The sequence below is a fragment of the Pseudophryne corroboree genome (assembly GCF_028390025.1).
Source record: "Pseudophryne corroboree isolate aPseCor3 chromosome 7 unlocalized genomic scaffold, aPseCor3.hap2 SUPER_7_unloc_6, whole genome shotgun sequence".
Classification (NCBI taxonomy): Eukaryota; Metazoa; Chordata; class Amphibia; order Anura; family Myobatrachidae; genus Pseudophryne; species Pseudophryne corroboree.
Genome location: NW_026967615.1, coordinates 206477 through 490131, shown reverse-complemented (window position 1 = coordinate 490131; position 283655 = coordinate 206477). Strand labels below are relative to the sequence as shown.

Genomic DNA, 283655 nt, shown 5'->3' with positions numbered 1-283655 from the left:
TTCACGGCTGTGGCTACCTCTGTGTCGGCACTCGGCAGGCAGTCCGTCCAACCATAATTGTATTATAATATATACCACCTAACCGTGGTTTTTTTTTCATTCTTTATACCGTCGTCATACTAGTTGTTACGAGTATACTACTATCTCTTTATCAACCAGTGTACAGTGCGGTAGTTCACGGCTGTGGCTACCTCTGTGTCGGCACTCGGCAGGCAGTCCGTCCAACCATAATTGTATTATAATATATACCACCTAACCGTGGTTTTTTTTTCATTCTTTATACCGTCGTCATACTAGTTGTTACGAGTATACTACTATCTCTTTATCAACCAGTGTACAGTGCGGTAGTTCACGGCTGTGGCTACCTCTGTGTCGGCACTCGGCAGGCAGTCCGTCCAACCATAATTGTATTATAATATATACCACCTAACCGTGGTTTTTTTTTCATTCTTTATACCGTCGTCATACTAGTTGTTACGAGTATACTACTATCTCTTTATCAACCAGTGTACAGTGCGGTAGTTCACGGCTGTGGCTACCTCTGTGTCGGCACTCGGCAGGCAGTCCGTCCATCCATAATTGTATTATATACCACCTAACCGTGGTTTTTTTATACCACCTAACCGTGGCAGTCCGTCCATAATTGTATACTAGTATCCAATCCATCCATCTCCATTGTTTACCTGAGGTGCCTTTTAGTTCTGCCTATAAAATATGGAGAACAAAAAAGTTGAGGTTCCAAAATTAGGGAAAGATCAAGATCCACTTCCACCTCGTGCTGAAGCTGCTGCCACTAGTCATGGCCGAGACGATGAAATGCCAGCAACGTCGTCTGCCAAGGCCGATGCCCAATGTCATAGTACAGAGCATGTCAAATCCAAAACACCAAATATCAGAAAAAAAAGGACTCCAAAACCTAAAATAAAATTGTCGGAGGAGAAGCGTAAACTTGCCAATATGCCATTTACCACACGGAGTGGCAAGGAACGGCTGAGGCCCTGGCCTATGTTCATGGCTAGTGGTTCAGCTTCACATGAGGATGGAAGCACTCAGCCTCTCGCTAGAAAACTGAAAAGACTCAAGCTGGCAAAAGCACCGCAAAGAACTGTGCGTTCTTTGAAATCCCAAATCCACAAGGAGAGTCCAATTGTGTCGGTTGCGATGCCTGACCTTCCCAACACTGGACGTGAAGAGCATGCGCCTTCCACCATTTGCACGCCCCCTGCAAGTGCTGGAAGGAGCACCCGCAGTCCAGTTCCTGATAGTCAGATTGAAGATGTCAGTGTTGAAGTACACCAGGATGAGGAGGATATGGGTGTTGCTGGCGCTGGGGAGGAAATTGACCAGGAGGATTCTGATGGTGAGGTGGTTTGTTTAAGTCAGGCACCCGGGGAGACACCTGTTGTCCGTGGGAGGAATATGGCCGTTGACATGCCAGGTGAAAATACCAAAAAAATCAGCTCTTCGGTGTGGAGGTATTTCACCAGAAATGCGGACAACAGGTGTCAAGCCGTGTGTTCCCTTTGTCAAGCTGTAATAAGTAGGGGTAAGGACGTTAACCACCTCAGAACATCCTCCCTTATACGTCACCTGCAGCGCATTCATAATAAGTCAGTGACAAGTTCAAAAACTTTGGGTGACAGCGGAAGCAGTCCACTGACCAGTAAATCCCTTCCTCTTGTAACCAAGCTCACGCAAACCACCCCACCAACTCCCTCAGTGTCAATTTCCTCCTTCCCCAGGAATGCCAATAGTCCTGCAGGCCATGTCACTGGCAAGTCTGACGAGTCCTCTCCTGCCTGGGATTCCTCCGATGCATCCTTGAGTGTAACGCCTACTGCTTCTGGCGCTGCTGTTGTTGCCGCTGGGAGTCGATGGTCATCCCAGAGGGGAAGTCGTAAGCCCACTTGTACTACTTCCAGTAAGCAATTGACTGTTCAACAGTCCTTTGCGAGGAAGATGAAATATCACAGCAGTCATCCTACTGCAAAGCGGATAACTGAGGCCTTGGCATCCTGGGTGGTGAGAAACGTGGTTCCGGTATCCATCATTACTGCAGAGCCAACTAGAGACTTGTTGGAGGTACTGTGTCCCCGGTACCAAATACCATCTAGGTTCCATTTCTCTAGGCAGGCGATACCGAAAATGTACACAGACCTCAGAAAAAGAGTCACCGGTGTCCTAAAAAATGCAGCTGTACCCAATGTCCACTTAACACGGACATGTGGACAAGTGGAGCAGGGCAGACTCAGGACTATATGACTGTGACAGCCCACTGGGTAGATGTATGGACTCCCGCCGCAAGAACAGCAGCGGCGGCACCAGTAGCAGCATCTCGCAAACGCCAACTCTTTCCTAGGCAGGCTACGCTTTGTATCACCGCTTTCCAGAATACGCACACAGCTGAAAACCTCTTACGGCAACTGAGGAAGATCATCGCGGAATGGCTTACCCCAATTGGACTCTCCTGTGGATTTGTGGCATCGGACAACGCCAGCAATATTGTGTGTGCATTAAATCTGGGCCAATTCCAGCACGTCCCATGTTTTGCACATACCTTGAATTTGGTGGTGCAGAATTTTTTAAAAAACGACAGGGGCGTGCAAGAGATGCTGTTGGTGGCCAGAAGAATTGCGGGACACTTTCGGCGTACAGGCACCACGTACAGAAAACTGGAGCACCACCAAAAACTACTGAACCTGCCCTGCCATCATCTGAAGCAAGAGGTGGTAACGAGGTGGAATTCAACCCTCTATATGCTTCAGAGGTTGGAGGAGCAGCAAAAGGCCATTCAAGCCTATACAATTGAGCACGATATAGTAGGTGGAATGCACCTGTCTCAAGTGCAGTGGAGAATGATTTCAACGTTGTGCAAGGTTCTGATGCCCTTTGAACTTGCCACACGTGAAGTCAGTTCAGACACTGCCAGCCTGAGTCAGGTCATTCCCCTCATCAGGCTTTTGCAGAAGAAGCTGGAGGCATTGAAGGAGGAGCTAACACGGAGCGATTCCGCTAGGCATGTGGGACTTGTGGATGCAGCCCTTAATTCGCTTAACAAGGATTCACGGGTGGTCAATCTGTTGAAATCAGAGCACTACATTTTGGCCACCGTGCTCGATCCTAGATTTAAAGCCTACCTTGGATCTCTCTTTCCGGCAGACACAGGTCTGCTGGGGTTGAAAGACCTGCTGGTGACAAAATTGTCAAGTCAAGCGGAACGCGACCTGTCAACATCTCCTCCTTCACATTCTCCCGCAACTGGGGGTGCGAGGAAAAGGCTCAGAATTCCGAGCCCACCCGCTGGCGGTGATGCAGGGCAGTCTGGAGCGACTGCTGATGCTGACATCTGGTCCGGACTGAAGGACCTGACAACGATTACGGACATGTCGTCTACTGTCACTGCATATGATTCTCTCAACATTGATAGAATGGTGGAGGATTATATGAGTGACCGCATCCAAGTAGGCACGTCACACAGTCCGTACTTATACTGGCAGGAAAAAGAGGCAATTTGGAGGCCCTTGCACAAACTGGCTTTATTCTACCTAAGTTGCCCTCCCACAAGTGTGTACTCCGAAAGAGTGTTTAGTGCCGCCGCTCACCTTGTCAGCAATCGGCGTACGAGGTTACATCCAGAAAATGTGGAGAAGATGATGTTCATTAAAATGAATTATAATCAATTCCTCCGCGGAGACATTGACCAGCAGCAATTGCCTCCACAAAGTACACAGGGAGCTGAGATGGTGGATTCCAGTGGGGACGAATTGATAATCTGTGAGGAGGGGGATGTACACGGTGATATATCGGAGGGTGAAGATGAGGTGGACATCTTGCCTCTGTAGAGCCAGTTTGTGCAAGGAGAGATTAATTGCTTCTTTTTTGGGGGGGGTCCAAACCAACCCGTCATATCAGTCACAGTCGTGTGGCAGACCCTGTCACTGAAATGATGGGTTGGTTAAAGTGTGCATGTCCTGTTTTGTTTATACAACATAAGGGTGGGTGGGAGGGCCCAAGGATAATTCCATCTTGCACCTCTTTTTTCTTTTCTTTTTCTTTGCATCATGTGCTGATTGGGGAGGGTTTTTTGGAAGGGACATCCTGCGTGACACTGCAGTGCCACTCCTAGATGGGCCCGGTGTTTGTGTCGGCCACTAGGGTCGCTAATCTTACTCACACAGCTACCTCATTGCGCCTCTTTTTTTCTTTGCGTCATGTGCTGTTTGGGGAGGGTTTTTTGGAAGGGACATCCTGCGTGACACTGCAGTGCCACTCCTAGATGTGCCCGGTGTTTGTGTCGGCCACTAGGGTCGCTAATCTTACTCACACAGCTACCTCATTGCGCCTCTTTTTTTCTTTGCGTCATGTGCTGTTTGGGGAGGGTTTTTTGGAAGGGACATCCTGCGTGACACTGCAGTGCCACTCCTAGATGTGCCCGGTGTTTGTGTCGGCCACTAGGGTCGCCAATCTTACTCACACAGTCAGCTACCTCATTGCGCCTCTTTTTTTCTTTGCGTCATGTGCTGTTTGGGGAGGGTTTTTTGGAAGGGCCATCCTGCGTGACACTGCAGTGCCACTCCTAGATGGGCCCGGTGTTTGTGTCGGCCACTAGGGTCGCTAATCTTACTCACACAGCTACCTCATTGCGCCTCTTTTTTTCTTTGCGTCATGTGCTGTTTGGGGAGGGTTTTTTGGAAGGGACATCCTGCGTGACACTGCAGTGCCACTCCTAGATGGGCCCGGTGTTTGTGTCGGCCACTAGGGTCGCTTATCTTACTCACACAGCGACCTCGGTGCAAATTTTAGGACTAAAAATAATATTGTGAGGTGTGAGGTATTCAGAATAGACTGAAAATGAGTGTAAATTATGGTTTTTGAGGTTAATAATACTTTGGGATCAAAATGACCCCCAAATTCTATGATTTAAGCTGTTTTTTAGTGTTTTTGGAAAAAAACACCCGAATCCAAAACACACCCGAATCCGACAAAAATAATTCGGTGAGGTTTTGCCAAAACGCGTTCGAACCCAAAACACGGCCGCGGAACCGAACCCAAAACCAAAACACAAAACCCGAAAAATTTCAGGCGCTCATCTCTAGTATGTATGTATAAAGAAAGAAAAAAAAACCACGGTTAGGTCACTGGTATATACAATTATGGACGGGCTGCCGAGTGCCGACACAGAGGTAGCCACAGCCGTGAACTACCGCACTGTACTGTGTCTGCTGCTAATATATAGACTGGTTGATAAAGAGATAGTATACTCGTAACTAGTATGTATGTATAAAGAAAGAAAAAAAAACCACGGTTAGGTCACTGGTATATACAATTATGGACGGGCTGCCGAGTGCCGACACAGAGGTAGCCACAGCCGTGAACTACCGCACTGTACTGTGTCTGCTGCTAATATAGACTGGTTGATAAAGAGATAGTATACTACTAATATTATATACTGGTGGTCAGGTCACTGGTCACTAGTCACACTGGCAGTGGCACTCCTGCAGCAAAAGTGTGCACTGTTTAATTTTAATATAATATTATGTACTCCTGGCTCCTGCTATAACCTATAACTGGCACTGCAGTAGTGCTCCCCAGTCTCCCCCACAATTATAAGCTGTGTGAGCTGAGCAGTCAGACAGATATATAATATATATATAGATGATGCAGCACACTGGCCTGAGCCTGAGCAGTGCACACAGATATGGTATGTATGTGACTGAGTCACTGTGTGCTGTGTATCGCTTTTTTCAGGCAGAGAACGGATTATAAATAAAAGTGGTGGTCACTGGTCACTATCAGCAAAACTCTGCACTGTACACTACTGAGTACTCCTAATGCTCCCCAAAATTAGTAAATCAAGTGTCTAAACGGAGAGGACGCCAGCCACGTCCTCTCCCTATCAATCTCAATGCACGTGTGAAAATGGCGGCGACGCGCGGCTCCTTATATAGAATCCGAGTCTCGCGATAGAGTCCGAGCCTCGCGAGAATCCGACAGCGTCATGATGACGTTCGGGCGCGCTCGGGTTAACCGAGCAAGGCGGGAAGATCCGAGTCGCTCGGACTCGTGAAAAAAAACATGAAGTTCTGGCGGGTTCGGATTCAGAGAAACCGAACCCGCTCATCTCTAGTATTAACAAAGTCCAATACTGCTTTGCTTCAAAAATCAAATGAGATTGGGCATATCCAGTGTGGTGTGGCTTTAGATAAGCTTTGTGGTTTCTGTTAGAGCTCTTCTACTTCTAACTACTGGTACATTAATGAATATGTATAAGGTTGTAGTTTATCCAATATGCCTTTACTACCTTACCTTTCAACCCCCCCCTCCCTCCCCTCTTCTCCTTATAGCTTCCTTAGTTCTCTCCTCCTCATGTGTGCGTTATTTGTTTTCTCATACGTCCTAGATGATGCTGAGGTCACATTAAGAACCATGGGGTATAGACGGGATCCGCAGGAGACATGGGCACTTTAAGACTTTCAAAGGGTGTGAACTGTCTCCTCCCTCTATGCCCCTCCTCCAGACTCCAGTTTTAGTATTGTGCGCAGTGATACTGGATGCACTACAGGGGAGCTCTACTGAGTTTCTCTGAAAAGACTTGTTAGTTTTTTTTATTTTCAGGGAGGCTGCTGGCAACAGTCTCCCTGCTTCGTGGGACTTAGGGGAGAGAAGTATGACCAACTTCTAGTGAGTTCAATGGCTCTGCTTCAGGCTGACAGGACACCATTAGCTCCTGAGGGTGCTGATTGCTGGGTACGCCTAGATGCACACTCCCGCAGCCTGCCGTCACCCCCTTACAGAGCCAGAAGACAGGTGAGTAGCAGAAGAACAGAAGACTTCTTCTCCAGTGATGGCATTCTGAGGTACCGAGCAGCGAGCGGAACGCTGCGCGCCATGCTCCCACACAAACACAGGCACTGCAGGGTGCAGGGCACGGGGGGGGGGGGGCACCCTGGGCAGCATAAATTCCTCACAAAAGGCTGGAAAAAGTGGACATTAGTGCCTGGGCACTGTCCTTACCCCGCTAGCGTAATTAATTATTTCTGAGCGGGACAGATACGCGCCATTACAGTAGCGGGGCTTCTTCCTCACCTCACCAGAACATCTTTAGAGCATTACAAGTCTATCACTATAGAGTTTATTATTTCCCAGACTGTGTACTTTTGGCGCTGGATTGTGAGCTGAAAAATCCTCTGTGTCCCTCTGACAGATTTACTGACGGTCTGTCCCCCATAAGCCGATGTGTCTGTGGGTACTTGGTACATGTGTGTCAACATGTCGGTGGCTGAATGTTTTTCCCAAGAGGAAACTATATTAGGAATGCAGACATATGATGGTGGCCCTGTTGGCACCACCAATAACTGACTGGGTAAAAGTTTCAGTAATATCAGAGTAAGGTTGGATAAATCTGTGTCCCAGACACAGACGTAGAGAATAGATGTGATGTTCATGGCTATGTTTCTTTTCCCTCAGGCCCGCGGGGTCGCAAAAATGTTATTTTGCCCAGTTACTACACACTGATACTGACACGGATACTGATTCCTATGTCGACCATAATGTTTCCTGATTAGATCCAATATTGGCAAGGAGCATTCAGTACATGATTGTGGATATTAAGGACATATTAAAATCACTGAAGACCCTGCTGTTCCTGACAAAGGGGTCTATATGTATGTATATATAGATATATAATGAAAGCTGATGTAACGTTCCTCCATCTCTGTTTGAGAAAGTCTGGGCCAGCTCGACAAGATGGTTTCAAATCCCCAAAAGGATTCTGGTTGTTTATTCATTTCCCGCCGCGGACAGAATAAAGTGGGAGTCACCCCCTATTCTGCACGGGGCCCTGTCACAAATCCAGCGGATCGTATGCAGGAAGCTACATTATTTCTAGTTATGTAACCACGGGTACATTACTTAGACCTGCCATTACATGTGCATGGGTGAGTAGTAGTATTCAAGAATTGGTCGAATACCTTGTCATCCGATATAGATACCTTGGAGAGATGGGATACTCCTTACGTTGTATCATATCAAGGACACTGCAGCATACTTACGTGAGACTGCAAGGGATATAGGACTCTTGAGTTCACGGGCCAATTTCATGGCAGTCTCGGATAGGAGGGCATTGTGGATTCACCAAGGGAATGCTGATGCTGACTCCAAGAAGAAAGGGAGTCTCTTCCCTATGAAGGTGAAGCGTTGTTTGGTGACTGCCTAGTTAATTTGATCTCGGCAGCTCCCGCGGGTAAGTCAACCTTCTTGCCCTATGTTCCCTCCCAACGGATGAAGACGCATCATTATCTGATGCAGTCATTTCGGCCCAATAGATATGCAAGAAGTTAAGATTCCCCTTTCTTTGCAGGTAGAGGAAGGAGAAGAGGGAAGAGGTCTGCATCCTCTTCAAGATCGCAGGAGCAGAGATCATCCTCTGCTTCTGCCAAATCCACCGCATGACGCTGGGGCTCTCTTGCAGGAGCCCGCACCAGTGCGGGCACGTCTAAAACTCTTCAGTCAGTTCTGGATTCATTCGAACATGGACTCGTGTGTTTTACAAATAGTGTCCCAAGGGTACAAACTGGGGTTTCAAGACGTTCCCCCTCACCGATTGTTCAAATCGGCTTTAGTCAGCAGGGAGAAGGTTTTTATTCAAGCCTCTTCGTGGTCCCTAAGCCGGACAGCTCAGTCAGACCAATCTGAAATCTGAAATCCCTCAATTTCTACCTAAGGAAATTAAATTTCAAGATGGAATCTCTCAGTGCAGTGATCTCCAGTCCGGAGGAAGGAGATTTCATGGTTTTGGTAGACATAAAGGATGCCTACTTACATGTTCCCATTTAGCCTCTGCATCAAGCTACCTGAGGTTTGCAATTCAGTATTGTCATTACCAATTTCAGACATTGCCGTTTGGTCTGTCCACGGCTCTGAGGATTTTCACCAGGGTGATCGCAAGCAAGGAGTAACAATTATCCCGTACTTGGATGATCTTTTGATAAAGGCGAAATCCAGGGACCAGTTAGTGCAAAACATTGCACTCTCCCTGACAGTTCTTCAACAACATAGTTGGCTCCTAAACTTGCCAAAATCGCAGTTGGTCCCAATGACACGGTTGTTGTTTTTGGGAGTGATACTGGACACAGAAGAGGTTTTCTTTCAGTGGAAAGGCTCTGGAGATCCAGAGTCTGGTCAAACAAATTCTGAAACCAGCAAGAGTGTTAATCCATCAATGCATTTGGTTGCTGGGTAAGATGGTTGCGGCCTACGAGCCCATTCAGTTTGGCTGGTTCCATGCCAGAGTGTTCCAGTGGGACCTGTTGGACAAGTGGTCCGGATCCCACCTACACACGCACCGGAGGATAATCCTGTCTTCCAAGACCAGAATCTCACTCCATTGGTGGCTGCACAGTTCTCACCTCCTAGAGGGGCGAAGGTTCGGGATCCAGGACTGGATCCTAGGGACCATGGATGCAACCCTCCGAGGCTGGGGAGCAGTCACACAGGGGAAAAACGTCCAAGGAAGATGGTCAAGTCGGGAAAGTTGTCTCCACATAAATGTTCTGGAGTTAAGGGCCATTTAATAACTGCAGACACAGTACGCACTGGGACGGGTGCCCAGCATCCTCTACGGACTAAGAGAAAAGGATTTACCGGTAGGTATTAAAATCCTATTTTCTCTAACGTCCTAGAGGATGCTGGGGACTCCGTAAGGACCATGGGGATAGACGGCTCCGCAGGAGACATGGGCACTTTAAGAAAGACTTTAGTTCTGGGTGTGCACTGGCTCCTCCCTCTATGCCCCTCCTCCATACCTCAGTTTGATACTGTGCCCAGTGGAGACTGGGTGCTTTTCAGGAGCTCTCCTGAGCTTTCTGACAGAAAGTATTTTGTTAGGTTTTTAATTTTCAGGGAGCACTGCTGGCAACAGACTCCCTGCATCGAGGGACTGAGGGGAGAGAAGCAGCCCTACTCTCCGAGTTGCAAGGTCCTGCTTCTTAAGCTACTGGACACCATTAGCTCCAAAGGGATTAGCTCCAAAGGGATTGGTACGCAGGATCTCACCCTCGCCGTCCGTCCCAGAGCCGCGCCGCCGTCCCCCTCGCAGAGCCGGAAGATAGAAGCCGGGTGAGTATGAGAAGAAAAGAAGACTTCAGAGGCGGCAGAGGACTTCATGATCTTCATTGAGGTAACGCACAGCACTGCAGCTGTGCGCCATTGCTCCCATACACCTCACATACTCCGGTCACTGTAAGGGTGCAGGGCGCAGGGGGGGCGCCCTGGGCTGCAATATAAACCTCTTTTTGGCAGAAATATAACATATATACAGCTGGGCACTGTATATATGTATGAGCCCCCGCCAATTGTACAGTTTAAGCGGGACAGAAGCCCGCCGCCGAGGGGGCGGGGCTTCTCCCTCAGCACTCACCTGCACCATTTTTTCTCCACAGCACCGCTGAGAGGAAGCTCCCCAGACTCTCCCCTGCTTATACCACGGTAGACAAGAGGGTTGAAAAGAGAAGGGGGGGGGCACATAATTTGGCGCAAATTACATACAGCAGCGCTACTGTGCAAACATTAAGTTACTGTGCTATTCCTGGGTTATATAGCGCTGGGGTATGTGCTGGCATACTCTCTCTCTGTCTCTCCAAAGGGCAGAGCCGGTCATATGCATAGGCAAACTAGGCAATTGCCTAGGGCATTTGATATGCCTAGGGGCATCAGCAACTTCTGCTGATTAAAATGATATGCGGCATGCCTATATTCTGTGTGTAGCATTTCATATGCAGATACAGCCACAGTCTCACACAGTATATAGTTGTGCTGCATATCATTTTAATCAGCAGAAGCTGCGTGTGCATCCTAACAACATAGCAATGCAAATAAGATGCATTTTAATAAAAAAAAGGTGCCCCAACGTTAGCATTGAGGCAAGATTTATGAGGACACATCTGTACCCAAGCAGAGGCAGAGGTCACAGTGTTAGTGGCAGTGTGAGTGCTGTGTGCATGTGAGTGGGTTGATTGTGCAGTAGTGTTCGGAATATGAGTAAGGAGCATTATGTGTGTCATGTAAAAATGCATTAATAATGTGCAACATATGTGTAAGGGGCACTATGTGTGTCATTATGTGTATAAGGGCATTAATAATGTGCGGCATATGTGTAAGGGACATTGGTGGTCATTCCGAGTTGTTCGCTCGGTAATTTTCTTCGCATCGCAGCGATTTTCCGCTAATTGCGCATGCGCAAGGGTGGTCATTCCGAGTTGTTCGCTCTGTAATTTTCTTCGCATCGCAGCGATTTTCCGCTAATTGCGCATGCGCAATGTTCGCTCTGCGACTGCGCAAAGTAAATTTGCTATGCAGTTAGGTATTTTACTCACGGCATTACGAGGTTTTTTCTTTGTTCTGCTGATCGTAGTGTGATTGACAGGAAGTGGGTGTTTCTGGGCGGAAACTGGCCGTTTTATGGGTGTGTGTGAAAAAACGCTGCCGTTTCTGGGTAAAACGCGGGAGTGTCTGAAGAAACGGGGGAGTGTCTGGGCGAACGCTGGGTGTGTTTGTGACGTCAAACCAGGAACGAAACTGACTGAACTGATCGCAGTTGTCGAGTAAGTCTGGAGCTACTCAGAAACTGCTAAGAAGTGTCTATTCGCAATTCTGCTAATCTTTCGTTCGCAATTTTGATAAGCTAAGATTCACTCCCAGTAGGCGGCGGCTTAGCGTGTGCAATGCTGCTAAAAGCAGCTTGCGAGCTAACAACTCGGAATGAGGGCCATTATGTGTAAAAGGGCATTAATAAAGGTTGTCATAATGTGTAAGACGCATTATGTTTATAAGGACATTAATGATGTGTCTCATATGTGTAAGGGGCATTACTGTGTGGAATTATGTGTATAAATGCATTACTAATGTGTGGCATTATGTGTATAAGGTGCTCTAATATGTAGCGTTGCGTATAGAAAGGGCATTTACTGTGTCGTCTAATGTGAATAAAGAGCAATAGGGTGTGGTGTAATGTAAATAAGGAGCAATTCAGTGTGATGTAATGTGAATAAGGAGCACTACTGTGAGAAGTAACGTTTATACGGTAAAGTGATACTACTGTGGGATGTAATGTGAATTATGGACACTATCGCGTGATCAAATGTGAATAAAATTGCAGTACTGTGTGGCGGAATTTTAATTGGGGGTACTATTGTGTGGACATGCCCATTGCCAGCAAAAACACACCCCTTTTTGGACTGTGCGCCAAATGTGCGAACTGTTCCTGTTTAAAATATAGGGGGTACAAACACCAAAATAAGTACTGTTATGGGTGAGGGTTGATGGTGCTGGGAAAGAGGTGCAAGGTCAGAGGCGGAACCAGCGGTGGTGCTAGGGGGCACCAGGCAAAATCTTGCCTAGGGCATCATATTGGTTAGGGCCAGCTCTGCCAAAGGGCCTTGTGGGGGAAATGTCTTCAGTAAAAGCATTCCCTGTGTGTGTGGTGTGTCGGTACGCGTGTGTCGACATGTCTGAGGAAGAAGGCTATATTAGAGAGGAGCGGGAGCAAATGAATGTGGTGTCTCCGCCTACACCTGATTGGATGGATATGTGGAATGTTTTAAATGCTAGTGTAAACTCATTGCACAAAAGATTAGACAAGGCTGAAGCTTTGGGACAGTCAGGGTCTCAACCCATGCCTGATCCTATGTCGCAGGGACTGTCAGGGTCTCATAAGTGCCCACTATCCAGATTGTTGACACAGATACCGACACGGATTCTGACCCAGTGTCGATTACGATGATGCAAAGTTACAGCCAAAATTGGCAAAATACATTTGATATATGATTATGGCAATAAAAGATGTTTTGCACATCACAGAGGAGCCCCCTATCCCTGACAAGAGGGTACATATGTACAAGGGAAAGAAGCCTGAGGTAACCTTTTCCCCTCACACGAGCTGAACGAGTTATGTGAAAAAGCTTGGGAATCTCCTGCAGATTTCCAAAAGGATTCTTATGGCGTATCCTTTCCCATCAACGGATAGGTTACGATGGGAATCCTCCCCTTGGGTGGACAAAGCATTAACACGCTTATCCAAGAAGTTAGCCCTCCCGTCCCAGGATACGGCTACCCTCAAAGAGTCTGCTGACCGCAAACAGGAGATTACCCTGAAGTCCATTTATACACATTCAGGTACCTTACTCAGACCGGCAATTGCGTCGGCCTGGGTGTGTATGTGTAGTGCTGTAGCGGCATGGACGGATACCCTAGATAAGGATACTATTTTATTGGCCCTGGGGCATATAAGAGATGCTGTCCTATATATGTGTGTATGCAAACTACAGGTGGTGCTGCATAGCTCACACCCTTTTACTTGTCTTGTAGAGCAACTCTGGAGCTGTTACTGGGTCCAGCTGCTGCAAGAAATCAGCTTGAATGCTTCAGGGGCTGGGGCATGGCCAACATGAGTCCCACACTGATGGGGGTGTATAAAGCGATCTAGGGGTCATCCAAGCGCAACCCCACAAAGGTCGCCATGCCCTGCGTGACCATTTTCTCTTTTCATATGCAGACGAGGGTTGCAGCCAACTATACCCATTGCTTGGATGACATCACCATATGCGAATCCATCTGCTGCAGGCCTTCCCCCAGGAATGCTTGCACTAGTTGTTGCATTTGGTTTGTTGTTTGGGGGGTGCTTCAGTATTAGGCAGCCTTCTGCCCTCACACATTCGTCTGAAAATGTGTTCTCCCTGCAGTTGTTGTCCCCAGATGAGAGTTCCCTTGTGCTGCCTCAGTTGAATCTCCTTTACTTGACGGAGGTGTGCCTGAGCAGCGGCCCTCCCCAGCCCTATCTCAAATCATACTTATTTTGCTTAGGTGATACCATGGTCATGAAGATTGTTTTCCCAGGGTGAGGTTCATTCATTGCATTCTGGGTATGCTGACCTCTGTGATTTCCCCAAATGTGGGAATCTCGACTGCATAATTTGTGGTAGGAGGAGGGACTGCATTTGTGCTTTCCCCTGGTTGGCTCTGGTATAATTTAGATCTCATTGTTTCAGGTCTCTCTCCAGCCTAGTTTGCTGTCTGTTTCCACTTCTCTTTTCTTGAGCCCCTCCCTTCTATGCCCTTGCGCACTATCCTGACTTCTCCCGTCTGCTTACTTTGTGCCTTCCAACGCACAATGCGAACTACAGGTGGTGTTGCAGGGCCCACACCCTTTTATTTGCCTTACAGAGCAGCTCTGGAGCTGTTACAGTGCCCAGCTGCTGCAAGAAATCAGCTTGAATGCTTCAGGGGCTGGGGCATGGCCAACATGAGCCCCACACCAAAGGAGGGTGGGGGGTGTTCAATGCGAACTAGGGGTCATCCAAGCGCCCCTTTTCTCTTTTCATATGCAGATGAGGGTTCCAGCCAACTTTGGCCCACTGCTTGGATGACATCACCGTATGCAAATCCGTCTGCTGCAGACCTTTCCCCAGGAATGCTTGTACTAGTTGTTGCATATGGTTTGATGTTTGAGGGTGCTTCAGTATTAGGCAGCCTTCCGCCCTCTCATTTTCATCTGAAAAGATGTGGTCTCCCTGCAGTTGTTGTCCCCAGACAAGAGTTCCCTTGTGCTTCCTCAGTTGAATCTCCTTAACTTGACGGGGGTGTGCTCGAGCAGCCGCCCTCCACAGCCCTATCCCAACACATGCTTTTCTTGCGTATGAGATCTCTTGATCATGAAGATAGTTCTCACAGGGTGAGGGTCATCCATTACATTTTAAAGTAGGAAGGTACAAATTACATATTCAAATTACATATATGTGCTGGATTCAAATGTTTTCCCCCCTTCCTTTCTCAATTGTGCCCATCAGCAGCTATTCTAATGTTGCTGCCAATTGGTGTGACACATTCATTTCTTCTGTGGGGTACACTGGACTCCACAAGGATTCACATTGGGGTGTAGAGTAGGATCTTGATCTGAGGCACCAACAGGCTCAAAGCTTTTGACTGTTCCCAAGATGCTCAGCGCCCCCTGCTCTATAACCTCGCTTCCATGAACAGGGAGCTCAGTTTGTAGTTGGTGCCTTCAGTAGCAGGCCACTTAACAGGGGGCTGCCTCAGGCAGCCTATTCTTAGCTATTAATTTTGACAAGAAAAGAAGAACTTTTTTTTATAAGAATCTACAAGGGCTGCAGCAGGTTAGGTCTAATAGACATCTTTACTGCAGCTCCATCACTCCCAGCGGCGCAGTATACTCCCGTGCCCTGGTTGCTGGGTCACTGCAGCGGAGGCTCCGGTTTCTTCCTAAGGTCAGTCACACACACACCGCCCTCCGGGATCACGAGGCCGCTGATGAAAGGGAGGTAAGGGACTTCTGTGCCCACACTATACCGTGATCCAGCGTGGCTGTAGGGGGTGGGCCATGTGCGCACTGGCGTGGACACTGATTACTGGGCAGCCGCTCCACTAGCCACCAGGGACAGTTAAGGAGCACAGCTCTGGGGGGGTTTTCTCTTATATTAACCCCATTTTGTACTACCCGCAGTGCATTGTGATAGGTAATAGAGCCTGATTCAGGTTGGATTGCAATCGCAATAAGCAATCCAACTGCAAAAATTGCTAAGAGCATACGCATGCGCCTGCATTTTCTGCGGCACCCCGCAGATAATGCGATCGCTTCTGACTGTCAATTGGTGCTGGGGGGGGTGGGTCAGCAACAATCCATTTCCAAGTCGGAGATGGAGCGGTGCATGGGCAGGGCTACAAAATGGGGTCGGCAACGGAGAAACAGGAGGCGTGGTCAGAGCTGCTGCATGACTTCACATGCAGCAGCTGCGATCACAAAAATGGTGGCGGCTTCCTGCGCACACATACAGTCTGCACCAACAGGAGGCTAACCCATTTTTTATGAACACGCTGAACTGCACTGAGACTGCAATTTCAGCGTGGTCAAGAAGGGGGGCGGCATGCTGGGTGGCCCCAGCATGCGAACCAAAGGATTGCAAATTCTGTTACTTAGCAGAATTTGCAATCCTTACTGAATTAGGCCCATTGATTACAAAATGTATTTGTAAATATTTGAAGTTTTTCTTCAGGGACTAACACAAAAGATGCTTGGGGCTACTAACACATGGGTAAGCCACGTAAAGCTTCCCATGGGTCAGTGGCATCACAACGGGGTTGCGGCCCACACCCGAGTGTCACCCGCCAAGGGGGGTGACACCAAAGTGCCGGCTCCTCTTCAGTGACAGAATATGGGTGTTTCACTGTAACATTACGTGCAACACCCAGTTTCTGTCACTGTGCAGGAGCCAGCACCACTCACACACTAGTCCCCGGGTGCAGCACTCAACCCCCGGGATACCCGGAGCAACAAAATGGAGATTCAGGAAAACAGGCCACTACCTATGAGACCATGCCTCCTTTTTACCATTGCGCTGCTTATCTGCGCGCACTGCATTACAATCTCCCTCGCTGCCTCTCTGGGTGTCACCAATGATAGTGACACCTTTGCCATGCTTGTAGCAGCTGGTCCTAAGATCTACGCCTCCAGCCCTGAGTGTTTGCCCTTGTGACTTGTTGATCATCATAGCGAAGCAGATTCTTACAGAAAACTGCAGGGGCTTAGATTGAAAAGAAAAACATTGACGAACCCATCATTTCAGCAACAGGGTCTGCCACACGGCTGACTGAAATGACTGGTTGGTTTGGGCCCCCACCAAAAAAGAAGCAATCAATCTCTCCTTGCACAAACTGGCTCTACAGAGGCAAGATGTCCACCTCATCATCCTCCGATTCCTCACCCCTTTCACTGTGTACATCGCCCCCCTCACATATTATTCATTCGTCCCCACTGGAATCCACCAACTCAGATCCCTGTGTACTTTCTGGAGGCAATTGCTGGTAAATGTCTCCACGGAGGAATTGATTATAATTCATTTTGATGATCATCATCTTCTCCACATTTTCTGGAAGTAACCTCGTACGCCGATTGCTGACAAGGTGAGCGGCTGCACTAAACACTCTTTTGGAGTACACACTGGAGGGAGGGCAACTTAGGTAGAATAAAGCCAGTTTGTGCAAGGGCCTCCAAATTGCCTCTTTTTCCTGCCAGTATACATACGGACTGTCTGACGTGCCTACCTGGATGCGGTCACTCATATAATCCTCCACCATTCTTTCAAAGGTGACAGAATCATATGTAGTGACAGTAGACGACATGTCAGTAATCGTTGCCAGGTCCTTCAGTCCGGACCAGATGTCAGCACTCACTCCAAACTGCCCTGCATCACCGCCAGCGGGTGGGCTCGGAATTCTTAGCCTTTTCCTTGCACCCCCAGTTGCGGGAGAATGTGAAGGAGGAGCTGTTGACGGGTCACGTTCCGCTTGACTTGACAATTTTCTCACCAGCAGGTCTTTGAACCTCTGCAGACTTGTGTCTGCCGGAAAGAGAGATACAATGTAGGTTTTAAATCTAGGATCGAGCACGGTGGCCAAAATGTATTGCTCTGATTTCTACAGATTGAATCCTTGTTAAGCGAATTAAGGGCTCCATCCACAAGTCCCACATGCCTAGCGGAATCGCTCTGTTTTAGCTCCTCCTTCAATGTCTCCAGCTTCTTCTGCAAAAGCCTGATGAGGGGAATGACCTGACTCAGGCTGGCAGTGTCTGAACTGACTTCACGTGTGGCAAGTTCAAAGGGTTGCAGAACCTTACACAACGTTGAAATCATTCTCCACTGCGCTTGAGTCAGGTGCATTCCCCCTCCTTTGTCTATATCGTGGGTAGATGTACATGCTTGAATGGCCTTTTGCTGCTCCTCCATCCTCTGAAGCATATAGAGGGTTGAATTCCACCTCGTTACCACCTCTTGCTTCAGAGGATGGCAGGGCAGGTTCAGGAATGTTTGGTGGTGCTCCAGTCTTCGGCACGCGGTGGCTGAAGGCAGAAAGTGTCCCGCAATTCTTCGGGCCACCGACAGCATCTCTTGCACGCCCCTGTCGTTTTTTTAAATAATTCTGCACCACCAAATTCAATGTATGTGCAAAACATGGGACGTGCTGGAATTTGCCCAGATGTAATGCACGCACAATATTGGTGGCATTGTCCGATGTCACAAATCCCAAGGAGAGTCCAATTGGGGTAAGCCATTCTGCGATGATGTTCCTCAGTTTCCGTAAGAGGTTGTCAGCTGTATGCCTCTTATGGAAAGCGGTGATACAAAGCGTAGTCTGCCTAGGAACGAGTTGGTATTTGCGAGATGCTGCTACTGGTGCCGCCGCTGCTGTTCTTGCTGCGGGAGGCAATACATCTACCCAGTGGGCTGTCACAGTCATATAGTCCTGAGTCTGCCCTGCTCCACTTAACCACGGACATGTGGACTAGTGGACCTTGGGTACAACAGCATTTTTTAGATCACTGGTGACTCTTTTTCTGAGGTCTGTGTACATTTTCGGTATCGCCTGCCTAGAGAAATGGAACCTAGATGGCATTTGGTACCGGGGACACAGTACCTCAATCAAGTCTCTAGTTGCCTCTGAATTAACGATGGATACAGGAACCACGTTTCTCACCACCAAGGCTGACAAGACCTGAGTTATCCGCTTTGCAGCAGGATGACTGCTGTGATATTTCATCTTCCTCGCAAAGGACTGTTGGACAGTCAATTGCCTACTGGAAGTAGTACAAGTGGTCTTCCGACTTCCCCTCTGGGATGACGATCGACTCCCAGCAGCAACAACAGCAGCGCCAGCAGCAGTAGGCGTTACACTCAAGGATGCATCGGAGGAATCCCAGGAAGGAGAGGACTCGTCAGACTTGCCAGTGACATGGCCTGCAGGACTATTGGCTTTCCTGTCTAAGGAGGAAATTGACACTGAGGGAGTTGGTGGTGTGGTTTGCAGGAGCTTGGTTACAAGAGGAAGGGATTTAGTGGTCAGTGGACTGCTTCCGCTGTCATCCAAAGTTTTTGAACTTGTCACTGACTTATGATTAATGCGCTGCAGGTGACGTATAAGGGAGGATGTTCTGAGGTGGTTAACGTCCTTACCCCTACTTATTACAGCTTGACAAAGGCAACACACGGCTTGACACCTGTTGTCCGCATTTGTGTACAGGATGCATACCTTCATGTCCCCATTTATCCATCTCATCAGGCGTACCTCAGATTTGCGGTACAGGACTGTCATTGCCAATTTCAGACGTTGCTGTTTGGTCTCTCCACGGCCCAGAGAATTTTCACCAAGGTAATGGCGGAAATGATGGTTCTCCTGCGTAAGCAAGGTGTCACAATTATCCCGTACTTGAGCGATCTCATAAAAGCGAGATCAAGAGAGCAGTTGCTGAACAGCGTATCACTTTCACTGAAAGTTTTACAGCAACACGGCTGGATTTTCAATATCCCAAAGTCGCAGTTGGTTTCTACGACTCGTCTGTCTTTCTTGGGCATGATTCTGGACACAGACCAGAAGAGAGTTTATCTCCCGATAGGAAAGGCCCAGGAACTCATGACTCTTGTCAGGAACCTATTGAAACCAAAACTTGTGTCAGTGCATCACTGCACTCGAGTCCTGGGAAAGATGGTGGCATCATACGAAGCCATTCCATTCGGCAGGTTCCATGCGAGGACTTTCCAATGGGACCTACTGGACAAGTGGTCTGGGTCACATTTGCAGATGCATTGGTTGATCACCCTGTCCCCCAGGGTCAGGGTATCACTCCTGTGGTGGCTGCAGAGTGCTCACCTTCTCGAGTGACGCAGATTCGGCATTCAGGACTGGATCCTGGTGACCACAGAGGCAAGCCTCCAAGGTTGGGGAGCAGTCACACAGGGAAGAAATATCCAAGGTCTTTGGTCAAGTCAAGAGACTTGTCTTCACATCAGCATCCTGAAACTAGGGGCCATATACAATGCCCTACGTCAAGCGGAGACCTTACTTCGCGACCAACCGGTTCTGATCCAGTCAGACAACGTCACCGCAGTGGCTCATGTAAACCGCCAAGGCGGCACAAGGAGCAGAGTGGCGATGGCACAAGCCACCAGAATTCTTCGCTGGGTGGAGAATCACGCAAGCGCACTGTCAGCAGTGTTCATTCTGGGAGTGGACAACTGGGAAGCAGACTTCCTCAGCAGACACGACCTACATCCGGGAGAGTGGGGACTTCATCAGGAAGTCTTTGCACAGATTACAAGTCGGTGGGAACTGCCACAGATAGACATGATGGCGTCCCGGCTCAACAAAAAGCTACAGAGGTATTGCGCAAGGTCAAGAGACCCTCAGGCAGTAGCTGTAGACACCCTAGTGACACCGTGGGTGTTCCGGCCGGTCTATGTATTTCCTCCTCTTCCTCTCATACCCAAGGTGTTAAGGATAATAAGACAAAGAGGAGTGAGAACAATCCTCATTGTTCCAGATTGGCCACGGAGGACCTGGTATCCGGATCTGCAGGAAATGCTCACAGAAGATCCGTGGCCTCTTCCTCTAAGACAGGACCTGTTGCATCAGGGGCCCTGTCTGTTCCAAGACTTACCGCGGCTGTGTTTGATGGCATGGCAGTTGAATGCCGGATCCTAGCAGTGAAAGGCATTCCGGTTGAGGTCATCCCTACGCTGATAAAGGCTAGGAAGGATGTAACGTCAAAACATTACACCGTATATGGCGAAATTATGTTTCTTGGTGTGAGGCCAGGAATGCTCCTACGGAAGAATTCCATCTGGGCCGTTTCCTTCACTTCCTACAAACTGGAGTGAATTTGGGCCTAAAATTAGGCTCTATTAAGGTCCGGATTTCGGCCTTATCCATTTTCTTTCAAAAAGAATTGGTTTCTCTTCCAGAAGTTCAGACTTTAGACTTTTGTAAAAGGAGTGCTGCATATTCAGCCTCCTTTTGTGCCTCCGGTGGCACCTTGGGACCTTAACGGGGTGTTAAGTTTTCTAAAATCACACTGGTTTGAACCACTTAAAACGGTGGAGTTAAAATATCTCACATGGAAGGTGGTCATGTTATTAGCCTTGGCTTCGGCTAGGCGAGTGTCGGAATTAGCGGCTTTGTCACATAAAAGCCAATATTTGGTGTACCATGTGGATAGAGCGGAATTGCGGACCCGTCCTCAATTCCTACCAAAAGTGGTCTCATCTTTTCATATGAACCAACCTATTGTGGTGCCTTTGGCTACGCGTGACTTGGAGGATTCCAAGTTACTTGATGTGGTCAGGGCTTTGAAAATTTACGTGGCCAGGACGGCTAGAGTCAGGAAAACTGAAGCGCTGTTTGTCCTGTATGCAACCAACAAGATTGGTGCCCCTGCTTCAAAGCAGGCTATTGCTCGCTGGATTTGTAACACGATTCAGCAAGCGCATTCTATGGCTGGATTGCAGTTACCGAAATCGGTCTAGGCCCATTCCACGAGGAAAGTGGGCTCTTCTTGGGCGGCTGCCCGAGGGGTCTCGGCACTACAGCTGTGTCGAGCTGCTACTTGGTCAGGTTCAAACACCTTTTCAAAATACTATAAGTTTGATACCCTGGCTGAGGAGGAACTCATGTTTGCTCAATCGGTGCTGCAGAGTCATCCGCACTCTCCCGCCCGTTTTGGAGCTTTGGTATAATCCCCATGGTCCTTACGGAGTCCCCAGCATCCTCTAGGACGTTAGAGAAAATAAGATTTTAAACCTACCGGTAAATCTTTTTCTCGTAGTCCGTAGAGGATGCTGGGCGACCGTCCCAAGTGCGGACTACTTCTGCAATACTTGTATATAGTAATTGCTTCAATAAGGGTTATGTTAGAGTTGCATCGGTCCTGCACTGATGCTACAGTATGTTGTTTTTTCGTACTCATAACTGGGTAGTTTATCACAAGTTATACGGTGTGATTGGTGTGGCTGGTATGAATCTTGCCCTGGATTAACAAAATCCTTTCCTCATACTGTCAGTCTCCTCTGGGCACAGTTTCTCTAACTGTGGCATAGAGGGGCATAGAGGGAGGAGCCAGTGCACACCCAGAACTAAAGTCTTTCTTAAAGTGCCCATATCTCCTGCGGAGCCCGTCTATCCCCATGGTCCTTACGGAGTCCCCAGCATCCTCTACGGACTACGAGAAAAAGATTTACCGGTAGGTTTAAAATCTTATTTTCTACTTTATTCTTTTCTATCCTAGTTTATTACGACCAACTTTCATCCAAGGAGTTTGATATTCTACTACCTGCATGCAATTTAAATTGCTTAAATTGTTTATATGGTTGATTTGTCCTTCACAATCCATAATCTGCAACTTGGATGTACTTGTGTCATTGAAAATCTTATAATAAAAATGTTTATATATTGAAAAAAAAAGTTATAAGACATATGCCTACCTACTAAATGGGGTAAAATTAGGGGATTCTGTACTGGAAAAGGACTTAGGTGTCCTCATAGATAGCAAGCTAAGCAGTAGTACCCAAAGTAGGACTGCAGCAAAGAAGGCTAATAAGATATTAGCATGCATAAAACGGGGTATTGATGCTAGGGACGAGAGTATTATACTCCCGTTATATAAATCACTAGTGAGGCCACACCTTGAATACTGTGTACAGTTCTGGGCACCGTACTACAAAAAGGATATCCTGGAGCTTGAAAAGGTACAGAGGAGGGCGACAAAACTAATTAAGGGCATGGAGATGATGGAATACAAGGAAAGGCTTGAAAGACTAGGCATGTTTACATTGGAAAAGCGGAGACTAAGAGGGGATATGATCAACATCTACAATTATATAAGGGGACAATACACAGAGCTTGCGCGGGACCTGTTTCTGGTTAGATCAACACAGAGGACTCGTGGACACTCGCTCAGGTTAGAGGAGAGGAGATTCCGCACAATACAGCGTAAAGGCTTTTTCACGGTAAGGACAATACGTGTTTGGAATTCCCTGCCCGAGGGAGTTGTAATGGCGGAATCTGTCAACACCTTTAAGAATGGGTTAGATAAATTCCTATTGGATAAGGATATCCAGGGGTATGGTGCATAGTCATGCATTATAGTTACTATAAATAGGGATAAAATGCAATGGCTGACAGCAGCATCAGTCAGAATTTTAGTAAAATCATCATGCATAGGACACCACAAATAGGTTGAACTCGATGGACAATTGTCTTTTTTCAACCTCAGATACTATGTTACTATGTTACTATGTAATATTTGAAGAAACAAAATAAAATAAAGCTATGTATTGGGTTTCACTAACAAGCACATTGGAAGACTTGACTACTGTTAAAAGACATGCATTACATGGTATAGAGCCACAAACCACAATGTAGTAAAATAAAAACAAACTTACATGTGTATCAAACCTATGTGAGGCTTACATTGATAGTGCAAGATCAACACTCTATCAACTGTGCAAACTAGACTGCACATAAATGCCATAAAATTTATCTGAGATTTTAGTAAATAAGGCCCGTTGCTGTCCGGGTCACACAGCCGTCACGGCCCCGCCCCCATACGGTCCGGTCATGTCTGCGTTGTCCTGACTGTGCCCCCAAAATGGCGGCACAACGCCGCTGGCCCGACTCCTCCTGCCCAGTGACCGCCTCTACCTGTCAATCAGGCAGAGGCGCTCACTGGGCAGAGATGCTGATCGCATCTCTGGCATGTGCCGGTGCACTGTGGCACCAGCACACACGCACTTCAGACCTGATCTCCTGTTGTGTGAATATGCACAGCAGGGATCAGGTCTTAATTAGGCCCTATATACAGCTGTCAGTAAAGCAGGGATGTGCTGCTGCCAGTGAGGCAGGGATGTTCTGCTGTCAGTGAAGCAGTGATGTGCTGCTGTCAGTGAAGCAGTGATGTGCTGCTGTCAGCGAGGCAGTGATGTGCTGCTGTCAGCGAGGCAGGGATGTGCTGCTATAAGTGAGGCAGGGATGTGCTGCCGTCAATGAGGCAGGGATGTGCTGCCGTCAATGTTGCAGGGATGTGTTGCTGTCAACGTTGCAGGGATGTGCTGCTGTCAGTGAAGCAGGAATGTGCTGCTGCAGTGAGGCAGAGATATGCTGCCCACTATCTCACTATCACCCCTGCCTGAGTCACACACTTTCCCTGTCACCCCTGCCTCAGTTACCCACTATCTCCCAGTCACCGCTGCCTCAGTCAACCACTATACCTGCGACCCCTGCCTCAGTCACCCACTATCCCTGTCACCCCTGCCTCAGTCACCCACTGTCACTCTATCACCCCTGCTTCAGTCACCCACTATCCCTGTCAACCCTGCCTCAGTCTCTTACTGTCCCTGTCACCCCTGCCACAGTCATCCACTATCTCCCTATCATCCCTGCCTTATTCATTTATTATCCCTGTCACCCACTTTCTTCCCATACTTACCCAACCCCTTCCTATCACCCCTCCCTCAGTAACCCACTATCTCCCTGTCACCCCTGCCTAAGTCACCCACTATCACTGTCACCCCTGCATCAGTCACCCACTATCTCCCAGTCATCCCGGCTTCAGTCACCCACTATATCCCACTCATACATGCTTCAGTCACCCACTATCTCCCAGTCATCCCTGCCTCAGTCACCTACTGACACCAGTGCAGATATTTCTGCTGCAGCCTCTCCACTCTCCAGCGTGAACGTCCTGACGACTGAGGAAATCCGCTTCCCAGTTGAGGACTCCGGGAATGAACATTGCCGATATTGCTGGCAGATGACGTTCTACCCAACTGATGATTTTTTTATACTTCCAGCTTTGCCAAGCAGTTTCGAGTGCCGACTTGATGATTTGTGTACACTACCGTGGTGGCGTTGTCCGATTGTACTTGAACAGGCCTGTTCTGTACTAGAGGCAGGGCCAGTATCAATGAATTGAACACTGCCCGCAATTCCAGAATGTTTATCGGGAGGAGAGATTCCTCCCTGGTCCACTGATGGTGAAGGGTCGTCATCACGGCCATGACCTTGGTGAATTTCCGAGGTGCCGTGGCCAAACCAGAAGGCAGGACCTGAAATCCAAAAACTAACCAGGCACAACACTGCTTAGCTTCCAACATCAGATGAGATTGGACATATCCAGTGTGATGCGGCTGTAGATGATTTTTGCTGTTTTTAACTTCTACATCAATGAATAAGTTTCAAAATAGAATGCATCAAGAGAACGGTGTTGGTAGTATAAAACTACCTACAGCACCTGGTATTCCCAGGTGGTCTCACATCCAAGAACAAACCAGGCCTAAGATCAGGTGATATTGGGCATATACAGTGTGGTGTGGCTGTAGATGAGCTTAGTGGTTTCTGTTAGAGTTCTTCTACTTCTAACTACTAGTACATAAATGAATAAGCGGCCGATTTATTAAACCTGGTGGAATGATAATTTGCATGGTGATAAAGTACCAGCCAATCAGCTCCTAATTGCCATGTCACAGGCTGGGTTTGAAAAATGACAGTTAGGAGCTGACTGGCTGGTACTTTATCACCTTGCACTTTATCAGTTCACCAGGCTTAATAGATCTGCCCCAATGTTTCAAAATGGAATGCATCAAGACAACGGTGTTGGTATTGTAAAAATACACACAGCTCCTGGTATTTCCTGGTGGTCTCCCATCCAAGTACTAAAACCAGGACCAACACTGCTCAGCTTCCATGATCAGGAGAGATTGGGCAAATCCAGTGTGCTGTGGCTGTAGATGAGCTGGTGGTTTCTGTTAGAGCTTTTCTACTTCTAACTTCTGGTACATAAAAGAATAGGTGTAAAAATTAAATGTACCAAGAAAAGGGTGTTGGTAGTTTAAAAACACCTAAAGAATCTGATAATACATGGATGGGAGACTGCTTGGTAGTAACAAAGTCCAATACTGCTTTGCTTCAAAGATCAAATGAGATTGGGCATATCCAGTGTGGTGTGGCTTTAGATAAGCTTTGTGGTTTCTGTTAGAGCTCTTCTACTTCTAACTACTGGTACATTAATGAATATGTATAAGGTTGTAGTTTATCCAATATGCCTTTACTACCTTACCTTCCCCCCCCCCTCCCCTCCCCTCCTTATAGCTTCCTTTGTTCTCTCCTCGTGTGTGCGTTATTTGTTTTCTCATACGTCCTAGAGGATGCTGGGATCACATTAAGAACCATGGGGTATAGACGGGATCCGCAGGAGACATGGGCACTTTAAGACTTTCAAAGGGTGTGAACTGTCTCCTCCCTCTATGCCCCTCCTCCAGACTCCAGTTTTAGAATTGTGCCCAGTGAGACTGGATGCACTACAGGGGAGCTCTACTGAGTTTCTCTGAAAAGACTTATGTTAGTTTTTCTTATTTTCAGGGAGGCTGCTGGCAACAGTCTCCCTGCTTCGTGGGACTTAGGGGAGAGAAGTATGACCAACTTCTAGTGAGTTCAATGGCTCTACTTCTGGCTGACAGGACACCATTAGCTCCTGAGGGTGCTGATCGCTGGGTACGCCTAGATGCCCACTCCCGTAGCCTGCCGTCACCCCCTTACAGAGCCAGAAGTCAGAAGACAGGCGAGTAGCAGAAGAACAGATGGCATTCTGAGGTACTACGCAGCGAGCGGAATGCTGTGCGCCATGCTCCCACACAAACACAGGCACTGCAGGGTGCAGGGCGTTGGGGGGGGGGGGCACCCTGGGCAGCATAAATTCCTCACAAAAGGCTGGCAAAAGTGGACATTAGTGCCTGGGCACTGTCCTTACCCCACCAGCGTAATTAATTATTTGTTTCTGAGCGGGACAGAAGCGTGCCATTACAGCGGCGGGGCTTCTTCCTCACCTCACCAGCACATCTATAGAGCGTTACAAGTCTATCACTATAGAGTTTATTATTTCCCAGACTGTGTACTTTTGACGCTGGGTTGTGAGATGAAAAATCCCATCTGTCCCTCTGACAGATTTACTGTAGGTCTATCCCCCATAAGCCGATGTGTCTGTGGGTACTTGGTACATGTGTGTCAACATGTCGGTGGCTGAATGTTTTTCCCAAGAGGAAACTATATTAGGAATGCAGACATATGATGGTGGCCCTGTTGGCACCACCAATAACTGACTGGTTGAAAGTTTCAGTAATATCAGAGTGAGGTTGGATAAATCTGTGTCCCAGACACAGACGTAGAGAAAAGATGTGATGTTCATGGCTATGCTTCTTTTCCCTCAGGCCCCGCAAAAATGTTATTTTGCCCAGTTACTACACACTGATACTGACTCGGATACTGATTCCTATGTCGACCATAATATTTCCTGATTAGATCCAATATTGGCAAGGAGCATTCAGTACATGATTGTGGATATTAAGGACATATTAACATCACTGAGGACCCTGCTGTTCCTGACAAAGGGGTCTATATGTATGTATATATAGATATATAATGAAAGCTGATGTAACGTTCCTCCATCTCTGTTTGAGAAAGTCTGGGCCAGCTCGACAAGATGGTTTCAAATCCCCAAAAGGTTTCCGGTTGTTTATTCATTTCCTGCCGCGGACAGAATAAAGTGGGAATCACCCCCTGTTCTGCACGGGGCCCTGTCACAAATCCAGCGGATCGTATGCAGGAAGCTACATTATTTCTAGTTATGTAACCACGGGTACATTACTTAGACCCGCCATTACATGCGCATGGGTGAGTAGTAGTATTCAAGAATTGGTCGAATACCTTGTCATCCGATATAGATATCCTGGAGACATGGGATGCTCCTTACGTTGGATCATATCAAGGACACTGCAGCATACTTACGACTGCAAGGGATATAGGACTCTTGAGTTCACGGGCCAATTTCATGGCAGTCTCGGATAGGAGGGCATTGTGGATTCACCAAGGGAATGCTGATGCTGACTCCAAGAAGAAAGGGAGTCTCTTCCCTATGAAGGTGAAGCCTTGTTTGGCGACGGCCTAGTTAATTTGATCTCGGCAGCTCCCGCAGGTAAGTCAACCTTCTTGCCCTATGTTCCCTCTCAACGGATGAAGACGCATCATTATCTAACGCTGTCATTTTGGCCCAATAGATATGCAAGAAGTTAAGATTCCCCTTTCTTTGCAGGTAGAGGAAGGAGAAGAGGGAAGAGGTCTGTAGCCTCTTCAAGATCGCAGGAGCAGAGATCGTCCTCTGCTTCTGCCAAATCCACTGCATGACGCTGGGGCTCTCTTGCAGGAGCCCACACCAGTGGGGGCACGTCTAAAACACTTCAGTCAGTTCTGGATTAATTTGGACCTGGACTCGTGGGTTTTACAAATAGTGTCCCAAGGGTACAAACTGGGGTTTCAAGATGTTCCCCCTCACCGATTGTTCAAATCGGCCTTAGTCAGCAGGGAGAAGGCTTTTATTCAAGCCTCTTCGTGGTCCCGAAGCCGGAAGGCTCAGTCAGACCAATCTGAAATCTGAAATCCCTCAATTTCTACCTAAAGAAATTCAATTTCAAGATGGAATCTCTCAGGGTAGGGATCTCCAGTCCGGAGGAAGGAGATTTCATGGTTTTGGTAGACATAAGGATGCCTACTTACATGTTCCGTTTAGCCACTGCATCAAGCTACCTGAGGTTTGCAATTCAGGATTGTCATTACCAATTTCAGACGTTGCCGTTTGGTCTGTCCACGGCTCCGAGGATTTTCACCAGGGTGATGGCGGAAATGATGGTTCTCCTTCGCAAGCAAGGAGTCACAATTATCCCGTACTTGGATGATCTCTTGATAAAGGCGAGATCCAGGGACCAGTTGTTGCAAAACATTGCACTCTCCCTGACAGTTCTTCAACAACATGGTTGGCACCTAAACTTGCCAAAATCGCAGTTGGTCCCAATGACGCGGTTGTTGTTTTTGGGAGTGATACTGGACACAGAAGAGGTTTTCTTCCAGTGGAAAGGCTATGGAGATCCAGAGTCTGGTCAAACAAATTCTGAAACCAGAAGGAGTATTAATCCATCAATGCATTCGGTTGCTGGGGAAGATGGTTGCGGCCTACGAGGCCATTCAGTTTGGCAGGTTCCATGCTAGAGTGTTCCAGTGGGACCTGTTGGACAAGTGGTCCGGATCCCACCTACACATGCACCGGAGGATTATCCTGTCTTCCAAGACCAGAATATCACTCCATTGGCGGCTGCACAGTTCTCACCTCCTAGAGGGGCGATGGTTCGGGATCCAAGACTGGATCCTAGGGACCACGGATGCAACCCTCCGAGGCTGGGGAGCAGTCACACAGGGGGAAAACATCCAAGGAAGATGGTCAAGTCGGGAAAGTTGTCTCCACATAAATGTTCTGGAGTTAAGGGCCATTTAATAACTGCAGACACAGTACGCACTGGGACGGGTGCCCAGCATCCTCTACGGACTAAGAGAAAAGGATTTACCGGTAGGTATTAAAATCCTATTTTCTCTAACGTCCTAGAGGATGCTGGGGACTCCGTAAGGACCATGGGGATAGACGGGCTCCGCAGGAGACATGGGCACTTTAAGAAAGACTTTAGTTCTGGGTGTGCAGTGGCTCCTCCCTCTATGCCCCTCCTCCATACCTCAGTTTGATACTGTGCCCAGTGGAAACTGTGTGCTTTTCAGGAGCTCTCCTGAGCTTTCTGACAGAAAGTATTTTGTTAGGTTTTTAATTTTCAGGGAGCACTGCTGGCAACAGACTCCCTGCATCGAGGGACTGAGGGGAGAGAAGCAGCCCTACTCTCTGAGTTGCAAGGTCCTGCTTCTTAGGCTACTGGACACCATTAGCTCCAGCGGGATTGGTACGCAGGATATCACCCACGCCGTCCGTCCCAGAGCCGCGCCGCCGTCCCCCTCGCAGAGCCGGAAGATAGAAGCCGGGTGAGTATGAGAAGAAAAGAGACTTCAGCGGTGGCAGAAGACTTCATGATCTTCACTGAAGTAACGCACAGCACTGCAGTGGTGCGCCATTGCTCCCATACACCTCACATACTCTGGTTACTGTAAGGGTGCAGGGCGCCTTGGGCAGCAATATAAAGTTATAAACCTCTTTTTGCCAAAAATATAACACATATACAGCTGAGCACTGTATATATGTATGAGCCCCCGCCAATTTTACAGTTTAAGCGGGACAGAAGCCCGCCGCCGAGGGGGCGGGGCTTCTCCCTCAGCACTCACCAGCGCCATTTTTTCTCCACAGCTCCGCTGAGGCAGCTCCCCAGACTCTCCCCTGCTGAAACCACGGTAGACAAGAGGGTTGAAAAGAGGGGGGGGGGGCACATAATTCGGCGCAAATTACATACAGCAGCACTACTGGGCAAACATTAAGTTACTGTGTTATTCCTGGGTTATATAGCGCTGGGGTGTGTGCTGGCATACTCTCTCTCTCTCTGTCTCTCCAAAGGGCCTTGTGGGGAAACTGTTTTCAGAAAAAGCATTCCCTGTGTGTGTGGTGTGTCGGTACACGTGTGTCGACATGTCTGAGGAAGAAGGCTATATTAGAGAGGAGCGGGAGCAAATTAATGTGGTGTCTCTGCGACAGCTGATTGGATGGATATGTGGAATGTTTTAAATGCTAGTGTAAATTCAGTGCACAAAAGATTAGACAAGGCTGAAGCTTCGGGACAGTCAGGGTCTCAACCCATGCCTGATCCTATGTCGCAGGGACTGTCAGGGTCTCATAAGCGCCCATTATCCCAGATTGTTGACACAGATACTGACACGGATTCTGACTCCAGTGTCGATTACGATGATGCAAAGTTACAGCCAAAATTGGCAAAATCCATTCGATATAGGATTATGGCAATAAAAGATGTTTTGCACATCACAGAGGAACCCCCTGTCCCTGACAAGAGGGTACATAAGTACAAGGGAAAGAAGCCTGAGGTAACCTTTCCCCCCTCACACGAGCTGAACGAGTTATGTGAAAAAGCCTGGGAATCTCCAGATAAAAGACTGCAGATTTCCAAAAGGATTCTTATGGCGTATCCTTTCCCATCAATGGATAGGTTAAGATGGGAATCCTCCCCTAGGGTGGACAAAGCATTAACACGCTTATCCAAGAAGGTAGCCCTCCCGTCCCAGGATACGGCTACCCTCAAAGAGTCTGCTGACCGCAAACAGGAGATAACCCTGAAGTCCATTTATACACATTCGGGTACCTTACTCAGACCGGCAATTGCGTCGGCCTGGGTGTGTAGTGCTGTAGCAGCATGGACGGATACCTTATCTGAGGGGATGGATACCCTAGATAAGGATACTATTTTATTGACCCTGGGGCATATAAGAGATGCTGTCCTATATGTGTGTATGCAAAGTACAGGTGGTGCTGCAGGGCTCACACCCTTTTACTTGTCTTGTAGAGCAACTCTGGAGCTGTTATTGGATCCATCTGCTGCAGGCCTTCCCCCAGGAATGCTTGCACTAGTTGTTGCATTTGGTTTGTTGTTTGGGGGTGCTTCAGTATTAGGCAGCCTTTTGCCCTCCCACATTCATCTGAAAATGTGTTCTCCCTGCAGTTGTTGTCCCCAGATGAGAGTTCCCTTGTGCTTCCTCAGTTGAATCTCCTTAACTTGACGGGGGTGTGCCCGAGCAGCCGCCCTCCACAGCCCTATCCCAACACATACTTATCTTGCATATGAGATTATGAGATCTCTTGATCATGAAGATAGTTCTCACAGGGTGAGGTTCATCCATTACATTTTAAAGTAGGAAGGTACAAATTACATATTCGAATTACATATATGTGCTGGATTCAAATGTTTTTCCCCCTTCCTTTCTCAATTGTGCCCATCAGCAGCTATTCTTATGTTGCTGCCAATGGTTGTGACACATTTTTTTCTTCTGTGGGGTACACTGGACTCCACAAGGATTCACATTGGGGTGTAGAGTAGGATCTTGATCTGAGGCACCAACAAGCTCAAAGCTTTTGACTATTCCCAAGATACTCAGCGCCCCCTCCTCTATAACCTCGCTTCCATGAACAGGGAGCTCAGTTTGTAGTTGGTGCCTTCAGTAGCAGGCCACTTAACAGGGGGCTGCCTCAGGCATCCTATTCTTAGCTATTAATTTTGACAAGAAAAGAAGAACTTTTTTAATAAGAATCTACAAGGGCTGCAGCAGGCTAGGTCTAATAGACATATTTACTGCAGCTCCATCACTCCCAGCGGCACAGTATACTCCAGTGCCCCGGTTGCTGGGTCACTGCAGCGGAGGCTCCGGTTTCTTCCTAAGGTCAGTCACACACACACCGCCCTCCGGGATCACGAGGCCGCTGATGAAAGGATGGTAAGGGGCTTCTGTGCCCACTTTATACCGTGATCCAGCGTGGCTGTAGGGGGCGGGCCGTGTGCGCACTGGCGTGGACACTGATTACTGGGCAGCTGCTCCACTAGCCACCAGGGACAGTTAAGGAGCACAGCTCTTGGGGGTTTTCTCCTATATTAACCCCATTTTGTACTACCCGCAGTGCATTGTGATAGGTAATAGGACCTGATTCAGGTTGGATTGCAATCGCAATAAGCAATCCAACTGCAAAAATTGCTAAGAGCATACGCATCCGCCTGCAGATAATGCGATCGCCTCTGCCTGTCAATCGGTGCAGGGGGGGGGGAGGGGGGTCAACAACACTCCATTTCCAAGTCGGAGATGGAGCGGTGCGGGGGCAGGGTTTCAATATTGGGTCGGCAACGGAGAAACAGGAGGCGTGGTCAGAGCGGCTGCATGACATCACATGTGCCGGACTCCGCCAGTGGAGCCCCAGCGTCATGCAGTAGATTTTGTAGAGGCCGGGGAGGACTTCTGTTCCTGGGAGCTAGCTGTGTTGTGCATCTTTTTTCCTCTGCCCCTACCTCTGGCAAGAAAGGACGCACCTCGCACTTTCTTGTTTCTTTGTGACCGAAAGGACTGCATTTGATAATGCAGAGCTTTCTTATGCTGTGAGGGAACATAAGGTAAAAAATTTGATTTTCCAGCTGTAGCTGTGCGTGTTAATGCTTTGTCCATCCTAGGGGAGGATTCCCATCGTAACCTATCCGTTAATGGGAAAGGATACGCCATAAGAATCCTTTTGGAAATCTGCAGTCTTTTATCTGGAGATTCCCAAGCTTTTTCACATAACTCGTTCAGCTCGTGTGAGGGGGGAAAGGTTACCTCAGGCTTCTTTCCCTTGTACATATGTACCCTCTTGTCAGGGACAGGGGGTTCCTCTGTGATGTGCAAAACATCTTTTATTGCCATAATCCTATATCGAATGGATTTTGCCAATTTTGGCTGTAACTTTGCATCAACGTAATCGACACTGGAGTCAGAATCCGTGTCGGTATCTGTGTCAACAATCTGGGATAGTGGGCACTTATGAGACCCTGACAGTCCCTGCGACATAGGATCAGGCATGGGTTGAGACCCTGACTGTCCCAAAGCTTCAGCCTTGTCTAATCTTTTGTGCAATGAGTTTACACTAGCATTTAAAACATTCCACATATCCATCCAATCAGGTGTCGGCGGAGACACCACATTCATTTGCTCCCGCTCCTCTCTAATATAGCCTTCTCCCTCAGACATGTCAACACACGTGTACCGACACACCACACACACAGGGAATGCTTTTTCTGAAGACAGTTTCCCCACAAGGCCCATTGGAGAGACAGAGAAAGAGAGTATGCCAGCACACACCCCAGCGCTATATAACCCAGGAATAACACAGTAACTTAATGTTTGTCCAGTAGCGCTGCTGTATGTCATTTGCGCCGAATTATGTGCCCCCCCTCTCTTTTCAACCCTCTTGTCTACCATAGTATAAGCAGGGGAGAGTCCGGGCAGCTTCCTCTCAGCGGTGCTGTGGAGAAAAAATGGCGCTGGTGAGTGCTGAGGGAGAAGCCCCGCCCCCTCGGCGGCGGGCTTCTGTCCCGCTTAAACTGTAAAATTGGCAGGGGCTCATACATATACAGTGCCCAGCTGTATATATGTTATATTTTTGCCAAAAAGAGGTTTATATTGCTGCCCAGGGCGCCCCCCCCTGCGCCCTGCACCCTTACAGTGCCCGGAGTATGTGAGGTGTATGGGAGCAATGGTGCACAGCTGCAGTGCTGTGCGTTACCTCAGTGAAGATCATGAACTCTTCTGCCGCCTCTGAAGTCTTCTTTTCTTCTCATACTCACCCGGCTTCTATCTTCTGAATCTGCGAGGGGGACGGCGGCGCGGCTCTGGGACGGACGGCGAGGGTGAGATCCTGCATACCAATCCCTCTGGAGCTAATGGTGTCCAGTAGCCTAAGAAGCAGGACCTTGCAACTCAGAGAGTAGGGCTGCTTCTCTCCCCTCAGTCCCTCGATGCAGGGAGTCTGTTGCCAGCAGTGCTCCCTGAAAATTAAAAACCTAACAAAATACTTTCTGTCAGAAAGCTCAGGAGAGCTCCTGAAAAGCACCCAGTCTCAACTGGGCACAGTATCAAACTGAGGTATGGAGGAGGGGCATAGAGGGAGGAGCCAGTGCACACCCAGAACTAAAGTCTTTCTTAAAGTGCCCATGTCTCCTGCGGAGCCCGTCAATCCCCATGGTCCTTACGGAGTCCCCAGCATACTCTAGGACATTAGAGAAACTAGAATTTTAATACCTACCGGTAAATCCTTTTCTCTTAGTCCGTAGAGGATGCTAGGCACCCGTCCCAGTGTGTACTGTGTCTGCTGTTATTAAATGGCCCTTAACTCCAGAACATTTATGTGGAGACAACTTTCCTGACTTGACCATCTTCCTTGGACGTTTTCCCCCTGTGTGACTGCTCCCCACCTCGAAAGGGTTGCATCCGTGGTCCCTAGGATCCAGTCCTGGATCCCGAACCATCGCCCCTCTAGGAGGTGAGAACTGTGCAGCCACCAATGGAGTGAGATTCTGGTCTTGGAAGACAGGATTATCCTCCGGTGCATGTGTAAGTGGGATCCGGACCACTTGTCCAACAGGTCCCACTGGAACTCTCTGGCATGTAACCTGCCAAACTGAATGGCCTCGTAGGCCAAAACCATTTTCCCCAGCAACCGAATGCATTGATGGATTAACACTCTTGCTGGTTTCAGAATTTGTTTGACCAGACTCTGGATCTCCATAGCCTTTCCACTGGAGGAAAACCTCTTCTGTGTCCAGTATCACTCCCAAAAACAACAACCGCGTCATTGGGACCAACTGCGATTTTGGCAAGTTTAGGAGCCAACCATGTTGTTGAAGAACTGTCAGGGAGAGTGCAATGTTTTGCACCAACTGGTCCCTGGATCTCGCCTTTATCAGGAGAACATCCAAGTACGGGATAATTGTGACTCCTTGCTTGCGAAGGAGAACCATCATTTCCGCCATCACCCTGGTGAAAATCCTCGGAGCCGTGGACAGACCAAATGGCAACGTCTGAAATTAGTAATGACAATCCTGAATTGCAAACCTCAGGTAGCTTGATGCAGTGGCTAAATGGGAACATGTAAGTAGGCATCCTTTAAGTTTACCAAAACCATGAAATCTCCTTCCTCCGGACTGGAGATCACTACCGTGAGAGATTCCATCTTGAAATTGAATTTCTTTAGGTAGAAATTGAGGGATTTCAGATTGGTCTGACTGAGCCGTCCGGCTTCGGGACCACGAAGCGGCTTGAATAAAAACCTTCTCCCTGCTGACTAAGGCTGATTTGAACAATCGGTGAGGGGGAACGTCTTGAAACCCCAGTTTGTACCCTTGGGACACTATTTATAAAACCCACGAGTCCAGGTCCGAATGAATCCAGAACTGACTGAAGAGTTTTAGACGTGCCCCCACTGGTGCGGGCTCCTGCAAGAAAGCCCTAGCGTCATGCAGTGGATTTGGCAGAAGCAGAGGACAATCTCTGCTCCTGCAATCTTGAAGAGGCTACAGACCTCTTCCCTCTTCTCCTTCCTCTACCTGCAAAGAAAGGGGAATCTTAACTTCTTGCATAAATGACTGCATCAGATAATGATGCGTCTTTATCCGTTGAGAGGGAACATAGTGCAAGAAGGTTGACTTACCTGCGGGAGCTGCCGAGATCAAATTAACTAGGCCGTCGCCAAACAAGGCGTCACCTTCATAGGGAAGAGGCTCCCTTTCTTCTTGGAGTCAGTATCAGCATTTCCTTGGTGAATCCAGATATACAGGGAATGGGGGGAAGGGGATGTGTTCTGCACCAGCTATTAAATTCTAAATATTTGTATGAAGAGGCCCCAATAAATGTCCATCAGTTATATTAAATATTAATTGTAGGACGTTCGGGGGTGCTACCAGAGACAAGTAATGTTATGCAGGAAAGGAGAAGAGAAAAGAATGTCTCTTTTGCTGGCGCACAAATGATGATTTAAAAATTAACTTTTAATAAATTCGTTAAAATTGTTTAAACACGAAATAAAGTACAATAAGTTTGTATTAGAGATGAGCGCCTGAAATTTTTCGGGTTTTGTGTTTTGGTTTTGGGTTCGGTTCCGCGGCCGTGTTTTGGGTTCGACCGCGTTTTGGCAAAACCTCACCGAATTTTTTTTGTCGGATTCGGGTGTGTTTTGGATTCGGGTGTTTTTTTCAAAAAACCCTAAAAAACAGCTTAAATCATAGAATTTGGGGGTAATTTTGATCCCAAAGTATTATTAACCTCAAAAAACATAATTTACACTCATTTTCAGCCTATTCTGAACACATCACACCTCACAATATTATTTTTAGTCCTAAAATTTGCACCGAGGTCGCTGTGTGAGTAAGATAAGCGACCCTAGTGGCCGACACAAACACCGGGCCCATCTAGGAGTGGCACTGCAGTGTCACGCAGGATGTCCCTTCCAAAAAACCCTCCCCAAACAGCACATGACGCAAAGAAAAAAAGAGGCGCAATGAGGTAGCTGACTGTGTGAGAAAGATAAGCGACCCTAGTGGCCGACACAAACACCGGGCCCATCTAGGAGTGGCACTGCAGTGTCACGCAGGATGTCCCTTCCAAAAAACCCTCCCCAATCAGCACATGATGCAAAGAAAAAGAAAAGAAAAAAGAGGTGCAAGATGGAATTATCCTTGGGCCCTCCCACCCACCCTTATGTTGTATAAACAAAACAGGACATGCACACTTTAACCAACCCATCATTTCAGTGACAGGGTCTGCCACACGACTGTGACTGATATGACGGGTTGGTTTGGACCCCCCCCAAAAAAGAAGCAATTAATCTCTCCTTGCACAAACTGGCTCTACAGAGGCAAGATGTCCACCTCATCTTCACCCTCCGATATATCACCGTGTACATCCCCCTCCTCACAGATTATCAATTCGTCCCCACTGGAATCCACCATCTCAGCTCCCTGTGTACTTTGTGGAGGCAATTGCTGCTGGTCAATGTCTCCGCGGAGGAATTGATTATAATTCATTTTAATGAACATCATCTTCTCCACATTTTCTGGATGTAACCTCGTACGCCGATTGCTGACAAGGTGAGCGGCGGCACTAAACACTCTTTCGGAGTACACACTTGTGGGAGGGCAACTTAGGTAGAATAAAGCCAGTTTGTGCAAGGGCCTCCAAATTGCCTCTTTTTCCTGCCAGTATAAGTACGGACTGTGTGACGTGCCTACTTGGATGCGGTCACTCATATAATCCTCCACCATTCTATCAATGTTGAGAGAATCATATGCAGTGACAGTAGACGACATGTCCGTAATCGTTGTCAGGTCCTTCAGTCCGGACCAGATGTCAGCATCAGCAGTCGCTCCAGACTGCCCTGCATCACCGCCAGCGGGTGGGCTCGGAATTCTGAGCCTTTTCCTCGCACCCCCAGTTGCGGGAGAATGTGAAGGAGGAGATGTTGACAGGTCGCGTTCCGCTTGACTTGACAATTTTGTCACCAGCAGGTCTTTCAACCCCAGCAGACCTGTGTCTGCCGGAAAGAGAGATCCAAGGTAGGCTTTAAATCTAGGATCGAGCACGGTGGCCAAAATGTAGTGCTCTGATTTCAACAGATTGACCACCCGTGAATCCTTGTTAAGCGAATTAAGGGCTGCATCCACAAGTCCCACATGCCTAGCGGAATCGCTCCGTGTTAGCTCCTTCTTCAATGCCTCCAGCTTCTTCTGCAAAAGCCTGATGAGGGGAATGACCTGACTCAGGCTGGCAGTGTCTGAACTGACTTCACGTGTGGCAAGTTCAAAGGGCATCAGAACCTTGCACAACGTTGAAATCATTCTCCACTGCACTTGAGACAGGTGCATTCCATCTCCTATATCGTGCTCAATTGTATAGGCTTGAATGGCCTTTTGCTGCTCCTCCAACCTCTGAAGCATATAGAGGGTTGAATTCCACCTCGTTACCACTTCTTGCTTCAGATGATGGCAGGGCAGGTTCAGTAGTTTTTGGTGGTGCTCCAGTCTTCTGTACGTGGTGCCTGTACGCCGAAAGTGTCCCGCAATTTTTCTGGCCACCGACAGCATCTCTTGCACGCCCCTGTCGTTTTTTAAAAAATTCTGCACCACCAAATTCAAGGTATGTGCAAAACATGGGACGTGCTGGAATTTGCCCATATTTAATGCACACACAATATTGCTGGCGTTGTCCGATGCCACAAATCCACAGGAGAGTCCAATTGGGGTAAGCCATTCCGCGATGATCTTCCTCAGTTGCCGTAAGAGGTTTTCAGCTGTGTGCGTATTCTGGAAACCGGTGATACAAAGCGTAGCCTGCCTAGGAAAGAGTTGGCGTTTGCGAGATGCTGCTACTGGTGCCGCCGCTGCTGTTCTTGCGGCGGGAGTCCATACATCTACCCAGTGGGCTGTCACAGTCATATAGTCCTGACCCTGCCCTGCTCCACTTGTCCACATGTCCGTGGTTAAGTGGACATTGGGTACAACTGCATTTTTTAGGACACTGGTGAGTCTTTTTCTGACGTCCGTGTACATTCTCGGTATCGCCTGCCTAGAGAAGTGGAACCTAGATGGTATTTGGTAACGGGGGCACACTGCCTCAATAAATTGTCTAGTTCCCTGTGAACTAACGGCGGATACCGGACGCACGTCTAACACCAACATAGTTGTCAAGGACTCAGTTATCCGCTTTGCAGAAGGATGACTGCTGTGATATTTCATCTTCCTCGCAAAGGACTGTTGAACAGTCAATTGCTTACTGGAAGTAGTACAAGTGGGCTTACGACTTCCCCTCTGGGATGACCATCGACTCCCAGCGGCAACAACAGCAGCGCCAGCAGCAGTAGGCGTTACACGCAAGGATGCATCGGAGGAATCACAGGCAGGAGAGGACTCGTCAGACTTGCCAGTGACATGGCCTGCAGGACTATTGGCATTCCTGGGGAAGGAGGAAATTGACACTGAGGGAGTTGGTGGGGTGGTTTGCGTGAGCTTGGTTACAAGAGGAAGGGATTTACTGGTCAGTGGACTGCTTCCGCTGTCACCCAAAGTTTTTGAACTTGTCACTGACTTATTATGAATGCGCTGCAGGTGACGTATAAGGGAGGATGTTCCGAGGTGGTTAACGTCCTTACCCCTACTTATTACAGCTTGACAAAGGGAACACACGGCTTGACACCTGTTGTCCGCATTTCTGGTGAAATACCTCCACACCGAAGAGCTGATTTTTTTGGTATTTTCACCTGGCATGTCAACGGCCATATTCCTCCCACGGACAACAGGTGTCTCCCCGGGTGCCTGACTTAAACAAACCACCTCACCATCAGAATCCTCCTGGTCAATTTCCTCCCCAGCGCCAGCAACACCCATATCCTCCTCATCCTGGTGTACTTCAACACTGACATCTTCAATCTGACTATCAGGAACTGGACTGCGGGTGCTCCTTCCAGCACTTGCAGGGGGCATGCAAATAGTGGAAGGCGCATGCTCTTCACGTCCAGTGTTGGGAAGGTCAGGCATCGCAAACGACACAATTGGACTCTCCTTGTGGATTTGGGATTTCAAAGAACGCACAGTTCTTTGCGGTGCTTTTGCCAGCTTGAGTCTTTTCAGTTTTCTAGCGAGAGGCTGAGTGCTTCCATCCTCATGTGAAGCTGAACCACTAGCCATGAACATAGGCCAGGGCCTCAGCCGTTCCTTGCCACTCCGTGTGGTAAATGGCATATTGGCAAGTTTACGCTTCTCCTCCGACAATTTTATTTTAGGTTTTGGAGTCCTTTTTTTCTGATATTTGGTGTTTTGGATTTGACATGCTCTGTACTATGACATTGGGCATCGGCCTTGGCAGACGACGTTGCTGGCATTTCATCGTCTCGGCCATGACTAGTGGCAGCAGCTTCAGCACGAGGTGGAAGTGGATCTTGATCTTTCCCTAATTTTGGAACCTCAACTTTTTTGTTCTCCATATTTTATAGGCAGAACTAAAAGGCACCTCAGGTAAACAATGGAGATGGATGGATTGGATACTAGTATACAATTATGGACGGACTGCCACGGTTAGGTGGTATAAAAAAACCACGGTTAGGTGGTATATATTATAATAATAATACAATTATGGATGGACGGACTGCCTGCCGACTGCCGACACAGAGGTAGCCACAGCCGTGAACTACCGCACTGTACACTGGTTGATAAAGAGATAGTAGTATACTCGTAACAACTAGTATGACACTATGACGACGGTATAAAGAATGAAAAAAAAACCACGGTTAGGTGGTATATATTATAATAATAATACAATTATGGATGGACGGACTGCCTGCCGAGTGCCGACACAGAGGTAGCCACAGCCGTGAACTACCGCACTGTACACTGGTTGATAAAGAGATAGTAGTATACTCGTAACAACTAGTATGACACTATGACGGTATAAAGAATGAAAAAAAAACCACGGTTAGGTGGTATATATTATAATAATAATACAATTATGGATGGACGGACTGCCTGCCGACTGCCGACACAGAGGTAGCCACAGCCGTGAACTACCGCACTGTACACTGGTTGATAAAGAGATAGTAGTATACTCGTAACAACTAGTATGACACTATGACGACGGTATAAAGAAAGAAAAAAAAATACCACAGTTAGGTGGTATATATTATAATAATAATACAATTATGGATGGACAGACTGCCTGCCGACTGCCGACACAGAGGTAGCCACAGCCGTGAACTACCGCACTGTACACTGGTTGATAAAGAGATAGTAGTATACTCGTAACAACTAGTATGACACTATGACGGTATATAGAATGAAAAAAAAACCACGGTTAGGTGGTATATATTATAATAATAATACAATTATGGATGGACGGACTGCCTGCCGACTGCCGACACAGAGGTAGCCACAGCCGTGAACTACCGCACTGTACACTGGTTGATAAAGAGATAGTAGTATACTCGTAACAACTAGTATGACACTATGACGACGGTATAAAGAAAGAAAAAAAAATACCACAGTTAGGTGGTATATATTATAATAATAATACAATTATGGATGGACGGACTGCCTGCCGACTGCCGACACAGAGGTAGCCACAGCCGTGAACTACCGCACTGTACACTGGTTGATAAAGAGATAGTAGTATACTCGTAACAACTAGTATGACACTATGACGACGGTATAAAGAATGAAAAAAAAACCACGGTTAGGTGGTATATATTATAATAATAATACAATTATGGATGGACGGACTGCCTGCCGACTGCCGACACAGAGGTAGCCACAGCCGTGAACTACCGCACTGTACACTGGTTGATAAAGAGATAGTAGTATACTCGTAACAACTAGTATGACACTATGACGACGGTATAAAGAAAGAAAAAAAAATACCACAGTTAGGTGGTATATATTATAATAATAATACAATTATGGATGGACGGACTGCCTGCCGACTGCCGACACAGAGGTAGCCACAGCCGTGAACTACCGCACTGTACACTGGTTGATAAAGAGATAGTAGTATACTCGTAACAACTAGTATGACACTATGACGACGGTATAAAGAATGAAAAAAAAACCACGGTTAGGTGGTATATATTATAATAATAATACAATTATGGATGGACGGACTGCCTGCCGACTGCCGACACAGAGGTAGCCACAGCCGTGAACTACCGCACTGTACACTGGTTGATAAAGAGATAGTAGTATACTCGTAACAACTAGTATGACACTATGACGACGGTATAAAGAAAGAAAAAAAAATACCACAGTTAGGTGGTATATATTATAATAATAATACAATTATGGATGGACGGACTGCCTGCCGACTGCCGACACAGAGGTAGCCACAGCCGTGAACTACCGCACTGTACACTGGTTGATAAAGAGATAGTAGTATACTCGTAACAACTAGTATGACACTATGACGACGGTATAAAGAAAGAAAAAAAAATACCACAGTTAGGTGGTATATATTATAATAATAATACAATTATGGATGGACGGACTGCCTGCCGACTGCCGACACAGAGGTAGCCACAGCCGTGAACTACCGCACTGTACACTGGTTGATAAAGAGATAGTAGTATACTCGTAACAACTAGTATGACACTATGACGACGGTATAAAGAATGAAAAAAAAACCACGGTTAGGTGGTATATATTATAATAATAATAATACAATTATGGATGGACGGACTGCCTGCCGACTGCCGACACAGAGGTAGCCACAGCCGTGAACTACCGCACTGTACACTGGTTGATAAAGAGATAGTAGTATACTCGTAACAACTAGTATGACACTATGACGACGGTATAAAGAAAGAAAAAAAAATACCACGGTTAGGTGGTATATATTGTAATACAATTATGGATGGACGGACTGCCTGCCGAGTTCCGACTGCCGACACAGAGGTAGCCACAGCCGTGAACTACCGCACTGTACTGTGTCTGCTGCTAATATAGACTGGTTGATAAAGAGATAGTATACAATACATACAACAATATACTACTATACTGGTGGTCAGGCACTGGTCACCACTAGTCACACTGGCAGTGGCACTCCTGCAGCAAAAGTGTGCACTGTTTAATTTTAAATTAATATAATATTATGTACTCCTGGGGGCTCCTGCTATAACAACCTGCAGTGCTCCCCAGTCTCCCCCACAATTATTATAAGCTTTGCCTTTTATACATTGATGTGCAGCACACTGGGCTGAGCTGAGTGCACACAGACTGAGTCACACTGTGTGACTGGCTGCTGCTGTGTATCGTTTTTTTTCAGGCAGAGAACGGATATAGCAGAGAACGGATATATTATATTAAAATAAATAAAAGTTAACTAACAACAACTGCACTGGTCACTGTGGTAAACTCTGTCTGACTCTGCACAATCTCTCTCTCTCTTCTAATCTAATTTCTAATGGAGAGGACGCCAGCCACGTCCTCTCCCTATCAATCTCAATGCACGTGTGAAAATGGCGGCGACGCGCGGCTCCTTATATAGAATCCGAGTCTCGCGAGACTCCGACAGCGTCATGATGACGTTCGGGCGCGCTCGGGTTAACCGAGCAAGGCGGGAGGATCCGAGTCTGCTCGGACCCGTAAAAAAAACATGAAGTTCGTGCGGGTTCGGTTTCAGAGAAACCGAACCCGCTCATCTCTAGTTTGTATAATGTAATTACCATATATAATAAATGGAAATACATTTATTAATATCAAGGTTCGCTACCTGTGTTGTGTCTTTATTATTGATCCAAATTGACTATATCAATTAGTCTGATACTGAATTACTGGACACTATGTAATATTAGTTGAATGTATATTTGTAATTCACTTGACAAATGTCAGAACCTGGCAATAGTTCTACATATCATACACTTACAGCACTCTTTCCACAATATTTTCCCTTTATTCCAGATCAAATGGTATAATCCCCCACAGTAATTATTCCTGTTGTAGTATAGTACAGTATGGTTGCTGGGGACGTCTTTAATGAAAAGAGAGGGAACATCTAATGTGTCTCCTTATGGGTAAAATACTTGCAAGCTAAGTGCTATGAATAGCATCAGCATGTAGATAAATGCTGAGTGTTAGGTGAGTAATGCAGATAAATAGGGATATCTAATAATTCTATAGAATAGTGGGTGAATTATTAGATATCCCTATTTATCTGCACCTCTAAGCACACTATTTGACTGTCCACACCCTGCTGTGCCTATTACCCATCTCCTCCACCACCCTCAACACTGACCCACACATCATTCACCCACAAAGATACAATAAAGGTAGTTTGGATAAATTAGCTAAATGAAATGGATTTAACCAATTTATCTAAATGACCATTTTTGGATGTTTTCCAGTGTTTGGGAGCAAATGGTCAATTGTCATTTGCTGCCACATATTAGCATAATTTTGTTTCAACTAGAAAAAAAAATTGGACAGATAATCTAAGTGTGGATCCAGTTTAATGCTGATTTCAGAGCCAACTATAGACTTGATTGAGGTACTGTGTCCCCGGTACCAAATACCAATTAAAATAATATTGTGAGGTGTGAGGTGTTCAAAAAAGACTGAAAATGAGTGGAAATTATGGTTATTGAGGTTAATAATACTATGGGATCAAAATGACCCCCAAATTCTATGATTTAAGCTGTTTTTTAGGGTTTTTTGAAAAAAACACCCGAATCCAAAACACACCCGAATCCGACAAAAAAATTTCGGTGAGGTTTTGCCAAAACGCGTCCGAACCCAAAACACGGCCGCGGAACCGAACCCAAAACCAAAACCCAAAAAATTTCCGGTGCACATCACTACTTAATTAGAACTTCGGTCAATGTGAATTAACCATTGGACTCAACCATGGTTATCCTTAAAACCCAGGGGTCTATTTAAGATAGACATCTTAATCGATGTTGGGCTTCCAGGTTGAAAAAACACACATTTACTAACATTTTAAAATTTATATAAAAAATCATCTGTTCGTAAATGCAGTGCACATGGTTTTGCCCAACTGCTAACAAAATTCCTGCTGCGATCAACTTGGAATTACCCCCATCGATTGATGTTTTCACACTGCTCGTTCCAACCCCAAAAACTATGAAGAGGATGGGGGCATATACGCAGGGTCCATCCTGTGCATGTGCCTACATTTTCTCCGGGTGCCCCGCAGAAAATGCGAATGCCTCTGCCTGTCAATCAGTAGAGGGCGTACCTTCGCAGGTATATCACGATCATGAGCCATGTCTCCCATTTTTGTCATTATAGGTGCTCTGTGAGCTGCTGACCATGCCCCAGCCCCTCTGTCTCCCGTGAATAGACATTGGGGCTTATTCAGACCAGATCGCTTCAATTTATTTTCACCAAGCGGGCAATCAGGTCTGCACTGCACATGCGTATGCGCCACAATGCGTAGGTGCGACGGTCCGGAGATCACAAGAAGATTGACAAGAAGAGGGTGTTTGTGTGGGTGGCAACTGAATGTTTCTAGGGAGTGTCCGGAAAAACACTGGAGGGACCCGGCGTTTTGTGGGAGGATTTGTGACGTCACCTCAATGGCTGAGTAAGTGCTGAGCTGTGCAGCTCTTGTGCACATGTGATCACACACCTGCACAGCAAATTTTCCCTTCCGCTGTAGGCGGCAACCACCTGATCACAGGGATGCAAAAAACACACCCTAGCGATCAGGTCTGAATTACCCACAATGTGCATATTTGCAGAGCAACAAGCTACAGGGAGCCTTCCACCCCCCCCCCTTCCCCATGACTATGGGACACTGGGGGGGGGGGGGGGGGTTGTTTGGGTTAGCTGGACATTCCCAAAAAAAGTGACTGTCCTGCAAAAATTGGGTTAGTTGGGAGGTATGTGCAAATACATTTATTGTTTTGCATGCAGGGTAAATACTGGCTTCTTTGACATTTAGCCACAAATGCTGCACAGTTGAATTACAGTATTACACTGCAATTAACAGTTATGCTAGGACATTCCTTCTCCCAAAATCTACCTCTCTCTGCATGTTACATCTGTCCCACAGTGGCGTGCGGTGAGGTCAGTGGCTAGTGAGGCACTACATCCATAATGTCCGCCGATGACCCTTAGCCAATGCCCGCTACTGCCTCTGAGCCGATACCCACTGCCACCGCCAATGGCTTACAAACTCTCCCACAATCAACTGACCCAGCCCTCCACCACTAATTTCTATCTCAGTCCGATGCTGCCAATGCCCGCTGCCTGCCTGCTCATTGTTCTTGTGATATATTATACATTTTTAAAGAAAAAAATGAGTGTTTGGGACTGGGAAGGGTGAGGGAGGAGGACATGAATGCAATTTTGTTGTCCAGGGCTTCCATTAACTTAAAGGAGAAGGGTCTGAATGGGTTAAAAAAAATGTGTGAGGTCCCCCCTCCTTAGTATAACCAGCCTCTTTGAGCCGGTCCTGGTTATTTAAATACTGGGGGAAAAATTGGACAGAGGTTCCCCGTATTTAGACAACCAGCACCAGGCTCTTAGACGGGTCCTGGTTCCAAAAATACGTGGGACAAAAGATGTAGGGGTCCCCCATATTTTTAAAACCAGCACCGGGCTCCACTAGCCAGAGAGATAATGCCACAGCCAGGGGACACTTTTATGTAGGTCCCTGCGGCCCTGGCATTACCCCTCCAACTAGTCACCCCTGGCCGGGGTTCCCTGGAGGAGTGGGGACCCCTTAAATCAAGAGGTTCCTCCCCTCGAGGCACCCAAGGGCCAGGGGTGAAGCCCGAGGCTGTCCCCAGCACCCCTGGGTGGTGGGTGCCGGGCTGATAGCCATATGTGTAAAAAAAGAATATTGTTTTTTTGTTGTGGAACTACAAGGCCGAGCAAGCCTCCCCCACTTGCTGGTACTTGGAGAACCTCAAGTACCAGCAGGCGGGGAAATAACGGGCTCGCTGGTACCTGTAGTTCTACAACAACAAAAAATACCCAAATAAAAACACAAACACACACACCATGACAGTAAAATTATTGAGACAGGCTGTAGCATGTGGATGCATGTAACCCTATAAAAGTGATGGATTGGGTGACTATTACAATACCCACTGTTGCTGTCTGAAAAATGATGGATTTATAGATTGCTCTGCCGAGATATGTTTTTTTTTCTAAAATGCACCACAGGTATGGATGGATAGTATACTTGACGACACAGAGGTAGGTAGAGCAGTGGCCTACTGTACCGTACTGCTATATATTATATTATTTATTATTATTATCCTTTATTTATATGGCGCCACAAGGGTTCCGCAGCACCAAATTACAGAGTACATAAACAAATAATCAAACAGGAAAACAGCAACTTACAGTTGATGACAATATAGGACAAGTACAGGGTAAATAAACATAGCTACATCAGCAGATGACACTGGAATAAGTATCAGGTGGCAGAAGACTGCTGGATTTGGTGCAGCTGAAGATTATTAAAGTAAGAAAAGAGTAAGCACATGAGGGAAGAGGGCCCTGCTCATGAGAGCTTACATTCTAAAGGGGAGGAGTAGACAGAGAGGGGTGAGACAGATGGGGTACATAGAGAGCGTGGAACAGAGGTTTAGGATGAGATTTAGCTGGGTTTGGTGAAGAAGTGGGTCTTGAGAGCCCATTTGAAGTTTTGTAGAGAGGTGGAGAGTCTGAGGGGGAGAGGTAGGGAATTCCAGAGATGTGGTGCAGCACGTGAAAAATCTTGGAGGTAGGAGTGGGAGGAAGTAATCCGTAGGCAGGAGAGTCGGTGTGCATTAGCAGAGCGAAGAGGACGGGTGGGAGTGTAAAGCGAGATAAGATCAGAGATGTAGATGGGAGAGGAGTGGGTGAGGGTTTTGTAAGCAAGTGTGAGAAGCTTGAAATGGATTCTGAAAGGGAAGGGGAGCCAGTGAAGGACTAGTAAGAGAGGAGAGATGGACATAGTGCATTTGGTGAGGAAAATGAGCCGGGCAGCAGCATTGAGGATAGATTGGAGTGGAGAGAGGTATTTGTCAGGAATGCCAGTCAGGAGAAGATTACAGTAGTCCAGTCTGGAGATGACCAGTGAGTGGATAAGAGTCTTAGTAGCATCCTGGGTCAGAAAGGGTCTGATCCTGGAAATATTTTTTAGATGAAAACGGCAGGTTTGTGAGAGGTGCTGAATGTGTGGTTTGAAGGAGATGGAGGAGTCAAGGATTACTCCAAGACAGCGCACTTGGGGGGTAGAGGAGATAGTAGTGCCATCAATAGATAATGAGATTGTAGGAGGTGAGGTTATGCGGGAGGGAGGGAAGATGATCAGCTCGGTCTTAGACATGTTAAGTTTAAGAAAGCGCTGGGACATCCAGGAAGAGATAGCAGAGAGACAGTTGGAGATACGAGTGAGGAGAGTAGGGGAGAGGTCTGGAGAGGAAAGATAGATTTGAGTGTCATCAGCATAGAGATGATATTGGAAACCAAAAGAACTAATGAGCTTACCTAGTGAGGACGTATAGAGAGAGAAGAGGACCAAGGACAGAACCTTGGGGTACCCCTACAGTTAGTGGAAGTGAGGGGGAGGTGGAGTCATGAGAGGAGACAGAGAATGAACGGTCAGAAAGGTAGGACGACAACCAAGAGAGGGCAGTGTTACGCAGACCAATGGAGTGAAGGATTTGCAGTAGTAGAGGATGGTCCACAGTGTCAAAAGCAGCAGAGAGATCAAGTAGAATAAGTAGAGAGTAGTGTCCCTTAGATTTAGCAGCATGGAGGTCATTGCATACTTTTGTAAGGGCAGTTTCAGTGGAGTGGAGAGGACGGAAGCCAGACTGGAATGGGTCAAGCAGTGAGTGTGAGGAAAGAAAGGAAGTAAGGCGGTTGTAGACAATACGCTCAAGGAGTTTGGAGGCAAAAGGGAGAAGAGAGATGGGTCGGTAGTTGGAGAGAGTGTTTGGATCAAGGGTAGGTTTTTTAAGAATAGGAGAGATGAGAGCGTGCTTGAAGGCAGAGGGGACAGTGCCTGATGAGAGGGAGAGATTGAGAAGGTGGGAAAGATGGGAACAAGCAGAAGAAGAGATGTGGCAGAGGAGGCGGGAGGGGATAGGGTCAAGTGGGGAGGTGGTGAGGGGACAGGAACGAATGAGGGCCATGACTTCCTCTCCAGATGCATGGGAGAAAGATGACAGAGTTGGTGCGAGGGATGGGGAGGGTTGGTAAGGGATGGGAGAAGGCTGGTTACTGATAGTCTGGTGTGATGTGATGTCCTGACGTATGGAGTCAATTTTGGATGTGAAGTAAGTGGCAAAGTCAAGAGCAGAGAGTGAGGAAGGGAGACGAGGTGGAGGTGGGCAGAGGAGTGAGTTGAGAGTGGCAAAGAGGCGCCGGGGGTTGGAAGACTGGGAGGAGATGAGGTTCTTGAAGTATGACTGTTTAGCAAGAGAAAGGGCAGCACTGAAGGATGAGAGCATAAGTTTGAAATGGAGGAAGTCTGCCTTAGAGCGTGATTTCTTCCAGTGTCGCTCAGCAGTACGTGAGCATTTTTGCAGATATCTGGTGCATTTGGTGTGCCAGGGTTGAGGTGTTAATTTGCGAGGGTGAACAGTGGTTGGTGGAGCAACAGAGTCAAGAGCAGAAGTAAGGGAAGCATTGTATGTGGAAGTGGCTTGTTCAGGGCATGAGAGAGAGAGAGAATAGGAGAGAGAAGTGAGTCAAACAGGGAGGAAAGGAATGTGGTGTCAATAGCTTCAATGTTACGCTTAGTGATGGTAGCCTTAGGAGGTTGAGATGGGGAAGTCGAGAGAGATAGGTTGAAGGAGAGCAGGTGGTGGTCAGAGAGGGGAAATGGGGAGTTGGAAAAATCAGAAATATCACAGCGGTGAGTGAAGACCAGATCCAGTGAGCTCCCATTCACATGGGAGGGTGAGGAGGTCCACTTGGAGAGACCAAGTGAAGAGGTGAGGTTAAGGAGTTTAGAGGCAGGGGATTGTGTGGGGATGTCAATAGGGATGTTGAAATCGCCTAGGATAATGGTGGGAATGTCAGAAGAGAGGAAGTGAGGAAGCCAGGAAGCAAAGTTGTCGATGAATTTGGAAGCAGTGCCAGGGGGGCGGTAAATGACAGCTACTCTAAGATGGACTGGTTGGAAGAGACATATGGAGTGGACCTCAAATGTAGATAATATAAGGGATGGTTCTGGTGGTATGAGTTGGTAGGAGTAACTAGAAGGTAAAAGGACCCCAACACCACCCCCATGGCGACCCCCAGGTCGGGGGGTGTGTGTGAATGTAAGGCCCCCAGCAGAGAGAGCAGCAGCAGAAGTAGTGTCAGAGGGCGTAATCCAAGTTTCAGTAATGGCTAGTAGGTGTTGGGAGTTGGAAATGAAAAGGTCATGAGTGGGGACCAGTTTGTTACAAACGGATCTGGCATTCCAGAGGGCACAGGATAGGGGGTATGAGTTTGTGGGAGAGATGTGAATTAGATTTTCAGGGTTGCTGTAGCGATGAGGTGGGATTAACTTTGAGGGCAGGGATGAGAGAGTAGTGATGGTACGGGTGCTGAGATAGGAGGGGAAACTGCAGGAGGTGGGCAGGGAGGGAGGTCAGTGTGATGTGGATGGGGGTGTGGGGAGGTGACAGGGAAGGGAGAGAGGGAGCAGGGCTGAGTTGTGGGGTAGCAGGACCATGGGGCAGAGGTGACTGAAAGTGGGGTAACAGGAAAGGTGGGGGAAGGAAACAGAGGGATGGAGGTGAGACAGAGGAGGAGGTGGAGGAGACTAGGGGGGAAGGATAAAGATACATTATTAGGTAGACACTGAGTGATGTGGGGAGTATAAGAAAGCATTGACATAGTGTTAAGTAGGTAAATAGGTTGAGGGAAAGTGGAAGTAGGAGAGGAGACTGTAAGGGAATCCGAGCAGAAGAATTGTAGAAATGCAGGTGAGAAAAGCAGTGTAGGCTCAAGGGGTGTAGATTTAGTATGAAATGAGTCAAAAGCGTAGATAAAGTGGGTGCAGAAATGTATTTGGAGTGTAAGAAATGAAAGGATTGTGAGAGGTTTAAGAAGCAATGGTAATTATGTTAGATGTTTTAAGTGTTTGCAGGTAAAATTGCATTGGTGCAGCTGTGCTTAAAAAACAAAATTACAATAATACAGATACAGGCATTTGTAGGTGAAATGGATGGTTTATGAAATGTCCAAGTAAGGTAGTTCTGTGCTATGTAATCAGATGCAACAATCAGGAGGTGAGTGATCTGAGGAGTAAGTGACTCACATTTGTTATTAGTTCTTCAGTTTTCTTTGTTTTGTTAGATTGGTGTGCTTCTGTTTTCCTTCTTTTTCACTTCAATTGAACGCTAATTGAACACTGCTGTTATGTGTCAATTTTATCACGCTTTTATAAAAATGCACGCTTAGATCAATAAATGCACAGCCAAATGGCTTTGCACAGCCTACACCATTGGACTTTAGTAGAAGACTATTACAAGTGAAACCAATAATTGAAATCTGTAACCACACCCCATCCCCTCAAATGCCAGGCAATAAATTACCTTAAAAACAGCAACCAGGCATTCCACAAAGATTAAACTGGGTCTATATCATTCAAAACTTTAAAAAAGTACTTCAAAATCACATACTATGCAATAATGTTTCAATTTGCATTACCCAGCAGAATTAGCTTTGCATATATAGATATCATATATAGATATAGTGCAGCAGAATAGATTGGTGGTTGTAGTCAATTGTAATTACCCAGCAGAATTAGCTTTGCATATATAGATATAGTGCAGCAGAATAGATTGGTGGTTGTAGTCAATTGTAATTACCTGTAGGTGACAAGAAGAGAAGAAACGTCAATTCACAATCGATATCAGCTGAAGATAAATTAACGCTGATTGAACGCTGCGTTATGTGTCAATTTTATCACGCTTTGATAAAAATGCATGCTTAGATCAATAAATGCACAGCCAAACAGCTTTGCATATCCTACACCATTGGACTTAAGTAGAAGTCTGGTGGTCAGCAAAATTTTGCACTGTCCTCCTACTATATATAGTGCGCACAACTACTAAAATACACCACAGGTATGGATGGATAGTATACTTGACGACACAGAGGTAGGTAGAGCAGTGGCCTACTGTACCGTATTGCTATATATTATATACTGGTGGTCAGCAAAATTCTGCCCTGTCCTCCTACTATATATACTGCGCACAACTACTAAAATACACCACAGGTATGCATACCTCCCAACATGACCCTCTCCAGGAGGGACACAATGCTCTGCTTCTGGACTTTTCTCTTAATTTATGATTGCCTGTAACTGTGTTGAACAGGCTAATGGATAAGAAAGGTGTTACACCACAGGTGAGGGCAATCATACATAAGAGAAAAGTCCAGAAGCAGAGCATTGTGTCCCTCCTGGAGAGGGTCATGTTGGGAGGTATGGGTATGGATGGATAGTATACTTGACGACACAGAGGTAGGTAGAGCAGTGGCCTACTGTACCGTACTGCTATATATTATATACTGGTGGTCAGCAAAATTCTACCCTGTCCTCATACTATATAATACAATGCAGCACAGATATGGAGCATTTTTCAGGCAGAGAACGTAGATATTTTCAGCACACTGAGCACAGATATTTGCAAGAACACTGAGCACAGATATTTGCAGCACACTGAACACAGAAACTGAGAAAACGCTGCACGTCCTCTCCCTATCATCTCCAATGCACAAGGGAAAATGGCGGCGACGCGTGGCTCCTTATATAGAATAGAATAGCTGCTGACGGGCACGATTGAGGGAGGAAAGGGACATTTGAATCCAGCCCATAGATGCAATGTGAATATGTAATTTGTACCTTCCTATCTTAAAATGTATATACAGTGTATATGTCACAACTGAGGGCCTGAGCTGACTGGAGGCAGCCTCAGTTGTAGGGGCTGAGGTGTAGTGGAACCTGGGAGGTTGTATCAGACCCCTGGACATGTAAGTTAAATGTAGAAGAATTGCCCGAAGGCGTGCCCACGACAACCAGGATAAAAGTCAATGATGTTTATTTTGACAAACTCCATGCATCACAGCAGTAATAAAAGAGAAACATAAAATCAGCAGAGAAATAATACAGTTCCTGGGTACTACAGGAGGGCAAGGACCACAGGGCTCTGGCAGTATGAGACAGTTCTTATTATCTTCTAGTTGGAAAGTCCTTACCAGGCCCGACTGTAGCAATGGAGATAGCCCAGGATCATACTAGCTGGTGTTCCAGGAAAAGCTGGGCTGCTGTGGATAAAATGGCTGCTGTGGGTACTGGCTGAAACCAGACTGATGTAAGCACGGAGTGGATTGCTGGATGGAACCAGCCAAATAATAAATGAAGCTTGAGAGCGATGAAATATGATTGATATATGGAGTTTGAGAGCGGTGAAATAATAGTGCCGGTGGTGAGTGGTAATCTGCGGAAATGATACCGGCACTTTAAGAAGAGCTGATCTCTGCTGGAAGCTAGGCTGGAAGCAGGTAAATCTGTAACTGGAAACAGATGAGTCCCAGAGGACTGGAGAGTCAGGCTGCACCGCAGGTGGTAGACTAGAGCGGGTCTCTTTAGTGGAGGTTTGGAGATGGTAACTGGAACCTGGAAAACAACCACGGGAGAGAGACAAACTGGAACTAGGTTTGACAACAAAATCACTGACGCCTTCCTTGCTCAGGCACAGAATACTTATACCTGCAGCAAGGAAGGGATTGGCTAGGCAATTATGCAGATTACAATGGAAACAGCGGATTGGTGGAAATGAACAGGTGACAGAATCCAACATGGCTGCGCCCATGCAGACACTTGGAGGGAAGATTGGTTTGATAATCCATGTGGGAACTTTAACAGCAATGGCGGCGCCGGCCACAGTAAACAGGAGACGCCAGACTGATGAGTGCACATTTGAACCACGCGGGCAACAGCGGAGGCCGCGGCTGACATAAGCGCCACTCTGACATCCTGCATGCAGAAACTCAGGGACGGCGGCGGAGGCCGCGGGAGATGCCATTCAAGATGTAACATGGCGCCGCTGTGACAGCGTCTCAGAGTGACAGGAGAGGAGGCAGGAATGGGGACATCAGAATAACAGATGGGATCCGGTCCTGGAGCGCTGAGCCAGCCTTAGGAGGCATCTGAAAGGTAAGTTATGGCGTCCAGATACCCGGATCGTGACAGTATACACTAGAGGTCTTTCCGAACCCCCTAATCCTAACATTGTAATTTGCTTTAGGGCGCACCTCCAATTAGTCTAGTGTTTCTTGCTGCCTTTCCAATGAAGCAAGTTTAATTTAGTAATAGGTGAAAAACCATCCCTACAAAGGTGTTAATCAGAGACTTGGCTTTGTGGACACTTTTCAGAGAACAACTTTGTTAGCATAAAAGTAAAGCCAGAAAATGAAGAGCTGTTTAATCACTCAATTGGATTTTTTTGCCAGCATATTTCTTTTTCTCTGCAACCCACTGCCTAATTGTGCTTCCTAGCTGTTTTTATAAAATCACTGAATCAAATCTAACTCTGATTACATCAGAGAAGGCCAGGTACCCTACACCATAACAGGGGGTTTGAAATTTTGACTTGTCTACTTAAAGATCACCAAAATCTGATCACAAGATCAATTACGTCCCTGGGTGGGATTGAACCACCAACCTTTTGGTTAATAGCCGAACACACTAACCGATTGCGCCACAGAGACACTTTGCAAAAAGTACATACTGACAAAGGCTAATAAGCATTTATCTAGAACGTTTCCTAGAAAAACTTTAAAAAGTCAATAATCTGGAGAGTTTTTGTAAGATGTTTCTTCCATCAACCAACGAAGAAACACATTGGTACTTTTCCATGATGAGTGAGTGCTTCAGGTTCTCTTGCACTTACATGTGCAGCAGAGTACTGCAATGGAAGCATGCTGGGCCCATAACCCAGAGGTAGGCAGATTGAAACTATCCTCTGCTATATGCATTTTTTTTTTTTGTTAATTAAAGTAATCCAAAACTGGGATTGATATTTTGGTTCTTTTATTTTTACTTAAAGTACAATAACTTTTACCATTTTAATTTGTTTTAATAGTATATTGACAGTATTGTTTTCTTTCAAAAATCCACTTAATTTTCTTTACCCTATTATTAAAATGGTAATTGACAAAAACAAACTACATTGTCACCAGAAGAGCAGTACAAAATGTACAAGTGATATATTAAAATCATCTTTCCAGCTTGAATTTCAATGATGCATTGGGGCAACGATTTTGTTAGCAACATCTTCACCCTTAAATAAAGATTTTCTTAATTCCTTACCTGTGTGCTAATTAGATATCACCTTGTTTTCACATTAAACAGACTTCCACATGAGAAAGCAGCAAGGATGCAGTGGCGTTAATGTTTCCTGGTGTCAACCCGTATTATTTCAGTAGACATTGAAATGAGGATGCATCTTGCTGCCTTTCCAATGAAGCAAATTTAATTTAGTAATAGGTGAAAAACCATCCCTACAAAGGTGTTTATCAGAGACTTGGCTTTGTGTACACTTTTCAGAGAACAAATTTGTTAGCATAAAAATAAAGCCAGAAAATTAAGAGCTGTTTAATCACTCAATTGGATTTTTTTGCCAGCATATTTCTTTTTCTCTGCAACCCACTGCTAAATTGTGCTTCCTAGCTGTTTTTATAAAATCACTGAATCAAACCTAACTCTGATTACATCAGAGAAGGCCAGGTACCCTACACCATAAGAGGGGGTTTGACATTTTGACTTGTCTACTAAAGATCACCAAAATCTGATAACAAAGTCAATTACGTCTCTGGGTGGGATTGAACCACCAACCTTTTGGTTTATAGCCGTACACACTAACTGATTGCACCACAGAGACACTTTGCGAAAGTACATACTGACAAAGGCTAATAAACATTCATCTAAAACGTTTCCTAGAAAAACTTTAAAAAGTCAATAATCTGGAGAGTTTTTGTAAGATGTTTCTTCCATCAACCAACAAAGAAACACATTGGTACTTTCCCATGATGAGTGAGTGCTTCAGGATCTCTTGCACTTTCATGTGCAGCAGAGTACTGCAATGGAAGCATGCTGGGCCCATAACCAAGAGGTAGGCAGATTGAAACTATCCTTTGCTATATGCATTTTTTTTTTGTTAATTTAAGTAATCAAAACTGGGATTGATATTTTTGCTCTTTTATTGTTACTTGAAGTACAATAACTTTTACCATTTTAATTTGTTTGAATAGTATATTGACAGTATAGTTTTCTTTAAAAAATCCACTTAATTTTCTTTACCCTATTATTAAAAGGGTAATTGACAAAAACAAACTACATTGTCACCAGAAGAGCAATACAAAATGTACAAGTGATATATTAAAATCATCTTTCCAGCTTGAATTTCAATGATGCATTGGGGCAACGATTTTGTGAGAAACATCTTCACCCTTAAATAAAGATTTTCTTAATTCCTTACCTGTGTGCTAATTAGATATCACCTTGTTTTCACATTAAACAGACTTCTACATGAGAAAGCAGCAAGGATGCAGTGGCGTTAATGTTTCCTGGTGTCAACCTGTATTATTTCAGTAGACATTGAAATGAGGATGCATCTTGCTGCCTTTCCAATGAAGCAATTTAAATTTAGTAATAGGTGAAAAACCGTCCCTACAAAGGTGTTAATCAGAGACTTGGCTTTGTGGACACTTTTCAGAGAACAAATTTGTTAGCATAAAAATAAAGCAAGAAAATGAAGAGCTGTTTAATCACTCAATTGGATTTTTTTTGCCAGCATATTTTTTTTTCTCTGCAACCCACTGCTAAATTGTGCTTCCTATCTGTTTTTATAAAATCACTGAATCAAATCTAACTCTGATTACATCAGAGAAGGCCGGGTACCCTACACCATAACAGGGGATTTGAAATTTTGACTTGTCTACTTAAAGATCACCAAAATCTGATAAAAAGGTCAATTACGTCCCTGGGTGGGATTGAACCACCAACCTTTTGGTTAGTAGCCAGACACACTAACCGATTGCGCCACAGAGACACTTTGTAAAAAGTGCATACTGACAAAGGCTAATAAGCATACATCTAGAACGTTTCCTAGAAAAACTTTAAAAAGTCAATAATCTGGAGAGTTTTTGTAAGATGTTTCTTCCATCAACCAACGAAGAAACACATTGGTACTTTCCCATGATGAGTGAGTGCTTCAGGATCTCTTGCACTTACATGTGCAGCAGAGTACTGCAATGGAAGCATGCTGGGCCCATAACCCAGAGGTAGGCAGATTGAAACTATCCTTTGCTATATGCATTTTTTTTTGTTAATTTAAGTAATCAAAACTGGGATTGATATTTTTGCTCTTTTATTTTTACTTAAAGTACAATAACTTTTACCATTTTAATTTGTTTTAATAGTATATTGACAGTATAGTTTTCTTTAAAAAATCCACTTAATTTTCTTTACCCTATTATTAAAAGGGTAATTGACAAAAACAAACTACATTGTCACCAGAAGAGCAATACAAAATGTACAAGTGATATATTAAAATCATCTTTCCAGCTTGAATTTCAATGATGCATTGGGGCAACGATTTTGTGAGAAACATCTTCACCCTTAAATAAAGATTTTCTTAATTCCTTACCTGTGTGCTAATTAGGTATCACCTTGTTTTCACATTATACAGACTTCTACATGAGAAAGCAGCAAGGATGCAGTGGCGTTAATGTTTCCTGGTGTCAACCCGTATTATTTCAGTAGACATTGAAATGAGGATGCATCTTGCGGCCTTTCCAATGAAGCAAGTTTAATTTAGTTATAGGTGAAAAACCATCCCTACAAAGGTGTTAATCAGAGACTTGGCTTTGTGGACACTTTTTAGAGAACAAATTTGTTAGCATAAAAATAAAGGCAGAAAATGAAGAGCTGTTTAATCACTCAATTGGATTTTTCTGCCAGCATATTTTTTTTTCTCTGCAACCCATTGCTAAATTGTGCTTCCTAGCTGTTTTTTATAAAATCACTGAATCAAATCTAACTCTGATTACATCAGAGAAGGCCAGGTACCCTACACCATAAGAGGGGGTTTGAAATTTTGACTTGTCTACTTAAATATCACCAAAATCTGATCACAAGGTCAATTATGTCCCTGGGTGGGATTGAACCACCAACCTCTTGGTTAGTAGCCAGACACACTAACCAATTGCGCCACAGAGACATTTTGCAAAAAGTCCATACTGACAAAGGCTAATAAGCATTCATCTAGAACGTTTCCTAGAAAAACTTTAAAAAGTCAATAATCTGGAGAGTTTTTGTAAGAATTTTCTTAAATCAACCAACGAAGAAACACATTGGTACTTTCCCATGATGAGTGAGTGCTTCAGGATCTCTTGCACTTACATGTGCAGCAGAGTACTGCAATGGAAGCATGCTGGGCACATAACCCAGAGGTAGGCAGATTGAAACTATCCTTTGCTATATGCATTTTTTTTTGTTAATTTAAGTAATCAAAACTGGGATTGATATTTTTGCTCTTTTATTGTTACTTGAAGTACAATAACTTTTACCATTTTAATTTGTTTGAATAGTATATTGACAGTATAGTTTTCTTTAAAAAATCCACTTAATTTTCTTTACCCTATTATTAAAAGGGTAATTGACAAAAACAAACTACATTGTCACCAGAAGAGCAATACAAAATGTACAAGTGATATATTAAAATCATCTTTCCAGCTTGAATTTCAATGATGCATTGGGGCAACGATTTTGTGAGAAACATCTTCACCCTTAAATAAAGATTTTCTTAATTCCTTACCTGTGTGCTAATTAGATATCACCTTGTTTTCACATTAAACAGACTTCTACATGAGAAAGCAGCAAGGATGCAGTGGCGTTAATGTTTCCTGGTGTCAACCTGTATTATTTCAGTAGACATTGAAATGAGGATGCATCTTGCTGCCTTTCCAATGAAGCAATTTAAATTTAGTAATAGGTGAAAAACCGTCCCTACAAAGGTGTTAATCAGAGACTTGGCTTTGTGGACACTTTTCAGAGAACAAATTTGTTAGCATAAAAATAAAGCAAGAAAATGAAGAGCTGTTTAATCACTCAATTGGATTTTTTTTGCCAGCATATTTTTTTTTCTCTGCAACCCACTGCTAAATTGTGCTTCCTATCTGTTTTTATAAAATCACTGAATCAAATCTAACTCTGATTACATCAGAGAAGGCCGGGTACCCTACACCATAACAGGGGATTTGAAATTTTGACTTGTCTACTTAAAGATCACCAAAATCTGATAAAAAGGTCAATTACGTCCCTGGGTGGGATTGAACCACCAACCTTTTGGTTAGTAGCCAGACACACTAACCGATTGCGCCACAGAGACACTTTGTAAAAAGTGCATACTGACAAAGGCTAATAAGCATACATCTAGAACGTTTCCTAGAAAAACTTTAAAAAGTCAATAATCTGGAGAGTTTTTGTAAGATGTTTCTTCCATCAACCAACGAAGAAACACATTGGTACTTTCCCATGATGAGTGAGTGCTTCAGGATCTCTTGCACTTACATGTGCAGCAGAGTACTGCAATGGAAGCATGCTGGGCCCATAACCCAGAGGTAGGCAGATTGAAACTATCCTTTGCTATATGCATTTTTTTTTGTTAATTTAAGTAATCAAAACTGGGATTGATATTTTTGCTCTTTTATTTTTACTTAAAGTACAATAACTTTTACCATTTTAATTTGTTTTAATAGTATATTGACAGTATAGTTTTCTTTAAAAAATCCACTTAATTTTCTTTACCCTATTATTAAAAGGGTAATTGACAAAAACAAACTACATTGTCACCAGAAGAGCAATACAAAATGTACAAGTGATATATTAAAATCATCTTTCCAGCTTGAATTTCAATGATGCATTGGGGCAACGATTTTGTGAGAAACATCTTCACCCTTAAATAAAGATTTTCTTAATTCCTTACCTGTGTGCTAATTAGGTATCACCTTGTTTTCACATTATACAGACTTCTACATGAGAAAGCAGCAAGGATGCAGTGGCGTTAATGTTTCCTGGTGTCAACCCGTATTATTTCAGTAGACATTGAAATGAGGATGCATCTTGCGGCCTTTCCAATGAAGCAAGTTTAATTTAGTTATAGGTGAAAAACCATCCCTACAAAGGTGTTAATCAGAGACTTGGCTTTGTGGACACTTTTTAGAGAACAAATTTGTTAGCATAAAAATAAAGGCAGAAAATGAAGAGCTGTTTAATCACTCAATTGGATTTTTCTGCCAGCATATTTTTTTTTCTCTGCAACCCATTGCTAAATTGTGCTTCCTAGCTGTTTTTTATAAAATCACTGAATCAAATCTAACTCTGATTACATCAGAGAAGGCCAGGTACCCTACACCATAAGAGGGGGTTTGAAATTTTGACTTGTCTACTTAAATATCACCAAAATCTGATCACAAGGTCAATTATGTCCCTGGGTGGGATTGAACCACCAACCTCTTGGTTAGTAGCCAGACACACTAACCAATTGCGCCACAGAGACATTTTGCAAAAAGGCCATACTGACAAAGGCTAATAAGCATTCATCTAGAACGTTTCCTAGAAAAACTTTAAAAAGTCAATAATCTGGAGAGTTTTTGTAAGAATTTTCTTAAATCAACCAACGAAGAAACACATTGGTACTTTCCCATGATGAGTGAGTGCTTCAGGATCTCTTGCACTTACATGTGCAGCAGAGTACTGCAATGGAAGCATGCTGGGCACATAACCCAGAGGTAGGCAGATTGAAACTATCCTTTGCTATATGCATTTTTTTTTGTTAATTTAAGTAATCAAAACTGGGATTGATATTTTTGCTCTTTTATTGTTACTTGAAGTACAATAACTTTTACCATTTTAATTTGTTTGAATAGTATATTGACAGTATAGTTTTCTTTAAAAAATCCACTTAATTTTCTTTACCCTATTATTAAAAGGGTAATTGACAAAAACAAACTACATTGTCACCAGAAGAGCAATACAAAATGTACAAGTGATATATTAAAATCATCTTTCCAGCTTGAATTTCAATGATGCATTGGGGCAACGATTTTGTGAGAAACATCTTCACCCTTAAATAAAGATTTTCTTAATTCCTTACCTGTGTGCTAATTAGATATCACCTTGTTTTCACATTAAACAGACTTCTACATGAGAAAGCAGCAAGGATGCAGTGGCGTTAATGTTTCCTGGTGTCAACCTGTATTATTTCAGTAGACATTGAAATGAGGATGCATCTTGCTGCCTTTCCAATGAAGCAATTTAAATTTAGTAATAGGTGAAAAACCGTCCCTACAAAGGTGTTAATCAGAGACTTGGCTTTGTGGACACTTTTCAGAGAACAAATTTGTTAGCATAAAAATAAAGCAAGAAAATGAAGAGCTGTTTAATCACTCAATTGGATTTTTTTTGCCAGCATATTTTTTTTTCTCTGCAACCCACTGCTAAATTGTGCTTCCTATCTGTTTTTATAAAATCACTGAATCAAATCTAACTCTGATTACATCAGAGAAGGCCGGGTACCCTACACCATAACAGGGGATTTGAAATTTTGACTTGTCTACTTAAAGATCACCAAAATCTGATAAAAAGGTCAATTACGTCCCTGGGTGGGATTGAACCACCAACCTTTTGGTTAGTAGCCAGACACACTAACCGATTGCGCCACAGAGACACTTTGTAAAAAGTGCATACTGACAAAGGCTAATAAGCATACATCTAGAACGTTTCCTAGAAAAACTTTAAAAAGTCAATAATCTGGAGAGTTTTTGTAAGATGTTTCTTCCATCAACCAACGAAGAAACACATTGGTACTTTCCCATGATGAGTGAGTGCTTCAGGATCTCTTGCACTTACATGTGCAGCAGAGTACTGCAATGGAAGCATGCTGGGCCCATAACCCAGAGGTAGGCAGATTGAAACTATCCTTTGCTATATGCATTTTTTTTTGTTAATTTAAGTAATCAAAACTGGGATTGATATTTTTGCTCTTTTATTTTTACTTAAAGTACAATAACTTTTACCATTTTAATTTGTTTTAATAGTATATTGACAGTATAGTTTTCTTTAAAAAATCCACTTAATTTTCTTTACCCTATTATTAAAAGGGTAATTGACAAAAACAAACTACATTGTCACCAGAAGAGCAATACAAAATGTACAAGTGATATATTAAAATCATCTTTCCAGCTTGAATTTCAATGATGCATTGGGGCAACGATTTTGTGAGAAACATCTTCACCCTTAAATAAAGATTTTCTTAATTCCTTACCTGTGTGCTAATTAGGTATCACCTTGTTTTCACATTATACAGACTTCTACATGAGAAAGCAGCAAGGATGCAGTGGCGTTAATGTTTCCTGGTGTCAACCCGTATTATTTCAGTAGACATTGAAATGAGGATGCATCTTGCGGCCTTTCCAATGAAGCAAGTTTAATTTAGTTATAGGTGAAAAACCATCCCTACAAAGGTGTTAATCAGAGACTTGGCTTTGTGGACACTTTTTAGAGAACAAATTTGTTAGCATAAAAATAAAGGCAGAAAATGAAGAGCTGTTTAATCACTCAATTGGATTTTTCTGCCAGCATATTTTTTTTTCTCTGCAACCCATTGCTAAATTGTGCTTCCTAGCTGTTTTTTATAAAATCACTGAATCAAATCTAACTCTGATTACATCAGAGAAGGCCAGGTACCCTACACCATAAGAGGGGGTTTGAAATTTTGACTTGTCTACTTAAATATCACCAAAATCTGATCACAAGGTCAATTATGTCCCTGGGTGGGATTGAACCACCAACCTCTTGGTTAGTAGCCAGACACACTAACCAATTGCGCCACAGAGACATTTTGCAAAAAGTACATACTGACAAAGGCTAATAAGCATTCATCTAGAACGTTTCCTAGAAAAACTTTAAAAAGTCAATAATCTGGAGAGTTTTTGTAAGAATTTTCTTAAATCAACCAACGAAGAAACACATTGGTACTTTCCCATGATGAGTGAGTGCTTCAGGATCTCTTGCACTTACATGTGCAGCAGAGTACTGCAATGGAAGCATGCTGGGCACATAACCCAGAGGTAGGCAGATTGAAACTATCCTTTGCTATATGCATTTTTTTTTGTTAATTTAAGTAATCAAAACTGGGATTGATATTTTTGCTCTTTTATTGTTACTTGAAGTACAATAACTTTTACCATTTTAATTTGTTTGAATAGTATATTGACAGTATAGTTTTCTTTAAAAAATCCACTTAATTTTCTTTACCCTATTATTAAAAGGGTAATTGACAAAAACAAACTACATTGTCACCAGAAGAGCAATACAAAATGTACAAGTGATATATTAAAATCATCTTTCCAGCTTGAATTTCAATGATGCATTGGGGCAACGATTTTGTGAGAAACATCTTCACCCTTAAATAAAGATTTTCTTAATTCCTTACCTGTGTGCTAATTAGATATCACCTTGTTTTCACATTAAACAGACTTCTACATGAGAAAGCAGCAAGGATGCAGTGGCGTTAATGTTTCCTGGTGTCAACCTGTATTATTTCAGTAGACATTGAAATGAGGATGCATCTTGCTGCCTTTCCAATGAAGCAATTTAAATTTAGTAATAGGTGAAAAACCGTCCCTACAAAGGTGTTAATCAGAGACTTGGCTTTGTGGACACTTTTCAGAGAACAAATTTGTTAGCATAAAAATAAAGCAAGAAAATGAAGAGCTGTTTAATCACTCAATTGGATTTTTTTTGCCAGCATATTTTTTTTTCTCTGCAACCCACTGCTAAATTGTGCTTCCTATCTGTTTTTATAAAATCACTGAATCAAATCTAACTCTGATTACATCAGAGAAGGCCGGGTACCCTACACCATAACAGGGGATTTGAAATTTTGACTTGTCTACTTAAAGATCACCAAAATCTGATAAAAAGGTCAATTACGTCCCTGGGTGGGATTGAACCACCAACCTTTTGGTTAGTAGCCAGACACACTAACCGATTGCGCCACAGAGACACTTTGTAAAAAGTGCATACTGACAAAGGCTAATAAGCATACATCTAGAACGTTTCCTAGAAAAACTTTAAAAAGTCAATAATCTGGAGAGTTTTTGTAAGATGTTTCTTCCATCAACCAACGAAGAAACACATTGGTACTTTCCCATGATGAGTGAGTGCTTCAGGATCTCTTGCACTTACATGTGCAGCAGAGTACTGCAATGGAAGCATGCTGGGCCCATAACCCAGAGGTAGGCAGATTGAAACTATCCTTTGCTATATGCATTTTTTTTTGTTAATTTAAGTAATCAAAACTGGGATTGATATTTTTGCTCTTTTATTTTTACTTAAAGTACAATAACTTTTACCATTTTAATTTGTTTTAATAGTATATTGACAGTATAGTTTTCTTTAAAAAATCCACTTAATTTTCTTTACCCTATTATTAAAAGGGTAATTGACAAAAACAAACTACATTGTCACCAGAAGAGCAATACAAAATGTACAAGTGATATATTAAAATCATCTTTCCAGCTTGAATTTCAATGATGCATTGGGGCAACGATTTTGTGAGAAACATCTTCACCCTTAAATAAAGATTTTCTTAATTCCTTACCTGTGTGCTAATTAGGTATCACCTTGTTTTCACATTATACAGACTTCTACATGAGAAAGCAGCAAGGATGCAGTGGCGTTAATGTTTCCTGGTGTCAACCCGTATTATTTCAGTAGACATTGAAATGAGGATGCATCTTGCGGCCTTTCCAATGAAGCAAGTTTAATTTAGTTATAGGTGAAAAACCATCCCTACAAAGGTGTTAATCAGAGACTTGGCTTTGTGGACACTTTTTAGAGAACAAATTTGTTAGCATAAAAATAAAGGCAGAAAATGAAGAGCTGTTTAATCACTCAATTGGATTTTTCTGCCAGCATATTTTTTTTTCTCTGCAACCCATTGCTAAATTGTGCTTCCTAGCTGTTTTTTATAAAATCACTGAATCAAATCTAACTCTGATTACATCAGAGAAGGCCAGGTACCCTACACCATAAGAGGGGGTTTGAAATTTTGACTTGTCTACTTAAATATCACCAAAATCTGATCACAAGGTCAATTATGTCCCTGGGTGGGATTGAACCACCAACCTCTTGGTTAGTAGCCAGACACACTAACCAATTGCGCCACAGAGACATTTTGCAAAAAGTACATACTGACAAAGGCTAATAAGCATTCATCTAGAACGTTTCCTAGAAAAACTTTAAAAAGTCAATAATCTGGAGAGTTTTTGTAAGAATTTTCTTAAATCAACCAACGAAGAAACACATTGGTACTTTCCCATGATGAGTGAGTGCTTCAGGATCTCTTGCACTTACATGTGCAGCAGAGTACTGCAATGGAAGCATGCTGGGCACATAACCCAGAGGTAGGCAGATTGAAACTATCCTTTGCTATATGCATTTTTTTTTGTTAATTTAAGTAATCAAAACTGGGATTGATATTTTTGCTCTTTTATTTTTACTTAAAGTACAATAACTTTTACCATTTTAATTTGTTTTAATAGTATATTGACAGTATAGTTTTCTTTAAAAAATCCACTTAATTTTCTTTACCCTATTATTAAAAGGGTAATTGACAAAAACAAACTACATTGTCACCAGAAGAGCAATACAAAATGTACAAGTGATATATTAAAATCATCTTTCCAGCTTGAATTTCAATGATGCATTGGGGCAACGATTTTGTGAGAAACATCTTCACCCTTAAATAAAGATTTTCTTAATTCCTTACCTGTGTGCTAATTAGGTATCACCTTGTTTTCACATTATACAGACTTCTACATGAGAAAGCAGCAAGGATGCAGTGGCGTTAATGTTTCCTGGTGTCAACCCGTATTATTTCAGTAGACATTGAAATGAGGATGCATCTTGCGGCCTTTCCAATGAAGCAAGTTTAATTTAGTTATAGGTGAAAAACCATCCCTACAAAGGTGTTAATCAGAGACTTGGCTTTGTGGACACTTTTTAGAGAACAAATTTGTTAGCATAAAAATAAAGGCAGAAAATGAAGAGCTGTTTAATCACTCAATTGGATTTTTCTGCCAGCATATTTTTTTTTCTCTGCAACCCATTGCTAAATTGTGCTTCCTAGCTGTTTTTTATAAAATCACTGAATCAAATCTAACTCTGATTACATCAGAGAAGGCCAGGTACCCTACACCATAAGAGGGGGTTTGAAATTTTGACTTGTCTACTTAAATATCACCAAAATCTGATCACAAAGTCAATTATGTCCCTGGGTGGGATTGAACCACCAACCTCTTGGTTAGTAGCCAGACACACTAACCAATTGCGCCACAGAGACATTTTGCAAAAAGTACATACTGACAAAGGCTAATAAGCATTCATCTAGAACGTTTCCTAGAAAAACTTTAAAAAGTCAATAATCTGGAGAGTTTTTGTAAGAATTTTCTTAAATCAACCAACGAAGAAACACATTGGTACTTTCCCATGATGAGTGAGTGCTTCAGGATCTCTTGCACTTACATGTGCAGCAGAGTACTGCAATGGAAGCATGCTGGGCCCATTACCCAGAGGTAGGCAGATTGAAACTATCCTCTGCTATATGCATTTTTTTTGTTAAAGTAATCCAAAACTGGGATTGATATGTTAGCTATTTTATGTTTACTTAAAGTACAATAACTTTTACCATTTTAATTTGTTTTAATAGTATATTGACAGTATTGTTTTCTTTCAAAAATCCACTTAATTTTCTTTACCCTATTATTAAAATGGTAATTGACAAAAACAAACTAAGTTGTCACCAGAAGAGCAATACAAAATGTACAAGTGATATATTAAAATCATCTTTCCAGCTTGAATTTCAATGATGCATTGGGGCAACGATTTTGTGAGAAACATCTTCACCCTTAAATAAAGATTTTCTTAATTCCTTACCTGTGTGCTAATTAGATATCACCTTGTTTTCACATTAAACAGACTTCCACATGAGAAAGCAGCAAGGATGCAGTGGCGTTAATGTTTCCTGGTGTCAACCCGTATTATTTCAGTAGACATTGAAATGAGGATGCATCTTGCGGCCTTTCCAATGAAGCAAGTTTAATTTAGTTATAGGTGAAAAACCATCCCTACAAAGGTGTTAATCAGAGACTTGGCTTTGTGGACACTTTTTAGAGAACAAATTTGTTAGCATAAAAATAAAGGCAGAAAATGAAGAGCTGTTTAATCACTCAATTGGATTTTTCTGCCAGCATATTTTTTTTTCTCTGCAACCCATTGCTAAATTGTGCTTCCTAGCTGTTTTTTATAAAATCACTGAATCAAATCTAACTCTGATTACATCAGAGAAGGCCAGGTACCCTACACCATAAGAGGGGGTTTGAAATTTTGACTTGTCTACTTAAATATCACCAAAATCTGATCACAAGGTCAATTATGTCCCTGGGTGGGATTGAACCACCAACCTCTTGGTTAGTAGCCAGACACACTAACCAATTGCGCCACAGAGACATTTTGCAAAAAGTACATACTGACAAAGGCTAATAAGCATTCATCTAGAACGTTTCCTAGAAAAACTTTAAAAAGTCAATAATCTGGAGAGTTTTTGTAAGAATTTTCTTAAATCAACCAACGAAGAAACACATTGGTACTTTCCCATGATGAGTGAGTGCTTCAGGATCTCTTGCACTTACATGTGCAGCAGAGTACTGCAATGGAAGCATGCTGGGCCCATAACCCAGAGGTAGGCAGATTGAAACTATCCTTTGCTATATGCATTTTTTTTTGTTAATTTAAGTAATCAAAACTGGGATTGATATTTTTGCTCTTTTATTTTTACTTAAAGTACAATAACTTTTACCATTTTAATTTGTTTTAATAGTATATTGACAGTATAGTTTTCTTTAAAAAATCCACTTAATTTTCTTTACCCTATTATTAAAAGGGTAATTGACAAAAACAAACTACATTGTCACCAGAAGAGCAATACAAAATGTACAAGTGATATATTAAAATCATCTTTCCAGCTTGAATTTCAATGATGCATTGGGGCAACGATTTTGTGAGAAACATCTTCACCCTTAAATAAAGATTTTCTTAATTCCTTACCTGTGTGCTAATTAGGTATCACCTTGTTTTCACATTATACAGACTTCTACATGAGAAAGCAGCAAGGATGCAGTGGCGTTAATGTTTCCTGGTGTCAACCCGTATTATTTCAGTAGACATTGAAATGAGGATGCATCTTGCGGCCTTTCCAATGAAGCAAGTTTAATTTAGTTATAGGTGAAAAACCATCCCTACAAAGGTGTTAATCAGAGACTTGGCTTTGTGGACACTTTTTAGAGAACAAATTTGTTAGCATAAAAATAAAGGCAGAAAATGAAGAGCTGTTTAATCACTCAATTGGATTTTTCTGCCAGCATATTTTTTTTTCTCTGCAACCCATTGCTAAATTGTGCTTCCTAGCTGTTTTTTATAAAATCACTGAATCAAATCTAACTCTGATTACATCAGAGAAGGCCAGGTACCCTACACCATAAGAGGGGGTTTGAAATTTTGACTTGTCTACTTAAATATCACCAAAATCTGATCACAAGGTCAATTATGTCCCTGGGTGGGATTGAACCACCAACCTCTTGGTTAGTAGCCAGACACACTAACCAATTGCGCCACAGAGACATTTTGCAAAAAGTACATACTGACAAAGGCTAATAAGCATTCATCTAGAACGTTTCCTAGAAAAACTTTAAAAAGTCAATAATCTGGAGAGTTTTTGTAAGAATTTTCTTAAATCAACCAACGAAGAAACACATTGGTACTTTCCCATGATGAGTGAGTGCTTCAGGATCTCTTGCACTTACATGTGCAGCAGAGTACTGCAATGGAAGCATGCTGGGCCCATTACCCAGAGGTAGGCAGATTGAAACTATCCTCTGCTATATGCATTTTTTTTGTTAAAGTAATCCAAAACTGGGATTGATATGTTAGCTATTTTATGTTTACTTAAAGTACAATAACTTTTACCATTTTAATTTGTTTTAATAGTATATTGACAGTATTGTTTTCTTTCAAAAATCCACTAAATTTTCTTTACCCTATTATTAAAATGGTAATTGACAAAAACAAACTAAGTTGTCACCAGAAGAGCAATACAAAATGTACAAGTGATATATTAAAATCATCTTTCCAGCTTGAATTTCAATGATGCATTGGGGCAACGATTTTGTGAGAAACATCTTCACCCTTAAATAAAGATTTTCTTAATTCCTTACCTGTGTGCTAATTAGATATCACCTTGTTTTCACATTAAACAGACTTCCACATGAGAAAGCAGCAAGGATGCATTGGCGGAATGTAAATGCTGTAGCAAACCTACGATCTATAACCATGCAGGGTATCAGTCCAAGAAGCCACGCTAGACGCGTTTCAGACCAAAGTCCTTCCTCAGTAGCGTGGCTTATGCTCTCTTGAATATCCTTATAATTAGATATCACCTTGTTTTCACATTAAACAGACTTCCACATGAGAAAGCAGCAAGGATGCATTGGCGTTAATGTTTCCTGGTTGTCAACCCGTATTATTTCAGTAGACATTGAAATGAGGATGCATCTTGCTGCCTTTCCAATGAAGCAAGTTTAATTTAGTAATAGGTGAAAAACCATCCCGACAAAGGTGTTCATCAGAGACTTGGCTTTGTGGACACTTTTCAGAGAACAAATTTGTTAGCATAAAAATAAAGCCAGAAAATGAAGAGCTGTTTAATTACTCAATTGGATTTTTCTGCCAGCATATTTTTTTTTCTCTGCAACCCACTGCTAAATTGTGCTTCCTAGCTGTTTTTTATAAAATCACTTAATCAAATCTAACTCTGGTTACATCAGAGAAGGCCAGGTAACCTACATCATAAGAGGGGGTTTGAAATTTTGACTTGTCTACTTAAAGATCACCAAAACCTGATCACAAGGTCAATTACATCCCTGGGTGGGATTGAACCATCAACCTTATGGTTAGTAGCCAAACACACTAACTGATTGCGCAACAGAGACACTTTGCAAAAGTGCATACTGACAAAGGCTAATAAGCATTCATCTAGAACGTTTCCTAGAAAAACTTTAGAAAGTCAATAATCTGGAGAGTTTTTTGTAAGATGTTTCTTAGATCAACCAACGAAGAAACACATTGGTACTTTCCCATGATGAGTGAGTGCTTCAGGATCTCTTGCACTTACATGTGCAGCAGAGTACTGCAATGGAAGCATGCTGGGCCCATAACCCAGAGGTAGGCAGATTGAAACTATCCTCTGCTATATGCATTTTTTTTGTTAATTAAAGTAATCCAAAATTGGGATTGATATTTTAGCTCTTTTATTTTTACTTAAAGTACAATAACTTTTACCATTTTAATTTGTTTTAATAGTATATTGACAGTATTGTTTTCTTTCAAAAATCAACTTAATAGTATCTCACCTGGCAGGTAAGTAGGAGTTGGGCTAGAGCTGGGGAGGGTCGCTGCTCGGGCACCCCCCTGTTAAGTGAAGGAGATCCAACTGAGGCAGCACAAGGGAACTCTCAAAAGAAGAACAAGGCTAGAGGAAGATCTGATACAAAGAAATCTGACTTTTACCAGAGCTGACCAGAAGAAAGCACAAACACAGTCCCCCACTACCACAAATAATGCAGTCGAGTTTCCCACATTTGGGGAAATCACAGGGGTCAGCATACCCAGAATGCAATGAATGAACCTCACCCTGGGAGAACAATCTTCATGACCATGGTATCTCCTATGCAAAATAAGTATGATTTGGGATAGGGCTGGGGAGGGCCGCTGCTCAGGCACATTTCTGTCAAGTAAAGGAGATTCAACTGAGGCAGCACAAGGGAACTCTCATCTGGGGACAACAACTGCAGAGAGAACACATATTTTCAGATGAACATGGGAGGGCAGAAGGCTGCCTAATACTGAAGCACCCCCAAACAACAAACCAAATGCAACAACTAGTGCAAGCATTCCTGGGGGAAGGCCTGCAGCAGATGGATTTGCATATGGTGATGTCATCCAAGCAGTGGGTCAAAGTTGGCTTCAACCCTCGTCTGCATATGAAAAGAGAAAAGGGGCGTGCAGGGCATGGCGGCCTTTTGCGGCGCTTGGATGACCCCTAGTTCGCATTAAACACCTCCACCCTCCTTCGGTGTGGGGCTCATGTTGGCTATGCCCCAGCCCCTGAAGCATTCAAGCTGATTTCTTGCAGCAGTTGGGCACTGTAACAGCTCCAGAGCTGGTCTGTAAGGCAAGTAAAATGGTGTGGGCCCTGCAGCACTACCTGTAGTTCGCATTGTGCGTTGGAAGGCACAAAGTAAGCAGACGGGAGAAGTCAGGATAGTGCGCAAGGGCATAGAAGGTAGCGGCTCAAGAAAAGAGAAGTGGAAACAGACAGCAAACTAGGCTGGAGAGAGACCTGAGACAAAGAGATCTGAATTATACGAGAGCCGACCAGGGGAAACACAAATTATACAGTCAAGTTTCCCACATTTGGGGAAATCGCAGGATCAGCACACCCAGAGTGCAATGGGTGAGCCTTGCCCTGGGAGAAGCACCTTCCTGATCATAGTATATCACCTGGCAGGTAAGTAGGAGTTGGGCTAGAGCTGGGGAGGGTCGCTGCTCGGGCACCCCCCTGTCAAGTGAAGGAGATCCAACTGAGGCAGCACAAGGGAACTCTCGAAAGAAGAACAAGGCTAGAGGAAGATCTGAGACAAAGAAATCTGACTTTTACCAGAGCTGACCAGAGGAAAGCACAAACACAGTCCCCCACTACCACAAATAATGCAGTCGAGTTTCCCACATTTGGGGAAATCACCGGGGTCAGCATACCCAGAATGCAATGAATGGACCTCACCCTGGGAGAACAATCTTCATGACCATGGTATCTCCTATGCAAAATAAGTATGATTTGGGATAGGGCTGGGGAGGGCCGCTGCTCAGGCACATCTCTGTCAAGTAAAGGAGATTCAACCGAGGCAGCACAAGGGAACTCTCATCTGGGGACAAAAACTGCAGGGAGAACACATATATTCAGATGAACATGGGAGGGCAGAAGGCTGCCTAATACTGAAGAACCCCCAAACAACAAACCAAATGCAACAACTAGTACAAGCATTCCTGGGGGAAGGTCTGCAGAAGACGGATTTGCATACGGTGATGTCATCCAAGCAGTGGGCCAAAGTTGGCTGGAACCTCGTCTGCATATGAAAAGAGAAAAGGGGTATGCAGGGCATGGCGGCCTTTTGCGGCGCTTGGATGACCCCTAGTTCGCATTAAACACCTCCACCCTACTTCGGTGTGGGGCTCATGTTGGCTATGCCCCAGCCCCTGAAGCATTCAAGCTGATTTCTTGCAGCAGCTGGGCACTGTAACAGCTCCAGAGCTGCTCTGTAAGGCAAATAAAAGGGTGTGGGACCTGCAGCACTACCTGTAGTTCGCATTGTGCGTTGGAAGGCACAAAGTAAGCAGACGGGAGAAGTCAGGATAGTGCGCAAGGGCATAGAAGGGAGCGGCTCAATAAAAGAGAAGTGGAAACAGACAGCAAACTAGGCTGGAGAGAGACCTGAGACAAAGAGATCTGAATTATACGAGAGCCGACCAGAGGAAACACAAATTATGCAGTCAAGTGTCCCACATTTGGGGAAATCAGAGGAGCAGCACACCCAGAGTGCAATGGGTGAGCCTTGCCCTGGGAGAAGCACCTTCCTGATCATAGTATCTCACCTGGCAGGTAAGTAGGAGATGGGCTAGAGCTGGGGAGGGTCGCTGCTCGGGCACCCCCCTGTCAAGTGAAGGAGATCCAACTGAGGCAGCACAAGGGAACTCTCGAAAGAAGAACAAGGCTAGAGGAAGATCTGAGACAAAGAAATCTGACTTTTACCAGAGCTGACCAGAGGAAAGCACAAACACAGTCCCCCACTACCACATAAAATGCAGTCGAGTTTCCCACATTTGGGGAAATCACAGGGGTCAGCATTCCCAGAATGCAATGAATGAACCTCACCCTGGGAGAACAATCTTCATGACCATGGTATCTCCTATACAAAATAAGTATGTTTTGGGATAGGGCTGGGGAGGGCCGCTGCTCAGGCACATCTCTGTCAAGTAAAGAAGATTCAACTGAGGCAGCACAAGGGAACTCTCATCTGGGGACAACAACTGCAGGGAGAACACATATTTTCAGATGAACATGGGAGGGCAGAAGGCTGCCTAATACTGAAGCACCCCCAAACAACAAACCAAATGCAACAACTAGTACAAGCATTCCTGGGGGAAGGTCTGCAGAAGACGGATTTGCATACGGTGATGTCATCCAAGCAGTGGGCCAAAATTGGCTGGAACCCTTATCTGCATATGAAAAGAGAAAAGGGGTATGCAGGGCATGGCGGCCTTTTGCGGCGCTTGGATGACCCCTAGTTCGCATTAAACACCCCCACCCTCCTTCGGTGAAGGGCTCATGTTGGCTATGCCCATGCCCCTGAAGCATTCAAGCTGATTTCTTGCAGCAGCTGGGCACTGTAATAGCTCCAGAGCTGCTCTTTAAGGCAAGTAAAAGGGTGTGGGCCCTGCAGCACTACCTGTAGTTTGCATTGTGCATTGTAAGGCACAAACTAAGCATACTGGAGGAGAAGTCAGGTTAGTGCACAAGGGTATTGAAGGGAGGGGCTCAAGAAAAAAAGAAGTGGAAACAGACAGCAAACTAGGCTGGAGAGAGACCTGAGACAAAGAGATCTGAATTATATGAGAGCCGACCAGGGGAAACACAAATTATGCAGTCAAGTGTCCAACATTTGGGGAAACCGCATGGGCAGCACACCCAGAGTGCAATGGGTGAGCCTTGCCCTGGGAGAAGCAACTTCATGATCATAGTATCTCACCTGGCAGGTAAGTAGGAGTTGGGCTAGAGCTGGGGAGGGTCGCTGCTCGGGCACTCCCCTGTTAAGTGAAGGAGATCCAACTGAGACAGCACAAGGGAACTCTCGAAAGAAGAACAAGGCTAGAGGAAGATCTGAGACAAAGAAATCTGACTTTTACCAGAGCTGACCAGAGGAAAGCACAAACACAGTCCCCCACTACCACAAATAATGCAGTCGAGTTTCCCACATTTGGGGAAATCATAGGGGTCAGCATACCCAGAATGCAATGAATGAACCTCACCCTGGGAGAACAATCTTCATGACCATGGTATCTCCTATGCAAAATAAGTATGATTTGGGACAGGGCTGGGGAGGGCCGCTGCTCAGGCACATCTCTGTCAAGTAAAGGAGATTCAACTGAGGCAGCACAAGGGAACTCTCATCTGGGGACAACAACTGCAGGGAGAACACATATTTTAAGATGAACATGGGAGGGCAGAAGGCCGCCTAATACTGAAGCACCCCCAAACAACAAACCAAATGCAACAACTAGTGCAAGCATTCCTGGGGGAAGGCCTGCAGCAGATGGATTTGCATATGGTGATGTCATCCAAGCAGTGGGTCAAAGTTGGCTTAAACACTCGTCTGCATATGAAAAGAGAAAAGGGGTATGCAGGGCATGGCGGCCTTTTGCGGCGCTTGGATGACCCCTAGTTCGCATTAAACACCTCCACCCTCCTTCGGTGTGGGGCTCATGTTGGCTATGCCCCAGCTCCTGAAGCATTCAAGCTGATTTCTTGCAGCAGCTGGGCACTGTAACAGCTCCAGAGCTGCTCTGTAAGGCAAGTAAAAGGGTGTGGGCTCTGCAGCACTACCTGTAGTTCGCATTGTGTGTTGGAAGGCACAAATTAAGCAGACGGGAGAAGTCAGAATAATGCGCAAGGGCATAGAAGGGAACGGCTCAAGAAAAGAGAAGTGGAAACAGACAGCAAACTAGGCTGGAGAGAGACCTGAGACAAAGAGATCTGAATTATACGAGAGCCGACCAGGGGAAACACAAATTATGCAGTCAAGTTTCCCACATTTGGGGAAATCGCAGGAGCAGCACACCCAGAGTGCAATGGGTGAGCCTTGCCCTGGGAGAAGCACCTTCATGATCATAGTATCTCACCTGGCAGGTAAGTAGGAGTTGGGCTAGAGCTGGGGAGGGTCGCTGCTCGGGCACCCCCCTGTCAAGTGAAGGAGATCCAACTGAGGCAGCACAAGGGAACTCTCGAAAGAAAAACAAGACTAGAGGAAGATCTGAGACAAAGAAATCTGACTTTTACCAGAGCTGACCAGAGGAAAGCACAAACACAGTCCCCCACTACCACAAATAATGCAGTCGAGTTTCCCACATTTGGGGAAATCACAGGGGTCAGCATACCCAGAATGCAATGAATGAACCTCACCCTGGGAGAACAATCTTCATGACCATGGTATCTCCTATGCAAAATAAGTATGATTTGGGATACGGCTGGGGAGGGCCGCTGCTCAGGCACATCTCTGTCAAGTAAAGGAGATTCAACTGAGGCAGCACAAGGGAACTCTCATCTGGGGACAACAACTGCAGGGAGAACACATATTTTAAGATGAACATGGGAGGGCAGAAGGCCGCCTAATACTAAAGCACCCCCAAACAACAAACCAAATGCAACAACTAGTGCAAGCATTCCTGGGGGAAGGCCTGCAGCAGATGGATTTGCATATGGTGATGTCATCCAAGCAGTGGGTCAAAGTTGGCTTAAACACTCGTCTGCATATGAAAAGAGAAAAGGGGTATGCAGGGCATGGCGGCCTTTTGCGGCGCTTGGATGACCCCTAGTTCGCATTAAACACCTCCACCCTCCTTCGGTGTGGGGCTCATGTTGGCTATGCCCCAGCCCCTGAAGCATTCAAGCTGATTTCTTGCAGCAGCTGGGCACTGTAACAGCTCCAGAGCTGCTCTGTAAGGCAAGTAAAAGGGTGTGGGCCCTGCAGCACTACCTGTAGTTCGCATTGTGTGTTGGAAGGCACAAATTAAGCAGACGGGAGAAGTCAGGATAATGCGCAAGGGCATAGAAGGGAACGGCTCAAGAAAAGAGAAGTGGAAACAGACAGCAAACTAGGCTGGAGAGAGACCTGAGACAAAGAGATCTGAATTATACGAGAGCCGACCAGGGGAAACACAAATTATGCAGTCAAGTTTCCCACATTTGGGGAAATCGCAGGAGCAGCACACCCAGAGTGCAATGGGTGAGCCTTGCCCTGGGAGAAGCACCTTCATGATCATAGTATCTCACCTGGCAGGTAAGTAGGAGTTGGGCTAGAGCTGGGGAGGGTCGCTGCTCGGGCACCCCCCTGTCAAGTGAAGGAGATCCAACTGAGGCAGCACAAGGGAACTCTCGAAAGAAAAACAAGACTAGAGGAAGATCTGAGACAAAGAAATCTGACTTTTACCAGAGCTGACCAGAGGAAAGCACAAACACAGTCCCCCACTACCACAAATAATGCAGTCGAGTTTCCCACATTTGGGGAAATCACAGGGGTCAGCATACCCAGAATGCAATGAATGAACCTCACCCTGGGAGAACAATCTTCATGACCATGGTATCTCCTATGCAAAATAAGTATGATTTGGGATACGGCTGGGGAGGGCCGCTGCTCAGGCACATCTCTGTCAAGTAAAGGAGATTCAACTGAGGCAGCACAAGGGAACTCTCATCTGGGGACAACAACTGCAGGGAGAACACATATTTTCAGATGAACATGGGAGGGCAGAAGGCTGCCTAATACTGAAGCACCCCCAAACAACAAACCAAATGCAACAACAAGTGCAAGCATTCCTGGGGGAAAGCCTGCAGCAGATGGGTTTGCATATGGTGATGTCATCCAAGCAGTGGGTCAAAGTTGGCTTCAACCCTCGTCTGCATATGAAAAGAGAAAAGGGGCGTGCAGGGCATGGCGGCCTTTTGCGGCGCTTGACTGACCCCTAGTTTGCATTAAACACCTCCACCGTCCTTCGGTGTGGGGCTCATATTGGCTATGCCCCAGCCCCTGAAGCATTCAAGCTGATTTCTTGCAGTAGCTGGGCACTGTAACAGCTCCAGAGCTGCTCTGTACGGCAAGTAAAAGGGTGTGGGCCCTGCAGCACTACCTGTAGTTTGCATTGTGCATTGGAAGGCACAAAGTAAGCACACGGGAGAAGTCAGGATAGTGCGCAAGGGCATAGAAGGGAACGGCTCAAGAAAAGAGAAGTGGAAACAGACAGCAAACTAGGCTGGAGAGAGACCTGAGACAAAGAGATCTGAATTATACGAGAGCCGACCAGGGGAAACACAAATTATGCAGTCAAGTTTCCCACATTTGGGGAAATCGCAGGAGCAGCACACCCAGAGTGCAATGGGTGAGCCTTGCCCTGGGAGAAGCACCTTCATGATCATAGTATCTCACCTGGCAGGTAAGTAGGAGTTGGGCTAGAGCTGGGGAGGGTCGCTGCTCGGGCACCCCCCTGTCAAGTGAAGGAGATCCAACTGAGGCAGCACAAGGGAACTCTCGAAAGAAAAACAAGACTAGAGGAAGATCTGAGACAAAGAAATCTGACTTTTACCAGAGCTGACCAGAGGAAAGCACAAACACAGTCCCCCACTACCACAAATAATGCAGTCGAGTTTCCCACATTTGGGGAAATCACAGGGGTCAGCATACCCAGAATGCAATGAATGAACCTCACCCTGGGAGAACAATCTTCATGACCATGGTATCTCCTATGCAAAATAAGTATGATTTGGGATACGGCTGGGGAGGGCCGCTGCTCAGGCACATCTCTGTCAAGTAAAGGAGATTCAACTGAGGCAGCACAAGGGAACTCTCATCTGGGGACAACAACTGCAGGGAGAACACATATTTTCAGATGAACATGGGAGGGCAGAAGGCTGCCTAATACTGAAGCACCCCCACACAACAAACCAAATGCAACAACAAGTGCAAGCATTCCTGGGGGAAAGCCTGCAGCAGATGGGTTTGCATATGGTGATGTCATCCAAGCAGTGGGTCAAAGTTGGCTTCAACCCTCGTCTGCATATGAAAAGAGAAAAGGGGCGTGCAGGGCATGGCGGCCTTTTGCGGCGCTTGGCTGACCCCTAGTTTGCATTAAACACCTCCACCGTCCTTCGGTGTGGGGCTCATATTGGCTATGCCCCAGCCCCTGAAGCATTCAAGCTGATTTCTTGCAGTAGCTGGGCACTGTAACAGCTCCAGAGCTGCTCTGTACGGCAAGTAAAAGGGTGTGGGCCCTGCAGCACTACCTGTAGTTTGCATTGTGCATTGGAAGGCACAAAGTAAGCACACGGGAGAAGTCAGGATAGTGCGCAAGGGCATAGAAGGGAACGGCTCAAGAAAAGAGAAGTGGAAACAGACAGCAAACTAGGCTGGAGAGAGACCTGAGACAAAGAGATCTGAATTATACGAGAGCCGACCAGGGGAAACACAAATTATGCAGTCAAGTTTCCCACATTTGGGGAAATCGCAGGAGCAGCACACCCAGAGTGCAATGGGTGAGCCTTGCCCTGGGAGAAGCACCTTCATGATCACAGTATCTCACCTGGCAGGTAAGTAGGAGTTGGGCTAGAGCTGGGGAGGGTCGCTGCTCGGGCACCCCCCTGTCAAGTGAAGGAGATCCAACTGAGGCAGCACAAGGGAACTCTCGAAAGAAAAACAAGGCTAGAGGAAGATCTGAGACAAAGAAATCTGACTTTAACCAGAGCTGACCAGAGGAAAGCACAAACACAGTCCCCCACTACCACAAATAATGCAGTCGAGTTTCCCACATTTGGGGAAATCACAGGAGTCAGCATACCCAGAATGCAATGAATGAACCTCACCCTGGGAGAACAATCTTCATGACCATGGTATCTCCTATGCAAAATAAGTGTGATTTGGGATAGGGCTGGGGAGGGCCGCTGCTCAGGCACATCTCTGTCAAGTAAAGGAGATTCAACTGAGGCAGCACAAGGGAACTCTCATCTGGGGACAACAACTGCAGAGAGAACACATATTTTCAGATGAACATGGGAGGGCAGAAGGCTGCCTAATACTGAAGCACCCCCAAACAACAAACCAAATGCAACAACTAGTACAAGCATTCCTGGGGGAAGGTCTGCAGAAGACGGATTTGCATACGGTGATGTCATCCAAGCAGTGGGCCAAAGTTGGCTGGAACCTCGTCTGCATATGAAAAGAGAAAAGGGGTATGCAGGGCATGGCGGCCTTTTGCGGCGCTTGGATGACCCCTAGTTCGCATTAAACACCTCCACCCTACTTCGGTGTGGGGCTCATGTTGGCTATGCCCCAGCCCCTGAAGCATTCAAGCTGATTTCTTGCAGCAGCTGGGCACTGTAACAGCTCCAGAGCTGCTCTGTAAGGCAAATAAAAGGGTGTGGGACCTGCAGCACTACCTGTAGTTCGCATTGTGCGTTGGAAGGCACAAAGTAAGCAGACGGGAGTAGTCAGGATAGTGCGCAAGGGCATAGAAGGGAGCGGCTCAATAAAAGAGAAGTGGAAACAGACAGCAAACTAGGCTGGAGAGAGACCTGAGACAAAGAGATCTGAATTATACGAGAGCCAACCAGAGGAAACACAAATTATGCAGTCAAGTGTCCCACATTTGGGGAAATCACAGGAGCAGCACACCCAGAGTGCAATGGGTGAGCCTTGCCCTGGGAGAAGCACCTTCCTGATCATAGTATCTCACCTGGCAGGTAAGTAGGAGATGGGCTAGAGCTGGGGAGGGTCGCTGCTCGGGCACCCCCCTGTCAAGTGAAGGAGATCCAACTGAGGCAGCACAAGGGAACTCTCGAAAGAAGAACAAGGCTAGAGGAAGATCTGAGACAAAGAAATCTGACTTTTACCAGAGCTGACCAGAGGAAAGCACAAACACAGTCCCCCACTACCACATAAAATGCAGTCGAGTTTCCCACATTTGGGGAAATCACAGGGGTCAGCATTCCCAGAATGCAATGAATGAACATCACCCTGGGAGAACAATCTTCATGACCATGGTATCTCCTATACAAAATAAGTATGTTTTGGGATAGGGCTGGGGAGGGCCGCTGCTCAGGCACATCTCTGTCAAGTAAAGAAGATTCAACTGAGGCAGCACAAGGGAACTCTCATCTGGGGACAACAACTGCAGGGAGAACACATATTTTCAGATGAACATGGGAGGGCAGAAGGCTGCCTAATACTGAAGCACCCCCAAACAACAAACCAAATGCAACAACTAGTACAAGCATTCCTGGGGGAAGGTCTGCAGAAGATGGATTTGCATACGGTGATGTCATCCAAGCAGTGGGCCAAAATTGGCTGGAACCCTTATCTGCATATGAAAAGAGAAAAGGGGTAAGCAGGGCATGGCGGCCTTTTGCGGCGCTTGGATGACCCCTAGTTCGCATTAAACACCCCCACCCTCCTTCGGTGTAGGGCTCATGTTGGCTATGCCCATGCCCCTGAAGCATTCAAGCTGATTTCTTGCAGCAGCTGGGCACTGTAATAGCTCCAGAGCTGCTCTTTAAGGCAAGTAAAAGGGCGTGGGCCCTGCAGCACTACCTGTAGTTTGCATTGTGCATTGTAAGGCACAAACTAAGCATACTGGAGGAGAAGTCAGGTTAGTGCACAAGGGTATTGAAGGGAGGGGCTCAAGAAAAAAAGAAGTGGAAACAGACAGCAAACTAGGCTGGAGAGAGACCTGAGACAAAGAGATCTGAATTATATGAGAGCCGACCAGGGGAAACACAAATTATGCAGTCAAGTGTCCAACATTTGGGGAAACCGCATGGGCAGCACACCCAGAGTGCAATGGGTGAGCCTTGCCCTGGGAGAAGCAACTTCATGATCATAGTATCTCACCTGGCAGGTAAGTAGGAGTTGGGCTAGAGCTGGGGAGGGTCGCTGCTCGGGCACTCCCCTGTTAAGTGAAGGAGATCCAACTGAGACAGCACAAGGGAACTCTCGAAAGAAGAACAAGGCTAGAGGAAGATCTGAGACAAAGAAATCTGACTTTTACCAGAGCTGACCAGAGGAAAGCACAAACACAGTCCCCCACTACCACAAATAATGCAGTCGAGTTTCCCACATTTGGGGAAATCATAGGGGTCAGCATACCCAGAATGCAATGAATGAACCTCACCCTGGGAGAACAATCTTCATGACCATGGTATCTCCTATGCAAAATAAGTATGATTTGGGACAGGGCTGGGGAGGGCCGCTGCTCAGGCACATCTCTGTCAAGTAAAGGAGATTCAACTGAGGCAGCACAAGGGAACTCTCATCTGGGGACAACAACTGCAGGGAGAACACATATTTTAAGATGAACATGGGAGGGCAGAAGGCCGCCTAATACTGAAGCACCCCCAAACAACAAACCAAATGCAACAACTAGTGCAAGCATTCCTGGGGGAAGGCCTGCAGCAGATGGATTTGCATATGGTGATGTCATCCAAGCAGTGGGTCAAAGTTGGCTTAAACACTCGTCTGCATATGAAAAGAGAAAAGGGGTATACAGGGCATGGCGGCCTTTTGCGGCGCTTGGATGACCCCTAGTTCGCATTAAACACCTCCACCCTCCTTCGGTGTGGGGCTCATGTTGGCTATGCCCATGCCCCAGAAGCATTCAAGCTGATTTCTTGCAGCAGCTGGGCACTGTAACAGCTCCAGAGCTGCTCTGTAAGGCAAGTAAAAGGGTGTGGGCCCTGCAGCACTACCTGTAGTTCGCATTGTGTGTTGGAAGGCACAAATTAAGCAGACGGGAGAAGTCAGGATAATGCGCAAGGGCATAGAAGGGAACGGCTCAAGAAAAGAGAAGTGGAAACAGACAGCAAAATAGGCTGGAGAGAGACCTGAGACAAAGAGATCTGAATTATACGAGAGCCGACCAGAGGAAACACAAATTATGCAGTCAAGTGTCCCACATTTGGGGAAATCACAGGAGCAGCACACCCAGAGTGCAATGGGTGAGCCTTTCCCTGGGAGAAGCACCTTCCTGATCATATTATCTCACCTGGCAGGTAAGTAGGAGTGGGGCTAGAGCTGGGGAGGGTCGCTGCTCGGGCACCCCCCTGTCAAGTGAAGGAGATCCAACTGAGGCAGCACAAGGGAACTCTCGAAAGAAGAACAAGGCTAGAGGAAGATCTGAGACAAAGAAATCTGACTTTTACCAGAGCTGACCAGAGGAAAGCACAAACACAGTCCCCCACTACCACATAAAATGCAGTCGAGTTTCCCACATTTGGGGAAATCACAGGGGTCAGCATTCCCAGAATGCAATGAATGAACCTCACCCTGGGAGAACAATCTTCATGACCATGGTATCTCCTATACAAAATAAGTATGTTTTGGGATAGGGCTGGGGAGGGCCGCTGCTCAGGCACATCTCTGTCAAGTAAAGAAGATTCAACTGAGGCAGCACAAGGGAACTCTCATCTGGGGACAACAACTGCAGGGAGAACACATATTTTCAGATGAACATGGGAGGGCAGAAGGCTGCCTAATACTGAAGCACCCCCAAACAACAAACCAAATGCAACAACTTGTACAAGCATTCCTGGGGGAAGGTCTGCAGAAGACGGATTTGCATACGGTGATGTCATCCAAGCAGTGGGCCAAAATTGGCTGGAACCCTCATCTGCATATGAAAAGAGAAAAGGGGCATGCAGGGCATGGCGGCCTTTTGCGGCGCTTGGATGACCCCTAGTTCACATTAAACACCTCCACCCTCCTTCGGTGTGGGGCTCATGTTGGCTATGCCCCAGCCCCTGAAGCATTCAAGCTGATTTCTTGCAGCAGCTGGGCACTGTAACAGCTCCAGAGCTGCTCTGTAAGGCAAGTAAAAGGGCGTGGGCCCTGCAGCACTACCTATAGTTTGCATTGTGCGTTGGAAGGCACAAAGTAAGCAGACGGGAGAAGTCAGGATAGTGCGCAAGGGCATAGAAGGGAGCGGCTCAAGAAAAGAGAAGTGGAAGCAGACAGCAAACTAGGCTGGAGAGAGACCTGAGACAAAGAGATCTGAATTATACGAGAGCCGACCAGGGGAAACACAAATTATGCAGTCAAGTTTCCCACATTTGGGGAAATCACAGGAGCAGCACACCCAGAGTGCAATGGGTGAGCCTTGCCCTGGGAGAAGCACCTTCATGATCATAGTATCTCACCTGGCAGGTAAGTTGGAGTTGGGCTAGAGCTGGGGAGGGTCGCTGCTCGGGCACCCCCCTGTCAAGTGAAGGAGATCCAACTGAGGCAGCACAAGGGAACTCTCGAAAGAAAAACAAGGCTAGAGGAAGATCTGAGACAAAGAAATCTGACTTTTACCAGAGCTGACCAGAGGAAAGCACAAACACAGTCCCCCACTACCACAAATAATGCAGTCGAGTTTCCCACATTTGGGGAAATCACAGGGGTCAGCATACCCAGAATGCAATGAATGAACCTCACCCTGGGAGAACAATCTTCATGACCATGGTATCTCCTATGCAAAATAAGTATGATTTGGGATACGGCTGGGGAGGGCCGCTGCTCAGGCACATCTCTGTCAAGTAAAGGAGATTCAACTGAGGCAGCACAAGGGAACTCTCATCTGGGGACAACAACTGCAGGGAGAACACATATTTTCAGATGAACATGGGAGGGCAGAAGGCTGCCTAATACTGAAGCACCCCCAAACAACAAACCAAATGCAACAACAAGTGCAAGCATTCCTGGGGGAAGGCCTGCAGCAGATGGGTTTGCATATGGTGATGTCATCCAAGCAGTGGGTCAAAGTTGGCTTCAACCCTCGTCTGCATATGAAAAGAGAAAAGGGGCGTGCAGGGCATGGCGGCCTTTTGCGGCGCTTGGCTGACCCCTAGTTTGCATTAAACACCTCCACCCTCCTTCGGTGTGGGGCTCATATTGGCTATGCCCCAGCCCCTGAAGCATTCAAGCTGATTTCTTGCAGTAGCTGGGCACTGTAACAGCTCCAGAGCTGCTCTGTACGGCAAGTAAAAGGGTGTGGGCCCTGCAGCACTACCTGTAGTTTGCATTGTGCATTGGAAGGCACAAAGTAAGCACACGGGAGAAGTCAGGATAGTGCGCAAGGGCATAGAAGGGAACGGCTCAAGAAAAGAGAAGTGGAAACAGACAGCAAACTAGGCTGGAGAGAGACCTGAGACAAAGAGATCTGAATTATACGAGAGCCGACCAGGGGAAACACAAATTATGCAGTCAAGTTTCCCACATTTGGGGAAATCGCAGGAGCAGCACACCCAGAGTGCAATGGGTGAGCCTTGCCGTGGGAGAAGCACCTTCATGATCACAGTATCTCACCTGGCAGGTAAGTAGGAGTTGGGCTAGAGCTGGGGAGGGTCGCTGCTCGGGCACCCCCCTGTCAAGTGAAGGAGATCCAACTGAGGCAGCACAAGGGAACTCTCGAAAGAAAAACAAGGCTAGAGGAAGATCTGAGACAAAGAAATCTGACTTTTACCAGAGCTGACCAGAGGAAAGCACAAACACAGTCCCCCACTACCACAAATAATGCAGTCGAGTTTCCCACATTTGGGGAAATCACAGGAGTCAGCATACCCAGAATGCAATGAATGAACCTCACCCTGGGAGAACAATCTTCATGACCATGGTATCTCCTATGCAAAATAAGTATGATTTGGGATAGGGCTGGGGAGGGCCGCTGCTCAGGCACATCTCTGTCAAGTAAATGAGATTCAACTGAGGCAGCACAAGGGAACTCTCATCTGGGGACAAAAACTGCAGGGAGAACACATCTTTTCAGATGAACATGGGAGGGCAGAAGGCTGCCAAATACTGAAGCACCCCCAAACTAAAATTCTAGTTTCTCTAATGTCCTAGAGTATGCTGGGGACTCCGTAAGGACCATGGGGATAGACGGGCTCCGCAGGAGACATGGGCACTTTAAGAAAGACTTTAGTTCTGGGTGTGCACTGGCTCCTCCCTCTATGCCCCTCCTCCATACCTCAGTTTGATACTGTGCCCATTTGAAACTGGGTGCTTTTCAGGAGCTCTCCTGAGCTTTCTGACAGAAAGTATTTTGTTAGGTTTTTAATTTTCAGGGAGCACTGCTGGCAACAGACTCCCTGCATCGAGGGACTGAGGGGAGAGAAGCAGCCCTACTCTCTGAGTTGCAAGGTCCTGCTTCTTAGGCTACTGGACACAATTAGCTCCAGAGGGATTGGTACGCAGGATCTCACCCTCGCCGTCCGTCCCAGAGCCGCGCCGCCGTCCCCCTTGCAGATTCAGAAGATAGAAGCCGGGTGAGTATGAGAAGAAAAGAAGACTTCAGAGGCGGCAGAAGAGTTCATGATCTTCACTGAGGTAACGCACAGCACTGCAGCTGTGCACCATTGCTCCCATACACCTCACATACTCCGGTCACTGTAAGGGTGCAGGGCGCAGGGGGGGGCGCCCTGGGCAGCAATATAAACCTCTTTTTGGCAAAAATATAACATATATACAGCTGGGCACTGTATATGTATGAGCCCCTGCCAATTTTACAGTTTAAGCGGGACAGAAGCCCGCCGCCGAGGGGGCGGGGCTTCTCCCTCAGCACTCACCAGCGCCATTTTTTCTCCACGGCACCGCTGAGAGGAAGCTGCCCGGACTCTCCCCTGCTTATACCATGGTAGACAAGAGGGTTGAAAAGAGAGGGGGGGCACATAATTCGGCGCAAATGACATACAGCAGCGCTACTGGACAAACATTAAGTTACTGTGTTATTCCTGGGTTATATAGCGCTGGGGTGTGTGCTGGCATACTCTCTCTCTCTGTCTCTCCAATGGGCCTTGTGGGGAAACTGTCTTCAGAAAAAGCATTCACTGTGTGTGTGTGGTGTGTCGGTACACGTATGTCGACATGTCTGAGGAAGATGGCTATATTAGAGAGGAGCGGGAGCAAATGAATGTGGTGTCTCCGCCGACACCTGATCGGATGGATATGTGGAATGTTTTAAATGCTAGTGTAAACTCATTGCACAAAAGATTAGACAAGGCTGAAGCTTTGGGACAGTCAGGGTCTCAACCCATGCCTGATCCTATGTCGCAGGGACTGTCAGGGTCTCATAAGTGCCCACTATCCCAGATTGTTGACACAGATACCGACACGGATTCTGACTCCAGTGTCGATTACGTTGATGCAAAGTTACAGCCAAAATTGGCAAAATCCATTCGATATAGGATTATGGCAATAAAAGATGTTTTGCACATCACAGAGGAACCCCCTGTCCCTGACAAGAGGGTACATATGTACAAGGGAAAGAAGCCTGAGGTAACCTTTCCCCCCTCACACGAGCTGAACGAGTTATGTGAAAAAGCTTGGGAATCTCCAGATAAAAGACTGCAGATTTCCAAAAGGATTCTTATGGCGTATCCTTTCCCATCAACGGATAGGTTACGATGGGAATCCTCCCCTAGGATGGACAAAGCATTAACACGCACAGCTACAGCTGGAAAATCAAATTTTTTACCTTATGTTCCCTCACAGCATAAGAAAGCTCTGCATTATCAAATGCAGTCCTTTCGGTCACAAAGAAACAAGAAAGTGCGAGGTGCGTCCTTTCTTGCCAGAGGTAGGGGCAGAGGAAAAAAGATGCACAACACAGCTAGCTCCCAGGAACAGAAGTCCTCCCCGGCCTCTACAAAATCTACTGCATGACGCTGGGGCTCCACTGGCGGAGTCCGGCCCATGAGATGTCATGCAGCCGCTCTGACCACGCATCCTGTTTCTCCGTTGCCGACCCAATATTGAAACCCTGCCCCCGCACCGCTCCATCTCTGACTAGGAAATGGAGTGTTGTTGACCCCCCTCCCCCCCCTGCACCGATTGACAGGCAGAGGCGATCGCATTATCTGCAGGCGGATGCGTATGCTCTTAGCAATTTTTGCAGTTGGATTGCTTATTGCGATTGCAATCCAACCCGAATCAGGCCCTATTACCTATCACAATGCACTGCGGGTAGTACAAAATGGGGTTAATATAGGAGAAAAACCCCCAGAGCTGTGCTCCTTAACTGTCCCTGGTGGCTAGTGGAGCAGCTGCCCAGTAATCAGTGTCCACGCCAGTGCGCACACGGCCCGCCCCCTACAGCCACGCTGGATCACAGTATAAAGTGGGCACAGAAGCCCCTTACCACCCTTTCATCAGCGGCCTCGTGATCCCGGAGGGCGGTGTGTGTGTGACTGACCTTAGGAAGAAACCGGAGCCTCCGCTGCAGTGACCCAGCAACCGGGGCACTGGAGTATACTGTGCCGCTGGGAGTGATGGAGCTGCAGTAAATATGTCTATTAGACCTAGCCTGCTGCATCCCTTGTAGATTCTTATTAAAAAAGTTCTTCTTTTCTTGTCAAAATTAATAGCTAAGAATAGGATGCCTGAGGCAGCCCCCTGTTAAGTGGCCTGCTACTGAAGGCACCAACTACAAACTGAGCTCCCTGTTCATGGAAGCGAGGTTATAGAGGAGGGGGCGCTGAGTATCTTGTGAACAGTCAAAAGCTTTGAGCTTGTTGGTGCCTCAGATCAAGATCCTACTCTACACCCCAATATGAATCCTTGTGGAGTCCAGTGTACCCCACAGAAGAAAAAAATGTGTCACAACCATTGGCAGCAACATAAGAATAGCTGCTGATGGGCACAATTGAGAAAGGAAGGGGGGAAAACATTTGAATCCAGCACATATATGTAATTCGAATATGTAATTTGTACCTTCCTACTTTAAAATGTAATGGATGAACCTCACCCTGTGAGAACTATCTTCATGATCAAGAGATCTCATATGCAAGATAAGTATGTGTTGGGATAGGGCTGTGGAGGGCGGCTGCTCGGGCACACCCCCGTCAAGTTAAGGAGATTCAACTGAGGAAGCACAAGGGAACTCTCATCTGGGGACAACAACTGCAGGGAGAACACATTTTCAGATGAATGTGGGAGGGCAGAAGGCTGCCTAATACTGAAGCACCCCCAAACAACAAACCAAATGCAACAACTAGTGCAAGCATTCCAGGGGGATGGCCTGCAGCAGATGGATCCAATAACAGCTCCAGAGTTGCTCTACAAGACAAGTAAAAGGGTGTGAGCCCTGCAGCACCACCTGTACTTTGCATACACACATATAGGACAGCATCTCTTATATGCCCCAAGGTCAATAAAATAGTATCCTTATCTAGGGTATCCATCCCCTCAGATAAGGTATCCGTCCATGCTGCTACAGCACTACACACCCAGGCCGACGCAATTGCCGGTCTGAGTAAGGTACCCGAATGTGTATAAATGGACTTCAGGGTTATCTCCTGTTTGCGGTCAGCAGACTCTTTGAGGGTAGCCGTATCCTGGGATGGGAGGGCTACCTTCTTGGATAAGCGTGTTAATGCTTTGTCCACCCTAGGGGAGGATTCCCATCTTAACCTATCCATTGATGGGAAAGGATACGCCATAAGAATCCTTTTGGAAATCTGCAGTCTTTTATCTGGAGATTCCCAGGCTTTTTCACATAACTCGTTCAGCTCGTGTGAGGGGGGAAAGGTTACCTCAGGCTTCTTTCCCTTGTACTTATGTACCCTCTTGTCAGGGACAGGGGGTTCCTCTGTGATGTGCAAAACATCTTTTATTGCCATAATCCTATATCGAATGGATTTTGCCAATTTTGGCTGTAACTTTGCATCATCGTAATCGACACTGGAGTCAGAATCCGTGTCAGTATCTGTGTCAACAATCTGGGATAGTGGGCGCTTATGAGACCCTGACAGTCCCTGCGACATAGGATCAGGCATGGGTTGAGACCCTGACTGTCCCGAAGCTTCAGCCTTGTCTAATCTTTTGTGCACTGAGTTTACACTAGCATTTAAAACATTCCACATATCCATCCAATCAGCTGTCGCAGAGACACCACATTAATTTGCTCCCGCTCCTCTCTAATATAGCCTTCTTCCTCAGACATGTCGACACACGTGTACCGACACACCACACACACAGGGAATGCTTTTTCTGAAAACAGTTTCCCCACAAGGCCCTTTGGAGAGACAGAGAGAGAGAGTATGCCAGCACACACCCCAGCGCTATATAACCCAGGAATAACACAGTAACTTAATGTTTGCCCAGTAGTGCTGCTGTATGTAATTTGCGCCGAATTATGTGCCCCCCCCCTCTTTTCAACCCTCTTGTCTACCGTGGTTTCAGCAGGCGAGAGTCTGGGGAGCTGCCTCAGCGGTGCTGTGGAGAAAAAATGGCGCTGGTGAGTGCTGAGGGAGAAGCCCCGCCCCCTCGGCGGCGGGCTTCTGTCCCGCTTAAACTGTAAAATTGGCGGGGGCTCATACATATATACAGTGCTCAGCTGTATATATGTTATATTTTTGGCAAAAAGAGGTTTATATTGCTGCCCAGGGCGCCCTGCACCCTTACAGTGTCCAGAGTATGTGAGGTGTATGGGAGCAATGGCGTACAGCTGCAGTGCTGTGCGTTACTTCAGTGAAGATCATGAAGTCTTCTGCCACCGCTGAAGTCTCTTTTCTTCTCATACTCACCCGGCTTCTATCTTCCGGCTCTGCAAGGGGGACGGCGGCGCGGCTCTGGGACGGACGGCGAGGGTGAGATCCTGCGTACCAATCCCGCTGGAGCTAATGGTGTCCAGTAGCCTAAGAAGCAGGACCTTGCAACTCAGAGAGTAGGGCTGCTTCTCTCCCCTCAGTCCCTCGATGCAGGGAGTCTGTTGCCAGCAGTGCTCCCTGAAAATTAAAAACCTAACAAAATACTTTCTGTCAGAAAGCTCAGGAGAGCTCCTGAAAAGCACACAGTTTCCACTGGGCACAGTATCAAACTGAGGTATGGAGTAGGGGCATAGAGGGAGGAGCCACTGCACACCCAGAACTAAAGTCTTTCTTAAAGTGCCCATGTCTCCTGCGGAGCCCGTCTATCCCCATGGTCCTTACAGAGTCCCCAGCATCCTCTAGGACGTTAGAGAAAATAGGATTTTAATACCTACCGGTAAATCCTTTTCTCTTAGTCCGTAGAGGATGCTGGGCACCCGTCCCAGTGCGTACTGTGTCTGCAGTTATTAAATGGCCCTTAACTCCAGAACATTTATGTGGAGACAACTTTCCCGACTTGACCATCTTCCTTGGATGTTTTCCCCCTGTGTGACTGCTCCCCAGCCTCGGAGGGTTGCATCCGTGGTCCCTAGGATCCAGTCCTGGATCCCGAACCATCGCCCCTCTAGGAGGTGAGAACTGTGCAGCCGCCAATGGAGTGAGATTCTGGTCTTGGAAGACAGGATTATCCTCCGGTGCATGTGTAGGTGGGATCCGGACAACTTGTCCAACAGGTCCCACTGGAACACTCTAGCATGGAACCTGCCAAACTGAATGGCCTCGTAGGCCGCAACCATCTTCCCCAGCAACCGAATGCATTGATGGATTAACACTCTTGCTTGTTTCAGAATTTGTTTGACCAGACTCTGGATCTCCATAGCCTTTCCACTGGAAGAAAACCTCTTCTGTGTCCAGTATCACTCCCAAAAACAACAACCGCGTCATTGGGACCAACTGCGATTTTGGCAAGTTTAGGAGCCAACCATGTTGTTGAAGAACTGTCAGGGAGAGTGCAATGTTTTGCAACAACTGGTCCCTGGATCTCGCCTTTATCAAGAGATCATCCAAGTATGGGATAATTGTGACTCCTTGCTTGCGAAGGAGAACCATCATTTCCGCCATCACCCTGGTGAAAATCCTCGGAGCCGTGGACAGACCAAACGGCAACGTCTGAAATTGGTTTTGACAATACTGAATTGCAAACCTCAGGTAGCTTGATGCAGTGGCTAAACGGAACATGTAAGTAGGCATCCTTATGTCTACCAAAACCATGAAATCTCCTTCCTCCGGACTGGAGATCCCTACCCTGAGAGATTCCATCTTGAAATTGAATTTCTTTAGGTAGAAATTGAGGGATTTCAGATTTCAGATTGGTCTGACTGAGCCTTCCGGCTTCGGGACCACGAAGAGGCTTGAATAAAAGCCTTCTCCCTGCTGACTAAGGCCGATTTGAACAATCGGTGAGGGGGAACGTCTTGAAACCCCAGTTTGTACCCTTGGGACACTATTTGTAAAACCCACGAGTCCAGGTCCAAATTAATCCAGAACTGACTGAAGTGTTTTAGACGTGCCCCCACTGGTGTGGGCTCCTGCAAGAGAGCCCCAGCGTCATGCAGTGGATTTGGCAGAAGCAGAGGACGATCTCTGCTCCTGCGATCTTGAAGAGGCTACAGACCTCTTCCCTCTTCTCCTTCCTCTACCTGCAAAGAAAGGGGAATCTTAACTTCTTGCATATCTATTGGGCCAAAATGACTGCGTTAGATAATGATGCGTCTTCATCCGTTGAGAGGGAACATAGGGCAAGAAGGTTGACTTACCTGCGGAGCTGCCGAGATCAAATTAACTAGGCCGTCGCCAAACAAGGCTTCACCTTCATAGGGAAGAGACTCCCTTTCTTCTTGGAGTCAGCATCAGCATTCCCTTGGTGAATCCACAATGCCCTCCTATCCGAGACTGCCATGAAATTGGCCCGTGAACTCAAGAGTCCTATATCCCTTGCAGTCTCACACTGGTTGAGAAATCCCCTGCAGAATCTTGGAGATCCGTCAAATTTTGCTGGCGTTGGAAGATGAAGACGTGGAGCAGAAATGGGTAAGGTGGGTGGGGTTATAGCTGGAGTCACTGTGGTTGACGCACCAGACGCGCCTGATCCACGGAGAGTTGTCTGAATCCCATCCAGCCGAGTAGAGAGATCCTGGAGACAGCGGATGATGTGGCCCTGTGCAGCCTCCTGATGTTCTAGTCGGGCTGCCAGTTCTTGCATCGGCCTGGCAATGGGTGAGCCTTGCCCTGGGAGAAGCAACTTCATGATCATAGTATCTCACCTGGCAGGTGAGATGAACATGGGAGGGTAGAAGGCTGCCTAATACTGAAGCACCCCCAAACAACAAACCAAATGCAACAACTAGTAAAAGCATTCCTGGAGAAGGTCTGCAGAAGACGGATTTGCATACGGTGATGTCATCCAAGCAGTGGGCCAAAGTTGGCTGGAACCCTCATCTGCATATGAAAAGAGAAAAGGGTTATGCAGGGCATGGCGGCCTTTTGCGGCGCTTGGATGACCCCTAGTTCGCATTAAACACCTCCACCCTCCTTCGGTGTGGGGCTCATGTTGGCTATGCCCCAGCCCCTGAAGCATTCAAGCTGATTTCTTGCAGCAGCTGGGCACTGTAACAGCTCCAGAGCTGCTCTGTAAGGCAAGTAAAAAGGTGTGGGCCCTGCAGCACTACCTGTAGTTCGCATTGTGCGTTGGAAGGCACAAAGTAAGCAGACGGGAGAAGTTAGGATAGTGCGCAAGGGCATAGAAGGGAGCGGCTCAAGAAAAGAGAAGTGGAAACAGACAGCAAACTATTATCCAAGTACGGGATAATTGTGACTCCTTGCTTGCGAAGGAGAACCATCTTTTCCGCCATCACCCTGGTGAAAATCCTCGGAGCCGTGGACAGACCAAATGGCAACGTCTGAAATTAGTAATGACAATCCTGAATTGCAAACCTCAGGTAGCTTGATGCAGTGGCTAAACGGAACATGTAAGTAGGCATCCTTTAAGTTTACCAAAACCATGAAATCTCCTTCCTCCGGACTGGAGATCACTACCGTGAGAGATTCCATCTTGAAATTGAATTTCTTTAGGTAGAAATTGAGGGATTTCAGATTTCAGATTGGTCTGACTAAGCCGTACGGCTTCGGGACCACGAAGCGGCTTGAATAAAAACCTTCTCCCTGCTGTCTAAGGCTGATTTGAACAATCGGTGAGGGGGAACGTCTTGAAACCCCAGTTTGTACCCTTGGGACACTATTTATAAAACCCACGAGTCCAGGTCCGAATGAATCCAGAACTGACTGAAGAGTTTTAGACGTGCCCCCACTGGTGCGGGCTCCTGCAAGAAAGCCCTAGCGTCATGCAGTGGATTTGGCAGAAGCAGAGGACAATCTCTGCTCCTGCAATCTTGAAGAGGCTACAGACCTCTTCCCTCTTCTCCTTCCTCTACCTGCAAAGAAAGGGGAATCTTAACTTCTTGCATATCTATTGGGCCGAAATGACTGCATCAGATAATGATGCGTCTTTATCCGTTGAGAGGGAACATAGTGCAAGAAGGTTGACTTACCTGCGGGAGCTGCCGAGATCAAATTAACTAGGCCGTCGCCAAACAAGGCTTCACCTTCATAGGGAAGAGACTCCCTTTCTTCTTGGAGTCAGTATCAGCATTTCCTTGGTGAATCCAGATATACAGGGAATGGGGGGAAGGGGATGTGTTCTGCACCAGCTATTAAATTCTAAATATTTGTATGAAGAGGCCCCAATAAATGTCCATCAGTTATATTAAATATTAATTGTAGGACGTTCGGGGGTGCTACCAGAGACAAGTAATGTTATGCAGGAAAGGAGAAGAGAAAAGAATGTCTCTTTTGCTGGCGCACAAATGATGATTTAAAAATTTACTTTTAATAAATTTGTTAAAATTGTCTAAACACGAAATAAAGTACAATAAGTTTGTGTAATGTAATTACCATATATAATAAATGGAAATACATTTATTAATATCAAGGTTCGCTACCTGTGTTGTGTCTTTATTATTGATCCAAATTGACTATATCAATTAGTCTGATACTGAATTACTGGACACTATGTAATATTAGTTGAATGTATATTAGTAATTCACTTGACAAATGTCAGAACCTGGCAATAGTTCTACATATCATACACTTACAGCACTCTTTCCACAATATTTTCCCTTTATTCCAGATCAAATGGTATAATCCCCCACAGTAATTATTCCTGTTGTAGTATAGTACAGTATGGTTGCTGGGGACGTCTTTAATGAAAAGAGAGGGAACATCTAATGTGTCTTCTTATGGGTAAAATACTTGCAAGCTAAGTGCTATGAATAGCATCAGCATGTAGATAAATGCTGAGTGTTAGGTGAGTAATGCAGATAAATAGGGATATCTAATAATTCTATAGAATAGTGGGTGAATTATTAGATATCCCTATTTATCTGCACCTCTAAGCACACTATTTGACTGTCCACACCCTGCTGTGCCTATTACCCATCTCCTCCACCACCCTCAACACTGACCCACACATCATTCACCCACAAAGATACAATAAAGGTAGTTTGGATAAATTAGCTAAATGAAATGGATTTAACCAATTTATCTAAATGACCATTTTTGGATGTTTTCCAGTGTTTGGGAGCAAATGGTCAATTGTCATTTGCTGCCACATATTAGCATAATTTTGTTTCAACTAGAAAAAAAAATTGGACAGATAATCTAAGTGTGGATCCAGTTTAATGCTGATTTCAGAGCCAACTATAGACTTGATTGAGGTACTGTGTCCCCGGTACCAAATACCAATAAAAATAATATTGTGAGGTGTGAGGTGTTCAAAAAAGACTGAAAATGAGTGGAAATTATGGTTATTGAGGTTAATAATACTATGGGATCAAAATGACCCCCAAATTCTATGATTTAAGCTGTTTTTTAGGGTTTTTTGAAAAAAACACCCGAATCCAAAACACACCCGAATCCGACAAAAAAATTTCGGTGAGGTTTTGCCAAAACGCGTCCGAACCCAAAACACGGCCGCGGAACCGAACCCAAAACCCGAAAAATTTCCGGTGCACATCACTACTTAATTAGAACTTCGGTCAATGTGAATTAATTATTGGACTCAACCATGGTTATCCTTAAAACCCAGGGGTCTATTTAAGATCGATCTTAATCGATGTTGGGCTTCCAGGTTGAAAAAAACACACATTTACTAACATTTTAAAATTTATATAAAAAATCATCTGTTCGTAAATGCAGTGCACATGGTTTTGCCCAACTGCTAACAAAATTCCTGCTGCGATCAACTTGGAATTACCCCCATCGATTGATGTTTTCACACTGCTCGTTCCAACCCCAAAAACTATGAAGAGGATGGGGGCATATACGCAGGGTCCATCCTGTGCATGTGCCTACATTTTCTCCGGGTGCCCCGCAGAAAATGCGAATGCCTCTGCCTGTCAATCAATAGAGGGCGTACCTTCGCAGGTATATCGCGATCATGAGCCATGTCTCCCATTTTTGTCATTATAGGTGCTCTGTGAGCTGCTGACCATACCCCAGCCCCTCTGTCTCCCGTGAATAGACATTGGGGCTTATTCAGACCAGATCGCTTCAATTTATTTTCACCCAGCGGGCAATCAGGTCTGCACTGCACATGCGTATGCGCCACAATGCGTAGGTGCGACGGTCCGGAGATCACAAGAAGATTGACAAGAAGAGGGTGTTTGTGTGGGTGGCAACTGAATGTTTCTAGGGAGTGTCCGGAAAAACACTGGAGGGACCCGGCGTTTTGTGGGAGGATTTGTGACGTCACCTCAATGGCTGAGTAAGTGCTGAGCTGTGCAGCTCTTGTGCACATGTGATCACACACCTGCACAGCAAATTTTCCCTTCCGCTGTAGGCGGCAACCACCTGATCACAGGGATGCAAAAAACACACCCTAGCGATCAGGGACACTGGGGGGGGGGTGTTATTTGGGTTAGCTGGACATTCCCAAAAAAAGTGACTGTCCTGCAAAAATTGGGTTAGTTGGGAGGTATGTGCAAATACATTTATTGTTTTGCATGCAGGGTAAATACTGGCTTCTTTGACATTTAGCCACAAATGCTGCACAGTTGAATTACAGTATTACACTGCAATTAACAGTTATGCTAGGACATTCCTTCTCCCAAAATCTACCTCTCTCTGCATGTTACATCTGTCCCACAGTGGCGTGCGGTGAGGTCAGTGGCTAGTGAGGCACTACAGCCATAATGTCCGCCGAATCCTGCCGATGACCCTTAGCCAATGCCCGCTACTGCCTCTGAGCCGATACCCACTGCCACCGCCAATGGCTTACAAACTCTCCCACAATCAACTGACCCAGCCCTCCACCACTAATTTCTATATCAGTCTGATGCCGCCAATGCCCGCTGCCTGCCTGCTCATTGTTCTTGTGATATATTATAAATTTTTAAAGAAAAAAAATGAGTGTTTGGGACTGGGAAGGGTGAGGGAGGAGGACATGAATGCAATTTTGTTGTCCAGGGCTTCCATTAACTTAAAGGAGAAGGGTCTGAATGGGTTAAAAAAAATGTGTGAGGTCCCCCCTCCTTAGTATAACCAGCCTCTTTGAGCCGGTCCTGGTTATTTAAATACTGGGGGAAAAATTGGACAGAGGTTCCCCGTATTTAGACAACCAGCACCGGGCTCTTAGACGGGTCCTGGTTCCAAAAAATACGTGGGACAAAAGATGTAGGGGTCCCCCATATTTTTAAAACCAGCACCGGGCTCCACTAGCCAGAGAGATAATGCCACAGCCAGGGGACACTTTTATGTAGGTCCCTGCGGCCCTGGCATTACCCATCCAACTAGTCACCCCTGGCCGGGGTTCCCTGGAGGAGTGGGGATCCCTTAAATCAAGAGGTTCCTCCCCTCGAGGCACCCAAGGGCCAGGGGTGAAGCCCGAGGCTGTCCCCAGCACCCCTGTGTGGTGGGTGCCGGGCTGATAGCCATATGTGTAAAAAAAGAATATTGTTTTTTTGTTGTGGAACTACAAGGCCCAGCAAGCCTCCCCCACTTGCTGGTACTTGGAGAACCTCAAGTACCAGCAGGCGGGGAAATAACGGGCTCGCTGGTACCTGTAGTTCTACAACAACAAAAAATACCCAAATAAAAACACAAACACACACACCGTGACAGTAAAATTATTGAGACAGGCTGTAGCATGTGGATGCATGTAACCCTATAAAAGTGATGGATTGGGTGACTATTACAATACCCACTGTTGCTGTCTGAAAAATGATGGATATATAGATTGCTCTGCCGAGATATGTTTTTTTTCTAAAATGCACCACAGGTATGGATGGATAGTATACTTGACGACACAGAGGTAGGTAGAGCAGTGGCCTACTGTACCGTACTGCTATATAATATATTATTTATTATTATTATCCTTTATTTATATGGCGCCACAAGGGTTCCGCAGCACCAAATTACAGAGTACATAAACAAATAATCAAACAGGAAAACAGCAACTTACAGTTGATGACAATATAGGACAAGTACAGGGTAAATAAACATAGCTACATCAGCAGATGACACTGGAATAAGTATCAGGTGGCAGAAGACTGCTGGATTTGGTGCAGCTGAAGATTATTAAAGTAAGAAAAGAGTAAGCACATGAGGGAAGAGGGCCCTGCACATGAGAGCTTACATTCTAAAGGGGAGGGGTAGACAGACAGGGGTGAGACAGATGGGGTACATAGAGAGCGTGGAACAGAGGTTTAGGATGAGATTTGGCTGGGTTTGGTGAAGAAGTGGGTCTTGAGAGCCCATTTGAAGTTTTGTAGAGAGGTGGAGAGTCTGAGGGGGAGAGGTAGGGAATTCCAGAGAAGTGGTGCAGCACGTGAAAAATCTTGGAGGTAGGAGTGGGAGGAAGTAATCCGTAGGCAGGAGAGTCGGCGTGCATTAGCAGAGCGAAGAGGACGGGTGGGAGTGTAAAGCGAGATAAGATCAGAGATGTAGATGGGAGAGGAGTGGGTGAGGGTTTTGTAAGCAAGTGTGAGAAGCTTGAAATGGATTCTGAAAGGGAAGGGGAGCCAGTGAAGGACTAGTAAGAGAGGAGAGGTGGACGTAGTGCATTTGGTGAGGAAAATTAGCCGGGCAGCAGCATTGAGGATAGATTGGAGTGGAGAGAGGTATTTGTCAGGAATGCCAGTCAGGAGGAGATTACAGTAGTCCAGTCTGGAGATGACCAGTGAGTGGATAAGAGTCTTAGTAGCATCCTGGGTCAGAAAGGGTCTGATCCTGGAAATATTTTTTAGATGAAAACGGCAGGTTTGTGAGAGGTGCTGAATGTGTGGTTTGAAGGAGAGGGAGGAGTCAAGGATTACTCCAAGACAGCGCACTTGGGGGGTAGAGGAGATAGTAGTGCCATCAATAGATAATGAGATTGTAGGAGGTGAGGTTATGCGGGAGGGAGGGAAGATGATCAGCTCGGTCTTAGACATGTTAAGTTTAAGAAAGCGCTGGGACATCCAGGAAGAGATAGCAGAGAGACAGTTGGAGATACGAGTGAGGAGAGTAGGGGAGAGGTCTGGAGAGGAAAGATAGATTTGAGTGTCATCAGCATAGAGATGATATTGGAAACCAAAAGAACTAATGAGCTTACCTAGTGAGGACGTATAGAGAGAGAAGAGGACCAAGGACAGAACCTTGGGGTACCCCTACAGTTAGTGGAAGTGAGGGGGAGGTGGAGTCATGAGAGGAGACAGAGAATGAACGGTCAGAAAGGTAGGACGACAACCAAGAGAGGGCAGTGTTACGCAGACCAATGGAGTGAAGGATTTGCAGTAGGAGAGGATGGTCCACAGTGTCAAAAGCAGCAGAGAGATCAAGTAGAATAAGTAGAGAGTAGTGTCCCTTAGATTTAGCAGCATGGAGGTCATTGCATACTTTTGTAAGGGCAGTTTCAGTGGAGTGGAGAGGATGGAAGCCAGACTGGAATGGGTCAAGCAGTGAGTGTGAGGAAAGAAAGGAAGTAAGGCGGTTGTAGACAATACGCTCAAGGAGTTTGGAGGCAAAAGGGAGAAGAGAGATGGGTCGGTAGTTAAAGAGAGAGTTTGGATCAAGGGTAGGTTTTTTTAAGAATAGGAGAGATGAGAGCGTGCTTGAAGGCAGAGGGGACAGTGCCTGATGAGAGGGAGAGATTGAGAAGGTGGGAAAGATGGGAACAAGCAGAAGAAGAGATGTGGCAGAGGAGGCGGGAGGGGATAGGGTCAAGTGGGGAGGTGGTGAGGGGACAGGAACGAATGAGGGCCATGACTTCCTCTCCAGATGCATGGGAGAAAGATGACAGAGTTGGTGCGAGGGATGGGGAGGGTTGGTAAGGGATGGGAGAAGGCTGGTTACTGATAGTCTGGTGTGATGTGATGTCCTGACGTATGGAGTCAATTTTGGATGTGAAGTAAGTGGCAAAGTCAAGAGCAGAGAGTGAGGAAGGGAGATGAGGTGGAGGTGGGCAGAGGAGTGAGTTGAGAGTGGCAAAGAGGCGCCGGGGGTTGGAAGACTGGGAGGAGATGAGGTTCTTGAAGTATGACTGTTTAGCAAGAGAAAGGGCAGCACTGAAGGATGAGAGCATAAGTTTGAAATGGAGGAAGTCTGCCTTAGAGCGTGATTTCCTCCAGTGTCGCTCAGCAGTACGTGAGCATTTTTGCAGATATCTGGTGCATTTGGTGTGCCAGGGTTGAGGTGTTAATTTGCGAGGGTGAACAGTGGTTGGTGGAGCAACAGAGTCAAGAGCAGAAGTAAGGGAAGCATTGTATGTGGAAGTGGCTTGTTCAGGGCATGAGAGAGAGAGAGAGAGAGAATAGGAGAGAGAAGTGAGTCAAACAGGGAGGAAAGGAATGTGGTGTCAATAGCTTCAATGTTACGCTTAGTGATGGTAGCCTTAGGAGGTTGAGATGGGGAAGTCGAAAGAGATAGGTTGAAGGAGAGCAGGTGGTGGTCAGAGAGGGGAAATGGGGAGTTGGAAAAATCAGAAATATCACAGCGGTGAGTGAAGACCAGATCCAGTGAGCTCCCATTCACATGGGAGGGTGAGGAGGTCCACTGGGAGAGACCAAGTGAAGAGGTGAGGTTAAGGAGTTTAGAGGCAGGGGATTGTGTGGGGATGTCAATAGGGATGTTGAAATCGCCTAGGATAATGGTGGGAATGTCAGAAGAGAGGAAGTGAGGAAGCCAGGAAGCAAAGTTGTCGATGAATTTGGAAGCAGTGCCAGGGGGGGGCGGTAAATGACAGCTACTCTAAGATGGACTGGTTGGAAGAGACATATGGAGTGGACCTCAAATGTAGATAATATAAGGGATGGTTCTGGTGGTATGAGTTGGTAGGAGTAACTAGAAGGTAAAAGGACCCCAACACCACCCCCATGGCGACCCCCAGGTCGGGGTGTGTGTGTGAATGTAAGGCCCCCAGCAGAGAGAGCAGCAGCAGAAGTAGTGTCAGAGGGCGTAATCCAAGTTTCAGTAATGGCTAGTAGGTGTAGGGAGTTGGAAATAAAAAAGGTCATGAGTGGGGACCAGTTTGTTACAAACGGATCTGGCATTCCAGAGGGCACAGGATAGGGGGTATGAGTTTGTGGGAGAGATGTGAATTAGATTTTCAGGGTTGCTGTAGCGATGAGGTGGGATTAACTTTGAGGGCAGGGATGAGAGAGTAGTGATGGTACGGGTGCCTGAGATAGGAGGGGAAACTGCAGGAGGTGGGCAGGGAGGGAGGTCAGTGTGATGTGGATGGGGTGTGGGGAGGTGACAGGGAAGGGAGAGAGGGAGCAGGGCTGAGTTGTGGGGTAGCAGGACCATGGGGCAGAGGTGAATGAAAGTGGGGTAACAGGAAAGGTGGGGGAAGGAAACAGAGGGATGGAGGGGAGACAGAGGAGGAGGTGGAGGAGACTAGGGGGGAAGGATAAAGATACATTATTAGGTAGACACTGAGTGATGTGGGGAGTATAAGAAAGCATTCACATAGTGTTAAGTAGGTAAATAGGTTGAGGGAAAGTGGAAGTAGGAGAGGAGACTGTAAGGGAATCCGAGCAGAAGAATTGTAGAAATGCAGGTGAGAAAAGCAGTGTAGGCTCAAGGGGTGTAGATTTAGTATGAAATGAGTCAAAAGCGTAGATAAAGTGGGTGCAGAAATGTATTTGGAGTGTAAGAAATGAAAGGATTGTGAGAGGTTTAAGAAGCAATGGTAATTATGTTAGATGTTTTAAGTGTTTGCAGGTAAAATTGCATTGGTGCAGCTGTGCTTAAAAAACAAAATTACAATAATACAGATACAGGCATTTGTAGGTGAAATGGATGGTTTATGAAATGTCCAAGTAAGGTAGTTCTGTGCTATGTAATCAGATGCAACAATCAGGAGGTGAGTGATCTGAGGAGTAAGTGACTCACATTTGTTATTAGTTCTTCAGTTTTCTTTGTTTTGTTAGATTGGTGTGCTTCTGTTTTCCTTCTTTTTTCACTTCGATTGAACGCTAATTGAACACTGCTGTTATGTGTCAATTTTATCACGCTTTTATAAAAATGCACGCTTAGATCAATAAATGCACAGCCAAATGGCTTTGCACAGCCTACACCATTGGACTTTAGTAGAAGACTATTACAAGTGAAACCAATAATTGAAATCTGTAACCACACCCCACCCCCTCAAATGCCAGGCAATAAATTACCTTAAAAACAACAACCAGGCATTCCACAAAGATTAAACTGGGTCTATATCATTCAAAACTTTAAAAAAGTACTTCAAAATAACATACTATGCAATAATGTTTCAATTTGCATTACCCAGCAGAATTAGCTTTGCATATATAGATATAGTGCAGCAGAATAGATTGGTGGTTGTAGTCAATTGTAATTACCCAGCAGAATTAGCTTTGCATATATAGATATAGTGCAGCAGAATAGATTGGTGGTTGTAGTCAATTGTAATTACCTGTAGGTGACAAGAAGAGAAGAAACGTCAATTCACAATCGATATCAGCTGAAGATAAATTAACGCTGATTGAACGCTGCGTTATGTGTCAATTTTATCACGCTTTGATAAAAATGCATGCTTAGATCAATAAATGCACAGCCAAACAGCTTTGCACATCCTACACCATTGGACTTAAGTAGAAGTCTGGTGGTCAGCAAAATTTTGCACTGTCCTCCTACTATATATAGTGCGCACAACTACTAAAATACACCACAGGTATGGATGGATAGTATACTTGACGACACAGAGGTAGGTAGAGCAGTGGCCTACTGTACCGTATTGCTATATATTATATACTGGTGGTCAGCAAAATTCTGCCCTGTCCTCCTACTATATATACTGCGCACAACTACTAAAATACACCACAGGTATGGATGGATAGTATACTTGACGACACAGAGGTAGGTAGAGCAGTGGCCTACTGTACCGTACTGCTATATATTATATACTGGTGGTCAGCAAAATTCTGCCCTGTCCTCATACTATATAATACAATGCAGCACAGATATGGAGCATTTTTCAGGCAGAGAACGTAGATATTTTCAGCACACTGAGCACAGATATTTGCAAGCACACTGAGCACAGATATTTGCAGCACACTGAACACAGAAACTGAGAAAACGCTGCACGTCCTCTCCCTATCATCTCCAATGCACAAGTGAAAATGGTGGCGACTCGTGGCTCCTTATATAGAATAGAATAGCTGCTGACGGGCACGATTGAGGGAGGAAAGGGACATTTGAATCCAGCCCATAGATGCAATGTGAATATGTAATTTGTACCTTCCTATCTTAAAATGTATATACAGTGTATATGTCACAACTGAGGGCCTGAGCTGACTGGAGGCAGCCTCAGTTGTAGGGGCTGAGGTGTAGTGGAACCTGGGAGGTTGTATCAGACCCCTGGACATGTAAGTTAAATGTAGAAGAATTGCCCGAAGGCGTGCCCACGACAACCAGGATAAAAGTCAATGATGTTTATTTTGACAAACTCCATGCATCACAGCAGTAATAAAAGAGAAACATAAAATCAGCAGAGAAATAATACAGTTCCTGGGTACTACAGGAGGACAAGGACCACAGGGCTCAGGTAGTATGAGACAGTTCTTATTATCTTCTAGTTGGAAAGTCCTTACCAGGCCCGACTGTAGCAATGGAGATAGCCCAGGATCATACTAGCTGGTGTTCCAGGAAAAGCTGGGCTGCTGTGGATAAAATGGCTGCTGTGGGTACTGGCTGAAACCAGACTGATGTAAGCACGGAGTGGATTGCTGGATGGAACCAGCCAAATAATAAATGAAGCTTGAGAGCGATGAAATATGATTGATATATGGAGTTTGAGAGCGGTGAAATAATAGTGCCGGTGGTGAGTGGTAATCTGCGGAAATGATACCGGCACTTTAAGAAGAGCTGATCTCTGCTGGAAGCTAGGCTGGAAGCAGGTAAATCTGTAACTGGAAACAGATGAGTCCCAGAGGACTGGAGAGTCAGGCTGCACCGCAGGTGGTAGACTAGAGCGGGTCTCTTTAGTGGAGGTTTGGAGATGGTAACTGGAACCTGGAAAACAACCACGGGAGAGAGACAAACTGGAACTAGGTTTGACAACCAAATCACTGACGCCTTCCTTGCTCAGGCACAGAATACTTATACCTGCAGCAAGGAAGGGATTGGCTAGGCAATTATGCAGATTACAATGGAAACAGCGGATTGGTGGAAATGAACAGGTGACAGAATCCAACATGGCTGCGCCCATGCAGACACTTGGAGGGAAGATTGGTTTTATAATCCATGTGGGAACTTTAACAGCAATGGCGGCGCCGGCCACAGTAAACAGGAGACGCCAGACTGATGAGTGCACATTTGAACCACGCGGGCAACAGCGGAGGCCGCGGCTGACATAAGCGCCACTCTGACATCCTGCATGCAGAAACTCAGGGACGGCGGCGGAGGCCGCGGGAGATGCCATTCAAGATGTAACATGGCGCCGCTGTGACAGCGTCTCAGAGTGACAGGAGAGGAGGCAGGAATGGGGACATCAGAATAACAGATGGGATCCGGTCCTGGAGCGCTGAGCCAGCCTTAGGAGGCATCTGAAAGGTAAGTTATGGCGTCCAGATACCCGGATCGTGACAGTATACACTAGAGGTCTTTCCGAACCCCCTAATCCTAACATTGTAATTTGCTTTAGGGCGCACCTCCAATTAGTCTAGTGTTTCTTGCTGCCTTTCCAATGAAGCAAGTTTAATTTAGTAATAGGTGAAAAACCATCCCTACAAAGGTGTTAATCAGAGACTTGGCTTTGTGGACACTTTTCAGAGAACAACTTTGTTAGCATAAAAGTAAAGCCAGAAAATGAAGAGCTGTTTAATCACTCAATTGGATTTTTTTGCCAGCATATTTCTTTTTCTCTGCAACCCACTGCTAAATTGTGCTTCCTAGCTGTTTTTATAAAATCACTGAAACAAATCTAACTCTGATTACATCAGAGAAGGCCAGGTACCCTACACCATAACAGGGGGTTTGAAATTTTGACTTGTCTACTTAAAGATCACCAAAATCTGATCACAAGGTCAATTACGTCCCTGGGTGGGATTGAGCCACCAACCTTTTAGTTAATAGCCGAACACACTAACCGATTGCGCCACAGAGACACTTTGCAAAAAGTACATACTGACAAAGGCTAATAAGCATTTATCTAGAACGTTTCCTAGAAAAACTTTAAAAAGTCAATAATCTGGAGAGTTTTTGTAAGATGTTTCTTCCATCAACCAACGAAGAAACACATTGGTACTTTTCCATGATGATTGAGTGCTTCAGGTTCTCTTGCACTTACATGTGCAGCAGAGTACTGCAATGGAAGCATGCTGGGCCCATAACCCAGAGGTAGGCAGATTGAAACTATCCTCTGCTATATGCATTTTTTTTTTGTTAATTAAAGTAATCCAAAACTGGGATTGATATTTTGGTTCTTTTATTTTTACTTAAAGTACAATAACTTTTACCATTTTAATTTGTTTTAATAGTATATTGACAGTATTGTTTTCTTTCAAAAATCCACTTAATTTTCTTTACCCTATTATTAAAATGGTAATTGACAAAAAACAAACTACATTGTCACCAGAAGAGCAATACAAAATGTACAAGTGATATATTAAAATCATCTTTCCAGCTTGAATTTCAATGATGCATTGGGGCAACGATTTTGTTAGCAACATCTTCACCCTTAAATAAAGATTTTCTTAATTCCTTACCTGTGTGCTAATTAGATATCACCTTGTTTTCACATTAAACAGACTTCCACATGAGAAAGCAGTAAGGATGCAGTGGCGTTAATGTTTCCTGGTGTCAACCTGTATTATTTCAGTAGACATTGAAATGAGGATGCATCTTGCTGCCTTTCCAATGAAGCAAGTTTAATTTAGTAATAGGTGAAAAACCATCCTTACAAAGGTGTTAAGCAGAGACTTGGCTTTGTGGACACTTTTCATAGAACAAATTTGTTAGCATAAAAATAAAGCCAGAAAATGAAGAGCTGTTTAATCACTCAATTGGATTTTTTTGCCAGCATATTTCTTTTTCTCTGCAACCCACTGCTAAATTGTGCTTCCTAGCTGTTTTTATAAAATCACTGAATCAAATCTAACTCTGATTACATCAGAGAAGGCCAGGTACCCTACACCATAAGAGGGGGTTTGAAATTTTGACTTGTCTACTTAAAGATCACCAAAATCTGATAACAAGGTCAATTACGTCCCTGGGTGGGATTGAACCACCAACCTTTTGGTTAATAGCCGTACACACTAACTGATTGCGCCACAGAGACACTTTGCAAAAGTACATACTGACAAAGGCTAATAAGCATTCATCTAAAACGTTTCCTAGAAAAACTTTAAAAAGTCAATAATCTGGAGAGTTTTTGTAAGATGTTTCTTCCATCAACCAACGAAGAAACACATTGGTACTTTCCCATAATGAGTGAGTGCTTCAGGATCTATTGCACTTACATGTGCAGCAGAGTACAGCAATGGAAGCATGCTGGGCACATAACCCAGAGGTAGGCAGATTGAAACTATCCTCTGCTATATGCATTTTTTTTTGTTAATTAAAGTAATCCAAAACTGGGATTGATATGTTGGCTCTTTTATTTTTACTTACAGTACAATAACTTTTACCATTTTAATTTGTTTTAATAGTATATTGACAGTATTGTTTTCTTTCAAAAATCCACTTAATTTTCTTTACCCTATTATTAAAATGGTAATTGACAAAAACAAACTACATTGTCACCAGAAGAGCAATACAAAATGTACAAGTGATATATTAAAATCATCTTTCCAGCTTGAATTTCAATGATGCATTGGGGCAACGATTTTGTGAGAAACATCTTCACCCTTAAATAAAGATTTTCTTAATTCCTTACCTGTGTGCTAATTAGATATCACCTTGTTTTCACATTAAACAGACTTCTACATGAGAAAGCAGCAAGGATGCAGTGGCGTTAATGTTTCCTGGTGTCAACCTGTATTATTTCAGTAGACATTGAAATGAGGATGCATCTTGCTGTCTTTCCAATGAAGCAAGTTTAATTTAGTAATAGGTGAAAAACCATCCCTACAAAGGTGTTAATCAGAGACTTGACTTTGTGGACACTTTTCAGAGAACAAATTTGTTAGCATAAAAATAAAGCCAGAAAATGAAGAGCTGTTTAATCACTCAATTGGATTTTTTTGCCAGCATATTTCTTTTTCTCTGCAAACCACTGCTAAATTGTGCTTCCTAGCTGTTTTTATAAAATCAATGAATCAAATCTAACTCTGATTACATCAGAGAAGGCCAGGTACCCTACACCATAACAGGGGGTTTGAAATTTTGACTTGTCTACTTAAAGATCACCAAAATCTGATAACAAGGTCAATTACGTCCCTGGGTGGGATTGAACCACCAACCATTTGGTTAGTAGCCGGACACACTAACCGATTGCGCCACAGAGACACTTTGCAAAAAGCACATACTGACAAAGGCTAATAAGCATACATCTAGAACGTTTCCTAGAAAAACTTTAAAAAGTCAATAATCTGGAGAGTTTTTGTAAGATGTTTCTTCCATCAACCAACGAAGAAACACATTGGTACTTTCCCATGATGACTGAGTGCTTCAGGATCTCTTGCACTTACATGTGCAGCAGAGTACTGCAATGGAAGCATGCTGGGCCCATAACCCAGAGGTAGGCAGATTGAAACTATCCTTTGCTATATGCATTTTTTTTTGTTAATTTAAGTAATCAAAACTGGGATTGATATTTTTGCTCTTTTATTTTTACTTAAAGTACAATAACTTTTACCATTTTAATTTGTTTTAATAGTATATTGACAGTATAGTTTTCTTTAAAAAATCCACTTAATTTTCTTTACCCTATTATTAAAAGGGTAATTGACAAAAACAAACTACATTGTCACCAGAAGAGCAATACAAAATGTACAAGTGATATATTAAAATCATCTTTCCAGCTTGAATTTCAATGATGCATTGGGGCAACGATTTTGTGAGAAACATCTTCACCCTTAAATAAAGATTTTCTTAATTCCTTACCTGTGTGCTAATTAGATATCACCTTGTTTTCACATTAAACAGACTTCCACATGAGAAAGCAGCAAGGATGCAGTGGCGGTAATGTTTCCTGGTGTCAACCCGTATTATTTCAGTAGACATTGAAATGAGGATGCATCTTGCTGCCTTTCCAATGAAGCATATTTAATTTAGTAATAGGTGAAAAACCATCCCTACAAAGGTGGTAATCAGAGACTTGGCTTTGTGGACACTTTTCAGAGAACAAATTTGTTAGCATAAAAATAAAGCCAGAAAATTAAGAGCTGTTTAATCACTCAATTGGATTTTTTTTGCCAGCATATTTCTTTTTCTCTGCAACCCACTGCTAAATTGTGCTTCCTAGCTGTTTTTATAAAATCACTGAATCAAATCTAACTCTGATTACATCAGAGAAGGCCAGGTACCCTACACCAGAACAGGGGGTTTGAAATTTTGACTTGTCTACTTAAAGATCACCAAAATCTGATAACAAGGTCAATTACGTCCCTGGGTGGGATTGAACCACAAACCTTTTGGTTAATAGCCGTGCACACTAACTGATTGCGCCACAGAGACACTTTGCAAAGGTACTTCTCCCAGGGCAAGGCTCACCCATTGCACTCTGGGTATGCTGCTCCTGCGATTTCCCCTAATGTGGGACACTTAACTGCATAATTTGTGTTTCCACTGGTCGGCTTTCATATAATTCAGATCTCTTTGTCTCAGGTCTCTCTCCAGCCTAGTTTGCTGTCTGTTTCCACTTCTTTTTTTTTGAGCCCCGCCCTTCTATACCCTTGTGCACTATCCTGACTTCTACTCCTGTCTGCTTACTTTGTGCCTTCCAACGCACAATGCGAACTACAGGTAGTGCTGCAGGGCCCACACCCTTTTACTTGCCTTACAGAGCAGCTCTGTAGCTGTTACAGTGCCAAGTTGCTGCAAGAAATCAGCTTGAATGCTTCAGGGGCTGGGGCATTGCCAACATGAGCCCCACACCGAAGGAGGGTGGGGGTGTTTAATGCGATCTAAGGGTCATCCAAGCGCCGCAAAAGGCCGCCATGCCCTGCATACCCCTTTTCTCTTTTCATATGCAGATGAGGGTTCCAGCCAACTTTGGCCCACTGCTTGGATGACATCACTGTATGCAAATCCGTCTTCTGCAGACCTTCCCCCAGGAATGCTTGTACTAGTTGTTGCATTTGGTTTGTTGTTTGGGGGTTCTTCAGTATTAGGCAGCCTTCTGCCCTCCCATGTTCATTTGAAAATATGTGTTCTCCCTGCAGTTATTGTCCCCAGATGAGAGTTCCCTTGTGCTGCCTCTGTTGAATCTCCTTTACTTGACAGAAATGTGCCTGAGCAGCGGCCCTCCCCAGCCCTATCCCAATCATACTTATTTTGCATAGAAGATACCATGGTCATGAAGATTGTTCTCCCAGGGTGAGGTTCATTCATTGCATTCTGGGTATGCTGACCCCTGTGATTTCCCCAAATGTGGGAAACTCGACTGCATTATTTGTGGTAGTGGGGGACTGTGTTTGTGTTTTCCTCTGGTCAGCTCTGGTAAAAGTCAGATTTCTTTGTCTCAGATCTTCCTCTAGCCTTGTTCTTCTTTCGAGAGTTCCCTTGTGCTGCCTCAGTTGGATCTCCTTTACTTGACAGGGGGGTGCTTGAGCAGCGACCCTCCCCAGCTCTAGCCCAACTCCTACTTACCTGCCAGGTGAGATACTATGATCATGAAGGTGCTTCTCCCAGGGCAAGGCTCACCCATTGCACTCTGGGTGTGCTGCCCCTGTGATTTCCCCAAATGTGGGAAACTTGACTGCATAATTTGTATTTCCACTGGTCGGCTTTCATATAATTCAGATCTCTTTGTCTCAGGTCTCTCTCCAGCCTAGTTTGCTGTCTGTTTCCACTTCTTCTTTTTTTTGAGCCCCTCCCTTCTATACCCTTGTGCACTATCCTGACTTCTCCTCCTGTCTGCTTACTTTGGGCCTTCCAATGCACAATGCAAATTACAGGCAGTGCTGCAGGGCCCACACCCTTTTACTTGCCTTACAGAGCAGCTCTGGAGCTGTTACAGTGCCAAGCTGCTGCAAGAAATCAGCTTGAATGCTTCAGGGGCTGGGGCATTGCCAATATGAGCCCCACACCGAAGGAGGGTGGGGGTGTTTAATGCGAACTAAGGGTCATCCAAGCGCCGCAAAAGGCCGCCATGCCCTGCATACCCCTATTCTCTTTTCATATGCAGATGAGGGTTCCAGCGAACTTTGGCCCACTGCTTGGATGAGCAGCGGCCCTACCCAGCCCTATCCCAATCATACTTATTTTGCATAGGAGATACCATGGTCATGAAGATTGTTCTCCCAGGGTGAGGTTCATTCATTGCATTCTGGGTATGCTGACCCTGTGATTTCCCCAAATGTGGGAAACTTGACTGCATTATTTGTGGTAATGGGGGACTGTGTTTGTGCTTTCCTCTGGTCAGCTCTGGTAAAAGTCAGATTTCTTTGTCTCAGATCTTCCTCTAGCCTTGTTCTTCTTTCGAGAGTTCCCTTGTGCTGCCTCAGTTGGATCTCCTTCACTTGACAGGGGGGTGCCCGAGCAGTGACCCTCCCCAGCTCTAGCCCAACTCCTACTTACCTGCCAGGTTGTCACAACTGAGGGCCTGAGCTGACGGAAGGCAGCCTCAGTTGTAGGGGCTGAGATGTACCGGAACCTGGGAGGTTGTATCAGACCCCTGGACATGTAAGTAACATGAAGAGAAACCGCCCGAAGGCGTGACCACGACAACTTGAGTAAAAGTCAATGATATTTATTTATGACAAACTCCATGCATCACAGTAGCAGTAAAAAGTAACATAAAAATCAGCAGAGAAATAATAATACAGTTCCTGGGTACTACAGGATGGCAGGGGCCACAGAGCTCTGGTGGTATGAGACAGTTCTTATTATCTGCAAGTTGGAAAGTCCTTACCAGGCTCAACTGTAGCAATGAGGAAAGCCCAGGGTCGTACCAGCTGGTGTTCCAGGGAAAGCTGGACTGCTGTAGATAAAATGCTGCTGTGGGTACTGGTTAGAACCAGACAGGTGTTGGCACGGAGTGGATACTGGCTGGAACCAGTTAAATAATAAATAGAGCTTGAGAGCGATGCAATATAGATGAAATGTAGAATTTGAGAGCGGAGAAATAATAATACCGGTGGAGAGTGGTAAACTGCAGAAAGGACACCGGCCCTTTAAGAGAAGCTGTACACTGCTGGAAGCTGAGCTGGAAGCAGGTGATGTAGTAGCTGGAAACAGGTGAGTCCAGAATGGATCGGAGAGTCAGGCTACACCGCAGATGGAATGCTGGTGCGGGTCTCTATAGCAGAAGTCTGGAGACAGGAGCTGGAACCTGGAAGACATTCACAGAAGAGAGACAAACTGGAACTAGGTTTGACAACCAAAGCACTGACGCCTTCCTTGCTCAGGCACAACCTATTTATACCTGCAGCAAGGAAGGCATTGGCTAGGCAATTATGCAAATTAATAATACTGACAACGGATTGGTAGGAATGATCAGCTGACAGAATCCAAGATGGCTGCGCCCATGCAGACACTTGGAGGGAAGTTTGGATTGTAATCCATGTGGTCTGGAATACAGTAATGGCGGCGCCGGCCACCGGAGACAGGAGACGCCAGGCTGACAGATGCACATCCAACCACGCGGACACAGCGGAGGCCGCGGCTGACGTAATCGCCACTCTGAATGCAGAAGCTCAGGGACGGCGGCGGAGGCCGCGGGAGACGCCATGCCAGATGTATAAGGCGTTACTGTGACTGCGTCCAGAGAGACAGGCGAGGATGCGGGAATGTGCACATCAGGATGACAGATGGGATCCGGTCCTGGAGCGCTGAGCCAGCCTTAGGAGGCATCTGATAGGTAAGAAATGGCGTCCAGATACCCTGATCGTGACAGCACCCCCCCTTTAGGAGTGGCCCCAGGACACTTCTTTGGCTTTTGAGGAAACTTGGAATGGAATCTCCGGACCAAGGCAGGAGCATGGACATCAGAAGCATTGGTCCATGAACGTTCCTCAGGGCCATAATCCTTCCAGTCAATAAGATACTGAAGTTGACCGTAACGGTGACGTGAGTCCAGGATCTTGGCTACTTCATACTCAACGCCTCGTTGAGTTTGGACTTTCGGAGTTGGAGGAAGTGAGGAATGAAACCGATTCAAGATTAGCGGTTTCAACAGGGAAACATGGAATGTCCTGGGTATCTTTAAGAAGGGAGGCAACTGGAGTCTGTAAGCAACAGGATTGATGACTTGATCAATTTTAAAAGGACCGATGTAGCGAGGTGCAAACTTCATACTGGGAACTCTTAACCTCAAATTCTTCGTGGATAACCATACCCGATCACCCACCTTGAGAGCAGGAACTGCTCGACGCTTCTTATCCGCAAACTTCTTGTACCTGAACGATGCCTTGAGCAGAGCTGATCGTACGCTCTTCCAGATATTGGCAAACTGATGCAAGGTGATATCCACTGTGGGAACAGAAGTTGCTGGAAGCGGTTGGAACTCAGGGACTTTAGGGTGGAATCCAAAGTTGGTGAAGAATGGTGTTGAAGTAGATGAAGAATGATACTGGTTGTTATGACAGAACTCGGCCCAGGGAAGTAATTGAACCCAGTCATCTTGAGAGGAGGACACATAGATGCGGAGGAAGGACTCCAAGTCCTGATTCACCCTCTCAGTTTGACCATTGGTCTGAGGATGGTAAGCCGTGGATAACTTTAGCTTGACTTGGAGGGCTTGACATAAACTTCGCCAGAATTTGGCTGTGAATTGAACTCCTCGATCTGAGATAATTTCTTCTGGAAGACCGTGGAGTCGAAAGATCTCTTGTATGAAAAGCTAATCAAACAATAAGACAGCGCTTCTCACTTTGTATAATAATTATTTTTTATTTCATATATATAAAATTAACACAATTAAGCACCGGCCAGTGCTAAAATACTAAAACTCACAAAATAAAATAAGATAAGAATGTGTCTTAACACACAAATATTACAATCCACACACAGACCAAGTATAATAAATACTGTGATTCCCAAGTAACTTTCTTTAGAAAGACCTGTGAGAATATAGGGTGCAAGCAGGTTTTTAACTGTTGGTATATAATGAACTTCAAAATTCAAACAGCTGATCTAAATGGCCTAATGAGCCCAAAAAATGCAGTGCAAAGGGTAAATGCAGTAACCAGCATATAATTAGTAAATCATTCCACATGTAGATGTATCATGATGTTAATCTGGCAGTAGTCTCTAATTACAGTCCATCCATAAGTGCTTATAAGTTGTTAATATAGCTGGTAGATTTGTTAATATAACAGCATAGGAATGTATTAGTCAAGCAGATATCACTGATTAGAATCCATCCATAATCAAGCTTATAACGTTGTTAGTATAGCTGATAGTTTTGCAGATGTAGAAGCATATATAGAAGAAAGGCAATGATTTTAAACACTGCAGTCAAATGTCCACCTAGGGTACATATGCTGTGTACCTTTAGTTGATACCTCTCCTTAATTGCTGTAAGGCATGGCAGCCTGATGAATGGAGACTGGTGGGCAATATATGACCTGCGCAGTGTTCCCTTTTAGGAAAATGCCTCTCTCCAGTGTAGCAGCAGCAGCAAATGGCTGTAGGTAGTAGAATGTATATTCCGACGGCCAATGAGTAAACAAACGCGTTTCTCCGCCTACCCTCCGGTCTCAGCGGCTTCCTCAGTGTGTAAAATGAAACTCCTCCATTGATAGAGCCTTATATACCGGCTTGCCGGTTCGCGCATGCGCAGTGCGCTCGCGTTTCAAGCCTCATTTTCGGGACTTCTTGTTTGAATGACTTTGCTTATTTCTTCAATCAAAAGGCTTTTATATAGAACAGTATATGCACCTTTAGGTTCAAAGTTTCCTAATTAATTTTCAAACAGGAATTTCAGCCTTATATACATTATTTATTTATATATTTATATGTGCAAAATTATATCTTCTTTTCCGGATTAGGCCCTCTTGTGGGCAAAACATATATGGCACAACTGACCCGTTTATCACAAACAGAGATTTCAAGGAATAAATAAATAAATCAGAAAATTGTATCACTCACGGTATGCTGAAAACCAGCCCTACCGTGTAACCATTAATTTTGTTATTATACATATATATATTTTTAATCCATTTAATCCATTTTCTTATTAATCCATTTTCTTAGAGGATCTCTAGAGTAGTTATAATTGCTAGCAAATTTGCATATTTTAAATTTTGTGATCATTACCTGGCAATATTAGTTATATACATGTTACTCATTATATCCCTATATTAGTCAGAACAGACCCCTCAATAAAGAGCTATGCTTTGATTTCTTTATTCATTTTCTTAAACCAAACCTTATTTTCATACTTATATTTATATTTATTTTAAATGCACAAAAGGACTACCTCCCTCCCCCCTTTTTTCATCAACCCATCCCTGGTAACCATCATATTCCGGTTCACACATGTGTATATATAGTAAGTAAGGAGACAAGATATACAGACATATATTTTAAATGACATCATAGAATTGAAACATAACTTCGATACTATGTCGCTAGTGATATTACATTAAATTAAATTGCATTAAGTTCCACAGTGTCATTTAGGCCTATAGGCATAAGTGTATTCATTTTATATATCCAATATGCTTCTCTTTTGCATAGTTTATTAAATCGGTCACCTCCCCTTGTGGTATTTTTAATTTGTTCTATTGCTACCATGATACAATCACTAAAATTAGAATTCTGACAACATATGACATGATTAGCTAGTGGATGTTTCGCTCCTTTTAAGATATTTCTTCTATGTTCCATGTATCTTATATGCATAGTACGTGTAGTTCTCCCTATATATTGGGCCCCACATTTACACGTAATAACATATATGACATATGTTGATGCACAATTAAGAAAATCTTTTATTTGATATGTCTCCCCCGTATTAGTCGACATGTATGTCAAGCTTTTTCTTGGTAAGTATTTGCAAGATAGACAATTTTCTTTCCCACACTTGTGGAATCCTGGTGGTTTTATAGGTATCCATGTATCATTGCTATTTGGTTTCTTTTTTGTTCTTTCAAAATGACTGGGCACCAAAATAGATCGTAAATTCTCGCTCTTTCGAAAGATCATGCCCCCTCTCTGATCTAATTGTGGTTTTAATACCTCATCTAACATTAGTAATGACATGTTTCTTTTAATAGTTTGTTGAATCTTATATGCACAACTGTTATATTGTGTCACAAACATCATATTTCTTTTTTCCTCTTTTCCCCCTAACCCATTTTTTTGTTGTTGTTTTCTTTCTTTGGGTTTTAGGAGGGTGGCCCTATCTATTTGTTCTACTTCCAACAAAGCTCCTTCTAGTAATGTGGGCGGGTAGCCCTGTTCTATAAATGAGGTCTTAAGCTCAGTTGCCTGTGCTTTATATGCTGTTATAGATGAGCAATTTCTACGCATGCGGACAAATTAGCCGCAAGCGATACTTTGCACTGAAAGCGCTTAAGGCACAAAAAAATGAAGACAAACCGATCCTGCTGGATCAGGGTGATGATATAGCTGTTGAGATCCTGGAATCTTTACAAAAAGAAATAGGACAAGATGATCATATTAATTACGAATCAGAGACCCAAATTTATAATGTCAATAACCCCTTCAGAAAAAAATCAGAGTTTTACCCATTAAACTATAAAGGACCCTATGTTGAAAGCTTTTATAAATCCACCCTTGCGAGCTTTAGGAAGATTTGTGAGGAATCTGAGAAGAACATATATGGGGATAAATTGACCCCTGGGGAACGTAAAGCTATGAAAGATCTCTTGGAAAATAAAGAGATCGTAATAAAACCAGCAGATAAAGGCGGTGGGATAGTTGTGCTCAATACGGAAGATTACTCTAATGAATGTCTTAGACAGGTAAATAATGGTATATTTTATACTAGATTGGGAGGCAATCCCACCGCAAAATTCCAGGTTGAATATGTTACACTATTGGATGAAGCCTTGGCTGGTGGAGCTATATCAAGAGAAACGTATAAATTTTTACTTTGTCCTCACCCCATCACTGCCACGTTTTATTGTTTGCCCAAGATACACAAAACACTCACTAATCCACCTGGGCGCCCTATTATTTCGGGAGTGGGTTCTTTAACAAATAATTTATCTTTCTTTGTTGATCACTATTTACAGGGACACGTGGAGGGTTTGAGATCCCATATTAAAGATACACAGCATTTTTTAAATATTATTAACAAAATTACTTGGAAGCAAAATTATTATTTACTGACATGTGATGTTGAATCACTTTATTCTAATATTCCTCACGCCGATGGTATTAAAGCAGTAGAACAGTATTTATCACAGGATGGGATATCGGACTCTCTACGTGTTTTTGTACTTAACTCCATTCACTTTATATTAACACATAACTATTTTTTATTTGACTCACAATACTTTTTACAGACACGGGGTGTGGCCATGGGAGCCAGATTCGCGCCGAGTCTGGCAAACCTATACATGGGGGTCTTTGAGGACCAACATGTTTGGGGTGGCGGACTCGGTGAGAGTCTTGTGTACTATGGCCGTTTTATAGATGACTTATTTATAATTTGGGGGGGCACATTAGAGCACCTTTTAAGTTTTACTGAAAGTTTAAACAATAATAATTATGGATTGAGGTTTACCTATACATATAGTCAAACTGCGCTTAGTTTTCTTGATGTAGCACTAACAGTTGAGGATGATAAACTCACTACAAAAACCTATATAAAACAGGTTGATCATAATAATTATCTTCATTACAACAGCTCTCATAAAAAAGAGTGGAAAGAAAACATCCCCAGGGGCCAATTTGTCCGCATGCGTAGAAATTGCTCATCTATAACAGCATATAAAGCACAGGCAACTGAGCTTAAGACCTCATTTATAGAACAGGGCTACCCGCCCACATTACTAGAAGGAGCTTTGTTGGAAGTAGAACAAATAGATAGGGCCACCCTCCTAAAACCCAAAGAAAGAAAACAACAACAAAAAAATGGGTTAGGGGGAAAAGAGGAAAAAAGAAATATGATGTTTGTGACACAATATACCTGTAACAGTTGTGCATATAAGATTCAACAAACTATTAAAAGAAACATGTCATTACTAATGTTAGATGAGGTATTAAAACCACAATTAGATCAGAGAGGGGGCATGATCTTTCGAAAGAGCGAGAATTTACGATCTATTTTGGTGCCCAGTCATTTTGAAAGAACAAAAAAGAAACCAAATAGCAATGATACATGGATACCTATAAAACCACCAGGATTCCACAAGTGTGGGAAAGAAAATTGTCTATCTTGCAAATACTTACCAAGAAAAAGCTTGACATACATGTCGACTAATACGGGGGAGACATATCAAATAAAAGATTTTCTTAATTGTGCATCAACATATGTCATATATGTTATTACGTGTAAATGTGGGGCCCAATATATAGGGAGAACTACACGTACTATGCATATAAGATACATGGAACATAGAAGAAATATCTTAAAAGGAGCGAAACATCCACTAGCTAATCATGTCATATGTTGTCAGAATTCTAATTTTAGTGATTGTATCATGGTAGCAATAGAACAAATTAAAAATACCACAAGGGGAGGTGACCGATTTAATAAACTATGCAAAAGAGAAGCATATTGGATATATAAAATGAATACACTTATGCCTATAGGCCTAAATGACACTGTGGAACTTAATGCAATTTAATTTAATGTAATATCACTAGCGACATAGTATCGAAGTTATGTTTTAATTCTATGATGTCATTTAAAATATATGTCTGTATATCTTGTCTCCTTACTTACTATATATACACATGTGTGAACCGGAATATGATGGTTACCAGGGATGGGTTGATGAAAAAAGGGGGGAGGGAGGTAGTCCTTTTGTGCATTTAAAATAAATATAAATATAAGTATGAAAATAAGGTTTGGTTTAAGAAAATGAATAAAGAAATCAAAGCATAGCTCTTTATTGAGGGGTCTGTTCTGACTAATATAGGGATATAATGAGTAACATGTATATAACTAATATTGCCAGGTAATGATCACGAAATTTAAAATATGCAAATTTGCTAGCAATTATAACTACTCTAGAGATCCTCTAAGAAAATGGATTAATAAGAAAATGGATTAAATGGATTAAAAATATATATATGTATAATAACAAAATTAATGGTTACACGGTAGGGCTGGTTTTCAGCATACCGTGAGTGATACAATTTTCTGATTTATTTATTTATTCCTTGAAATCTCTGTTTGTGATAAACGGGTCAGTTGTGCCATATATGTTTTGCCCACAAGAGGGCCTAATCCGGAAAAGAAGATATAATTTTGCACATATAAATATATAAATAAATAATGTATATAAGGCTGAAATTCCTGTTTGAAAATTAATTAGGAAACTTTGAACCTAAAGGTGCATATACTGTTCTATATAAAAGCCTTTTGATTGAAGAAATAAGCAAAGTCATTCAAACAAGAAGTCCCGAAAATGAGGCTTGAAACGCGAGCGCACTGCGCATGCGCGAACCGGCAAGCCGGTATATAAGGCTCTATCAATGGAGGAGTTTCATTTTACACACTGAGGAAGCCGCTGAGACCGGAGGGTAGGCGGAGAAACGCGTTTGTTTACTCATTGGCCGTCGGAATATACATTCTACTACCTACAGCCATTTGCTGCTGCTGCTACACTGGAGAGAGGCATTTTCCTAAAAGGGAACACTGCGCAGGTCATATATTGCCCACCAGTCTCCATTCATCAGGCTGCCATGCCTTACAGCAATTAAGGAGAGGTATCAACTAAAGGTACACAGCATATGTACCCTAGGTGGACATTTGACTGCAGTGTTTAAAATCATTGCCTTTCTTCTATATATGCTTCTACATCTGCAAAACTATCAGCTATACTAACAACGTTATAAGCTTGATTATGGATGGATTCTAATCAGTGATATCTGCTTGACTAATACATTCCTATGCTGTTATATTAACAAATCTACCAGCTATATTAACAACTTATAAGCACTTATGGATGGACTGTAATTAGAGACTACTGCCAGATTAACATCATGATACATCTACATGTGGAATGATTTACTAATTATATGCTGGTTACTGCATTTACCCTTTGCACTGCATTTTTTGGGCTCATTAGGCCATTTAGATCAGCTGTTTGAATTTTGAAGTTCATTATATACCAACAGTTAAAAACCTGCTTGCACCCTATATTCTCACAGGTCTTTCTAAAGAAAGTTACTTGGGAATCACAGTATTTATTATACTTGGTCTGTGTGTGGATTGTAATATTTGTGTGTTAAGACACATTCTTATCTTATTTTATTTTGTGAGTTTTAGTATTTTAGCACTGGCCGGTGCTTAATTGTGTTAATTTTATATATATGAAATAAAAAATAATTATTATACAAAGTGAGAAGCGCTGTCTTATTGTTTGATTAGCTTTTCATCTATTTGGGGAAATTAGGGATCAAGTCCCCTAAGACTAGCTGCCCTCACTCTGTAGGCAACAGCACCAGGTGTACACTCTTGCAATATTGGTTTTCTCTTGTATGAATACTTGAGCCAACTTGGAAGCTGACGGAAGACCGGTGAGAGGAATGAAGTGTGCCATCTTGGTGAACCGGTCAACTACCACCCAGATGGTATTAAACTTGTTGCACATGGGCAAATCTGTAATAAAATCCATTGACAAATGGGTCCATGGTCGACGGGGAACAGATAGTGGAACCAGTTGCCCCGCAGGCGACTGGCGGGATACTTTATGTTGAGCACACTTTGGGCAAGATGCAATAAACTCCAAAACGTCCTTTTTCAGAGTTGGCCACCAATAGGACCTAGAGATAAACTCCAGGGTTTTTTGGGTACCTGTATGTCCGGCAAAGCGGGAAGCATGGGCCCAATGCATGAGCTTCTTCCTTAGTGTCGGCTACACAAAACTTTTCCCTGATGGGGGCGTAGAGTCCATCCCTACCGTGGAGAATGCCAACGGATTTATAATAGGATGCTTGTCTGAAGACTCTGACTCATTTTCTTGCTCCAATGAGCGGGAAAGGGCATCGGCCTTGCGATTCTGAGAGCCCGGACAGAACTGGAGTTTAAAGTCGAACCTGGAAAAGAAAAGTGCCCATCTGGCCTGACGAGGGTTGAGACATTGTGCGCCTTTCAGATATAGAAGGTTCTTGTGGTCTGTAAGGATGGTGATTGAATGAGAAGCTCCCTCCAACAGATATCTCCACTCCTCTAGAGCGAGCTTGATGGCTAGCAACTCCTGGTCGCCAATGGCATAGTTGCGCTCCGCTGGGGAGAACTTCCGTGAGAAGAAACTGCAAGGATGTAAATGGCCATCTTTAGCCCTCTGAGATAACACCGCTCCTACTCCAACGGAGGAGGCATCCACCTCTAGGATGAAAGGAGAGTCGATGTCAGGCTGTTTCAGGACAGGCGCAGAGATGAACCTCTGTTTTAAAAGATGAAAAGCTTGCATGGCTTCTTCAGACCACTTGGACGGGTTAGCACCCTTCTTGGTGAAAGCAGTAATAGGCGCCACAATGGTGGAAAAGTCTCGTATAAACTTTCGGTAATAATTGGCGAACCCCAAGAACCTCTGGACCCCTTTGAGGGTTAAGGGTACCGGCCAATTCTGGATTGCTTGTAGTTTCTCAGGATCAATCTCTAGTCCGGAACCGGACACAATGTACCCTAGAAACGGAATGGACTTGACTTCAAAGACGCATTTCTCTAATTTGCAATAGAGATGATTGACACGGAGACGGGACAGAACCTCCTTTACCCAAAAACGATGTTCCTCTAAATTGTTGGCAAAAATGAGGATATCATCTAGATAGACCACGACATGACGGTATAGAATGTCTCTGAAGATCTCATTGACGAAATGCTGGAAGACAGCTGGAGCATTGCTCAATCCGAAGGGCATGACGAGGTACTCATAATGTCCGTCACGGGTGTTAAATGCGGTCTTCCACTCGTCACCCTCACGGATCCGGATGAGATTGTATGCACCTCTCAAGTCCAGCTTTGTAAAGATGGTAGCTCCGCTAACTCTGTCAAAGAGCTCAGTAATCAGGGGTAAAGGATAGCGGTTCTTGATGGTAATGTCGTTCAAACCTCTGTAGTCGATGCACGGCCGCAGACCACCATCTTTCTTTTTTACAAAAAAGAAGCCTGCGCCGGCTGGAGAAGAAGAAGGTCGAATGAACCCCTTTGCTAGGTTCTCTTTAATGTATTCCTCCATAGAATGCGTCTCGGGCAGAGACAACGGATAAGTTCGGCCTCGAGGTGGAACCTTCCCTGGAACGAGATCAATCGGGCAGTCCCATTCTCTATGAGGAGGAAGGATATCAGCAGAAGCTTTACTGAACACATCCGTGAAATCTTGATATGGAGGAGGTGGAACATCAGACGACCTGGGGGAGGAAGAACAGACAGGCAACACTTTAAACAAACATGTCTCAGCACAGGAGGAACCCCATGCCAGGATTTGCGTAGTCGTCCAATCAATTGTAGGATTGTGAAGACGGAGCCATGGAAGGCCCAGGACCACAGGATGTGTGGCTCTTGGAATCACTAAAAGTGAAATAAGTTCGGAATGAAGAACTCCCACTCTCAGACGAACTGGTAGAGTCCTTAGAGCAATAACTGTATCAAAAATTTTACTGCCATCCACGGCAGTTAAGGAAAAGGAGGAAGGAAGTCTCTCGGTGGGTAGGGACCACGGTTTAACATAGGCTTCGGTAATAAAGTTCCCAGCTGCTCCGGAATCCAGGAGGGCAATGACGTTCTGATAACGTTGAGCAACTTGAAGCGAGACTGGGAGATTACAATCTTGAGGAGATGGAGAGGAGATCATTACTCCTAGCCGGCCCTCTCCTTGGCGAGCTAGGATTTGGAGTTTTCCCGGACGTTTGGGACAGGCATTAATAGTGTGAGACGGAGCTGCACAATACAGACAGAGAGACTCAGAGAGACGTCTTCGGCGCTCAGCAGGAGTTAAACGGGAACGGCCAATTTGCATGGGTTCATATTTAGTTGGTGACAGTTGGCGAGGAGGAGGAGCAGAAGATTTTGGAGCAGATGATCTTCCACGCTCAGTTGCTCTCTCTCTGAAACGTAAGTCAACTTTTGTACAAAGTGAGATTAACTCATCTAACTTGGAGGGTAAGTCTCTGGTAGCTAACTCATCTTTAATACGCTCGGATAAACCATGCCAGAATGCAGCATACAGGGCCTCGTCGTTCCATGCCAGTTCAGATGCCAGGATCAGATATTGTCCTACAGTATGTGATCCCTGGCGTAAACGGAGAATCTCAGACGAAGCTGAAGTTACCCGGCCTGGCTCGTCGAAGATGCGCCTGAATGTTGACACGAATGCAGTGTAAGAAGATAGCAGGGTGTCGGACCTCTCCCATAACGGTGATGCCCAGTCAAGGGCTGAGCCACTGAGAAGTGAAATAATGTAGGCAATTTTTGTACGGTCACTGGGAAAATTGCCAGGTTGTAGCTCAAACTGAATCTCACACTGGTTGAGAAATCCCCTGCAGAATCTTGGAGATCCGTCAAATTTTGCTGGCGTTGGAAGATGAAGACGTGGAGCAGAAATGGGTAAGGTGGGTGGGGTTATAGCTGGAGTCACTGTGGTTGACGCACCAGACGCGCCTGATCCACGGAGAGTTGTCTGAATCCCATCCAGCCGAGTAGAGAAATCCTGGAGACAGCAGATGATGTGGCCCTGTGCAGCCTCCTGATGTTCTAGTCGGGCTGCCAGTTCTTGCATCGGCCTGGCCGCTTGATCCTGGTCTCCGGCTGGATTCATTAGGTCAGTGCTTACTGTCACAACTGAGGGCCTGAGCTGACGGAAGGCAGCCTCAGTTGTAGGGGCTGAGATGTACCGGAACCTGGGAGGTTGTATCAGACCCCTGGACATGTAAGTAACATGAAGAGAAACCGCCCGAAGGCGTGACCACGACAACTTGAGTAAAAGTCAATGATATTTATTTATGACAAACTCCATGCATCACAGTAGCAGTAAAAAGTAACATAAAAATCAGCAGAGAAATAATAATACAGTTCCTGGGTACTACAGGATGGCAGGGGCCACAGAGCTCTGGTGGTATGAGACAGTTCTTATTATCTGCAAGTTGGAAAGTCCTTACCAGGCTCAACTGTAGCAATGAGGAAAGCCCAGGGTCGTACCAGCTGGTGTTCCAGGGAAAGCTGGACTGCTGTAGATAAAATGCTGCTGTGGGTACTGGTTAGAACCAGACAGGTGTTGGCACGGAGTGGATACTGGCTGGAACCAGTTAAATAATAAATAGAGCTTGAGAGCGATGCAATATAGATGAAATGTAGAATTTGAGAGCGGAGAAATAATAATACCGGTGGAGAGTGGTAAACTGCAGAAAGGACACCGGCCCTTTAAGAGAAGCTGTACACTGCTGGAAGCTGAGCTGGAAGCAGGTGATGTAGTAGCTGGAAACAGGTGAGTCCAGAATGGATCGGAGAGTCAGGCTACACCGCAGATGGAATGCTGGTGCGGGTCTCTATAGCAGAAGTCTGGAGACAGGAGCTGGAACCTGGAAGACATTCACAGAAGAGAGACAAACTGGAACTAGGTTTGACAACCAAAGCACTGACGCCTTCCTTGCTCAGGCACAACCTATTTATACCTGCAGCAAGGAAGGCATTGGCTAGGCAATTATGCAAATTAATAATACTGACAACGGATTGGTAGGAATGATCAGCTGACAGAATCCAAGATGGCTGCGCCCATGCAGACACTTGGAGGGAAGTTTGGATTGTAATCCATGTGGTCTGGAAAACAGTAATGGCGGCGCCGGCCACCGGAGACAGGAGATGCCAGGCTGACAGATGCACATCCAACCACGCGGACACAGCGGAGGCCGCGGCTGACGTAATCGCCACTCTGAATGCAGAAGCTCAGGGACGGCGGCGGAGGCCGCGGGAGACGCCATGCCAGATGTATAAGGCGTTACTGTGACTGCGTCCAGAGAGACAGGCGAGGATGCGGGAATGTGCACATCAGGATGACAGATGGGATCCGGTCCTGGAGCGCTGAGCCAGCCTTAGGAGGCATCTGATAGGTAAGAAATGGCGTCCAGATACCCGGATCGTGACACAGGTGAGATACTATGATCAGGAAGGTACTTCTCCCAGGGCAAGGCTCACCCATTGCACTCTGGGTATGCTGCTCCTGCGATTTCCCCTAATGTGGGACACTTAACTGCATAATTTGTGTTTCCACTGGTCGGCTTTCATATAATTCAGATCTCTTTGTCTCAGGTCTCTCTCCAGCCTAGTTTGCTGTCTGTTTCCACTTCTTTTTTTTTGAGCCCCGCCCTTCTAAACCATTGTGCACTATCCTGACTTCTCCTCCTGTCTGCTTACTATGTGCCTTCCAACGCACAATGCGAACTACAGGTAGTGCTGCAGGGCCCACACCCTTTTACTTTCCTTACAGAGCAGCTCTGTAGCTGTTACAGTGCCAAGCTGCTGCAAGAAATCAGCTTGGATGCTTCAGGGGCTGGGGCATTGCCAACATGAGCCCCACACCGAAGGAGGGTGGGGGTGTTTAATGCGAACTAAGGGTCATCCAAGCGCCGCAAAAGGCCGCCATGCCCTGCATACCCCTTTTCTCTTTTCATATGCAGATGAGGGTTCCAGCCAACTTTGGCCCACTGCTTGGATGACATCACTGTATGCAAATCCGTCTTCTGCAGACCTTCCCCCAGGAATGCTTGTACTAGTTGTTGCATTTGGTTTGTTGTTTGGGGGTGCTTCAGTATTAGGCAGCCTTCTGCCCTCCCATGTTCATTTGAAAATATGTGTTCTCCCTGCAGTTGTTGTCCCCAGATGAGAGTTCCCTTGTGCTGCCTCTGTTGAATCTCCTTTACTTGACAGAGATGTGCCTGAGCAGCGGCCCTCCCCAGCCCTATCCCAATCATACTTATTTTGCATAGGAGATACCATGGTCATGAAGATTGTTCTCCCAGGGTGAGGTTCATTCATTGCATTCTGGGTATGCTGACCCCTGTGATTTCCCCAAATGTGGGAAACTCGACTGCATTATTTGTGGTAGTGGGGGACTGTGTTTGTGTTTTCCTCTGGTCAGCTCTGGTAAAAGTCAGATTTCTTTGTCTCAGATCTTCCTCTAGCCTTGTTCTTCTTTCGAGAGTTCCCTTGTGCTGCCTCTGTTGGATCTCCTTCACTTGACAGGGGGGTGCTTGAGCAGCGACCCTCCCCAGCTCTAGCCCAACTCCTACTTACCTGCCAGGTGAGATACTATGATCATGAAGGTGCTTCTCCCAGGGCAAGGCTCACCCATTGCACTCTGGGTGTGCTGCCCCTGTGATTTCCCCAAATGTGGGAAACTTGACTGCATAATTTGTATTTCCACTGGTCGGCTTTCACATAATTCAGATCTCTTTGTCTCAGGTCTCTCTCCAGCCTAGTTTGCTGTCTGTTTCCACTTCTTTTTTTTTGAGCCCCTCCCTTCTATACCCTTGTGCACTATCCTGACTTCTCCTCCTGTCTGCTTACTTTGGGCCTTCCAATGCACAATGCAAATTACAGGCAGTGCTGCAGGGCCCACACCCTTTTACTTGCCTTACAGAGCAGCTCTGGAGCTGTTACAGTGCCAAGCTGCTGCAAGAAATCAGCTTGAATGCTTCAGGGGCTGGGGCATTGCCAATATGAGCCCCACACCGAAGGAGGGTGGGGGTGTTTAATGCGAACTAAGGGTCATCCAAGCGCCGCAAAAGGCCGCCATGCCTTGCATACCCCTTTTCTCTTTTCATATGCAGATGAGGGTTCCAGCCAACTTTGGCCCACTGCTTGGATGACATCACTGTATGCAAATCCGTCTTCTGCAGACCTTCCCCCAGGAATGCTTGTACTAGTTGTTGCATTTGGTTTGTTGTTTGGGGGTGCTTCAGTATTAGGCAGCCTTCTGCCCTCCCATGTTCATTTGAAAATAAGTGTTCTCCCTGCAGTTGTTGTCCCCAGATGAGAGTTCCCTTGTGCTGCCTCAGTTGAATCTCCTTTACTTGACAGAGATATGCCTGAGCAGCGGCCCTCCCCAGCCCTATCCCAAATCATACTTATTTTGCATAGGAGATACCATGGTCATGAAGATTGTTCTCCCAGGGTGAGGTTCATTCATTGCATTCTGGGTATGCTGACCCCTGTGATTTCCCCAAATGTGGGAAACTTGACTGCATTATTTGTGGTAGTGGGGGACTGTGTTTGTGCTTTCCTCTGGTCAGCTCTGGTAAAAGTCAGATTTCTTTGTCTCAGATCTTCCTCTAGCCTTGTTCTTCTTTCGAGAGTTCCCTTGTGCTGCCTCAGTTGGATCTCCTTCACTTGACAGGGGGGTGCCCGAGCAGTGACCCTCCCCAGCTCTAGCCCAACTCCTACTTACCTGCCAGGTGAGATACTATGATCAGGAAGGTACTTCTCCCAGGGCAAGGCTCACCCATTGCACTCTGGGTGTGCTGCTCCTGCGATTTCCCCTAATGTGGGACACTTAACTGCATAATTTGTGTTTCCACTGGTCGGCTTTCATATAATTCAGATCTCTTTGTCTCAGGTCTCTCTCCAGCCTAGTTTGCTGTCTGTTTCCACTTCTTTTTTTTTGAGCCTCTCCCTTCTATACCCTTGTGCACTATCCTGACTTCTCCTCCTGTCTGCTTACTTTGTGCCTTCCAACGCACAATGCGAACTACAGGTAGTGCTGCAGGGCCCACACCCTTTTACTTGCCTTACAGAGCAGCTCTGGAGCTGTTACAGTGCCAAGCTGCTGTAAGAAATCAGCTTGAATGCTTCAGGGGCTGGGGCATTGCCAACATGAGCCCCACACCGAAGGAGGGTGGGGGTGTTTAATGCGAACTAAGGGTCATCCAAGCACCGCAAAAGGCCGCCATGCCCTGCATACCCCTTTTCTCTTTTCATATGCAGATGAGGGTTCCAGCCAACTTTGGCCCACTGCTTGGATGACATCACTGTATCAAATCCGTCTTCTGCAGACCTTCCCCCAGGAATGCTTGTACTAGTTGTTGCATTTGGTTTGTTGTTTGGAGGTGCTTCAGTATTAGGCAGCCTTCTGCCCTCCCATGTTCATTTGAAAATATGTGTTCTCCCTGCAGTTGTTGTCCCCAGATGAGAGTTCCCTTGTGCTGCCTCAGTTGAATCTCCTTTACTTGACAGAGATATGCCTGAGCAGCGGCCCTCCCCAGCCCTATCCCAAATCATACTTATTTTGCATAGGAGATACCATGGTCATGAAGATTGTTCTCCCAGGGTGAGGTTCATTCATTGCATTCTGGGTATGCTGACCCCTGTGATTTCCCCAAATGTGGGAAACTCGACTGCATTATTTGTGGTAGTGGGGGACTGTGTTTGTGCTTTCCTCTGGTCAGCTCTGGTAAAAGTCAGATTTCTTTGTCTCATTTCTTCCTCTAGCCTTATTCTTCTTTCGAGAGTTCTCTTGTGCTGCCTCAGTTGGATCTCCTTCACTTGACAGGGGGGTGCTTGAGCAGCGACCCTCCCAAGCTCTAGCCCAACTCCTACTTACCTGCCAGGTGAGATACTATGATCATGAAGGTGCTTCTCCCAGGGCAAGGCTCACCCATTGCACTCTGGGTGTGCTGCTCCTGTGATTTCCCCAAATGTGGGAAACTTGACTGCATAATTTGTATTTCCACTGGTCGGCTTTCATATAATTCAGATCTCTTTGTCTCAGGTCTCTCTCCAGCCTAGTTTGCTGTCTGTTTCCACTTCTTTTTTTTTTTTGAGCCCCTCCCTTCTATACCCTTGTGCACTATCCTGACTTCTTCTCCTGTCTGCTTACTTTGGGCCTTCCAATGCACATTGCAAACTACAGGCAGTGCTGCAGGGCCCACACCCTTTTACTTGCCTTACAGAGCAGCTCTGGAGCTGTTACAGTGCCAAGCTGCTGCAAGAAATCAGCTTGAATGCTTCAGGGGCTGGGGCATTGCCAACATGAGCCCCACACCGAAGGAGGGTGGGGGTGTTTAATGCGAACTAAGGGTCATCCAAGCGCCGCAAAATGCCGCCATGCCCTGCATACTCCTTTTTTCTTTTCATATGCAGATGAGGGTTCCAGCCAACTTTGGCCCACTGCTTGGATGACATCACTGTATGCAAATCCGTCTTCTGCAGACCTTCCCCCAGGAATGCTTGTACTAGTTGTTGCATTTGGTTTGTTGTTTGGGGGTGCTTCAGTATTAGGCAGCCTTCTGCCCTCCCATGTTCATTTGAAAATATGTGTTCTCCCTGCAGTTGTTGTCCCCAGATGAGAGTTCCCTTGTGCTGCCTCAGTTGAATCTCCTTTACTTGACAGAGATATGCCTGAGCAGCGGCCCTCCCCTGCCCTATCCCAAATCATACTTATTTTGCATAGGAGATACCATGATCATGAAGATTTTTCTCCCAGGGTGAGGTTCATTCATTGCATTCTGGGTATGCTGACCCCTGTGATTTCCCCAAATGTGGGAAACTTGACTGTATTATTTGTGGTAGTGGGGGACTGTGTTTGTGCTTTCCTCTGGTCAGCTCTGGTAAAAGTCAAATTTCTTTGTCTCAGATCTTCCTCTAGCCTTGTTCCTCTTTCGAGAGTTCCCTTGTGCTGCTTCAGTTGGATCTCCTTCACTTGACAGGGGGGTGCCCGAGCAGCGACCCTCCCCAGCTCTAGCCCAACTCCTACTTACCTGCCAGGTGAGATACTATGATCATGAAGGTGCTTCTCCCAGGGCAAGGCTCACCCATTGCACTCTGGGTGTGCTGCTCCTGCGATTTCCCCAAATGTGGGACACTTGACTGCATATTTTGTGTTTCCCCTGGTCGGCTCTCATATAATTCAGATCTCTTTGTCTCAGGTCTCTCTCCAGCCTAGTTTGCTGTCTGTTTCCACTGCTCTTTTCTTGAGCCGCTCCCTTCTATACCCTTGCGCACTATCCTGACTTCTCCCGTCTGCTTACTTTGTGCCTTCCAACGCACAATGCGAACTACAGGTAGTGCTGCAGGGCCCACACCCTTTTACTTGCCTTACAGAGCAGCTCTGGAGCTGTTACAGTTTCCAGTTGCTGCAAGAAATCAGCTTGAATGCTTAAGGGGCTGGGGCATAGCCAACATGAGCCCCACACCGAAGGAGGGTGGAGGTGTTTAATGCAAACTAGGGGTCATCCAAGCACCGCAAAAGGTCGCCATGCCCTGCACACCCCTTTTCTCTTTTCATATGCAGACGAGGGTTGAAGCCAACTTTGACCCACTGCTTGGATGACATCACCATGTGCAAATTCATCTGCTGCAGGCCTTCCCCAAGGAATGCTTGCACTAGTTGTTGCATTTGGTTTGTTGTTTGAAGGTGCTTCAGTATTAGGCAGCCTTCTGCCCTCCCATGTTCATCTGAAAATATGTGTTCTCCCTGCAGTTGTTGTCCCCAGATGAGAGTTCCCTTGTGCTGCCTCAGTTGAATCTCCTTTACTTGACAGAGATGTGCCTGAGCAGCGGCCCTCCCCACCCCTATCCCAAATTATACTTATTTTGCATAGGAGATACCATGGTCATAAAGATTGTTCTCCCAGGGTGAGGTTCATTCATTGCATTCTGGGTATGCTGACCCGTATGATTTCCCCAAATGTGGGAAACTCGACTGCATTATTTGTGGTAGTGGGGGACTGTGTTTGTTCTTTCCTCTGGTCAGCTCTGGTAAAAGTCAATAGTACTTCCAATTCAAATTATGCCACACAGTAGTGTCCCTCATTCACATTACACCGCACAGTAGTGTCTCATATTCATGTTACACCATCCCTCCCCTCTAACCCACCTTTCCCACAGCCTGACTTTAACCCACCCCTCCCCCAAAGCCTCTTCAATGGTGCCTAACCCTAACACACCCTTCCTAATCTCCGGAGATCACAAGAAGATTGACAAGAAGAGGGTGTTTGTGTGGGTGGCAACTGAATGTTTCTAGGGAGTGTCCGGAAAAACACTGGAGGGACCCGGCGTTTTGTGGGAGGATTTGTGACGTCACCTCAATGGCTGAGTAAGTGCTGAGCTGTGCAGCTCTTGTGCACATGTGATCACACACCTGCACAGCAAATTTTCCCTTCCGCTGTAGGCGGCAACCACCTGATCACAGGGATGCAAAAAACACTCCCTAGCGATCAGGTCTGAATTACCCACAATGTGCATATTTGCAGAGCAACAAGCTACAGGGAGCCTTCCACCCCCCCCCCCTTCCCCATGACTATGGGACACTTGGGGGGGGGGGGTTATTTGGGTTAGCTGGACATTCCCAAAAAAAGTGACTGTCCTGCAAAAATTGGGTTAGTTGGGAGGTATGTGCAAATACATTTATTGTTTTGCATGCAGGGTAAATACTGGCTTCTTTGACATTTAGCCACAAATGCTGCACAGTTGAATTACAGTATTACACTGCAATTAACAGTTATGCTAGGACATTCCTTCTCCCAAAATCTACCTCTCTCTGCATGTTACATCTGTCCCACAGTGGCGTGCGGTGAGGTCAGTGGCTAGTGAGGCACTACAGCCATAATGTCCGCCGAATCCTGCCGATGACCCTTAGCCAATGCCCGCTACTGCCTCTGAGCCGATACCCACTGCCACCGCCAATGGCTTACAAACTCTCCCACAATCAACTGACCCAGCCCTCCACCACTAATTTCTATATCAGTCCGATGCCGCCAATGCCCGCTGCCTGCCTGCTCATTGTTCTTGTGATATATTATACATTTTTAAAGAAAATAAATGAGTGTTTGGGACTGGGAAGGGTGAGGGAGGAGGACATGAATGCAATTTTGTTGTCCAGGGCTTCCATTAACTTAAAGGAGAAGGGTCTGAATGGGTTAAAAAAAATGTGTGAGGTCCCCCCTCCTTAGTATAACCAGCCTCTTTGAGCCGGTCCTGGTTATTTAAATACTGGGGGAAAAATTGGACAGAGGTTCCCCGTATTTAGACAACCAGCACCGGGCTCTTAGACGGGTCCTGGTTCCAAAAAATACGTGGGACAAAAGATGTAGGGGTCCCCCATATTTTTAAAACCAGCACCGGGCTCCACTAGCCAGAGAGATAATGCCACAGCCAGGGGACACTTTTATGTAGGTCCCTGCGGCCCTGGCATTACCCCTCCAACTAGTCACCCCTGGCCGGGGTTCCCTGGAGGAGTGGGGATCCCTTAAATCAAGAGGTTCCTCCCCTCGAGGCACCCAAGGGCCAGGGGTGAAGCCCGAGGCTGTCCCCAGCACCCCTGTGTGGTGGGTGCCGGGCTGATAGCCATATGTGTAAAAAAAGAATATTGTTTTTTTGTTGTGGAACTACATGGCCCAGCAAGCCTCCCCCACTTGCTGGTACTTGGAGAACCTCAAGTACCAGCAGGCGGGGAAATAACGGGCTCGCTGGTACCTGTAGTTCTACAACAACAAAAAATACCCAAATAAAAACACAAACACACACACCGTGACAGTAAAATTATTGAGACAGGCTGTAGCATGTGGATGCATGTAACCCTATAAAAGTGATGGATTGGGTGACTATTACAATACCCACTGTTGCTGTCTGAAAAATGATGGATATATAGATTGCTCTGCCGAGATATGTTTTTTTTCTAAAATGCACCACAGGTATGGATGGATAGTATACTTGACGACACAGAGGTAGGTAGAGCAGTGGCCTACTGTACCGTACTGCTATATAATATATTATTTATTATTATTATCCTTTATTTATATGGCGCCACAAGGGTTCCGCAGCACCAAATTACAGAGTACATAAACAAATAATCAAACAGGAAAACAGCAACTTACAGTTGATGACAATATAGGACAAGTACAGGGTAAATAAACATAGCTACATCAGCAGATGACACTGGAATAAGTATCAGGTGGCAGAAGACTGCTGGATTTGGTGCAGCTGAAGATTATTAAAGTAAGAAAAGAGTAAGCACATGAGGGAAGAGGGCCCTGCTCATGAGAGCTTACATTCTAAAGGGGAGGGGTAGACAGACAGGGGTGAGACAGATGGGGTACATAGAGAGCGTGGAACAGAGGTTTAGGATGAGATTTGGCTGGGTTTGGTGAAGAAGTGGGTCTTGAGAGCCCATTTGAAGTTTTGTAGAGAGGTGGAGAGTCTGAGGGGGAGAGGTAGGGAATTCCAGAGAAGTGGTGCAGCACGTGAAAAATCTTGGAGGTAGGAGTGGGAGGAAGTAATCCGTAGGCAGGAGAGTCGGCGTGCATTAGCAGAGCGAAGAGGACGGGTGGGAGTGTAAAGCGAGATAAGATCAGAGATGTAGATGGGAGAGGAGTGGGTGAGGGTTTTGTAAGCAAGTGTGATAAGCTTGAAATGGATTCTGAAAGGGAAGGGGAGCCAGTGAAGGACTAGTAAGAGAGGAGAGGTGGACGTAGTGCATTTGGTGAGGAAAATTAGCCGGGCAGCAGCATTGAGGATAGATTGGAGTGGAGAGAGGTATTTGTCAGGAATGCCAGTCAGGAGGAGATTACAGTAGTCCAGTCTGGAGATGACCAGTGAGTGGATAAGAGTCTTAGTAGCATCCTTGGTCAGAAAGGGTCTGATCCTGGAAATATTTTTTAGATGAAAACGGCAGGTTTGTGAGAGGTGCTGAATGTGTGGTTTGAAGGAGAGGGAGGAGTCAAGGATTACTCCAAGACAGCGCACTTGGGGGGTAGAGGAGATAGTAGTGCCATCAATAGATAATGAGATTGTAGGAGGTGAGGTTATGCGGGAGGGAGGGAAGATGATCAGCTCGGTCTTAGACATGTTAAGTTTAAGAAAGCGCTGGGACATCCAGGAAGAGATAGCAGAGAGACAGTTGGAGATACGAGTGAGGAGAGTAGGGGAGAGGTCTGGAGAGGAAAGATAGATTTGAGTGTCATCAGCATAGAGATGATATTGGAAACCAAAAGAACTAATGAGCTTACCTAGTGAGGACGTATAGAGAGAGAAGAGGACCAAGGACAGAACCTTGGGGTACCCCTACAGTTAGTGGAAGTGAGGGGGAGGTGGAGTCATGAGAGGAGACAGAGAATGAACGGTCAGAAAGGTAGGACGACAACCAAGAGAGGGCAGTGTTACGCAGACCAATGGAGTGAAGGATTTGCAGTAGGAGAGGATGGTCCACAGTGTCAAAAGCAGCAGAGAGATCAAGTAGAATAAGTAGAGAGTAGTGTCCCTTAGATTTAGCAGCATGGAGGTCATTGCATACTTTTGTAAGGGCAGTTTCAGTGGAGTGGAGAGGACGGAAGCCAGACTGGAATGGGTCAAGCAGTGAGTGTGAGGAAAGAAAGGAAGTAAGGCGGTTGTAGACAATACGCTCAAGGAGTTTGGAGGCAAAAGGGAGAAGAGAGATGGGTCGGTAGTTAAAGAGAGAGTTTGGATCAAGGGTAGGTTTTTTAAGAATAGGAGAGATGAGAGCGTGCTTGAAGGCAGAGGGGACAGTGCCTGATGAGAGGGAGAGATTGAGAAGGTGGGAAAGATGGGAACAAGCAGAAGAAGAGATGTGGCAGAGGAGGCGGGAGGGGATAGGGTCAAGTGGGGAGGTGGTGAGGGGACAGGAACGAATGAGGGCCATGACTTCCTCTCCAGATGCATGGGAGAAAGATGACAGAGTTGGTGCGAGGGATGGGGAGGGTTGGTAAGGGATGGGAGAAGGCTGGTTACTGATAGTCTGGTGTGATGTGATGTCCTGACGTATGGAGTCAATTTTGGATGTGAAGTAAGTGGCAAAGTCAAGAGCAGAGAGTGAGGAAGGGAGACGAGGTGGAGGTGGGCAGAGGAGTGAGTTGAGAGTGGCAAAGAGGCGCCGGGGGTTGGAAGACTGGGAGGAGATGAGGTTCTTGAAGTATGACTGTTTAGCAAGAGAAAGGGCAGCACTGAAGGATGAGAGCATAAGTTTGAAATGGAGGAAGTCTGCCTTAGAGCGTGATTTCCTCCAGTGTCGCTCAGCAGTACGTGAGCATTTTTGCAGATATCTGGTGCATTTGGTGTGCCAGGGTTGAGGTGTTAATTTGCGAGGGTGAACAGTGGTTGGTGGAGCAACAGAGTCAAGAGCAGAAGTAAGGGAAGCATTGTATGTGGAAGTGGCTTGTTCAGGGCATGAGAGAGAGAGAGAATAGGAGAGAGAAGTGAGTCAAACAGGGAGGAAAGGAATGTGGTGTCAATAGCTTCAATGTTACGCTTAGTGATGGTAGCCTTAGGAGGTTGAGATGGGGAAGTCGAGAGAGATAGGTTGAAGGAGAGCAGGTGGTGGTCAGAGAGGGGAAATGGGGAGTTGGAAAAATCAGAAATATCACAGCGGTGAGTGAAGACCAGATCCAGTGAGCTCCCATTCACATGGGAGGGTGAGGAGGTCCACTGGGAGAGACCAAGTGAAGAGGTGAGGTTAAGGAGTTTAGAGGCAGGGGATTGTGTGGGGATGTCAATAGGGATGTTGAAATCGCCTAGGATAATGGTGGGAATGTCAGAAGAGAGGAAGTGAGGAAGCCAGGAAGCAAAGTTGTCGATGAATTTGGAAGCAGTGCCAGGGGGGCGGTAAATGACAGCTACTCTAAGATGGACTGGTTGGAAGAGACATATGGAGTGGACCTCAAATGTAGATAATATAAGGGATGGTTGTGGTGGTATGAGTTGGTAGGAGTAACTAGAAGGTAAAAGGACCCCAACACCACCCCCATGGCGACCCCCAGGTCGGGGGGTGTGTGTGAATGTAAGGCCCCCAGCAGAGAGAGCAGCAGCAGAAGTAGTGTCAGAGGGCGTAATCCAAGTTTCAGTAATGGCTAGTAGGTGTAGGGAGTTGGAAATAAAAAAGGTCATGAGTGGGGACCAGTTTGTTACAAACGGATCTGGCATTCCAGAGGGCACAGGATAGGGGGTATGAGTTTGTGGGAGAGATGTGAATTAGATTTTCAGGGTTGCTGTAGTGATGAGGTGGGATTAACTTTGAGGGCAGGGATGAGAGAGTAGTGATGGTACGGGTGCCTGAGATAGGAGGGGAAACTGCAGGAGGTGGGCAGGGAGGGAGGTCAGTGTGATGTGGATGGGGTGTGGGGAGGTGACAGGGAAGGGAGAGAGGGAGCAGGGCTGAGTTGTGGGGTAGCAGGACCATGGAGCAGAGGTGAATGAAAGTGGGGTAACAGGAAATGTGGGGGAAGGAAACAGAGGGATGGAGGGGAGACAGAGGAGGAGGTGGAGGAGACTAGGGGGGAAGGATAAAGATACATTATTAGGTAGACACTGAGTGATGTGGGGAGTATAAGAAAGCATTCACATAGTGTTAAGTAGGTAAATAGGTTGAGGGAAAGTGGAAGTAGGAGAGGAGACTGTAAGGGAATCCGAGCAGAAGAATTGTAGAAATGCAGGTGAGAAAAGCAGTGTAGGCTCAAGGGGTGTAGATTTAGTATGAAATGAGTCAAAAGCGTAGATAAAGTGGGTGCAGAAATGTATTTGGAGTGTAAGAAATGAAAGGATTGTGAGAGGTTTAAGAAGCAATGGTAATTATGTTAGATGTTTTAAGTGTTTGCAGGTAAAATTGCATTGGTGCAGCTGTGCTTAAAAAACAAAATTACAATAATACAGATACAGGCATTTGTAGGTGAAATGGATGGTTTATGAAATGTCCAAGTAAGGTAGTTCTGTGCTATGTAATCAGATGCAACAATCAGGAGGTGAGTGATCTGAGGAGTAAGTGACTCACATTTGTTATTAGTTCTTCAGTTTTCTTTGTTTTGTTAGATTGGTGTGCTTCTGTTTTCCTTCTTTTTTCACTTCGATTGAACTCTAATTGAACACTGCTGTTATGTGTCAATTTTATCACGCTTTTATAAAAATGCACGCTTAGATCAATAAATGCACAGCCAAATGGCTTTGCACAGCCTACACCATTGGACTTTAGTAGAAGACTATTACAAGTGAAACCAATAATTGAAATCTGTAACCACACCCCACCCCCTCAAATGCCAGGCAATAAATTACCTTAAAAACAACAACCAGGCATTCCACAAAGATTAAACTGGGTCTATATCATTCAAAACTTTAAAAAAGTACTTCAAAATAACATACTATGCAATAATGTTTCAATTTGCATTACCCAGCAGAATTAGCTTTGCATATATAGATATAGTGCAGCAGAATAGATTGGTGGTTGTAGTCAATTGTAATTACCCAGCAGAATTAGCTTTGCATATATAGATATAGTGCAGCAGAATAGATTGGTGGTTGTAGTCAATTGTAATTACCTGTAGGTGACAAGAAGAGAAGAAACGTCAATTCACAATCGATATCAGCTGAAGATAAATTAACGCTGATTGAACGCTGCGTTATGTGTCAATTTTATCACGCTTTGATAAAAATGCATGCTTAGATCAATAAATGCACAGCCAAACAGCTTTGCACATCCTACACCATTGGACTTAAGTAGAAGTCTGGTGGTCAGCAAAATTTTGCACTGTCCTCCTACTATATATAGTGCGCACAACTACTAAAATACACCACAGGTATGGATGGATAGTATACTTGACGACACAGAGGTAGGTAGAGCAGTGGCCTACTGTACCGTATTGCTATATATTATATACTGGTGGTCAGCAAAATTCTGCCCTGTCCTCCTACTATATATACTGCGCACAACTACTAAAATACACCACAGGTATGGATGGATAGTATACTTGACGACACAGAGGTAGGTAGAGCAGTGGCCTACTGTACCGTACTGCTATATATTATATACTGGTGGTCAGCAAAATTCTGCCCTGTCCTCATACTATATAATACAATGCAGCACAGATATGGAGCATTTTTCAGGCAGAGAACGTAGATATTTTCAGCACACTGAGCACAGATATTTGCAAGCACACTGAGCACAGATATTTGCAGCACACTGAACACAGAAACTGAGAAAACGCTGCACGTCCTCTCCCTATCATCTCCAATGCACAAGTGAAAATGGTGGCGACTCGTGGCTCCTTATATAGAATAGAATAGCTGCTGACGGGCACGATTGAGGGAGGAAAGGGACATTTGAATCCAGCCCATAGATGCAATGTGAATATGTAATTTGTACCTTCCTATCTTAAAATGTATATACAGTGTATATGTCACAACTGAGGGCCTGAGCTGACTGGAGGCAGCCTCAGTTGTAGGGGCTGAGGTGTAGTGGAACCTGGGAGGTTGTATCAGACCCCTGGACATGTAAGTTAAATGTAGATGAATTGCCCGAAGGCGTGCCCACGACAACCAGGATAAAAGTCAATGATGTTTATTTTGACAAACTCCATGCATCACAGCAGTAATAAAAGAGAAACATAAAATCAGCAGAGAAATAATACAGTTCCTGGGTACTACAGGAGGACAAGGACCACAGGGCTCTGGTAGTATGAGACAGTTCTTATTATCTTCTAGTTGGAAAGTCCTTACCAGGCCCGACTGTAGCAATGGAGATAGCCCAGGATCATACTAGCTGGTGTTCCAGGAAAAGCTGGGCTGCTGTGGATAAAATGGCTGCTGTGGGTACTGGCTGAAACCAGACTGATGTAAGCACGGAGTGGATTGCTGGATGGAACCAGCCAAATAATAAATGAAGCTTGAGAGCGATGAAATATGATTGATATATGGAGTTTGAGAGCGGTGAAATAATAGTGCCGGTGGTGAGTGGTAATCTGCGGAAATGATACCGGCACTTTAAGAAGAGCTGATCTCTGCTGGAAGCTAGGCTGGAAGCAGGTAAATCTGTAACTGGAAACAGATGAGTCCCAGAGGACTGGAGAGTCAGGCTGCACCGCAGGTGGTAGACTAGAGCGGGTCTCTTTAGTGGAGGTTTGGAGATGGTAACTGGAACCTGGAAAACAACCACGGGAGAGAGACAAACTGGAACTAGGTTTGACAACCAAATCACTGACGCCTTCCTTGCTCAGGCACAGAATACTTATACCTGCAGCAAGGAAGGGATTGGCTAGGCAATTATGCAGATTACAATGGAAACAGCGGATTGGTGGAAATGAACAGGTGACAGAATCCAACATGGCTGCGCCCATGCAGACACTTGGAGGGAAGATTGGCTTGATAATCCATGTGGGAACTTTAACAGCAATGGCGGCGCCGGCCACAGTAAACAGGAGACGCCAGACTGATGAGTGCACATTTGAACCACGCGGGCAACAGCGGAGGCCGCGGCTGACATAAGCGCCACTCTGACATCCTGCATGCAGAAACTCAGGGACGGCGGCGGAGGCCGCGGGAGATGCCATTCAAGATGTAACATGGCGCCGCTGTGACAGCGTCTCAGAGTGACAGGAGAGGAGGCAGGAATGGGGACATCAGAATAACAGATGGGATCCGGTCCTGGAGCGCTGAGCCAGCCTTAGGAGGCATCTGAAAGGTAAGTTATGGCGTCCAGATACCCGGATCGTGACAGTATACACTAGAGGTCTTTCCGAACCCCCTAATCCTAACATTGTAATTTGCTTTAGGGCGCACCTCCAATTAGTCTAGTGTTTCTTGCTGCCTTTCCAATGAAGCAAGTTTAATTTAGTAATAGGTGAAAAACCATCCCTACAAAGGTGTTAATCAGAAACTTGGCTTTGTGGACACTTTTCAGAGAACAACTTTGTTAGCATAAAAGTAAAGCCAGAAAATGAAGAGCTGTTTAATCACTCAATTGGATTTTTTTGCCAGCATATTTCTTTTTCTCTGCAACCCACTGCTAAATTGTGCTTCCTAGCTGTTTTTATAAAATCACTGAATCAAATCTAACTCTGATTACATCAGAGAAGGCCAGGTACCCTACACCATAACAGGGGGTTTGAAATTTTGACTTGTCTACTTAAAGATCACCAAAATCTGATCACAAGGTCAATTACGTCCCTGGGTGGGATTGAACCACCAACCTTTTGGTTAATAGCCAAACACACTAACCGATTGCGCCACAGAGACACTTTGCAAAAAGTACATACTGACAAAGGCTAATAAGCATTTATCTAGAACGTTTCCTAGAAAAACTTTAAAAAGTCAATAATCTGGAGAGTTTTTGTAAGATGTTTCTTCCATCAACCAACGAAGAAACACATTGGTACTTTTCCATGATGAGTGAGTGCTTCAGGTTCTCTTGCACTTACATGTGCAGCAGAGTACTGCAATGGAAGCATGCTGGGTCCATAACCCAGAGGTAGGCAGATTGAAACTATCCTCTGCTATATGCATTTTTTTTTTGTTAATTAAAGTAATCCAAAACTGGGATTGATATTTTGGTTCTTTTATTTTTACTTAAAGTACAATAACTTTTACCATTTTAATTTGTTTTAATAGTATATTGACAGTATTGTTTTCTTTCAAAAATCCACTTAATTTTCTTTACCCTATTATTAAAATGGTAATTGACAAAAAACAAACTACATTGTCACCAGAAGAGCAATACAAAATGTACAAGTGATATATTAAAATCATCTTTCCAGCTTGAATTTCAATGATGCATTGGGGCAACGATTTTGTTAGCAACATCTTCACCCTTAAATAAAGATTTTCTTAATTCCTTACCTGTGTGCTAATTAGATATCACCTTGTTTTCACATTAAACAGACTTCCACATGAGAAAGCAGCAAGGATGCAGTGGCGTTAATGTTTCCTGGTGTCAACCTGTATTATTTCAGTAGACATTGAAATGAGGATGCATCTTGCTGCCTTTCCAATGAAGCAAGTTTAATTTAGTAATAGGTGAAAAACCATCCTTACAAAGGTGTTAAGCAGAGACTTGGCTTTGTGGACACTTTTCAGAGAACAAATTTGTTAGCATAAAAATAAAGCCAGAAAATGAAGAGCTGTTTAATCACTCAATTGGATTTTTTTGCCAGCATATTTCTTTTTCTCTGCAACCCACTGCTAAATTGTGCTTCCTAGCTGTTTTTATAAAATCACTGAATCAAATCTAACTCTGATTACATCAGAGAAGGCCAGGTACCCTACACCATAAGAGGGGGTTTGAAATTTTGACTTGTCTACTTAAAGATCACCAAAATCTGATAACAAGGTCAATTACGTCCCTGGGTGGGATTGAACCACCAACCTTTTGGTTAATAGCCATACACACTAACTGATTGCGCCACAGAGACACTTTGCAAAAGTACATACTGACAAAGGCTAATAAGCATTCATCTAAAACGTTTCCTAGAAAAACTTTAAAAAGTCAATAATCTGGAGAGTTTTTGTAAGATGTTTCTTCCATCAACCAACGAAGAAACACATTGGTACTTTCCCATGATGAGTGAGTGCTTCAGGATCTATTGCACTTACATGTGCAGCAGAGTACAGCAATGGAAGCATGCTGGGCACATAACCCAGAGGTAGGCAGATTGAAACTATCCTCTGCTATATGCATTTTTTTTTGTTAATTAAAGTAATCCAAAACTGGGATTGATATGTTGGCTCTTTTATTTTTACTTACAGTACAATAACTTTTACCATTTTAATTTGTTTTAATAGTATATTGACAGTATTGTTTTCTTTCAAAAATCCACTTAATTTTCTTTACCCTATTATTAAAATGGTAATTGACAAAAACAAACTACATTGTCACCAGAAGAGCAATACAAAATGTACAAGTGATATATTAAAATCATCTTTCCAGCTTGAATTTCAATGATGCATTGGGGCAACGATTTTGTGAGAAACATCTTCACCCTTAAATAAAGATTTTCTTAATTCCTTACCTGTGTGCTAATTAGATATCACCTTGTTTTCACATTAAACAGACTTCTACATGAGAAAGCAGCAAGGATGCAGTGGCGTTAATGTTTCCTGGTGTCAACCTGTATTATTTCAGTAGACATTGAAATGAGGATGCATCTTGCTGTCTTTCCAATGAAGCAAGTTTAATTTAGTAATAGGTGAAAAACCATCCCTACAAAGGTGTTAATCAGAGACTTGACTTTGTGGACACTTTTCAGAGAACAAATTTGTTAGCATAAAAATAAAGCCAGAAAATTAAGAGCTGTTTAATCACTCAATTGGATTTTTTTTTGCCAGCATATTTCTTTTTCTCTGCAACCCACTGCTAAATTGTGCTTCCTAGCTGTTTTTATAAAATCAATGATTCAAATCTAACTCTGATTACATCAGAGAAGGCCAGGTACCCTACACCATAACAGGGGGTTTGAAATTTTGACTTGTCTACTTAAAGATCACCAAAATCTGATAACAAGGTCAATTACGTCCCTGGGTGGGATTGAACCACCAACCATTTGGTTAGTAGCCGGACACACTAACCGATTGCGCCACAGAGACACTTTGCAAAAAGCACATACTGACAAAGGCTAATAAGCATACATCTAGAACGTTTCCTAGAAAAACTTTAAAAAGTCAATAATCTGGAGAGTTTTTGTAAGATGTTTCTTCCATCAACCAACGAAGAAACACATTGGTACTTTCCCATGATGACTGAGTGCTTCAGGATCTCTTGCACTTACATGTGCAGCAGAGTACTGCAATGGAAGCATGCTGGGCCCATAACCCAGAGGTAGGCAGATTGAAACTATCCTTTGCTATATGCATTTTTTTTTGTTAATTTAAGTAATCAAAACTGGGATTGATATTTTTGCTCTTTTATTTTTACTTAAAGTACAATAACTTTTACCATTTTAATTTGTTTTAATAGTATATTGACAGTATAGTTTTCTTTAAAAAATCCACTTAATTTTCTTTACCCTATTATTAAAAGGGTAATTGACAAAAACAAACTACATTGTCACCAGAAGAGCAATACAAAATGTACAAGTGATATATTAAAATCATCTTTCCAGCTTGAATTTCAATGATGCATTGGGGCAACGATTTTGTGAGAAACATCTTCACCCTTAAATAAAGATTTTCTTAATTCCTTACCTGTGTGCTAATTAGATATCACCTTGTTTTCACATTAAACAGACTTCCACATGAGAAAGCAGCAAGGATGCAGTGGCGTTAATGTTTCCTGGTGTCAACCCGTATTATTTCAGTAGACATTGAAATGAGGATGCATCTTGCTGCCTTTCCAATGAAGCAAATTTAATTTAGTAATAGGTGAAAAACCATCCCTACAAAGGTGGTAATCAGAGACTTGGCTTTGTGGACACTTTTCAGAGAACAAATTTGTTAGCATAAAAATAAAGCAAGAAAATTAAGAGCTGTTTAATCACTCAATTGGATTTTTTTTGCCAGCATATTTCTTTTTCTCTGCAACCCACTGCTAAATTGTGCTTCCTAGCTGTTTTTATAAAATCACTGAATCAAATCTAACTCTGATTACATCAGATAAGGCCAGGTACCCTACACCAGAACAGGGGGTTTGAAATTTTGACTTGTCTACTTAAAGATCACCAAAATCTGATAACAAGGTCAATTACATCCCTGGGTGGGATTGAACCACCAACCTTTTGGTTAATAGCCGTGCACACTAACTGATTGCGCCACAGAGACACTTTGCAAAGGTACTTCTCCCAGGGCAAGGCTCACCCATTGCACTCTGGGTATGCTGCTCCTGCGATTTCCCCTAATGTGGGACACTTAACTGCATAATTTGTGTTTCCACTGGTCGGCTTTCATATAATTCAGATCTCTTTGTCTCAGGTCTCTCTCCAGCCTAGTTTGCTGTCTGTTTCCACTTCTTTTTTTTTGAGCCCCGCCCTTCTATACCCTTGTGCACTATCCTGACTTCTCCTCCTGTCTGCTTACTTTGTGCCTTCCAACGCACAATGCGAACTACAGGTAGTGCTGCAGGGCCCACACCCTTTTACTTGCCTTACAGAGCAGCTCTGTAGCTGTTACAGTGCCAAGCTGCTGCAAGAAATCAGCTTGAATGCTTCAGGGGCTGGGGCATTGCCAACATGAGCCCCACACCGAAGGATGGTGGGGGTGTTTAATGCGAACTAAGGGTCATCCAAGCGCCGCAAAAGGCCGCCATGCCCTGCATACCCCTTTTCTCTTTTCATATGCAGATGAGGGTTCCAGCCAACTTTGGCCCACTGCTTGGATGACATCACTGTATGCAAATCCGTCTTCTGCAGACCTTCCCCCAGGAATGCTTGTACTAGTTGTTGCATTTGGTTTGTTGTTTGGGGGTGCTTCAGTATTAGGCAGCCTTCTGCCCTCCCATGTTCATTTGAAAATATGTGTTCTCCCTGCAGTTGTTGTCCCCAGATGAGAGTTCCCTTGTGCTGCCTCTGTTGAATCTCCTTTACTTGACAGAGATGTGCCTGAGCAGCGGCCCTCCCCAGCCCTATCCCAATCATACTTATTTTGCATAGAAGATACCATGGTCATGAAGATTGTTCTCCCAGGGTGATGTTCATTCATTGCATTCTGGGTATGCTGACCCCTGTGATTTCCCCAAATGTGGGAAACTCGACTGCATTATTTGTGGTAGTGGGGGACTGTGTTTGTGTTTTCCTCTGGTCAGCTCTGGTAAAAGTTAGATTTCTTTGTCTCAGATCTTCCTCTAGCCTTGTTCTTCTTTCGAGAGTTCCCTTGTGCTGCCTCAGTTGGATCTCCTTCACTTGACAGGGGGGTGCTTGAGCAGCGACCCTCCCCAGCTCTAGCCCAACTCCTTCTTACCTGCCAGGTGAGATACTATGATCATGAAGGTGCTTCTCCCAGGGCAAGGCTCACCCATTGCACTCTGGGTGTGCTGCCCCTGTGATTTCCCCAAATGTGGGAAACTTGACTGCATAATTTGTATTTCCACTGGTCGGCTTTCATATAATTCAGATCTCTTTGTCTCAGGTCTCTCTCCAGCCTAGTTTGCTGTCTGTTTCCACTTTTTCTTTTTTTTGAGCCCCTCCCTTCTATACCCTTGTGCACTATCCTGACTTCTCCTCCTGTCTGCTTACTTTGGGCCTTCCAATGCACAATGCAAATTACAGGCAGTGCTGCAGGGCCCACACCCTTTTACTTGCCTTACAGAGCAGCTCTGGAGCTGTTACAGTGCCAAGCTGCTGCAAGAAATCAGCTTGAATGCTTCAGGGGCTGGGGCATTGCCAATATGAGCCCCACACCGAAGGAGGGTGGGGGTGTTTAATGCGAACTAAGGGTCATCCAAGCGCCGCAAAAGGCCGCCATGCCCTGCATACCCCTATTCTCTTTTCATATGCAGATGAGGGTTCCAGCGAACTTTGGCCCACTGCTTGGATGAGCAGCGGCCCTCCCCAGCCCTATCCCAATCATACTTATTTTGCATAGGAGATACCATGGTCATGAAGATTGTTCTCCCAGGGTGAGGTTCATTCATTGCATTCTGGGTATGCTGACCCTGTGATTTCCCCAAATGTGGGAAACTCGACTGCATTATTTGTGGTAGTGGGGGACTGTGTTTGTGCTTTCCTCTGGTCAGCTCTGGTAAAAGTCAGATTTCTTTGTCTCAGATCTTCCTCTAGCCTTGTTCTTCTTTCGAGAGTTCCCTTGTGCTGCCTCAGTTGGATCTCCTTCACTTGACAGGGGGGTGCCCGAGCAGTGACCCTCCCCAGCTCTAGCCCAACTCCTACTTACCTGCCAGGTTGTCACAACTGAGGGCCTGAGCTGACGGAAGGCAGCCTCAGTTGTAGGGGCTGAGATGTACCGGAACCTGGGAGGTTGTATCAGACCCCTGGACATGTAAGTAACATGAAGAGAAACCGCCCGAAGGCGTGACCACGACAACTTGAGTAAAAGTCAATGATATTTATTTATGACAAACTCCATGCATCACAGTAGCAGTAAAAAGTAACATAAAAATCAGCAGAGAAATAATAATACAGTTCCTGGGTACTACAGGATGGCAGGGGCCACAGAGCTCTGGTGGTATGAGACAGTTCTTATTATCTGCAAGTTGGAAAGTCCTTACCAGGCTCAACTGTAGCAATGAGGAAAGCCCAGGGTCGTACCAGCTGGTGTTCCAGGGAAAGCTGGACTGCTGTAGATAAAATGCTGCTGTGGGTACTGGTTAGAACCAGACAGGTGTTGGCACGGAGTGGATACTGGCTGGAACCAGTTAAATAATAAATAGAGCTTGAGAGCGATGCAATATAGATGAAATGTAGAATTTGAGAGCGGAGAAATAATAATACCGGTGGAGAGTGGTAAACTGCAGAAAGGACACCGGCCCTTTAAGAGAAGCTGTACACTGCTGGAAGCTGAGCTGGAAGCAGGTGATGTAGTAGCTGGAAACAGGTGAGTCCAGAATGGATCGGAGAGTCAGGCTACACCGCAGATGGAATGCTGGTGCGGGTCTCTATAGCAGAAGTCTGGAGACAGGAGCTGGAACCTGGAAGACATTCACAGAAGAGAGACAAACTGGAACTAGGTTTGACAACCAAAGCACTGACGCCTTCCTTGCTCAGGCACAACCTATTTATACCTGCAGCAAGGAAGGCATTGGCTAGGCAATTATGCAAATTAATAATACTGACAACGGATTGGTAGGAATGATCAGCTGACAGAATCCAAGATGGCTGCGCCCATGCAGACACTTGGAGGGAAGTTTGGATTGTAATCCATGTGGTCTGGAAAACAGTAATGGCGGCGCCGGCCACCGGAGACAGGAGACGCCAGGCTGACAGATGCACATCCAACCACGCGGACACAGCGGAGGCCGCGGCTGACGTAATCGCCACTCTGAATGCAGAAGCTCAGGGACGGCGGCGGAGGCCGCGGGAGACGCCATGCCAGATGTATAAGGCGTTACTGTGACTGCGTCCAGAGAGACAGGCGAGGATGCGGGAATGTGCACATCAGGATGACAGATGGGATCCGGTCCTGGAGCGCTGAGCCAGCCTTAGGAGGCATCTGATAGGTAAGAAATGGCGTCCAGATACCCGGATCGTGACAGCACCCCCCCTTTAGGAGTGGCCCCAGGACACTTCTTTGGCTTTTGAGGAAACTTGGAATGGAATCTCCGGACCAAGGCAGGAGCATGGACATCAGAAGCATTGGTCCATGAACGTTCCTCAGGGCCATAACCCTTCCAGTCAATAAGATACTGAAGTTGACCGTAACGGTGACGTGAGTCCAGGATCTTGGCTACTTCATACTCAACGCCTCGTTGAGTTTGGACTTTCGGAGTTGGAGGAAGTGAGGAATGAAACCGATTCAAGATTAGCGGTTTCAACAGGGAAACATGGAATGTCCTGGGTATCTTTAAGAAGGGAGGCAACTGGAGTCTGTAAGCAACAGGATTGATGACTTGATCAATTTTAAAAGGACCGATGTAGCGAGGTGCAAACTTCATACTGGGAACTCTTAACCTCAAATTCTTCGTGGATAACCATACCCGATCACCCACCTTGAGAGCAGGAACTGCTCGACGCTTCTTATCCGCAAACTTCTTGTACCTGAACGATGCCTTGAGCAGAGCTGATCGTACGCTCTTCCAGATATTGGCAAACTGATGCAAGGTGATATCCACTGTGGGAACAGAAGTTGCTGGAAGCGGTTGGAACTCAGGGACTTTAGGGTGGAATCCAAAGTTGGTGAAGAATGGTGTTGAAGAAGATGAAGAATGATACTGGTTGTTATGACAGAACTCGGCCCAGGGAAGTAATTGAACCCAGTCATCTTGAGAGGAGGACACATAGATGCGGAGGAAGGACTCCAAGTCCTGATTCACCCTCTCAGTTTGACCATTGGTCTGAGGATGGTAAGCCGTGGAAAACTTTAGCTTGACTTGGAGGGCTTGACATAAACTTCGCCAGAATTTGGCTGTGAATTGAACTCCTCGATCTGAGATAATTTCTTCTGGAAGACCGTGGAGTCGAAAGATCTCTTGTATGAAAAGCTAATCAAACAATAAGACAGCGCTTCTCACTTTGTATAATAATTATTTTTTATTTCATATATATAAAATTAACACAATTAAGCACCGGCCAGTGCTAAAATACTAAAACTCACAAAATAAAATAAGATAAGAATGTGTCTTAACACACAAATATTACAATCCACACACAGACCAAGTATAATAAATACTGTGATTCCCAAGTAACTTTCTTTAGAAAGACCTGTGAGAATATAGGGTGCAAGCAGGTTTTTAACTGTTGGTATATAATGAACTTCAAAATTCAAACAGCTGATCTAAATGGCCTAATGAGCCCAAAAAATGCAGTGCAAAGGGTAAATGCAGTAACCAGCATATAATTAGTAAATCATTCCACATGTAGATGTATCATGATGTTAATCTGGCAGTAGTCTCTAATTACAGTCCATCCATAAGTGCTTATAAGTTGTTAATATAGCTGGTAGATTTGTTAATATAACAGCATAGGAATGTATTAGTCAAGCAGATATCACTGATTAGAATCCATCCATAATCAAGCTTATAACGTTGTTAGTATAGCTGATAGTTTTGCAGATGTAGAAGCATATATAGAAGAAAGGCAATGATTTTAAACACTGCAGTCAAATGTCCACCTAGGGTACATATGCTGTGTACCTTTAGTTGATACCTCTCCTTAATTGCTGTAAGGCATGGCAGCCTGATGAATGGAGACTGGTGGGCAATATATGACCTGCGCAGTGTTCCCTTTTAGGAAAATGTCTCTCTCCAGTGTAGCAGCAGCAGCAAATGGCTGTAGGTAGTAGAATGTATATTCCGACGGCCAATGAGTAAACAAACGCGTTTCTCCGCCTACCCTCCGGTCTCAGCGGCTTCCTCAGTGTGTAAAATGAAACTCCTCCATTGATAGAGCCTTATATACCGGCTTGCCGGTTCGCGCATGCGCAGTGCGCTCGCGTTTCAAGCCTCATTTTCGGGACTTCTTGTTTGAATGACTTTGCTTATTTCTTCAATCAAAAGGCTTTTATATAGAACAGTATATGCACCTTTAGGTTCAAAGTTTCCTAATTAATTTTCAATCAGGAATTTCAGCCTTATATACATTATTTATTTATATATTTATATGTGCAAAATTATATCTTCTTTTCCGGATTAGGCCCTCTTGTGGGCAAAACATATATGGCACAACTGACCCGTTTATCACAAACAGAGATTTCAAGGAATAAATAAATAAATCAGAAAATTGTATCACTCACGGTATGCTGAAAACCAGCCCTACCGTGTAACCATTAATTTTGTTATTATACATATATATATTTTTAATCCATTTAATCCATTTTCTTATTAATCCATTTTCTTAGAGGATCTCTAGAGTAGTTATAATTGCTAGCAAATTTGCATATTTTAAATTTCGTGATCATTACCTGGCAATATTAGTTATATACATGTTACTCATTATATCCCTATATTAGTCAGAACAGACCCCTCAATAAAGAGCTATGCTTTGATTTCTTTATTCATTTTCTTAAACCAAACCTTATTTTCATACTTATATTTATATTTATTTTAAATGCACAAAAGGACTACCTCCCTCCCCCCTTTTTTCATCAACCCATCCCTGGTAACCATCATATTCCGGTTCACACATGTGTATATATAGTAAGTAAGGAGACAAGATATACAGACATATATTTTAAATGACATCATAGAATTGAAACATAACTTCGATACTATGTCGCTAGTGATATTACATTAAATTAAATTGCATTAAATTCCACAGTGTCATTTAGGCCTATAGGCATAAGTGTATTCATTTTATATATCCAATATGCTTCTCTTTTGCATAGTTTATTAAATCGGTCACCTCCCCTTGTGGTATTTTTAATTTGTTCTATTGCTACCATGATACAATCACTAAAATTAGAATTCTGACAACATATGACATGATTAGCTAGTGGATGTTTCGCTCCTTTTAAGATATTTCTTCTATGTTCCATGTATCTTATATGCATAGTACGTGTAGTTCTCCCTATATATTGGGCCCCACATTTACACGTAATAACATATATGACATATGTTGATGCACAATTAAGAAAATCTTTTATTTGATATGTCTCCCCCGTATTAGTCGACATGTATGTCAAGCTTTTTCTTGGTAAGTATTTGCAAGATAGACAATTTTCTTTCCCACACTTGTGGAATCCTGGTGGTTTTATAGGTATCCATGTATCATTGCTATTTGGTTTCTTTTTTGTTCTTTCAAAATGACTGGACACCAAAATAGATCGTAAATTCTCGCTCTTTCGAAAGATCATGCCCCCTCTCTGATCTAATTGTGGTTTTAATACCTCATCTAACATTAGTAATGACATGTTTCTTTTAATAGTTTGTTGAATCTTATATGCACAACTGTTATATTGTGTCACAAACATCATATTTCTTTTTTCCTCTTTTCCCCCTAACCCATTTTTTTGTTGTTGTTTTCTTTCTTTGGGTTTTAGGAGGGTGGCCCTATCTATTTGTTCTACTTCCAACAAAGCTCCTTCTAGTAATGTGGGCGGGTAGCCCTGTTCTATAAATGAGGTCTTAAGCTCAGTTGCCTGTGCTTTATATGCTGTTATAGATGAGCAATTTCTACGCATGCGGACAAATTAGCCGCAAGCGATACTTTGCACTGAAAGCGCTTAAGGCACAAAAAAATGAAGACAAACCGATCCTGCTGGATCAGGGTGATGATATAGCTGTTGAGATCCTGGAATATTTACAAAAAGAAATAGGACAAGATGATCATATTAATTACGAATCAGAGACCCAAATTTATAATGTCAATAACCCCTTCAGAAAAAAATCAGAGTTTTACCCATTAAACTATAAAGGACCCTATGTTGAAAGCTTTTATAAATCCACCCTTGCGAGCTTTAGGAAGATTTGTGAGGAATCTGAGAAGAACATATATGGGGATAAATTGACCCCTGGGGAACGTAAAGCTATGAAAGATCTCTTGGAAAATAAAGAGATCGTAATAAAACCAGCAGATAAAGGCGGTGGGATAGTTGTGCTCAATACGGAAGATTACTCTAATGAATGTCTTAGACAGGTAAATAATGGTATATTTTATACTAGATTGGGAGGCAATCCCACCGCAAAATTCCAGGTTGAATATGTTACACTATTGGATGAAGCCTTGGCTGGTGGAGCTATATCAAGAGAAACGTATACATTTTTACTTTGTCCTCACCCCATCACTGCCACGTTTTATTGTTTGCCCAAGATACACAAAACACTCACTAATCCACCTGGGCGCCCTATTATTTCGGGAGTGGGTTCTTTAACAAATAATTTATCTTTCTTTGTTGATCACTATTTACAGGGACACGTGGAGGGTTTGAGATCCCATATTAAAGATACACAGCATTTTTTAAATATTATTAACAAAATTACTTGGAAGCAAAATTATTATTTACTGACATGTGATGTTGAATCACTTTATTCTAATATTCCTCACGCCGATGGTATTAAAGCAGTAGAACAGTATTTATCACAGGATGGGATATCGGACTCTCTACGTGTTTTTGTACTTAACTCCATTCACTTTATATTAACACATAACTATTTTTTATTTGACTCACAATACTTTTTACAGACACGGGGTGTGGCCATGGGAGCCAGATTCGCGCCGAGTCTGGCAAACCTATACATGGGGGTCTTTGAGGACCAACATGTTTGGGGTGGCGGACTCGGTGAGAGTCTGGTGTACTATGGCCGTTTTATAGATGACTTATTTATAATTTGGGGGGGCACATTAGAGCACCTTTTAAGTTTTACTGAAAGTTTAAACAATAATAATTATGGATTGAGGTTTACCTATACATATAGTCAAACTGCGCTTAGTTTTCTTGATGTAGCACTAACAGTTGAGGATGATAAACTCACTACAAAAACCTATATAAAACAGGTTGATCATAATAATTATCTTCATTACAACAGCTCTCATAAAAAAGAGTGGAAAGAAAACATCCCCAGGGGCCAATTTGTCCGCATGCGTAGAAATTGCTCATCTATAACAGCATATAAAGCACAGGCAACTGAGCTTAAGACATCATTTATAGAACAGGGCTACCCGCCCACATTACTAGAAGGAGCTTTGTTGGAAGTAGAACAAATAGATAGGGCCACCCTCCTAAAACCCAAAGAAAGAAAACAACAACAAAAAAATGGGTTAGGGGGAAAAGAGGAAAAAAGAAATATGATGTTTGTGACACAATATAACAGTTGTGCATATAAGATTCAACAAACTATTAAAAGAAACATGTCATTACTAATGTTAGATGAGGTATTAAAACCACAATTAGATCAGAGAGGGGGCATGATCTTTCGAAAGAGCGAGAATTTACGATCTATTTTGGTGCCCAGTCATTTTGAAAGAACAAAAAAGAAACCAAATAGCAATGATACATGGATACCTATAAAACCACCAGGATTCCACAAGTGTTGGAAAGAAAATTGTCTATCTTGCAAATACTTACCAAGAAAAAGCTTGACATACATGTCGACTAATACGGGGGAGACATATCAAATAAAAGATTTTCTTAATTGTGCATCAACATATGTCATATATGTTATTACGTGTAAATGTGGGGCCCAATATATAGGGAGAACTACACGTACTATGCATATAAGATACATGGAACATAGAAGAAATATCTTAAAAGGAGCGAAACATCCACTAGCTAATCATGTCATATGTTGTCAGAATTCTAATTTTAGTGATTGTATCATGGTAGCAATAGAACAAATTAAAAATACCACAAGGGGAGGTGACCGATTTAATAAACTATGCAAAAGAGAAGCATATTGGATATATAAAATGAATACACTTATGCCTATAGGCCTAAATGACACTGTGGAACTTAATGCAATTTAATTTAATGTAATATCACTAGCGACATAGTATCGAAGTTATGTTTCAATTCTATGATGTCATTTAAAATATATGTCTGTATATCTTGTCTCCTTACTTACTATATATACACATGTGTGAACCGGAATATGATGGTTACCAGGGATGGGTTGATGAAAAAAGGGGGGAGGGAGGTAGTCCTTTTGTGCATTTAAAATAAATATAAATATAAGTATGAAAATAAGGTTTGGTTTAAGAAAATGAATAAAGAAATCAAAGCATAGCTCTTTATTGAGGGGTCTGTTCTGACTAATATAGGGATATAATGAGTAACATGTATATAACTAATATTGCCAGGTAATGATCACGAAATTTAAAATATGCAAATTTGCTAGCAATTATAACTACTCTAGAGATCCTCTAAGAAAATGGATTAATAAGAAAATGGATTAAATGGATTAAAAATATATATATGTATAATAACAAAATTAATGGTTACACGGTAGGGCTGGTTTTCAGCATACCGTGAGTGATACAATTTTCTGATTTATTTATTTATTCCTTGAAATCTCTGTTTGTGATAAACGGGTCAGTTGTGCCATATATGTTTTGCCCACAAGAGGGCCTAATCCGGAAAAGAAGATATAATTTTGCACATATAAATATATAAATAAATAATGTATATAAGGCTGAAATTCCTGTTTGAAAATTAATTAGGAAACTTTGAACCTAAAGGTGCATATACTGTTCTATATAAAAGCCTTTTGATTGAAGAAATAAGCAAAGTCATTCAAACAAGAAGTCCCGAAAATGAGGCTTGAAATGCGAGCGCACTGCGCATGCGCGAACCGGCAAGCCGGTATATAAGGCTCTATCAATGGAGGAGTTTCATTTTACACACTGAGGAAGCCGCTGAGACCGGAGGGTAGGCGGAGAAACGCGTTTGTTTACTCATTGGCCGTCGGAATATACATTCTACTACCTACAGCCATTTGCTGCTGCTGCTACACTGGAGAGAGGCATTTTCCTAAAAGGGAACACTGCGCAGGTCATATATTGCCCACCAGTCTCCATTCATCAGGCTGCCATGCCTTACAGCAATTAAGGAGAGGTATCAACTAAAGGTACACAGCATATGTACCCTAGGTGGACATTTGACTGCAGTGTTTAAAATCATTGCCTTTCTTCTATATATGCTTCTACATCTGCAAAACTATCAGCTATACTAACAACGTTATAAGCTTGATTATGGATGGATTCTAATCAGTGATATCTGCTTGACTAATACATTCCTATGCTGTTATATTAACAAATCTACCAGCTATATTAACAACTTATAAGCACTTATGGATGGACTGTAATTAGAGACTACTGCCAGATTAACATCATGATACATCTACATGTGGAATGATTTACTAATTATATGCTGGTTACTGCATTTACCCTTTGCACTGCATTTTTTGGGCTCATTAGGCCATTTAGATCAGCTGTTTGAATTTTGAAGTTCATTATATACCAACAGTTAAAAACCTGCTTGCACCCTATATTCTCACAGGTCTTTCTAAAGAAAGTTACTTGGGAATCACAGTATTTATTATACTTGGTCTGTGTGTGGATTGTAATATTTGTGTGTTAAGACACATTCTTATCTTATTTTATTTTGTGAGTTTTAGTATTTTAGCACTGGCCGGTGCTTAATTGTGTTAATTTTATATATATGAAATAAAAAATAATTATTATACAAAGTGAGAAGCGCTGTCTTATTGTTTGATTAGCTTTTCATCTATTTGGGGAAATTAGGGATCAAGTCCCCTAAGACTAGCTGCCCTCACTCTGTAGGCAACAGCGCCAGGTGTACACTCTTGCAATATTGGTTTTCTCTTGTATGAATACTTGAGCCAACTTGGAAGCTGACGGAAGACCGGTGAGAGGAATGAAGTGTGCCATCTTGGTGAACCGGTCAACTACCACCCAGATGGTATTAAACTTGTTGCACATGGGCAAATCTGTAATAAAATCCATCGACAAATGGGTCCATGGTCGACGGGGAACAGATAGTGGAACCAGAGGCCCCGCAGGCGACTGGCGGGATACTTTATGTTGAGCACACTTTGGGCAAGATGCAATAAACTCCAAAACGTCCTTTTTCAGAGTTGGCCACCAATAGGACCTAGAGATAAACTCCAGGGTTTTTTGGGTACCTGTATGTCCGGCAAAGCGGGAAGCATGGGCCCAATGCATGAGCTTCTTCCTTAATGTCGGCTACACAAAACTTTTCCCTGATGGGGGCGTAGAGTCCATCCCTACCGTGGAGAATGCCAACGGATTTATAATAGGATGCTTGTCTGAAGACTCTGACTCATTTTCTTGCTCCCATGAGCGGGAAAGGGCATCGGCCTTGCGATTCTGAGAGCCCGGACAGAACTGGAGTTTAAAGTCGAACCTGGAAAAGAAAAGTGCCCATCTGGCCTGACGAGGGTTGAGACATTGTGCGCCTTTCAGATATAGAAGGTTCTTGTGGTCTGTAAGGATGGTGATTGAATGAGAAGCTCCCTCCAACAGATATCTCCACTCCTCTAGAGCGAGCTTGATGGCTAGCAACTCCTGGTCGCCAATGGCATAGTTGCGCTCCGCTGGGGAGAACTTCCGTGAGAAGAAACTGCAAGGATGTAAATGGCCATCTTTAGCCCTCTGAGATAACACCGCTCCTACTCCAACGGAGGAGGCATCCACCTCTAGGATGAAAGGAGAGTCGATGTCAGGCTGTTTCAGGACAGGCGCAGAGATGAACCTCTGTTTTAAAAGATGAAAAGCTTGCATGGCTTCTTCAGACCACTTGGACGGGTTAGCACCCTTCTTGGTGAAAGCAGTAATAGGCGCCACAATGGTGGAAAAGTCTCGTATAAACTTTCGGTAATAATTGGCGAACCCCAAGAACCTCTGGACCCCTTTGAGGGTTAAGGGTACCGGCCAATTCTGGATTGCTTGTAGTTTCTCAGGATCCATCTCTAGTCCGGAACCGGACACAATGTACCCTAGAAACGGAATGGACTTGACTTCAAAGACGCATTTCTCTAATTTGCAATAGAGATGATTGACACGGAGACGGGACAGAACCTCCTTTACCCAAAAACGATGTTCCTCTAAATTGTTGGCAAAAATGAGGATATCATCTAGATAGACCACGACATGACGGTATAGAATGTCTCTGAAGATCTCATTGACGAAATGCTGGAAGACAGCTGGAGCATTGCTCAATCCGAAGGGCATGACGAGGTACTCATAATGTCCGTCACGGGTGTTAAATGCGGTCTTCCACTCGTCACCCTCACGGATCCGGATGAGATTGTATGCACCTCTCAAGTCCAGCTTTGTAAAGATGGTAGCTCCGCTAACTCTGTCAAAGAGCTCAGTAATCAGGGGTAAAGGATAGCGGTTCTTGATGGTAATGTCGTTCAAACCTCTGTAGTCGATGCACGGCCGCAGACCACCATCTTTCTTTTTTACAAAAAAGAAGCCTGCGCCGGCTGGAGAAGAAGAAGGTCGAATGAACCCCTTTGCTAGGTTCTCTTTAATGTATTCCTCCATAGAATGCGTCTCGGGCAGAGACAACGGATAAGTTCGGCCTCGAGGTGGAACCTTCCCTGGAACGAGATCAATCGGGCAGTCCCATTCTCTATGAGGAGGAAGGATATCAGCAGAAGCTTTACTGAACACATCCGTGAAATCTTGATATGGAGGAGGTGGAACATCAGACGACCTGGGGGAGGAAGAACAGACAGGCAACACTTTAAACAAACATGTCTCAGCACAGGAGGAACCCCATGCCAGGATTTGCGTAGTCGTCCAATCAATTGTAGGATTGTGAAGACGGAGCCATGGAAGGCCCAGGACCACAGGATGTGTGGCTCTTGGAATCACTAAAAGTGAAATAAGTTCGGAATGAAGAACTCCCACTCTCAGACGAACTGGTAGAGTCCTTAGAGCAATAACTGTATCAAAAATGTTACTGCCATCCACGGCAGTTAAGGAAAAGGAGGAAGGAAGTCTCTCGGTGGGTAGGGACCACCGTTTAACATAGGCTTCGGTAATAAAGTTCCCTGCTGCTCCGGAATCCAGGAGGGCAATGACGTTCTGATAACGTTGAGCAACTTGAAGCGAGACTGGGAGATTACAATCTTGAGGAGATGGAGAGGAGATCATTACTCCTAGCCGGCCCTCTCCTTGGCGAGCTAGGATTTGGAGTTTTCCCGGACGTTTGGGACAGGCATTAATAGTGTGAGACGGAGCTGCACAATACAGACAGAGAGACTCAGAGAGACGTCTTCGGCGCTCAGCAGGAGGTAAACGGGAACGGCCAATTTGCATGGGTTCATCTTTAGTTGGTGACAGTTGGCGAGGAGGAGGAGCAGAAGATTTTGGAGCAGATGATCTTCCACGCTCAGTTGCTCTCTCTCTGAAACGTAAGTCAACTTTTGTACAAAGTGAGATTAACTCATCTAACTTGGAGGGTAAGTCTCTGGTAGCTAACTCATCTTTAATACGCTCGGATAAACCATGCCAGAATGCAGCATACAGGGCGTCGTCGTTCCATGCCAGTTCAGATGCCAGGATCAGATATTGTCCTACAGTATGTGATCCCTGGCGTAAACGGAGAATCTCAGACGAAGCTGAAGTTACCCGGCCTGGCTCGTCGAAGATGCGCCTGAATGTTGACACGAATGCAGTGTAAGAAGATAGCAGGGTGTCGGACCTCTCCCATAACGGTGATGCCCAGTCAAGGGCTGAGCCACTGAGAAGTGAAATAATGTAGCCAATTTTTGTACGGTCACTGGGAAAATTGCCAGGTTGTAGCTCAAACTGAATCTCACACTGGTTGAGAAATCCCCTGCAGAATCTTGGAGATCCGTCAAATTTTGCTGGCGTTGGAAGATGAAGACGTGGAGCAGAAATGGGTAAGGTGGGTGGGGTTATAGCTGGAGTCACTGTGGTTGACGCACCAGACGCGCCTGATCCACGGAGAGTTGTCTGAATCCCATCCAGCCGAGTAGAGAAATCCTGGAGACAGCGGATGATGTGGCCCTGTGCAGCCTCCTGATGTTCTAGTCGGGCTGCCAGTTCTTGCATCGGCCTGGCCGCTTGATCCTGGTCTCCGGCTGGATTCATTAGGTCAGTGCTTACTGTCACAACTGAGGGCCTGAGCTGACGGAAGGCAGCCTCAGTTGTAGGGGCTGAGATGTACCGGAACCTGGGAGGTTGTATCAGACCCCTGGACATGTAAGTAACATGAAGAGAAACCGCCCGAAGGCGTGACCACGACAACTTGAGTAAAAGTCAATGATATTTATTTATGACAAACTCCATGCATCACAGTAGCAGTAAAAAGTAACATAAAAATCAGCAGAGAAATAATAATACAGTTCCTGGGTACTACAGGATGGCAGGGGCCACAGAGCTCTGGTGGTATGAGACAGTTCTTATTATCTGCAAGTTGGAAAGTCCTTACCAGGCTCAACTGTAGCAATGAGGAAAGCCCAGGGTCGTACCAGCTGGTGTTCCAGGGAAAGCTGGACTGCTGTAGATAAAATGCTGCTGTGGGTACTGGTTAGAACCAGACAGGTGTTGGCACGGAGTGGATACTGGCTGGAACTAGTTAAATAATAAATAGAGCTTGAGAGCGATGCAATATAGATGAAATGTAGAATTTGAGAGCGGAGAAATAATAATACCAGTGGAGAGTGGTAAACTGCAGAAAGGACACCGGCCCTTTAAGAGAAGCTGTACACTGCTGGAAGCTGAGCTGGAAGCAGGTGATGTAGTAGCTGGAAACAGGTGAGTCCAGAATGGATCGGAGAGTCAGGCTACACCGCAGATGGAATGCTGGTGCGGGTCTCTATAGCAGAAGTCTGGAGACAGGAGCTGGAACCTGGAAGACATTCACAGAAGAGAGACAAACTGGAACTAGGTTTGACAACCAAAGCACTGACGCCTTCCTTGCTCAGGCACAACCTATTTATACCTGCAGCAAGGAAGGCATTGGCTAGGCAATTATGCAAATTAATAATACTGACAACGGATTGGTAGGAATGATCAGCTGACAGAATCCAAGATGGCTGCGCCCATGCAGACACTAGGAGGGAAGTTTGGATTGTAATCCATGTGGTCTGGAAAACAGTAATGGCGGCGCCGGCCACCGGAGACAGGAGACGCCAGGCTGACAGATGCACATCCAACCACGCGGACACAGCGGAGGCCGCGGCTGACGTAATCGCCACTCTGAATGCAGAAGCTCAGGGACGGCGGCGGAGGCAGCGGGAGACGCCATGCCAGATGTATAAGGCGTTACTGTGACTGCGTCCAGAGAGACAGGCGAGGATGCGGGAATGTGCACATCAGGATGACAGATAGGATCCGGTCCTGGAGCGCTGAGCCAGCCTTAGGAGGCATCTGATAGGTAAGAAATGGCGTCCAGATACCCGGATCGTGACACAGGTGAGATACTATGATCAGGAAGGTACTTCTCCCAGGGCAAGGCTCACCCATTGCACTCTGGGTATGCTGCTCCTGCGATTTCCCCTAATGTGGGACACTTAACTGCATAATTTGTGTTTCCACTGGTCGGCTTTCATATAATTCAGATCTCTTTGTCTCAGGTCTCTCTCCAGCCTAGTTTGCTGTCTGTTTCCACTTCTTTTTTTTGAGCCCCGCCCTTCTATACCCTTGTGCACTATCCTGACTTCTCCTCCTGTCTGCTTACTTTGTGCCTTCCAACGCACAATGCGAACTACAGGTAGTGCTGCAGGGCCCACACCCTTTTACTTTCCTTACAGAGCAGCTCTGTAGCTGTTACAGTGCCAAGCTGCTGCAAGAAATCAGCTTGGATGCTTCAGGGGCTGGGGCATTGCCAACATGAGCCCCGCACCGAAGGAGGGTGGGGGTGTTTAATGCGAACTAAGGGTCATCCAAGCGCCGCAAAAGGCCGCCATGCCCTGCATACCCCTTTTCTCTTTTCATATGCAGATGAGGGTTCCAGCCAACTTTGGCCCACTGCTTGGATGACATCACTATATGCAAATCCGTCTTCTGCAGACCTTCCCCCAGGAATGCTTGTACTAGTTGTTGCATTTGGTTTGTTGTTTGGGGGTGCTTCAGTATTAGGCAGCCTTCTGCCCTCCCATGTTCATTTGAAAATATGTGTTCTCCCTGCAGTTGTTGTCCCCAGATGAGAGTTCCCTTGTGCTGCCTCTGTTGAATCTCCTTTACTTGACAGAGATGTGCCTGAGCAGCGGCCCTCCCCAGCCCTATCCCAATCATACTTATTTTGCATAGGAGATACCATGGTCATGAAGATTGTTCTCCCAGGGTGAGGTTCATTCATTGCATTCTGGGTATGCTGACCCCTGTGATTTCCCCAAATGTGGGAAACTCGACTGCATTATTTGTGGTAGTGGGGGACTGTGTTTGTGTTTTCCTCTGGTCAGCTCTGGTAAAAGTCAGATTTCTTTGTCTCAGATCTTCCTCTAGCCTTGTTCTTCTTTCGAGAGTTCCCTTGTGCTGCCTCAGTTGGATCTCCTTCACTTGACAGGGGGGTGCTTGAGCAGCGACCCTCCCCAGCTCTAGCCCAACTCCTACTTACCTGCCAGGTGAGATACTATGATCATGAAGGTGCTTCTCCCAGGGCAAGGCTCACCCATTGCACTCTGGGTGTGCTGCCCCTGTGATTTCCCCAAATGTGGGAAACTTGACTGCATAATTTGTATTTCCACTGGTCGGCTTTCACATAATTCAGATCTCTTTGTCTCAGGTCTCTCTCCAGCCTAGTTTGCTGTCTGTTTCCACTTCTTTTTTTTTTGAGCCCCTCCCTTCTATACCCTTGTGCACTATCCTGACTTCTCCTCCTGTCTGCTTACTTTGGGCCTTCCAATGCACAATGCAAATTACAGGCAGTGCTGCAGGGCCCACACCCTTTTACTTGCCTTACAGAGCAGCTCTGGAGCTGTTACAGTGCCAAGCTGCTGCAAGAAATCAGCTTGAATGCTTCAGGGGCTGGGGCATTGCCAATATGAGCCCCACACCGAAGGAGGGTGGGGGTGTTTAATGCGAACTAAGGGTCATCCAAGCGCCGCAAAAGGCCGCCATGCCTTGCATACCCCTTTTCTCTTTTCATATGCAGATGAGGGTTCCAGCCAACTTTGGCCCACTGCTTGGATGACATCACTGTATGCAAATCCGTCTTCTGCAGACCTTCCCCCAGGAATGCTTGTACTAGTTGTTGCATTTGGTTTGTTGTTTGGGGGTGCTTCAGTATTAGGCAGCCTTCTACCCTCCCATGTTCATTTGAAAATAAGTGTTCTCCCTGCAGTTGTTGTCCCCAGATGAGAGTTCCCTTGTGCTGCCTCAGTTGAATCTCCTTTACTTGACAGAGATATGCCTGAGCAGCGGCCCTCCCCAGCCCTATCCCAAATCATACTTATTTTGCATTGGAGATACCATGGTCATGAAGATTGTTCTCCCAGGGTGAGGTTCATTCATTGCATTCTGGGTATGCTGACCCCTGTGATTTCCCCAAATGTGGGAAACTTGACTGCATTATTTGTGGTAGTGGGGGACTGTGTTTGTGCTTTCCTCTGGTCAGCTCTGGTAAAAGTCAGATTTCTTTGTCTCAGATCTTCCTCTAGCCTTGTTCTTCTTTCGAGAGTTCCCTTGTGCTGCCTCAGTTGGATCTCCTTCACTTGACAGGGGGGTGCCCGAGCAGTGACCCTCCCCAGCTCTAGCCCAACTCCTACTTACCTGCCAGGTGAGATACTATGATCAGGAAGGTACTTCTCCCAGGGCAAGGCTCACCCATTGCACTCTGGGTGTGCTGCTCCTGCGATTTCCCCTAATGTGGGACACTTAACTGCATAATTTGTGTTTCCACTGGTCGGCTTTCATATAATTCAGATCTCTTTGTCTCAGGTCTCTCTCCAGCCTAGTTTGCTGTCTGTTTCCACTTCTTTTTTTTTGAGCCTCTCCCTTCTATACCCTTGTGCACTATCCTGACTTCTCCTCCTGTCTGCTTACTTTGTGCCTTCCAACGCACAATGCGAACTACAGGTAGTGCTGCAGGGCCCACACCCTTTTACTTGCCTTACAGAGCAGCTCTGGAGCTGTTACAGTGCCAAGCTGCTGTAAGAAATCAGCTTGAATGCTTCAGGGGCTGGGGCATTGCCAACATGAGCCCCACACCGAAGGAGGGTGGGGGTGTTTAATGCGAACTAAGGGTCATCCAAGCACCGCAAAAGGCCGCCATGCCCTGCATACCCCTTTTCTCTTTTCATATGCAGATGAGGGTTCCAGCCAACTTTGGCCCACTGCTTGGATGACATCACTGTATCAAATCCGTCTTCTGCAGACCTTCCCCCAGGAATGCTTGTACTAGTTGTTGCATTTGGTTTGTTGTTTGGAGGTGCTTCAGTATTAGGCAGCCTTCTGCCCTCCCATGTTCATTTGAAAATATGTGTTCTCCCTGCAGTTGTTGTCCCCAGATGAGAGTTCCCTTGTGCTGCCTCAGTTGAATCTCCTTTACTTGACAGAGATATGCCTGAGCAGCGGCCCTCCCCAGCCCTATCCCAAATCATACTTATTTTGCATAGGAGATACCATGGTCATGAAGATTGTTCTCCCAGGGTGAGGTTCATTCATTGCATTCTGGGTATGCTGACCCCTGTGATTTCCCCAAATGTGGGAAACTCGACTGCATTATTTGTGGTAGTGGGGGACTGTGTTTGTGCTTTCCTCTGGTCAGCTCTGGTAAAAGTCAGATTTCTTTGTCTCATTTCTTCCTCTAGCCTTATTCTTCTTTCGAGAGTTCTCTTGTGCTGCCTCAGTTGGATCTCCTTCACTTGACAGGGGGGTGCTTGAGCAGCGACCCTCCCAAGCTCTAGCCCAACTCCTACTTACCTGCCAGGTGAGATACTATGATCATGAAGGTGCTTCTCCCAGGGCAAGGCTCACCCATTGCACTCTGGGTGTGCTGCTCCTGTGATTTCCCCAAATGTGGGAAACTTGACTGCATAATTTGTATTTCCACTGGTCGGCTTTCATATAATTCAGATCTCTTTGTCTCAGGTCTCTCTCCAGCCTAGTTTGCTGTCTGTTTCCACTTCTTTTTTTTTTTGAGCCCCTCCCTTCTATACCCTTGTGCACTATCCTGACTTCTCCTCCTGTCTGCTTACTTTGGGCCTTCCAATGCACATTGCAAACTACAGGCAGTGCTGCAGGGCCCACACCCTTTTACTTGTCTTACAGAGCAGCTCTGGAGCTGTTACAGTGCCAAGCTGCTGCAAGAAATCAGCTTGAATGCTTCAGGGGCTGGGGCATTGCCAACATGAGCCCCACACCGAAGGAGGGTGGGGGTGTTTAATGCGAACTAAGGGTCATCCAAGCGCCGCAAAAGGCCGCCATGCCCTGCATACCCCTTTTTTCTTTTCATATGCAGATGAGGGTTCCAGCCAACTTTGACCCACTGCTTGGATGACATCACCATATGCAAATCCATCTGCTGCAGGCCTTCCCCAAGGAATGCTTGCACTAGTTGTTGCATTTGGTTTGTTGTTTGAAGGTGCTTCAGTATTAGGCAGCCTTCTGCCCTCCCATGTTCATCTGAAAATATGCGTTCTCCCTGCAGTTGTTGTCCCCAGATGAGAGTTCCCTTGTGCTGCCTCAGTTGAATCTCCTTTACTTGACAGAGATATGCCTGAGCAGCGGCCCTCCACAGCCCTATCCCAAATCATACTTATTTTGCATAGGAGATACCATGGTCAATAATGCAGTCGAGTTTCCCACATTTGGGGAAATCATAGGGGTCAGCATACCCAGAATGCAATGAATGATCCTCACCCTGGGAGATCAATCTTCATGACAATGGTATCTCCTATGAAAAATAAGTATGATTTGGGATAGGGCTGGGGAGGGCCGCTGCTCAGGCACATCTCTGTCAAGTAAAGGAGATTCAACTGAGGCAGCACAAGGGAACTCTCATCTGGGGACAACAACTGCAGGGAGAACACATATTTTCAGATGAACATGGGAGGGCAGAAGGCTGCCTAATACTGAAGCACCCCCAAACAACAAACCAAATGCAACAACTAGTACAAGCATTCCTGGGGGAAGGTCTGCAGAAGACGGATTTGCATATGGTGATGTCATCCAAGCAGTGGGCCAAAGTTGGCTGGAACCCTCATCTGCATATGAAAAGAGAAAAGGGGTATGCAGGGCATGGCGGCCTTTTGCGGCGCTTGGATGACCCCTAGTTCGCATTAAACACCCCCACCCTCCTTCGGTGTAGGGCTCATGTTGGCCATGCCCCAGCCCCTGAAGCATTCAAGCTGATTTTTTGCAGCAGCTGGGCACTGTAACAGCTCCAGAGCTGCTCTTTAAGGCAAGTAAAAGGGTGTGGGCCCTGCAGTACTACCTGTAGTTTGCATTGTGCATTGTAAGGCACAAAGTAAGCAGACGGCAAGAGAAGTCAGGATAGTGCACAAGGGTATTGAAGGGAGGGGCTCAAGAAAAAAGAAGTGGAAACAGACAGCAAACTAGGCTGGAGAGAGACCTGAGACAAAGAGATCTGAATTATATGAGAGCCGACCAGGGGAAACACAAATTATGCAGTCAAGTTTCCCACATTTGGGGAAATCATAGGGGCAGCACACCCAGAGTGCAATGGGTGAGCCTTGCCCTGGGAGAAGCAACTTCATGATCATAGTATCTCACCTGGCAGGTAAGTAGGAGTTGGGCTAGAGCTGGGGAGGGTCGCTGCTCGGGCACCCCCCTGTCAAGTGAAGGAGATCCAACTGAGACAGCACAAGGGAACTCTTGAAAGAAGAACAAGGCTAGAGGAAGATCTGAGACAAAGAAATCTGACTTTTACCAGAGATGACCAGAGGAAAGCACAAACACAGTCCCCCACTACCACAAATAATGCAGTCGAGTTTCCCACATTTGGGGAAATCATAGGGGTCAGCATACACAGAATGCAATGAATGAACCTCACCCTGGGAGAACAATCTTCATGACCATGGTATCTCCTATGCAAAATAAGTATGATTTGGGATAGGGCTTGGGAGGACCGCTGCTCAGGCACATCTCTGTCAAGTAAAGGAGATTCAACTGAGGCAGCACAAGGGAACTCTCATCTGGGGACAACAACTGCAGGGAGAACACATATTTTCAGATGAACATGGGAGGGCAGAAGGCCGCCTAATACTGAAGCACCCCCAAACAACAAACCAAATGCAACAACTAGTGCAAGCATTCCTGGGGGAAGGCCTGCAGCAAATGGATTTGCATATGGTGATGTCATCCAAGCAGTGGGTCAAAGTTGGCTTCAACCCTCATCTGCATATGAAAAGAGAAAAGGGGCGTGCAGGGCATGGTGGCCTTTTGCGGCACTTGGATGACCCCTAGTTCGCATTAAACACCTCCACCCTCCTTCGGTGTGGGGCTCATGTTGGCTATGCCCCAGCCCCTGAAGCATACAAGCTGATTTCTTACAGCAGCTGGGCACTGTAACAGCTCCAGAGCTGCTCTGTAAGGCAAATAAAAGGTTGTGGGACCTGCAGCACTACCTGTAGTTCGCATTGTGCGTTGGAAGGCACAAAGTAAGCAGACGGGAGAAGTCAGGATAATGCGCAAGGGCATAGAAGGGAACGGCTCAAGAAAAGAGAAGTGGAAACAGACAGCAAACTAGGCTGGAGAGAGACCTGATACAAAGAGATCTGAATTATACGAGAGCCGACCAGAGGAAACACAAAATTATGCAGTCAAGTGTCCCACATTTTGGGAAATCACAGGAGCAGCACACCCAGAGTGCAATGGGTGAGCCTTGCCCTGGGAGAAGCACCTTCCTGATCATAGTATCTCACCTGGCAGGTAAGTAGGAGTTGGGCTAGAGCTGGGGAGGGTCGCTGCTCGGGCACCCCCCTGTCAAGTGAAGGAGATCCAACTGAGGCAGCACAAGGGAACTCTCGAAAGAAGAACAAGGCTAGAGGAAGATCTAAGACAAAGAAATTTGACTTTTACCAGAGCTGACCAGAGGAAAGCACAAACACAGTCCTCCACTACCACAAATAATGCAGTCGAGTTTCCCACATTTGGGGAAATTATAGGGGTCAGCATACCCAGAATGCAATGAATGAACCTCACCCTGGGAGATCAATCTTCATGACCATGGTATCTCCTATGCAAAATAAGTATGATTTGGGATAGGGCTGGGGAGGGCCGCTGCTCAGGCACATCTCTGTCAAGTAAAGGAGATTCAACTGAGGCAGCACAAGGGAACTCTCATCTGGGGACAGCAACTGCAGGGAGAACACATATTTTCAGATGAACATGGGAGGGCAGAAGGCTGCCTAATACTGAAGCACCCCCAAACAACAAACCAAATGCAACAACTAGTGCAAGCATTCCTTGGGGAAGTCCTGCAGCAGATGGATTTGCATATGGTGATGTCATCCAAGCAGTGGGTCAAAGTTGGCTTCAACCCTCGTCTGCATATGAAAAGAGAAAAGGGGCGTGCAGGGCATGGCGGCCTTTTGCGGCGCTTGGATGACCCCTAGCTCGCATTAAACACCTCCACCCTCCTTCGGTGTGGGGCTCATATTGGCTATGCCCAAGCCCCTGAAGCATTCAAGCTGATTTCTTGCAGCAGCTGGGCACTGTAACAGCTCCAGAGCTACTCTGTAAGGCAAGTAAAAGGGCGTGGGCCCTGCAGCACTACCTGTAGTTTGCATTGTGCGTTGGAAGGCACAAAGTAAGCAGACGGGATAAGTCAGGATAGTGCGCAAGGGCATAGAAGGGAGCAGCTCAAGAAAAGAGAAGTGGAAACAGACAGCAAACTAGGCTGGAGAGAGACCTGAGACAAAGAGATTTGAATTATACGAGAGCCGACCAGGGGAAACACAAATTATGCAGTCAAGTTTCCCACATTTGGGGAAATCACAGGAGCAGCACACCCAGAGTGCAATGGGTGAGCCTTGCCCTGGGAGAAGCACCTTCATGATCATAGTATCTCACCTGGCAGGTAAGTAGGAGTTGGGCTAGAGCTGGGGAGGGTCGCTGCTCGGGCACCCCCCTGTCAAGTGAAGGAGATCCAACTTAGGCAGCGCAAGGGAACTCTCGAAAGAAGAACAAGGCTAGAGGAAAATCTGAGACAAATAAATCTGACTTTTACCAGAGCTGACCAGAGGAAAGCACAAACACAGTCCCCCACTACCACAAATAATGCAGTCGAGTTTCCCACATTTGGGGAAATCACAGGGGTCAGCATACCCAGAATGCAATGAATGAACCTCACCCTGGGAGAACAATCTTCATGACCATGGTATCTCCTATGCAAAATAAGTATGATTTGGGATAGGGCTGGGGAGGGCCGCTGCTCAGGCACATCTCTGTCAAGTAAAGGAGATTCAACTGAGGCAGCACAAGGGAACTCTCATCTGGGGACAACAACTCCAGGGAGAACACATATTTTCAGATGAACATGGGAGGGCAGAAGGCTGCCTAATACTGAAGCACCCCCAAACAACAAACCAAATGCAACAACTAGTGCAAGCATTCCTGGGGGAAGGCCTGCAGCAGATGGATTTGCATATGGTGATGTCATCCAAGCAGTGAGTCAAAGTTGGCTTCAACCCTCGTCTGCATATGAAAAGAGAAAAGGGGCGTGCAGGGCATGGCGGCCTTTTGCGGCGCTTGGATGACCCCTAGTTCGCATTAAACACCTCCACCCTCCTTCGGTGTGGGGCTCATGTTGGCTATGCCCCAGCCCCTGAAGCATTCAAGCTGATTTCTTGCAGCAGCTGGGCACTGTAACAGCTCCAGAGCTGCTCTGTAAGGCAAGTAAAAGGGTGTGGGCCCTGCAGCACTACCTGTAGTTCGCATTGTGCGTTGGAAGGCACAAATTAAGCAGACGGGAGAAGTCAGGATAGTGCGCAAGGGCATAGAAGGGAGCGGCTCAAGAAAAGAGAAGTGGAAACAGACAGCAAACTAGGCTGGAGAGAGACCTGAGACAAAGAGATCAGAATTATACGAGAGCCGACCAGGGGAAACACAAATTATGCAGTCAAGTTTCCCACATTTGGGGAAATCACAGGAGCAGCACACCCAGAGTGCAATGGGTGAGCCTTGCCCTGGGAGAAGCACCTTCATGATCATAGTATCTCACCTGGCAGGTAAGTAGGAGTTGGGCTAGAGCTGGGGAGGGTCGCTGCTCGGGCACCCCCCTGTCAAGTGAAGGAGATCCAACTGAGGCAGCACAAGGAAACTCTCGAAAGAAGAACAAGGCTAGAGGAAGATCTGAGACAAATAAATCTGACTTTTACCAGAGCTGACCAGAGGAAAGAACAAACACAGTCCCCCACTACCACAAATAATGCAGTCGAGTTTCCCACATTTGGGGAAATCATACAGGTCAGCATACCCAGAATGCAATGAATGAACCTCTCCCTGGGAGAACAATCTTCATGACCATGGTATCTCCTATGCAAAATAAGTATGATTTGGGATAGGGGTGGGGAGGGCCGCTGCTCAGGCACATCTCTGTCAAGTAAAGGAGATTCAACTGAGGCAGCACAAGGGAACTCTCATCTGGGGACAACAACTGCAGGGAGAACACATATTTTCAGATGAACATGGGAGGGCAGAAGGCTACCTAATACTGAAGCACCCCCAAACAACAAACCAAATGCAACAACTAGTGCAAGCATTCCTGGGGGAAGGCCTGCAGCAGATGGATTTGCATATGGTGATGTCATCCAAGCAGTGGGTCAAAGTTGGCTTCAACCCTCGTCTGCATATGAAAAGAGAAAAGGGGCGTGCAGGGCATGGCAGCCTTTTGCGGCGCTTGGATGACCCCTAGTTCGCATTAAACACCTCCACCCTCCTTCGGTGTGGGGCTCATGTTGGCTATGCCCCAGCCCCTGAAGCATTCAAGCTGATTTCTTGCAGCAGCTGGGCACTGTAACAGCTCCAGAACTGCTCTGTAAGGCAAATAAAAGGTTGTGGGACCTGCAGCACTACCTGTAGTTCGCATTGTGCGTTGGAAGGCACAAAGTAAGCAGACGGGAGAAGTCAGGATAGTGCGCAAGGGCATAGAAGGGAGCAGCTCAAAAAAAGAGAAGTGGAAACAGACAGCAAACTAGGCTGGAGAGAGACCTGAGACAAAGAGATCTGAATTATGCGAGAGCCGACCAGAGGAAACACAAATTATGCAGTCAAGTGTCCCACATTTGGGGAAATCACAGGAGCAGCACACCCAGAGTGCAATGGGTGAGCCTTGCCCTGGGAGAAGCACCTTCCTGATCATAGTATCTCACCTGGCAGGTAAGTAGGAGTGGAGCAAGAGCTGGGGAGGGTCGCTGCTCGGGCACCCCCCTGTCAAGTGAAGGAGATCCAACTGAGGTAGCACAAGGGAAGTCTCGGAAGAAGTACAAAGCTAGAGGAAGATCTGAGACAAAGAAATCTGACTTTTACCAGAGATGACCAGAGGAAAGCACAAACACAGTCCCCCACTACCACAAATAATGCAGTCGAGTTTCCCACATTTGGGGAAATCACAGGGGTCAGCATACCCAGAAAGCAATGACTGAACCTCACCCTGGGAGAACAATCTTCATGACCATGGTATCTCCTATGCAAAATAAGTATGATTTGGGATAGGGCTGGGGAGGGCCGCTGCTCAGGCACATCTCTGACAAGTAAAGGAGATTCAACTGAGGCAGCACAAGGGAACTCTCATCTGGGGACAACAACTCCAGGGAGAACACATATTTTCAGATGAACATAGGAGGGCAGAAGGTTGCCTAATACTGAAGCACCCCCAAACAACAAACCAAATGCAACAACTTGTGCAAGCATTCCTGGGGGAAGGCCTGCAGCAGATGGATTTGCATATGGTGATGTCATCCAAGCAGTGGGTCAAAGTTGGCCTCAACCCTCGTCTGCATATGAAAAGAGAAAAGGGGCGTGCAGGGCATGGCGGCCCTTTGCGGCGCTTGGATGACCCCTAGTTCGCATTAAACACCTCCACCCTCCTTCGGTGTGGGGCTCATGTTGGCTATGCCCCAGCCCCTGAAGCATTCAAGCTGATTTCTTGCAGCAGCTGGGCACTGTAACAGCTCCAGAGCTACTCTGTAAGGCAAGTAAAAGGGCGTGGGCCCTGCAGCACTACCTGTAGTTTGCATTGTGCATTGGAAGGCACAAAGCAAGCAGACGGGAGAAGTCAGGATAGTGCGCAAGGGCATATAAGGGAGCGGCTCAAGAAAAGAGAAGTGGAAACAGACAGCAAACTAGGCTGGAGAGAGACCTGAGACAAAGAGATCTGAATTATACGAGAGCCGACCAGGGGAAACACAAATTATGCAGTCAAGTTTCCCACATTTGGGGAAATCACATGAGCAGCACACCCAGAGTGCAATGGGTGAGCCTTGCCCTGGGAGAAGCACCTTCATGATCATAGTATCTCACCTGGCAGGTAAGTAGGAGTTGGGCTAGAGCTGGGGAGGGTTGCTGCTCGGGCACCCCCCTGTCAAGTGAAGGAGATTCAACTGAGGCAGCACAAGAGAACTCTCGAAAGAAGAACAAGGCTAGAGGAAGATCTGAGACAAAGAAATCTGGCTTTTACCAGAGCTGACCAGAGGAAAGCACAAACACAGTCCCCCACTACCACAAATAATGCAGTTGAGTTTCCCACATTTGGGGAAATCACAGGGGTCAGCATACCCAGAATGCAATGTATGAACCTCACCCTGGGAGAACAATCTTCATGACCATGGTATCTCCTATGCAAAATAAGTATGATTTGGGATAGGGCTGGGGAGGGCCGCTGCTCAGGCACATCTCTGTCAAGTAAAGGAGATTCAACTGAGGCAGCACAAGGGAACTCTCATCTGGGGACAACAACTACAGGGAGAACACATATTTTCAGATGAACATGGGAGGGCAGAAGGCTGTCTAATACTGAAGCACAGGGGTGTATCTAGAGGTCCGTGTTCCCCTGGCAAAGTAAGGGGCTGGCGCCCCCCCCCCCCCCTACACACATTTGGAAAAAGGTGTGAGTATTGGAAATGGGGCATGTGGGGGAAGGGCATGAACACAATAGTACTTCCAATTCAAATTATGCCACACAGTAGTGTCCCTCATTCACATTACACCGCACAGTAGTGTCTCATATTCATGTTACACCATCCCTCCCCTCTAAACCCACCTTTCCCACAGCCTGACTTTAACCCACCCCTCCCCCAAAGCCTCTTCAATGGTGCCTAACCCTAACACACCCTTCCTAATCTCCCTCCCTGCAGCCTAACCCTAGCCCTCCAGCCCTCGCAGCCTAACCCTAACCCTCCCACGTGGCTTGCCAGTGGAGACTTTTGCACCAACTTGATCCGGATTTTGGCATTCTGCATCGCTATCTATGTTGGGATGCCAGCATCAGCATTCCGAGCGGTTTCGGGATGCTGGCGTCAGCTTTCCAACCGCCGGGATGCCAAACGCCCGCATCTTGAATGTATCCTGAATGAAATGCTAATGAGATGCTGTGAGATGAGCCTCAAGTGTACCCAGCCATTAACCAAACACCATTAGTTGGATGGTAGAAGTGCTTCCTGTTAGAAAAAACATCAGGGTGCCATCACTTCCAAGACATTTCCTTGAACATGGCCTTGAAATAGGTAAGATATGTATTTTCTTTATTACACTCAACAGGTTAAAGTTTTCACTTACTTACTATTTATTTACATCTAACATGCATGAAAATCGTGTAGTTTTCCAGGTACTACAGTACCTTCTCCCAAACACTGCCACTTTTTTATTATCTTCAACAACAAATAGATCTATAGCACTGTGTCCATACTTGCCTACCTGACCCTCTCCATGAGGGAGAAAATGCTCTGTTCCTGGACTTTCCTGGTAATGTTTGATTTGCATCACCTGTGGTGAGCTAGTTAATTGATAAGAAAGGTGTTTCACCACAGGTGATGGCAATCATACATTACCAGGAAACTCCAGGAACAGAGCATTTTCTCCCTCATGGAGTGGGTCAGGTAGGCAAGTATGACCTAGTCAGAGTCTGTTACTGCCGCCGCTGCTCCAGCGTCCGTCAGCACCGCACTGCACTAGTGATCAGACTAGTGTCCGGCAGCACCGCACTTGTAATCAGACTCACAATAAACTACAGTTCCCAGCAGCCCTTGCTGCCGGGAGCTCCCAGCAACAAGGGCTGCTGGGAGCTGTAGTTTATTTTGAGTCTGAATACAAGTGCAGTGCTGCTGGACAACAGCGCCGCTCCAGCAGTAACAGACTCCCACCAGGTACAGTCTGACAGTACTGCTTTTCTATTCTTTGTCCATGGGAGGGGCAGCCAGGCGGCGCCCCCTCCTTGCCTGGTGCCCCTGGCGAGTGCCATCCTGGCCAATAGGTAGATACACCCCTGCTGAAGCACCCCCAAACAACAAAACAAATGCAACAACTAGTACAAGCATTCCTGGGGGAAGGCCTGCAGCAGATGGATTTGCATATGGTGATGTCATCCAAGTAGTGGGTCAAAGTTGGCTTCAACCCTCGTCTGCATATGAAAAGAGAAAAGGGGCGTGCAGGGCATGGCGGCCTTTTGCGGCGCTTGGATGACCCCTAGTTCGCATTAAACACCTCCACCCTACTTCGGTGTGGGGCTCATGTTGGCTATGCCCCAGCCCCTGAAGAATTCAAGCTGATTACTTGCAGCAGCTGGGCACTGTAATAGCTCCAGAGCTGCTCTGTAAGGCAAGTAAAAGGGTGTGGGCCCTGCAGCACTACCTGTAGTTAGCATTGTGCGTTGGAAGGCACAAAGAAAGCAGACGGGAGCCCACGCCCTTTTACTTGCCTTACAGAGTAGCTCTGGAGCTGTTACAGTGCCAAGCTGCTGCAAGAAATCAGCTTGAATGCTTCAGGGGCTGGGGCATGGCCAACATGAGCCCCACACCGAAGGAGGGTGGGGGTGTTTAATGCAAACTAGGGGTCATCCAAGCGCCGCAAAAGGCCGCCATGCCCTGCATACCCCTTTTCTCTTTTCATATGCAGATGAGGGTTACAGCCAACTTTGGCCCACTGCTTGGCTGACATCACCGTATGCAAATCCATCTTCTGCAGACCTTCCCCAAGGAATGCTTGCACTAGTTGTTGCATTTGGTTTGTTGTTTGGGGGTGCTTCAGTATTAGGCAGCCTTCTGCCCTCCCATGTTCATCTGAAAATATGTGTTCTCCCTGCAGTTGTTGTCCCCAGATGAGAGTTCCCTTGTGCTGCCTCAGTTGAATCTCCTTTACATGACAAGGGAGGCATTTTGGATTTTTTCTTTGGGTACCCTTACACCTGATGGTCTGAATGAGAGCATCGAACTGAACAACATTGGCAGTCTCTGAAGATTTTATCTATTGTTTTACCTAATATATTATTTATTGAATATCCATTTATTGTATGTTTAATAAATAAACAAAATTATTAGAAGTAGCTATTTTGGGAACAGCTTTCCTCTTAGGATGAAACTGTATAATCCTGTTGTGTGTGTTCCTTTAAAGTTCTTTAGTAAAATCCACTAGTAATGATGAACATCAGATTTCTTCCTCCATCCTCTTTTTACACTTTCTCTTGGTTCTATATATATATATATATATTTATTTTTATTTTATTTTTTTCCCCTCCTTCTCCCAAAAGGCCACTCTCCCTCCCCCCCCCTCCCTGTTTTAAATTTTAAAATCTTTAAATCTTTAAATCTTCGAATCCTTAAATTGTCTGTTTAATATTTATTTTTTATTCAATTCTTTTTGTTGTTTAAGCAGCAATGTAATTATTCCAGGGGTTAAAATAATGAAATATAGAAATAATATTAACAAAAATTAAAGGTAAAAATGAATTGATAGAATGATCCCATTAAAAGTAAATAAATAATATGGATGTTAAGCTGAGCGGGTTGGATTCGAACATGGGACTCGCTGCATAGATTGCAGGTGATGTTTCCCCTACGCCACAAGAGCAGCTTTACTAGTAGCATAGATTTATGTTACCCTAAAAGGTTTTATATAAGTAAATGGGGATCGTTAGTGCTGAGTTTCTGAATTATGTATATGTGATTATAGATATGAGGTATTGATTGAAAGATTAGAGGTTAATCTGTATATAGATTATATATTTTCTGTTATTTTTTAAACCACCTTGTTGCTTATTTTATTATTATTTTTAATCACCATGTTGCTTATTTTTATATTATGAAATGCCTTTATATGTGCAATTGCAATTAGAAAGTTGTTCCATATATGAGTCATTACATGTATGCATCCAATTAGTATATGTATGTATCCAATCAACTAATTAGTAATGCTATTGGTCCGGTGCATTTTAAAAAGAGCCTGCTAGGCTGCTGATGTATCCTCTGACGAAACCGCTCTTTGATAACAGCGGAGAAACGCGTAAGAAGGTGACTACCGGACACTCTGATTGCTGAGATATAAGCCCGTTCATGAACGAGCTACATCACGGCGGACGTCTGATGTAAAGACAGCGGTGAAGGGGAAAAAGCAATTTGAGAGCGAGCAAAAGGAGGTCTCTACCCCACGGCAGGGAGGAATATCCCGACCGCGAGTGCCAATAAGATCCAGCCACGGTTAACGGGGGTCGTAGCATACCGCTGTGTTTCACCAACCATCACAGCGCTCTCCCCCTGTTTTCTTTCATTACTCACGTGAGTTACATATGAACTTTAACTGCAGTAAATAAGAGGCGTTGGTTACAACTGTTGCTGTTCATCCACAAGAAGGAATTTAATGTATCAATTACAATTGGAAAGTAACGATTAAATTACAACAGCTGTATCCAGGAGGATTTTTTGGACACTTTAATAGACATTCCGTTGTCATCAAGTGCAATATGAAATAGATACTGATTACATTTATATATGGATAGTGGTGCCTATATATGTTGACTCCATTGTATTTTATTGAATGTGGGTTTCTTCTGTCTATATATATTTTTTAAAAATAAAGAGTTTGTATATTTTATTTTTTGCGATCCCTTGATAACAAGTGTGATTATCTTTAAAATTTGGTTTATTATTGGTAGAACAGTACTACCTATGGGAGCAGCATTTTATAATATATGGTGAAAATTAATAGATGTATAAAGATTAAAAAAGCAACAAATTGGTGAAATAGATACGTTTTGATAGGAGCGCTGGGTTCTATATATATATATTGACATTTGGTTATATATATGTATAGACTTTATAAATTCTTGACAGAGATGTGCCTGAGCAGCGGCCCTCCCCAGCCCTATCCCAAATCATACTTATTTTGCATAGGAGATACCATGGTCATGAAGATTGTTCTCCCAGGGTGAGGTTCATTCATTGCATTCTGGATATGCTGATCCCTGTGATTTCCCCAAATGTGGGAAACTGGACTGCATTATTTGTGGTAGTGAGGGACTGTGTTTGTGCTTTCCTCTGGTCAGCTCTGGTAAAAGTCAGATTTCTTTGTCTCAGATCTTCCTCTAGCCTTGTTCTTCTTTCGAGAGTTCCCTTGTGCTGCCTCAGTTGGATCTCCTTCACTTGACAGGGGGGTGCCCGAGCAGCGACCCTCCCCAGCTCTAGCCCAACTCCTACTTACCTGCCTGGTGAGATACTATGATCATGAAGGTGCTTCTCCCAGGGCAAGGCTCACCCATTGCACTCTGGGTGTGCTGCTCCTGCGGTTTCCCCAAATGTTGGACACTTGACTGCATAATTTGTGTTTCCCCTGGTCGGCTCTCGTATAATTCAGATCTCTTTGTCTCAGGTCTCTCTCCAGCCTAGTTTGCTGTCTGTTTCCACTTCTCTTTTCTTGAGCCGCTCCCTTCTATGCCCTTGCGCACTATCCTGACTTCTCCCGTCTGCTTACTTTGTGCCTTCCAACGCACAATGCAAACTACAGGTAGTGCTGCAGGGCCCACGCCCTTTTACTTGCCTTACAGAGCAGCTCTGGAGCTGTTACAGTGCCCAGCTGCTGCAAGAAATCAGCTTAAATGCTTCAGGGGCTGGGGCATAGCCAACAAGAGCCCCACACCGAAGGAGGGTGGAGGTGTTTAATGCGAACTAGGGGTCATCCAAGCGCCGCAAAAGGCCGCCATGCCCTGCATGCCCCTTTTCTCTTTTCATATGCAGACGAGGGTTGAAGCCAACTTTGACCCACTGCTTGGATGACATCACCATATGCAAATCCATCTGCTGCATGCCTTCCCCCGGGAATGCTTGCACTAGTTGTTGCATTTGGTTTGTTGTTTGGGGGTGCTTCAGTATTAGGCAGCCTTCTGCCCTACCATGTTCATCTGAAAATATGTGTTCTCCCTGCAGTTGTTGTCCCCAGATGAGAGTTCCCTTGTGCTGCCTCAGTTGAATCTCCTTTACTTGACAGAGATGTGCCTGAGCAGCGGCCCTCCCCAGCCCTATCCCAAATCATACTTATTTTGCATAGGAGATACCATTTTCATGAAGATTGTTCTCCCAGGGTGAGGTTCATTCATTGCATTCTGGATATGCTGATCCCTGTGATTTCCCCAAATGTGGGAAACTCGACTGCATTATTTGTGGTAGTGGGGGACTGTGTTTGTGCTTTCCTCTGGTCAGCTCTGGTAAAAGTTAGATTTATTTGTCTCAGATTTTCCTCTAGCCTTGTTCTTCTTTCGAGAGTTCCCTTGTGCTGCCTCAGTTGGATCTCCTTCACTTGACAGGGGGGTGCCCGAGCAGCGACCCTCCCCAGCTCTAGCCCAACTCCTACTTACCTGCCAGGTGAGATACTATGATCATGAAGGTGCTTCTCCGAGGGCAAGGCTCACCCATTGCACTCTGGGGGTGCTGCTCCTGTGATTTCCCCAAATGTGGGAAACTTGACTGCATAATTTGTGTTTCCCCTGGTCGGCTCTCGTATAATTCAGATCTCTTTGTCTCAGGTCTCTCTCCAGCCTAGTTTGCTGTCTGTTTCCACTTCTGTTTTCTTGAGCCGCTCCCTTCTATGCCCTTGCGCACTATCCTGACTTCTCCCGTCTGCTTACTTTGTGCCTTCCAACGCACAATGCAAACTACAGGTAGTGCTGCAGGGCCCACGCCCTTTTACTTGCCTTACAGAGCAGCTCTGGAGCTGTTACAGTGCCCAGCTGCTGCAAGAAATCAGCTTGAATGCTTCAGGGGCTGGGGCATAGCCAACATGAGCCCCACACCGAAGGAGGGTGGAGGTGTTTAATGCGAACTAGGGGTCATCCAAGCGCTGCAAAAGGCCGCCATGCCCTGCACGCCCCTTTTTTCTTTTCATATGCAGACGAGGGTTGAAGCCAACTTTGACCAACTGCTTGGATGACATCACCATATGCAAATCCATCTGCTGCAGGCCTTCCCCCAGGAATGCTTGCACTAGTTGTTGCATTTGGTTTGTTGTTTGGGGGTGCTTCAGTATTAGGCAGCCTTCTGCCCTACCATGTTCATCTGAAAATATGTGTTCTCCCTGCAGTTGTTGTCCCCAGATGAGAGTTCCCTTGTGCTGCCTCAGTTGAATCTCCTTTACTTGACAGAGATGTGCCTGAGCAGCGGCCCTCCCCAGCCCTATCCCAAATCATACTTATTTTGCATAGGAGATACCATGGTCATGAAGATTGTTCTCCCAGGGTGAGGTTCATTCATTGCATTCTGGGTATGCTGACCCGTATGATTTCCCCAAATGTGGGAAACTCGACTGCATTATTTGTGGTGGTGGGGGACTGTGTTTGTTCTTTCCACTAGTCAGCTCTTGTAAAAGTCAGATTTATTTGTCTCAGATCTTCCTCTAGCCTTGTTCTTCTTTCGAGAGTTTCCTTGTGCTGCCTCAGTTGGATCTCCTTCACTTGACAGGGGGGTGCCCGAGCAGCGACCCTCCCCAGCTCTAGCCCAACTCCTACTTACCTGCCAGGTGAGATACTATGATCATGAAGGTGCTTCTCCCAGGGCAAGGCTCACCCATTGCACTCTGGGTGTGCTGCTCCTGCGATTTCCCCAAATGTGAGACACTTGACTGCATAATTTGTGTTTCCTCTGGTCAGCTCTCGTATAATTCAGATCTCTTTGTATCAGGTCTCTCTCCAGCCTAGTTTGCTGTCTGTTTCCACTTCTCTTTTCTTGAGCCGTTACCTTCTATGCCCTTGCGCATTATCCTGACTTCTCCCGTCTGCTTAATTTGTGCCTTCCAACGCACAATGCGAACTACAGGTAGTGCTGCAGGGCCCACACCCTTTTACTTGCCTTACAGAGCAGCTCTGGAGCTGTTACAGTGCCCAGCTGCTGCAAGAAATCAGCTTGAATGCTTCAGGGGCTGGGGCATAGCCAACATGAGCCCCACACCGAAGGAGGGTGGAGGTGTTTAATGCGAACTAGGGGTCATCCAAGCGCCGCAAAAGGCCGCCATGCCCTGCATACCCCTTTTCTCTTTTCATATGCAGATGAGGGTTCCAGCCAATTTTAGCCCACTGCTTGGATGACATCACCGTATGCAAATCCGTCTTCTGCAGACCTTCCCCCATTAATGCTTGTACTAGTTGTTGCATTTGGTTTGTTGTTTGGGGGTGCTTCAGTATTAGGCAGCCTTCAGCCCTCCCATGTTCATTTGAAAATATGTGTTCTCCCTGCAGTTGTTGTCCCCAGATGAGAGTTCCCTTGTGCTGCCTCAGTTGAATCTTCTTTACTTGACAGAGATGTGCCTGAGCAGCGGCCCTCCCCAGCCCTATCCCAAAACATACTTATTTTGTATAGGAGATACCATGGTCATGAAGATTGTTCTCCCAGGGTGAGGTTCATTCATTGCATTCTGGGAATGCTGACCCCTGTGATTTCCCCAAATGTGGGAAACTCGACTGCATTTTATGTGGTAGTGGGGGACTGTGTTTGTGCTTTCCTCTGGTCAGCTCTGGTAAAAGTCAGATTTCTTTGTCTCAGATCTTCCTCTAGCCTTGTTCTTCTTTCGAGAGTTCCCTTGTGCTGCCTCAGTTGGATCTCCTTCACTTGACAGGGGGGTGCCCGAGCAGCGACCCTCCCCAGCTCTAGCCCATCTCCTACTTACCTGCCAGGTGAGATACTATGATCAGGAAGGTGCTTCTCCCAGGGCAAGGCTCACCCATTGCACTCTGGGTGTGCTGCTAAACTGATTTCCCCAAATGTGGGACACTTGACTGCATAATTTGTGTTTCCTCTGGTCGGCTCTCGTATAATTCAGATCTCTTTGTCTCAGGTCTCTCTCCAGCCTAGTTTGCTGTCTGTTTCCACTTCTCTTTTATTGAGCCGCTCCCTTCTATGCCCTTGCGCACTATCCTGACTTCTCCCGTCTGCTTACTTTGTGCCTTCCAACGCACAATGCGAACTACAGGTAGTGCTGCAGGTCCCACACCCTTTTATTTGCCTTACAGAGCAGCTCTGGAGCTGTTACAGTGCCCAGCTGCTGCAAGAAATCAGCTTGAATGCTTCAGGGGCTGGGGCATAGCCAACATGAGCCCCACACCGAAGGAGGGTGGAGGTGTTTAATGCGAACTAGGGGTCATCCAAGCGCCGCAAAAGGCCGCCATGCCCTGCACGCCCCTTTTCTCTTTTCATATGCAGACGAGGGTTGAAGCCAACTTTGACCCACTGCTTGGATGACATCACCATATGCAAATCCATCTGCTGCAGGCCTTCCCCCAGGAATGCTTGCCTAGTTGTTGCATTTGGTTTGTTGTTTGGGGGTGCTTCAGTATTAGGCAGCCTTCTGCCCTCCCATGTTCATCTGAAAATATGTGTTCTCCCTGCAGTTGTTGTCCCCAGATGAGAGTTCCCTTGTGCTGCCTCAGTTGAATCTCCTTTACTTGACAGAGATGTGCCTGAGCAGCGGCCCTCCCCAGCCCTATCCCAAATCATACTTATTTTGCATAGGAGATACCATGGTCATGAAGATTGTTCTCCCAGGGTGAGGTTCATTCATTGCATTCTGGGTATGCTGACCCCTGTGATTTCCCCAAATGTGGGAAACTAGACTGCATTATTTGTGGTAGTGGGGGACTGTGTTTGTGCTTTCCTCTGGTCAGCTCTGGTAAAAGTCAGATTTCTTTGTCTCAGATCTTCCTCTAGTCTTGTTCTTCTTTCGAGAGTTCCCTTGTGCTGCCTCAGTTGGATCTCCTTCACTTGACAGGGGGGTGCCCGAGCAGCGACCCTCCCCAGCTCTAGCCCAACTCCTACTTACCTGCCAGGTGATATACTATGATCAGGAAGGTGCTTCTCCCAGGGCAAGGCTCACCCATTGCACTCTGGGTGTGCTGATCCTGCGATTTCCCCAAATGTGGGAAACTTGACTGCATAATTTGTGTTTCCCCTGGTTGGCTCTCGTATAATTCAGATCTCTTTGTCTCAGGTCTCTCTCCAGCCTAGTTTGCTGTCTGTTTCCACTTCTCTTTTCTTGAGCCGCTCCCTTCTATGCCCTTGCGCACTATCCTGACTTCTCCCGTCTGCTTACTTTGTGCCTTCCAACGCACAATGCGAACTACAGGTAGTGCTGCAGGGCCCACACCCTTTTACTTGCCTTACAGACCAGCTCTGGAGCTGTTACAGTGCCCAACTGCTGCAAGAAATCAGCTTGAATGCTTCAGGGGCTGGGGCATAGCCAACATGAGCCCCACACCGAAGGAGGGTGGAGGTGTTTAATGCAAACTAGGGGTCATCCAAGCGCCGCAAAAGGCCGCCATGCCCTGCACACCCCTTTTCTCTTTTCATATGCAGACGAGGGTTGAAGCCAACTTTGACCCACTGCTTGGATGACATCACCATATGCAAATCCATCTGCTGCAGGCCTTCCCCCAGGAATGCTTGCACTTGTTGTTGCATTTGGTTTGTTGTTTGGGGGTGCTTCAGTATTAGGCAGCCTTCTGCCCTCCCATGTTCATCTGAAAATATGTGTTCTCTCTGCAGTTGTTGTCCCCAGATGAGAGTTCCCTTGTGCTGCCTCAGTTGAATCTCCTTTACTTGACAGAGATGTGCCTGAGCAGCGGCCCTCCCCAGCCCTATCCCAAATCATACTTATTTTGCATAGGAGATACCATGGTCATGAAGATTGTTCTCCCAGGGTGAGGTTCATTCATTGCATTCTGGGTATGCTGACCCCTGTGATTTCCCCAAATGTGGGAAACTCGACTGCATTATTTGTGGTAGTGGGGGACTGTGTTTGTGCTTTCTTCTGGTCAGCTCTGGTAAAAGTCAGATTTCTTTGTATCAGATCTTCCTCTAGCTTTGTTCTTCTTTCGAGAGTTCCCTTGTGCTGCCTCAGTTGGATCTCCTTCACTTGACAGGGGGTGCCCGAGCAGCGACCCTCCCCAGCTCTAGCCCAACTCCTACTTACCTGCCAGGTGAGATACTATTAAGTTGATTTTTGAAAGAAACAATACTGTCAATATACTATTAAAACAAATTAAAATGGTAAAAGTTATTGTACTTTAAGTAAAAATAAAAGAGCTAAAATATCAATCCCAGTTTTGGATTACTTTAATTAACAAAAAAAATGCATATAGCAGAGGATAGTTTCAAACTGCCTACCTCTGGGTTATGGGCCCAGCATGCTTCCATTGCAGTACTCTGCTGCACATGTAAGTGCAAGAGATCCTGAAGCACTCACTCATCATGGGAAAGTACCGATGTGTTTCTTCGTTGGTTGATCTAAGAAACATCTTACAAAAACTCTCCAGATTATTGACTTTCTAAAGTTTTTCTAGGAAACATTCTAGATGAATGCTTATTAGCCTTTGTCAGTATGCACTTTTGCAAAGTTTCTCTGTTGAGCAATCAGTTAGTGTGTTTGATTACTAACCAAAAGGTTGATGGTTCAATCCCACCCAGGGATGTAATTGACCTTGTGATCAGGTTTTGGTGATCTTTAAGTAGACAAGTCAAAATTTCAAACCCCCTCTTATGATGTAGGGTACCTGGCCTTCTCTGATGTAACCAGAGTTAGATTTGATTAAGTGATTTTATAAAAAACAGCTAGGAAGCACAATTTAGCAGGGGGTTGCAGAGAAAAAAAAATATGCTGGCAGAAAAATCCAATTGAGTGATTAAACAGCTCTTCATTTTCTGGCTTTATTTTTATGCTAACAAATTTGTTCTCTGAAAAGTGTCCACAAAGCCAAGTCTCTGATGAACACCTTTGTAGGGATGGTTTTTCACCTATTACTAAATTAAACTTGCTTCATTGGAAAGGCAGCAAGATGCATCCTCATTTCAATGTCTACTGAAATAATACGGGTTGACACCAGGAAACATTAACGCCAATGCATCCTTGCTGCTTTCTCATGTGGAAGTCTGTTTAATGTGAAAACAAGGTGATATCTAAGTAGCACACAGGTAAGGAATTAAGAAAACCTTTATTTAATGGTGAAGATGTTTCTCACAAAATTGTTGCCCCAATGCATCCTTGAAATTCAAGCTGGAAAGATGATTTTAATATATCACTTGTACATTTTGTATGGCTCTTCTGGTGACAATGTAGTTTGTTTTTGTCAATTACCATTTTAATAATAGGGTAAAGAAAATTAAGTGGATTTTTGAAAGAAAACAATACTTTCAATATACTATTAAAACAAATTAAGATGGTAAAAGTTATTGTACTTTAAGTAAAAATAAAAGAGCTAAAATATCAATCCCAGTTTTGGATTACTTTAATTAAAAAAAAATGCATATAGCAGAGGATAGTTTCAATATGCCTACCTCTGGGTTATGGGCCCAGCATGCTTCCATTGCAGTACTCTGCTGCACATGTAAGGGCAAGAGATCCTGAAGCACTCACTCATCATGGGAAAGTACCAATGTGTTTCTTCGTTGGTTGATGGAAGAAACATCTTACAAAAACTCTCCAGATTATTGACTTTTTAAAGTTTTTCTAGGAAACGTTTTAGATGAATGCTTATTAGCCTTTGTCAGTATAGACTTCAGCAAAGTGTCTCTGTGGCGCAATCAGTAAGTGTGCACGGCTATTAACTCAAAGGTTGGTTGTTCAATCCCACCCAGGGATGTAATTGACCTTGTGATCAGGTTTTGGTGATCTTTAAGTAGACAAGTCAAAATTTCAAACCCCCTCTTATGATGTAGGGTACCTGGCCTTCTCTGATGTAATCAGAGTTAGATTTGATTCAGTGATTTTATAAAAACAGCTAGGAAGCACAATTTAGCAGTGAGTTGCAGAGAAAAAGAAATATGCTGGCAAAAAAAATCCAATTGAGTGATTAAACAGCTCTTAATTTTCTGGCTTTATTTTTATGCTAACAAATTTGTTCTCTGAAAAGTGTCCACAAAACCAAGTCTCTGATTAACACCTTTGCAAGGATGGTTTTTCACCTATTACTAAATTAAACTTGCTTCATTGGAAAGGCAGCAAGATGCATCCTCATTTCAATGTCTACTGAAATAATACAGGTTGACACCAGGAAACATTAACGCCACTGCATCCTTGCTGCTTTCTGATGTGGAAGTCTGTTTAATGTGAAAACAAGGTGATATCTAATTAGCACACAGGTAAGGAATTAAGAAAATCTTTATTTAAGGGTGAAAATGTTTCTCACAAAATCGTTGCCCCAATTCATCATTGAAATTCAAGCTGGAAAGATGATTTTAATATATCACTTGTACATTTTGTATTGCTCTTCTGGTGACAATGTAGTTTGTTTTTGTCAATTACCATTTTAATAATAGGGTAAAGAAAATTAAGTGGATTTTTGAAAGAAAACAATACTGTCAATATACTATTAAAACAAATTAAGATGGTAAAAGTTATTGTACTTTAAGTAAAAATAAAAGAGCTAAAATATCAATCCCAGTTTTGGATTACTTTAATTAAAAAAATGCATATAGCAGAGGATAGTTTCAATCTGCCTACCTCTGGGTTATGTGCCCAGCATGCTTCCATTGCTGTACTCTGCTGCACATGTAAGTGCAATAGATCCTGAAGCACTCACTCATCATGGGAAAGTACCAATGTGTTTCTTCGTTGGTTGATGGAAGAAACATCTTAAAAAAACTCTCCAGATTATTGACTTTTTAAAGTTTTTCTAGGAAACGTTTTAGATGTATGCTTATTAGCCTTTGTCAGTATGTACTTTTTGCGAAGTGTCTCTGTGGCGCAATCGGTTAGTGTGTCCAGTTACTAACCAAAAGGTTGGTGGTTCAATCCCACCCAGGGACGTAATTGACCTTGTTATCAGATTTTGGTGATCTTTAAGTAGACAAGTCAAAATTTCAAACCCCCTGTTATGGTGTAGGGTACCTGGCCTTTTCTGATGTAATCAGAGTTAGATTTGATTCAGTGATTTAATAAAAACAGCTAGGAAGCACAATTTAGCAGTGGGTTGCAGAGAAAAAGAAATATGCTGGCAAAAAAAATCCAATTGAGTGATTAAACAGCTCTTAATTTTCTGGCTTTATTTTTATGCTAACAAATTTGTTCTTTGAAAAGTGTCCACAAAGCCAAGTCTCTGATTAACACCTTTGTAGGGATGGTTTTTCACCTATTACTAAATTAAACTTGCTTCATTGGAAAGGCAGCAAGATGCATCCTCATTTCAATGTCTACTGAAATAATACAGGTTGACACCAGGAAACATTAACGCCACTGTATCCTTGCTGCTTTCTCACGTGGAAGTCTGTTTAATGTGAAAACAAGGTGATATCTAATTAGCACACAGGTAAGGAATTAAGAAAATCTTTATTTAAGGGTGAAGATGTTTCTCACAAAATCGTTGCCCCAATGCATCATTGAAATTCAAGCTGGAAAGATGATTTTAATATATCACTTGTACATTTTGTATTGCTCTTCTGGTGACAATGTAGTTTGTTTTTGTCAATTACCATTTTAATAATAGGGTAAAGAAAATTAAGTGGATTTTTGAAAGAAAACAATACTGTCAATATACTATTAAAACAAATTAAAATGGTAAAAGTTATTGTACTTTAAGTAAAAATAAAAGAGCCAAAATATCAATCCCAGTTTTGGATTACTTTAATTAACAAAAAAAAAATGCATATAGCAGAGGATAGTTTCAATCTGCCTACCGCTGGGTTATGGGCCCAGCATGCTTCCATTGCTGTACTCTGCTGCACATGTAAGTGCAAGAGATCCCGAAGCACTCACTCATCATGGGAAAGTACCAATGTGTTTCTTCGTTGGTTGATGGAAGAAACATCTTACAAAAACTCTCCAGATTATTGACTTTTTAAAGTTTTTCTAGGAAACGTTTTAGATGAATGCTTATTAGCCTTTGTCAGTATGGACTTTTGCAAAGTGTCTCTGTGGCGCAATCAGTTAGTGTGCACGGCTATTAACCAAAAGGTTGGTGGTTCAATCCCACCCAGGGATGTAATTGACCTTGTTATCAGATTTTGGTGATCTTTAAGTAGACAAGTCAAAATTTCAAACCCCCTGTTCTGGTGTAGGGTACCTGGCCTTCTCTGATGTAATTAGATTTGATTCAGTGATTTTATAAAAACAGCTAGGAAGCACAATTTAGCAGTGGGTTGCAGAGAAAAAGAAATATGCTGGCAAAAAAAATCCAATTGAGTGATTAAACAGCTCTTAATTTTCTAGCTTTATTTTTATGCTAACAAATTTGTTCTCTGAAAAGTGTCCACAAAGCCAAGTCTCTGATTAACACCTTTGTAAGGATGGTTTTTAACCTATTACTAAATTAAACTTGCTTCATTGGAAAGGCAGCAAGATGCATCCTCATTTCAATGTCTACTGAAATAATACAGGTTGACACCAGGAAACATTAACGCCACTGCATCCTTGCTGCTTTCTCATGTGGAAGTCTGTTTAATGTGAAAACAAGGTGATATCTAATTAGCACACAGGTAAGGAATTAAGAAAATCTTTATTTAAGGGTGAAAATGTTTCTCACAAAATCGTTGCCCCAATGCATCATTGAAATTCAAGCTGGAAAGATGATTTTAATATATCACTTGTACATTTTGTATTGCTCTTCTGGTGACAATGTAGTTTGTTTTTGTCAATTACCCTTTTAATAATAGGGTAAAGAAAATTAAGTGGATTTTTTAAAGAAAACTATACTGTCAATATACTATTAAAACAAATTAAAATGGTAAAAGTTATTGTACTTTAAGTAAAAATAAAAGAGCAAAAATATCAATCCCAGTTTTGGATTACTTTAATTAACAAAAAAAATGCATATAGCAGAGGATAGTTTTAATCTGCCTACCTCTGGGTTATGGGCCCAGCATGCTTCCATTGCAGTACTCTGCTGCACATGTAAGTGCAAGAGATCCTGAAGCACTCACTCATCATGGGAAAGTACCAATGTGTTTCTTCGTTGGTGGATGGAAGAAACATCTTACAAAAACTCTCCAGATTATTGACTTTTTAAAGTTTTTCTAGGAAACGTTTTAGATGAATGCTTATTAGCCTTTGTCAGTATGTACTTTTGCAAAGTGTCTCTGTGGCGCAATCAGTTAGTGTGTACGGCTATAAACCAAAAGGTTGGTGGTTTAATCCCACCCAGGGACGTAATTGACCTTGTTATCAGATTTTGGTGATCTTTAAGTAGACAAGTCAAAATTTCAAACCCCCTGTTATGGTGTAGGGTACCTGGCCTTCTCTGATGTAATCAGAGTTAGATTTGATTCATTGATTTTATAAAAACAGCTAGGAAGCACAATTTAGCAGTGGGTTGCAGAGAAAAAGAAATATGCTGGCAAAAAAAATCCAATTGAGTGATTAAACAGCTCTTCATTTTCTGGCTTTATTTTTATGCTAACAAATTTGTTCTCTGAAAAGTGTCCACAAAGCCAAGTCTCTGATTAACACCTTTGTAGGGATGGTTTTTCACCTATTACTAAATTAAACTTGCTTCATTGGAAAGGCAGCAAGATGCATCCTCATTTCAATTTCTACTGAAATAATACAGGTTGACACCAGGAAACATTAACGCCACTGCATCCTTGCTGCTTTCTCATGTGGAAGTCTGTTTAATGTGAAAACAAGGTAATATCTAATTAGCACACAGGTAAGGAATTAAGAAAATCTTTATTTAAGGGTGAAGATGTTTCTAACAAAATCGTTGCCCCAATGCATCATTGAAATTCAAGCTGGAAAGATGATTTTAATATATCACGTGTACATTTTGTATTGCTCTTCTAGTGACAATGTAGTTTGTTTTTGTCAATTACCATTTTAATAATAGGGTAAAGAAAATTAAGTGGATTTAAACAAATTAAAATGGTAAAAGTTATTGTACTTCAAGTAAAAATAAAAGAGCAAAAATATCAATCCCAGTTTTGATTACTTAAATTAACAAAAAAAATGCATACAGCAAAGGATAGTTTCAACCTGCCTACCTCTGGGTTATGGGCCCAGCATGCTTCCATTGCAGTACTCTGCTGCACATGTAAGTGCAAGAGATCCTGAAGCACTCACTCATCATGGGAAAGTACCAATGTGTTTCTTCGTTGGTTGATGGAAGAAACATTTTACAAAAACTTTCCAGATTATTGACTTTTTAAAGTTTTTCTAGGAAACGTTCTAGATGTATGCTTATTAGCCTTTGTCAGGATGTACTTTTTGTGAAGTGTCTCTGTGGCGCAATCGGTTAGTGTGTCTGGCTACTAACTAAAAGGTTGGTGGTTCAATCCCACCAAGGGACGTAATTGACCTTGTTATCAGATTTTGGTGATCTTTAAGTAGACAAGTCAAAATTTCAAACCCCCTGTTATGGTGTAGGGTACCTGGCCTTTTCTGATGTAATCAGAGTTAGATTTGATTCAGTGATTTAATAAAAACAGCTAGGAAGCCCAATTTAGCAGTGGGTTGCAGAGAAAAAGAAATATGCTGGCAAAAAAAATCCAATTGAGTGATTAAACAGCTCTTCATTTTCTGGCTTTATTTTTATGCTAACAAATTTGTTCTCTGAAAAGTGTCCACAAAGCCAAGTCTCTGATTAACACCTTTGTAGGGATGGTTTTTCACCTATTACTAAATTAAACTTGCTTCATTGGAAAGGCAGCAAGATGCATCCTCATTTCAATGTCTACTGAAATAATACAGGTTGACACCAGGAAACATTAACGCCACTGCATCCTTGCTGCTTTCTCATGTAGAAGTCTGTTTAATGTGAAAACAAGGTGATATCTAATTAGCACACAGGTAAGGAATAAAGAAAATCTTTATTTAAGGGTGAAGATGTTTCTCACAAAATCGTTGCCCCAATTCATCATTGAAATTCAAGCTGGAAAGATGATTTTAATATATCACTTGTACATTTTGTATTGCTCTTCTGGTGACAATGTAGTTTGTTTTTGTCAATTACCCTTTTAATAATAGGGTAAAGAAAATTAAGTGGATTTTTTAAAGAAAACTATACTGTCAATATACTATTAAAACAAATTAAAATGGTAAAAGTTATTGTACTTTAAGTAAAAATAAAAGAGCCAAAATATCAATCCCAGTTTTGGATTACTTTAATTAACAAAAAAAAATGCATATAGCAGAGGATAGTTTCAATCTGCCTACCGCTGGGTTATGGGCCCAGCATGCTTCCATTGCTGTACTCTGCTGCACATGTAAGTGCAAGAGATCCTGAAGCACTCACTCATCATGGGAAAGTACCAATGTGTTTCTTCGTTGGTTGATGGAAGAAACATCTTACAAAAACTCTCCAGATTATTGACTTTTTAAAGTTTTTCTAGGAAACGTTTTAGATGAATGCTTATTAGCCTTTGTCAGTATGGACTTTTGCAAAGTGTCTCTGTGGCGCAATCAGTTAGTGTGCACGGCTATTAACCAAAAGGTTGGTGGTTCAATCCCACCCAGGGACGTAATTGACCTTGTTATCAGATTTTGGTGATCTTTAAGTAGACAAGTCAAAATTTCAAATCCCCCTGTTCTGGTGTAGGGTACCTGGCCTTCTCTGATGTAATCAGAGTTAGATTTGATTCAGTGATTTTATAAAAACAGCTAGGAAGCACAATTTAGCAGTGGGTTGCAGAGAAAAAGAAATATGCTGGCAAAAAAAATCCAATTGAGTGATTAAACAGCTCTCAATTTTCTGGCTTTATTTTTATGCTAACAAATTTGTTCTCTGAAAAGAGTCCACAAAGCCAAGTCTCTTATTATCACCTTTGTAAGGATGGTTTTTCACCTATTACTAAATTAAACTTGCTTCATTGGAAAGGCAGCAAGATGCATCCTCATTTCAATGTCTACTGAAATAATACAGGTTGACACCAGGAAACATTAACGCCACTGCATCCTTGCTGCTTTCTCACGTGGAAGTCTGTTTAATGTGAAAACAAGGTGATATCTAATTAGCACACAGGTAAGGAATTAAGAAAATCTTTATTTAAGGGTGAAGATGTTTCTCACAAAATCGTTGCCCCAATGCATCATTGAAATTCAAGCTGGAAAGATGATTTTAATATATCACTTGTACAGTTTGTATTGCTCTTCTGGTGACAATGTAGTTTGTTTTTGTCAATTACCCTTTTAATAATAGGGTAAAGAAAATTAAGTGGATTTTTTAAAGAAAACTATACTGTCAATATACTATTAAAACAAATTAAAATGGTAAAAGTTATTGTACTTTAAGTAAAAATAAAAGAGCCAAAATATCAATCCCAGTTTTGGATTACTTTAATTAACAAAAAAAAATGCATATAGCAGAGGATAGTTTCAATCTGCCTACCGCTGGGTTATGGGCCCAGCATGCTTCCATTGCTGTACTCTGTGGCACATGTAAGTGCAAGAGATCCTGAAGCACTCACTCATCATGGGAAAGTACCAATGTGTTTCTTCGTTGGTTGATGGAAGAAACATCTTACAAAAACTCTCCAGATTATTGACTTTTTAAAGTTTTTCTAGGAAACGTTTTAGATGAATGCTTATTAGCCTTTGTCAGTATGGACTTTTGCAAAGTGTATCTGTGGCGCAATCAGTTAGTGTGCACGGCTACTAACCAAAAGGTTGGTGGTTCAATCCCACCCAGGGACGTAATTGACCTTGTTATCAGATTTTGGTGATCTTTAAGTAGACAAGTCAAAATTTCAAATCCCCTCTTATGGTGTAGGGTACCTGGCCTTCTCTGATGTAATCAGAGTTAGATTTGATTCAGTGATTTTATAAAAACAGCTAGGAAGCACAATTTAGCAGTGGGTTGCAGAGAAAAAGAAATATGCTGGCAAAAAAATCCAATTGAGTGATTAAACAGCTCTTCATTTTCTGGCTTTATTTTTATGCTAACAAATTTGTTCTCTGAAAAGTGTCCACAAAGCCAAGTCTCTGATTAACACCTTTGTAGGGATGGTTTTTCACCTATTACTAAATTAAACTTGCTTCATTGGAAAGGCAGCAAGATGCATCCTCATTTCAATTTCTACTGAAATAATACAGGTTGACACCAGGAAACATTAACGCCACTGCATCCTTGCTGCTTTCTCATGTGGAAGTCTGTTTAATGTGAAAACAAGGTAATATCTAATTAGCACACAGGTAAGGAATTAAGAAAATCTTTATTTAAGGGTGAAGATGTTTCTCACAAAATCGTTGCCCCAATGCATCATTGAAATTCAAGCTGGAAAGATGATTTTAATATATCACGTGTACATTTTGTATTGCTCTTCTGGTGACAATGTAGTTTGTTTTTGTCAATTACCCTTTTAATAATAGGGTAAAGAAAATTAAGTGGATTTAAACAAATTAAAATGGTAAAAGTTATTGTACTTCAAGTAAAAATAAAAGAGCAAAAATATCAATCCCAGTTTTGATTACTTAAATTAACAAAAAAAATGCATACAGCAAAGGATAGTTTCAATCTGCCTACCTCTGGGTTATGGGCCCAGCATGCTTCCATTGCAGTACTCTGCTGCACATGTAAGTGCAAGAGATCCTGAAGCACTCACTCATCATGGGAAAGTACCAATGTGTTTCTTCGTTGGTTGATGGAAGAAACATTTTACAAAAACTCTCCAGATTATTGACTTTTTAAAGTTTTTCTAGGAAACGTTCTAGATGTATGCTTATTAGCCTTTGTCAGTATGTACTTTTTGTGAAGTGTCTCTGTGGCGCAATCAGTTAGTGTGTATAGCTATTAACCAAAAGGTTGGTGGTTCAATCCCACCCAGGGACGTAATTGACCTTGTTATCAGATTTTGGTGATCTTTAAGTAGACAAGTCAAAATTTCAAACCCCTCTTATGGTGTAGGGTACCTGGCCTTCTCTGATGTAATCAGAGTTAGATTTGATTCAGTGATTTTATAAAAACAGCTAGGAAGCCCAATTTAGCAGTGGGTTGCAGAGAAAAAGAAATATGCTGGCAAAAAAATCCAATTGAGTGATTAAACAGCTCTTCATTTTCTGGCTTTATTTTTATGCTAACAAATTTGTTCTCTGAAAAGTGTCCACAAAGCCAAGTCTCTGATGAACACCTTTGTAAGGATGGTTTTTCACCTATTACTAAATTAAACTTGCTTCATTGGAAAGGCAGCAAGATGCATCCTCATTTCAATGTCTACTGAAATAATACAGGTTGACACCAGGAAACATTAACGCCACTGCATCCTTGCTGCTTTCTCATGTGGAAGTCTGTTTAATGTGAAAACAAGGTGATATCTAATTAGCACACAGGTAAGGAATTAAGAAAATCTTTATTTAAGGGTGAAAATGTTTCTCACAAAATCGTTGCCCCAATGCATCATTGAAATTCAAGCTGGAAAGATGATTTTAATATATCACTTGTACATTTTGTATTGCTCTTCTGGTGACAATGTAGTTTGTTTTTGTCAATTACCATTTTAATAATAGGGTAAAGAAAATTAAGTGGATTTTTAAAAGAAAACAATACTTTCAATATACTATTAAAACAAATTAAAAAGGTAAAAGTTATTGTACTTTAATGAAAAATAAAAGAGCAAAAATATCAATCCCAGTTTTGGATTACTTTAATTAACAAAAAAAATGCATATAGCAGAGGATAGTTTTAATCTGCCTACCTCTGGGTTATGGGCCCAGCATGCTTCCATTGCAGTACTCTGCTGCACATGTAAGTGCAAGAGATCCTGAAGCACTCACTCATCATGGGAAAGTACCAATGTGTTTCTTCGTTGGTGGATGGAAGAAACATCTTACAAAAACTCTCCAGATTATTGACTTTTTAAAGTTTTTCTAGGAAACGTTTTAGATGAATGCTTATTAGCCTTTGTCAGTATGGACTTTTGCAAAATGTCTCTGTGGCGCAATCAGTTAGTGTGCACGGCTATTAACCAAAAGGTTGGTGGTTCAATCCCACCCAGGGACGTAATTGACCTTGTTATCAGATTTTGGTGATCTTTAAGTAGACAAGTCAAAATTTCAAATCCCCCTGTTCTGGTGTAGGGTACCTGGCCTTCTCTGATGTAATCAGAGTTAGATTTGATTCAGTGATTTTATAAAAACAGCTAGGAAGCACAATTTAGCAGTGGGATGCAGAGAAAAAGAAATATGCTGGCAAAAAAAATCCAATTGAGTGATTAAACAGCTCTTCATTTTCTGGCTTTATTTTTATGCTAACAAATTTGTTCTCTGAAAAGTGTCCACAAAGCCAAGTCTCTGATTAACACCTTTGTAGGGATGGTTTTTCACCTATTACTAAATTAAACTTGCTTCATTGGAAAGGCAGCAAGATGCATCCTCATTTCAATGTCTACTGAAATAATACAGGTTGACACCAGGAAACATTACCGCCACTGCATCCTTGCTGCTTTCTCATGTAGAAGTCTGTTTAATGTGAAAACAAGGTGATATCTAATTAGCACACAGGTAAGGAATTAAGAAAATCTTTATTTAAGGGTGAAGATGTTTCTCACAAAATCGTTGCCCCAATGCATCATTGAAATTCAAGCTGGAAAGATGATTTTAATATATCACTTGTACATTTTGTATTGCTCTTCTGGTGACAATGTAGTTTGTTTTTGTCAATTACCATTTTAATAATAGGGTAAAGAAAATTAAGTGGATTTTTTAAAGAAAACTATACTGTCAATATACTATTAAAACAAATTAAAATGGTAAAAGTTATTGTACTTTAAGTAAAAATAAAAGAGCCAAAATATCAATCCCAGTTTTGGATTACTTTAATTAACAAAAAAAAAATGCATATAGCAGAGGATAGTTTCAATCTGCCTACCGCTGGGTTATGGGCCAAGCATGCTTCCATTGCTGTACTCTGCGGCACATGTAAGTGCAAGAGATCCTGAAGCACTCACTCATCATGGGAAAGTACCAATGTATTTCTTCGTTGGTGGATGGAAGAAACATCTTACAAAAACTCTCCAGATTATTGACTTTTTAAAGTTTTTCTAGGAAACGTTTTAGATGAATGCTTATTAGCCTTTGTCAGTATGTACTTTTGCAAAGTGTCTCTGTGGCGCAATCAGTTAGTGTGTACGGCTATAAACCAAAAGGTTGGTGGTTCAATCCCACCCAGGGACATAATTGACCTTGTTATCTGATTTTGGTGATCTTTAAGTAGACAAGTCAAAATTTCAAATCCCCTCTTATGGTGTAGGGTACCTGGCCTTCTCTGATGTAATCAGAGTTAGATTTGATTCAGTGATTTTATAAAAACAGCTAGGAAGCACAATTTAGCAGTGGGTTGCAGAGAAAAAGAAATATGCTGGCAAAAAAAATCCAATTGAGTGATTAAACAGCTCTTCATTTTCTGGCTTTATTTTTATGCTAACAAATTTGTTCTCTGAAAAGTGTCCACAAAGCCAAGTCTCTGATTAACACCTTTGTAAGGATGGTTTTTCACCTATTACTAAATTAAACTTGCTTCATTGGAAAGGCAGCAAGATGCATCCTCATTTCAATGTCTACTGAAATAATACAGGTTGACACCAGGAAACATTAACGCCACTGCATCCTTGCTGCTTTCTCATGTGGAAGTCTGTTTAATGTGAAAACAAGGTGATATCTAATTAGCACACAGGTAAGGAATTAAGAAAATCTTTATTTAAGGGTGAAAATGTTTCTCACAAAATCGTTGCCCCAATGCATCATTGAAATTCAAGCTGGAAAGATGATTTTAATATATCACTTGTACATTTTGTATTGCTCTTCTGGTGACAATGTAGTTTAATTTTGTCAATTACCATTTAATAATAGGGTAAAGAAAATTAAGTGGATTTTTAAAAGAAAACAATACTTTCAATATACTATTAAAACAAATTAAAATGGTAAAAGTTATTGTACTTTAATGAAAAATAAAAGAGCAAAAATATCAATCCCAGTTTTGGATTACTTTAATTAACAAAAAAAAATGCATATAGCAGAGGATAGTTTTAATCTGCCTACCTCTGGGTTATGGGCCCAGCATGCTTCCATTGCAGTACTCTGCTGCACATGTAAGTGCAAGAGATCCTGAAGCACTCACTCATCATGGGAAAGTACCAATGTGTTTCTTCGTTGGTGGATGGAAGAAACATCTTACAAAAACTCTCCAGATTATTGACTTTTTAAAGTTTTTCTAGGAAACGTTTTAGATGAATGCTTATTAGCCTTTGTCAGTATATACTTTTGCAAAGTGTCTCTGTGGCGCAATCAGTTAGTGTGTACGGCTATAAACCAAAAGGTTGGTGGTTCAATCCCACCCAGGGACATAATTGACCTTGTTATCAGATTTTGGTGATCTTTAAGTAGACAAGTCAAAATTTCAAATCCCCTCTTATGGTGTAGGGTACCTGGCCTTCTCTGATGTAATCAGAGTTAGATTTGATTCAGTGATTTTATAAAAACAGCTAGGAAGCACAATTTAGCAGTGGGTTGCAGAGAAAAAGAAATATGCTGGCAAAAAAATCCAATTGAGTGATTAAACAGCTCTTCATTTTCTGGCTTTATTTTTATGCTAACAAATTTGTTCTCTGAAAAGTGTCCACAAAGCCAAGTCTCTGATTAACACCTTTGTAGGGATGGTTTTTCACCTATTACTAAATTAAACTTGCTTCATTGGAAAGGCAGCAAGATGCATCCTCATTTCAATGTCTACGGAAATAATACAGGTTGACACCAGGAAACATTACCGCCACTGCATCCTTGCTGCTTTCTCATGTAGAAGTCTGTTTAATGTGAAAACAAGGTGATATCTAATTAGCACACAGGTAAGGAATTAAGAAAATCTTTATTTAAGGGTGAAGATGTTTCTCACAAAATCGTTGCCCCTATGCATCATTGAAATTCAAGCTGGAAAGATGATTTTAATATATCACTTGTACATTTTGTATTGCTCTTCTGGTGACAATGTAGTTTGTTTTTGTCAATTACCCTTTTAATAATAGGGTAAAGAAAATTAAGTGGATTTTTTAAAGAAAACTATACTGTCAATATACTATTAAAACAAATTAAAATGGTAAAAGTTATTGTACTTTAAGTAAAAATAAAAGAGCCAAAATATCAATCCCAGTTTTGGATTACTTTAATTAACAAAAAAAAATGCATATAGCAGAGGATAGTTTCAATCTGCCTACCGCTGGGTTATGGGCCCAGCATGCTTCCATTGCTGTACTCTGCGGCACATGTAAGTGCAAGAGATCCTGAAGCACTCACTCATCATGGGAAAGTACCAATGTGTTTCTTCGTTGGTTGATGGAAGAAACATCTTACAAAAACTCTCCAGATTATTGACTTTTTAAAGTTTTTCTAGGAAACGTTTTAGATGAATGCTTATTAGCCTTTGTCAGTATGGACTTAAACAAAGTGTCTCTGTGGCGCAATCAGTTAGTGTGCACGGCTATTAACCAAAAGGTTGGTGGTTCAATCCCACCCAGGGACGTAATTGACCTTGTTATCAGATTTTGGTGATCTTTAAGTAGACAAGTCAAAACTTCAAACCCCCTGTTATGGTGTAGGGTACCTGGCCTTCTCTGATGTAATCAGAGTTAGATTTGATTCAGTGATTTTATAAAAACAGCTAGGAAGCACAATTTAGCAGTGGGTTGCAGAGAAAAAGAAATATGCTGGCAAAAAAAATCCAATTGAGTGATTAAACAGCTCTTAATTTTCTGGCTTTATTTTTATGCTAACAAATTTGTTCTCTGAAAAGTGTCCACAAAGCCAAGTCTCTGATTAACACCTTTGTAAGGATGGTTTTTAACCTATTACTAAATTAAACTTGCTTCATTGGAAAGGCAGCAAGATGCATCCTCATTTCAATGTCTACTGAAATAATACAGGTTGACACCAGGAAACATTAACGCCACTGCATCCTTGCTGCTTTCTCACGTGGAAGTCTGTTTAATGTGAAAACAAGGTGATATCTAATTAGCACACAGGTAAGGAATTAAGAAAATCTTTATTTAAGGGTGAAAATGTTTCTCACAAAATCGTTGCCCCAATGCATCATTGAAATTCAAGCTGGAAAGATGATTTTAATATATCACTTGTACATTTTGAATTGCTCTTCTGGTGACAATGTAGTTTAATTTTGTCAATTACCATTTAATAATAGGGTAAAGAAAATTAAGTGGATTTTTAAAAGAAAACAATACTTTCAATATACTATTAAAACAAATTAAAATGGTAAAAGTTATTGTACTTTAATAAAAAATAAAAGAGCAAAAATATCAATCCCAGTTTTGGTTTACTTTAATTAACAAAAAAAATGCATATAGCAGAGGATAGTTTTAATCTGCCTACCTCTGGGTTATGGGCCCAGCATGCTTCCATTGCAGTACTCTGCTGCACATGTAAGTGCAAGAGATCCTGAAGCACTCACTCATCATGGGAAAGTACCAATGTGTTTCTTCGTTGGTGGATGGAAGAAACATCTTACAAAAACTCTCCAGATTATTGACTTTTTAAAGTTTTTCTAGGAAACGTTTTAGATGAATGCTTATTAGCCTTTGTCAGTATGTACTTTTGCAAAGTGTCTCTGTGGCGCAATCAGTTAGTGTGTACGGTTATAAACCAAAAGGTTGGTGGTTCAATCCCTCCCAGGGACATAATTGACCTTGTTATCAGATTTTGGTGATCTTTAAGTAGACAAGTCAAAATTTCAAATCCCCTCTTATGGTGTAGGGTACCTGGCCTTCTCTGATGTAATCAGAGTTAGATTTGATTCAGTGATTTTATAAAAACAGCTAGGAAGCACAATTTAGCAGTGGGTTGCAGAGAAAAAGAAATATGCTGGCAAAAAAATCCAATTGAGTGATTAAACAGCTCTTCATGTTCTGGCTTTATTTTTATGCTAACAAATTTGTTCTCTGAAAAGTGTCCACAAAGCCAAGTCTCTGATTAACACCTTTGTAGGGATGGTTTTTCACCTATTACTAAATTAAACTTGCTTCATTGGAAAGGCAGCAAGATGCATCCTCATTTCAATGTCTACTGAAATAATACAGGTTGACACCAGGAAACATTACCGCCACTGCATCCTTGCTGCTTTCTCATGTAGAAGTCTGTTTAATGTGAAAACAAGGTGATATCTAATTAGCACACAGGTAAGGAATTAAGAAAATCTTTATTTAAGGGTGAAGATGTTTCTCACAAAATCGTTGCCCCAATGCATCATTGAAATTCAAGCTGGAAAGATGATTTTAATATATCACTTGTACATTTTGTATTGCTCTTCTGGTGACAATGTAGTTTGTTTTTGTCAATTACCCTTTTAATAATAGGGTAAAGAAAATTAAGTGGATTTTTTAAAGAAAACTATACTGTCAATATACTATTAAAACAAATTAAAATGGTAAAAGTTATTGTACTTTAATAAAAAATAAAAGAGCAAAAATATCAATCCCAGTTTTGGTTTACTTTAATTAACAAAAAAAATGCATATAGCAGAGGATAGTTTTAATCTGCCTACCTCTGGGTTATGGGCCCAGCATGCTTCCATTGCAGTACTCTGCTGCACATGTAAGTGCAAGAGATCCTGAAGCACTCACTCATCATGGGAAAGTACCAATGTGTTTCTTCGTTGGTGGATGGAAGAAACATCTTACAAAAACTCTCCAGATTATTGACTTTTTAAAGTTTTTCTAGGAAACGTTTTAGATGAATGCTTATTAGCCTTTGTCAGTATGTACTTTTGCAAAGTGTCTCTGTGGCGCAATCAGTTAGTGTGTACGGTTATAAACCAAAAGGTTGGTGGTTCAATCCCTCCCAGGGACATAATTGACCTTGTTATCAGATTTTGGTGATCTTTAAGTAGACAAGTCAAAATTTCAAATCCCCTCTTATGGTGTAGGGTACCTGGCCTTCTCTGATGTAATCAGAGTTAGATTTGATTCAGTGATTTTATAAAAACAGCTAGGAAGCACAATTTAGCAGTGGGTTGCAGAGAAAAAGAAATAGGCTGGCAAAAAAATCCAATTGAGTGATTAAACAGCTCTTCATTTTCTGGCTTTATTTTTATGCTAACAAATTTGTTCTCTGAAAAGTGTCCACAAAGCCAAGTCTCTGATTAACACCTTTGTAGGGATGGTTTTTCACCTATTACTAAATTAAACTTGCTTCATTGGAAAGGCAGCAAGATGCATCCTCATTTCAATGTCTACTGAAATAATACAGGTTGACACCAGGAAACATTACCGCCACTGCATCCTTGCTGCTTTCTCATGTAGAAGTCTGTTTAATGTGAAAACAAGGTGATATCTAATTAGCACACAGGTAAGGAATTAAGAAAATCTTTATTTAAGGGTGAAGATGTTTCTCACAAAATCGTTGCCCCAATGCATCATTGAAATTCAAGCTGGAAAGATGATTTTAATATATCACTTGTACATTTTGTATTGCTCTTCTGGTGACAATGTAGTTTGTTTTTGTCAATTACCCTTTTAATAATAGGGTAAAGAAAATTAAGTGGATTTTTTAAAGAAAACTATACTGTCAATATACTATTAAAACAAATTAAAATGGTAAAAGTTATTGTACTTTAAGTAAAAATAAAAGAGACAAAATATCAATCCCAGTTTTGGATTACTTTAATTAACAAAAAAAAAATGCATATAGCAGAGGATAGTTTCAATCTGCCTACCGCTGGGTTATGGGCCCAGCATGCTTCCATTGCTGTACTCTGCGGCACATGTAAGTGCAAGAGATCCTGAAGCACTCACTCATCATGGGAAAGTACCAATGTGTTTCTTCGTTGGTTGATGGAAGAAACATCTTACAAAAACTCTCCAGATTATTGACTTTTTAAAGTTTTTCTAGGAAACGTTTTAGATGAATGCTTATTAGCCTTTGTCAGTATGGACTTTTGCAAAGTGTCTCTGTGGCGCAATCAGTTAGTGTGCACGGCTATTAACCAAAAGGTTGGTGGTTCAATCCCACCCAGGGACGTAATTGACCTTGTTATCAGATTTTGGTGATCTTTAAGTAGACAAGTCAAAATTTCAAATCCCCTCTTATGGTGTAGGGTACCTGGCCTTCTCTGATGTAATCAGAGTTAGATTTGATTCAGTGATTTTATAAAAACAGCTAGGAAGCACAATTTAGCAGTGGGTTGCAGAGAAAAAGAAATATGCTGGCAAAAAAAATCCAATTGAGTGATTAAACAGCTCTTAATTTTCTGGCTTTATTTTTATGCTAACAAATTTGTTCTCTGAAAAGTGTCCACAAAGCCAAGTCTCTGATTAACACCTTTGTAAGGATGGTTTTTAACCTATTACTAAATTAAACTTGCTTCATTGGAAAGGCAGCAAGATGCATCCTCATTTCAATGTCTACTGAAATAATACAGGTTGACACCAGGAAACATTAACGCCACTGCATCCTTGCTGCTTTCTCACGTGTAAGTCTGTTTAATGTGAAAACAAGGTGATATCTAATTAGCACACAGGTAAGGAATTAAGAAAATCTTTATTTAAGGGTGAAAATGTTTCTCACAAAATCGTTGCCCCAATGCATCATTGAAATTCAAGCTGGAAAGATGATTTTAATATATCACTTGTACATTTTGTATTGCTCTTCTGGTGACAATGTAGTTTGTTTTTGTCAATTACCATTTTAATAATAGGGTAAAGAAAATTAAGTGGATTTTTGAAAGAAAACAATACTGTCAATATACTATTAAAACAAATTAAAATGGTAAAAGTTATTGTACTGTAAGTAAAAATAAAAGAGCCAACATATCAATCACAGTTTTGGATTACTTTAATTAACAAAAAAAAATGCATATAGCAGAGGATAGTTTCAATCTGCCTACCTCTGGGTTATGTGCCCAGCATGCTTCCATTGCAGTACTCTGCTGCACATGTAAGTGCAATAGATCCTGAAGCACTCACTCATCATGGGAAAGTACCAATGTGTTTCTTCATTGGTTGATGGAAGAAACATCTTAGAAAAACTCTCCAGATTATTGACTTTTTAAAGTTTTTCTAGGAAACGTTTTAGATGAATGCTTATTAGCCTTTGTCAGTATGTACTTTTGCAAAGTGTCTCTGTGGCGCAATCAGTTAGTGTGTATGGCTATTAACCAAAAGGTTGGTGGTTCAATCCCACCCAGGGACGTAATTGACCTTGTTATCAGATTTTGGTGATCTTTAAGTAGACAAGTCAAAATTTCAAACCCCTCTTATGGTGTAGGGTACCTGGCCTTCTCTGATGTAATCAGAGTTAGATTTGATTCAGTGATTTTATAAAAACAGCTAGGAAGCACAATTTAGCAGTGGGTTGCAGAGAAAAAGAAATATGCTGGCAAAAAAATCCAATTGAGTGATTAAACAGCTCTTCATTTTCTGGCTTTATTTTTATGCTAACAAATTTGTTCTCTGAAAAGTGTCCACAAAGCCAAGTCTCTGATGAACACCTTTGTAAGGATGGTTTTTCACCTATTACTAAATTAAACTTGCTTCATTGGAAAGGCAGCAAGATGCATCCTCATTTCAATGTCTACTGAAATAATACAGGTTGACACCAGGAAACATTAACGCCACTGCATCCTTGCTGCTTTCTCATGTGGAAGTCTGTTTAATGTGAAAACAAGGTGATATCTAATTAGCACACAGGTAAGGAATTAAGAAAATCTTTATTTAAGGGTGAAAATGTTTCTCACAAAATCGTTGCCCCAATGCATCATTGAAATTCAAGCTGGAAAGATGATTTTAATATATCACTTGTACATTTTGTATTGCTCTTCTGGTGACAATGTAGTTTGTTTTTGTCAATTACCATTTTAATAATAGGGTAAAGAAAATTAAGTGGATTTTTAAAAGAAAACAATACTTTCAATATACTATTAAAACAAATTAAAATGGTAAAAGTTATTGTACTTTAATGAAAAATAAAAGAGCAAAAATATCAATCCCAGTTTTGGATTACTTTAATTAACAAAAAAAATCATATAGCAGAGGATAGTTTTAATCTGCCTACCTCTGGGTTATGGGCCCAGCATGCTTCCATTGCAGTACTCTGCTGCACATGTAAGTGCAAGAGATCCTGAAGCACTCACTCATCATGGGAAAGTACCAATGTGTTTCTTCGTTGGTGGATGGAAGAAACATCTTACAAAAACTCTCCAGATTATTGACTTTTTAAAGTTTTTCTAGGAAACGTTTTAGATGAATGCTTATTAGCCTTTGTCAGTATGGACTTTTGCAAAGTGTCTCTGTGGCGCAATCAGTTAGTGTGCACGGCTATTAACCAAAAGGTTGGTGGTTCAATCCCACCCAGAGACGTAATTGACCTTGTTATCAGATTTTGGTGATCTTTAAGTAGACAAGTCAAAATTTCAAATCCCCCTGTTCTGGTGTAGGGTACCTGGCCTTCTCTGATGTAATCAGAGTTAGATTTGATTCAGTGATTTTATAAAAACAGCTAGGAAGCACAATTTAGCAGTGGGTTGCAGAGAAAAAGAAATATGCTGGCAAAAAAAATCCAATTGAGTGATTAAACAGCTCTTCATTTTCTGGCTTTATTTTTATGCTAACAAATTTGTTCTCTGAAAAGTGTCCACAAAGCCAAGTCTCTGATTAACACCTTTGTTAGGATGGTTTTTCACCTATTACTAAATTAAACTTGCTTCATTGGAAAGGCAGCAAGATGCATCCTCATTTCAATGTCTACTGAAATAATACAGGTTGACACCAGGAAACATTAGCGCCACTGCATCCTTGCTGCTTTCTCATGTAGAAGTCTGTTTAATGTGAAAACAAGGTGATATCTAATTAGCACACAGGTAAGGAATTAAGAAAATCTTTATTTAAGGGTGAAGATGTTTCTCACAAAATCGTTGCCCCAATGCATCATTGAAATTCAAGCTGGGAAGATGATTTTAATATATCACTTGTACATTTTGTATTGCTCTTCTGGTGACAATGTAGTTTGTTTTTGTCAATTACCCTTTTAATAATAGGGTAAAGAAAATTAAGTGGATTTTTGAAAGAAAACAATACTTTCAATATACTATTAAAACAAATTAAAATGGTAAAAGTTATTGTACTGTAAGTAAAAATAAAAGAGCCAACATATCAATCCCAGTTTTGGATTACTTTAATTAACAAAAAAAAATGCATATAGCAGAGGATAGTTTCAATCTGCCTACTTCTGAGTTATGTGCCCAGCATGCTTCCATTGCAGTACTCTGCTGCACATGTAAGTGCAATAGATCCTGAAGCACTCACTCATCATGGGAAAGTACCAATGTGTTTCTTCATTGGTTGATGGAAGAAACATCTTAGAAAAACTCTCCAGATTATTGACTTTTTAAAGTTTTTCTAGGAAACGTTTTAGATGAATGCTTATTAGCCTTTGTCAGTATGTACTTTTGCAAAGTGTCTCTGTGGCGCAATCAGTTAGTGTGTATGGCTATTAACCAAAAGCTTGGTGGTTCAATCCCACCCAGGGACGTAATTGACCTTGTTATCAGATTTTGGTGATCTTTAAGTAGACAAGTCAAAATGTCAAACCCCTCTTATGGTGTAGGGTACCTGGCCTTCTCTGATGTAATCAGAGTTAGATTTGATTCAGTGATTTTATAAAAACAGCTAGGAAGCACAATTTAGCAGTGGGTTGCAGAGAAAAAGAAATATGCTGGCAAAAAAATCCAATTGAGTGATTAAACAGCTCTTCATTTTCTGGCTTTATTTTTATGCTAACAAATTTGTTCTCTGAAAAGTGTCCACAAAGCCAAGTCTCTGATGAACACCTTTGTTAGGATGGTTTTTCACCTATTACTAAATTAAACTTGCTTCATTGGAAAGGCAGCAAGATGCATCCTCATTTCAATGTCTACTGAAATAATACAGGTTGACACCAGGAAACATTAACGCCACTGCATCCTTGCTGCTTTCTAATGTGGAAGTCTGTTTAATGTGAAAACAAGGTGATATCTAATTAGCACACAGGTAAGGAATTAAGAAAATCTTTATTTAAGGGTGAAAATGTTTCTCACAAAATCGTTGCCCCAATGCATCATTGAAATTCAAGCTGGAAAGATGATTTTAATATATCACTTGTACATTTTGTATTGCTCTTCTGGTGACAATGTAGTTTGTTTTTGTCAATTACCATTTTAATAATAGGGTAAAGAAAATTAAGTGGATTTTTAAAAGAAAACAATACTTTCAATATACTATTAAAACAAATTAAAATGGTAAAAGTTATTGTACTTTAATGAAAAATAAAAGAGCAAAAATATCAATCCCAGTTTTGGATTACGTTAATTAACAAAAAAAATGCATATAGCAGAGGATAGTTTTAATCTGCCTACCTCTGGGTTATGGGCCCAGCATGCTTCCATTGCAGTACTCTGCTGCACATGTAAGTGCAAGAGATCCTGAAGCACTCACTCATCATGGGAAAGTACCAATGTGTTTCTTCGTTGGTGGATGGAAGAAACATCTTACAAAAACTCTCCAGATTATTGACTTTTTAAAGTTTTTCTAGGAAACGTTTTAGATGAATGCTTATTAGCCTTTGTCAGTATGGACTTTCGCAAAGTGTCTCTGTGGCGCAATCAGTTAGTGTGCACGGCTATTAACCAAAAGAAAGGTTGGTGGTTCAATCCCACCCAGGGACGTAATTGACCTTGTTATCAGATTTTGGTGATCTTTAAGTAGACAAGTCAAAATTTCAAATCCCCCTGTTCTGGTGTAGGGTACCTGGCCTTCTCTGATGTAATCAGAGTTAGATTTGATTCAGTGATTTTATATAAACAGCTAGGAAGCACAATTTAGCAGTGGGTTGCAGAGAAAAAGAAATATGCTGGCAAAAAAAATCCAATTGAGTGATTAAACAGCTCTTAATTTTCTGGCTTTATTTTTATGCTAACAAATTTGTTCTCTGAAAAGTGTCCACAAAGCCAAGTCTCTGATTAACACCTTTGTAAGGATGGTTTTTAACCTATTACTAAATTAAACTTGCTTCATTGGAAAGGCAGCAAGATGCATCCTCATTTCAATGTCTACTGAAATAATACAGGTTGACACCAGGAAACATTAACGCCACTGCATCCTTGCTGCTTTCTCACGTGGAAGTCTGTTTAATGTGAAAACAAGGTGATATCTAATTAGCACACAGGTAAGGAATTAAGAAAATCTTTATTTAAGGGTGAAAATGTTTCTCACAAAATCGTTGCCCCAATGCATCATTGAAATTCAAGCTGGAAAGATGATTTTAATATATCACTTGTACATTTTGTATTGCTCTTCTGGTGACAATGTAGTTTGTTTTTGTCAATTACCATTTTAATAATAGGGTAAAGAAAATTAAGTGGATTTTTGAAAGAAAACAATACTGTCAATATACTATTAAAACAAATTAAAATGGTAAAAGTTATTGTACTGTAAGTAAAAATAAAAGAGCCAACATATCAATCCCAGTTTTGGATTACTTTAATTAACAAAAAAAAATGCATATAGCAGAGGATAGTTTCAATCTGCCTACCTCTGGGTTATGTGCCCAGCATGCTTCCATTGCAGTACTCTGCTGCACATGTAAGTGCAATAGATCCTGAAGCACTCACTCATCATGGGAAAGTACCAATGTGTTTCTTCATTGGTTGATGGAAGAAACATCTTACAAAAACTCTCCAGATTATTGACTTTTTAAAGTTTTTCTAGGAAACGTTTTAGATGAATGCTTATTAGCCTTTGTCAGTACGGACTTTTGCAAAGTGTCTCTGTGGCGCAATCAGTTAGTGTGCACGGCTATTAACCAAAAGGTTGGTGGTTCAATCCCACCCAGGGACGTAATTGACCTTGTTATCAGATTTTGGTGATCTTTAAGTAGACAAGTCAAAATTTCAAATCCCCCTGTTCTGGTGTAGGGTACCTGGCCTTCTCTGATGTAATCAGAGTTAGATTTGATTCAGTGATTTTATAAAAACAGCTAGGAAGCACAATTTAGCAGTGGGTTGCAGAGAAAAAGAAATATGCTGGCAAAAAAAATCCAATTGAGTGATTAAACAGCTCTTAATTTTCTGGCTTTATTTTTATGCTAACAAATTTGTTCTCTGAAAAGTGTCCACAAAGCCAAGTCTCTGATTAACACCTTTGTAAGGATGGTTTTTAACCTATTACTAAATTAAACTTGCTTCATTGGAAAGGCAGCAAGATGCATCCTCATTTCAATGTCTACTGAAATAATACAGGTTGACACCAGGAAACATTAACGCCACTGCATCCTTGCTGCTTTCTCACGTGGAAGTCTGTTTAATGTGAAAACAAGGTGATATCTAATTAGCACACAGGTAAAGAATTAAGAAAATCTTTATTTAAGGGTGAAAATGTTTCTCACAAAATCGTTGCCCCAATGCATCATTGAAATTCAAGCTGGAAAGATGATTTTAATATATCACTTGTACATTTTGTATTGCTCTTCTGGTGACAATGTAGTTTGTTTTTGTCAATTACCATTTTAATAATAGGGTAAAGAAAATTAAGTGGATTTTTGAAAGAAAACAATACTGTCAATATACTATTAAAACAAATTAAAATGGTAAAAGTTATTGTACTGTAAGTAAAAATAAAAGAGCCAACATATCAATCCCAGTTTTGGATTACTTTAATTAACAAAAAAAAATGCATATAGCAGAGGATAGTTTCAATCTGCCTACCTCTGGGTTATGTGCCCAGCATGCTTCCATTGCAGTACTCTGCTGCACATGTAAGTGCAATAGATCCTGAAGCACTCACTCATCATGGGAAAGTACCAATGTGTTTCTTCATTGGTTGATGGAAGAAACATCTTAGAAAAACTCTCCAGATTATTGACTTTTTAACGTTTTTCTAGGAAACGTTTTAGATGAATGCTTATTAGCCTTTGTCAGTATGTACTTTTGCAAAGTGTCTCTGTGGCGCAATCAGTTAGTGTGTATGACTATTAACCAAAAGGTTGGTGGTTCAATCCCACCCAGGGACGTAATTGACCTTGTTATCAGATTTTGGTGATCTTTAAGTAGACAAGTCAAAATTTCAAACCCCTCTTATGGTGTAGGGTACCTGGCCTTCTCTGATGTAATCAGAGTTTGATTTGATTCAGTGATTTTATAAAAACAGCTAGGAAGCACAATTTAGCAGTGGGTTGCAGAGAAAAAGAAATATGCTGGCAAAAAAATCCAATTGAGTGATTAAACAGCTCTTCATTTTCTGGCTTTATTTTTATGATAACAAATTTGTTCTCTGAAAAGTGTCCACAAAGCCAAGTCTCTGATGAACACCTTTGTAAGGATGGTTTTTCACCTTTTACTAAATTAAACTTGCTTCATTGGAAAGGCAGCAAGATGCATCCTCATTTCAATGTCTACTGAAATAATACAGGTTGACACCAGGAAACATTAACGCCACTGCATCCTTGCTGCTTTCTCATGTGGAAGTCTGTTTAATGTGAAAACAAGGTGATATCTAATTAGCACACAGGTAAGGAATTAAGAAAATCTTTATTTAAGGGTGAAAATGTTTCTCACAAAATCGTTGCCCCAATGCATCATTGAAATTCAAGCTGGAAAGATGATTTTAATATATCACTTGTACATTTTGTATTGCTCTTCTGGTGACAATGTAGTTTGTTTTTGTCAATTACCATTTTAATAATAGGGTAAAGAAAATTAAGTGGATTTTTAAAAGAAAACAATACTTTCAATATACTATTAAAACAAACTAAAATGGTAAAAGTTATTGTACTTTAATGAAAAATAAAAGAGCCAAAATATCAATCCCAGTTTTGGATTACTTTAATTAACAAAAAAAAAAATGCATATAGCATAGGATAGTTTCAATCTGCCTACCGCTGGGTTATGGGCCCAGCATGCTTCCATTGCTGTACTCTGCGGCACATGTAAGTGCAAGAGATCCTGAAGCACTCACTCATCATGGGAAAGTACCAATGTGTTTCTTCATTGGTTGATGGAAGAAACATCTTAGAAAAACTCTCCAGATTATTGACTTTTTAAAGTTTTTCTAGGAAACGTTTTAGATGAATGCTTATTAGTCTTTGTCAGTATGTACTTTTGCAAAGTGTCTCTGTGGCGCAATCAGTTAGTGTGTATGGCTATTAACCAAAAGGTTGGTGGTTCAATCCCACCCAGGGACGTAATTGACCTTGTTATCAGATTTTGGTGATCTTTAAGTAGACAAGTCAAAATTTCAAACCCCTCTTATGGTGTAGGGTACCTGGCCTTCTCTGATGTAATCAGAGTTAGATTTGATTCAGTGATTTTATAAAAACAGCTAGGAAGCACAATTTAGCAGTGGGTTGCAGAGAAAAAGAAATATGCTGGCAAAAAAATCCAATTGAGTGATTAAACAGCTCTTCATTTTCTGGCTTTATTTTTATGCTAACAAATTTGTTCTCTGAAAAGTGTCCACAAAGCCAAGTCTCTGATGAACACCTTTGTAAGGATGGTTTTTCACCTATTACTAAATTAAACTTGCTTCATTGGAAAGGCAGCAAGATGCATCCTCATTTAAATGTCTACTGAAATAATACAGGTTGACACCAGGAAACATTAACGCCACTGCATCCTTGCTGCTTTCTCATGTGGAAGTCTGTTTAATGTGAAAACAAGGTGATATCTAATTAGCACACAGGTAAGGAATTAAGAAAATCTTTATTTAAGGGTGAAAATGTTTCTCACAAAATCGTTGCCCCAATGCATCATTGAAATTCAAGCTGGAAAGATGATTTTAATATATCACTTGTACATTTTGTATTGCTCTTCTGGTGACAATGTAGTTTGTTTTTGTCAATTACCATTTTAATAATAGGGTAAAGAAAATTAAGTGGATTTTTAAAAGAAAACAATACTTTCAATATACTATTAAAACAAATTAAAATGGTAAAAGTTATTGTACTTTAATGAAAAATAAAAGAGCAAAAATATCAATCCCAGTTTTGGATTACTTTAATTAACAAAAAAAAATGCATATAGCAGAGGATAGTTTTAATCTGCCTACCTCTGGGTTATGGGCCCAGCATGCTTCCATTGCAGTACTCTGCTGCACATGTAAGTGCAAGAGATCCTGAAGCACTCACTCATCATGGGAAAGTACCAATGTGTTTCTTCGTTGGTGGATGGAAGAAACATCTTACAAAAACTCTCCAGATTATTGACTTTTTAAAGTTTTTCTAGGAAACGTTTTAGATGAATGCTTATTAGCCTTTGTCAGTATGGACTTTTGCAAAGTGTCTCTGTGGCGCAATCAGTTAGTGTGCACGGCTATTAACCAAAAGAAAGGTTGGTGGTTCAATCCCACCCAGGGACGTAATTGACCTTGTTATCAGATTTTGGTGATCTTTAAGTAGACAAGTCAAAATTTCAAATCCCCCTGTTCTGGTGTAGGGTACCTGGCCTTCTCTGATGTAATCAGAGTTAGATTTGATTCAGTGATTTTATAAAAACAGCTAGGAAGCACAATTTAGCAGTGGGTTGCAGAGAAAAAGAAATATGCTGGCAAAAAAAATCCAATTGAGTGATTAAACAGCTCTTAATTTTCTGGCTTTATTTTTATGCTAACAAATTTGTTCTCTGAAAAGTGTCCACAAAGCCAAGTCTCTGATTAACACCTTTGTAAGGATGGTTTTTAACCTATTACTAAATTAAACTTGCTTCATTGGAAAGGCAGCAAGATGCATCCTCATTTCAATGTCTACTGAAATAATACAGGTTGACACCAGGAAACATTAACGCCACTGCATCCTTGCTGCTTTCTCACGTGGAAGTCTGTTTAATGTGAAAACAAGGTGATATCTAATTAGCACACAGGTAAGGAATTAAGAAAATCTTTATTTAAGGGTGAAAATGTTTCTCACAAAATCGTTGCCCCAATGCATCATTGAAATTCAAGCTGGAAAGATGATTTTAATATATCACTTGTACATTTTGTATTGCTCTTCTGGTGACAATGTAGTTTGTTTTTGTCAATTACCATTTTAATAATAGGGTAAAGAAAATTAAGTGGATTTTTGAAAGAAAACAATACTGTCAATATACTATTAAAACAAATTAAAATGGTAAAAGTTATTGTACTTTAATTAAAAATAAAAGAGCAAAAATATCAATCCCAGTTTTGGATTACTTTAATTAACAAAAAAAATGCATATAGCAGAGGATAGTTTTAATCTGCCTACCTCTGGGTTATGGGCCCAGCATGCTTCCATTGCAGTACTCTGCTGCACATGTAAGTGCAAGAGATCCTGAAGCACTCACTCATCATGGGAAAGTACCAATGTGTTTCTTCGTTGGTGGATTGAAGAAACATCTTACAAAAACTCTCCAGATTATTGACTTTTTAAAGTTTTTCTAGGAAACGTTTTAGATGAATGCTTATTAGCCTTTGTCAGTATGTACTTTTGCAAAGTGTCTCTGTGGCGCAATCAGTTAGTGTGTACGGCTATAAACCAAAAGGTTGGTGGTTCAATCCCACCCAGGGACATAATTGACCTTGTTATCAGATTTTGGTGATCTTTAAGTAGACAAGTCAAAATTTCAAATCCCCTCTTATGGTGTAGAGTACCTGGCCTTCTCTGATGTAATCAGAGTTAGATTTGATTCAGTGATTTTATAAAAACAGCTAGGAAGCACAATTTAGCAGTGGGTTGCAGAGAAAAAGAAATATGCTGGCAAAAAAATCCAATTGAGTGATTAAACAGCTCTTCATTTTCTGGCTTTATTTTTATGCTAACAAATTTGTTCTCTGAAAAGTGTCCACAAAGCCAAGTCTCTGATGAACACCTTTGTAAGGATGGTTTTTCACCTATTACTAAATTAAACTTGCTTCATTGGAAAGGCAGCAAGATGCATCCTCATTTCAATGTCTACTGAAATAATACAGGTTGACACCAGGAAACATTAATGCCAATGCATCCTTGCTGCTTTCTCATGTGGAAGTCTGTTTAATGTGAAAACAAGGTGATATCTAATTAGCACACAGGTAAGGAATTAAGAAAATCTTTATTTAAGGGTGAAGATGTTTCTCACAAAATCGTTGCCCCAATGCATCATTGAAATTCAAGCTGGAAAGATGATTTTAATATATCACTTGTACATTTTGTATTGCTCTTCTGGTGACAATGTAGTTTGTTTTTGTCAATTACCATTTTAATAATAGGGTAAAGAAAAGTGGATTTTTGAAAGAAAACAATACTGTCAATATACTATTAAAACAAATTAAAATGGTAAAAGTTATTGTACTTTAAGTAAACATAAAATAGTTAACATATCAATCCCAGTTTTGGATTACTTTAATTAACAAAAAAATGCATATAGCAGAGGATAGTTTCAATCTGCCTACCTCTGGGTAATGGGCCCAGCATGCTTCCATTGCAGTACTCTGCTGCACATGTAAGTGCAAGAGATCCTGAAGCACTCACTCATCATGGGAAAGTACCAATGTGTTTCTTCGTTGGTTGATTTAAGAAAATTCTTACAAAAACTCTCCAGATTATTGACTTTTTAAAGTTTTTCTAGGAAACGTTCTAGATGAATGCTTATTAGCCTTTGTCAGTATGTACTTTTTGCAAAGTGTCTCTGTGGCGCAATCGGTTAGTGTGTCTGGTTACTAACCAAAAGGTTGGTGGTTCAATCCCACCCAGGGACATAATTGACATTGTGATCAGGTTTTGGTGATATTTAAGTAGACAAGTCAAAATTTCAAACCCCCTCTTATGGTGTAGGGTACCTGGCCTTCTCTGATGTAATCAGAGTTAGATTTGATTCAGTGATTTTATAAAAAACAGCTAGGAAGCACAATTTAGCAATGGGTTGCAGAGAAAAAGAAATATGCTGGCAGAAAAATCCAATTGAGTGATTAAACAGCTCTTCATTTTCTGCCTTTATTATTATGCTAACAAATTTGTTCTTTGAAAAGTGTCCACAAAGCCAAGTCTCTGATTAACACCTTTGTAGGGATGGTTTTTCACCTATTACTAAATTAAACTTGCTTCATTGGAAAGGCAGCAAGATGCATCCTCATTTCAATGTCTACTGAAATAATACAGGTTGACACCAGGAAACATTAACGCCACTGTATCCTTGCTGCTTTCTCATGTGGAAGTCTGTTTAATGTGAAAACAAGGTGATATCTAATTAGCACACAGGTAAGGAATTAAGAAAATCTTTATTTAAGGGTGAAGATGTTTCTCACAAAATCGTTGCCCCAATGCATCATTGAAATTCAAGCTGGAAAGATGATTTTAATATATCACTTGTACATTTTGTATTGCTCTTCTGGTGACAATGTAGTTTGTTTTTGTCAATTACCATTTTAATAATAGGGTAAAGAAAATTAAGTGGATTTTTGAAAGAAAACAATACTGTCAATATACTATTAAAACAAATTAAAATGGTAAAAGTTATTGTACTTTAAGTAAAAATAAAAGAGCCAAAATATCAATCCCAGTTTTGGATTACTTTAATTAACAAAAAAAAATGCATATAGCAGAGGATAGTTTCAATCTGCCTACCGCTGGGTTATGGGCCCAGCATGCTTCCATTGCTGTACTCTGCTGCACATGTAAGTGCAAGAGATCCTGAAGCACTCACTCATCATGGGAAAGTACCAATGTGTTTCTTCGTTGGTTGATGGAAGAAACATCTTACAAAAACTCTCCAGATTATTGACTTTTTAAAGTTTTTCTAGGAAACGTTTTAGATGAATGCTTATTAGCCTTTGTCAGTATGGACTTTTGCAAAGTGTCTCTGTGGCGCAATCAGTTAGTGTGCACGGCTATTAACCAAAAGGTTGGTGGTTCAATCCCACCCAGGGACGTAATTGACCTTGTGATCAGATTTTGGTGATTTTTAAGTAGACAAGTCAAAATTTCAAATCCCCCTGTTCTGGTGTAGGGTACCTGGCCTTCTCTGATGTAATCAGAGTTAGATTTGATTCAGTGATTTTATAAAAACAGCTAGGAAGCACAATTTAGCAGTGGGTTGCAGAGAAAAAGAAATATGCTGGCAAAAAAAATCCAATTGAGTGATTAAACAGCTCTTAATTTTCTGGCTTTATTTTTATGCTAACAAATTTGTTCTCTGAAAAGTGTCCACAAAGCCAAGTCTCTGATTAACACCTTTGTAAGGATGGTTTTTCACCTATTACTAAATTAAACTTGCTTCATTGGAAAGGCAGCAAGAAACACTAGACTAATTGGAGGTGCGCCCTAAAGCAAATTACAATGTTAGGATTAGGGGGTTCGGAAAGACCTCTAGTGTATACTGTCACGATCCGGGTATCTGGACGCCATAAATTACCTTTCAGATGCCTCCTAAGGCTGGCTCAGCGCTCCAGGACCGGATCCCATCCGTTATTCTGATGTCCCCATTCCTGCCTCCTCTCCTGTCACTCTGAGACGCTGTCACAGCGGCGCCATGTTACATCTTGAATGGCATCTCCCGCGGCCTCCGCCGCCGTCCCTGAGTTTCTGCATGCAGGATGTCAGAGTGGCGCTTATGTCAGCCGCGGCCTCCGCTGTTGCCCGCGTGGTTCAAATGTGCACTCATCAGTCTGGCGTCTCCTGTTTACTGTGGCCGGCGCCGCCATTGCTGTTAAAGTTCCCACATGGATTATAAAACCAATCTTCCCTCCAAGTGTCTGCATGGGCGCAGCCATGTTGGATTCTGTCACCTGTTCATTTCCACCAATCCGCTGTTTCCATTGTAATCTGCATAATTGCCTAGCCAATCCCTTCCTTGCTTCAGGTATAAGTATTCTGTGCCTGAGCAAGGAAGGCGTCAGTGATTTGGTTGTCAAACCTAGTTCCAGTTTGTCTCTCTCCCGTGGTTGTTTTCCAGGTTCCAGTTACCATCTCCAAACCTCCACTAAAGAGACCCGCTCTAGTCTACCACCTGCGGTGCAGCCTGACTCTCCAGTCCTCTGGGACTCATCTGTTTCCAGGTACAGATTTACCTGCTTCCAGCCTAGCTTCCAGCAGAGATCAGCTCTTCTTAAAGTGCCGGTATCATTTCCGCAGATTACCACTCACCACCGGCACTATTATTTCACCGCTCTCAAACTCCATATATCAATCATATTTCATCGCTCTCAAGCTTCATTTATTATTTGGCTGGTTCCATCCAGCAATCCACTCCGTGCTTACATCAGTCTGGTTTCAGCCAGTACCCACAGCAGCCATTTTATCCACAGCAGCCCAGCTTTTCCCTGAACACCAGCTAGTATGATCCTGGGCTATCTCCATTGCTACAGTCGGGCCTGGTAAGGACTTTCCAACTAGAAGATAATAAGAACTGTCTCATACTACCAGAGCCCTGTGGTCCTTGTCCTCCTGTAGTACCCAGGAACTGTATTATTTCTCTGCTGATTTTATGTTTCTCTTTTATTACTGCTGTGATGCATGGAGTTTGTCAAAATAAACATCATTGACTTTTATCCTGGTTGTCGTGGGCACGCCTTCGGGCAATTCTTCTACATTTAACTTACATGTCCAGGGGTCTGATACAACCTCCCAGGTTCCACTACACCTCAGCCCCTACAACTGAGGCTGCCTCCAGTCAGCTCAGGCCCTCAGTTGTGACATATACACTGTATATACATTTTAAGATAGGAAGGTACAAATTACATATTCACATTGCATCTATGGGCTGGATTCAAATGTCCCTGTCCTCCCTCAATCGTGCCCGTCAGCAGCTATTCTATTCTATATAAGGAGCCACGAGTCGCCGCCATTTTCACTTGTGCATTGGAGATGATAGGGAGAGGACGTGCAGCGTTTTCTCAGTTTCTGTGTTCAGTGTGCTGCAAATATCTGTGCTCAGTGTGCTTGCAAATATCTGTGCTCAGTGTGCTGAAAATATCTACGTTCTCTGCCTGAAAAATGCTCCATATCTGTGCTGCATTGTATTATATAGTATGAGGACAGGGCAGAATTTTGCTGACCACCAGTATATAATATATAGCAGTACGGTACAGTAGGCAACTGCTCTACCTACCTCTGTGTCATCAAGTATACTATCCATCCATACCTGTGGTGTATTTTAGTAGTTGTGCGCAGTATATATAGTAGGAGGACAGGGCAGAATTTTGCTGACCACCAGTATATAATATATAGCAATACGGTACAGTAGGCCACTGCTCTACCTACCTCTGTGTCATCAAGTATACTATCCATCCATACCTGTGGTGTATTTTAGTAGTTGTGCGCACTATATATAGTAGGAGGACAGTGCAAAATTTTGCTGACCACCAGACTTCTACTTAAGTCCAATGGTGTAGGATGTGCAAAGCTGTTTGGCTGTGCATTTATGGATCTAAGCATGCATTTTTATCAAAGCGTGATAAAATTGACACATAACGCAGCGTTCAATCAGCGTTAATTTATCTTCAGCTGATATCTATTGTGAATTGACGTTTCTTCTCTTCTTGTCACCTACAGGTAATTACAATTGACTACAACCACCAATCTATTCTGCTGCACTATATCTATATATGCAAAGCTAATTCTGCTGGGTAATTACAATTGACTACAACCACCAATCTATTCTGCTGCACTATATCTATATATGCAAAGCTAATTCTGCTGGGTAATGCAAATTGAAACATTATTGCATAGAATGTGATTTTGAAGTACTTTTTTAAAGTTTTGAATGATATAGACCCAGTTTAATCTTTGTGGAATGCCTGGTTGTTGTTTTTAAGGTAATTTATTGCCTGGCATTTGAGGGGGTGGGGTGTGGTTACAGATTTCAATTATTGTTTTCACTTGTAATAGTCTTCTACTAAAGTCCAATGGTGTAGGCTGTGCAAAGCCATTTGGCTGTGCATTTATTGATCTAAGCGTGCATTTTTATAAAAGCGTGATAAAATTGACACATAACAGCAGTGTTCAATTAGCGTTCAATTGAAGTGAAAAAGAAGGAAAACAGAAGCACACCAATCTAACAAAACAAAGAAAACTGAAGAACTAATAACAAATGTGAGTCACTTACTCCTCAGATCACTCACCTCCTGATTGTTGCATCTGATTACATAGCACAGAACTACCTTACTTGGACATTTCATAAACCATCCATTTCACCTACAAATGCCTGTATCTGTATTATTGTAATTTTGTTTTTTAAGCACAGCTGCACCAATGCAATTTTACCTGCAAACACTTAAAACATCTAACATAATTACCATTGCTTCTTAAACCTCTCACAATCCTTTCATTTCTTACACTCCAAATACATTTCTGCACCCACTTTATCTACACTTTTGACTCATTTCATACTAAATCTACACCCCTTGAGCCTACACTGCTTTTCTCACCTGCATTTCTACAATTCTTCTGCTCGGATTCCCTTACAGTCTCCTCTCCTACTTCCACTTTCCCTCAACCTATTTACCTACTTAACACTATGTGAATGCTTTCTTATACTCCCCAAATCACTCAGTGTCTACCTAATAATGTATCTTTATCCTTCCCCCCCTAGTCTCCTCCACCTCCTCCTCTGTCTCCCCTCCATCCCTCTGTTTCCTTCCCCCACCTTTCCTGTTACCCCACTTTCATTCACCTCTGCCCCATGGTCCTGCTACCCCACAACTCAGCCCTGCTCCCTCTCTCCCTTCCCTGTCACCTCCCCACACCCCCATCCACATCACACTGACCTCCCTCCCTGCCCACCTCCTGCAGTTTCCCCTCCTATCTCAGGCACCCGTACCATCACTACTCTCTCATCCCTGCCCTCAAAGTTAATCCCACCTCATCGCTACAGCAACCCTGAAAATCTAATTCACATCTCTCCCACAAACTCATACCCCCTATCCTGTGCCCTCTGGAATGCCATATCCGTTTGTAACAAACTGGTCCCCACTCATGACCTTTTCATTTCCAACTCCCTACACCTACTAGCCATTACTGAAACTTGGATTACGCCCTCTGACACTACTTCTGCTGCTGCTCTCTCTGCTGGGGGCCTTACATTCACACACACCCCCCGACCTGGGGGTCGCCATGGGGGTGGTGTTGGGGTCCTTTTACCTTCTAGTTACTCCTACCAACTCATACCACCAGAACCATCCCTTATATTATCTACATTTGAGGTCCACTCCATATGTCTCTTCCAACCAGTCCATCTTAGAGTAGCTGTCATTTACCGCCCCCCCTGGCACTGCTTCCAAATTCATCGACAACTTTGCTTCCTGGCTTCCTCACTTCCTCTCTTCTGACATTCCCACCATTATCCTAGGCGATTTCAAAATCCCTATTGACATCCCCACACAATCCCCTGCCTCTAAACTCCTTAACCTCACCTCTTCACTTGGTCTCTCCCAGTGGACCTCCTCACCCTCCCATGTGAATGGGAGCTCACTGGATCTGGTCTTCACTCACCGCTGTGATATTTCTGATTTTTCCAACTCCCCATTTCCCCTCTCTGACCACCACCTGCTCTCCTTCAACATATCTCTCTCGACTTCCCCATCTCAACCTCCTAAGGCTACCATCACTAAGCGTAACATTGAAGCTATTGACACCACATTCCTTTCCTCCCTGTTTGACTCACTTCTCTCTCCTATTCTCTCTCTCTCTCATGCCCTGAACAAGCCACTTCCACATACAATGCTTCCCTTACTTCTGCTCTTGACTCTGTTGCTCCACCAACTACTGTTCACCCTCGCAAATTAACACCTCAACCCTGGCACACCAAATGCACCAGATATCTGCAAAAATGCTCACGTACTGCTGAGCGACACTGGAGGAAATCACGCTCTAAGGCAGACTTCCTCCATTTCAAACTTATGCTCTCATCCTTCAGTGCTGCCCTTTCTCTTGCTAAACAGTCATACTTCAAGAACCTCATCTCCTCCCAGCCTTCCAACCCCCGGCGCCTCTTTGCCACTCTCAACTCACTCCTCTGCCCACCTCCACCTCATCTCCCTTCCTCACTCTCTGCTCTTGACTTTGCCACTTACTTCACATCCAAAATTGACTCCATACGTCAGGACATCACATCACACCAGACTATCAGTAACCAGCCTTCTCCCATCCCTTACCAACCCTCATCCATCCCTCGCACCAACTCTGTCATCTTTCTCCCATGCATCTGGAGAGGAAGTCATGGCCCTCATTCGTTCCTGTACCCTCACCACCTCCCCACTTGACCCTATCCCCTCCCGCCTCCTCTGCCACATCTCTTCTTCAGCTTGTTCCCATCTTTCCCACCTTCTCAATCTCTCCCTCTCATCAGGCACTGTCCCCTCTGCCTTCAAGCACGCTCTCATCTCTCCTATTCTTAAAAAACCTACCCTTGATCCAAACACTCTCTCCAACTACCGACCCATCTCTCTTCTCCCTTTTGCCTCCAAACTCCTTGAGCGTATTGTCTACAACCGCCTTACTTCCTTTCTTTCCTCACACTCACTGCTTGACCCATTCCAGTCTGGCTTCCGTCCTCTCCACTCCACTGAAACTGCCCTTACAAAAGTATGCAATGACCTCCATGCTGCTAAATCTAAGGGACACTACTCTCTACTTATTCTACTTGATCTCTCTGCTGCTTTTGACACTGTGGACCATCCTCTCCTACTGCAAATCCTTCACTCCATTGGTCTGCGTAACACTGCCCTCTCTTGGTTGTCGTCCTACCTTTCTGACCGTTCATTCTCTGTCTCCTCTCATGACTCCACCTCCCCCTCACTTTCACTAACTGTAGGGGTACCCCAAGGTTCTGTCCTAGGTCCTCTTCTCTCTCTATACGTCCTCACTAGGTAAGCTCATTAGTTCTTTTGGTTTCCAATATCATCTCTATGCTGATGACACTCAAATCTATCTTTCCTCTCCAGACCTCTCCCCTACTCTCCTCACTCGTATCTCCAACTGTCTCTCTGCTATCTCTTCCTGGATGTCCCAGCGCTTTCTTAAACTTAACATGTCTAAGACCGAGCTGATCATCTTCCCTCCCTCCCGCATAACCTCACCTCCTACAATCTCATTATCTATTGATGGCACTACTATCTCCTCTACCCCCCAAGTGCGCTGTCTTGGAGTAATCCTTGACTCCTCCCTCTCCTTCAAACCACACATTCAGCACCTCTCACAAACCTGCCGTTTTCATCTAAAAAATATTTCCAGGATAAGACCCTTTCTGACCCAGGATGCTACTAAGACTCTTATCAACTCACTGGTCATCTCCAGACTGGACTACTGTAATCTCCTCCTGACTGGCATTCCTGACAAATACCTCTCTCCACTCCAATCTATCCTCAATGCTGCTGCCCGGCTCATTTTCCTCACCAAATGCACTACGTCCACCTCTCCTCTCTTACTAGTCCTTCACTGGCTCCCCTTCCCTTTCAGAATCCATTTCAAGCTTCTCACACTTGCTTACAAAACCCTCACCCACTCCTCTCCCATCTACATCTCTGATCTTATCTCGCTTTACACTCCCACCCGTCCTCTTCGCTCTGCTAATGCACGCCGACTCTCCTGCCTACGGATTACTTCCTCCCACTCCTACCTCCAAGATTTTTCACGTGCTGCACCACTTCTCTGGAATTCCCTACCTCTCCCCCTCAGACTCTCCACCTCTCTACAAAACTTCAAATGGGCTCTCAAGACCCACTTCTTCACCAAACCCAGCCAAATCTCATCCTAAACCTCTGTTCCACGCTCTCTATGTACCCCATCTGTCTCACCCCTGTCTGTCTACCCCTCCCCTTTAGAATGTAAGCTCTCATGAGCAGGGCACTCTTCCCTCATGTGCTTACTCTTTTCTTAATTTAATAATCTTCAGCTGCACCAAATCCAGCAGTCTTCTGCCACCTGATACTTATTCCAGTGTCATCTGCTGATGTAGCTATGTTTATTTACCCTGTACTTGTCCTATATTGTCATCAACTGTAAGTTGCTGTTTTCCTGTTTGATTATTTGTTTATGTACTCTGTAATTTGGTGCTGCGGAACCCTTGTGGCGCCATATAATTAAAGGATAATAATAATAAATAATATAATATATAGCAGTACGGTACAGTAGGCCACTGCTCTACCTACCTCTGTGTCGTCAAGTATACTATCCATCCATACCTGTGGTGCATTTTAGAAAAAAAAAAAAATATCTCGGCAGAGCAATCTATATATCCATCATTTTTCAGACAGCAACAGTGGGTATTGTAATAGTCACCCAATCCATCACTTTTATAGGGTTACATGCATCCACATGCTACAGCCTGTCTCACTAATTTTACTGGCACGGTGTGTGTGTTTGTGTTTTTATTTGGGTATTTTTTGTTGTTGTAGAACTACAGGTACCAGCGAGCCCGTTATTTCCCCGCCTGCTGGTACTTGAGGTTCTCCAAGTACCAGCAAGTGGGGGAGGCTTGCTGGGCCTTGTAGTTCCACAACAAAAAAACAATATTCTTTTTTTACACATATGGCTATCAGCCCGGCACCCACCACCCAGGGGTGCTGGGGACAGCCTCGGGCTTCACCCCTGGCCCTTGGGTGCCTCGAGGGGAGGAACCTCTTGATTTAAGGGATCCCCACTCCTCCAGGGAACCCCGGCCAGGGGTGACTAGTTGGAGGGTTAATGCCAGGGCCGCAGGGACCTACATAAAAGTGTCCCCTGGCTGTGGCATTATCTCTCTGGCTAGTGGAGCCCGGTGCTGGTTTTAAAAATATGGGGGACCCCTACATCTTTTGTCCCACGTATTTTTGGAACCAGGACCCGTCTAAGAGCCCGGTGCTGGTTGTCTAAATACGGGGAACCTCTGTCCAATTTTTCCACCAGTATTTAAATAACCAGGACCGGCTCAAAGAGGCTGGTTATACTAAGCAGGGGGGACCTCACACATTTTTTTTTAACCCATTCAGACCCTTCTCCTTTAAGTTAATGGAAGCCCTGGACAACAAAATTGCATTCATGTCCTCCTCCCTCACCCTTCCCAGTCCCAAACACTCATTTTTTTTCTTTAAAAATTTATAATATATCACAAGAACAATGAGCAGGCAGGCAGCGGGCATTGGCGGCATCGGACTGAGATAGAAATTAGTGGTGGAGGGCTGGGTCAGTTGATTGTGGGAGAGTTTGTAAGCCATAGGCGGTGGCAGTGGGTATCGGCTCAGAGGCAGTAGCGGGCATTGGCTAAGGGTCATCGGCAGGATTCGGTGGACATTATGGCTGTAGTGCCTCACTAGCTACTGACCTCACCGCACGCCACTGTGGGACAGATGTAACATGCAGAGAGAGGTAGATTTTGGGAGAAGGAATGTCCTAGCATAACTGTTAATTGCAATGTAATACTGTAATTCAACTGTGCAGCATTTGTGGCTAAATGTCAAAGAAGCCAGTATTTACCCTGCATGCAAAACAATAAATGTATTTGCACATACCTCCCAACTAACCCAATTTTTGCAGGACAGTCACTTTTTTTGGGAATGTCCAGCTAACCCAAATACCCCCCCCCCCCAGTGTCCCATAGTCATGGGGAAGGGGGGGGTGGAAGGCTCCCTGTAGCTTGTTGCTCTGCAAATATGCACATTGTGGGTAATTCAGACCTGATCGCTAGGGTGTGTTTTTTGCATCCCTGTGATCAGGTGGTTGCCGCCTACAGCGGAAGGGAAAATTTGCTGTGCAGGTGTGTGATCACATGTGCACAAGAGCTGCACAGCTCAGCACTTACTCAGCCATTGAGGTGACGTCACAAATCCTCCCACAAAACGCCGGGTCCCTCCAGTGTTTTTCCGGACACTCCCTAGAAACATTCAGTTGCCACCCACACAAACACCCTCTTCTTGTCAATCTTCTTGTGATCTCCGGACCGTCGCACCTACGCATTGTGGCGCATACGCATGTGCAGTGCAGACCTGATTGCCCGCTGGGTGAAAATAAATTGAAGCGATCTGGTCTGAATAAGCCCCAATGTCTATTCACGGGAGACAGAGGGGCTGGGGCATGGTCAGCAGCTCACAGAGCACCTATAATGACAAAAATGGGAGACATGGCTCATGATCGCGATATACCTGCGAAGGTACGCCCTCTATTGATTGACAGGCAGAGGCATTCGCATTTTCTGCGGGGCACCCGGAGAAAATGTAGGCACATGCACAGGATGGACCCTGCGTATATGCCCCCATCCTCTTCATAGTTTTTGGGGTTGGAACGAGCAGTGTGAAAACATCAATCGATGGGGGTAATTCCAAGTTGATCGCAGCTGGAATTTTGTTAGCAGTTGGGCAAAACCATGTGCACTGCATTTACGAACAGATGATTTTTTATATAAATTTTAAAATGTTAGTAAATGTGTGTTTTTTTCAACCTGGAAGCCCAACATCGATTAAGATCGATCTTAAATAGACCCCTGGGTTTTAAGGATAACCATGGTTGAGTCCAATAATTAATTCACATTGACCGAAGTTCTAATTAAGTAGTGATGTGCACCGGAAATTTTTCGGGTTTTGGTTTTGGGTTCGGTTCCGCGGCCGTGTTTTGGGTTCGGACGCGTTTTGGCAAAACCTCACCGAAATTTTTTTGTCGGATTCGGGTGTGTTTTGGATTCGGGTGTTTTTTTCAAAAAACCCTAAAAAACAGCTTAAATCATAGAATTTGGGGGTCATTTTGATCCCATAGTATTATTAACCTCAATAACCATAATTTCCACTCATTTTCAGTCTTTTTTGAACACCTCACACCTCACAATATTATTTTAATTGGTATTTGGTACCGGGGACACAGTACCTCAATCAAGTCTATAGTTGGCTCTGAAATCAGCATTAAACTGGATCCACACTTAGATTATCTGTCCAATTTTTTTTTCTAGTTGAAACAAAATTATGCTAATATGTGGCAGCAAATGACAATTGACCATTTGCTCCCAAACACTGGAAAACATCCAAAAATGGTCATTTAGATAAATTGGTTAAATCCATTTCATTTAGCTAATTTATCCAAACTACCTTTATTGTATCTTTGTGGGTGAATGATGTGTGGGTCAGTGTTGAGGGTGGTGGAGGAGATGGGTAATAGGCACAGCAGGGTGTGGACAGTCAAATAGTGTGCTTAGAGGTGCAGATAAATAGGGATATCTAATAATTCACCCACTATTCTATAGAATTATTAAATATCCCTATTTATCTGCATTACTCACCTAACACTCAGCATTTATCTACATGCTGATGCTATTCATAGCACTTAGCTTGCAAGTATTTTACCCATAAGGAGACACATTAGATGTTCCCTCTCTTTTCATTAAAGACGTCCCCAGCAACCATACTGTACTATACTACAACAGGAATAATTACTGTGGGGGATTATACCATTTGATCTGGAATAAAGGGAAAATATTGTGGAAAGAGTGCTGTAAGTGTATGATATGTAGAACTATTGCCAGGTTCTGACATTTGTCAAGTGAATTATTAATATACATTCAACTAATATTACATAGTGTCCAGTAATTCAGTATCAGACTAATTGATATAGTCAATTTGGATCAATAATAAAGACACAACACAGGTAGCGAACCTTGATATTAATAAATGTATTTCCATTTATTATATATGGTAATTACATTATACAAACTTATTGTACTTTATTTCGTGTTTAGACAATTTTAACGAATTTATTAAAAGTTAATTTTTAAATCATCATTTGTGCGCCAGCAAAAGAGACATTCTTTTCTCTTCTCCTTTCCTGCATAACATTACTTGTCTCTGGTAGCACCCCCGAACGTCCTACAATTAATATTTAATATAACTGATGGACATTTATTGGGGCCTCTTCATACAAATATTTAGAATTTAATAGCTGGTACAGAACACATCCCCTTCCCCCCATTCCCTGTATATCTGGATTCACCAAGGAAATGCTGATACTGACTCCAAGAAGAAAGGGAGTCTCTTCCCTATGAAGGTGAAGCCTTGTTTGGCGACGGCCTAGTTAATTTGATCTCGGCAGCTCCCGCAGGTAAGTCAACCTTCTTGCACTATGTTCCCTCTCAACGGATAAAGACGCATCATTATCTGATGCAGTCATTTCGGCCCAATAGATATGCAAGAAGTTAAGATTCCCCTTTCTTTGCAGGTAGAGGAAGGAGAAGAGGGAAGAGGTCTGTAGCCTCTTCAAGATTGCAGGAGCAGAGATTGTCCTCTGCTTCTGCCAAATCCACTGCATGACGCTAGGGCTTTCTTGCAGGAACCCGCACCAGTGGGGGCACGTCTAAAACTCTTCAGTCAGTTCTGGATTCATTCGGACCTGGACTCGTGGGTTTTATAAATAGTGTCCCAAGGGTACAAACTGGGGTTTCAAGACGTTCCCCCTCACCGATTGTTCAAATCAGCCTTAGTCAGCAGGGAGAAGGTTTTTATTCAAGCCGCTTCGTGGTCCCGAAGCCGGACTGCTCAGTCAGACCAATCTGAAATCTGAAATCCCTCAATTTCTACCTAAAGAAATTCAATTTCAAGATGGAATCTCTCACGGTAGTGATCTCCAGTCCGGAGGAAGGAGATTTCATGGTTTTGGTAAACTTAAAGGATGCCTACTTACATGTTCCCATTTAGCCACTGCATCAAGCTACCTGAGGTTTGCAATTCAGGATTGTCATTACTAATTTCAGACGTTGCCATTTGGTCTGTCCACGGTTCCGAGGATTTTCACCAGGGTGATGGCGGAAATGACGGTTCTCCTTCGCAAGCAAGGAGTCACAATTATCCCGTACTTGGATGTTCTCCTGATAAAGGCGAGATCCAGGGACCAGTTGGTGCAAAACATTGCACTCTCCCTGACAGTTCTTCAACAACATGGTTGGCTCCTAAACTTGCCAAAATCGCAGTTGGTCCCAATGGCGCGGTTGTTGTTTTTGGGAGTGATACTGGACACAGAAGAGGTTTTCCTCCAGTGGAAAGGCTATGGAGATCCAGAGTCTGGTCAAACAAATTCTGAAACCAGCAAGAGTGTTAATCCATCAATGCATTCGGTTGCTGGGGAAAATGGTTTTGGCCTACGAGGCCATTCAGTTTGGCAGGTTCCATGCCAGAGTGTTCCAGTGGGACCTGTTGGACAAGTGGTCCGGATCCCACTTACACATGCACCGGAGGATAATCCTGTCTTCCAAGACCAGAATCTCACTCCATTGGTGGCTGCACAGTTCTCACCTCCTAGAGGGGCGATGGTTCGGGATCCAGGACTGGATCCTAGGGACCACGGATGCAACCCTTTCGAGGTGGGGAGCAGTCACACAGGGGGAAAACGTCCAAGGAAGATGGTCAAGTCAGGAAAGTTGTCTCCACATAAATGTTCTGGAGTTAAGGGCCATTTAATAACAGCCGACACAGTACACACTGGGACGGGTGCCCAGCATCCTCTACGGACTAAGAGAAAAGGATTTACCGGTAGGTATTAAAATTCTAGTTTCTCTAATGTCCTAGAGTATGCTGGGGACTCCGTAAGGACCATGGGGATAGACGGGCTCCGCAGGAGACATGGGCACTTTAAGAAAGACTTTAGTTCTGGGTGTGCACTGGCTCCTCCCTCTATGCCCCTCCTCCATACCTCAGTTTGATACTGTGCCCAGTTGAGACTGGGTGCTTTTCAGGAGCTCTCCTGAGCTTTCTGACAGAAAGTATTTTGTTAGGTTTTTAATTTTCAGGGAGCACTGCTGGCAACAGACTCCCTGCATCGAGGGACTGAGGGGAGAGAAGCAGCCCTACTCTCTGAGTTGCAAGGTCCTGCTTCTTAGGCTACTGGACACCATTAGCTCCAGAGGGATTGGAACGCAGGATCTCACCCTCGCCGTCCGTCCCAGAGCCGCGCCGCCGTCCCCCTCGCAGATTCAGAAGATAGAAGCCGGGTGAGTATGAGAAGAAAAGAAGACTTCAGAGGCGGCAGAAGAGTTCATGATCTTCACTGAGGTAACGCACAGCACTGCAGCTGTGCACCATTGCTCCCATACACCTCACATACTCCGGTCACTGTAAGGGTGCAGGGCGCAGGGGGGGTGCCCTGGGCAGCAATATAAACCTCTTTTTGGCAAAAATATAACATATATACAGCTGGGCACTGTATATGTATGAGCCCCTGCCAATTTTACAGTTTAAGCGGGACAGAAGCCCGCCGCCGAGGGGGCGGGGCTTCTCCCTCAGCACTCACCAGCGCCATTTTTTCTCCACAGCACCGCTGAGAGGAAGCTGCCCGGACTCTCCCCTGCTAATACCATGGTAGACAAGAGGGTTGAAAAGAGAGGGGGGGCACATAATTCGGCGCAAATGACATACAGCAGCGCTACTGGACAAACATTAAGTTACTGTGTTATTCCTGGGTTATATAGCGCTGGGGTGTGTGCTGGCATACTCTCTCTCTCTGTCTCTCCAATGGGCCTTGTGGGGAAACTGTCTTCAGAAAAAGCATTCCCTGTGTGTGTGTGGTGTGTCGGTACACGTGTGTCGACATGTCTGAGGAAGAAGGCTATATTAGAGAGGAGCGGGAGCAAATGAATGTGGTGTCTCCGCCGACACCTGATTGGATGGATATGTGGAATGTTTTAAATGCTAGTGTAAACTCATTGCACAAAAGATTAGACAAGGCTGAAGCTTTGGGACAGTCAGGGTCTCAACCCATGCCTGATCCTATGTCGCAGGGACTGTCAGGGTCTCATAAGTGCCCACTACCCCAGATTGTTGACACAGATACCGACACGGATTCTGACTCCAGTGTCGATTACGTTGATGCAAAGTTACAGCCAAAATTGGCAAAATCCATTCGATATAGGATTATGGCAATAAAAGATGTTTTGCACATCACAGAGGAACCCCCTGTCCCTGACAAGAGGGTACATATGTACAAGGGAAAGAAGCCTGAGGTAACCTTTCCCCCCTCACACGAGCTGAACGAGTTATGTGAAAAAGCTTGGGAATCTCCAGATAAAAGACTGCAGATTTCCAAAAGGATTCTTATGGCGTATCCTTTCCCATCAACGGATAGGTTACGATGGGAATCCTCCCCTAGGATGGACAAAGCATTAACACGCACAGCTACAGCGGGAAAATTAAATTTTTTACCTTATGTTCCCTCACAGCATAAGAAAGCTCTGCATTATCAAATGCAGTACTTTCGGTCACAAAGAAACAAGAAAGTGCGAGGTGCGTCCTTTCTTGCCAGAGGTAGGGGCAGAAGAAAAAAGATGCACAACACAGCTAGCTCCCAGGAACAGAAGTCCTCCCCGGCCTCTACAAAATCTACTGCATGACGCTGGGGCTCCACTGGCGGAGTCCGGCCCATGTGATGTCATGCAGCCGCTCTGACCACGCCTCCTGTTTCTCCGTTGCCGACCCAATATTGAAACCCTGCCCCCGCACCGCTCCATCTCCGACTTGGAAATGGAGTGTTGTTGACCCCCCTCCTCCCCCCTGCACCTATTGACAGGCAGAGGCGATCGCATTATCTGCAGGCGGATGCGTATGCTCTTAGCAATTTTTGCAGTTGGATTGCTTATTGCGATTGCAATCCAACCTGAATCAGGCCCTATTACCTATCACAATGCACTGCGGGTAGTACAAAATGGGGTTAATATAGGAGAAAACCCCCCAGAGCTGTGCTCCTTAACTGTCCCTGGTGGCTAGTGGAGCAGCTGCCCAGTAATCAGTGTCCACGCCAGTGCGCACACGGCCCGCCCCCTACAGCCACGCTGGATCACGGTATAAAGTGGGCACAGAAGCCCCTTACCACCCTTTCATCAGCGGCCTCGTGATCCCGGAGGGCGTTGTGTGTGTGACTGACCTTAGGAAGAAACCGGAGCATCCGCTGCAGTGACCCAGCAACCGGGGCACTGGAGTATACTGTGCCGCTGGGAGTGATGGAGCTGCAGTAAATATGTCTATTAGACCTAGCCTGCTGCAGCCCTTGTAGATTCTTATTAAAAAAGTTCTTCTTTTCTTGTCAAAATTAATAGCTAAGAATAGGATGCCTGAGGCAGCCCCCTGTTAAGTGGCCTGCTACTGAAGGCACCAACTACAAACTGAGCTCCCTGTTCATGGAAGCGAGGTTATAGAGGAGGGGGCGCTGAGTATCTTGTGAACAGTCAAAAGCTTTGAGCTTGTTGGTGCCTCAGATCAAGATCCTACTCTACACCCCAATATGAATCCTTGTGGAGTCCAGTGTACCCCACAGAAGAAAAAAATGTGTCACAACCATTGGCAGCAACATAAGAATAGCTGCTGATGGGCACAATTGAGAAAGGAAGGGGGGAAAACATTTGAATCCAGCACATATATGTAATTCGAATATGTAATTTGAACCTTCCTACTTTAAAATGTAATGGATGAACCTCACCCTGTGAGAACTATCTTCATGATCAAGAGATCTCATATGCAAGATAAGTATGTGTTGGGATAGGGCTGTGGAGGGCGGCTGCTCGGGCACACCCCCGTCAAGTTAAGGAGATTCAACTGAGGAAGCACAAGGGAACTCTCATCTGGGGACAACAACTGCAGGGAGAACACATTTTCAGATGAATGTGGGAGGGCAGAAGGCTGCCTAATACTGAAGCACCCCCAAACAACAAACCAAATGCAACAACTAGTGCAAGCATTCCTGTGGGAAGGCCTGCAGCAGATGGATCCAATAACAGCTCCAGAGTTGCTCTACAAGACAAGTAAAAGGTTGTGAGCCCTGCAGCACCACCTGTACTTTGCATACACACATATAGGACAGCATCTCTTATATGCCCCAGGGTCAATAAAATAGTATCCTTATCTAGGGTATCCATCCCCTCAGATAAGGTATCCGTCCATGCTGCTACAGCACTACACACCCAGGCCGACGCAATTGCCGGTCTGAGTAAGGTACCCGAATGTGTATAAATGGACTTCAGGGTTATCTCCTGTTTGCGGTCAGCAGACTCTTTGAGGGTAGCCGTATCCTGGGACGGGAGGGCTACCTTCTAGGATAAGCGTGTTAATGCTTTGTCCACCCTAGGGGAGGATTCCCATCTTAACCTATCCATTGATGGGAAAGGATACGCCATAAGAATCCTTTTGGAAATCTGCAGTCTTTTATCTGGAGATTCCCAGGCTTTTTCACATAACTCGTTCAGCTCGTGTGAGGGGGAAAAGGTTACCTCAGGCTTCTTTCCCTTGTACTTATGTACCCTCTTGTCAGGGACAGGGGGTTCCTCTGTGATGTGCAAAACATCTTTTATTGCCATAATCCTATATCGAATGGATTTTGCCAATTTTGGCTGTAACTTTGCATCATCGTAATCGACACTGGAGTCAGAATCCGTGTCAGTATCTGTGTCAACAATCTGGGATAGTGGGCGCTTATGAGACCCTGACAGTCCCTGCGACATAGGATCAGGCATGGGTTGAGACCCTGACTGTCCCGAAGCTTCAGCCTTGTCTAATCTTTTGTGCACTGAGTTTACACTAGCATTTAAAACATTCCACATATCCATCCAATCAGCTGTCGCAGAGACACCACATTAATTTGCTCCCGCTCCTCTCTAATATAGCCTTCTTCCTCAGACATGTCGACACACGTGTACCGACACACCACAAACACAGGGAATGCTTTTTCTGAAAACAGTTTCCCCACAAGGCCCTTTGGAGAGACAGAGAGAGAGAGTAAGCCAGCACACACCCCAGCGCTATATAACCCAGGAATAACACAGTAATATATAACCCAGGAATAACACAGTAACTTAATGTTTGCCCAGTAGTGCTGCTGTATGTAATTTGCGCCGAATTATGTGCCCCCCCCCCCCCCCCTCTTTTCAACCCTCTTGTCTACCGTGGTTTCAGCAGGCGAGAGTCTGGGGAGCTGCCTCAGCGGTGCTGTGGAGAAAAAATGGCGCTGGTGAGTGCTGAGGGAGAAGCCCTGCCCCCTCGGCGGCGGGCTTCTGTCCCGCTTAAACTGTAAAATTGGCGGGGGCTCATACATATATTAGAGATGAGCGGGTTCGGTTTCTCTGAATCCGAACCCGCCAGAACTTCATGTTTTTTTTCACGGGTCCGAGCGACTCGGATCTTCCCGCCTTGCTCGGTTAACCCGAGCGCGCCCGAACGTCATCATGACGCTGTCGGATTCTCGCGAGGCTCGGATTCTATCGCGAGACTCGGATTCTATATAAGGAGCCGCGCGTCGCCGCCATTTTCACACGTGCATTGAGATTGATAGGGAGAGGACGTGGCTGGCGTCCTCTCCATTTAGATTATAAGAGACTGAGAGAGATTTACTGGAGCTGACTAGGAGGAGTACTGTTACTGTAGAAGTGTAGAGACTGAGTGGAGAGAGTTTACTAGTGAGGACAGTGCAGTTTACTTTATAATCCGTTCTCTGCCTGAAAAAAGCGATACACAGCACACAGTGACTCAGTCACATACCATATCTGTGTGCACTGCTCAGGCTCAGGCCAGTGTGCTGCATCATCTATTATCTATATATAATATTATATATATCTGTCTGACTGCTCAGCTCACACAGCTTATAATTGTGGGGGAGACTGGGGAGCACTACTGCAGTGCCAGTTATAGGTTATAGCAGGAGCCAGGAGTACATAATATATTATATAGTGAGTGACCACCAGACACACAGTGCAGTTTATTTAATATATCCGTTCTCTGCCTGAAAAAAGCGATACACACAGTGACTCAGTCAGTCACATACCATATCTGTGTGCACTGCTCAGGCTCAGGCAAGTGTGCTGCATCATCTATATATATTATATATCTGTCTGACTGCTCAGCTCACACAGCTTATAATTGTGGGGGAGACTGGGGAGCACTACTGCAGTGCCAGTTATAGGTTATAGCAGGAGCCAGGAGTACATAATATTATATTAAAATTAAACAGTGCACACTTTTGCTGCAGGAGTGCCACTGCCAGTGTGACTAGTGACCAGTGACCTGACCACCAGTATATATAATATTAGTAGTATACTATCTCTTTATCAACCAGTCTATATTAGCAGCAGACACAGTACAGTGCGGTAGTTCACGGCTGTGGCTACCTCTGTGTCGGCACTCGGCAGCCCGTCCATAATTGTATATACCACCTAACCGTGGTTTTTTTTTCTTTCTTTATACATACATACTAGTTACGAGTATACTATCTCTTTATCAACCAGTCTATATATTAGCAGCAGACACAGTACAGTGCGGTAGTTCACGGCTGTGGCTACCTCTGTGTCGGCACTCGGCAGCCCGTCCATAATTGTATATACCACCTAACCGTGTTTTTTTTTCTTTCTTTATACATACCTACTAGTTACGAGTATACTATCTCTTTATCAACCAGTCTATATTAGCAGCAGACACAGTACAGTGCGGTAGTTCACGGCTGTGGCTACCTCTGTGTCGGCACTCGGCAGCCCGTCCATAATTGTATATACCACCTAACCGTGGTTTTTTTTTCTTTCTTTATACATACATACTAGTTACGAGTATACTATCTCTTTATCAACCAGTCTATATATTAGCAGCAGACACAGTACAGTGCGGTAGTTCACGGCTGTGGCTACCTCTGTGTCGGCACTCGGCAGCCCGTCCATAATTGTATATACCACCTAACCGTGGTTTTTTTTTCTTTCTTTATACATACATACTAGTTACGAGTATACTATCTCTTTATCAACCAGTCTATATATTAGCAGCAGACACAGTACAGTGCGGTAGTTCACGGCTGTGGCTACCTCTGTGTCGGCACTCGGCAGCCCGTCCATAATTGTATATACCACCTAACCGTGGTTTTTTTTTCTTTCTTTGGCCCTCATTCCGAGTTGTTCGCTCGTTCTTTTTCATCGCATCGCAGTGAAAATCCGCTTAGTACGCATGCGCAATGTTCGCACTGCGACTGCGCCAAGTAACTTTACTATGAAGAAAGTATTTTTACTCACGGCTTTTTCTTCGCTCCGGCGATCGTAATGTGATTGACAGGAAATGGGTGTTACTGGGCGGAAACACGGCGTTTCAGGGGCGTGTGGCTGAAAACGCTACCGTTTCCGGAAAAAACGCAGGAGTGGCCGGGGAAACGGTGGGAGTGCCTGGGCGAACGCTGGGTGTGTTTGTGACGTCAACCAGGAACGACAAGCACTGAACTGATCGCACAGGCAGAGTAAGTCTGGAGCTACTCTGAAACTGCTAAGTAGTTAGTAATCGCAATATTGCGAATACATCGGTCGCAATTTTAAGAAGCTAAGATTCACTCCCAGTAGGCGGCGGCTTAGCGTGTGTAACTCTGCTAAATTCGCCTTGCGACCGATCAACTCGGAATGAGGGCCTTTATACATACATACTAGTTACGAGTATACTATCTCTTTATCAACCAGTCTATATTAGCAGCAGACACAGTACAGTGCGGTAGTTCACGGCTGTGGCTACCTCTGTGTCGGCACTCGGCAGCCCGTCCATAATTGTATATACCACCTAACCGTGGTTTTTTTTTCTTTCTTTATACATACATACTAGTTACGAGTATACTATCTCTTTATCAACCAGTCTATATATTAGCAGCAGACACAGTACAGTGCGGTAGTTCACGGCTGTGGCTACCTCTGTGTCGGCACTCGGCAGCCCGTCCATAATTGTATATACCACCTAACCGTGGTTTTTTTTTCTTTCTTTATACATACATACTAGTTACGAGTATACTATCTCTTTATCAACCAGTCTATATTAGCAGCAGACACAGTACAGTGCGGTAGTTCACGGCTGTGGCTACCTCTGTGTCGGCACTCGGCAGCCCGTCCATAATTGTATATACCACCTAACCGTGGTTTTTTTTTCTTTCTTTATACATACATACTAGTTACGAGTATACTATCTCTTTATCAACCAGTCTATATATTAGCAGCAGACACAGTACAGTGCGGTAGTTCACGGCTGTGGCTACCTCTGTGTCGGCACTCGGCAGCCCGTCCATAATTGTATATACCACCTAACCGTGGTTTTTTTTTCTTTCTTTATACATACATACTAGTTACGAGTATACTATCTCTTTATCAACCAGTCTATATATTAGCAGCAGACACAGTACAGTGCGGTAGTTCACGGCTGTGGCTACCTCTGTGTCGGCACTCGGCAGCCCGTCCATAATTGTATATACCACCTAACCGTGGTTTTTTTTTCTTTCTTTATACATACATACTAGTTACGAGTATACTATCTCTTTATCAACCAGTCTATATTAGCAGCAGACACAGTACAGTGCGGTAGTTCACGGCTGTGGCTACCTCTGTGTCGGCACTCGGCAGCCCGTCCATAATTGTATATACCACCTAACCGTGGTTTTTTTTTCTTTCTTTATACATACATACTAGTTACGAGTATACTATCTCTTTATCAACCAGTCTATATATTAGCAGCAGACACAGTACAGTGCGGTAGTTCACGGCTGTGGCTACCTCTGTGTCGGCACTCGGCAGCCCGTCCATAATTGTATATACCACCTAACCGTGGTTTTTTTTTCTTTCTTTATACATACATACTAGTTACGAGTATACTATCTCTTTATCAACCAGTCTATATATTAGCAGCAGACACAGTACAGTGTGGTAGTTCACGGCTGTGGCTACCTCTGTGTCGGCACTCGGCAGCCCGTCCATAATTGTATATACCACCTAACCGTGGTTTTTTTTTCTTTCTTTATACATACATACTAGTTACGAGTATACTATCTCTTTATCAACCAGTCAATATTAGCAGCAGACACAGTACAGTGCGGTAGTTCACGGCTGTGGCTACCTCTGTGTCGGCACTCGGCAGCCCGTCCATAATTGTATATACCACCTAACCGTGGTTTTTTTTTCTTTCTTTATACATACATACTAGTTACGAGTATGCTATCTCTTTATCAACCAGTCTATATATTAGCAGCAGACACAGTACAGTGCGGTAGTTCACGGCTGTGGCTACCTCTGTGTCGGCACTCGGCAGCCCGTCCATAATTGTATACTAGTATCCAATCCATCCATCTCCATTGTTTACCTGAGGTGCCTTTTAGTTGTGCCTATTAAAATATGGAGAACAAAAATGTTGAGGTTCCAAAATTAGGGAAAGATCAAGATCCACTTCCACCTCGTGCTGAAGCTGCTGCCACTAGTCATGGCCGAGATGATGAAATGCCAGCAACGTCGTCTGCCAAGGCCGATGCCCAATGTCATAGTACAGAGCATGTCAAATCCAAAACACCAAATATCAGTAAAAAAAGGACTCCAAAACCTAAAATAAAATTGTCGGAGGAGAAGCGTAAACTTGCCAATATGCCATTTACCACACGGAGTGGCAAGGAACGGCTGAGGCCCTGGCCTATGTTCATGGCTAGTGGTTCAGCTTCACATGAGGATGGAAGCACTCAGCCTCTCGCTAGAAAAATGAAAAGACTCAAGCTGGCAAAAGCAGCACAGCAAAGAACTGTGCATTCTTCGAAATCCCAAATCCACAAGGAGAGTCCAATTGTGTCGGTTGCGATGCCTGACCTTCCCAACACTGGACGTGAAGAGCATGCGCCTTCCACCATTTGCACGCCCCATGCAAGTGCTGGAAGGAGCACCCGCAGTCCAGTTCCTGATAGTCAGATTGAAGATGTCAGTGTTGAAGTACACCAGGATGAGGAGGATATGGGTGTTGCTGGCGCTGGGGAGGAAATTGACCAGGAGGATTCTGATGGTGAGGTGGTTTGTTTAAGTCAGGCACCCGGGGAGACACCTGTTGTCCGTGGGAGGAATATGGCCGTTGACATGCCAGGTGAAAATACCAAAAAAATCAGCTCTTCGGTGTGGAGGTATTTCACCAGAAATGCGGACAACAGGTGTCAAGCCGTGTGTTCCCTTTGTCAAGCTGTAATAAGTAGGGGTAAGGACGTTAACCACCTCGGAACATCCTCCCTTATACGTCACCTGCAGCGCATTCATAATAAGTCAGTGACAAGTTCAAAAACTTTGGGTGACAGCGGAAGCAGTCCACTGACCAGTAAATCCCTTCCTCTTGTAACCAAGCTCACGCAAACCACCCCACCAACTCCCTCAGTGTCAATTTCCTTCTTCCCCAGGAATGCCAATAGTCCTGCAGGCCATGTCACTGGCAATTCTGACGAGTCCTCTCCTGCCTGGGATTCCTCCGATGCATCCTTGCGTGTAACGCCTACTGCTGCTGGCGCTGCTGTTGTTGCCGCTGGGAGTCGATGGTCATCCCAGAGGGGAAGTCGTAAGCCCACTTGTACTACTTCCAGTAAGCAATTGACTGTTCAACAGTCCTTTGCGAGGAAGATGAAATATCACAGCAGTCATCCTACTGCAAAGCGGATAACTGAGTCCTTGACAACTATGTTGGTGTTAGACGTGCGTCCGGTATCCGCCGTTAGTTCACAGGGAACTAGACAATTTATTGAGGCAGTGTGCCCCCGTTACCAAATACCATCTAGGTTCCACTTCTCTAGGCAGGCGATACCGAGAATGTACACGGACGTCAGAAAAAGACTCACCAGTGTCCTAAAAAATGCAGTTGTACCCAATGTCCACTTAACCACGGACATGTGGACAAGTGGAGCAGGGCAGGGTCAGGACTATATGACTGTGACAGCCCACTGGGTAGATGTATGGACTCCCGCCGCAAGAACAGCAGCGGCGGCACCAGTAGCAGCATCTCGCAAACGCCAACTCTTTCCTAGGCAGGCTACGCTTTGTATCACCGCTTTCCAGAATACGCACACAGCTGAAAACCTCTTACGGCAACTGAGGAAGATCATCGCGGAATGGCTTACCCCAATTGGACTCTCCTGTGGATTTGTGGCATCGGACAACGCCAGCAATATTGTGTGTGCATTAAATATGGGCAAATTCCAGCACGTCCCATGTTTTGCACATACCTTGAATTTGGTGGTGCAGAATTTTTTTAAAAACGACAGGGGCGTGCAAGAGATGCTGTCGGTGGCCAGAAAAATTGCGGGACACTTTCGGCGTACAGGCACCACGTACAGAAGACTGGAGCACCACCAAAAACTACTGAACCTGCCCTGCCATCATCTGAAGCAAGAAGTGGTAACGAGGTGGAATTCAACCCTCTATATGCTTCAGAGGTTGGAGGAGCAGCAAAAGGCCATTCAAGCCTATACAATTGAGCACGATATAGGAGGTGGAATGCACCTGTCTCAAGTGCAGTGGAGAATGATTTCAACGTTGTGCAAGGTTCTGATGCCCTTTGAACTTGCCACACGTGAAGTCAGTTCAGACACTGCTAGCCTGAGTCAGGTCATTCCCCTCATCAGGCTTTTGCAGAAGAAGCTGGAGGCATTGAAGAAGGAGCTAAAAGGGAGCGATTCCGCTAGGCATGTGGGACTTGTGGATGCAGCCCTTAATTCGCTTAACAAGGATTCACGGGTGGTCAATCTGTTGAAATCAGAGCACTACATTTTGGCCACCGTGCTCGATCCTAGATTTAAAGCCTACCTTGGATCTCTCTTTCCGGCAGACACAGGTCTGCTGGGGTTGAAAGACCTGCTGGTGACAAAATTGTCAAGTCAAGCGGAACGCGACCTGTCAACATCTCCTCCTTCACATTCTCCCGCAACTGGGGGTGCGAGGAAAAGGCTCAGAATTCCGAGCCCACCCGCTGGCGGTGATGCAGGGCAGTCTGGAGCGACTGCTGATGCTGACATCTGGTCCGGACTGAAGGACCTGACAACGATTACGGACATGTCGTCTACTGTCACTGCATATGATTCTCTCAACATTGATAGAATGGTGGAGGATTATATGAGTGACCGCATCCAAGTAAGCACGTCACACAGTCCGTACGTATACTGGCAGGAAAAAGAGGCAATTTGGAGGCCCTTGCACAAACTGGCTTTATTCTACCTAAGTTGCCCTCCCACAAGTGTGTACTCCGAAAGAGTGTTTAGTGCCGCCGCTCACCTTGTCAGCAATCGGCGTACGAGGTTACATCCAGAAAATGTGGAGAAGATGATGTTCATTAAAATGAATTATAATCAATTCCTCCGCGGAGACATTGACCAGCAGCAATTGCCTCCACAAAGTACACAGGGAGCTGAGATGGTGGATTCCAGTGGGGACGAATTGATAATCTGTGAGGAGGGGGATGTACACGGTGATATATCGGAGGGTGAAGATGAGGTGGACATCTTGCCTCTGTAGAGCCAGTTTGTGCAAGGAGAGATTAATTGCTTCTTTTTTGGGGGGGGTCCAAACCAACCCGTCATATCAGTCACAGTCGTGTGGCAGACCCTGTCACTGAAATGATGGGTTGGTTAAAGTGTGCATGTCCTGTTTTGTTTATACAACATAAGGGTGGGTGGGAGGGCCCAAGGACAATTCCATCTTGCACCTCTTTTTTCTTTTCTTTTTCTTTGCATCATGTGCTGATTGGGGAGGGTTTTTTGGAAGGGACATCCTGCGTGACACTGCAGTGCCACTCCTAGATGGGCCCGGTGTTTGTGTCGGCCACTAGGGTCGCTAATCTTACTCACACAGCTACCTCATTGCGCCTCTTTTTTTCTTTGCGTCATGTGCTGTTTGGGGAGGGTTTTTTGGAAGGGACATCCTGCGTGACACTGCAGTGCCACTCCTTGATGGGCCCGGTGTTTGTGTCGGCCACTAGGGTCGCTAATCTTACTCACACAGCTACCTCATTGCGCCTCTTTTTTTCTTTGCGTCATGTGCTGTTTGGGGAGGGTTTTTTGGAAGGGCCATCCTGCGTGACACTGCAGTGCCACTCCTAGATGGGCCCGGTGTTTGTGTCGGCCACTAGGGTCGCTAATCTTACTCACACAGCTACCTCATTGCGCCTCTTTTTTTCTTTGCGTCATGTGCTGTTTGGGGAGGGTTTTTTGGAAGGGACATCCTGCGTGACACTGCAGTGCCACTCCTAGATGGGCCCGGTGTTTGTGTCGGCCACTAGGGTCGCTTATCTTACTCACACAGCGACCTCGGTGCAAATTTTAGGACTAAAAATAATATTGTGAGGTGTGAGGTATTCAGAATAGACTGAAAATGAGTGTAAATTATGGTTTTTGAGGTTAATAATACTTTGGGATCAAAATGACCCCCAAATTCTATGATTTAAGCTGTTTTTTAGTGTTTTTTGAAAAAAACACCCAAATCCAAAACACACCCGAATCCGACAAAAAAAATTCGGTGAGGTTTTGCCAAAACGCGTTCGAACCCAAAACACGGCCGCGGAACCGAACCCAAAACCAAAACACAAAACCCGAAAAATTTCAGGCGCTCATCTCTAACATATATACAGTGCTCAGCTGTATATATGTTATATTTTTGGCAAAAAGAGGTTTATATTGCTGCCCAGGGCGCCCTGCACCCTTACAGTGACCAGAGTATGTGAGGTGTATGGGAGCAATGGCGCACAGCTGCAGTGCTGTGCGTTACTTCAGTGAAGATCATGAAGTCTTCTGCCACCGCTGAAGTCTCTTTTCTTCTCATACTCACCCGGCTTCTATCTTCCGGCTCTGCGAGGGGGACGGCGGCGCGGCTCTGGGACGGACGGCGAGGGTGAGATCCTGCGTACCAATCCCGCTGGAGCTAATGGTGTCCAGTAGCCTAAGAAGCAGGACCTTGCAACTCAGAGAGTAGGGCTGCTTCTCTCCCCTCAGTCCCTCGATGCAGGGAGTCTGTTGCCAGCAGTGCTCCCTGAAAATTAAAAACCTAACAAAATACTTTCTGTCAGAAAGCTCAGGAGAGCTCCTGAAAAGCACACAGTTTCCACTGGGCACAGTATCAAACTGAGGTATGGAGGAGGGGCATAGAGGGAGGAGCCACTGCACACCCAGAACTAAAGTCTTTCTTAAAGTGCCCATGTCTCCTGCGGAGCCCGTCTATCCCCATGGTCCTTACGGAGTCCCCAGCATCCTCTAGGACATTAGAGAAAATAGGATTTTAATACCTACCGGTAAATCCTTTTCTCTTAGTCCGTAGAGGATGCTGGACACCCGTCCCAGTGCGTACTGTGGCTGTAGTTATTAAATGGCCCTTAACTCCAGAACATTTATGTGGAGACAACTTTCCCGACTTGACCATCTTCCTTGGATGTTTTCCCCCTGTGTGACTGCTCCCCAGCCTCGGAGGGTTGCATCCGTGGTCCCTAGGATCCAGTCCTGGATCCCGAACCATCGCCCCTCTAGGAGGTGAGAACTGTGCAGCCGCCAATGGAGTGATATTCTGGTCTTGGAAGACAGGATTATACTCCGGTGCATGTGTAGGTGGGATACGGACCACTTGTCCAACAGGTCCCACTGGAACACTCTAGCATGGAACCTGCCAAACTGAATGGCCTCGTAGGCCGCTCCCATCTTCCCCAGCAACCGAATGCATTGATGGATTAACACTCTTGCTGGTTTCAGAATTTGTTTGACCAGACTCTGGCTCTCCATAGCCTTTCCACTGGAAGAAAACCTCTTCTGTGTCCAGTATCACTCCCAAAAACAACAACCGCGTCATTGGGACCAACTGCGATTTTGGCAAGTTTAGGAGCCAACCATGTTGTTGAAGAACTGTCAGGGAGAGTGCAATGTTTTGCAACAACTGGTCCCTGGATCTCGCCTTTATCAAGAGATCATCCAAGTACGGGATAATTGTGACTCCTTGCTTGCGAAGGAGAACCATCATTTCCGCCATCACCCTGGTGAAAATCCTCGGAGCCGTGGACAGACCAAACGGCAACGTCTGAAATTGGTAATGACAATACTGAATTGCAAACCTCAGGTAGCTTGATGCAGTGGCTAAACGGAACATGTAAGTAGGCATCCTTATGTCTACCAAAACCATTAAATCTCCTTCCTCCGGACTGGAGATCCCTACCCTGAGAGATTCCATCTTGAAATTGAATTTCTTTAGGTAGAAATTGAGGGATTTCAGATTTCAGATTGGTCTGACTGAGCCTTCCGGCTTCGGGACCACGAAGAGGCTTGAATAAAAGCCTTCTCCCTGCTGACTAAGGCCGATTTGAACAATCGGTGAGGGGGAACGTCTTGAAACCCCAGTTTGTACCCTTGGGACACTATTTGTAAAACCCACGAGTCCAGGTCCAAATTAATCCAGAACTGACTGAAGTGTTTTAGACGTGCCCCCACTGGTGTGGGCTCCTGCAAGAGAGCCCCAGCGTCATGCAGTGGATTTGGCAGAAGCAGAGGACGATCTCTGCTCCTGCGATCTTGAAGAGGCTACAGACCTCTTCCCTCTTCTCCTTCCTCTACCTGCAAAGAAAGGGGAATCTTAACTTCTTGCATATCTATTGGGCCAAAATGACTGCGTTAGATAATGATGCGTCTTCATCCGTTGAGAGGGAACATAGGGCAAGAAGGTTGACTTACCTGCGGGAGCTGCCGAGATCAAATTAACTAGGCCGTCGCCAAACAAGGCTTCACCTTCATAGGGAAGAGACTCCCTTTCTTCTTGGAGTCAGCATCAGCATTCCCTTGGTGAATCCACAATGCCCTCCTATCCGAGACTGCCATGAAATTGGCCCGTGAACTCAAGAGTCCTATATCCCTTGCAGTCGTAAGTATGCTGCAGTGTCCTTGATATGATCCAACGTAAGGAGCATCCCATGTCTCCAGGATATCTATATCGGATGACAAGGTATTCGACCAATTCTTGAATACTACTACTCACCCATGCGCATGTAATGGCAGGTCTAAGTAATGTGGTTACATAACTAGAAATAATGTAGCTTCCTGCATACGATCCGCTGGATTTGTGACAGGGCCCCGTGCAGAACAGGGGGTGAGTCCCACTTTATTCTGTCCGCGGCAGGAAATGAATAAACAACCGGAAACCTTTTGGGGATTTGAAACCATCTTGTCGAGCTGGCCCAGACTTTCTCAAACAGAGATGGAGGAACGTTACATCAGCTTTCATTATATATCTATATATACATACATATAGACCCCTTTGTCAGGAACAGCAGGGTCCTCAGTGATGTTAATATGTCCTTAATATCCACAATCATGTACTGAATGCTCCTTGCCAATATTGGATCTAATCAGGAAATATTATGGTCGACATAGGAATCAGTATCCGAGTCAGTATCAGTGTGTAGTAACTGGGCAAAATAACATTTTTGCGGGGCCTGAGGGAAAAGAAGCATAGCCATGAACATCACATCTTTTCTCTACGTCTGTGTCTGGGACACAGATTTATCCAACCTCACTCTGATATTACTGAAACTTTCACCCAGTCAGTTATTGGTGGTGCCAACAGGGCCACCATCATATGTCTGCATTCCTAATATAGTTTCCTCTTGGGAAAAACATTCAGCCACCGACATGTTGACACACATGTACCAAGTACCCACAGACACATCGGCTTATGGGGGATAGACCTACAGTAAATCTGTCAGAGGGACAGATGGGATTTTTCTGCTCACAACCCAGAGTCAAAAGTACACAGTCTGGGAAATAATAAACTCTATAGTGATAGACTTGTAACGCTCTATAGATGTGCTGGTGAGGTGAGGAAGAAGCCCCGCCGCTGTAATGGCACGCTTCTGTCCCGCTCAGAAACAAATAATTAATGACGCTGGTGGGGTAAGGACAGTGCCCAGGCACTAATGTCCACTTTTGCCAGCCTTTTGTGAGGAATTTATGCTGCCCAGGGTGCCCCCCCCCCCAACGCCCTGCACCCTGCAGTGCCTGTGTTTGTGTGGGAGCATGGCGCACAGCATTCCGCTCGCTGCGTGGTACCTCAGAATGCCATCTGTTCTTCTGCTACTCGCCTGTCTTCTGACTTCTGGCTCTGTAAGGGGGTGACGGCAGGCTACGAGAGTGGGCATCTAGGCGTACCCAGCGATCAGCACCCTCAGGAGCTAATGGTGTCCTGTCAGCCAGAAGTAGAGCCATTGAACTCACTAGAAGTTGGTCATACTTCTCTCCCCTAAGTCCCACGAAGCAGGGAGACTGTTGCCAGCAGCCTCCCTGAAAATAAGAAAAACTAACATAAGTCTTTTCAGAGAAACTCAGTAGAGCTCCCCTGTAGTGCATCCAGTCTCACTGGGCACAATTCTAAAACTGGAGTCTGGAGGAGGGGCATAGAGGGAGGAGACAGTTCACACCCTTTGAAAGTCTTAAAGTGCCCATGTCTCCTGCGGATCCCGTCTATACCCCATGGTTCTTAATGTGATCCCAGCATCCTCTAGGACGTATGAGAAAACAAATAACGCACACACGAGGAGAGAACAAAGGAAGCTATAAGGAGGGGAGGGGAGGGGGGGGGGGGTAAGGTAAGGTAGTAAAGGCATATTGGATAAACTACAACCTTATACATATTCATTAATGTACCAGTAGTTAGAAGTAGAAGAGCTCTAACAGAAACCACAAAGCTTATCTAAAGCCACACCACACTGGATATGCCCAATCTCATTTGATCTTTGAAGCAAAGCAGTATTGGACTTTGTTACTACCAAGCAGTCTCCCATCCATGTATTATCAGATTCTTTAGGTGTTTTTAAACTACCAACACCCTTTTCTTGGTACATTTAATTTTTACACGTATTCTTTTATGTACCAGAAGTTAGAAGTAGAAAATCTCTAACAGAAACCACCAGCTCATCTACAGCCACAGCACACTGGATTTGCCCAATCTCTCCTGATCATGGAAGCTGAGCAGTGTTGGTCCTGGTTTTAGTACTTGGATGGGAGACCACCAGGAAATACCAGGAGCTGTGTGTATTTTTACAATACCAACACCGTTCTCTTGATGCATTCCATTTTGAAACATTGGGGCAGATCTAAGCCTGGTGAACTGATAAAGTGCAAGGTGATAAAGTACCAGCCAGTCAGCTCCTAACTGTCATTTTTCAAACCCAGCCTGTGACATGGCAATTAGGAGCTGATTGGCTGGTACTTTATCACCATGCAAATTATCATTCCACCAGGTTTAATAAATCGGCCGCTTATTCATTTATGTACTAGTAGTTAGAAGTAGAAGAACTCTAACAGAAACCACTAAGCTCATCTACAGCCACACCACACTGTATATGCCCAATATCACCTGATCTTAGGCCTGGTTTGTTCTTGGATGTGAGACCACCTGGGAATACCAGGTGCTGTAGGTAGTTTTATACTACCAACACCGTTCTCTTGATGCATTCTATTTTGAAACTTATTCATTGATGTAGAAGTTAGAAACAGCAAAAATCATCTACAGCCGCATCACACTGGATATGTCCAATCTCATCTGATGTTGGAAGCTAAGCAGTGTTGTGCCTGGTTAGTTTTTGGATTTCAGGTCCTGCCTTCTGGTTTGGCCACGGCACCTCGGAAATTCACCAAGGTCATGGCCGTGATGACGACCCTTCACCATCGGTGGACCAGGGAGGAATCTCTCCTCCCGATAAACATTCTGGAATTGCGGGCAGTGTTCAATTCATTGATACTGGCCCTGCCTCTAGTACAGAACAGGCCTGTTCAAGTACAATCGGACAACGCCACCACGGTAGTGTACACAAATCATCAAGTCGGTACTCGAAACTGCATGGCAAAGCTGGAAGTATAAAAAAATCCTCAGTTGGGTAGAACGTCATCTGCCAGCAATATCGGCAGTGTTCATTCCCGGAGTCCTCAACTGGGAAGCGGATTTCCTCAGTCGTCAGGACGTTCACGCTGGAGAGTGTCAAAGTCAGAAAAATATCTCTATGCACACTACCATATTTGCACCTCACACAGGTCCGCGCTGCGCATGCGTGCGCTCTCCCGTGAATGCGCATATCCGCTGTTGCGTGCACCCGCTGGTGCTCAGTATGCGTATTTACGGTAGAGTTTATGTAATCGTAGCGTGCGACTCATTCATTACATATTTTCACTAATAATGTATTTTGTAGATCATGGTCCCTTTGATAGATTCTGAAAGTTTGGTTAATATAGAATGTTTATGAACAGAGGAATCCCTCTTTGTTTGATACGAAGGGTCAGATAGGAGTAATACAGTGGTGTTTAGTATCCATCGGAAGAATATTTAATTAGAAATATTCCGGTGTTGGTTTGAAGCAGATCAATCGCTCGTGCGAATAGTTATGGACATAAGAAGTTTATGAACACTTACTTTATTTGCACTTTATTACCGATGCGGCGGGAAACCCAGTTTCCCTCCCACCTGAGCAGTTGGAAATAGTCACAGCCCACCTGTATGAATCAACCTATGACCTTTTGTTATAATGCGAAGCCGAATTCCTGTGTCCAATGAACAATGAGATTGTAGGGACCATTGAATTGTATTGTGTGTGGGGCATAAATAGCAGGCCGACCATATCCAACTTCACTCTCTTCAACGGTTCTCATTGCTGATAATCGGGAGCTGGATATCGAGGCGCATGCGATCGTTCCCCTTGTGCGTAAGTTTTCTCCGTAATCATATTGTCTTATTGTGAGCCATCTCTCTCTCTCTCTCTCTCTCTCTATCTCTCTCTTGTTTTCCCTTTTATTGTATTTTATTGTATTGTATTGTATTTCCTGTGTAGTTATCTGGTTAGTTGGTTTATGTTATATTGTAGTGTATGCTTTGTACTGTGATTCTTTTTGCAAGTATAATAGTCATAATACATATAATAGGTTTCGGACCCTAAGCCCAGGTATCTGTGTATTCTTTATAGTGTTAAGTATTCTCTGAGCGTCGGTGACGCTCAAGCAGCTTTGTAGTTAATCAGGTTACACCAGGTTGCACTTACACTCTATCACCACACTAAGGTTTACTGTGTATTTCATAGTTAAAGGTATAGATATAAAGGTTTAACGTTGTGAGCGTCTGCATCGCTGGTGATCTCCTCGTGGTCCCGAGCGTCCGCTACGCTATAGCGAATCATTACGTTAGTCGGCAGCCGATAGCGTGCCTGCCTGTGATCACTGGGCCGTAAGCGAACGTGACGCTTGAGCGTCTCGACTACGGCTGAGCGATCGCTACGCAACTTGCGTACCCTTACGGTACTTCCTACGTAGATAGCGTACAGTGTTCTTAGACCTCTTAAAGTGTTTTATATAAGATAAATATTTAGCTTTATCAATTGGGGGCCGTCCAGTCCTTCACATATCTGCACTAGGTAGATCAGCAGACATTATCCATCAGCAAAGGGCGGGAGGTTGTATCCCTCGTAGTGCTGACAGGATAAGCGTCTGCTTCGCTTAGGTAAAGAGTGCTGAAGGAATCCGGGAACCGGAGGTAAGAGCAAAACGCTAGTGTCTTTTAAAACTGTTTATTTTTCTGTCTTGCGTACACACGCACGCACATATATATCTGCATTTCTTTTTCATCTGTGTATTTTCGTATATCACTCTCCTGTCTGCTAGTTTTATAGTTGATAAAAGTGCTGAGAGAAATTTGCCGCTATTTCAATAGTTTGAGTAAAGGTAATATAGTTAAAGTGTAGACAAACACACAGTTTTTGCCTGGGAGATAAGGCGAAGTCAGTGTGGTGTGAGGTAGATGATCAAGGATCATCTACATTGATAAAAGTATAAATTGTGTTACGGTGGATCTTTGCTCTGCGTACACGTGTCTCTAACAAAGACTTGCGTACGCAATCCAAAGGCCGACGCACGCAGCGTATATTACGCAACGGAGCGTCTGGGTACGCCCACGTAACTCAAACAACAGGCGATAAATAGCGCAAGGCGATAAATAGCACAAATTGATTTCAGCTTTCCAAAACTTAGTTTAAATACCTTACTTTACTGTAATACCTCTGGGGAGAGCTATCAGACTACGGGAAATGATTTTTCTGATCAGAAAACTATAAGAATGATATTGGGTTGAAAACGGTATGAGTGTATTGAATCCCGCTTTGTGGACTTTGTGATCTGTGTGATAATCCAGCTTTGTGAACTTTGTGATCTGTGTGGAACATGATGAGCACGATCTGAGTGAAAACGTGCAACAGAGTGTGATAAAATTACGCTCTGGCTGTTTTGGAGCACAGTAGGGAGACTCCAATGATCCTACCATTTATGGACAACAAGTGTCTATAAGTGGTACGATTGGACCGCACGGTTGTATGTGTGACCAATAACGCAACGTGATATGAGGTCGTATATCCATGCGTAAATCTTGCCCTCATACGTGTTGTAGGGAGCACATGCAAGCGTGATTTGTGTAAAGAAAAAGGAAGGGAATTTTCTCAGGAAAATCTCTAGAGATAGGGCCTGCAACGGCTACACGTGTCTGCTAGAAGGCGGAACGGAGATACCCGGAGCAGAAGAAGTTCAGTGGAAGAGCTTTAAGGATTTCCAACGAAGTTCTGTGTTTGGTGCATTTTAGGAAATTTTTCTGTGTTAAAAAGGTCCACAATGGCAGCCAAGTGCACAACACAGAGACGGTCGGAGGTCAGGATTCAGATTCCAGAGGCTTGCAGACCCCGAGGGTCTGCTCGGTTAGTAATGTGGGGGAAATATGGTCCCCACACTGAGACCTTTTGTGATGAATGGACACGAATGACTGCGGGGGATAAGGTACCATTTCCCGGGATAGGTAGTTTTAACTCAGAGGTGTTGCATAATTTAAGGCGAAGGATATGTCTCATTAAATCAGCAAAGAGACGAATCAAGCATTATGATTGTTTACAGTTATGGCAACAGGAAGGTGAAATGCAAAGAAATGTAACTTACATACCTAACTTTCATCTTGAGAGGAGAGACATGGCAATGGAGGGGATTGTGGTTGCGGAGAAAAGCACAAGGGTGAACAATAAAAACGCTCTTAGCAACTGTAGTATAGATAATAAGAATAAGTGTAATAAATGTAACAAAGATAATTGTAATACTGTTGAATGTACAACTATTAACCCATGCAAGTCGCACCCCATGTTAAACTTTCCTCAGGAACACCAACAAGAAAATGAACCCAGAACGATGTCGGCACCTCTTCCAGAAGCCATCACACAAGACATCCAGGTGGACGCGACCCAATCGGTAAAGACTGTAATCAAACCCCCTAATGGAGGGTCAGGTGAGGTCGTGTCCACAGGTACGTATGGTATTATACAGTACGCACAAACAAATGTACCTCATATTGTAGAATCAATTCAGAATGACGTTACTGGACTTAATCCTGTCAGGGTAATCGCAGTACCAAATGGGGAAACTGACTCTTCAGGAATCACTCCTGTCAGGAACATCGCCATGTACTGCCCCTTTTCCCGAACAGAATTAAGAACAATTCTGTCTGAATTTCCTGATCCCAGGAAAGACTTAGTTGCTTGTCAAAGATACATTAGAGTGCTAGGACACACTGCAGAGCCAAATAACAAAGATTGGAGGACAGTCTTGAGGGCATGTTTACCCCCCGATGTTGATTCATTGAAATTTATCGCTGATTGTAAGCTAGATGAGGAAGTGCCACTAACAAACGAGTATAACCAAGATAAAGTAAAAAGAATCAATCTACAGTTGAAAGAATATTTTCCTACAGTAGTAAAGTGGAATAAAATCTATACAATAAAACAAAAAGAAGATGAATCCGCAGAAGAGTATTTTCACCGGGCTCTGCAGGATATGGCTAGGTACACTGGTATAGATGACATTGAAACTAACGTACACCACAGAGAGGTAGCTGTGTCCGTATTAATGAACAACTTAAAAGACACACTAAAAATTAGGGTACAAACCTCAATACCTCATTGGAGAGGTATCTCGGTTGCGGCATTAAGAGAGTCCGCTATCGAGCATGACCGAAATATCCAAAGAACCAGGGAAGCGCAGGGAGAGCGGTTGATGACACTGAACATCCAAGCACTAGAGGATGCATCAAGTCGACCGGAATCCCAGGCCCCTAGCATATGGAGAAAGCCAAGGATTTGTTACCATTGTAGAAGAGAAGGGCATTATGCCAGCAACTGTAATAACCCACATAAAGTCAGACCCCCTAGACCAAGAAATGAGCGAAATTATAACACACACGATTATAATCAAGGATCACATAGGCAGGAAAGGTGATCATTAGGACTGATGGTAAGCCTGAGGTAACGGTTAATAAATTGGGAGGTCATTCACTGAAGACACAGGAATGACCAGGTGAAACGTTGTAAATGTATTTGTGAAGAAAAATGTTTTTTCTCTCTCTCTCTATCCCCATCTCTGACGATTATTGGTAAGAATTCACACATTGCATATCCACTTGGTCCTTGCAGAAGTCTACCAAACCCCAGCATGACCTATCCGCCACAATGTATTTCTGGCCAGATACAAACAGTGGAGTAATGCAGGTGCTGGTGGGGAGGGACTGTTCAAGGAGACCATTAGACACGTAGATATGACAGCTTGATAATGCTACCAATGGTTTCTTAATGTTGAAAAATGTTTGATAAAAATGCTTTGCTTCTCGTTTCCTATTGTTGTTTGTTGTTGAGTTATGTAATATATATATATGCACATGAAGTGTTCTCTCTCTCTTTTGTTTTTTTGACTCTCTCTCTCTTCTCATTCATGTTTTCATGGTTTAAAGATGGTATGTCACCCCTCAGTTGGACCAATGGTAATGCCAGATTTTTGCTCCTTACAGAAAGATCGCTGATTAGGAAGGAATATTGCATCACCAGAATGTTCGTTTGGAAGACTGAGAGACAGCACCTTTGAGAGGACAGCAGAACAAGAAGAACAACAAGACGAGAGAGCTTATTATCGTAACAAGTTCTCTCCCCCACAAACTGTTTTCTTATACCCCCATTACAAATTTCTTCTTTTCTCCTCCTGTAAGATGGACTTGCCCCAAGAGACTGTGATCTGGATTTTCCTGTCGACCATGATGTTGACCAGAGCAGTCTGTTTCGGTGAAAGTACCAGTGAGGTCGAGAAAGGATCCGGAAAGGTTCTAATGACTGAGACGGAGGTGTAAATTTCCAATAGCAACCCAATCACCAAGCAAAGGCGAGTACCGGGCACGATCTAACAACCTTGTTATTTGCAAACGTTTTGAAGGATTGTTAGTTTAAGAAAAAAACTGTATCTGTAGGCTCTGTAACAATGTCATTGAGGATGGGTGTATAAAGAAATGCCAATCCAGTTTTAATATCCATATGGACCGGCATCCATTGAGTGACTATCACTCCTTAGTGGGTAATGTATTAAACAAAACAGATTGTTGGGTATGCTCTCAAGTACCTCAGGGTCATAGCAAATCAGGACTAGTACCATTTCCTTTAACGATAGGGGAGGTACTTGAGTTAAATGGTGGGAGACCGGTGGACCGGAGGTTTAATATCTCCAGCCCTCCTAGTTTGAAGCTCCACCAATACCACGTGGATAGGTCCCTATTATGTTTTAACATCTCCAATCCCAGAAAGCCGGGAAATTGGGAAGTATCATGGAGTAACCACACCATGACCTTTTCACATAGAGCAGATAGAATGCCTACAGATACAGAGCTTGTACGCCACATAGCCAGTAGAGGAAAATCTTTTCGGTATAAGTACACCTTAGGAATTAGGATTACTAGAGTTGGAGAAGTATCACCAGGATACTGTGCACATATCGTACAACCTGATACGTGTATTAAGCAGATGGAAGAATTAGGGTCAGGAGATTTCACATGGAAGGTGTGTAATATGGTCATGTCCTTCTCCGTCCCATATGTTCTCCCCGATGATGCATATTTCATATGCGGGAGAAAGGCGTACAAGTGGCTTGCCCCAAACTCGGAAGGATTGTGTTATATTGGAAAAGTATTGCCTGAAGTAATGACTGTAACACATGACAAAATGAAAGACATACACCGTGGTGCCCAAGCTCCTTATACTCACACTCATTACGAGCACCTCGTTAAAAGACAACTGTCAGAAAGGTTAGAGCATCCGGCCTCTGATCTGATCCATGAATCCACCGGGATTCAGGTTCTGGTGGCGTTAGATTTCACTCGCACCGCTCGAGGAGTGATGAATTATAGATACATTTCCGCACTCGCCAATTTGTTAGATAATATCACTGAAATGTATGATGACACGTTTAGATACACTGGAAGAGAACTTCAAGCTTATAAAACAGAACTGGTACAGCATAGAATGGTTCTTAATTACCTCACAGCAGTGACAGGCGGATATTGTGTTACATTGGCAACACAGTACGGCGTGAAGTGTTGCACGTATATCACAAATAGCACCGAGGATCCGGTCGAGGTCATAGACCAAAAGATGGACGATATTCTCCAATTGAAGTGGGAATTTCGCCGAAAACACAATCTCACTCTTGCTGCTGTAGGTAATGAGCTGACTGGTTGGGTGTCATGGTTGAACCCGCGAAATTGGTTCTCCGGTTTGGGAGACTGGGCTCAAGGAGTCATAATGGATGTTGGGAAGTTTCTCCTATGTATCTTAGGTGTTGTCATATCCATTGGCTTGATATTTAGATGCGGTCAGGCTTTAATGAGGTGCAATCGTCGTACTAAGGTAATGAGTTTGAGGAGTGAGGAAACTGTAATTAACCTGGATTTGATTTATGACCCAATGATAGAAACAATGATGTGATGAAAATGCGATTTCTACGGTCCGTTTCTTTCACCTGTTTTTCTGGTTTTTCTCCAAGATAAAAAGACCCACTTGGACGAGGAAGTTGATGAGACGCTATACAGACAACGGATAGACCAAAGAAGAAGTTTTGACCACTTGAGATATGGACACTTGATGAACTTTGCCATGGATCCCCAGTTTCCCTAGAATTCTTAAAATTACGCTAGCCCAACATTTTTTGTAAATCTAATGGCATTGACAAAGCTTATTGCTCACGCCTAATGAGCAAAACAGCGCAAAGAAGACGACTTTCAACTGATACCGAACAAAACTTCAACCGACAGATGTACATTAACCTGACATAGAATACCACCGCATTTACCGTAATTATGTCTTTTCTTCATTTCTACAACCCTCAGGTAATGACACACATAGTATAGGGAATACAGGCACAGATATCAGCAATCACATATTCCCCCATTCATGTATCATCAACTAAAATGTGCTCCCCATTTTGTTCAAAATCCGAACAGAGCTCGGTAAAGTTTGACAGCCCATCCACAGACCCGTACCACGGGATAAGAAGGAATTCAAATGTATACTTCGCAATACCTCGAAGCTTGATTTACAACACGTACGGCACGATGATACATGACCCCCCAAACACGGATTCATACACACATGCTTCTGCTATCTCACTAGGTCATACCCTCTTCCCACCTACTCCTCTCTCCTCCCTTACCCAACCATGGAAATGAATTAACCCCTGACATATATTTTTCTCCTTTTGAAATGTTTTAGAAGGTGGCAGTTATTATTGACTGCCAAAGGGTGGACTGTCAAAGTCAGAAAAATATCTCTATGCACACTACCATATTTGCACCTCACACAGGTCCGCGCTGCGCATGCGTGCGCTCTCCCGTGAATGCGCATATCCGCTGTTGCGTGCACCCGCTGGTGCTCGGTATGCGTATTTACGGTAGAGTTTATGTAATCGTAGCGTGCGACTCATTCGTTACATATTTTCACTAATAATGTATTTTGTAGATCATGGTCCCTTTGATAGATTCTGAAAGTTTGGTTAATATAGAATGTTTATGAACAGAGGAATCCCTCTTTGTTTGATACGAAGGGTCAGATAGGAGTAATACAGTGGTGTTTAGTATCCATCGGAAGAATATTTAATTAGAAATATTCCGGTGTTGGTTTGAAGCAGATCAATCGCTCGTGCGAATAGTTATGGACATAAGAAGTTTATGAACACTTACTTTATTTGCACTTTATTACCCATGCGGCGGGAAACCCAGTTTCCCTCCCACCTGAGCAGTTGGAAATAGTCACAGCCCACCTGTATGAATCAACCTATGACCTTTTGTTATAATGCGAAGCCGAATTCCTGTGTCCAATGAACAATGAGATTGTAGGGACCATTGAATTGTATTGTGTGTGGGGCATAAATAGCAGGCCGACCATATCCAACTTCACTCTCTTCAACGGTTCTCATTGCTGATAATCGGGAGCTGGATATCGAGGCGCATGCGATCGTTCCCCTTGTGCGTAAGTTTTCTCCGTAATCATATTGTCTTATTGTGAGCCATCTCTCTCTATCTCTCTCTCTATCTCTCTCTTGTTTTCCCTTTTATTGTATTTTATTGTATTGTATTGTATTGTATTTCCTGTGTAGTTATCTGGTTAGTTGGTTTATGTTATATTGTAGTGTATGCTTTGTACTGTGATTCTTTTTACAAGTATAATAGTCATAATACATATAATAGGTTTCGGACCCTAAGCCCAGGTATCTGTGTATTCTTTATAGTGTTAAGTATTCTCTGAGCGTCGGTGACGCTCAAGCAGCTTTGTAGTTAATCAGGTTACACCAGGTTGCACTTACACTCTATCACCACACTAAGGTTTACTGTGTATTTCATAATTAAAGGTATAGATATAAAGGTTTAACGTTGTGAGCGTCTGCATCGCTGGTGATCTCCTCGTGGTCCCGAGCGTCCGCTACGCTATAGCGAATCATTACGCTAGTCGGCAGCCGATAGCGTGCCTGCCTGTGATCACTGGGCCGTAAGCGAACGTGACGCTTGAGCGTCTCGACTACGGCTGAGCGATCGCTACGCAACTTGCGTACCCTTACGGTACTTCCTACGTAGATAGCGTACAGTGTTCTTAGACCTCTTAAAGTGTTTTATATAAGATAAATATTTAGCTTTATCAAGAGTGGAGAGGCTGCAGCAGAAATATCTGCACTGGTGTCAGTAGGTGACTGAGGCAGGGATGACTGGGAGATAGTGGGTGACTGAAGCATGTATGAGTGGGATATAGTGGGTGACTGAAGCCGGGGTGACTGGGAGATAGTGGGTGACTGATGCAGGGGTGACAGTGATAGTGGGTGACTTAGGCAGGGGTGACAGGGAGATTGTGGGTTACTGAGGGAGGGGTGATAGGAAGGGGTTGGGTAAGTATGGGAAGAAAGTGGGTGACAGGGATAATAAATGAATAAGGCAGGGATGATAGGGAGATAGTGGATGACTGTGGCAGGGGTGACAGGGACAGTAAGAGACTGAGGCAGGGTTGACAGGGATAGTGGGTGACTGAAGCAGGGGTGATAGAGTGACAGTGGGCGACTGAGGCAGGGGTGACAGGGATAGTGGGTGACTGAGGCAGGGGTCGCAGGTATAGTGGTTGACTGAGGCAGCGGTGACTGGGAGATAGTGGGTAACTGAGGCAGGGGTGACAGGGAAAGTGTGCGACTCAGGCAGGGGTGATAGGGAGATAGTGGGCAGCATATCTCTGCCTCACTGCAGCAGCACATTCCTGCTTCACTGACAGCAGCACATCCCTGCAACGTTGACAGCAACACATCCCTGCAACATTGACGGCAGCACATCCCTGCCTCATTGACGGCAGCACATCCCTGCCTCACTTATAGCAGCACATCCCTGCCTCGCTGACAGCAGCACATCACTGCCTCGCTGACAGCAGCACATCACTGCTTCACTGACAGCAGCACATCACTGCTTCACTGACAGCAGAACATCCCTGCCTCACTGGCAGCAGCACATCCCTGCTTTACTGACAGCTGTATATAGGGCCTAATTAAGACCTGATCCCTGCTGTGCATATTCACACAACAGGAGATCAGGTCTGAAGTGCGTGTGTGCTGGTGCCACAGTGCACCGGCACATGCCAGAGATGCCTGATTGACAGGTAGAGGCGGTCACTGGGCAGGAGGAGTCGGGCCAGCGGCGTTGTGCCGCCATTTTGGGGGCACAGTCAGGACAACGCAGACATGACCGGACCGTATGGGGGCGGGGCCGTGACGGCTGTGTGACCCGGACAGCAACGGGCCTTATTTACTAAAATCTCAGATAAATTTTATGGCATTTATGTGCAGTCTAGTTTGCACAGTTGATAGAGTGTTGATCTTGCACTATCAATGTAAGCCTCACATAGGTTTGATACACATGTAAGTTTGTTTTTATTTTACTACATTGTGGTTTGTGGCTCTATACCATGTAATGCATGTCTTTTAACAGTAATCAAGTCTTCCAATGTGCTTGTTAGTGAAACCCAATACATAGCTTTATTTTATTTTGTTTCTTCAAATATTACATAGTAACATAGTAACATAGTATCTGAGGTTGAAAAAAGACAATTGTCCATCGATTTCAACCTATTTGTGGTGTCCTATGCATGATGATTTTACTAAAATTTCTGACTGATGCTGCTGTCAGCCATTGCATTTTATCCCTATTTATAGTAACTATAATGCATGACTATGCACCATACCCCTGGATATCCTTATCCAATAGGAATTTATCTAACCCATTCTTAAAGGTGTTGACAGATTCCGCCATTACAACTCCCTCGGGCAGGGAATTCCAAACACGTATTGTCCTTACCGTGAAAAAGCCTTTACGCTGTATTGTGCGGAATCTCCTCTCCTCTAACCTGAGCGAGTGTCCACGAGTCCTCTGTGTTGATCTAACCAGAAACAGGTCCCGCGCAAGCTCTGTGTATTGTCCCCTTATATATTTGCAGATGTTGATCATATCCCCTCTTAGTCTCCGCTTTTCCAATGTAAACATGCCTAGTCTTTCAAGCCTTTCCTTGTATTCCATCATCTCCATGCCCTTAATTAGTTTGGTCGCCCTCCTCTGTACCTTTTCAAGCTCCAGGATATCCTTTTTGTAGTACGGTGCCAAGAACTGTACACAGTATTCAAGGTGTGGCCTCACTAGTGATTTATATAACGGGAGTATAATACTCTCGTCCCTAGCATCAATACCCTGTTTTATGCATGCTAATATCTTATTAGCCTTCTTTGCTGCAGTCCTACTTTGGGTACTACTGCTTAGCTTGCTATCTATGAGGACACCTAAGTCCTTTTCCAGTACAGAATCCCCTAATTTTACCCCATTTAGTAGGTAGGCATATGTCTTATAACTTTTTTTTTCAATATATAAACATTTTTATTATAAGATTTTCAATGACACAAGTACATCCAAGTTGCAGATTATGGATTGTGAAGGACAAATCAACCATATAAACAATTTAAGCAATTTAAATTGCATGCAGGTAGTAGAATATCAAACTCCTTGGATGAAAGTTGGTCGTAATAAACTAGGATAGAAAAGAATAAAGTAGAAAATAAGATTTTAAACCTACCGGTAAATCTTTTTCTCGTAGTCCGTAGAGGATGCTGGGGACTCCGTAAGGACCATGGGGATAGACGGGCTCCGCAGGAGACATGGGCACTTTAAGAAAGACTTTAGTTCTGGGTGTGCACTGGCTCCTCCCTCTATGCCCCTCTATGCCACAGTTAGAGAAACTGTGCCCAGAGGAGACTGACAGTATGAGGAAAGGATTTTGTTAATCCAGGGCAAGATTCATACCAGCCACACCAATCACACCGTATAACTTGTGATAAACTACCCAGTTATGAGTACGAAAAAACAACATACTGTAGCATCAGTGCAGGACCGATGCAACTCTAACATAACCCTTATTGAAGCAATAACTATATACAAGTATTGCAGAAGTAGTCCGCACTTGGGACGGTCGCCCAGCATCCTCTACGGACTACGAGAAAAAGATTTACCGGTAGGTTTAAAATCTTATTTTCTCTAACGTCCTAGAGGATGCTGGGGACTCCGTAAGGACCATGGGGATTATACCAAAGCTCCAAAACGGGCGGGAGAGTGCGGATGACTCTGCAGCACCGATTGAGCAAACATGAGTTCCTCCTCAGCCAGGGTATCAAACTTATAGTATTTTGAAAAGGTGTTTGAACCTGACCAAGTAGCAGCTCGACACAGCTGTAGTGCCGAGACCCCTCGGGCAGCCGCCCAAGAAGAGCCCACTTTCCTCGTGGAATGGGCCTAGACCGATTTCGGTAACTGCAATCCAGCCATAGAATGCGCTTGCTGAATCGTGTTACAAATCCAGCGAGCAATAGCCTGCTTTGAAGCAGGGGCACCAATCTTGTTGGTTGCATACAGGACAAACAGCGCTTCAGTTTTCCTGACTCTAGCCGTCCTGGCCACGTAAATTTTCAAAGCCCTGACCACATCAAGTAACTCGGAATCCTCCAAGTCACGCGTAGCCAAAGGCACCACAATAGGTTGGTTCATATGAAAAGATGAGACCACTTTTGGTAGGAATTGAGGACGGGTCCGCAATTCCGCTCTATCCACATGGTACACCAAATATGGGCTTTTATGTGACAAAGCCGCTAATTCCGACACTCGCCTAGCCGAAGCCAAGGCTAATAACATGACCACCTTCCATGTGAGATATTTTAACTCCACCGTTTTAAGTGGTTCAAACCAGTGTGATTTTAGAAAACTTAACACCACGTTAAGGTCCCAAGGTGCCACCGGAGGCACAAAAGGAGGCTGAATATGCAGCACTCCTTTTACAAAAGTCTGAACTTCTGGAAGAGAAACCAATTCTTTTTGAAAGAAAATGGATAAGGCCGAAATCTGGACCTTAATAGAGCCTAATTTTAGGCCCAAATTCACTCCAGTTTGTAGGAAGTGAAGGAAACGGCCCAGATGGAATTCTTCCGTAGGAGCATTCCTGGCCTCACACCAAGAAACATAATTTCGCCATATACGGTGTAATGTTTTGACGTTACATCCTTCCTAGCCTTTATCAGCGTAGGGATGACCTCAACCGGAATGCCTTTCACTGCTAGGATCCGGCATTCAACCGCCATGCCGTCAAATGCAGCCGCGGTAAGTCTTGGAACAGACAGGGCCCCTGATGCAACAGGTCCTGTCTTAGAGGAAGAGGCCACGGATCTTCTGTGAGCATTTCCTGCAGATCCGGATACCAGGTCCTCCGTGGCCAATCTGGAACAATGAGGATTGTTCTCACTCCTCTTTGTCTTATTATCCTTAACACCTTAGGTATGAGAGGAAGAGGAGGAAATACATAGACCGGCCGGAACACCCACAGTGTCACTAGGGTGTCTACAGCTACTGCCTGAGGGTCTCTTGACCTTGCGCAATACCTCTGTAGCTTTTTGTTGAGCCGGGACGCCATCATGTCTATCTGTGGCAGTTCCCACCGACTTGTAATCTGTGCAAAGACTTCCTGATGAAGTCCCCACTCTCCCGGATGTAGGTCGTGTCTGCTGAGGAAGTCTGCTTCCCAGTTGTCCACTCCCAGAATGAACACTGCAGACAGTGCGCTTGCGTGATTCTCCACCCAGCGAAGAATTCTGGTGGCTTGTGCCATCGCCACTCTGCTCCTTGTGCCGCCTTGGCGGTTTACATGAGCCACTGCGGTGACGTTGTCTGACTGGATCAGAACCGGTTGGTCGCGAAGTAAGGTCTCCGCTTGACGTAGGGCATTGTATATGGCCCCTAGTTTCAGGATGTTGATGTGAAGACAAGTCTCTTGACTTGACCAAAGACCTTGGATATTTCTTCCCTGTGTGACTGCTCCCCAACCTTGGAGGCTTGCCTCTGTGGTCACCAGGATCCAGTCCTGAATGCCGAATCTGCGTCACCCGAGAAGGTGAGCACTCTGCAGCCACCACAGGAGTGATACCCTGACCCTGGGGAACAGGGTGATCAACCAATGCATCTGCAAATGTGACCCAGACCACTTGTCCAGTAGGTCCCATTGGAAAGTCCTCGCATGGAACCTGCCGAATGGAATGGCTTCGTATGATGCCACCATCTTTCCCAGGACTCGAGTGCAGTGATGCACTGACACAAGTTTTGGTTTCAATAGGTTCCTGACAAGAGTCATGAGTTCCTGGGCCTTTCCTATCGGGAGATAAACTCTCTTCTGGTCTGTGTCCAGAATCATGCCCAAGAAAGACAGACGAGTCGTAGAAACCAACTGCGACTTTGGGATATTGAAAATCCAGCCGTGTTGCTGTAACACTTTCAGTGAAAGTGATACGCTGTTCAGCAACTGCTCTCTTGATCTCGCTTTTATGACATCGCTCAAGTACGGGATAATTGTGACACCTTGCTTACGCAGGAGAACCATCATTTCCGCCATTACCTTGGTGAAAATTCTCTGGCCCGTGGAGAGACCAAACAGCAACGTCTGAAATTGGCAATGACAGTCCTGTACCGCAAATCTGAGGTACGCCTGATGAGATGGATAAATGGGGACATGAAGGTATGCATCCTGTACACAAATGCGGACAACAGGTGTCAAGCCGTGTGTTGCCTTTGTCAAGCTGTAATAAGTAGGGGTAAGGACGTTAACCACCTCAGAACATCCTCCCTTATACGTCACCTGCAGCGCATTAATCATAAGTCAGTGACAAGTTCAAAAACTTTGGATGACAGCGGAAGCAGTCCACTGACCACTAAATCCCTTCCTCTTGTAACCAAGCTCCTGCAAACCACACCACCAACTCCCTCAGTGTCAATTTCCTCCTTAGACAGGAAAGCCAATAGTCCTGCAGGCCATGTCACTGGCAAGTCTGACAAGTCCTCTCCTGCCTGGGATTCCTCCGATGCATCCTTGAGTGTAACGCCTACTGCTGCTGGCGCTGCTGTTGTTGCTGCTGGGAGTCGATCGTCATCCCAGATGGGAAGTCGGAAGACCACTTGTACTACTTCCAGTAGGCAATTGACTGTCCAACAGTCCTTTGCGAGGAAGATGAAATATCACAGCAGTCATCCTGCTGCAAAGCGGATAACTCAGGTCTTGTCAGCCTGGGTGGTGAGAAACGTGGTTCCGGTATCCATCGTTAATTCAGAGGCAACTAGAGACTTGATTGAGGTACTGTGTCCCCGGTACCAAATGCCATCTAGGTTCCTTTTCTCTAGGCAGGCGATACCGAAAATGTACACAGACCTCAGAAAAAGAGTCACCAGTGTCCTAAAAAATGCAGTTGTACCCAAGGTCCACTAGTCCACATGTCCGTGGTTAAGTGGAGCAGGGCAGACTCAGGACTATATGACTGTGACAGCCCACTGGGTAGATGTATTGCCTCCCGCAGCAAGAACAGCAGCGGCGGCACCAGTAGCAGCATCTCGCAAATGCCAACTCGTTCCTAGGCAGACTACGCTTTGTATCACCGCTTTCCATAAGAGGCACACAGCTGACAACCTCTTACGGAAACTGAGGAACATCATCGCAGAATGGCTTACCCCAATTGGACTCTCCTGGGGATTTGTGACATCGGACAATGCCACCAATATTGTGCGTGCATTACATCTGGGCAAATTCCAGCACGTCCCATGTTTTGCACATACATTGAATTTGGTGGTGCAGAATTATTTAAAAAAACGACAGGGGCGTGCAAGAGATGATGTCGGTGGCCCGAAGAATTGCGGGCCACTTTCTGCATTCAGCCACCGCGTGCCGAAGACTGGAGCACCACCAAACATTCCTGCACCTGCCCTGCCATCCTCTGAAGCAAGAGGTGGTAACGAGGTGGAATTCAATCTGTTGAAATCAGAGCAATACATTTTGGCCACCGTGCTCGATCCTAGATTTAAAACCTACATTGTATCTCTCTTTCCGGCAGACACAAGTCTGCAGAGGTTCAAAGACCTGCTGGTGAGAAAATTGTCAAGTCAAGCGGAACGTGACCCGTCAACAGCTCCTCCTTCACATTCTCCCGCAACAGGGGGTGCAAGGAAAAGGCTAAGAATTCCGAGCCCACCCACTGGCGGTGATGCAGGGCAGTTTGGAGTGAGTGCTGACATCTGCTCCGGACTGAAGGACCTGGCAACGATTACTGACATGTCGTCTACTGTCACTACATATGATTCTGTCACCTTTGAAAGAATGGTGGAGGATTATATGAGTGACCGCATCCAGGTAGGCACGTCAGACAGTCCGTATGTATACTGGCAGGAAAAAGAGGCAATTTGGAGGCCCTTGCACAAACTGGCTTTATTCTACCTAAGTTGCCCTCCCTCCAGTGTGTACTCCAAAAGAGTGTTTAGTGCAGCCGCTCACCTTGTCAGCAATCGGCGTACGAGGTTACTTCCAGAAAATGTGGAGAAGATGATGATCATCAAAATGAATTATAATCAATTCCTCCGTGGAGACATTTACCAGCAATTGCCTCCAGAAAGTACACAGGGATCTGAGATGGTGGATTCCAGTGGGGACGAATTAATAATATGTGAGGGGGGCGATGTACACAGTGAAAGGGGTGAGGAATCGGAGGATGATGAGGTGGACATCTTGCCTCTGTAGAGCCAGTTTGTGCAAGGAGAGATTGATTGCTTCTTTTTTGGTGGGGGCCCAAACCAACCAGTCATTTCAGTCAGCCGTGTGGCAGACCCTGTTGCTGAAATGATGGGTTCGTCAATGTTTTTCTTTTCAATCTAAGCCCCTGCAGTTTTCTGTAAGAATCTGCTTTGCTATGATGATCAACAAGTCACAAGGGCAAACACTCAGGGCTGGAGGTGTAGATCTTAGGACCAGCTGCTACAAGCATGGCAAAGGTGTCACTATCATTGGTGACACCCAGAGAGGCAGCGAGGGAGATTGTAATGCAGTGCGCGCAGATAAGCAGCACAATGGTAAAAAGGAGGCATGGTCTCATAGGTAGGGGTGTGGCCTGTTTTCCTGAATCTCCATTTTGTTGCTCCGGGTATCCCGGGGGTTGAGTGCTGCACCCGGGGACTAGTGTGTGAGTGGTGCTGGCTCCTGCACAGTGACAGAAACTGGGTGTTGCACGTAATGTTACAGTGAAACACCCATATTCTGTCACTGAAGAGGAGCCGGCACTTTGGTGTCACCGCCCTTGGCGGGTGACACTCGGGTGTGGGCCGCAACCCCGTTGTGATGCCACTGACCCATGGGAAGCTTTACGTGGCTTACCCATGTGTTAGTAGCCCCAAGCTTCTTTTGTGTTAGTCCCTGAAGAAAAACTTCAAATATTTACAAATACATTTTGTAATCAATGGGCCTAATTCAGTAAGGATTGCAAATTCTGCTAAGTTACAGAATTTGCAATCCTTTGGTTCGCATGCTGGGGCCACCCAGCATGCCGCCTCCCTTCTTGACCACGCTGAAATTGCAGTCTCAGCGCAGTTCAGCGTGATCATAAAAAATGGGTTAGCCTCCTGTTGGTGCAGACTGTATGTGTGCGCAGGAAGCCGCCACCATTTTTGTGATCGCAGCTGCTGCATGTGATGTCATGCAGCAGCTCTGACCACGCCTCCTGTTTCTCCGTTGCCGACCCTATTTTGTAGCCCTGCCCATGCACCGCTCCATCTCCGACTTGGAAATTGATTGTTGCTGACCCCCCCCCCAGCACCGATTGACAGTCAAAAGCGATCGCATTATCTGCGGGGTGCCGCAGAAAATGCAGGCGCATGCGTATGCTCTTAGCAATTTTTGCAGTTTGATTGCTTATTGCGATTGCAATCCAACCTGAATCAGGCTCTATTACCTATCACAATGCACTGCGGGTAGTACAAAATGGGGTTAATATAAGAGAAAACCCCCCCAGAGCTGTGCTCCTTAACTGTCCCTGGTGGCTAGTGGAGCGGCTGCCCAGTAATCAGTGTCCACGCCAGTGCGCACATGGCCCACCCCCTACAGCCACGCTGGATCAAGGTATAGTGTGGGCACAGAAGTCCCTTACCTCCCTTTCATCAGCGGCCTCGTGATCCCGGAGGGCGGTGTGTGTGTGACTGACCTTAGGAAGAAACCGGAGCCTCCGCTGCAGTGACCCAGCAACCAGGGCACGGGAGTATACTGCGCCGCTGGGAGTGATGGAGCTGCAGTAAAGATGTCTATTAGACCTAACCTGCTGCAGCCCTTGTAGATTCTTATAAAAAAAAGTTCTTCTTTTCTTGTCAAAATTAATAGCTAAGAATAGGCTGCCTGAGGCAGCCCCCTGTTAAGTGGCCTGCTACTGAAGGCACCAACTACAAACTGAGCTCCCTGTTCATGGAAGCAAGGTTATAGAGCAGGGGGCGCTGAGCATCTTGGGAACAGTCAAAAGCTTTGAGCCTGTTGGTGCCTCAGATCAAGATCCTACTCTACACCCCAATGTGAATCCTTGTGGAGTCCAGTGTACCCCACAGAAGAAATGAATGTGTCACACCCATTGGCAGCAACATTAGAATAGCTGCTGATGGGCACAATTGAGAAAGGAAGGGGGGAAAACATTTGAATCCAGCACATATATGTAATTTGAATATGTCATTTGTACCTTCCTACTTTAAAATGTAATGGATGAACCTCACCCTGTGAGAACTATCTTCATGATCAAGAGATCTCATACGCAAGAAAAGCATGTATTGGGATAGGGCTGTGGAGGGCGGCTGCTCGAGCACACCCCCGTCAAGTTAAGGAGATTCAACTGAGGAAGCACAAGGGAACTCTTGTCTGGGGACAACAACTGCAGGGAGACCACATCTTTTCAGATGAAAATGAGAGGGCGGAAGGCTGCCTAATACTGAAGCACCCTCAAACATCAAACCATATGCAACAACTAGTACAAGCATTCCTGGGGAAAGGGCTGCAGCAGACGGATTTGCATACGGTGATGTCATCCAAGCAGTGGGCCAAAGTTGGCTGGAACCCTCATCTGCATATGAAAAGAGAAAAGGGGCGCTTGGATGACCCCTAGTTCGCATTGAACACCCCCCACCCTCCTTTGGTGTGGGGCTCATGTTGGCCATGCCTCAGCCCATGAAGCATTCAAGCTGATTTCTTGCAGCAGCTGGGCACTGTAACAGCTCCAGAGCTGCTCTGTAAGGCAAATAAAAGGGTGTGGGCCCTGCAACACCACCTGTAGTTCGCATTGTGCGTTGGAAGGCACAAAGTAAGCAGACGGGAGAAGTCAGGATAGTGCGCAAGGGCATAGATGGGAGGGGCTCAAGAAAAGAGAAGTGGAAACAGACAGCAAACTAGGCTGGAGAGAGACCGGAGACAATGAGATCTAAATTATACCAGAGCCAACCAGGGGAAAGCACAAATGCAGCCCCCCCCCTACCACAAATTATGCAGTCGAGATTCCCACATTTGGGGAAATCACAGAGGTCAGCATACCCAGAATGCAATGAATGAACCTCACCCTGGGAAAACAATCTTCATGACCATGGTATCACCTAAGCAAAATAAGTATGATTTGAGATAGGGCTGGGGAGGGCCGCTGCTCAGGCACACCTCCGTCAAGTAAAGGAGATTCAACTGAGGCAGCACAAGGGAACTCTCATCTGGGGACAACAACTGCAGGGAGAACACATTTTCAGACGAATGTGTGAGGGCAGAAGGCTGCCTAATACTGAAGCACCCCCCAAACAACAAACCAAATGCAACAACTAGTGCAAGCATTCCTGGGGGAAGGCCTGCAGCAGATGGATTCGCATATGGTGATGTCATCCAAGCAATGGGTATAGTTGGCTGCAACCCTCGTCTGCATATGAAAAGAGAAAATGGTCACGCAGGGCATGGCGGCCTTTGTGGGGTTGCGCTTGGATGACCCCTAGATCGCTTTATACACCCCCATCAGTGTGGGGCTCATGTTGGCCATGCCCCAGCCCCTGAAGCATTCAAGCTGATTTCTTGCAGCAGCTGGACCCAGTAACAGCTCCAGAGTTGCTCTACAAGACAAGTAAAAGGGTGTGAGCCATGCAGCAGCACCTGTAGTTTGCATACACACATATATAGGACAGCATCTCTTATATGCCCCAGGGGCAATAAAATAGTATCCTTATCTAGGGTATCCGTCCATGCCGCTACAGCACTACACATACACACCCAGGCCGACGCAATTGCCGGTCTGAGTAAGGTACCTGAATGTGTATAAATGGACTTCAGGGTAATCTCCTGTTTGCGGTCAGCAGACTCTTTGAGGGTAGCCGTATCCTGGGACGGGAGGGCTAACTTCTTGGATAAGCGTGTTAATGCTTTGTCCACCCAAGGGGAGGATTCCCATCGTAACCTATCCGTTGATGGGAAAGGATACGCCATAAGAATCCTTTTGGAAATCTGCAGGAGATTCCCAAGCTTTTTCACATAACTCGTTCAGCTCGTGTGAGGGGAAAAGGTTACCTCAGGCTTCTTTCCCTTGTACATATGTACCCTCTTGTCAGGGATAGGGGGCTCCTCTGTGATGTGCAAAACATCTTTTATTGCCATAATCATATATCAAATGTATTTTGCCAATTTTGGCTGTAACTTTGCATCATCGTAATCGACACTGGAGTCAGAATCCGTGTCGGTATCTGTGTCAACAATCTGGATAGTGGGCACTTATGAGACCCTGACAGTCCCTGCGACATAGGATCAGGCATGGGTTGAGACCCTGACTGTCCCAAAGCTTCAGCCTTGTCTAATCTTTTGTGCAATGAGTTTACACTAGCATTTAAAACATTCCACATATCCATCCAATCAGGTGTCGGCGGAGACACCACATTCATTTGCTCCCGCTCCTCTCTAATATAGCCTTCTTCCTCAGACATGTCGACACACGCGTACCGACACACCACACACACAGGGAATGCTTTTACTGAAGACATTTCCCCCACAAGGCCCTTTGGCAGAGCTGGCCCTAACCAATATGATGCCCTAGGCAAGATTTTGCCTGGTGCCCCCTAGCACCACCGCTGGTTCCGCCTCTGACCTTGCACCTCTTTCCCAGCACCATCAACCCTCACCCATAACAGTACTTATTTTGGTGTTTGTACCCCCTATATTTTAAACAGGAACAGTTCGCACATTTGGCGCACAGTCCAAAAAGGGGTGTGTTTTTGCTGGCAATGGGCATGTCCACACAATAGTACCCCCAATTAAAATTCCGCCACACAGTACTGCAATTTTATTCACATTTGATCACGCGATAGTGTCCATAATTCACATTACATCCCACAGTAGTATCACTTTACCGTATAAACGTTACTTCTCACAGTAGTGCTCCTTATTCACATTACATCACACTGAATTGCTCCTTATTTACATTACACCACACCCTAATGCTCTTTATTCACATTAGACGACACAGTAAATGCCCTTTCTATACGCAACGCTACATATTAGAGCACCTTATACACATAATGCCACACATTAGTAATGCATTTATACACATAATTCCACACAGTAATGCCCCTTACACATATGAGACACATCATTAATGTCCTTATAAACATAATGCGTCTTACACATTATGACAACCTTTATTAATGCCCTTTTACACATAATGGCCCTCATTCCGAGTTGTTAGCTTGCAAGCTGCTTTTAGCAGCATTGCACACGTTAAGCCGCCGCCTACTGGGAGTGAATCTTAGCTTATCAAAATTGCGAACGAAAGATTAGCAGAATTGCGAATAGACACTTCTCAGCAGTTTCTGAGTAGCTCCAGACTTACTCGACAACTGTGATCAGTTCAGTCAGTTTCGTTCCTGGTTTGACGTCACAAACACACCCAGCGTTCGCCCAGACACTCCCCCGTTTCTTCAGACATTCCCGCGTTTTACCCAGAAACGGCAGCGTTTTTTCACACACACCCATAAAACGGCCAGTTTCCGCCCAGAAACACCCACTTCCTGTCAATCACACTACGATCAGCAGAACAAAGAAAAAACCTCGTAATGCCGTGAGTAAAATACCTAACTGCATAGCAAATTTACTTTGCGCAGTCGCAGAGCGAACATTGCGCATGCGCAATTAGCGGAAAATCGCTGCGATGCGAAGAAAATTACCGAGCGAACAACTCGGAATGACCACCCTTGCGCATGCGCAATTAGCGGAAAATCGCTGCGATGCGAAGAAAATTACAGAGCGAACAACTCGGAATGACCACCAATGTCCCTTACACATATGCCGCACATTATTAATGCCCTTATACACATAATGACACACATAGTGCCCCTTACACATATGTTGCACATTATTAAGGCATTTTTACATGACACACATAATGCTCCTTACTCATATTCTGAACACTACTGCACAATCAACCCACTCACATGCACACAGCACTCACACTGCCACTAACACTGTGACCTCTGCCTCTGCTTGGATACAGATGTGTCCTCATAAATCTTGCCTCAATGCTAACGTTGGGGCACCTTTTTTTTATTAAAATGCATCTTATTTGCATTGCTATGTTGTTAGGATGCACACGCAGCTTCTGCTGATTAAAATGATATGCAGCACGCCTATATACTGTGTGAGACTGTGGCTGTATCTGCATATGAAATGCTACACACAGAATATAGGCATGCCGCATATCATTTTAATCAGCAGAAGTTGCTGATGCCCCTAGGCATATCAAATGCCCTAGGCAATTGCCTAGTTTGCCTATGCCTATGGCCGGCTCTGCCCTTTGGAGAGACAGAGAGAGAGTATGCCAGCACATACCCCAGCGCTATATAACCCAGGAATAGCACAGTAACTTAATGTTTGCACAGTAGCGCTGCTGTATGTAATTTGCGCCAAATTATGTGCCCCCCCCCCCTCTCTTTTCAACCCTCTTGTCTACCGTGGTATAAGCAGGGGAGAGTCCGGGGAGCTTCCTCTCAGCGGTGCTGTGGAGAAAAAATGGCGCTGGTGAGTGCTGAGGGAGAAGCCCCGCCCCCTCGGCGGCGGGCTTCTGTTCCGCTTAAACTGTACAATTGGCGGGGGCTCATACATATATACAGTGCCCAGCTGTATATATGTTATATTTCTGCCAAAAAGAGGTTTATATTGCAGCCCAGGGCGCCCCCCCTGCGCCCTGCACCCTTACAGTGACCGGAGTATGTGAGGTGTATGGGAGCAATGGCGCACAGCTGCAGTGCTGTGCGTTACCTCAATGAAGATCATGAAGTCCTCTGCCGCCTCTGAAGTCTTCTTTTCTTCTCATACTCACCCGGCTTCTATCTTCCGGCTCTGCGAGGGGGACGGCGGCGCGGCTCTGGGACGGACGGCGAGGGTGAGATCCTGCGTACCAATCCCTTTGGAGCTAATCCCTTTGTAGCTAATGGTGTCCAGTAGCTTAAGAAGCAGGACCTTGCAACTCGGAGAGTAGGGCTGCTTCTCTCCCCTCAGTCCCTCGATGCAGGGAGTCTGTTGCCAGCAGTGCTCCCTGAAAATTAAAAACCTAACAAAATACTTTCTGTCAGAAAGCTCAGGAGAGCTCCTGAAAAGCACCCAGTCTCCACTTGGCACAGTATCAAACTGAGGTATGGAGGAGGGGCATAGAGGGAGGAGCCAGTGCACACCCAGAACTAAAGTCTTTCTTAAAGTGCCCATGTCTCCTGCGGAGCCGTCTATCCCCATGGTCCTTACGGAGTCCCCAGCATCCTCTAGGACGTTAGAGAAAATAGGATTTTAATACCTACCAGTAAATCCTTTTCTCTTAGTCCGTAGAGGATGCTGGGCACCCGTCCCAGTGCGTACTGTGTCTGCAGTTATTAAATGGCCCTTAACTCCAGAACATTTATGTGGAGACAACTTTCCCGACTTGACCATCTTCCTTGGACGTTTTCCCCCTGTGTGACTGCTCCCCAGCCTCGGAGGGTTGCATCCATGGTCCCTAGGATCCAGTCCTGGATCCCGAACCTTCGCCCCTCTAGGAGGTGAGAACTGTGCAGCCACCAATGGAGTGAGATTCTGGTCTTGGAAGACAGGATTATCCTCCGGTGCGTGTGTAGGTGGGATCCGGACCACTTGTCCAACAGGTCCCACTGGAACACTCTGGCATGGAACCTGCCAAACTGAATGGGCTCGTAGGCCGCAACCATCTTACCCAGCAACCAAATGCATTGATGGATTAACACTCTTGCTGGTTTCAGAATTTGTTTGACCAGACTCTGGATCTCCAGAGCCTTTCCACTGGAAGAAAACCTCTTCTGTGTCCAGTATCACTCCCAAAAACAACAACCGCGTCATTGGGACCAACTGCGATTTTGGCATGTTTAGGAGCCAACTATGTTGTTGAAGAACTGTCAGGGAGAGTGCAATGTTTTGCACTAACTGGTCCCTGGATTTCGCCTTTATCAAAAGATCATCCAAGTACGGGATAATTGTTACTCCTTGCTTGCGATCACCCTGGTTAAAATCCTCGGAGCCGTGGACAGACCAAACGGCAATGTCTGAAATTGGTAATGACAATACTGAATTGCAAACCTCAGGTAGCTTGATGCAGAGGCTAAATGGGAACATGTAAGTAGGCATCCTTTATGTCTACCAAAACCATGAAATCTCCTTCCTCTGCACTGGAGATCACTGCACTGAGAGATTCCATCTTGAAATTTAATTCAGATTTCTGATTGGTCTGACTGAGCTGTCCGGCTTAGGGACCATGAAGAGGCTTGAATAAAAACCTTCTCCCTGCTGACTAAAGCCGATTTGAACAATCGGTGAGGGGGAACGTCTTGAAACCCCAGTTTGTACCCTTGGGACACTATTTGTAAAACACACGAGTCCATGTCCGAATGAATCCAGAACTGACTGAAGAGTTTTAGACGTGCCCCCACTGGTGCGGGCTCCTGCAAGAGAGCCCCAGCGTCATGCGGTGGATTTGGCAGAAGCAGAGGATGATCTCTGCTCCTGCGATCTTGAAGAGGATGCAGACCTCTTCCCTCTTCTCCTTCCTCTACCTGCAAAGAAAGGGGAATCTTAACTTCTTGCATATCTATTGGGCCGAAATGACTGCATCAGATAATGATGCGTCTTCATCCGTTGGGAGGGAACATAGGGCAAGAAGGTTGACTTACCTGCGGGAGCTGCCGAGATCAAATTAACTAGGCAGTCACCAAACAACGCTTCACCTTCATAGGGAAGAGACTCCCTTTCTTCTTGGAGTCAGCATCAGCATTCTCTTGGTGAATCCACAATGCCCTCCTATCCGAGACTGCCATGAAATTGGCCCGTGAACTCAAGAGTCCTATATCCCTTGCAGTCTCACGTAAGTATGCTGCAGTGTCCTTGATATGATACAACGTAAGGAGTATCCCATCTCTCCAAGGTATCTATATCGGATGACAAGGTATTCGACCAATTCTTGAATACTACTACTCACCCATGCACATGTAATGGCAGGTATAAGTAATGTACCCTTGGTTACATAACTAGAAATAATGTAGCTTCCTGCATACGATCCGCTGGATTTGTGACAGGGCCCCGTGCAGAACAGGGGGTGACTCCCACTTTATTCTGTCCGCGGCGGGAAATGAATAAACATCCAGAATCCTTTTGGGGATTTGAAACCATCTTGTCGAGCTGGCCCAGACTTTCTCAAACAGAGATGGAGGAACGTTACATCAGCTTTCATTATATATCTATATATACATACATATAGACCCCTTTGTCAGGAACAGCAGGGTCTTCAGTGATTTTAATATGTCCTTAATATCCACAATCATGTACTGAATGCTCCTTGCCAATATTGGATCTAATCAGGAAACATTATGGTCGACATAGGAATCAGTATCCGTGTCAGTATCAGTGTGTAGTAACTGGGCAAAATAACATTTTTGCGACCCCGCGGGGCCTGAGGGAAAAGAAACATAGCCATGAACATCACATCTATTCTCTACGTCTGTGTCTGGGACACAGATTTATCCAACCTCACTCTGATATTACTGAAACTTTTACCCAGTCAGTTATTGGTGGTGCCAACAGGGCCACCATCATATGTCTGCATTCCTAATATAGTTTCCTCTTGGGAAAAACATTCAGCCACCGACATGTTGACACACATGTACCAAGTACCCACAGACACATCGGCTTATGGGGGACAGACCGTCAGTAAATCTGTCAGAGGGACACAGAGGATTTTTCAGCTCACAATCCAGCGCCAAAAGTACACAGTCTGGGAAATAATAAACTCTATAGTGATAGACTTGTAATGCTCTAAAGATGTTCTGGTGAGGTGAGGAAGAAGCCCCGCTACTGTAATGGCGCGTATCTGTCCCGCTCAGAAATAATTAATTACGCTAGCGGGGTAAGGACAGTGCCCAGGCACAAATGTCCACTTTTACCAGCCTTTTGTGAGGAATTTATGCTGCCCAGGGTGCCCCCCCCCCCCCGTGCCCTGCACCCTGCAGTGCCTGTGTTTGTGTGGGAGCATGGCGCGCAGCGTTCCGCTCGCTGCTCGGTACCTCAGAATGCCATCACTGGAGAAGAAGTCTTCTGTTCTTCTGCTACTCACCTGTCTTCTGGCTCTGTAAGGGGGTGACGGCAGGCTGCGGGAGTGTGCATCTAGGCGTACCCAGCGATCAGCACCCTCAGGAGCTAATGGTGTTCTGTCAGCCAGAAGCAGAGCCATTGAACTCACTAGAAGTTGGTCATACTTCTCTCCCCTAAGTCCCACGAAGCAGGGAGACTGTTGCCAGCAGCCTCCCTGAAAATAAAAAAACTAACAAGTCTTTTCAGAGAAACTCAGTAGAGCTCCCCTGTAGTGCATCCAGTATCACTGCGCACAATACTAAAACTGGAGTCTGGAGGAGGGGCATAGAGGGAGGAGACAGTTCACACCCTTTGAAAGTCTTAAAGTGCCCATGTCTCCTGCAGATCCCGTCTATACCCCATGGTTCTTAATGTGACCCCAGCATCATCTAGGACGTATGAGAAAACAAATAACGCACACATGAGGAGGAGAGAACTAAGGAAGCTATAAGGAGAAGAGGGGATGGAGGGGGGGTTGAAAGGTAAGGTAGTAAAGGCATATTGGATAAACTACAACCTTATACATATTCATTAATGTACCAGTAGTTAGAAGTAGAAGAGCTCTAACAGAAACCACAAAGCTTATCTAAAGCCACACCACACTGGATATGCCCAATCTCATTTGATTTTTGAAGCAAAGCAGTATTGGACTTTGTTAATACATGGATGGGAGACTGCTTGGTAGTATCAGATTCTTTAGGTGTTTTTAAACTACCAACACCATTTTCTTGGTACATTTAATTTTTACATGTATTCTTTTATGTACCAGAAGTTAGAAGTAGAAGAGCAGTAATAAAAACCACCAGCTCATCTACAGCCACAGCACACTGGATTTGCCCAATCTCTCCTGATCATGGAAGCTGAGCAGTGTTGGTCCTGGTTTTAGTACTTCGATGGGAGACCACCAGGAAATACCAGGAGCTGTGTGTATTTTTACAATACTAACACCGTTCTCTTGGGCCCTCATTCCGAGTGGTTCGCTCGGTAAAAATCTTCGTATCGCAGCGATTTTTCGCTTAATGCGCATGCGCAATGTCCGCACTGCGACTGCGCCAAGTAAATTTGCTATGCACTTAGTAATTTTACTCACGGCTTTTTCATCGTTCTGGCGATCGTAATGTGATTGACAGGAAATGGGTGTTACTGGGCGGAAACAGGCCGTTTTATGGGCGTGTGGGAAAAAACGCTACCGTTTCCGGAAAAAACGCAGGAGTGACCGGAGAAACGGGGGAGTGTCTGGGTGAACGCTGGGTGTGTTTGTGACGTCAAACCAGGAACGACAAGCACTGAACTGATCGCAGATGCCGAGTAAGTCTGGAGCTACTCTGAAACTGCTACGAGGTGTGTAATCGCAATATTGCGAATACATCGTTCGCAATTTTAAGATGCTAAGATTCACTCCCAGTAGGCGGCGGCTTAGCATGAGCAAATCTGCTAAAATTCACTTGCGAGCGAACAACTCGGAATGAGGGCCTTGATGCATTCCATTTTGAAACATTGGGGCAGATCTATTAAGCCTGGTGAACTGATAAAGTGCAAGGTGATAAAGTACCAGCCAGTCAGCTCCTAACTGTCATTTTTCAAACCCAGCCTGTGACATGGCAATTAGGAGCTGATTGGCTGGTACTTTATCACCATGCAAATTATCATTTCACCAGGTTTAATAAATCGTCCGCTTACTCATTTATGTACGAGTAGTTAGAAGTAGAAGAACTCTAACAGAAACCACTAAGCTCATCTACAGCCACACCACACTGTATATGCCCAATATCACCTGATTTTAGGCCTGGTTTGTTCTTGGATGTGAGACCACCTGGGAATATCAGGTGCTGTAGGTAGTTTTATACTACCAACACCGTTCTCTTGATGCATTCTATTTTGAAACTTATTCATTGATGTACCAGTAGTTAGAAGTAGAAGTTAGAAACAGCAAAAATCATCTACAGCCGCATCACACTGGATATGTCCAATCTCATCTGATGTTGGAAGCTAAGCAGTGTTGTGCCTGGTTAGTTTTTGGATTTCAGGTCCTGCCTTCTGGTTTGGCCACGGCACCTCGGAAATTCACCAAGGTCATGGCCGTGATGACGACCCTTCACCATCGGTGGACCAGGGAGGAATCTCTCCTCCCGATAAACATTCTGGAATTGCAGGCAGTGTTCAATTCATTGACACTGGCCCTGCCTCTAGTACAGAACAGGCCTGTTCAAGTACAATCGGACAACGCCACCACGGTAGTGTACACAAATCATCAAGGCGGCACCTGAAATTGCATAGCAAAGCTGGAAGTATCAAAAATCCTCAGTTGGGTAGAACGTCATCTGCCAGCAATATCGGCAGTGTTCATTCCCGGAGTCCTCAACTGGGAAGCGGATTTCCTCAGTCGTCAGGACGTTCACGCTGGAGAGTGGAGAGGCCGCAGCAGAAATGTCTGCACTGGTGTCAGTAGGTGACTGAGGCAGGGATGACTGGGAGATAGTGGGTGACTGAAGCATGTATGAGAGGGAGATAGTGGGTGACTGAGGCCGGGGTGACTGGGAGATAGTCAGTGACTAAGGCAGGGGTGATAGGGATATAGTGGATGACTGTGGCAGGGGTGACAGGGACAGTAGGAGACTGAGGCAGGGGTGACAGGGATAGTGGGTGACTGAGGCAGGGGTGATAGGGTGACAGTGGGTGACTGAGGCAGGGGTGACAGGGATAGTGGGTGACTGAGGCAGGGGTGATATGGAGATAGTGGTTGACTGAGGCAGGGGTGACAGAGATAGTGGGTGACTAAAGCAGGGGTGACTGGTATAGTGGGTGACTGAGGCAGGGGTCGCAGGTATAGTGGTTAACTGAGGCAGCGGTGACTGGGAGATAGTGGGTAACTGGGGCAGGGGTGACAGGGAAAGTGTGTGACTCAGGCAGGGGTGATAGGGAGATAGTGGGCAGCAGATCACTGCCTTGCTGACAGCAGCACATCCCTGCTTCACTGACAGCAGCACATCCCTGCCTCATTGACAGCAGCACATACCTGCCTCACTTATAGCAGCACATCCCTGCCTTACTTACAGCAGCAGATCACTGCCTCACTGACAGCAGCAGATCACTGCTTCACTGACAGCAGCAGATCCCTGCCTCACTGGCAGCAGCAGATCCCTGCCTCACTGGCAGCAGCAGATCCCTGCCTCACTGGCAGCAGCAGATCCCTGCCTTACTGACAGCTGTATATAGGGCCTAATTCAGACCTGATCTCTGCTGTGCATAATCACACAACAGGAGATCAGGTCTGAAGTGTGTGTGTGTGCTGGTGCCGCAGTGCACCGGCACATGCCAGAGATGCGATCAGCATCTCTGCCCAGTGAGCGCCTCTGCCAACACATACTTATCTTGCATATGAGATCTCTTGATCATAAAGATAGTTCTCACAGGGTGAGGTTCATCCATTACATTTTAAAGTAGGAAGGTACAAATTACATATTCAAATTAGAGATGAGCGCCTGAAATTTTTCGGGTTTTGTGTTTTGGTTTTGGGTTCGGTTCCGCGGCCGTGTTTTGGGTTCGAACGCGTTTTGGCAAAACCTCACCGAATTATTTTTGTCGGATTCGGGTGTGTTTTGGATTCGGGTGTTTTTTTCCAAAAACACTAAAAAACAGCTTAAATCATAGAATTTGGGGGTCATTTTGATCCCAAAGTATTATTAACCTCAAAAACCATAATTTACACTCATTTTCAGTCTATTCTGAATACCTCACACCTCACAATATTATTTTTAGTCCTAAAATTTGCACCGAGGTCGCTGTGTGAGTAAGATAAGCGACCCTAGTGGCCGACACAAACACCGGGCCCATCTAGGAGTGGCACTGCAGTGTCACGCAGGATGTCCCTTCCAAAAAACCCTCCCCAAACAGCACATGACGCAAAGAAAAAAAGAGGCGCAATGAGGTAGCTGTGTGAGTAAGATTAGCGACCCTAGTGGCCGACACAAACACCGGGCCCATCTAGGAGTGGCACTGCAGTGTCACGCAGGATGGCCCTTCCAAAAAACCCTCCCCAAACAGCACATGACGCAAAGAAAAAAAGAGGCGCAATGAGGTAGCTGACTGTGTGAGTAAGATTAGCGACCCTAGTGGCCGACACAAACACCGGGCCCATCTAGGAGTGGCACTGCAGTGTCACGCAGGATGGCCCTTCCAAAAAACCCTCCCCAAACAGCACATGACGCAAAGAAAAAAAGAGGCGCAATGAGGTAGCTGACTGTGTGAGTAAGATTAGCGACCCTAGTGGCCGACACAAACACCGGGCCCATCTAGGAGTGGCACTGCAGTGTCACGCAGGATGTCCCTTCCAAAAAACCCTTCCCAAACAGCACATGACGCAAAGAAAAAAAGAGGCGCAATGAGGTAGCTGTGTGAGTAAGATTAGCGACCCTAGTGGCCGACACAAACACCGGGCCCATCTAGGAGTGGCACTGCAGTGTCACGCAGGATGTCCCTTCCAAAAAACCCTCCCCAAACAGCACATGACGCAAAGAAAAAAAGAGGCGCAATGAGGTAGCTGTGTGAGTAAGATTAGCGACCCTAGTGGCCGACACAAACACCGGGCCCATCTAGGAGTGGCACTGCAGTGTCACGCAGGATGTCCCTTCCAAAAAACCCTCCCCAAACAGCACATGACGCAAAGAAAAAAAGAGGCGCAATGAGGTAGCTGACTGTGTGAGTAAGATTAGCGACCCTAGTGGCCGACACAAACACCGGGCCCATTTAGGAGTGGCACTGCAGTGTCACGCAGGATGTCCCTTCCAAAAAACCCTCCCCAATCAGCACATGATGCAAAGAAAAAGAAAAGAAAAAAGAGGTGCAAGATGGAATTATCCTTGGGCCCTCCCACCCACCCTTATGTTGTATAAACAAAACAGGACATGCACACTTTAACCAACCCATCATTTCAGTGACAGGGTCTGCCACACGACTGTGACTGATATGACGGGTTGGTTTGGACCCCCCCCAAAAAAGAAGCAATTAATCTCTCCTTGCACAAACTGGCTCTACAGAGGCAAGATGTCCACCTCATCTTCACCCTCCGATATATCACCGTGTACATCCCCCTCCTCACAGATTATCAATTCGTCCCCACTGGAATCCACCATCTCAGCTCCCTGTGTACTTTGTGGAGGCAATTGCTGCTGGTCAATGTCTCCGCGGAGGAATTGATTATAATTCATTTTAATGAACATCATCTTCTCCACATTTTCTGGATGTAACCTCGTACGCCGATTGCTGACAAGGTGAGCGGCGGCACTAAACACTCTTTCGGAGTACACACTTGTGGGAGGGCAACTTAGGTAGAATAAAGCCAGTTTGTGCAAGGGCCTCCAAATTGCCTCTTTTTCCTGCCAGTATAAGTACGGACTGTGTGACGTGCCTACTTGGATGCGGTCACTCATATAATCCTCCACCATTCTATCAATGTTGAGAGAATCATATGCAGTGACAGTAGACGACATGTCCGTAATCGTTGTCAGGTCCTTCAGTCCGGACCAGATGTCAGCATCAGCAGTCGCTCCAGACTGCCCTGCATCACCGCCAGCGGGTGGGCTCGGAATTCTGAGCCTTTTCCTCGCACCCCCAGTTGCGGGAGAATGTGAAGGAGGAGATGTTGACAGGTCGCGTTCCGCTTGACTTGACAATTTTGTCACCAGCAGGTCTTTCAACCCCAGCAGACCTGTGTCTGCCGGAAAGAGAGATCCAAGGTAGGCTTTAAATCTAGGATCGAGCACGGTGGCCAAAATGTAGTGCTCTGATTTCAACAGATTGACCACCCGTGAATCCTTGTTAAGCGAATTAAGGGCTGCATCCACAAGTCCCACATGCCTAGCGGAATCGCTCCCTTTTAGCTCCTTCTTCAATGCCTCCAGCTTCTTCTGCAAAAGCCTGATGAGGGGAATGACCTGACTCAGGCTGGCAGTGTCTGAACTGACTTCACGTGTGGCAAGTTCAAAGGGCATCAGAACCTTGCACAACGTTGAAATCATTCTCCACTGCACTTGAGACAGGTGCATTCCATCTCCTATATCGTGCTCAATTGTATAGGCTTGAATGGCCTTTTGCTGCTCCTCCAACCTCTGAAGCATATAGAGGGTTGAATTCCACCTCGTTACCACTTCTTGCTTCAGATGATGGCAGGGCAGGTTCAGTAGTTTTTGGTGGTGCTCCAGTCTTCTGTACGTGGTGCCTGTACGCCGAAAGTGTCCCGCAATTTTTCTGGCCACCGACAGCATCTCTTGCACGCCCCTGTCGTTTTTAAAAAAATTCTGCACCACCAAATTCAAGGTATGTGCAAAACATGGGACGTGCTGGAATTTGCCCATATTTAATGCACACACAATATTGCTGGCGTTGTCCGATGCCACAAATCCACAGGAGAGTCCAATTGGGGTAAGCCATTCCGCGATGATCTTCCTCAGTTGCCGTAAGAGGTTTTCAGCTGTGTGCGTATTCTGGAAAGCGGTGATACAAAGCGTAGCCTGCCTAGGAAAGAGTTGGCGTTTGCGAGATGCTGCTACTGGTGCCGCCGCTGCTGTTCTTGCGGCGGGAGTCCATACATCTACCCAGTGGGCTGTCACAGTCATATAGTCCTGACCCTGCCCTGCTCCACTTGTCCACATGTCCGTGGTTAAGTGGACATTGGGTACAACTGCATTTTTTAAGGAGACTGGTGAGTCTTTTTCTGACGTCCGTGTACATTCTCGGTATCGCCTGCCTAGAGAAGTGGAACCTAGATGGTATTTGGTAACGGGGGCACACTGCCTCAATAAATTGTCTAGTTCCCTGTGAACTAACGGCGGATACCGGACACACGTCTAACACCAACATAGTTGTCAAGGACTCAGTTATCCGCTTTGCAGTAGGATGACTGCTGTGATATTTCATCTTCCTCGCAAAGGACTGTTGAACAGTCAATTGCTTACTGGAAGTAGTACAAGTGGGCTTACGACTTCCCCTCTGGGATGACCATCGACTCCCAGCGGCAACAACAGCAGCGCCAGCAGCAGTAGGCGTTACACGCAAGGATGCATCGGAGGAATCCCAGGCAGGAGAGGACTCGTCAGACTTGCCAGTGACATGGCCTGCAGGACTATTGGCATTCCTGGGGAAGGAGGAAATTGACACTGAGGGAGTTGGTGGGGTGGTTTGCGTGAGCTTGGTTACAAGAGGAAGGGATTTACTGGTCAGTGGACTGCTTCCGCTGTCACCCAAAGTTTTTGAACTTGTCACTGACTTATTATGAATGCGCTGCAGGTGACGTATAAGGGAGGATGTTCCGAGGTGGTTAACGTCCTTACCCCTACTTATTACAGCTTGACAAAGGGAACACACGGCTTGACACCTGTTGTCCGCATTTCTGGTGAAATGCCTCCACACCGAAGAGCTGATTTTTTTGGTATTTTCACCTGGCATGTCAACGGCCATATTCCTCCCACGGACAACAGGTGTCTCCCCGGGTGCCTGACTTAAACAAACCACCTCACCATCAGAATCCTCCTGGTCAATTTCCTCCCCAGCGCCAGCAACACCCATATCCTCCTCATCCTGGTGTACTTCAACACTGACATCTTCAATCTGACTATCAGGAACTGGACTGCGGGTGCTCCTTCCAGCACTTGCAGGGGGCGTGCAAATGGTGGAAGGCGCATGCTCTTCACGTCCAGTGTTGGGAAGGTCAGGCATCGCAACCGACACAATTGGACTCTCCTTGTGGATTTGGGATTTCAAAGAACGCACAGTTCTTTGCGGTGCTTTTGCCAGCTTGAGTCTTTTCAGTTTTCTAGCGAGAGGCTGAGTGCTTCCATCCTCATGTGAAGCTGAACCACTAGCCATGAACATAGGCCAGGGCCTCAGCCGTTCCTTGCCACTCCGTGTGGTAAATGGCATATTGGCAAGTTTACGCTTCTCCTCCGACAATTTTATTTTAGGTTTTGGAGTCCTTTTTTTACTGATATTTGGTGTTTTGGTTTTGACATGCTCTGTACTATGCCATTGGGCATCGGCCTTGGCAGACGACGTTGCTGGCATTTCATCGTCTCGGCCATGACTAGTGGCAGCAGCTTCAGCACGAGGTGGAAGTGGATCTTGATCTTTCCCTAATTTTGGAACCTCAACATTTTTGTTCTCCATATTTTAATAGGCACAACTAAAAGGCACCTCAGGTAAACAATGCAGATGGATGGATTGGATACTAGTATACAATTATGGACGGGCTGCCGAGTGCCGACACAGAGGTAGCCACAGCCGTGAACTACCGCACTGTACTGTGTCTGCTGCTAATATATAGACTGGTTGATAAAGAGATAGTATACTCGTAACTAGTATGTATGTATAAAGAAAGAAAAAGAAACCACGGTTAGGTCACTGGTATATACAATTATGGACGGGCTGCCGAGTGCCGACACAGAGGTAGCCACAGCCGTGAACTACCGCACTGTACTGTGTCTGCTGCTAATATATAGACTGGTTGATAAAGAGATAGTATACTCGTAACTAGTATGTATGTATAAAGAAAGAAAAAAAAACCACGGTTAGGTGGTATATACAATTATGGACGGGCTGCCGAGTGCCGACACAGAGGTAGCCACAGCCGTGAACTACCGCACTGTACTGTGTCTGCTGCTAATATATAGACTGGTTGATAAAGAGATAGTATACTCGTAACTAGTATGTATGTATAAAGAAAGAAAAAAAAACCACGGTTAGGTCACTGGTATATACAATTATGGACGGGCTGCCGAGTGCCGACACAGAGGTAGCCACAGCCGTGAACTACCGCACTGTACTGTGTCTGCTGCTAATATATAGACTGGTTGATAAAGAGATAGTATACTCGTAACTAGTTTGTATGTATAAAGAAAGAAAAAAAAACCACGGTTAGGTCACTGGTATATACAATTATGGACGGGCTGCCGAGTGCCGACACAGAGGTAGCCACAGCCGTGAACTACCGCACTGTACTGTGTCTGCTGCTAATATATAGACTGGTTGATAAAGAGATAGTATACTCGTAACTAGTATGTATGTATAAAGAAAGAAAAAAAAACCACGGTTAGGTCACTGGTATATACAATTATGGACGGGCTGCCGAGTGCCGACACAGAGGTAGCCACAGCCGTGAACTACCGCACTGTACTGTGTCTGCTGCTAATATATAGACTGGTTGATAAAGAGATAGTATACTCGTAACTAGTATGTATGTATAAAGAAAGAAAAAAAAACCACGGTTAGGTGGTATATACAATTATGGACGGGCTGCCGAGTGCCGACACAGAGGTAGCCACAGCCGTGAACTACCGCACTGTACTGTGTCTGCTGCTAATATATAGACTGGTTGATAAAGAGATAGTATACTCGTAACTAGTATGTATGTATAAAGAAAGAAAAAAAAACCACGGTTAGGTCACTGGTATATACAATTATGGACGGGCTGCCGAGTGCCGACACAGAGGTAGCCACAGCCGTGAACTACCGCACTGTACACTGGTTGATAAAGAGATAGTAGTATACTCGTAACAACTAGTATGACGACGGTATAAAGAATGAAAAAAAAACCACGGTTAGGTGGTATATAATACAATTATGGTTGGACGGACTGCCTGCCGAGTGCCGACACAGAGGTAGCCACAGCCGTGAACTACCGCACTGTACACTGGTTGATAAAGAGATAGTAGTATACTCGTAACAACTAGTATGACGACGGTATAAAGAATGAAAAAAAAACCACGGTTAGGTGGTATATAATACAATTATGGTTGGACGGACTGCCTGCCGAGTGCCGACACAGAGGTAGCCACAGCCGTGAACTACCGCACTGTACACTGGTTGATAAAGAGATAGTAGTATACTCGTAACAACTAGTATGACGACGGTATAAAGAACGAAAAAAAAACCACGGTTAGGTGGTATATATTATAATACAATTATGGATGGACGGACTGCCTGCCGAGTTCCGACACAGAGGTAGCCACAGCCGTGAACTACCGCACTGTACACTGGTTGATAAAGAGATAGTAGTATACTCGTAACAACTAGTATGACGACGGTATAAAGAACGAAAAAAAAACCACGGTTAGGTGGTATATATTATAATACAATTATGGATGGACGGACTGCCTGCCGAGTGCCGACACAGAGGTAGCCACAGCCGTGAACTACCGCACTGTACTGTGTCTGCTGCTAATATAGACTGGTTGATAAAGAGATAGTATACAATACTACTAATATACTGGTGGTCAGGCACTGGTCACCACTAGTCACACTGGCAGTGGCACTCCTGCAGCAAAAGTGTGCACTGTTTAATTTTAATATAATATTATTTATCATGTACTCCTGGCTCCTGCTATAACAACCTGCAGTGCTCCCCAGTCTCCCCCACAATTATAAGCTTTATATACAATACATTGATGTGCAGCACACTGGGCTGAGCAGTGCACACAGACTGAGTCACTGTGTGACTGTGTATCGTTTTTTTCAGGCAGAGAACGGATATATTAAATAAAACAAACAACTGCACTGTCTCTGGTGGTCACTGGTCACTGTGGTCGTCAGTCACTAAACTCTGTCTGCACTCTGCACTCTCTTCTAATCTACAGTATCACAGCAATCTCTCTCTCTCTCTCTCTTCTAAATCTAATCTAAATGGAGAGGACGCCAGCCACGTCCTCTCCCTATCAATCTCAATGCACGTGTGAAAATGGCGGCGACGCGGGCTCCTTATATAGAATCCGAGTCTCGCGATAGAATCCGAGCCTCGCGAGAATCCGACAGCGTCATGATGACGTTCGGGCGCGCGGGTTAACCGAGCAAGGCGGGAAGATCCGAGTCGCTCGGACCCGTGAAAAAAAAAGTGAAGTTCGTGCGGGTTCGGATTCAAAGAAACCGAACCCGCTCATCTCTAATTCAAATTACATATATGTGCTGGATTCAAATGTTTTCCCCCTTTCCTTTCACAATTGTGCCCATCAGCAGCTATTCTAATGTTGCTGCCAATGGGTGTGACACATTCATTTCTTCTGTGGGGTACACTGGACTCCACAAGGATTCACATTGGGGTGTAGAGTAGGATCTTGATCTGAGGCACCAACAGGCTCAAAGCTTTTGACTGTTCCCAAGATGCTCAGCGCCCCCTGCTCTATAACCTCGCTTCCATGAACAGGGAGCTCAGTTTGTAGTTGGTGCCTTCAGTAGCAGGCCACTTAACAGGGGGCTGCCTTAGGCAGCCTATTCTTAGCTATTAATTTTGACAAGAAAAGAAGAACTTTTTTTATAAGAATCTACAAGGGCTGCAGCAGGCTAGGTCTAATAGACATCTTTACTGCAGCTCCATCACTCCCAGCGGCGCAGTATACTCCCGTGCCCTGGTTGCTGGGTCACTGCAGCGGAGGCTCCGGTTTCTTCCTAAGGTCAGTCACACACACACCGCCCTCCGGGATCATGAGGCCGCTGATGAAAGGGAGGTAAGGGGCTTCTGTGCCCACACTATACCGAGATCCAGCGTGGCTGTAGGGGGCGGGCCGTGTGCGCACTGGCGTGGACACTGATTACTGGGCAGCTGCTCCACTAGCCACCAGGGACAGTTAAGGAGCACAGCTCTGGGGGTTTTTCTCCTATATTAACCCCATTTTGTACTACCTGCAGTGCATTGTGATAGGTAATAGAACCTGATTCAGGTTGGATTGTAATCGCAATAAGCAATCCAACTGCAAAAATTGCTAAGAGCATACGCATGCGCCTGCATTTTCTGTGGCACCCCGCAGATAATGCGATCACCTCTGACTGTCAATCGGTGCGGGGGGGGGGGGGTCAGCAACAATCCATTTCAAAGTCGGAGATGGAGCGGTGCAGGGGCAGGGCTACAAAATGGGGTCGGCAACGGAGAAACAGGAGGCGTGGTCAGAGCGGCTGCATGACATCACATGCAGCCGCTGCGATCACAAAAATGGTGGCGGCTTCCTGCGCACACGTACAGTCTGCACCAACAGGAGGCTAACCCATTTTTTATGATCACGCTGAACTGCACTGAGACTGCAATTTCAGCGTGGTCAAGAAGGGAGGCGGCATGCTGGGTGGCCATGCCCTGTGATGGGTGGCCCCAGCATGCGAACCAAAGGATTGCAAATTCTGTTACTTAGCAGAATTTGCATTCCTTACTGAATTAGGCCCATTGATTACAAAATTGTAAACAATATTTGAAGTTTTTCTTCAGGGACTAACACAAAAGATGCTTGGGGCTACTAACACATGGGTAAGCCACGTAAAGCTTCCCATGGGTCAGTGGCATCACAACAGGGTTGCGGCACACACCCGAGTGTCACCCGCCAAGGGGGGTGACACCAAAGTGCCGGCTCTTCTTCAGTGACAGAATATGGGTGTTTCACTGTGACATTACGTGCAACACCCAGTTTCTGTCACTGTGCAGGAGCCAGCACCACTCACACACTAGTCCCCGGGTGCAGCCCCCAACCCCCGGGATACCCGGAGCAACAAAATGGTGATTCAGGCCACGCCCCTACCTATGAGACCATGCCTCCTTTTTACCATTGCGCTGCTTATCTGCGCGCACTGCATTACAATCTCCTTCGCCACCTCTCTGGGTGTCACCAGTGATAGTGACACCTCTGCCATGCTTGTAGCAGCTGGTCCTAAGATCTACGCCTCCAGCCCTGAGTGTTTGCCCATGTGACTTGTTGATCATCATAGCGAAGCAGATGCTTACAGAAAACTGCAGGGGCTTAGATTGAAAAGAAAAACATTGATGAACCCATCATTTCAGCGACAGGGTCTGCCACACGACTGACTGAAATGACTGGTTGGTTTGTGCCCCCACCAAAAAAGAATCAATCAATCAATCTCTCCTTGCACAAACTGGCTCTACAGAGGCAAGATGTCCACCTCATCATCCTCCGATTCCTCACCCCTTTCACTGTGTACATCCCCCTCCTCACAGATTCTTAATTCGTCCCCACTGGAATCCACCATCTCAGATCCCTGTGTACTTTCTGGAGGCAATTGCTGGTGAATGTCTCCACGGAGGAATTGATTATAATTCATTTTGATGATCATCATCTTCTCCACATTTTCTGGAAGTAACCTCGTACGCCGATTGCTGACAAGGTGAGCGGCTGCACTAAACACTCTTTTGGAGTACACACTGGAGGGAGGGCAACTTAGGTAGAATAAAGCCAGTTTGTGCAAGGGCCTCCAAATTGCCTCTTTTTCCTGCCAGTATACATACTGACGTGCCTACCTGGATGCAGTCACTCATATAATTCTCCACCATTCTTTCAAAGGTGACAGAATCATATGCAGTGACAGTAGACGACATGTCAGTAATCGTTGCCAGGTCCTTCAGTCCGGACCAGATGTCAGCACTCACTCCAGACTGCCCTGCATCACCGCCAGCGGGTGGGCTCGGAATTCTTAGCCTTTTCCTCGCACCCCCACTTGCGGGAGAATGTGAAGGAGGAGCTGTTGACGGGTCACGTTCCGCTTGACTTGACAATTTTCTCACCAGCAGGTCTTTGAACCTCTGCAGACTTGTGTCTGCCGGAAAGAGAGATACAATGTAGGTTTTAAATCTAGGATCGAGCACGGTGGCCAAAATGTAGTGCTCTGATTTCAACAGATTGAATCCTGGTTAAGTGAATTAAGGGCTCCATCCACAAGTCCCACATGCCTAGTGGAATCGCTCTGTTTTAGCTCCTCCTTCAATGTCTCCAGCTTCATCTGCAAAAGCCTGATGAGGGGAATGACCTGACTCAGGCTGGCAGTGTCTGAACTGACTTCACGTGTGGCAAGTTCAAAGGGTTGCAGAACCTTGCACAACGTTGAAATCATTCTCCACTGCGCTTGAGTCAGGTGCATTCCCCCTCCTTTGCCTATTTAGTGGGCAGATGTATAGGCTTGAATGGCCTTTTGCTGCTCCTCCATCCTCTGAAGCATATAGAGGGTTGAATTCCACCTCGTTACCACTAGAGATGAGCGGGTTCGGTTTCTCTGAATCCGAACCCGCCCGAACTTCATGTTTTTTTTCACGGGTCCGAGCGACTCGGATCTTCCCGCCTTGCTCGGTTAACCCGAGCGCGCCCGAACGTCATCATGACGCTGTCGGATTCTCGCGAGGCTCGGATTCTATCGCGAGACTCGGATTCTATATAAGGAGCCACGCGTCGCCGCCATTTTCACACGTGCATTGAGATTGATAGGGAGAGGACGTGGCTGGCGTCCTCTCCATTTAGATTAGGGTTGAGAGAGAGAGAGAGAGATTGACCTGAGGCTGTGATACTGTAGAAGAGAGTGCAGAGTTTAGTGACTGACGACCACAGTGACCACCAGACAGTGCAGTTGTTTGTTTTATTTAATATATCCGTTCTCTGCCTGAAAAAAACGATACACACAGTGACTCAGTCACATACCATATCTGTGTGCACTGCTCAGCCCAGTGTGCTGCATCAATGTATATATATATCTGACTGTGCTCAGCTCACACAGCTTATAATTGTGGGGGAGACTGGGGAGCACTGCAGTGCCAGTTATAGGTTATAGCAGGAGCCAGGAGTACATAATATTATATTAAAATTAAACAGTGCACACTTTTGCTGCAGGAGTGCCACTGCCAGTGTGACTAGTGACCAGTGACCTGACCACCAGTATATATAATATTAGTAGTATACTATCTCTTTATCAACCAGTCTATATTAGCAGCAGACACAGTACAGTGCGGTAGTTCACGGCTGTGGCTACCTCTGTGTCGGCACTCGGCAGCCCGTCCATAATTGTATATACCACCTAACCGTGGTTTTTTTTTCTTTCTTTATAGTCATACTAGTTACGAGTATACTATCTCTTTATCAACCAGTCTATATTAGCAGCAGACACAGTACAGTGCGGTAGTTCACGGCTGTGGCTACCTCTGTGTCGGCACTCGGCAGCCCGTCCATAATTGTATATACCACCTAACCGTGGTTTTTTTTTCTTTCTTTATACATACATACTAGTTACGAGTATACTATCTCTTTATCAACCAGTCTATATTAGCAGCAGACACAGTACAGTGCGGTAGTTCACGGCTGTGGCTACCTCTGTGTCGGCACTCGGCAGCCCGTCCATAATTGTATATACCACCTAACCGTGGTTTTTTTTTCTTTCTTTATACATACATACTAGTTACGAGTATACTATCTCTTTATCAACCAGTCTATATATTAGCAGCAGACACAGTACAGTGCGGTAGTTCACGGCTGTGGCTACCTCTGTGTCGGCACTCGGCAGCCCGTCCATAATTGTATATACCACCTAACCGTGGTTTTTTTTTCTTTCTTTATACATACATACTAGTTACGAGTATACTATCTCTTTATCAACCAGTCTATATATTAGCAGCAGACACAGTACAGTGCGGTAGTTCATGGCTGTGGCTACCTCTGTGTCGGCACTCGGCAGCCCGTCCATAATTGTATATACCACCTAACCGTGGTTTTTTTTTCTTTCTTTATACATACATACTAGTTACGAGTATACTATCTCTTTATCAACCAGTCTATATTAGCAGCAGACACAGTACAGTGCGGTAGTTCACGGCTGTGGCTACCTCTGTGTCGGCACTCGGCAGCCCGTCCATAATTGTATATACCACCTAACCGTGTTTTTTTTTTCTTTCTTTATACATACATACTAGTTACGAGTATACTATCTCTTTATCAACCAGTCTATATATTAGCAGCAGACACAGTACAGTGCGGTAGTTCACGGCTGTGGCTACCTCTGTGTTGGCACTCGGCAGCCCGTCCATAATTGTTTATACCACCTAACCGTGGTTTTTTTTTCTTTCTTTATAGTCATACTAGTTACGAGTATACTATCTCTTTATCAACCAGTCTATATTAGCAGCAGACACAGTACAGTGCGGTAGTTCACGGCTGTGGCTACCTCTGTGTCGGCACTCGGCAGCCCGTCCATAATTGTATATACCACCTAACCGTGGTTTTTTTTTCTTTCTTTATACATACATACTAGTTACGAGTATACTATCTCTTTATCAACCAGTCTATATATTAGCAGCAGACACAGTACAGTGCGGTAGTTCACGGCTGTGGCTACCTCTGTGTCGGCACTCGGCAGCCCATCCATAATTGTATATACCACCTAACCGTGGTTTTTTTTTCTTTCTTTATACATACATACTAGTTACGAGTATACTATCTCTTTATCAACCAGTCTATATTAGCAGCAGACACAGTACAGTGCGGTAGTTCACGGCTGTGGCTACCTCTGTGTCGGCACTC

At 44.5% G+C, this 283655-nt stretch overlaps 78 non-coding genes and 7 pseudogenes across 78 annotated transcripts; 34 read left to right on the top strand and 51 right to left on the bottom strand.

The window, feature by feature from the left end:
- The first annotated feature begins 13840 nt into the window (after window positions 1–13840).
- On the top strand, window positions 13841–14006 carry LOC134986901 (U1 spliceosomal RNA). Its single transcript, XR_010192670.1, has one exon. It is a non-coding gene; the product is annotated as a U1 spliceosomal RNA (small nuclear RNA).
- Window positions 14007–56702: 42696 nt separating this feature from the next.
- On the bottom strand, window positions 56703–56776 carry TRNAS-ACU (transfer RNA serine (anticodon ACU)). The gene has a single exon. It is a non-coding gene; the product is annotated as a tRNA-Ser (tRNA).
- Window positions 56777–57872: 1096 nt separating this feature from the next.
- On the bottom strand, window positions 57873–57946 carry TRNAS-ACU (transfer RNA serine (anticodon ACU)). Its single transcript has one exon. It is a non-coding gene; the product is annotated as a tRNA-Ser (tRNA).
- A 1096-nt stretch (window positions 57947–59042) lies between these two features.
- TRNAS-ACU (transfer RNA serine (anticodon ACU)) lies at window positions 59043–59116 on the bottom strand. Its single transcript has one exon. It is a non-coding gene; the product is annotated as a tRNA-Ser (tRNA).
- Window positions 59117–60212: 1096 nt separating this feature from the next.
- On the bottom strand, window positions 60213–60286 carry TRNAS-ACU (transfer RNA serine (anticodon ACU)). Its single transcript has one exon. It is a non-coding gene; the product is annotated as a tRNA-Ser (tRNA).
- Window positions 60287–61382: 1096 nt separating this feature from the next.
- Window positions 61383–61456, bottom strand: TRNAS-ACU (transfer RNA serine (anticodon ACU)). The gene has a single exon. It is a non-coding gene; the product is annotated as a tRNA-Ser (tRNA).
- A 1096-nt stretch (window positions 61457–62552) lies between these two features.
- Window positions 62553–62626, bottom strand: TRNAS-ACU (transfer RNA serine (anticodon ACU)). The gene has a single exon. It is a non-coding gene; the product is annotated as a tRNA-Ser (tRNA).
- Window positions 62627–63722: 1096 nt separating this feature from the next.
- TRNAS-ACU (transfer RNA serine (anticodon ACU)) lies at window positions 63723–63796 on the bottom strand. Its single transcript has one exon. It is a non-coding gene; the product is annotated as a tRNA-Ser (tRNA).
- A 1096-nt stretch (window positions 63797–64892) lies between these two features.
- On the bottom strand, window positions 64893–64966 carry TRNAS-ACU (transfer RNA serine (anticodon ACU)). Its single transcript has one exon. It is a non-coding gene; the product is annotated as a tRNA-Ser (tRNA).
- Window positions 64967–66062: 1096 nt separating this feature from the next.
- On the bottom strand, window positions 66063–66136 carry TRNAS-ACU (transfer RNA serine (anticodon ACU)). The gene has a single exon. It is a non-coding gene; the product is annotated as a tRNA-Ser (tRNA).
- A 1092-nt stretch (window positions 66137–67228) lies between these two features.
- TRNAS-ACU (transfer RNA serine (anticodon ACU)) lies at window positions 67229–67302 on the bottom strand. The gene has a single exon. It is a non-coding gene; the product is annotated as a tRNA-Ser (tRNA).
- A 1096-nt stretch (window positions 67303–68398) lies between these two features.
- Window positions 68399–68472, bottom strand: TRNAS-ACU (transfer RNA serine (anticodon ACU)). The gene has a single exon. It is a non-coding gene; the product is annotated as a tRNA-Ser (tRNA).
- Window positions 68473–70426: 1954 nt separating this feature from the next.
- Window positions 70427–70590, bottom strand: LOC134986844 (U1 spliceosomal RNA). Its single transcript, XR_010192617.1, has one exon. It is a non-coding gene; the product is annotated as a U1 spliceosomal RNA (small nuclear RNA).
- A 671-nt stretch (window positions 70591–71261) lies between these two features.
- Window positions 71262–71424, bottom strand: LOC134986940 (U1 spliceosomal RNA). Its single transcript, XR_010192707.1, has one exon. It is a non-coding gene; the product is annotated as a U1 spliceosomal RNA (small nuclear RNA).
- A 152-nt stretch (window positions 71425–71576) lies between these two features.
- LOC134986856 (U1 spliceosomal RNA) lies at window positions 71577–71740 on the bottom strand. The gene has a single exon (XR_010192629.1). It is a non-coding gene; the product is annotated as a U1 spliceosomal RNA (small nuclear RNA).
- Window positions 71741–72410: 670 nt separating this feature from the next.
- LOC134986947 (U1 spliceosomal RNA) lies at window positions 72411–72573 on the bottom strand. Its single transcript, XR_010192714.1, has one exon. It is a non-coding gene; the product is annotated as a U1 spliceosomal RNA (small nuclear RNA).
- A 152-nt stretch (window positions 72574–72725) lies between these two features.
- On the bottom strand, window positions 72726–72889 carry LOC134986906 (U1 spliceosomal RNA). The gene has a single exon (XR_010192675.1). It is a non-coding gene; the product is annotated as a U1 spliceosomal RNA (small nuclear RNA).
- A 696-nt stretch (window positions 72890–73585) lies between these two features.
- Window positions 73586–73727, bottom strand: LOC134987027 (U1 spliceosomal RNA; annotated as a pseudogene).
- Window positions 73728–73879: 152 nt separating this feature from the next.
- LOC134986827 (U1 spliceosomal RNA) lies at window positions 73880–74043 on the bottom strand. Its single transcript, XR_010192599.1, has one exon. It is a non-coding gene; the product is annotated as a U1 spliceosomal RNA (small nuclear RNA).
- A 671-nt stretch (window positions 74044–74714) lies between these two features.
- On the bottom strand, window positions 74715–74877 carry LOC134986925 (U1 spliceosomal RNA). Its single transcript, XR_010192693.1, has one exon. It is a non-coding gene; the product is annotated as a U1 spliceosomal RNA (small nuclear RNA).
- Window positions 74878–75029: 152 nt separating this feature from the next.
- On the bottom strand, window positions 75030–75193 carry LOC134987043 (U1 spliceosomal RNA). The gene has a single exon (XR_010192796.1). It is a non-coding gene; the product is annotated as a U1 spliceosomal RNA (small nuclear RNA).
- Window positions 75194–75864: 671 nt separating this feature from the next.
- LOC134986924 (U1 spliceosomal RNA) lies at window positions 75865–76027 on the bottom strand. Its single transcript, XR_010192692.1, has one exon. It is a non-coding gene; the product is annotated as a U1 spliceosomal RNA (small nuclear RNA).
- A 152-nt stretch (window positions 76028–76179) lies between these two features.
- Window positions 76180–76343, bottom strand: LOC134987042 (U1 spliceosomal RNA). Its single transcript, XR_010192795.1, has one exon. It is a non-coding gene; the product is annotated as a U1 spliceosomal RNA (small nuclear RNA).
- A 671-nt stretch (window positions 76344–77014) lies between these two features.
- LOC134986923 (U1 spliceosomal RNA) lies at window positions 77015–77177 on the bottom strand. Its single transcript, XR_010192691.1, has one exon. It is a non-coding gene; the product is annotated as a U1 spliceosomal RNA (small nuclear RNA).
- A 152-nt stretch (window positions 77178–77329) lies between these two features.
- On the bottom strand, window positions 77330–77493 carry LOC134987041 (U1 spliceosomal RNA). Its single transcript, XR_010192794.1, has one exon. It is a non-coding gene; the product is annotated as a U1 spliceosomal RNA (small nuclear RNA).
- A 671-nt stretch (window positions 77494–78164) lies between these two features.
- LOC134986928 (U1 spliceosomal RNA) lies at window positions 78165–78327 on the bottom strand. Its single transcript, XR_010192695.1, has one exon. It is a non-coding gene; the product is annotated as a U1 spliceosomal RNA (small nuclear RNA).
- A 152-nt stretch (window positions 78328–78479) lies between these two features.
- LOC134986866 (U1 spliceosomal RNA) lies at window positions 78480–78643 on the bottom strand. The gene has a single exon (XR_010192637.1). It is a non-coding gene; the product is annotated as a U1 spliceosomal RNA (small nuclear RNA).
- Window positions 78644–79313: 670 nt separating this feature from the next.
- On the bottom strand, window positions 79314–79476 carry LOC134986941 (U1 spliceosomal RNA). Its single transcript, XR_010192708.1, has one exon. It is a non-coding gene; the product is annotated as a U1 spliceosomal RNA (small nuclear RNA).
- A 152-nt stretch (window positions 79477–79628) lies between these two features.
- LOC134986916 (U1 spliceosomal RNA) lies at window positions 79629–79792 on the bottom strand. The gene has a single exon (XR_010192684.1). It is a non-coding gene; the product is annotated as a U1 spliceosomal RNA (small nuclear RNA).
- A 696-nt stretch (window positions 79793–80488) lies between these two features.
- LOC134987026 (U1 spliceosomal RNA) lies at window positions 80489–80630 on the bottom strand (annotated as a pseudogene).
- Window positions 80631–80782: 152 nt separating this feature from the next.
- Window positions 80783–80946, bottom strand: LOC134987058 (U1 spliceosomal RNA). Its single transcript, XR_010192810.1, has one exon. It is a non-coding gene; the product is annotated as a U1 spliceosomal RNA (small nuclear RNA).
- A 671-nt stretch (window positions 80947–81617) lies between these two features.
- LOC134986927 (U1 spliceosomal RNA) lies at window positions 81618–81780 on the bottom strand. The gene has a single exon (XR_010192694.1). It is a non-coding gene; the product is annotated as a U1 spliceosomal RNA (small nuclear RNA).
- A 152-nt stretch (window positions 81781–81932) lies between these two features.
- On the bottom strand, window positions 81933–82096 carry LOC134986905 (U1 spliceosomal RNA). Its single transcript, XR_010192674.1, has one exon. It is a non-coding gene; the product is annotated as a U1 spliceosomal RNA (small nuclear RNA).
- A 671-nt stretch (window positions 82097–82767) lies between these two features.
- Window positions 82768–82930, bottom strand: LOC134986948 (U1 spliceosomal RNA). The gene has a single exon (XR_010192715.1). It is a non-coding gene; the product is annotated as a U1 spliceosomal RNA (small nuclear RNA).
- A 152-nt stretch (window positions 82931–83082) lies between these two features.
- Window positions 83083–83246, bottom strand: LOC134987040 (U1 spliceosomal RNA). The gene has a single exon (XR_010192793.1). It is a non-coding gene; the product is annotated as a U1 spliceosomal RNA (small nuclear RNA).
- A 671-nt stretch (window positions 83247–83917) lies between these two features.
- LOC134986952 (U1 spliceosomal RNA) lies at window positions 83918–84080 on the bottom strand. The gene has a single exon (XR_010192716.1). It is a non-coding gene; the product is annotated as a U1 spliceosomal RNA (small nuclear RNA).
- Window positions 84081–84232: 152 nt separating this feature from the next.
- LOC134986842 (U1 spliceosomal RNA) lies at window positions 84233–84396 on the bottom strand. The gene has a single exon (XR_010192615.1). It is a non-coding gene; the product is annotated as a U1 spliceosomal RNA (small nuclear RNA).
- Window positions 84397–108385: 23989 nt separating this feature from the next.
- On the top strand, window positions 108386–108549 carry LOC134986882 (U1 spliceosomal RNA). The gene has a single exon (XR_010192652.1). It is a non-coding gene; the product is annotated as a U1 spliceosomal RNA (small nuclear RNA).
- Window positions 108550–108701: 152 nt separating this feature from the next.
- On the top strand, window positions 108702–108864 carry LOC134986959 (U1 spliceosomal RNA). Its single transcript, XR_010192723.1, has one exon. It is a non-coding gene; the product is annotated as a U1 spliceosomal RNA (small nuclear RNA).
- A 452-nt stretch (window positions 108865–109316) lies between these two features.
- LOC134986910 (U1 spliceosomal RNA) lies at window positions 109317–109479 on the top strand. Its single transcript, XR_010192678.1, has one exon. It is a non-coding gene; the product is annotated as a U1 spliceosomal RNA (small nuclear RNA).
- Window positions 109480–124115: 14636 nt separating this feature from the next.
- Window positions 124116–124279, top strand: LOC134986831 (U1 spliceosomal RNA). Its single transcript, XR_010192604.1, has one exon. It is a non-coding gene; the product is annotated as a U1 spliceosomal RNA (small nuclear RNA).
- Window positions 124280–124431: 152 nt separating this feature from the next.
- Window positions 124432–124594, top strand: LOC134986955 (U1 spliceosomal RNA). The gene has a single exon (XR_010192718.1). It is a non-coding gene; the product is annotated as a U1 spliceosomal RNA (small nuclear RNA).
- Window positions 124595–125268: 674 nt separating this feature from the next.
- LOC134986845 (U1 spliceosomal RNA) lies at window positions 125269–125432 on the top strand. Its single transcript, XR_010192618.1, has one exon. It is a non-coding gene; the product is annotated as a U1 spliceosomal RNA (small nuclear RNA).
- Window positions 125433–125584: 152 nt separating this feature from the next.
- Window positions 125585–125747, top strand: LOC134986983 (U1 spliceosomal RNA). Its single transcript, XR_010192742.1, has one exon. It is a non-coding gene; the product is annotated as a U1 spliceosomal RNA (small nuclear RNA).
- Window positions 125748–126420: 673 nt separating this feature from the next.
- LOC134987039 (U1 spliceosomal RNA) lies at window positions 126421–126584 on the top strand. The gene has a single exon (XR_010192792.1). It is a non-coding gene; the product is annotated as a U1 spliceosomal RNA (small nuclear RNA).
- A 152-nt stretch (window positions 126585–126736) lies between these two features.
- Window positions 126737–126899, top strand: LOC134986963 (U1 spliceosomal RNA). The gene has a single exon (XR_010192727.1). It is a non-coding gene; the product is annotated as a U1 spliceosomal RNA (small nuclear RNA).
- A 677-nt stretch (window positions 126900–127576) lies between these two features.
- Window positions 127577–127740, top strand: LOC134986873 (U1 spliceosomal RNA). Its single transcript, XR_010192644.1, has one exon. It is a non-coding gene; the product is annotated as a U1 spliceosomal RNA (small nuclear RNA).
- A 152-nt stretch (window positions 127741–127892) lies between these two features.
- Window positions 127893–128034, top strand: LOC134986979 (U1 spliceosomal RNA; annotated as a pseudogene).
- A 692-nt stretch (window positions 128035–128726) lies between these two features.
- On the top strand, window positions 128727–128890 carry LOC134986902 (U1 spliceosomal RNA). Its single transcript, XR_010192671.1, has one exon. It is a non-coding gene; the product is annotated as a U1 spliceosomal RNA (small nuclear RNA).
- A 9188-nt stretch (window positions 128891–138078) lies between these two features.
- On the bottom strand, window positions 138079–138152 carry TRNAN-AUU (transfer RNA asparagine (anticodon AUU)). Its single transcript has one exon. It is a non-coding gene; the product is annotated as a tRNA-Asn (tRNA).
- A 4323-nt stretch (window positions 138153–142475) lies between these two features.
- Window positions 142476–142639, top strand: LOC134986900 (U1 spliceosomal RNA). Its single transcript, XR_010192669.1, has one exon. It is a non-coding gene; the product is annotated as a U1 spliceosomal RNA (small nuclear RNA).
- A 152-nt stretch (window positions 142640–142791) lies between these two features.
- Window positions 142792–142954, top strand: LOC134986991 (U1 spliceosomal RNA). Its single transcript, XR_010192750.1, has one exon. It is a non-coding gene; the product is annotated as a U1 spliceosomal RNA (small nuclear RNA).
- A 452-nt stretch (window positions 142955–143406) lies between these two features.
- On the top strand, window positions 143407–143569 carry LOC134986879 (U1 spliceosomal RNA). The gene has a single exon (XR_010192649.1). It is a non-coding gene; the product is annotated as a U1 spliceosomal RNA (small nuclear RNA).
- Window positions 143570–158198: 14629 nt separating this feature from the next.
- Window positions 158199–158362, top strand: LOC134986830 (U1 spliceosomal RNA). The gene has a single exon (XR_010192603.1). It is a non-coding gene; the product is annotated as a U1 spliceosomal RNA (small nuclear RNA).
- A 152-nt stretch (window positions 158363–158514) lies between these two features.
- LOC134986954 (U1 spliceosomal RNA) lies at window positions 158515–158677 on the top strand. The gene has a single exon (XR_010192717.1). It is a non-coding gene; the product is annotated as a U1 spliceosomal RNA (small nuclear RNA).
- A 675-nt stretch (window positions 158678–159352) lies between these two features.
- On the top strand, window positions 159353–159516 carry LOC134986857 (U1 spliceosomal RNA). Its single transcript, XR_010192630.1, has one exon. It is a non-coding gene; the product is annotated as a U1 spliceosomal RNA (small nuclear RNA).
- A 152-nt stretch (window positions 159517–159668) lies between these two features.
- On the top strand, window positions 159669–159831 carry LOC134986982 (U1 spliceosomal RNA). Its single transcript, XR_010192741.1, has one exon. It is a non-coding gene; the product is annotated as a U1 spliceosomal RNA (small nuclear RNA).
- Window positions 159832–160504: 673 nt separating this feature from the next.
- On the top strand, window positions 160505–160668 carry LOC134987038 (U1 spliceosomal RNA). Its single transcript, XR_010192791.1, has one exon. It is a non-coding gene; the product is annotated as a U1 spliceosomal RNA (small nuclear RNA).
- Window positions 160669–160820: 152 nt separating this feature from the next.
- LOC134986962 (U1 spliceosomal RNA) lies at window positions 160821–160983 on the top strand. Its single transcript, XR_010192726.1, has one exon. It is a non-coding gene; the product is annotated as a U1 spliceosomal RNA (small nuclear RNA).
- Window positions 160984–161687: 704 nt separating this feature from the next.
- On the bottom strand, window positions 161688–161818 carry LOC134987032 (U1 spliceosomal RNA; annotated as a pseudogene).
- Window positions 161819–162513: 695 nt separating this feature from the next.
- On the bottom strand, window positions 162514–162655 carry LOC134986987 (U1 spliceosomal RNA; annotated as a pseudogene).
- A 152-nt stretch (window positions 162656–162807) lies between these two features.
- On the bottom strand, window positions 162808–162971 carry LOC134986855 (U1 spliceosomal RNA). Its single transcript, XR_010192628.1, has one exon. It is a non-coding gene; the product is annotated as a U1 spliceosomal RNA (small nuclear RNA).
- Window positions 162972–163642: 671 nt separating this feature from the next.
- LOC134987006 (U1 spliceosomal RNA) lies at window positions 163643–163806 on the bottom strand. Its single transcript, XR_010192763.1, has one exon. It is a non-coding gene; the product is annotated as a U1 spliceosomal RNA (small nuclear RNA).
- A 152-nt stretch (window positions 163807–163958) lies between these two features.
- On the bottom strand, window positions 163959–164122 carry LOC134986886 (U1 spliceosomal RNA). Its single transcript, XR_010192656.1, has one exon. It is a non-coding gene; the product is annotated as a U1 spliceosomal RNA (small nuclear RNA).
- Window positions 164123–164814: 692 nt separating this feature from the next.
- LOC134986949 (U1 spliceosomal RNA) lies at window positions 164815–164956 on the bottom strand (annotated as a pseudogene).
- Window positions 164957–165108: 152 nt separating this feature from the next.
- On the bottom strand, window positions 165109–165272 carry LOC134987037 (U1 spliceosomal RNA). Its single transcript, XR_010192790.1, has one exon. It is a non-coding gene; the product is annotated as a U1 spliceosomal RNA (small nuclear RNA).
- Window positions 165273–165964: 692 nt separating this feature from the next.
- On the bottom strand, window positions 165965–166106 carry LOC134986950 (U1 spliceosomal RNA; annotated as a pseudogene).
- Window positions 166107–166258: 152 nt separating this feature from the next.
- On the bottom strand, window positions 166259–166422 carry LOC134986912 (U1 spliceosomal RNA). The gene has a single exon (XR_010192680.1). It is a non-coding gene; the product is annotated as a U1 spliceosomal RNA (small nuclear RNA).
- A 671-nt stretch (window positions 166423–167093) lies between these two features.
- On the bottom strand, window positions 167094–167256 carry LOC134986930 (U1 spliceosomal RNA). The gene has a single exon (XR_010192697.1). It is a non-coding gene; the product is annotated as a U1 spliceosomal RNA (small nuclear RNA).
- A 152-nt stretch (window positions 167257–167408) lies between these two features.
- Window positions 167409–167572, bottom strand: LOC134986869 (U1 spliceosomal RNA). The gene has a single exon (XR_010192640.1). It is a non-coding gene; the product is annotated as a U1 spliceosomal RNA (small nuclear RNA).
- Window positions 167573–168243: 671 nt separating this feature from the next.
- LOC134986985 (U1 spliceosomal RNA) lies at window positions 168244–168406 on the bottom strand. Its single transcript, XR_010192744.1, has one exon. It is a non-coding gene; the product is annotated as a U1 spliceosomal RNA (small nuclear RNA).
- A 152-nt stretch (window positions 168407–168558) lies between these two features.
- On the bottom strand, window positions 168559–168722 carry LOC134987036 (U1 spliceosomal RNA). Its single transcript, XR_010192789.1, has one exon. It is a non-coding gene; the product is annotated as a U1 spliceosomal RNA (small nuclear RNA).
- Window positions 168723–173233: 4511 nt separating this feature from the next.
- On the top strand, window positions 173234–173397 carry LOC134986888 (U1 spliceosomal RNA). The gene has a single exon (XR_010192658.1). It is a non-coding gene; the product is annotated as a U1 spliceosomal RNA (small nuclear RNA).
- A 152-nt stretch (window positions 173398–173549) lies between these two features.
- LOC134987014 (U1 spliceosomal RNA) lies at window positions 173550–173712 on the top strand. Its single transcript, XR_010192771.1, has one exon. It is a non-coding gene; the product is annotated as a U1 spliceosomal RNA (small nuclear RNA).
- Window positions 173713–174383: 671 nt separating this feature from the next.
- On the top strand, window positions 174384–174547 carry LOC134986863 (U1 spliceosomal RNA). Its single transcript, XR_010192634.1, has one exon. It is a non-coding gene; the product is annotated as a U1 spliceosomal RNA (small nuclear RNA).
- Window positions 174548–174699: 152 nt separating this feature from the next.
- On the top strand, window positions 174700–174862 carry LOC134986988 (U1 spliceosomal RNA). Its single transcript, XR_010192747.1, has one exon. It is a non-coding gene; the product is annotated as a U1 spliceosomal RNA (small nuclear RNA).
- Window positions 174863–175533: 671 nt separating this feature from the next.
- LOC134986917 (U1 spliceosomal RNA) lies at window positions 175534–175697 on the top strand. The gene has a single exon (XR_010192685.1). It is a non-coding gene; the product is annotated as a U1 spliceosomal RNA (small nuclear RNA).
- A 152-nt stretch (window positions 175698–175849) lies between these two features.
- On the top strand, window positions 175850–176012 carry LOC134986943 (U1 spliceosomal RNA). The gene has a single exon (XR_010192710.1). It is a non-coding gene; the product is annotated as a U1 spliceosomal RNA (small nuclear RNA).
- Window positions 176013–176683: 671 nt separating this feature from the next.
- On the top strand, window positions 176684–176847 carry LOC134986904 (U1 spliceosomal RNA). The gene has a single exon (XR_010192673.1). It is a non-coding gene; the product is annotated as a U1 spliceosomal RNA (small nuclear RNA).
- A 152-nt stretch (window positions 176848–176999) lies between these two features.
- Window positions 177000–177162, top strand: LOC134987025 (U1 spliceosomal RNA). The gene has a single exon (XR_010192782.1). It is a non-coding gene; the product is annotated as a U1 spliceosomal RNA (small nuclear RNA).
- Window positions 177163–177832: 670 nt separating this feature from the next.
- On the top strand, window positions 177833–177996 carry LOC134986875 (U1 spliceosomal RNA). The gene has a single exon (XR_010192646.1). It is a non-coding gene; the product is annotated as a U1 spliceosomal RNA (small nuclear RNA).
- Window positions 177997–178148: 152 nt separating this feature from the next.
- On the top strand, window positions 178149–178311 carry LOC134986945 (U1 spliceosomal RNA). The gene has a single exon (XR_010192712.1). It is a non-coding gene; the product is annotated as a U1 spliceosomal RNA (small nuclear RNA).
- A 671-nt stretch (window positions 178312–178982) lies between these two features.
- Window positions 178983–179146, top strand: LOC134986843 (U1 spliceosomal RNA). The gene has a single exon (XR_010192616.1). It is a non-coding gene; the product is annotated as a U1 spliceosomal RNA (small nuclear RNA).
- Window positions 179147–208888: 29742 nt separating this feature from the next.
- TRNAS-ACU (transfer RNA serine (anticodon ACU)) lies at window positions 208889–208962 on the top strand. The gene has a single exon. It is a non-coding gene; the product is annotated as a tRNA-Ser (tRNA).
- Window positions 208963–260146: 51184 nt separating this feature from the next.
- On the bottom strand, window positions 260147–260311 carry LOC134986862 (U1 spliceosomal RNA). The gene has a single exon (XR_010192633.1). It is a non-coding gene; the product is annotated as a U1 spliceosomal RNA (small nuclear RNA).
- Between the last annotated feature and the right edge of the window lie 23344 nt (window positions 260312–283655).